At 43.3% G+C, this 254,763-nt stretch overlaps 1 protein-coding gene and 1 pseudogene across 1 annotated transcript; both read right to left on the bottom strand.

Moving 5' to 3' along the window:
- Positions 1-15,091: 15,091 nt before the first annotated feature.
- On the bottom strand, positions 15,092-193,950 carry SASH1 (SAM and SH3 domain containing 1). Its single transcript, XM_058534247.1, has 20 exons — positions 193,736-193,950; positions 153,604-153,732; positions 112,851-112,901; positions 112,680-112,729; positions 88,257-88,297; positions 84,761-84,847; positions 82,301-82,413; positions 74,614-74,715; positions 51,475-51,607; positions 47,287-47,633; positions 41,857-41,931; positions 40,068-40,211; positions 36,918-37,053; positions 35,923-36,092; positions 34,970-35,179; positions 34,038-34,188; positions 28,763-28,876; positions 21,480-22,600; positions 19,663-19,794; positions 15,092-18,526 (listed from the first exon to the last, which is right to left on the bottom strand). The coding sequence occupies exons 1-20, from the start codon at positions 193,874-193,876 to the stop codon at positions 18,263-18,265; spliced, it is 3,711 nt and encodes a 1,236-aa protein (XP_058390230.1). The 5' UTR covers positions 193,877-193,950; the 3' UTR covers positions 15,092-18,262.
- Positions 79,310-81,031, bottom strand: LOC131399741 (lanosterol 14-alpha demethylase-like; annotated as a pseudogene).
- Positions 193,951-254,763: the final 60,813 nt, after the last annotated feature.

Genomic DNA, 254,763 nt, shown 5'->3' with positions numbered 1-254,763 from the left:
AGTGATATGAAAGTCCCTGTAGTCTATGTCAGTGACAAAGACACAGATGCTGCCATTACTGGCGGTGTTGCTGGCCTTCATAGTTGAAGAAAACGCTCAATTTCAGTTAGCGGTTATTGGGGGGCAAAAGGATGTAGTTCTTCTCTCTGAGCTCGTGGACTCTCTGAGCTCAGAACCGCTGGCAAGAGGTAATTCCGGCATAGCACTGAGGTTGACCTACACGTCTCTACACACCAGGCGGTGTTTTTTGAGGCTCGCACCAGGGAGACCAGTCACCTCAGCACAAGTGTCAGCCACTCCGATGCACATGCAACAGTGCTGTGGAGGCTGCAGGTGCCTCTGCACGAGGCCTAACGGCCTCTGTGTCCTTGCTTTGCCTCCAGCACAGCTGCTGCCTCCTGAACAGGGCAGCACGCAGAACACAAAGGCACGTGGCGTATAAGTGAGGGAAAGGGAAATTCCTGCTGCACAATGCTCGCTCACATGAGAACACAATGACACACTTCAGAGCTTTGGGTGGAGGGCTCACATGGTTCTGCCCACGCCTTGACCAAGTGAGTCAGCCAAAGAAAAGCTCATGAACTTGCATGGGTGGTGCTGGATGGGACGGCTGACCCACTGACCACTTGGCTGGCGAGGATCAAGACAAGGCTGACTTCCTTCATTGCAGTAACGGGCTTATAAACCAGTGTCCTGAAAACCAGGACCAGAAGATAGGGCAAGGCGGCCCGCAGGGGCCAGCACAGGCTGGAACACAGACCTCGAGTCCAGAGGCTGCACGTTTGTGTTGTGCCCAATTCCACTCTCCCTTGGGGTAGCCCCCTGAAAAAGAAAAAAAAAAAATGTTCTGGCATAATTTACTGGAATGTTCTGTTCATCCAAGAAATATGTATTGAGCCCTGGCGTGTGCCAGGCACTGTGCTGGATGCTGGGGAAATAATGATGAGTATTCCCAGCCTCCGCTCTCCGTGAGTTCAGTTTAGTGAGAGAAACAGACAAGAAGGCAAGTAATGACAGTGTCATGTGATAACTGGACAGGATCAGAAGTCTACCCCGGTGCTGTGGGAGCAGGGAGGCAGGAGGGCTGGTTCACTCCGGTAAAAAGGAACTCCACCAAAAAAAAAAAAAAAAAATGACAGGATTTGAAAGTTGCTAAGAGAGTAGATGGTAAAAACTGGTAAAAAAAAAAAAAAAAAAGGAATTCATGTAAGGCACATATATTCAAAGTAAATGTTTTCACCTACACAAAAAGAAAAAAATAACATGCAAAATGCTTTACTTGAAACTATTAAAATGAAACTCTCTAAACTCTAGGTCACTTTCCTTTTCTGGAGTTTTACCCTTTACAGAAATATAAGCAACAAATATCAAGTCGGGAGGAGAGAATGGGGACCAAATTTCTTGTCATCTCCTCTTGAGAAAGTACACGATTTCCCCCACCTCCCACTTCCCACACCCCTTTCCCCAGCCCCGCTCCCTGCCAAAGTCAACAAAAATGCCAAGAAGTACCACACGAAAACAAAACCGTTTATAAAATTCCATAAAGCAACTAAATTTAAAAATTAATTCTGGTTGCCTTGCCTCGGAGAGAAGTGGGCAAATTACTACCCGGAGATGAAGGAGGGAAATTGTGACAGCAACTCAGACCCCTGTGATACCATCCACCCCAGCCGCAGCTCGAGTGGTCTAGGAAATGCCGAGACGCATCACCAGCTCTAGTGTGGCTTAGCTTCTGCTCCCTGGGGACATCTGGCAGGACGAGAGGCAGGAATGAGGCCACGAGTGAAATGTGGGGTGTTTCCATGAATATTGATGGAGGGAGAGCCTTTGAGATCTCTCCTTAATGATGACCCACTGTTTTCCTGGGTGGAAAATGGGAGCGAGCAACTCAAGCTGATAACCTGGGTGGTAAGACAATGGGTCGCCTGCATGGCACTCAAGTCTTTAACACATTTCTGGAAGTAATGGGTACTGGCAAGTCCTTCTCTCCTTCCCCTGCCAAAAATAAGAGAGTAGATTCATTATGCCATTTGTACGTTTTGAGAGAGCTGTGAGCAACACCAGCGTTCCTGCATTAAGCACCTCCTTAGCCTCACCAGGCTGTGTCAACCACGAACTTGAGGAAGAAATTTGCTTTCTTGATTTGTGAAAATCACCCTTCCATGCACCTTTTGAATGGATTCCCCAAAATGAACGCTATACATTGTCTCTAATTTTGGAAGGGAAAAAATATGTGCAAGGAAAATTTGAGTATTTGAAACATCTTCCATGATCCAACCAGCACGAACCCCTCATCAAACAGTCTTTTGTGGGCAACTCTCTTCAACCTCAAAGCCAGTGGGGGAGGATTTCTGGGTGAGCAAGAATGGGAGGTTCCCGATAGCTTGGGTAGCCACAGTCTCCATCTGTCTTGACAGCACGGAGAATTACTATGGTGTGCCTCCCAGCAAAATCCTATTCCATACATTCGGAGCCTGGGATGAAATAGGAAGTTCTCAGGTGCCAAAGTAAATGGGGCTCCTCCCTGGAGGGGCGCCAAGGCCGGGAATTTAGACCAAAGCTGAAAGGGCCCTTGGAAAACTTTTGGAAGTCTCTCCTACGAAGATGGAAGAAATTCACGCGCTGTCCCTGTGTCCAGTGAGACGGCACCAAACCTGCTCTCCAGGCAACTGTGAGGCTGTGCAGGGAGCTGCAGCTCTGGGACGTGGGGTCTTAATCCATCCTGAGGAGGCCCCTGACAGACGTGCGGGCTGCTTTGGAAGCAGTGAGCAATTCTGAGGCAATGAGCCCAAACTAGAGAAAGGATGACTCCCTTGTCAAAGGCTCAGCTCCCAGGCATAGGGCAGCTTCCAATCTCTCCCCCTTTATCCTCCTTCCCTCCAGCCCTACCATCACCCGCTGCTCCAGGAACACCCCTTTGAGAGAGACTTTCAACTTGGCACCTGCGATGGAAGCCAAGAGGAAGGTCCTTGGAGCTGAGGATTGGTGTTGGCCAACGCAGAAAGGATTGAAGTTAACCTCAGAAGAGCTATGCAAGAGGACAAGTGGGTGGTGTGGTCCCATCTTCTGAGGTGCTATCATGGCCCAGGTGTGGCATCCCCAGGCATGATCCCACCACCCACTGATGTGACAGAGAAGTGAGCATGGGTGGGCTGCTCTCTGCTGCTTTCCTGGGTCCCACTCCATCCGCCTATGGCCTTCTGAGGGAGGGCCCACGTCCTCACAAGTGGAGGCTTTCCCGGGTCTACCCTCCCAGACCAGCTGCAACCAGACCATGTCGTCCGACGGGAGGGACTCCAGGAGAGGCCAGTGTCTGTTAACAATCCCTGACTCCTGCCTTCTGACTCCATTCACACCAGACCAGAACTCCCACCCCAGGGGAAGCCTGAGTCCCTTCAGAGTTTAGACTCTGAGCTCTTACAAGCCTGACGAAGCAGGACTTCAAGAAACTACAGAAAAAAAAAGAATCAACTAGATCTCTGTCTAGGTGGATACACCAGTCACCCCCGTGACGTCACCTGAGTGGCAATGATTCCATGTTAAGGCGAGTAGTCATTAATCATCCTGGGACATTTGTGACCTGAACGACTCAGTCTCCCTACATCTCCTGTTATTCAAAGCAGTCATTGGAGGAATGTGGGTAAATTTGAATAGGGACCGAGTTGCCACCTGGAGAAGAAAGGGGTGTAGTCCCCCAGTCTCTTCCCTTTTGAGAATGGAATGGGATAGAACTTCTCAGACGGACTGAGATGGGTCAGACGGGAAAAGACATCAAGAACCGCCAACAAGGAGCCCAGCTCCAGGGACATATGAGCCTGGATGATAACCTGGGCCCAGTTTCCCCACCAGAAGGTCCAGGTGGGGGCTGGTTTTGGCCCATTGTTTGACTAAGACTCAAAATGCCCCCAATAAAACCACCCAGGCACAGAGAGCATCCTGTGGGTCTGAGTGTGAACCCCCTTTGGGGGCTTGAAGCCTCAGACAGACATACTCTGGAGACAGTGAGGTTGTCCTTTGTCCTCCTTCAAAATAAAATGTCACTACGGCTTTTGAGCTCATTTGGAGTGGTGAGAGCAGGGACGAATTGAACCGTGGGGACACAGGTTTCAACAGTGACCCTGTAGCAAAAGAAATCGTGATGGCAGGAAGTTAGATCCTGTCCATAGCTGACTGGCTTCTCTGGCTCTAATCTTAGCCCACCATTTGGAAGCAAGACAGGCCTCTGAGTTGAGTGAGTCCTGGGATTCTTGGGCAGTTTTTCAGGCATGTCTCAGGGAGAGATACAGGATGCCTTGTAATTTGGGTGAGTGGGGACTGAAGCAATTAAATTTAGTAGAGAAAGACTATCCCATATTGGTAAAGGAGATCAGATTGGTTAGTTATTTTCAATGGAACAAGCTCGAAGCTGTTAGCAGTGTTCTCTTAACTTCTATTACTGGCCCTTCAGATGAATGACGTATTTAAGGAAACTGAGGAGCGTGTATGAGAAATAGCAAAATGTCCTTGAACAGAATTTCAGCCAATTTGTGGCACTTTCAAATGTGGTTTTGAATTGATTTATTAGGAAGAAATAAAGGAAGAAATAACTGCCATATGATTCAGCAATTCCACAGGTGGGTGTATATTGAAGGAAACAAAGTCACTATCTTGAAGAGATATCTGTACTCCCATGTTTGTTGCAGCTTTATTCACAACAGCCAAGTCATGGAAGCAGCCTATGCGTCCACCAACCAATTAATGGATAAAGAAAATGTGAGATATATACATCCATATACGATGGAATACTACTCAGCCATAAAAAGAAGAAAATCCTGCCATTTGTGACAACATGGATGGACCTTGAGGGCATTATGCTAAGTGAAATACGCCAGACAGAGAAAGACAAATACGGTATGATCTCACTGATATATGGAATCTAAAAAAGCCAAACTCAGAAATAGAGATCAGATTGGAGATTGGTGATTGCCAGAGGTGGGGGGTGGGTGGTCAAATTGGATGAAGGCGGTCGAAATGTACAAACTTCCAATTATAGGATAAATAAGTCCTGGGGATGTAATGTACAACATGATGACTATAGCAAACAATAGTGTTTTGTATATTTGAAAGTTGCTAAGACAGTAGATCTTAAAAGCTCTCATCACAAGGAAAAAAAATTTGTAACTATGTAAAGTGATGGATGTTAACTAGACTTATTGTGATCGCTTCACAATATATACAAATATCAAATCATTATGTTGTACACCTTAAATTAATACAATGTTATATGTCAATTACATATCAATAAAACCGGAAAAAAAGAAATGAGATGCTTTGCAGGTTTGAGTTGGCATCTGGAGCCCTCCCTAAGGGCTCTTCTGGGATTCTGAGCTCACTTGCTTTAGCGAAGGCCACCATGAGAAGGGCCCTGGGTGGTCAGGATGGGGGTGGTGTAGACCAGTTACTCACTTCTTGCTGGAGGAGGTTGGACTTCAGATGGTGGGATTCAGACAGACAGACAAAGAAGGGTGAGGAGAGGATTCTAGACTGGGAAAGAAATTCAAGCCAAAATGAACATGGGAATCACCATGGAATATTCCAGAGATGTCGAAGAGACACCACATGTCTGATGGGGTAGGGAATGGCCGTATTGTGGAAGACCTTGAATGCTGCTCTCAGTGGTTGATGGTTAGTCCCTGAAAGAGCCTGTGGTAAATAAAAGGTTTTCTATACGCAGAGGCACTAGAATCAGGTGGAGAACATGCTCAGCTGGACCACCAAGTTGAGAATCTTCCATCTCCAAAATCCCATCCTCAGCCCCACAAAGAGCAAATCTCTGGAATGAGACGGCTGCAGAACCATTCTCTCCTTCTCTCCCTTCACCACTGCCAATCAGGGCAAGTGTTCTCAGCAAAGATTTTATAATCACAGGTATAAAATTATGCCCTGGCTCCACAGTAGCATTGAGGACCCGAGCTGTGTCTATCCTTCTATTTTCCTCCTCTGCGTGTGGGCTTTTGTCCCTCTTCTCGTGTCACATGGGGCTGCCATCACGCCAGGGCTCTCATCCTCGCACCACTGCATGTGGAGCTGAAGGAGGGGCTTTCTCTCAATTTGTGAGGGAAATATCACCTCAAAGACTGCTATTGACTTCAGCTGTGTCTCATTGACCAGACGTGGGTCCTGTGCCCACTGCCGGCTGCAAGGTAGGCTGTTAAAGGGGGTAGCCAAGGAAGGGGGCCGGCACTGGCAGGACTGGTTTGGGCCAATCATGATTCATCCCCCGGGACTGGGAATTGTGAGGTTCTGTAATCAGAAGGAAGGAGAATGGCTGTTGGGTAACAGTCGATGGGTCAGCTGGCCTTTGCCCCCAAATCTCCTGCTTTCACAGATGATGAGCAGGAGGCTGAGCGGAGCTGGGACCTGCCCAGGGTCACGGAGCAAGCACAGAGCCAGAGCAGAGCACGCTCTCTCCCGGGTGGGCACTGTCTTCTCTACGGTGATCCTAACGCAGTAAACCAAGTACTGGTGGCTCAATTCAAATTCTAAAGGCCCCTTGCTCACTGACAATACTCATAGTTCCTAACCCTCACTATGCATCAGAATATCCTGGAAACCTGTACGAAAATAGAAAGAAAATGAACGTCCAGGTTCCATCCTATGAGATTCTGATTCAATTTGTCTGGGGTGGACCCGAGAAGCCTACTTTTCAAAAGTAGGTATAATGGCGGTTTTAACGTGTCAACTGGGGGAGGCTACTGTTACAGACTGAATGCTTGGGTCCCCCGAGAATTCATGTGTTGAAGCCCTACCCCCCAATGTGACAGCATTAGGAGGGGGGGCCTTTGGGAGGTGATTAGGATTAGGTGAGTCATGAGGGTGGAGCCCCCATGAATTCTATGAGTGCCCTTGTAAGACACAAGAGAGCTTGCTTCCTCTTTTCCCTTCTCTCTTTCCACCACGGGAGGATACAATGAGAAGTCAGTGGTCTTCAGTCCGGAAGAGGACCCTCACCAGAACCTGACTGTGCTGGCACTCTGATCTCCACAACCGCGAGAAATACATTTCTGATGTTGATAAGCCACACAGTGTATTGTATTCTGTCATAGCAGCCTGAACTAAGACAGCTACAGTCCCCAGTTATTCAGTCAAACCCCAACTTAGGTGTTGCTGTGAAGGTATCTTGTAGACGTGATTAAAGTCCGTAATCAGTTGACTCTAAGTAAGGGAGATTAAATCTGGATGGGCCTGATTCAACTGGTTGAAAGAGCAGAGCAGAGGTTTCCCTGATGGAGAAGAAATCCCGCCAGTGGGCAGTGGTCTCAGCCCATGCCCAGGGGTTCCAGCCTACCATTCCTGACAACATGCCCTACAGATTTCAGACTTGTCTTGTTGGCCACCGGGATCGCAAAAGCCGATCTGTGCAATAATCCTCTTAACGTCTATCTCCTATCGGTTCTGCTTCTCTGGTTGAACCCAGATGGACACACCACGTGATTTTAACATGATGCTCAGGCAGAGAACCAGGGAGTTACTCAGTAGAGGATGAGTCAAAGGGCATCAGAATAAAATCACCCAAGGTCAGAGCTCATCTCTTCTACCTACATCTCTGTGACTGTGGGTCCCTCGGCTGTAAAGTGGGGATCACAGCGTCTACAGGTACAGTGTGAAGGCCAAATGCTCTCACGTATGTAAAAGCTCCGTGAGCATCTGGACCCAATGGGGGCCACTGCTCTCCTAATGTCGGGCTGTTCTGAGCCATGAGCAATGACACACCATTCAGACAAAAACGAGCCTGGTTTCCCATCTCATTGCTTGACATCTAAAGTTTAGGACTTTCTTTTAGGGTCGCCTAACTCTTCCTTCCCCCAACTCTCCTGTGGCAGGCGGGAGGGCACCTGTGCAGACACAGACACCCAACCCCACCAGGGGCAGCACACAGAGGCGGGTCACCCCGCTCTGGCTTGGCTCCACGTTTATGAAAGCGGATTGCAGGTTTTCACAGCAACCATCACCCCTTTCCAATGTCGTTTTAAAAGGTTTGGGTACAGGGGCTGATAACTTGGAGAGTCCTGGAGGTCCTGTCCTCCCTCCCGCCGCCGCATTTCATTTGGGGGCTGCTGGCACCCTCCGGCTGTGCTGGGTGGTCGCTTCCTCCTCCTCTCACCTCCCACCCTCCGCACGGTCAGGGTTGGCCTCCACCGTGACACATCACTGCCCTCTGGTGGCCGCAGCTGCCGCAATGACTCCCTCCAGCTAGGGCTCGCTGGCTGGAAGCAGCCCTGGTATCTTCTGGTTTGCTGTCGTTTCCTTTTAAGCCACGATGCTCACACGCTCCAGTGAGGCCTTTGATAGGTGGAGAGGATCTGCCTCTTCATCGACTTACTCTGTCACTGGCCTTCTGTGTGTGACCTCAGCCGCTCCTGTCACCTCTCAGGGTCTCTGTTTCCTCATCTATAAATTGAGATTAAAATAGATCCTCTCCAGCTTTAACATTTAGGATCCAAGGGCTTATGAACTAGGGAGAGTCATTCATTCATCAAATACCGTGTCAAGGGTGGAGGTTCAGGCTTCTCAGAGAGCAAACCTGTGTCTTGGTGGACTTTACTTGGTCACAGGAGGAGACGTTAATAAGCAATAAACATAACAAGGAAATAAAGTACAAAGTGTGTTAGATGCTACAGGGAAAAATAGAGCAGGTGCGGGATCAGGAGTAGAGGTGAAGGTGAAAGCTGAGGGAGGGTGCGATTTTAGGTGACCGAGTCGGGATGGGGCTCAGAGAGGTCACCTTCTGAGCAGAGACCTGTGGGAGGAGAGCGGGAGAGAGACAGTCACCCAGATTTTCTGGGGAAGAGCATTTCAGATTGAGGAAAACCCTGTCCAGAGGCCTGAAGTGAGAGCCTGCTTTGAGGACCAGTGAGACAGCCTGTATGGCTGAATTAGAGAGGGATGGGGGAGACCACACAGGACACAGGAGACGATTACATAGAACCTGGTAGGTTCCACTGCAAAAGAATTTATCTTTGACTCTGAAAGAAATGGGAAGCCCCTGAGGGCTTGGCGCAGAGGAGTGGCGTGATCTGCCTTATGTTTTTACAGGGTCTGCTCAGGCTGCCATAATAAAATACAGTAGACTGAGTGACTTAAATGACAGACATTTATTTCTCACAGTTCTGGAGACCGGAGATTCCTCTATCAAGGTCTGGCAGGGTTCAGGTCCTGGTGAGGACCCTCCTCCCGGCTTGTAGAGGACAGCCTTCCCACTGTGTCCTCTCGTGGTGGAAACAGAGGAAGCCTGGAGTCACTTCTCTTCTTATAAGGGCACTAATCCCATCGTGGGGCTCCACCCTCATGACCTCAGCTAATCCTAACCACCTCCCAAAGGCCCCGCCTCCTAATATCATCACATGGGTGTTACGGCCTCCACATATGAATTTGGGGGGGACACAAACCTTCAGTCCAGAGCAGCGTCACTCAGGCTGCTGGGTGAGCTGGATGGCAAGGGGAGGCAAGGATGGGACCAAGGAAAAGCCTCCTGCTCTGGAACAATCCAGGCGAGAGGTGAGGGTGGCTGTGGCTTGGACCAGTGCAGTAGCTGTGGAGGTGGTGAGAAGGTGTTAGCTTCTGGAGAGGTGTTGAAAGTAAAGACAACAGGTTTCCCGACAGAAGGTCGAGCGTGAGAGAAAAAAGAAGTCAAGGATGACTGAGGGTTTTGAACCGAATGACTGGAAGGTGCCATTAATTGAGATGGGAAACTGAGTGGAGATAGAGGTGAGGTTTGAGAGGAAGAGCAGACATTCCGTTTGTGACGTGTTAAGTACAAGATCTCTATTTGTGAAGAGAATTGAAAGTGCAAAGTTCAGGGACTCAGGGGAGAGTCGTAGCTGACGAAAATTTTCATACCATAAAGAGCGTGGGTTTTAGAGTCAGACAGACTTGTGTTCAAATCTCAGACCTGTTACCTCCTGGCTGTGTCAGCCTGGAAAAGTGTCTTAACTTCTCTGAACCTCGTTATTCAGGACATATTTATTCAGCACCCCCACGTGTCAGACACTGTTCTGGGAGCTGGAAACACACAAATAACCAAAACCAAGTCCCTGCTCTCCTGGAGTTTACGTTCTGGTAAAACAGGGATAATAATAAATGATCACTTGGAGCAGATTGAATGAATACAGGATGGAAATTGCCTCCAGCACTCAGTATAATGCTTTGTCCAGTAAATGGCTGATTCCACTGCCCTCTCCTTGCTTTCCACCCATGGGAAGACAAATAGTGTCACGTCTTTGGATGGACCAATGAGGAACCAGGGGACATTCTGAGTGACAGCCTTCCAGCTCTGCAGAAACTATGGAGCTGACTCCCTGAGAATAGAATGTAGAATATTCTTACAGAAATTATGGAAGGATATGTCGCCTCCACTGCAAAATACTGCCTCTGATTTTTATTCTTTGGCTCTATTCTGGAGCCCAGACTCTGAAGGCAGCACAGTGAGGCAGCATGTGTTAGTCCAACAAGCAAATAGTTGGGGCGGTATCTGAACGTGTCATTTGTTCTTGTAACAAGCATCCTCTTTGTTAAAAGCATTACATTTCTTCTGAAGTGAGAGATGTTTGGGATTGCTTCTTCACTCTAAGTGGGCTCTTTGAGGTGAGAAGTAAATCACCATGGGAGAGGAGAGGCTCTGGGATGGAAGTCTGAGGTTCCTGGACCTTCAGAGGGTGAGGAGAGGGACGCTGAGAGGCAGCAACTGTAGGGACGGGGAGGGCAAGATGGGGTGAGGTAGGGATCGGGGGAAGGTGAGAGGCTGGGACGTGGGCGCTGGAGTCGGCAATCAGGACGTTTCTCCCACCAATGCCTTGGGTGCATCCAGGGGGCATGTAGAGGATAAGGGCAAAGAGACAAGGAGAGCGGGGAAAATGCTCAAGATATTCGTCTGTGAAAAGCAAGAGGGGGAGAGATGATCTAGACGAGGGGAATGTGGAGCTGAGAGAGAACAGTTAACACTGTTCTGGTTGACGGATCTTTCTTCACAGGCAAAACCAACCAACAGCTCTGGCTCATGAGCAAGAAAGGGAATTTTTTAGAAGAACTGCCACAAAGGTCTTCAATCTTGGATTCTTTCCAAAAGATGCGCTGCCTTGGACAGCTTTCATAAAGGAATCTGTTTCCAGCTCAATATAGTCCTAAAACTGATCTGCCTGAGAATGCATCCTGTCCTGTTCCTTCCCCCCCTCTTCTTTCCTAAGCGCCCTTCTCTCACTTCACACACAGAAAAAATACAAATCTTAACAGGTTGTAAAAATATCTGGGGCTCCAAACAATTACGCAAACTTGAAATAACTGGTGTTGCAACATTTTCTGTAATCAAGGCACCCCACCCCCGCCATCCATCTAATGAGAGACATTTCCAATAACACTTTAATTTTTATCCTTTATCATTTTTTATCAAAAATTGTGATGGGGCCAGCCCGGTTGCCTAGTGGTTAAGTTCAGCCAACTCCACTTCGGCGGCCCGGGTTCTGTTCCTGGGCGCAGACGTACACTGCTCATCAGCCATGCTGTGGCAGCGACCCACATACAAAATAGAGGAAGATTGGCACAGATGTTAGCTCAGGGTGAATCTTTCTCAGCAAAAAAAAAAAAAAAAAAAAATTGTGATATATCTATATATTGATAAATTGGTTAATAATAGTCATGGTAAGGATAACTAAACCCAGAAGATTTCTATTTTTTTCCCCAAATAGAGCCTAATGATCAAAAGAAATGAAACGAAACTTCAATTCACAAACATTTTTATTACAGGAAGTGTGGTAGGAGCATCAAAAAGATGCTCTTGCACATAAAAATATGTTGCATTAGGATAAAAATGTGTGGAGGAAGTAGAATGGCTGTCTGATTTCAAGGAGAAAAGGAGAGTAAAATCTTTAAATTGTTCTTGTGTGCTTTCAACGGACCATGGGAAGTATCAAACCGCCGTGGTATTTATTTTCCACTGGAAGTATTTTTAAAGTAGTATCACAGTTTTATTTTAAAATGCAAATAGTTACAGTAAGTTGGAAATGTACGGTCTCATAACTATTTAAACCTATGAATCAGAAACTTTGGAGGACAACTTTGAAATGTGCCAGGGAGTCCTTAGTTTTTGAATATTATTTTGGGGGTACATGAGCAAAGATGTTAGATGGCCTTCGGCATAAGGAATCAAAGGAGAGGTTGATCAGTGTTGGAAAAGAGAGGAAGGTGTGGCCGCCTCAGTTGCCGGCTTCGTGGGCTCTGTCGGCACCGCCAACCCCTACATGCCTGCCTTTCAGCACCAGAGTGAGTTCCGGGGAAAGGCAGACAAAATGGCCTGGAATGGTCTGACATGGGCTGTGGTCGCTGCCTGGAGGGGGCTGGGGGACACCCCGACTAAAGGTTGCACCAGGATCCCTTGAAATGTGGGGGGTGCAGTTCTCCCAAAGGAAATGCAGTGTGATTCTCCACTAAAGGGGAATTGGGGCTAGCCTGGGAAGCATAGCACCTGCTTACTGCAAACATGTTCCAGGGGAAGCTACAGAGAAGTGAGGGAATAAATGATGGCTGGGATTAGACAGATGGAAGGACACTTCTTTTGTCCTGGGAGGAGCGAGGAGGAAAGACGGGGTGAGGACGATGGGGAGTTTGCAAGTGGACTGAAAGAAGGGCCAGGGAGGAGGTCCCATGGATGGTTTCCAGATTTTCTACTAAGTGGAGAGAGAGACAGTCCCCTCAGAGTGAGAGCCGGGGGGGTCAGGAGTTTGGGGACACAGGAGATGATGTTTTCTCAGTTGTCTTCTTGTGATTTCAAGACTTTGTGTTTTTAACAGAGTCTCATGCTCTCAGCACACGGGCACATGGTTATAATCCACATAAATATTGGCCTCTGCCTTTTTTCCCCCTGGACTGAGTCAGTCTTTGCCTGGCGCCCACAGCCCTTTGTACACGTCTCTCTTATGGCTCCAACCATACTCGTTACCCAAGTGTTAGGATAAATGGGGATGGGGGTCAATTCCAGTCAGACCAGTCTTCACTACCATCTTAACTATGGTGGCTCCCACACACGTATCCTGGGGTCCTTCCATGTTGGACTCAAACCTGGTGGGATTAGGACCTTCAGGTGTTTTTGTTAAAGTCTCTGAGAGGTGACATCGAAATTCTCTTTTCGGAGGGTTCTTCTCTGAGAAAGCGTGGTTAGGGCGCTGCATGGGGAATTGGAATGATGATGTCCCCGGTCCCCTGATGAACAGTCTAGTCTCACGTCTGAGGGAGCATCCATGCTCTCCACGCCTTCTCCCTGTCTGTCTGTCTCTCACTCTCTCAGACACTCACACACTCTCCAAGGAAGGACTGTGCACATTGTTTGCTCTGAGTGGGTCCTCATAGCTGAGTAAAGCAAGTCATCCTTCTAAGGACTCCAGAATGAGCTGTGTGGTTAAGAATGACTACCACCCTTCTCTTTTCTCCTTTCCCTTGTCAAATTCATGTTCTTTATAACTTCTAAGTGAATGCAACATAAGTATCCATATAGGAAGTGAGGTTACAAAAAATACCAAGAATCCAGTCAAGGTTTCTTAGGGATCACAAGAAAAAATTATCTTTTCACTGACACATGATACAACGTGGATGAACCTCAAAAACATTATGCTGAGTGAAAGAAGCCAGACACAAAAGACCACAGATTGTCTGGTTCCGTTTATGTGAAATGCACAAAACAGGCAAATCCATAGAGACAGAAAGTAGATTAAGGGTTGCTAGGGACCGGGGGAAGGGATATGGGAAGTGATTGCTAATGGGGACAGGGTCTCCTTTTGGGGTGATGGGAATGTTCTGGAACTAGATAGAGGTGATGGTTTAACAATATCGTGTACATACTAAATACCACTGAATCATTCGCTTGAAAATGGTTAATTTTGTCATGTAAATTTCACTTCAACTTTTAAAACAAAAATAAATAATAACAACAAACAAAAAAAGTATCTTCTTTGAACTATCAAATATTAGGAGTCAGCTCTAGATAAATGAGGTTTGAGGTTTATGGTTAGTTCTTTAAAATAATGCAGCATTTCAGATGAACCCCCGCTCTAAGAATACAAAATATCCCCATTTACAAAATGGATTGGGGAAGTGGGGAGTAAGACAATGATTTAAAAATAAAATCTATCATGATTAAGTTCCCTTTAATGAAATCCACCAGCGGATTTAAAATATTCTATCATCAAAATTTAAAATGCACATAACTTTAACACAGCACCTGCTAAGTGACAGGTATAAGGATATTCATAACAGCTTTTTTATAACAACAAAAGAATGTCCTTTTACAGAGTACTGGTTAGATAAATTATCTGCATAATAGAATACTATGCAGCCTTTAAGAGAATGGAAGGGTATTGACATGGGAATATCTCCAAGATATACTGAATTCAAAAGCAGGAGGAAGAAGTATAGAGAAAATTCTATCACTCCTGTATGGAAAAATACACGCAGTTATATTTGTAAATACAAAGAGCATTTCTGAAAAGATACGCAAACACTGGTTATAATCCTTACCTGTAGTGAGAGAAATTGGTGGCTGGGAGGCTATTTTGGCTTGTCTCAAGTGCATATATTACCTACTCAAAATTCTTGTATTACATACACACTCTCTTCTAACAAAAAAATGTTTTTATTTCAATTGTGGTACACCAATGTTGAAAAAGGATTTTTGTCAAGTTGATTAATTTCTAGAATATCCCAACTTAGATTTTTTTTTTCTCCCTCAGTGGAAGACTTGGGTTCTGTTACCACTTTCCTGCATAATGTTGGGCAAGTCAACCACCTCTGTGGACTCGGACTCTTCATTTGAAAATGATGGGCTTAGACTAGAGGGGACCTCCAAAAATCTCTTTCTGGTCTAAGATGCTATGGTTATATGATTTGATTATGCAATAAATTGGCAAAGAGAAATCTGAGCGCGTGTCAGATATTGAGTCTTGGTGATGTGGCAGAAGTAATTGCATGCAACTACTATTTTTACCATATATTTCATTCTTAAAGCACACTTTATAAATTCCCTTTCATTTCTACTCCATCTTTGAAATACCAAGTAACAACAAAAGAGGCATTTTCAACTGAAGAAATTTATTTACTTTTTTTTTCTAGGTACATAGATGACATAATTATAGACAAGTTTTGATACACAGGAAAACCCTTCTGTCTACCTTTTTGCTAAATGAATCATCACAATAATTTTTACAATTTTTAAAACAATACACAGCTTTCTTGGGCTGAAGCAATCGCAAGAACATATTGGTACTGGTATATTACAGATACTTACAATGTTTAAGAACAGCAATGGAGAAAAATAAGTTATTTAAATACTGATTTCATATACAGAAAGTGCAATGTTGTTAGTTGTTATATAACTTGCTTGACAGTTTCTTGTTTTCTCTATCAATTTAAAATCAAGATAACTTGGACTCAGGCTACTATATATTTTATTTTTTTCTGAAAATAATACAGTACACACAGGCAGCATTGACTTGGTGAATTGACTTCTTTTGCTGTAATTCTGAAAGCAAACTTTGCTATGTCAGAAACTGATTTCCAACAGACTAGTAATTTCCAATTTCACCTATACCCGGGTTCAGGACAGAGAAAAGGAAAGGCCTCTGACTAAGGAAAGGTCGTGAAATATCTACCTACTTCTTGGTTATCTGGGAATGTCAATAGTGGTTGGGGCTGGCTGCATTGCCTTGTAGACAGCTTCAAAGTAAAAATTACACACAACAGGTGTGCAGATACCTGAGCCAAACTGCCTTGCAGGTTTCTTTTGTGCTTTCCAAAGACAACAATTTTCACCATTCCTCGACATTCTGTGCCAAGTGCAACTGATTCAAACTGGTTGTTGCCGAAGCCTCCCACGTGTCTGACTTCCAGCATCCCGAGACAGCCCCGAACCATCTCAGTCAAATGTCACACAAACATTCAGGTTTTTCTAGGATCAACTAAAAGTTTAAAGCAAAAGAAGACCAAACAAATACTAAAAATAAAAACAAAAAAAAGATTAAAGAAAAGCACGATAAAGCAAAAACAACCCCAGACCCCTCGGATGAGGGAGACCTTCCCACGGAAAACTACTCATGGTCCCTGAATTTGCTTTTTCTACGAGAAGGCAACGATTCCCAAAGAAGACTGACAAAAATACGGTTTGGCATTCTCAAAACACTCAAACTCAGAAAATCCCCTTTTCTAAAGGTGCCACTGTTACCGAAATGAAAATCTTATAGTGAAAATGAACTAACGCTTGGAAATTCACAGAAGATTCCTCTTCTCCTCTGTTTCCTATTACACGACTCTGGGGTGGTCTTTCTGCTCAGCTTAAACCGTGGGCAGGGGCTCTCAGGATGTGATGCTGAGGGACCACAGAGGAGGACGAGCAGCCCAATTTACCGTACCCACCTTACCACAGCCCTCGAAACACGCGTCAGCGATGCAGTTATAGGAGAACCCTGCAGCCTCGTTACAGTCCAAAGGGGCTGCTATGCTCATAGGAATGTCAGAAGCTGAGATAACAAAAACGGGCTGTTTTTAAGAGTTCAATAGAAATTTGGCGGCTTCAGTTTTTTATTCTACATTGCCACAGCTTCTTCACATGGCATCTTGTAGAAGGTGAATATTATTGAAGAAACATATATTATCTTAAAAAATGCCTACCAACGCATGAAAAGATATATCACCTGAGAATATCCTTGTCCTCAGAAACGTGGATCCAGGTATATAAAGCAAACGCTAAAATGGCTTTGTAACTAATGAGATCTTTTTTTTTTTTTTCCTGAGGGAAATTATTTGTTTTAGTGAGTAGATGAAATAGTACAGAACTTTTAATCAAGGCTTTGTGTTCAAAGCATTTCTATTGTAAATGATCGTATCCAATGCTTAAAATAGTGCTCATGATAAGAATGAAAAGGAAAATCATTTTGTAAGCAATGGAATTCTTAATTGTTTAGTTATCTAAATTTCTGTTTGCTAGAAAATCACACACTAAAAGAGGAGAAAACATGCTGAAATCAGTTGGAAAACAATGGAAAATATACAACTCGTTAATGCATGGCTAATGTGGTTTGGCTCCAAATGAACCTTTATTTGAATTAAAAGGGTTATCTAAACAAGAAAAGAAGGAAAACAATATCTTAATTATAAAATTGGAAAAAAAAAACCTTTAAAACATTTTATAAACGACTTCCCTTTTTAAAAACGTCTTTCTGCAATATTCAACCTTACAATGACTTTTTGCAAAGGGGATCTGTTAGCCGACGACTGAATTTTTGGAATGGACACGGTCAAGATTCCCAGTCAATACCGCAGCACAGTGACCACCATGGAACTAATACTAAACTGATTAAAATGAAAGAAAGTGACTGTAAACACACACACACACACACACACACACACACACACACACGATATCTTTGTGAATTTCAGATAGCTTTTTACTGGATTTGTGGTTAGTTTAAAAACTGAAAGCCAACATGAAATTTGCCTGATAAACACCCCTACAAAATAAGCCATGTTAGAACGAGACAACTAGAAAAGCCCATTTTTGCTGAAAACATCCCAGATATGTTAGGTGGCAGTCTAAGCTAAAGATTTGGAATGATGGTTACAGGGCAGTGAACACTAGTTAGATAACTGCTTAAAAGCTTATATTAAGGCAAATAAAAGCTGATTGCTAGGAAGCAATTATTAAAATGTCTCTCATTTATCTAAAGGAGAATAGGACTTCTGTTTTCTCGTGCAGCCAGGGTTTCTTACTGTTGAACAAATGAGCATGGTCAATAGGGTACAAGAACTCCCTAGTCTGTTACTTTGGCCCAGCTAAAGCCCGTCTGGCCCCCAGGGATCCTGCAGGGTGACAGAAGGGTAAGGACATCGTGAGAAATGGGTCAGGCTGCCCCTCCCTCTGCTCCCAGCCCTCTCCCAGCGCATCACGACAGACTGGAGCCACAGCACTTGTGACAGGTTCGCTTCTTGGTTCTTTCATGTTCTGGAAATAAAAATAAGTGCTTGTCTTTTCTTTGGGGGTCAGAGAGAACCACACCAATTTCCTCGAGGGGGCTTTTCTGGAGAAGCGAGGGTCACTGGTCCCGTGCCAAGGTTTCACGCCGTTTGGCCACACACTGGGCCTTTCTCCTGGATCTGGTCTGCCTGTCCAGAGGAGGAGGAATTGCATCCGCATCGCAAGCACAGTGAAAGGGTGGCCCTTGTCCAGGCAGGTCCACTGTGGGTCTGGCTACATGGCCTCGGGGCCTGGTGGCAGTTTGAAGAGTCTGGCCGCGGACACAAGCTTGCTTATGTGTCTCTCCTCTGTGATGCCGGCCTCCTGAAGGCACGTGTGGGACAGAGAAGGCACTTGGCCCAGTGTGCTGAACCCCGCCTCAGTGAGGGTGCTGGTGTACATGGGCAGCCCGATGGAAACCAGCCAATCCGACATGGACGAGACGCACCCGGGAGAGAGGGGCTTCCTACAGATTTCCGTGAGTCCACCACTTGGGATCTGCACAAACAAAGACAGCAATTTTATAAAGACTCAATCTGTGCCATCAAGGGGTTCCTTCTTAGATGCCTATAAGGAACAGTACTTAAACATTACACTCCTAGACCATCAGAAAGCAATAATGCCACGAAATGTTAAAGACCACGCTTAGCATCAAGAATTCTCGCTCGGCTTCTCAAACGGGAGACAAATCCTCAAGGAAGTGTTTGAGGTTCTAGTAGGTACCTGGAATTAGATCTAACCCCAATTATGTGTCCAAGTCTCCAAACTCTAACCATTTACATGTCTAGCTATTTTGTCATGGTGATATGCTCTTCAATGAGTAAAGAGACAAACCTGTGAAGCAGTGTGAAAGTACGATATTCAACGGGTAGGGTTTTTATAAAGTAGATTTTCCACTGTATCTTCAGTGTACATTAACAACCATAAAATTAAACATTTAATCAATAGAGTTATAAAGAATTTAAAATACAATACTACCAAGTGTTGGCTAAGGCAGGAAAATGGACACATATACTTGACTTCTGGGCAGGTCAAGTGCTACACCTTTCAGAAAAGTAATTTACCAAAAATTTGCAAATCCTTCAGATTTTGTGCAGTCTTGATGAAGCAAATCCTCTTGAAGGAATATATCCTCCAAAATTACCCTTAGAAGTCTACAAATATTTATTGACAAGGATGCTCTTCACTAAATTATTTAACATGAAAAGTTGGACAAAATCTAAATGTTTCGACAACAGGGATTGGCTAAATGAGGCCACACTGACCCACTAGGACACTTTGAAATTTGATAATACAAAAGAATTTTTAGTAACAGAGAAATAGATTCATGATCTGAGAACTGAAAACAATTAGCTTTCAACACTATACATTTACTATTGTATATGTGCAGAGAAATGACGAGATGGATTTTTAAAAATTTTTCATAGTGCTGGGATTATGGATAATTTTCTTTCCAACACTGCATTTTTAAAACTTTGTAGACTACGTGTTCCTGATCCCCCAGGCGTCTGCTTGCTGTAGCTATAATGAAGCCTGGGCTACTTAGTGGCTGCCAGCACGCTCTTAATTAAGCTCTAGGCCTAAACAGACTTCAAAAAGCTAAGTGAGGGGGCCCCAAAGCGCTGACTACTCACCGCCATGCGGTGCTGCTTCCGAAGCAGCTTCACGCGGATCTGGTCCATGTGGGCGGCCACGTCCCTCTCGGGCTGGTCTAAGTCTTCTGCGTATCTCTGCACCAGGGCCTCAGGGATCCCACAGCGGCCATGCTGCGAGGAAGGATAGAAATGTGTCATCAAGCTTGCAAAGATCTTGCTCCTTCTCCAAAACAGCAAATATAAGGCAGGAGAAGACGTTTAGCTACTGGAAAATAACACCAAGTCTTCATTTGAAGTGAGTATTTTCTTTATCAACAGGATGGATGATTTAGAGGGAATCCTTTTACATCTTGATCTTTCAGGCGGTAATGAGCTCTAGGAAGATGTTTTGAAACATAATTAAAGCAGGACACAATCATCTTATATTTTTGGGGCCAATTCCCTCATCTCACTGTACGTTATCATTTTGCAAAATGTTACTGAAGACAGTCTCCTAAACTGCAGAGAAGGGTGGACTTCTGCTCTACAGACGGCCCACTGTTTGTGCCTCGTCTGTTAAGAGCTGTGCCACCATCCACCACAGAGTGCTCGCTAGCCAGCCCTGGTGGTCTGTGGTTAAGATTCAGCACTCTTTACTGCCGGGGCCTGGGGTTCGTTTCCTAGTCAGGGACCCACACCACCCATCTGTCGGTTGTCATACTGTGGTGGCTGCATGTTGCTGTGACGCTGAAAGATCTGCCACCAGTATTTCAGATACCAGCAGGGTCACCCATGGTGGACAGGTTTCAGCAGAGCTTCTAGACTAAGACAGACTAGGAGGAAGGACCTGGCCACTCACTTCTGAAAAAACTGGCCATGAAAACCCTATGAATAGCAGTGGAGGATTGTCTGGTACAGCACTGGAAGGTGAGAGGATGGCGCAAAAAGACCGGGCAGGGTTCTGCTCTGCTGTCCACAAGGTCGCCAGGAGTTGGAATCCATTCAAAGGCCCTAACTAACAACAAAAAGAGTCCTCACTACTTTCCATTCAAAGGGGTTTATTCACTAAATATCGAGGAGGAGGAGGATCGTATTGTAAGGCAATTGTAAGGCATTCATGGTCATAAGAATTTTATAACAAGGCCTCCCAGGAATGCACTATAACAAAGCACGTATTTCCATGAGTGGCGTACGGCTTCATCTACTACCATTTATTTGTCTTCAGTCCTTTTGGTATTGGTAGATCTACTCCTTTTTTCAAATGAGAAATGAGTTTCCATTATAGATCTCAATGTTTTTGGTACAATGGGATTTTTATACCATCTTCCCCCCATTACCTATACAGATAATTGTACAATACAATTATTACGTCTGAATAGGGTCCTACCATTTTCAAAGTATGTTCGCATTTATTTTATTTGCTCCTAATAATACCTCTAAGAGGTAGTTACGGAGGATATTATTAATTCTATTTTACATATTAGACAATGAAATGGGGATCTGTTAATATCTAAAAACATCCAGGCAGAGTTAAGACATGGAAACTGGAACTCAGGCCTGTCCTGTCTACTCAACCATCCTTTCAGGACCCAGTTCTAGCACTGATCGTTCTCCCTGCAAAGTACAGCCGCAAAAATTAAAAGCAAACAAAGAAAAGAAAAGAAAACTCTGAGGCTGTATTTGCATTCAACGTGCACACGTGTTCCCCATGGTCCCAGTGCCCGCAGCAGAGGCCCCGCCGCGGGTCACCTGCAACCTCACTGTCAGAACGGCCTCCGCCACCGGGCTGGCCTCCCGGGGCAGCTGCGGTCTTCCTCTCCCCTGGCTGCCTGGTTTACACAGCAGGGGCCTGGGAAGCGGGCCAGGGCCTTCGGTACCTTATCAGAATACGGCTCCTCGGTGAGATCGATGCCTTCGTTTCGCAGCTTGTCTTCGGTGAGCATTTCCAGATCGACTCCCCGAGAACAGGAGATCTTCCTGGACAGAGCCGGGCCCAGCTTCACGCCGTGCTCCTGGAGGCTCGTGCTCTCCGGGAGCTCTGAGAGCCAGGGCGGCGGCCTCGCACTCGGGGGGCTGCCAGGCTCCTGCCCTGGGGCAGGCCTAGAAGCCCGAGGGGAGTGACAGTCGCTGGGGCCGCTGGGGCCGCCCTTTTTCAGCGGCAGGCATGGAGCCTCGGGGCCAGGAGGGACAGGGTGGGGGCCGTTGGCGAGGCGCTCTCTGCTCTTCTTGGCAGGAACAGGTGGAGGCTGTGCGGGATTTCTCACCTGTGTCCTTGTCTCAGGGCCCCTCTGCTCAGCACCTGCGCCCTCCTTGGTGCCCGGGGTGTGACAGCTCCCTTCAAACTCCAGTCCCTTTCTGTGACCCTCAAGAAGCGTCCTTGATAAACTGTTTTTAACCCCGGGAGGGTGAGCATCACAGCTTTTGGGCAAGCACGGAGGAGGCGATGTGGCACGTGAAGAGGCTGCTACGGAGCCCTCTAGTTTCTTAGTAGTCACTTTCTGAGGTTCAGAAAATCTCTTGCTTTGGGTCAGCAGCAATGCATTGTCCACAGCAGAGTCTCGTTCAGGGCTGGGAACCTTTGTGATGGAGGAGGTTGTCTTTTGTGGCACTTCCGGTGCAATCTGAGGGCAGGGTTCTGTCACCTCGCCAGGCACGTCTCTGTCAGCATCAGGCTCTCCCTGCAGGTCATCCAGTGAATGGGATCGGGGCCAGGTCTCCACGGTCTGGGGGCCCTCCAGGGTCTCAAAGCTCCGACAGATGGAAACAGGGAGGCTTCTCCGGTTTTTATTCAAAGCCGTCACACAAGGCTGGTCACAGCGCTTGGAAGGGTGGGGGGTGAGACCACTGCCCAGCCTGCCGTCCTCTCGCTGCTTCAGGGCGTCCACTGACTTCACTAGAGGCAAGGTTGGGTAGTTGCCCAGCTGATTCCTGCTGAAAGACTTCAAGCTGGACTCGGTTGATGACTTGGCAGAGAGAAGGCCGGTTTTCCGAGTCTTGCCTGTGAGACAAGGAACTATTTTACAATCACATCTTAAAAAGCAAATCAATCAAATTGACGTATAAAGGTGTGCTGACATAATTGAAACCTCCAACTCCTATATCCCATTGTTGACTTATACTAAGGACATAAAATTGCCACTTATGACCATGAGTGATAGAGGGTTATTACGGTCCATTTTTAGTTTTAGAAAGAATTCTTAGTCTTATTAAAGGACTCGTGGACACCGAAATTAATTGAGTTATGTGGAAAAGAAATATGCTGTGTTAGGTAGTAAAATAAATCTAGGCCTAATGTCTGTTCCTAGATGCAGTAAGTGTGGAATAAGGTTGATCATCCATACCCCATTTAGAAACCACACTGATTTCTGTTTCGTGAGCACAATTTCCTAATGTCATGGTTGAACAGGGGAGGGGGACTGAATTTCGGGACAGGTTCTAGAAATGGTGCCCCCTAAGGTTCACTGGTGACCAGGGAATTCTCCAATTACACCTTCCTCCAAGCCCCTCCTCCTCTTCGTGGTTTGTCCATGTGTGAAATAAATCCATCCTAGAAACAGTCCACCAACCTTGGTATAAATAAGTAAACAAGCTTAAGTGAGCATTTTGCCTGAGACAATCTACAAAATACTGATATGGTTCTAATTCCCAGTAAGCAAAAGCCCTGATTAAAATAAACCACCTGTCAGACTGATGATTGAACCATCAATCAGACATAATCCACTTATTTGAAAACTGTTGATTGGTCTTAATTGGTTGACAACCTTTACTGAGCATTTACTATCTATGGGGTCACGCACTGTGCTAAATGCTCAGCTTTCACCAACACTTTCAACACACATACACACTGTGATCAACTGTCCTTCGTCACATTTCTGGTAAATACCACGTTTGCTGTGTGCTGTGACGCTGGGCTCGGGGGACTACTCCAGATGATGAAGCATAGGAGCCAAATGATCCTTGCCCTCAAGGCTTATGGAAAAAGATAAAAATCTTAAACCCACATTAGGTTTGGAAGGTGCAAAGAGATGGCTGGCTCTAATCTCTGGAAAGCCACCATCCTGTAACTGAAGGTTTTCTTTCTAGTCTACTGTTTCAGTAAACATTTCTAATAAATACTTTAATGTAGAATTTTGACATCTCCCTGTTAAGCGAGCTCACCCTGCAATATATGAGCAGCAAGGAGAAATCAGGTGGTGGATGATTTGGTTGGTAGGGAGAGAAGGGGTGTGGATGGTGCCCACTCTAAGAAGAAAATGGAGACTTTTGGGTAAATGAAAGACATTCTCTGATAAAATCTCTACGTGTATGCTGTATAAATGGAGGGAAAGGAACAAAAAGGTAAAGCACGAGGCACTGTGACATCATCACAGGTGGTTTGGCCATTACTAGCAGAGAGAAAGCCAGATTCCTTCCATGATTTCACAGCTTTCTCTACCCTCGCTCTAATTTCAAACTGATAATATTAAATGTATCATGTCGAGAATAATTCCAGACACGAAGACTGATGGATAAGAACAGTAGCTTCCTCAAATCAGACTTTTTGTTAATGATCCCATCTTTTTCGATAAGACACAAACCAACACGTGAAGTATTTTGCAACTAGCAAAGCAGAGTCATGGTCAAATAATGACGTCTTCCCGTGTGAATAACGTGAGGCCTCAGACCCCAGCCACTCGTACGTTAGCAACAAGCCAGGCTGACATTATGAGGCCTGGGCCTATTATTTCATTGTTACGAGGAGATCATTAGCCCAGTGTTACTACTGAATATACTGACAATGGTCCCACTTTTCAGTAATAGAAAAATCATCACAGATAAAATGGGATATATCCAGATAAAAGGGAAATACTACCTAAGAAAGTATATCACCTTAAACTTAAAGTTTAAAAATCAGTTAAAATGGAAAATTCTTAAAACCTCTTTGGTATCAACTTCAGAAATATTGCTTTCCTTCTTTTTAACTCTTAATATAAACTACACATATAAATTCCGTGTTCACATCCTGCTTATGTTGGAAAGATGCCCGAATTCACCTTGAGGCGAAAGGATGGGGTTCTTTAGCTTCTTTAATCTAGTCCTGAGCAGGCACCCCTGAATTCTCTTGAGCATTAAAAAGTCTGCCAGTGATATCCACAAAATCCTTACCAATCCAGAGCAGTCTGGAGGAGAATTAATTTACTGAAAATGTCTGGATATGGAAAGGTTATTAGCAGAAAGGAAAAACCTCCAGGACCTACACGAGGATTCTGATGCTCACTGGAACCGAGGAGTCCTGTGCTGCCGGTGGGTTTTGTGTCCCATCTTGACCGAGGCTCTGCTAACACTGGGATCTGGGGAGAACCGTGAGCTTCCCAAACTGATACAATACTTTAAGTGGCAGGGCTCATGGGTCAAATTTTGAGGTCCCCAAAATGCTCATCAGAATCAGAGTTCGAGTGAGCAGAGCAAGGTGCCCACGGGCACAGGTGGAGGAGGCGGTGGCTCTCAGAGACACGCATGCTCAGCTGGTACCCGAGATTGGGCACTGCCTTCCGTCTGCACCCTCCTCGCTCGCCTGCGTCCCTCCAGGCCCGGTTTTGGGGCCCACGACGGCTCTCAAGCTATTTTTCAATCACGATCTACAGTAAGAAAGACATTGACCTTCACATCCACGACACACGTGCACACAGAGACACACAGACACGACTGAAACAAAGGTCACAAGTCACAACATCAATCTTACCTTTGGAATGCACCCTGATTTTTCCTACTCTATGTTAGAAAACTGCTGTTCAGGACCCTGTAAACTGATTTCACAACCCACTCAAGAATTGCAACCTAGAGCTTACAAAGCTTGGCTTTAACAGGCGCTCAACACCTATTTCAACACGTGGGCTCCTCGACGGGGTTCCAATGGCAGCTAAAAACTCAACGCTGGCGTTTTTCATGACGGTCTTCAAGTGAATGACAGATTTAGGGGAACCTTTTACTACGGTTTCCAATCTTGCTATAATGAGAGTTTGGGGTCACAACAGGAAACCACAGAGCCCCCTGTGGTAGCACTGAGTGCACTTCACCCTTCCACTTAAGACTCATCTTCTGTTTGAGACCGGAAGCTTCTGGAAATTTCCTAGTGACGGCTTCCAGACTGCCAGGACAGGGAGGCCGCAAGACGTGTGGCCCTCAAATCGCCTCTCCCTCAGCAACTGCTTTCTACTCAGGCCGCATGGCTGAGGCGGTTAAGACACCACTGCTTTGTGACCCTGATGGATGCTCCACCTGGTAAACTGTTTTCCCAGTGGACCTAACAGTTCCCAGCACTCAAATGCTGGTTTTCACTGCATAAAGAAAAGGACATAGGAGACACACAATTTAGGTTTTACAGCTGCAGGTATTTCAGAGGGAATTTATTCCCCTCACATAGCAGTCAGAAGAAGAGATAGTGAGGCTAACTATATAGACTGGAAGGGTGAAGAGGTCAGAAAGGAAAAGATTATCACTGAGTTCATACGGTAATAGAATTGTTGTTTTTCAGAAAATTGTATTTTGAAATCAGAAATTTTCAAAGCAGGAGTGTCCTTTTTTTTTTTTTTTTTTTTTTGGTGAGGAAGATTAGCCCCGAGCTAACATCTGTTGCCAACCCTCCTCTTTTTGCTGAGGAAGACTGGCCCTGGGCTAACATCTGTGCCCATCTTCCTCCACTTTATACGGGACGCCACCACAGCATGGCTTGACAAGCGGTGCATGGGTCCGCGCCCAGGATCCGAACCTGCAAACCCCGGGCCACCAAAGCGGAGCACACGCACTTAACCGCTATGCCACCAGGTTGGCCCCAGGGGTGTCCTTCTTAATGAAGCTTCATTTATAAAACAGATCAAAGATGAAGTGTGGGGGTGCCTCAAGGTCAAGCCCAGGCAGGGCCCCACCCCCTCCGTGGCCACCATCCCTCACACCACCCAGGCCCCCCACGACCCCTAGGACACGCAGGGCTCCCCAGATCGAAGTTAAAACCCAGGGCTCTAGGCAGCATGATCTCCTGAGGCAGAAGCTATGAAGTGCGTAAGAAGCACTGGCTCCTTTAAACACATCTTGCATTTATTTCTCCATTAAATGAAAATACTTTCCTAGTGAGAACTAGGACAGAATCACGCAGCTTGAATTAATATTTGAATAGACAAAAGTGGGGAGGTACTATGTTCTTAACTGTCAAGTGGACAAAGCAGAAAAGATGCAAAAAAAAAAAAAGAGCCAAATCTATTTTCAAAACATCTTGCTTTTAAAGGGCTTTTAGTTGGTTTGAAATCCGGACTTCCCGCAATTTCATGGCTTTGTTGTATACTTTTACGCTGCTTTTCAGAGTGAAATTTATGGTTGATCCTGTTGTTCCAAAATCTGCTTATGGAATGTCTTCTCTGTGCATGTAACTACGGAGGATATATTTTAAGTAAACCACTGATTCAAACTGAGTTCATCATCTGCAGTGGATATGGGACTCAACACTCCAACTAAGGGCAAAAACACATATTCTCCAATAACTTCCAGTAACTAGACCATGGGAAGGGCTGGCCAATGATGTGAAGTTTGGGGACCATAACTCTGAGCCCCAGTCATGCCCTTTGAGGGAGAAGGAAGGAAATACCATATTATATGCGGGTAGTTATGTTCTGTCTAGCTGTTCTGAAGTTCTGAGATTTTTTTAAAACAAAAATGTAATATTTTAAGATTTAATCATATACCCTTTATTTATTCAGAGATCTAGCTCCCACAAAAATGAGGCGATGGCTATTTGGATAAAGTCAGTCTTTTCACTTTCTTTTAATAGGAATTTAGATATTTTCATACTGTCATTTTTGATGATAGACCACGGCCCGAATCTATCTTCTCAACGAAGGAGTCATTCTGCAACTATGACGCCCAAGCTTACAAGCATGCTGCCTCTCTGGGCAGTGTCCGGACACTGAGGACTGCCCCTGCTCAGGCCTACTGTCTACAAAAAAAAAAAAACTGAGCTGAGGGATGATGATGATACCAAAGGAACTGAACCTTCCTGCCCTGGCTGTGCATCATATTCTCAGAGGGGCTCCTCAAAATCCTCCTCACATGGAAATGAGAGACGCATGAATGACAGTCCCAAACACTGGGATAGTCTTGCTCCTCAGAATAAACAAACAAATCAATGGGCAACGAGGTCTTCGATGGTAGGTGTTGCCTTTTCCCTTGTTTAAAAGTAAGTCCATTTATTTTAATCTAATCCACGGCTTCTGAAGGTACTTATAACAAATAGAAACTAAGTCCTTCCTCAAAGTTCAGCTAAGCCCAGATGGCCCTGGCTGATGCATGACGACATTAAGTAGTTAGAGCACGGACTTGAAAACGCTTATGGTATTGAAAAATACGATCTGAAATACTGTCGACCATTGACCGGGAGCCTGTTAGGAGTCAGAGCGGTGCCCGGGAGAAACACCATCTAAAGGAAAAGAACGAGGGCTTCAGTTACTATCTCATCTCTCTGAGCCCGAGTGGCCTCATCCATCAAATATGCATGACAGTGTTTGCAGGATAATTAGTAATTGCATACACAGGCACCTAGCCCACCGCCCAGTTCATAGTCAGCTAGGTATTAATAATATATTACTTTGTTTAATCCTTAGAATAATCTATAAAAGAGAAACTCCCATAGTACTATTTCAGAGGTAAGGGGGCTCAGAGACATGAAGTAATTTGACCCAAGTCTTCAGGTATGCCCTATTCAGATTCAAACCCAGGTGTCCTCACTTTGTCCACATTGTCCACAGCTCTTGCCATGATCCACCCGGGGGGCTAAGACTCTTAGAGCTTCAGGACCACAGAAGGTTTAGAGTCCCCTGCTCCAACAGACAAGTTTGGTCTTAACGCTCCATTTACGTGCTAAGTGGGATGGAGAACAACTGATGAGAAGACCACTGCGCACTCATTTCTCAAAAACACCAGTTGCCTAGGTTCTTGAGAGATGGTCATCATTCCTAACGATCTTAATTAAGCACCAATACTCCTGGAAAAATTCCTCTCCCTAGTGCTAGTATTCCCCAAAGCAATGGCTCAGGGGGAGGAAACATGGTCATTAGCCAAAGCACAGGTGTCCAGAAACGGCCCAGTGACTCGCATATTAAGATGCTTTCATGGTGGTCTACGCCTACATTACCATTTTCCAGGTTCTCACTGCTCTCGTAGCACCCTGAGTCCCGCGGAGAGCATCCGCTCAGGCCCTGGCTGTCAACCAGCAGCTTCTCCTGGGATCCGGACTGGTCGCTGTTACCTGAAGAAGGTGGACACACAGCACGGAACCATCAGGGAAATGAAGAGCAGAGGTTTCCAAGTCAACCAAATCCTGATTTCATCCTCGTTTATCACCATACATTTCTAAGCCTTGGACTTTTGGAAGACAACGAATTATTTTCAAGTAAATGAGATAAAAATGAATGCATGAGATCATAAAACATTTTTCTCTTCAAATTAAGCACCACATAAAGATAAATTTGGAAAAAGAACACATAGTTGGAATATGTCAATGCCTTTTAAGTTACCAAGAGGATGACTCTGGCCGCAGGCCAACCAGGGACAGGGGAAATTCAGAGCATTGTGTCAATGGGGGAGAAGAGCAGTCATAGTCCTCTCTGAGGGATGGTGCCATGGAAGGGAAGCAAAGAGTGAATCAATGCCCTTTTCACAAGGAGATATTAGGTCGTACTCTTCTTAGAAAGCTATAAGACTTGTGTTTCAAGTTACTTGCTAAAAGCTTTCCAAATTTGGGAGCTAATAGAGAAGCGTCAAATGAAATATCAAATTTTATTAGCATTTAGAAGCATTCTTAGCCCTTGGTGACACACGCTGCCTCTTGTATTATTTCATCGGGAGGAAGGCTGGCACAAGGGGACACAGACTCGTAAACCCACGAGGGGCCAGGGCAAATCCTTTTGTTTTTGTTGTTTGGAATGTGTTAGCAGGTTTTCTTCCCTTTTTGCCTCCTCCCTTTGTCTTGGGTCAGCATTTCTAGTCCCTGCACACAGAGGGAACACATGGAAAGCTCAGGAAGCCCTAACTTGGACACTAAATAATGAATACTCTTGGGGCTGGCCCAGTGGCGCAGCAGTTAAGTGCGTGCGCTCTGCTTGGGTGGCCCAGGGCTCATGGGTTCAGATCCCAGGCATTGACATAGGCACCGCTTATCAAGCCATGCTTGATGGTCACTTTATATGGGCGGTGTCCCATATAAAGTAGAGGAAGATGGGCATGGATGTTAGCCCAGGGCCAATCTTCCTCAGCAAAAAAAGAGGAGGATTGGCAACAGGTGTTGGCTCAGGGCTAATCTTCCTGAATACTCTTAAGTTGATGACTAAAAGTGAAAGATCCTCATTCTAAGGAAACCTTTTGAAGAGAACATCAATGTTAAACCAAAGTCTGCCTGGAGTAAGCCACGTAGAAAAAACCACACGGGCCTTCACCACCCAGCAGTGTCACTCTGCATGTCCCGCAGAGGGCACGTGTGGTCCTACATGGGATCGTGTTGACATGAAGAACATCTTTGTGTTATTATGCAGAGTAAGTGCCTGGTCACATGAAATGGAAACCAAGAAAACATTTTCTCCATAAAATAACTAGATGCATGATGAATGGCTTTAATTTCTTTTCCTTTCTCTTCACTTCCCCTCCCTCCACCATATACACACACACACAAAAAAAATCAATAAACTAGAAATCTGATGCCTCTTCTCAGGTCATTAAAAAAAAAACTGCAGGAAGGCACAGGGCTGCCATTCCACATACGCCCCAGGTGTTCCTACTGTCACTCGCCACGTCCTGTTTGCATTTCTCACGTGGAAAGCATTTCATAACAGAAATCGTGGCAGAGTAAGTTCTTAAATTAGAACCCCAAATTAACCAGTGCTATTTTTAAGATGATTAATGAAAAAACTAACTAGTTACAAACACAAGAGCAAATCCTTCCCCCTCCCCCGCACAAACAGTGGAACATTCTAGAATGATGTCCTCATTGTGTGGAAGAGTTTGCGGATTTGGAGTGGCCTTTGTTCTAGCCTAGCATGTTATTTAGGAAAATGATACTTATAAAATGAGGGCTTTGAGCTATCAATTACAACCCAGGAGGAGGAATCAGTGTGGCTTGTCCTTGGCGAGACGGTTCAGCGTACCACTGCGTACCACTGCGGCCAAAACAGCCTCCAAAGTGCTGACCAACGAGAATGAAAGAGAAAACCTGTCCCCTGCCCCTGCATGAAAATGCAGACCATGTCTGCATCTTTGGGGATGCTACTCTCATCAGACACAGCAGGGTACCTGAAGTTGTCACAGGGAGAGAAGGGGTCTCTCGAGTTGCATGAAAACCGCAGTTCAATTTACAAAATCATTAGCCATGTGTCGAGAGGCTAGAGTCACTTTCTTCCCAGAAAATCCTATCAGCAGCTACTAAGCAAGAACCCAACTATCAAGTTTAGCAAGATTCCCTAAAACAAAAGCCAGTGTTTCCTAAGTTGTTCTCCCTCATTAGGGGGGATGAAGAGGTGGGATACCCTTAGATGGGCTGCAGCTTCAAGGCCATAGCCCTTCCCTGCACTTATTAGCATGAATGCCAAGGTACAAACGACAAGAAGGAAGGCAAGCTAGAACCATGAAAATCCTCACAGTCAAATAAGAGTGGAGGACTGCGTTGCGGGGCTGAAACCCCATTTGGGCATGACCTGAACTTGGGCCTGAAGGGACTTTGCTTGGGATAAAGCTCTCCCCTACCCCCATGTCCATACACACACACACACACACACACACACAAACGGAGGAAGAACATGCTAAGACATTGATGAGATATCCAAACACCAAAAGGTGCTTGTGTGTGAGGACAGACACCACCTTCTGGAGAGCAGTTACTTCAGGAAGGAAGAAGGGAAAGGAACACGAGTTTTGGAGAGCAGGTCTTTCAATGGGCTTCTAACATTTATTTCTTCAAAAAATAGAGATTGAAGCAAATATGGCAAAATATTAACTTTAGTTATATGGAAGTATCTTGCCCAGCCAAGGGTTAATTACTTCTCAGAGCTCACGAGGAGCGTTTTCTTATTGAATAGGTTGGTTAATGAATAGGTGAAATTCATCAGCTCCTGTTAAAGAAGAACGAAACATCTGAAGTGAATGGGTAGAGCAGAGAATTCTGTATTGTGAATTCCCAGCCTAAAAGATAGCTCCTCTTTACAGCCCATGAACAGAGTTCAGTGAGTTCACAGCTTTTATGTAGTCTATTTGAATACACTGTATCCTTTGCTCCATTAACCCAGTCTTATCAGAAGTGGACATGTGGATTTGTTTTATTTTTCTCTGTACTTCTCTGCGTATTTGAAATGACTGCTGATTAAAATTCTTATAAAAATTATTTTCTGAAAAGAGAGCTTTCATTTGGCAGCCCTGGGACAGTGGGTTTGGGATCAGCATAATTAACTGCTCTCAGACAATTAGAGTCTTTCCCAAATGGAACCCTGTGTGCAGGCTGGCATTGCCCGTGCACGCATGCAGTGAGAGGCTGCCGAGGTCTGACCGCCAAGCCGTGCTGCAGATGTGCCTCTCGCTCTCGTGGGAGGCTGAGCTACAAAGTTTACAAGATCTCCAAGATCTCAATAGATCTCTGGATCTGTCTAGTGTACAGAAATTGAGTTTGACAGAAATCTGTTGTATTCCCGTGTTACCAGTTACTTAGAGAGAGTACTTTTCAAACCCAATGAATTTAACTGCCCTTAATGTGAAATTTTATAATCCTAGAATAAGTCTGGACCCAGGCTCTCGGCACTAATTGGCACCCCTGAGCCCTCGAAGCGCTTGTTTTAGAACCAATGAAAGGAAGCACTGCTTCATGTATTAGGGATGTTCTAAACAGTGGCACAGCATAGGTTCGAAATGGGATTTATGAAGAAGCCAAGAGCTCTCCTTAGACTTCTGAGTGAGCATCACGATGGGCAAAGATTCCCTCCGACAAAATATCTCTGGTGCAAATTGCAGGACGTGGTCCCAGGGGGACAGAGGTGACCCAGTGTGCACGGCAGAGACTCAGCACAGATCCGGCCTCAGACCCACTAGTAAGCTTTGCTCCTCCTATGTTCTGAATGCAGAAGGAAACGTAATGGAGAGGGTGTATAAACCAGCTGTTCTCAGTGGCTGAGTAAGAGCGAATGAGCTCTTTCATAGAGCAGATGTGGTCCGGGAGACTAGATGATTTAACACTAATTGATATTAATATAGCTGGGTGGCCACACCAGGCACTGGGCCAGGCTCTTTACACATAACCTGGCCATAGATCCCCAAGGTGTCTTTGTGGGGACTCCAATACTAAAGAGACCTGGTATTAAAGTGATATTAACTACGAAACACAACTCCTCTGAATCTATCCCTGAAGGCAGTGTGTTTACCTAGGGCTCATCTATTTGATGGCATGTGGTGTTCTATGTTATCAGTTAATTTAGAGGGAGTATCTGTTAAGCAGAAGTGAATTTCACTGTACTGAGACACTTGCTTCCATGTCTCTTGGGCCTGATACACTCAATAATGTACAATTTTTTTTCCACCATTAACCATGGTTTTGGTGTGTCTTTTAGCAATAGAAATGCTATTAGCTACTGATATCCTTGAAGCAGAGCCCTTGAAAGAAAATGCATTTGAATTCAATAACTGGAAAGGATAGTCTCGTCATGATGAATAATTTCAGGAATATTTTCCATGTCAGACTGAAGAATAAAGGGCAAGATAAGACTGGGTTAATGGAGCAAAGGATACAGTGTATTCAAACAGACTACATAAAAGCTGTGAGCTCACTGAATTCTGTTCATGGGCTGTAAAGAGGAGCTATCTTTTCGGCTGGGAATTCGCAATACAGAATTCTCTGCTCTAGCTATTCACTTCAGATGTTTCCTTCTTCTTTACCAGAAGCTGATGAATTTCACCTGTTCATTAACCAACCTATTCAATAAGAAAACAGGCCTCCTGTGCTCTGAGAAGGAATGAACTCTTGGCTGGGCAAGATACTCCCAGTTTGTCGGTTACTTTTGTGCCCAGGTGTCCTAATGACCTGCTGCAGGCTGCACATCCCAACAAGACCGAAGGTGGGACTGTGTGTCTTAAGAAAACTGCAATTCAAACTCTGGTGCAGCACTATCCTCAGCTATTACCCAGAAACACAGCAGCAAAGGGATCGGCAGGCAGTAAGGTTTTCTTTTGCTCCCATGTTAACAGGAAGGTCTGCACTGGGAGTTTATATGACTTTGTGCTCTTTGACGTAATACAAAATCGACCCTGGCTTTGGAAAGAGTAGGACCAACGAGTGACTGCAGGGACCTAAGCAGATGCTGGCAGCTTCGCGGAGGCACTGGTGACCTAAGAACGTGGCTGATCTAACAATGAACACTCATGGGCTGGGAGAGACTTACTGTCATATTCCTGAAGCAGCTCCACCGCTGTCAAGAGAACAGCTCTGTGTTCCGGGTCCCTGATGTTTAACTCATCCAAGTCCTCTTCCTCCAGGAGCTTAAAGGTGTCCAAATCTTCATAGCCATTGAACAGGAAAGTGGGCATGTGCTCCTGGGAGGGAGAGAAGCTTGTCAGCAGGGCCAGCCATGTGATACATGATGGACAACCAGCCTCCAACCTCTAAAAAGTCATTTTCCACAGTCATTTTTATGCTATTGAAAGATCAGTATCACTTGTAACCTACTCTGTACCCTCCAGTCCTACAACTTAGCAGGCAGGCAGGGCGTTCCATTAATCATGGGTTAAGAAGATGGACACTGCAGGCTGGGACAGACTCCACTGGCTTGCATGTTAATTGTGCCCTTGCTTGGAGCTGATGCCTTTAATGCCACAGGGCGTACAGTGGAGGAGATTGTTCTTTCATTTACAGAGCTCTTGAAATCCAACTCAGAAAGGCCCGTGACTTCTCAGGAGTAAGAAGGTTTTTGCAAGGAGGAAACAGACCTACGTCTGCAACCCCACTCCACTAGATGCTGGGAATAACGGTGGAGAGAGACAGGAGGGCAGAGCCTCATGGCCTCCATGGAGCCGAGTGAGCATGGCGCCCTTCCTGGTAGTACCTCGAAGCTCACAGCTCTTTGAAAGCTGCTCTTGGGGTGAGAAGCCAATTTTGACCAGGGACTTTTGCTATTATCCACAGCAGAGGTAAACAGGAGCCTTAGAACATGGGGAACTACTTTGGTAGAATGATGGATACTCGTTACAGTAATGGGCCGCCTTGTTGGACCACATAAACCAACCCCTACCCTTTCCTGAAAGTGCCCTCGCTTGCTTAGTTTAGAAGGAGCAGGCAACGTGGAGTAACGTGTGACCAGAACAGGACGGAACTGACTTTCAGGTTAATCCGATCAAGGAGGTCCTCCACGGACTTGGGCTGGGGTGGTCTTCCCTTTCTCCTCCTCCTGGTGGGGCGCTTTGGCTTCTCCTCCTCCTCGTTTAGCACATCCACGTAGATGAACTTGAATGTGCCCACCTTGTTGTTCAAGAGGCCCATCCAGGTGCCCATGGGCGGTTTGCTGATGATATCGATGATGTCTCCTTTCTGTGGCCCAGGAAACAAAAGTCTTTCCATTAGGCACATTTCTACGCATGAAGCATGAATCAATCAGATGTGTTAATCACGCAGACATGAAAACACTAATAAGGCCAGAATCAGGGTCACACAAGTCACCTTATACGATTGGGAGTTTGGCAGAGGGCCAGACAGAGCGCTTCTAACTACGCTGGAGTCCACACAGGCCCAAGGTGGTACCCCCCGCCTCCTGCACCACAGGATGAAGTGCGCTTATAATGTCTCCCAGTGCTCAGGGCGAGGTGGGCACTGGCTCTCTGAATGCCTTGCCATCATCCAGTTGATGACGATGCTCCTACTTCTTAGAGAAAGAATTTCCCACCAATCAAATGCCAGCGGCAATCCCTGTCCTCTAACTGCTTCATACATCTTGTGGAACTCCATCTGTCCCATATAAATATCACTGATCACACAGAGAAGGCAGTAAGGTTTCTTCAGCTGGAGAAAGCACAGAAACTGGAGGGTAGAGGGCAACAGGAATTCTAGAGGGAAGCTGAGGTCAGAGGTCAGGGCCAGGGGGATGAGGTGGTGACCAAAGAGGATTAACACAAGACCCGCCTCTGTCCCAAATGCTGGCTGGTTCTCTGTTACCAAGACTCTGTAACCAAGACACTGGGCAGTAGGCACCATAAATAGCCCAGCATTCAACGGCAAGGACAAGATCACCTCTTAAAGAAACAAAGAGCCCAGGTGTGGGCCAGGCAGAGACACACCTTGAGTTTGAGCGAGTCTGTGTCATAGGGACTGGGCGTGAAGTCAGTGTGCACCCTGGCACGCCCGCAGAAGGGGCCCCGGTAGGGGGGCTCCTCGTCATCACCGTCTTCTGACTTGACACTCTCCCGGTTGCTGGTCGAGGAGTCGGTGGTGCTTACAGTTTGACCACCTGTAGAGGAAAAACAGAACAAGGGTAAATACACATTTTCCGCACAGCAAAGCTCAAAGGCATTGAAGGTATCAAAGATTAGGAACCCAAGGGCAGAGACGGGGAGTCTTGAGCCACAACCACGTCAGGACCAGAGCAAGGCCCAGTTACGAGCCCAAGGAGGATCTGAGTTTTCTGATTGTTATCCCTCATTAGGCCCCTAACTGGACAGGGGACTCCAGCAAGTATCTTTAGGACCCAGGAATCCAGGTGACACAGAGACTCCCTAACAGAGGACACCGCCAGCTTTAATACTCATGACCTCAGGCACATCATTTTTACTCCATCTTACAGAGGAGGAAACAAACTCAGAGAGGTCAGGCAACTTTCTCAAGGCTAAATGCTTTTAAAGTGGTGGATTTACACCTGGTCTCTTGCCCCAGACCATTCGGTCGTCACCACCATTGGTCCAGGAGTGGTTGAACAGCATTTGTCATCAGTGACATTTATAATTCTCCTCTCTCCCCTCATCTCTTATTTTGTTGGTCATCTTCACGGCCTTGAAGACGTGACTTATTCCCCTCCATCCTCCAGATCCTTCCTCTGAGATGCTTTCTCTATCTTCTCTGATCAAAATCCATCACGCCCTCTTTTGTGCCACTGCTGTACATCTACTGCTGAACAAATGCGACTCTAAGTCCAGTTAGTTTGCAGGTCTGTCTCTCCAACAGCAGCCTAAGGGTAGGAACTTGTCTTATTTATCTTTAAATGGCCTGAACCTGACGCTCAGTGCAAGTCTGATATTGACTCCAAAGGAAATCATCCACTATGATAAACTGGACGCACTCATTGAGCTCTGCCCGCTCAGGGAACTCCGAAGACTCTCCACAGACCCTCCGGCTTTGAGCTTAGGCTTGTCCACATGTTCACTGTCAGGCTGTGAAGACGGAGGGGAGCCAGGCATCCCGTCGAGGGCCGAGTCCTGAAATGGGTTTCCACAAGGTTAGCTTTCATCAGAGTGGACAGGTGTCACTGTGTAATTCACAGCCATTTAGCTTCAACTAAATCAATCGGATCCATCTTTACGCCCATATTTCATGCTGTACCCAACATTCTCCTCCTTTTTAATCTAGACCCTTGCTTCATTTTAAAGTCGTGGCTCGTGTAATTATTAATTAAGCACTCAAAAATTATTTTTCACGCTCATATAGATGTTCTTGAAATCTCCGAGAAAAATCTATCTACCTCTTTGACAAAACATTTCACTAAAGGCTTAGAGACTCTTAGCATCCTCCCCAGTCCAGGAATAGAGCTGGACTTCAAATGCAGATCAGGTATAATCCTCTAGTAATGCAGTATCTGGAAGTACTACTATCAGAGAATATTTAATCTATTTGAAGGGAAATATTTACACTCAAAAAAGTGTATTCCTCGTTAAAAAAGAAATGGCCCGATTCTTAGGTTTCTATTACACAAATTATTGAAACTGGCTAATGAAATACCAACTTAGGACCCAGACATACAGCAAATATACTATTTTTCTGTCTACGGTAAAATTTCCATATGCCACCCTTCGGTTTTAGCTTCTTTTACATGTTGTTAGTAAAAACCTGTGAAGTCTCCTTCAGCTCAGAATGCTCACGTTAGTGACTCAGCAGTGACTTTCCACTTTTCAGGTGCCTATTTCCCATTAGTTTGGTTGCCCTTCATTTGCACGTACAAGTATAGCAGGCTATTGGACTAGTGGTGTTATACAGACAGACAGAATGGTTTATTTGCCAAAATAGAACACTCTCTGGCATATTACACCGCCTCGTGAGCACAAAACCATCCCTTCGAAACCTGTTATGTGCACAGCGCTGAATCATCAGAAGAGTGTTGACAGGCCTCTGCAAACATTTAAGGATAATAGCAATGGCAGCTTCTGATCCAGAACACATTTGTGCTTTACACGTGAGGAAAGTAAGCAAACAACCTCAACAACAACTACACACACAGGTGCCATGACTGGAAAGTTACTGAAGCTGCAAAGTATGAATTCCTGAATACATTTTCATTCCTCCTTTCTGCATCATGAAACAAGTCATCTTTCCAAATAAAATCTTTTTTTTAATGCTTCTGAAAAAAATTTATATATTTTGAAAGATAACAATATGAAATATACATCTCTGATACTGGATGTTCTCAAATGCTTTTAAAAATTATTTATTCATCACGTATTTGTTGATTATCTACAAGAACAGGTATTATCCCAGATGCTGGGCATATAGCAGAACAGAGCAGACAAAAAATCCTTACCATAATGGTTGGTATACTGCCTAAAAAGTTAAGGGGAAAAAAAACCTTGCAACATTAATTTTCTCTCTCCATAAAGCATTATAATGATCACTTATTCCTCCCTTTATTTTTTTTACTTATGTGAAATGATTGCTTTAAAAAAACGGAGAACTAAGAATACAAGATAGTAGTAAAATTATAGAAAAATGCTTAAAATGACATTAAAGTTCTATGCTCATGATCCATAAAGCAGAAAACTCCTGGGAATGTGAAGTTTACAGAAGCTTTTAGTGGATGTTTCAATTTGGGGGGAAAGCCAACTAAATAAAGTGCTTTAAATCCGTGGTGCTGCTTTCATTGGTGTGAAGTCCACTTCAGAGGAGGGTGCACAGTTTGCTTCACTGCTGGGCAGAAATACAGACCTGCCATCACTCCACACCCATATGGACAAGAAATGAAAAGAATAAGGAAAACAACCATGGGGAAGACACACTGGAGGCAGCCTAGACTTCCACTCCCTCTAGAGGTCTAATAAGCCAGAGTTTCTCAACCTGAGCGCTCTCAGCATGTCGGATGGATAATGCTTTGTTGTGGGGGCTGTTATAAAATGTTTAGCGGCATCCCCATCCTCTACCCACTAGAAACCAGTAGCACCCACCCAACCCCACCCCACCCCACCCCACCCCAGCTGCGACTATCAAACATGTCCCCAGTTATTGCTCTGGGGTTGGTGGAGGAGAAAAATCACCACCCCCAACCCCTCGAGAACCACTGTAATAAACTGAAAATGTTGTGCGGGCTTCGTTTGAATCACACTGCGGGCGGCTGCCCAGCCAGCGTTCAGTGATTCAGACCGAGGATGCTTGGCTTTTAGCTCACTATGTCCACCAGAGGGCAGCAGCTGAGCAAAAATGTCTCTTTCCCTGCTCTTTTTATTTGGTAGATAAAGCGGCATTGCTTACATGTTTCAGGCAGACAACCAGCTCAGACACAGGCACTTCAACAGACTACAAAATGAACGCTATGGAGGGGAGAGTGTTTTCAAAATTGAATGGAGAGGCCCAGCTCTCCAAGGCTCTTTATACCCTCCACTCATATAATTAAGATGGAAGCTCGCCATGTTTCTAACGATGAAATTATAGAGCTGGGGGGAGATCAATTCTGTGATATCTTAATGGCTGCGGACAGGGCCAGTTAGTAAAACACCCCCAGGAAACATGGTTACTATCGGTGCCCTGTATCCAGGAAGCGCTTTCTGAGTTGACTTCTCAGACTTGCTATGTGCTTCTAGAACAACCTACGCTATCTTTGAAGAGTCTCCTAAGAAAACTTGAGCGTCTTTTTCTGGTTTGATTCTGGTGACATCCATTTTGTGGCAAGGGCTATTTTAGAAAATAACATCCTTCCTTTGTGTTCTAAGTTTTAGTGCGTATTGCACTCAAGAATCATTTCTTTGCATGTCTGCCTTTCCTCTCGTCTGTACGTAGAAGGCAGGGCCTGCATAGTGTCTTCCCAGCATCCAGAACAGTGCTAGGACACCCTAAGTGCTTAATAAATGTTGGCTGAATTGAATGTTTGTCTACACGAACTAAGCATGGTCGTGAAGCCTGGTTAATGCCAATGAGTGTATTCGCGCCATTTAAATTCCAGACTGACCATCCTTGGCTTCCTTTATCGTCAGAAAGAACTAAGGGGGCTTTCTGCTCGGCCATCACATACCTGTTCAGAGACAGAGCTGCTGTATTTTTTAGACATTCTCCTCTTCATTGTCTCTTTAACCGATTTCACCTTTTTTCCAAGAGAGATGCGGGAGGCAGTGGGTGATTTGATTACTTCTTTGTACACAAAATCTCCTTCTTTACCCTGCAAGACAAAATGTTGTAAGTTCCTTTAATCACAGAAAATGAAGCCCCCAGACAGGTTTTATTATTATTCAAACCATTAATGTTCTACCTCTCAGAAAACATTGGCACCCCCCAGGATCTTGAAACTGTTCCTATGTTAACTCAGTGCCGGACTATTTTTCTTTTCAATTAAAAATTAAAATCTGACTACAGGGCTTTTATTTGTTTGTTTAAAGTGGGACGTGAGTCACTTTTTATTTTATTTAATCTTAGTACATTCTTCTCCTATTATACTTATTTCTACCATTTTAAATACCCAAGGGGATTGCATTTCATCATTAAAGAGTGATTTAGATGAACCAACGTTCACATAATGCCAGCAGTCAGGAGGAAGAGAAGGATGATACTACCGAATTTTTCTAGGAAGGTGGTTAAGAATGAAATGGAAAAGACTCAGTCATTGGAAATCCAACATCGGATCGGATTTATACTACCATAGAGCTTAGTGTGGTCAACTGCTTAGAGTGTGTAAACTTCCTTTTCAGAATCAGGTAGACTGTGGTCACCTCCCATTCTATTCTGCATTGGAAAAAAACAACTTTGCCGAGAGAAAGAAAAAAAAAAATCATACTTTCTCTCTCTTTTTTTTTTTTGCTGAATAAGATTGGCCCTGGGCTAACATCCGTGCCCATCTTCCTCTACTTTATAGGGGATGCTGCCACAGCATGGCCTGATGAGCGGTGCATCGGTCCGCACCCAGGATCCAAACCTGCGAACCCCGGTCCCCGGGCCGCCGAAGCGGAGTGCAGGAACTTAACCACTACACCACTGGGTCGGCCCCAATATTTTCATTTTTAAAAGACTGACTACATAAAATAATTGGTTTATGAATCAATAAAATTTGATATCCAAATAAAACAGTTTTATTCTTCCAGGATATTTTCAAACACTTCAAAAATCACAGATGGGTGGGTTAGCTGACACAGGATCATAACAAACAGAATGCATGGAATCTTAGTTTCACAGTTTTATGACAAAATGCATAAGGGGAAAACAAAACTGTATGTAAAAACCAACCTACACCCCTGGGGCCTGAAAAAGCAAACCTTAGGGAGAAGAAGTTGTACACCACAGAGTGGCCTGTCCCCAGACTGTGATCCAGAAGCAAGAATCTTGGCCCCAAGGAGACTGGGTTCATTCTAAGACCTAGGCTTAGTATAAAGCTATGTACTTGGCCTGTGATGAGACGGTTTTTAGAAATGCTGGCACGTATTCTCGGTACCCAAATCACAGGGCTCCATCCTGTCACACGACCTGTGTGGAGTGGTCATATGCGCTGGAAACCAGCGTGAACAAAAAGCACATGTGCAGAAATGACTGGGACCATACAAGCCACACTCATCTGGATTTGTGACTTGAAGAAAACTGGAAACAAAAGCATTAAAGAAACAGGGGTACTATGAGGAAGCGATGGAGGCCAGAGGTGATCGTCGTCCATTCCACGTGGAACAGTGACGAGTCTTTAAGATGGGTGTGATAGGGCTTCTTTCCCATATGACTGGAAAAGTTACCCAGTATCAATGCCCAAAGACAGTAAATGTGAAGCTACATCAACCACGTCACTTGAATCCAAACCTTTAGCTTTTCCTCTGACGTATACTCACCACTGGGTCAGAATTATTGCTGCCAATGTGCAGAGAACGATTTGTCAAGTCAAACCCTCCAAAACTGCAGGTTCTCTGTGGAGAGGAGAGGGGAGGGCGGGAATAACCCAGTTATGCTTATGTCAGCCAGCAGTGCACCAACCCAACACACTTCCTGTTCACAGGACACCACCGAATCACACATGTGTTACAGGATGAACGGAGGAAACAAGAAATGATGAGGAAAAAAGTTCATGATTCATGTTATAAGGAAACTTGACTCATTCTGCCCTTACACAGGCCACTGGAACTGTGCCTACACCAGAGGTCCAGCATCCCCTTAACGTGCAAAATCCAACCCGTCAAAAAAAAAATACAACACTACAATAAGTCCACGTGTTAAGTGTTGTAAATCTCCCTGTCTCTTAGTAACAGAACTTCCCCCTCCAGGCCCCTAACATCAGCTGCATAGAGTAGTGATAATGAGGGAATATGTATTAGGGGATCCGTGTGCTCCCAGGGGTCTTGGGAACCAGGATCTGCAGTTCTATGCAGAGCTCGCCACTGACAGCAGTCTTCTCTACCAGACTCTTGTTTTGTTTAGTTTTAAATCTCTGAGAAGGAGGAAAGGTTATGTTTACAGTAGTCCAATCAGGCCAAGAGGATTACTCACTCATTGCTTCCCTGACCTGGCCAAAAATGCTGATAACTTTCCCATCTAACTGCCCAACTTAATTAATTAGGACCTTTTTCTCAGTGTATAAAGTGAAGATATCACATTTGACCAGAGAGAAAAAGGCTGATTCAGTGACTGTCTTTGACCGTACTGCTGAATTTCAGTAGGAAAACACCCATGTTACAAAGAATGAAAACTTAACAGTTGGTCTCAAACTTTATGGAATTGCTTATATTTCAGTGATTTTACATTTCAGAACTTTGTTTGAATTCTCTGTTGTTTTTCTAGCCAAAGGTACTCAACGACCACTACCACCCTCCCCCTGCAAAAAAATTCCATAAGAAAAAAGAGAAACTCAAAGCATACTAATTTTTGTTACCACTGATTATCTTTTTAAGCAATTGGTAATAAAAGTTGAATAGCAGAATTGGGTTCCAATATTTTATACTACCTGTTTCTCAGAGAACTCTAGTTAACAGCTATTAAATGGGAGAAATGAACAGAAAAGAATAATGTATACTCTAAACATTACTTATTCAAAATAAATATACTTCAGATACATAATAATTAACTAAATTCAGAAGGTAGAAACATCCAGGAAGGAAAATGCCCAGGATTCTGGAATCTCACAGATCGTCCTGGTTCTGCCACGTCCTTGCTGTGTGACCACAGGTAAAGTACTTAAACTCTCTTGAATTTTGATTTATCTGGTAAAATACTGTCTATAGTATATATTTGAAGACTTCTAATTTACTGCCTGGCACCAAGCAGACACTTGATGAATGCTGGTTTTTTCCATTACCTTTCTTTCCGGCTACACTGGGAATTTGGCAGCTCGTGCTGACGACTGTCATACTGAAGTTTAGGCTTAGTCAACACTCTAAATTTGCAAATGAAGGGCTGGAGCTCAGTTCTGGGCCTTACATTCCAGGAGCTTCCATTGTAATACCAGAGCATCCCAAGAATGGGCCAAAAAGTGAGCAATGGCAGGCTTGGCAGAAGGGAGATAGATACAGAAGTGTCACAGGAGGCACTTCGGGATAACTAGCATTCAGGCTGTCACACAACTGTTTCTCTCCTTCACCAAAGCCGCTGTTGCTGTTTTAAATAATCTACCATGGACGTGATTTCCAGTGCACGCTATTCTAATTTTATGTTAAATATCAGATATGATTTCCCTTATAGCCAGCTTAACTGGACCTGTATCTTTTCTATAAAAACAGAAAGACTCATTTCTGTAAAAACGCCCACCAAATCTCTGAACCTAGAGGCAGTGTTATGACCACCTCTCAAGGCTAATTTTTAACATTAACTTTTCCTTTCCAGCTCACGATGCCCAATGATTTTCTCATTTTTGCAAAGGCAGAGATTTCATCCTAGTTCCTTTCCTGTGACTCAGGGCTTCACAGACACAGTATGGTGCCCAGATGCCTCATCATTTTATGGCTTTCTCATTTCCCTGCTTTAAATTCCAGCAACAACTACAACACTAGAGCCCAGCATGCTATTTCTGATGCATATGAAATAACTGACAAAGAATTTATGTGGAAACTATAACTGCAATAAATTTGAAGCTCATTTATGTCTCCAGATGCCTGCTGTATTCATTTATTCCTAAAATAAAAAGCTTCAAGAGTGAACTGGTTTTCTTAACTACCAACTAAAACCTCTCCCACTGATATGCTAAGATATCTGGAACTGGTCCTTCCTTATCAATGGAGGACGGACAAAGACTAGAACAATAAACACTGCTTGAACTCATCTCCAATTTTTTCTGTATTACAAGTACTTCTCAAAGCAGGGCACTTTCAAGAGAAAATAGATTGCAGAGAGAATAGTAAAAGAAAGTAAACCCATCTTTGACTTTGGTGGTCTACATAAATGAAGCCTAAATGAGGTTTTTCTAGGTTCATACATCTCCTGTATAGATAATTACAAGAACATGTTAGATAGATGTTTGTGGGTGAGGAGAGCCAGTCAACGGAATGGTCATGCAGTTGAAAACATGTTTTGGGGGGAGTTGAATTTTAAAAATGGACAAAATTCCAAAATGTCATGCATGTCTGCTCGCCCGAACAAAAATTGAATGACCAAATGAAAAGCAAAACAAATGACCATTTCCAGTGAGTACAAAGCATTATCATTTCCCTGAGGTTTCATCAAGCAAATATGGCATTTTTTAAAAGACAAAAAGATCAAGATTGAAGATTAAAGGAAACTGTGTGCTTTTGGATAAAATGAAGGAGATACATGACAAGAAGAATGGAAGAAACTTTTTAAGTAAACCAAGCAAAGAAATAAACTCTTTCTGTTGTTAGAACATGTGTTCCCTTATGTTCTTTGAATAATTAGAAAATTAAATTTTGTTCTGCCGATTGTACAATTATACTTACAATAAAAAGTCTGTGAAAAGTTCTAATTTAGCATTGAACACATATCTCAGCAAGTATTAAAACTGTTCAAACTGTCTTAAACTCAGAGCACCTTAAAAATATCCAGCCTCAGGCTGAGACTTGGAATAGAGATTACACAGCGCTACCTTTTCAGGGGAAAAACAAATTGGTACATCAACACAAGCTTGTTCAGATGTCCATACTCAAGGTCAATGAAGAATTCACCAATGGCCCAGACTGTTAAAAATTAGCACAGATCTTAGAAATATAACTTCTAGACAGAAAGTCCTGATGAAGTTATATTATTAATCCAGCAATAAACAATACGAGGGGCACACAAGCAATTCAAGGAGCTCAATTTGGAAAAAGTCTCAGTATTACATGATTTAAACTCAAGGGAGTGAGTCATCAATTAACAGAGAAGAGGCAGATCTGCTCTATCAAGGTCATGTCAAAAGGTACGGAGGCAGATGAACTGGGCAGAACACTTCTGAAGGTAAAAAATAAATTATACCAAGACTGCTTAGCCACAGATAATTTACAAAAGATCCAGGAGTCAGAACCGAATGAGTGAGAAAATTTGTTATTTTATAACAAAAACATAATCAACCCAGAACTGTTGCCATGGTGTAGAAAGAAACAGAAGGAAAGTTGTTACTAAGAGTATTAAAAGTGTTGCAAGATTTATATGAATGTGAAAAGATGGAAAATAAGATCTAGCGAGAAAGTCAATACATGTGGGAATATCTGGAAAACCTCAGGGCTAAGACGGCCCTAATGATCTTTTCAGAGCAGAGAAGGTCATTTTAAGGATGATATTGACCAACTAGTCTCCATTTCCACAAAAGCAGAACTTGACTGAACGAATTCAAATTATGGTAATCATCTAGGGAAGAACATCTTACTCGTGAATGTGAAGGACCCTGGGAAAAGCCCCCACGGGAGGCTGCAGTATAGTCTCTTCCTTCAAATCCCTAAAAGGGGACACAGCCAGCAGTCCAGAGTGGATTAAGCAGGGCACCAGGGCACAGCAGCGCCAGCAAGCCCACAGTCCCTCCCTGCTCTGCGAGATTTTATATGGGCTATTGTGCAAGCTAAAAGTTGGGTGAGAATTTCAGGGGGAAAATATCTATATCCTTAAGTTCGACATAAATCATGGCCTAAAAATAAATTTTACGAGGTCTCTAATAATTCAGGAATAAAACTGAACAACATCTTATTATTCGAAAGTAAGTACTTTATTCCTTTCTATGTATAGAAGAATCTACGGGGCAGTGGAGAACATTTCTAAATATTGACCCCCTTGTTTAAAAAGATAAGAACATCAAATATATTTAAGCAAAACAGGAGATTTTTTTCCTCTGGTCTTTTTTTCCTTTTAGATTTAAGAACTTTCCATTTACCCCTACTAATAAAAGCAATATACTTGACAATGTTTACAAATCACCAAATTGGTGATTATGATGAAGACAATCTTTCCGTGAGTTATTGTTTTATATTTAACTGAAAGACTAAGCATCTGTTTTAGGGGCAAAATGTCCTTCTGTTTTGCATCAGTTTCTCTGAGGTCAAGTGACATGATAGCCAAGGATCAAGCAGCCACTCCCAGAGGGAGGCCAAACCCCAACCCTGAACAGCCCTTCTCTGGATCAGCTTCAATGTCTAGTTTTAATTAAAAATCAAACAGCTTCAACTGGCAAGAGGACAAAGGGAAAAGAAGAAGAGGCCGTTACTAAGTGAAAGGAGGGTTAGAAATTGGAGGTGATGGAATGGACCCTGAAGGGATGAGTAGAGGAGGAGGAGGATGCCAGGCTCCATGAAGAAAGGCCATAATGCTTGACTGCACATCACAGAAATGACAAGGCCGTCCTGGTGACCCTCTCTGGGACTCACAGACTTCTGGTGGATTCTCAAGAGAACCCTTTTAGTACAGCGGTCCACCGTGGCGGCCCACTTCCTCTTTGCCTCCTCGTCCTCCTCCAGCAAGCACCGCCTTAGGTCCTGCTTCTCAGCCTTGCTCAGGCTCCTGTCTGAGGCAGGACGCACTAGCTGGGTCAGGTTCAGGTGGCTGTACAGGCTGCGCTCCACCACGTAGGTGATGTTGAACTCGCTGACGGAGGGGCGCCCGCGCCCCCTCCTGCCGGGGACGCTGCAGCCCCCGCCCCCTCTGGGTTTCTGCCGGAGGAGCTGCAGGTCACAGGTCGCGCTGTTAATTCCTTTTCTGGAGGGTCGCTGGCAGAGGAAAGCTCTGGAACACGAATAATTAGTATCCGTTTTCTTCCATCGGATCTGCTTCCGGACACTCTGAACCTCCTCCAGGGACACTAGGAGGTGGTGCCTGCGACGGTGGTTGTCATAGAAGCAAACACTGTCGGTACTTACCCCGTGGCTCAGAGACCCCAGACTCTTCTTCATCTCCCCCTCAGTGAGCGAGCGGGAAACCTTCTGGGTCTTTTCTTCTTCTGGATAAGAGAAGAATGTCCCCATCTTCTTGGGGGGCTTGATCAGGCCCCGACTTTCTCCTTTGCTGAAGGTTTTGACCAACTTCCTGCCAGCTCCCCAGGTATCCAGGCTGGTAGATGATGGAGACGTGGTGAGAGAGTCTGAATCATCTTCTGGAGGTTTCTCAGGCGAGCCATCAAAGAAAAATGGCTTCTTGTGCACTCCAGAGTAAAGGGCGGACCGCTCATCCAGGACTGGGGCATTCTCAAACACAGGTTCCTCCCCGCCTGGAGGGGAATCAACACAGACAGGGTCATGATCTCCTGTAGACACAACCTTCTCGTTCTCCCACAGATCTGTCTCTACACCCGCCCCCTGCCAAAAATCAGCCAGTCCATGCAGAAACCAGTGATCTCCCCTATATCACTTACTCTCTTCATACACTCAGCTCCCACTTAAATAAATGCATATCAAAAAGAAAATAATTGAACTCTGCAAACATGGTTTCACACAAGCTTAATGTTAAAAGGTTTCAGATGTGTTTTCTTCTCCTTCTTTAAATATTTTTGCAGACCAAACACCTTAACAGGCTTATTAAAAATGCCATTTGGGAAATCTAAGCCAGTCATTATTACCATATTCCTTAGCATCGAATGATAACAATCCTGCCCAGTTTGTCGGTGCAATCCTCAGGTGCCAGGAAGCAGAATCTTTTCCCTTTCTGAAGGGCCTTCCTGTTGAGTCTGGAGGGCTTTTTATAGTCAGAGTGTGACGAATGTTGTGTGGCGGACACTGATTTTGTTTATTGGTACATGTGACATTTAAGTTATTAAATCACCAAGGGAGTCTGGTACAGAAACACCATAAAGGGTTGTAGCTTGCAAATGAGGCTGACAAATGGTCCCCGGTTGACAGGCCAAACACAAAAAGCTAGGGAACTGGGTGATCCCAGCCAGACATTCCCATCAAGTCAGGCCCTGCTAAGAAGCAGCAAGGGCATTTAAGGGCCTGAACACGTAAGCAGCCCCATTGAGTGTTCCACTTCATCTCAAGGATTCCAGCTCTTGAAGCCTTTGCTGGAGCCAGGTGTCGAGCCAAGCCCTCCAGAGCCCAGTGGAAAGGTCTGGACTCGCTGGCAGGAAACCTGAGTTCTTTTCTGAGTGTTATGTGAATAGATGCGAGGAAAGAAGTAGGTCAAACTGTGGGTGTAGTGGTCCTAACTGGCTGTGTCCCTTTAATTATAAGGAAACTTTTGAACACTGCAGCTTTCCACCAGCTGAACTGTAAAGGGGAAAAAATACAGAGTTCCTTGGCACAGAAGGATGGCACTAAATATGCTAGCTGGGACGAGGGCACCAGTGCGTGGCTGAACGTCAGAGACAAAGGGAGAGCACTGCGCGTTCAGAGGGAGAAAGGTGAGCAGATGGGTAGGAGTCCTTTAAAATTCCAGAAGTTTCTTATTTTTCCAACTGATGGGAATTATAGTTACAAATATAAAGAAAAAAAGAACCACTGCTATTAAATACAACCCAAGATTGACTTGGATGTCAAGGAGATGGCGGTGGGAGGGAGATTCAAAACTAGGTCCAGTCCAAAGTTCTCCATAATCTACAGCACAAATATAGTCACTTAAGACATATTCCTGGATTTTTCAGGAGAGTTTCAAAGCAGGGTCTAGGGCTCTGAGAAGAATTCGCCAGACCAGAGGCAGTGTGCGATTATTGTGAAACTTTCTTGCTCCTTCCTCAGGACATCTGATGAGTAAGGTAGAGAGACCAAGAGTCCTTATACTGTTGCAAGTAAAGATGGCAACCTCTTCTGGATACAGTGTACCTCCACTTCCAGGAAGAAGTGAGGGGGCCAAGACGAGAGGCACAGCCTGGTGGCAGAGGCAGCCCGACAGTGGACTTCTCTATAAAGGTTGTCCAATCACAGGTCATGGCTCGACATTTAGCCCAAGTATTCACAGAGCTGTGCAAAGGCCCTTATCTACCCACAGTCCTAAGGGGCTTTGGGGAAGTCAAATGGGTTGACTGGCTATTTTAAGGACTGGGCACTCAGCCGTGGTCTCTAAATTTTCTGGACTTTTAGGGTTGTCATCAGAGGCTCCAACACTTCCGTGTCACATTTGAGTCTGGAAACAGCTGGTGCACACATGTCCATGACATTATGTAGCTCCACTTCCTGGTTCCAGAAAGTCGGCATCTGGTAAGGAGTTTGCAGGAGATGTGGCGAATGCTTCTAAAGTGGCCGCATCAGCTTGTGCTGGGCGCCAGCCTCTCGGGGTCTGGGCTCTTCTGCCTGTGCCTGACCCAAGGCCTGACTCCTCGGGTTTTGAGCATCATTTCTCCCATTCTCCTTGGACTTGAAAGGACAACTATCCTATCGGGAGAAGGACAAGCAAGATGGGCTTGCTCCATGCTCCATCATCATTTGGAGTGATTTGCTTCACCCAGTGACCTCTATCGATCTCATTCAGCTGAGATCAGAATACGAAAGGAAAGGGATTTTGATGGGAGGCGGGAGGTAGGATATGGGAAGACTCAGCGCCAAGAGCACAGATTTACGCTCTAGATCCCAGCCCTGGCTCTGCCACTCACCATCTCCACAACCTTAACTCCTTCATCTCTCTGAGTCTGTTTCCTCACCTGCAACATGCCTACCCATCTTACTAATATCTACTACAGGGCTATTGAGAGAATAAAACTAAATGAAGAGAGGTATGCGAAGGTACTTTACGAGCTGAAAAGCACTGTACAAAAGTTGACGATTCATTATCGGGTTACAGATGTGCCGGAGCAACGGCACACTGATAGGAAACCAGACTACATTCTATGCTGGGAAGACCATGACTGACACGCAGGTATTAAAACACCCAAATGTAAAATCAGCGTTGCACCCAAATGGAAACAGGGTTACCACGCAAAAAGACACCCAAATGGAACCCTGGAATTAAACACATTGTAAGTTTATGAAATTGGCCATAAAGCAGATCTCTCTCTCTCTCTCTCTCCCCTCTTATCTTTTCTCTTTTAATCTCTTCTCTCCCACAATAACTCCCCCACTTTCAATATTCCCCTAGGGGATTTAAACTGATACATAATTATAACAAAAAAAAATTATAAAACAGCAATAATAACAACAGGAAACCCTATCTATGTAAACAAGGGGAAATTCAGTTCTCTCCAGGGCTTGATTTATGTACAACAAAAAAGCCTCCACAATGATAATTTTTTAATCTACACATTAAAATCTTGAAATTCCTCACAATGTAGATGTGGCATTTTAACAAGTAGTATGCTTTTTTTTAAAAAAAGACTTATTCTTTCCAGGATTTTTTCCAATTCACTTATCCATTGCCAAATAGGAAATCTTATTCTTTTATTTTCTCTTTTTGGGAGAATTTTACAAGATGCTGCAAATGCACGTTACAAACAATAAGAAAGATGAACGGGGTGGAGATTTAAACTGTCATGATCACACTTCAAAGGTTAACTACTCATTACAAGAAATCTAAGTTTATGCCCCTTTTGACATGATTGCTTCATCTGACAAGTGGCTTAGCCAGCAATATGGCCCTGAAAGATCACTTAGAATGGAAGGTCCTTAAAGTCCCATTTGAATTGAGACTTGAGACTGTTTACAGAAAGAATAAATCATCCAAAAGGATATTAGAGATCCAAAAGGATATTAAGCGCCTCCATTGTTAGATGTTTGCCTGAGCTGGATGTATATCAAATTTGGACTAAATTCACTAGGCAAAAACTATTGTCCTTTTGGGGACAGAGGCTTATGCTAAGAGGAAGTTATAATAAGAGTTTATATAAAATGGTATAAGCTCAAAATTAAAGCTGTACCACACCTTGAGAAGATTTCATTGTCATAAACAGGTCATTTCCCACCTTTGTAATATTTAAATTACTAAGCCCCACAATGCTGGACACTGGGATCCCTCATTCTGTCACATGCTGAGTATTACCCTGCTGGCATGCAGACCCAATTCTCTCTCTGCCAGCCTCAGCCAGTACTCAGTCTATTTCTCATTTGAAATCATAATCTTTTTCTGCTGAAAAACGGACCCCCCAGTGCTTTATTTGGGAACAACCAGAGAGGAGTTTGCTTCTTTACCTTCAGTGCTGGGTTTTTTCATTTCTTCCACCCTGATGAGTTTCTTTCTCACTCTGCGAGTGGAGTTTACCAGCTTGTGTAACCTCTTAAACTTCACTGACTCCTCGGTTTCATCATCCGATTGTTCTCTTGACTGGCAAAGAAACAAAGGACACGTTAATCAGATAATTGCGCTAGAGCTTTGCTCTTGCAGCCGGGTGCAGCCCAGCCTCTCTGCCAGCCGAACGTGGGGCACCCACAAATCTGCCAACAGGTTCACGAAGCTCCACCTACCATCTTCAGGTCTAACTCAGTGAAGAATTAGGTCCTGGGCTCCACAACACACACCCTTGCCCTTGCCGGGCACGTGGTGCATTTGTCTCAACTACTTCCCGCTCCTCTATAGGGAGAACTCCGGCAGGACTCTGTCCAAGGCTGGCCCTGTTATTCCAGTTACACTGCTGCGGTCTGAGCCAGGCTCTCATCTGTCGGGCCCATCAGGACTTGCAGTTACGTGGTCATCAACTCCTTCTCCAAACCAAAACTCTGTTGACTTGTTCCAGTCCTCCCCGAAAATCAAAAACAGCAGGGCAGGAAAAGGAAAGAGATGCAGAAAGCCGCCTCCTACCCCATTTGTTAGAACCGTCTGCCACATCTCAGCCACCCCTTGCTCCTCTCCCAGCTCCTTCCGAGAGCTCACAGGCGCGCATGAGGACAGACCCTGCATTCCTCCAAGAGGGACGAGGGAAAAAGCTGACCTTTTCAGCCATACAGTGCAGTCCATATTCCCTAGCATCTCGTTGCGTTTTGCAACGATTCAAGTATGCTCAGCCCAGCTGTTTCCCCTCAAGTATCCAACATTACAGAGAGCGGAAAAAAAAATTTCTCTCTGCAGCAGTGACCCAAGCGAAAAACAATCCTTTCCTTGTGAACAAAATGAGGGTTTCTTTTCCAAGTCGGCTCCAACATTCAACACGCAGCTTCCTCTGTTTTATCTGTTCAAAACGTGAAAAAGCAAAAGAAATCTCCAGCTACGTGGGCGTGCTGCACGGGCCGGGTGCTCAGGCATCCCCAGGAGTGCAGAGCCCGGCGGAAGTGTGCAGCCTCGGCACAGCCCAGGCAGCTGTGAGCCACTCAGGCTCATCCTGCGCATCCTGGCAACAAACTTCCCTCCATTTCCTCAAACCTGGTTCACTGAAAGAAAAGGGAGAGAAGTGCTTCAAACGGAAACACAAAATAGAATCCGCATCTCTGAGTCTAATACGGCGATTTTCCCCGCAAGAAATGCTCTCATTAATCCCAACTTTATAGACAATCAAATAGGCAAGCAAGAGTTAGCAGAAAACAGTTCAAGAGGAAATGAGGTAGAGATTATATTAATTATTTGGCATAAAAATGGTGCACGTTGCAAGTCCACAAATATTTCCGTGGCACCCCGCACTATGTGAGGGATAAATACAACCCACTTCCTGGCCTCTGTCCTCACCCTGGAGCTCCCAGCATGGAGCCATTGCACTTTCCACATGACCATAAGCAAACCATTCACCAGCTCAGGAATAACTATTATAACCCATAAATGGCAAGTCATCAGGACACGGGTACTTCTCAGCCTTCCCTTCTGAGAAGTATATCAATATATATATTGATATATATATCAACTCTGTCCAATTTCTCTAAAATTCCTAGATGAACTGTTGCATACACATTTAAGAATTAAAGTTAACTCCTGGTAATGAAGAATAGAAATCAGACCCCCAGGAAAAGGGGGAAGGAGGATACATTGTACGATGATGGGCAGGCTTAATGTGTTTGGTCTAAAAAATTACAATGAAATAATAACTATAGCTCCTACTACATAATGGTACTGCCTGGTTTGAATTTTATTTTTACTTGGTTGAATTGTTGATGTGTGCTGAGATGGTCAGAGTGGTAAACCAGAGGAATGAGAAGAACTTGATTAACCCTCATTCTGGGTAATCGGCACCTGAACAAAACCACAGTGCATGGAATCACACATGAACACTTTAAAACATCCTGCCTTCTTGATGCACCTCAAAAGCCAAGCAATTCTCTAATAGAAGAAGAATCAACATTAGATTACAGAAAGTCTCTGTACATACCGGTGAGACACCCTAAAATATGTCTGGAACACTCACATTAGAAAATTCTAAAGTCAAGTGAAAAAGAAATAAGCACAGGTTGTTTATAATCAAGATACAGGAAGCTACTTACAGGATGAAAACCACTGATGCATATAAACATCATATCCAGCTTGGGGGCTGCTGGTGGAGGGGGGTAGTAGGTGGGTGTGTGTGTGTATGGAACGGGGGGAATAAAAAGAGAAATGGGCTATACAAACAAATTATATAAAAATCTCGAGTTCACCAAGACACAAATCATTTGTAGGAAAGGCGCCAACAGAAGGAACTTTTCAGGGAGAAATCACAATTAAACCTGGACGACAGATTTAAAGGCAATGACGCCTCCTCCCACCCCCTCAAGTCCTACTTTCCTCTACCCAGATTCACTGTGGTGAGAAATAACATATTCCAGGTACTTATTTAATTGCTTTCACACATTCCATCTATTTTTGGGAAACAGGAGCTCTTTAGAACTTTGAACTAATGTTATTTTTATTTTTCTAAAACAAAACTCGAAGCTTTCAGAGGTGTTTGCCACTGACAAATCAAAAAGCAAGGTAACCTAGAACTTTCTTTGCATCATCATGTTTTGGACACTAGACAAGACAGAGGCAGCACAATTTATATGAAGAAAAAGGTAAAATAAAACCAGTCATTCAAGAAATACGTATATTTAATAGAAGATTTCCTCTTAAGTCAGCCCAGAAGCCACTGGAGTTGAACAATGAATCCCAAGGATGCTTTTTATTGATGGAGAGGTGTTGACTTCTCACTTCCTCCTGAGTCCAGAGGAAAAAGAGTTGTGAAATATTTGCCTTCAAAAAATGTTCTCCAGCTGTTTTAACATAAAGACTCTGTAAAAGTCATGCATTTCTTTTAAACTGGAGAGTAAAGCTTAAATTTTTCATTTCAGGTTTCGCCTTCTAAACAATCATGTGCTACTTCCCAGATGCTGAAAATAACATATTCTGTCTTTTTATTCAGAAAACACACTCCCAGAAATGGAGGTTTGAGAATTTAAAAAAAAAATGTAAATAAAAATATATACTTTTTTAATTGTTAAAATGTTATACATATTTAAAAGAAATCTCCCACCTGGAGGAACTTTGTTGAAGATGAAGGAAATCTGCATTGTATATAAAATGAATGACTGATTCATTTAGATGATTAAATAGGCTTAGAACTATTATACAACAGGTTTTAAATACACTACTGTGAAAAAAAACAACAGTAAATGTTTATACACATTCAAACACGAGACGGTATCACCTCCCCTCCGGTCCTGCCTCAGGTCAGAGCAGTAAAATAAACTTTGATTGTCTTCTAAAGGAGAAGGGTAAAAAATCATCTGTATAAAACCTCCCACCCCTAAACCTTTAATAGAAAAGGGCAATTAATTCATCCCACCAAAGGAAGTGGAAAAGTGGATTTACACTATAGTAAATAGAAACATTTGATTTCCAGCCTCTCTATTGCAAATTTTTCCACCAGAAAGCCCATATGGCTCAACTTTTAATTACTTTGGCTAATGCTATATGTAGTAATTCTGCGGTGAATGCTTAAGTGTTTCATTTCTGGTTTCCATGGCAACATTACATCAGATTGCAGACAGCTGGCTCCACAGTTTTAAACCATAACAAATTGACCAAGCCAAGGCACAAAACTATAGCTGCTTTAAAGAGAGAGTACACCATTCGCCTGCCAGGGTTGCTGAATGAGGAACCTATGGGGCCCGCTTGGCATGCAAGAGGAGGGTGGAGCCTCCTTCCTCCTCAGCTTCTTTTGGAACATGTGCGTCCTTGACACATCTGCAATGTTCTAATAGGAAAGACATGGAGCCAACGTGGAGAAGTTTTTATAACACAGCTATATGAACAATAATCAGAAAAAAAGGAACGCAATTAACAGCATCTGTAGATACAAAAGTTTGTGTGCTGGGGGGAACTAAAAGTATCCCCTCGCTGTTCAACTTAAGCCTGTCACCACAGGTCGGTAACAGATACTTCATGCTGTAACAAACAGTTCTTGCAACAAATGTTTCCAAAAGCTGCACAGCACACAGTTGTGCAGACACAGGAGTCACGGCTGTAATCAAGCTTAAACCAGACTTGCAAGGAGCAACTGGAACCCTTTTGGGGACCACTTGAGACCACGCTGAGCACAGGATTACAACTGTGCCCACTGCAGAAATACACTCAGCTTACACGCTCAGCTCCAAAACCCCAGCACACTGTCCCAGTTAACAGCCAGACCAAGTCCACTTCTCTCCTCCAGAGCCACGAATGTAACACTGTACGATACTTAGGCATTTCTGAAAAGTATCCTGAAATCGGAAATGTATTCGCTGGTGAAATTCACACAACCGTTTCTGGTTAACCCACCGCGTAATCAGACATAGACATGTCTACTCCCTAGGTCAGCTTTGTCAATGGCGTTAACCTTACAGTTAAGAGAAGGAAGCCAATCGGCTGCAGGTTTATGAAAAGCGATGTGCCCGTGCCGTCTGAGGTAAAGCCCTCCACACTAGAAGCTTCCACCATGGACAACGGAGCTCCAAGCCACGGACACTCAATCACTCACATGTTCATCGTATTATCAAAATAATACTCACTCTTCTCCTCCAAAAGCTCTGCCTTATTACTGAGTGAGCGTGCTAGGAAAGAATGCTGAGTTATAAGGTGGAGAAGTAAACAAGAGAAGGACAGATCGAGAGGAATTTGACTAGAAAAGAGAGAAGCATCGCAGCCAGGAGCAATCAAAAAGCTTCTCCTCCAAGTGCCAGAAAGCGCATTTTTTCACGTGAACCAGATCCAGCGAACTGAACTTACCGGCTTCGGCATTTAGCAGGCCTAAGGGGCAACTCGGAGCACGGCCGGTACCCCCGCCCCCTCCCCACTTTGCGAGCGTCTTCACTCCTGTTCCGTCAACTCTGCAATCTCAAAGTGAGGATTAGACACTCCTCGAACATGTTCCTTTCGAGTTACATGATCAGACAGGCTCCACCGGCACGGCTTCGGATCCAAAGTAGAAAAAAAAAGTGAAGACACTGGATTCAATTAGCTGCTTTCTGCTGGCTGACTGATTCCCCCGCTCCTTGCTAACTGCATAACTTGTAAGAAAGGCATAAGTCATCAGCTCTAAGCAAATCTCCTATTCACCACAAGGAAAAAAGGGAGTGTTGTACGTGGCAAACAATCCCTGTTTTCACTGACGAAGGCTCTCTGACCTCCCGCTGGCCTCCAGTTCCTTAATTACTGTCTATGGAATTCCAGAGAAAGGAAAAAAGAACGCGAGAATCTGAGCAAATCCGAGATGAGGACGAACGCTCACAAGTGACCGGACTTAAAAAAGATCTCTTTTGCAGATATTCTTCTCAACACCCCCCGAAGGGAGTAGTCTCGATTGAAAATAGACACCTTCCCATGGCTATTTTTGAAATTACTGAATTAAAACTTATGATTTTGGTTTTCTCCAAGAATCGTCACTTTCTGCTCTCTGTCTCCCCGCTCCTTTTTCTATTTTTGCCGCTAGACTCAATGTAGGATGTTTCCCTTTCACTGACACTTCTAAAACCGTCTTACCCAATTGTTTCAATGATCATTTCAGAGCAGCTGAGTTCTCTTGCATTCTAGAACCGTGAGCTCGAGGACTGTGTCGCAAGATGATCATTTAATTTTCTTAGGGGTGTCTGGGGAGCCACAGGCACATGCTGTTACTTAAACAGAACATTCTCGGAACGAGACAGGACTGAAAACCCATGTGAAGCTTCCATGTCACGGGTGGCACAGCATATCTATTTTCAGGGCTAAACCCATTCAGTTGGGTGAGCCATGTACAGCCCCTGTGCAGTGCAAGCTGCCCATTCCTGGGTGCCTCTCTCGTGAGACCACTCATGGGTCTTACTTATGTATTAGCAAGGGCTTCTCCCTTGGGAGGACAGCACACACATGAAGACACATGTTTGTCCCACGCAGAGATCCCAGGCTGTGCCATAGACCGCCAGAGCTCATCCCCTGTGCCTGCACTCCCGTCCTGCTCTGCGCCCCTGGGCCCCTTTGGCATCTCTCCCTCCTCAGTAAGAACTGCATCAGTTTCCTTTTACCTCCGATTTTCTGCCCCAGGAATGTCTCCTCCCACTCCTGATGGAATTCCCTATTACTTCTCCCCACAAGGGCTCGCCACGCCTTCCCTGCCTATACGGTCTAGCTCCCCATTCCACAAATCCGTTCACCGACACCCTCTCTGGTTTCACACACGCTCCATCCCCCACTGCTGCCTAAGGGCCCACATGTGCCGCAAGTCATGGCAGGTGCTTTCCCGACGTTGTACTTCCAATACCCATACTCATTAAACGCTCACAATTCCCAGGCACCGTGCTAAGTACTCACGGTATGATCTCATTTCACACACAGTACATGGCAGAGGCAGGACTGGAGACTTCACGGTTCTGCTCCTGCACCCCCCCACCTCTACGTGGGCTTTCCTCACCCCAGACTGACAGCCACACTGCATGCAACGTTATGCTTAGAATTCCTCAAAACTCTCAGCAGAAGTCCCCGTTGAATCTGTTACTTGATGAAAACTAGGAAAACGCGTACGCACCCATGAGAGTGGAGCGAAGGGGGAGGAAAGCCCAAACTCATCAGAATTCAAACAAGACCCATTTTAATTCCTACAAACTGCTGTTTCAGGCAAAGAAAACATGTGAAAGCTGGTGATACGGCCAACACTGGAGGCTGGGTCTGAGCAGGCTGTTTAGATGCAGAGAAGATTCTGAGCAGAATCGGGAGCCAGGACTCCGGAGTCGGGCAGATGCAAACTCAAGTCCCCTCGATGCCACCTGCTAGCAGTGTGTGGCCCTGGGCATGTTTCTAACTCCTCTCACTTATCAAACAGGCAGTGATAAGCCTCCTAGGGTTCTTGAGAGGATGAAAGGAGAACATGGGGCCTAGAGCCTGGGGGTGGCAAAGCCTCTATCAACGTGAGATGGCGGGGAGCTGAGCATCGACAGGGCCAGCAGGTTCTGTGAGGACAGTGGAGAGAAGGACGCTTCTCTTACTCATTCCCCTAGTGACCCACTCCTCCTGTATACCCCTTTTTAACTGTCACTGCCACCACTCTCAGAAGATGGTTCAGGTACTTGGAGAGATACTCAATGTTGGGCATTACATGGGCGCCCAACATGGGCTCGCCTTTCAGAAGATAGGCAGCTCCACAGAGACAGGGACCATGTCTGTTCCCCTCCTTGTGTTCTTGGTGCCCGGCCCGCCCACAGGGGACCCTCACTACATGTGTGTCATCAACGTGGAACGAAGGAGTTTAGACTCTCCAGCCCCGTAGCTCCCAGCCCTCGCTGTGTATCAGAGTAAACTGCAGAACATCTGAAAGACCAGGCTGGGCCAGGCCACTCTGGGAAGCTTCTTGGTGGAGGGAAGGTGGAAACAGAGGGGACAAACGTCACGAGGGAAGGGCATCGCCGGTCTTGTTCACTGGGGAGTGGACCTGAACTCACCCTGCACACAGTAGGCGTGTCCTCTTGCTGAGGACAGATTCGAGCATTTGACTCCCATTCCAAGGCCTTATCGTGGAATAGGTGACTGCATGGTCAGAGCCCCACCTGTATTTCCAGCCTCTGTGTCTGTTCTGCTCCACTAGGCAGGTACGATGAGGAAGGGCCTCTCAGAGCACCTGCTTCTCATCTTCTGAGTTCCTCTGAGCATCTCAAACGCCCCATCTCTCATCTGCCTGAACCCGATTCCTGTTTCGGAAATATCTCTGCCCACTCCATCCACTTCCCTAGCTCCTCCTCATCCTTCGAGATTCAGTCCATGTGTCACCTCCTCTGGAAAGCCTTCCTGGCCTTCCCCCTCCTCTTCCTTAGGCTGTGTGGTAGCACAGCAACCTAAACAGACTGTATCCCAGGACTTAGCCCAATATATTGTAACCACCGTATTACTTAGCACCTCACTAAACTTCATGAGGACAATGGGCACTGTCATACTCATTTCTGTATCTGTATTTTAGTAACATTTACTGTTTATGTCTGATTACACATGACATATATTTAATTATAGACAATTTGGGAAATGCAGAAATACAAAATGGAGACAGAGAAATCACCTGTATCCTCCCACTGGAATAGAAAAATTGGTAATATTTTGGTTTACGTCCACCCACTTTTTACACTCACACACTATACACTCTTATGTTTCTATGTTTTGTTTTGCGTTTTTACGCAAAAAAGAGGACGACCTCATGCTCTTAGCTGCTCCCCCCCCAGTCACTATCAGGGTCCCCATAGCCTCCCTCACATGAACACACAGTGTAAATGGTAACAACGTGCTCGCTGACAATTGTGACCTTCTTTGAGACACACTGCTGCCTCTAAAGGTTTTCTGTAGAGAAACTCTGGAGCCCTCAATGTATACTGTTCAAACTGTTTTGTAACCTGCATTTTAAAATTAATATGGTTTGAACATTTTCCCATATCAACAAATGAAATACAACAATATATTAAGATTCAACAGTCTTCAGTCCTAGAAGTACACCATAATTTACTTAAATAATACCCCCATCACTGGACATTTGCATGTTTCCAATTTTTCAATATTATAAACAATACTCTGAGGAACGCTTTATCGTAAAATTTCTAACATGTCTAACATTCTGTTTTTTAGAGTAGATGATTAGATTGTAGAATTGATGGGCAAAAGAATGGGCATATTTTAAGTCTTTTGATACATTTTAACAATTTGCTCAGAAAAACATTGTATTATCTTTAAATCTCACAGGTAGCATAAATGGTGCCTATTTTGCCACACGATTGCCAACATTGAACATTACAATATTCTTTTCCACTTAGATAAGTAAAAATAGTATCTATGTCTGTGCTAAGTAGCTATCTCCTGATTGAATAAATGAATGAATGAATGCACCGATTCGAGGCATTAGGAAGAGTAAGGAATAGAAATACTAGTAAGCTGGCTTTACCTGGACTTACAAAGGCTAAACTCGGGAGGTCTGAGGGTAGAGAGAGCCCCAAGAGAAGTTGAGAAATATGATTAATGAAAGTCAACTGTGATAAATGCTAAGAGGAACAAAGCCATACAGGGATTTGGAAACGGGAGAACTCACTTTTGGCTGAGAAAATTGAGACATGCCTCAGTGAGGAAGGGCACTTGCTATGGGTTTTGGGGAATTTCCGTGTTCTTATATAAGCTAAAAGTCCAGTGTTTAGATGGCCCTGAGGCCCCACTTCTTTCTCCCCTCTGACCTTAGATGCCTATCTGGACAGTCAAAGAGTTGGGCTGATGTTGTTGCCTTTATAAACAGCATGTGACACCAATCAACAACAGCTCTGGGCCCTCCTCTTCTCCAAGCTTGATTTCATAATCTCCCCAACATGCCTGTCCTCCTTCCCTTGGTCCAAGAAGTGATGCATTCACGGTCACTCCCTACCTTAGGGGCTGTGTATTGGCTCCACTGGGTATGTTCAAAATCAGCCCTGATGACGACCAGTGTGTTGTTCTTTGTGTTTATAAAAAAATTAGTCTCCCTCCTTGAAGAAGTCGGAATTACTTTCCAAAGTGTTTGAGAAGTCAGAGTATTTATATAAAATATGAAACACATTGTGGGGTTTCTTTTCTTTATTTCACAAAGGCGTCAGGGAAGAACTCATCTGTTTAGTAAGAAATATTTTGCTCATTAGCTGGTGACATCATTGCCCTCTGAAATGAGGAGATTTTTGTCAGCATATGGAAAAAAAGATGAGATTCCATTCTTTTCCCAGAGGTGCAGTGTAACACTGAAATAATCTCTCTGGCAGTTTCAAAATTAACTAGTTGTCGCCAGATTTGAAGGAAGAGGAGGAGGAGGTGGAAGAGGGTAAGATGATTACAAGACTCTTTTATTTGTAAAAATTATGTGAGAATTTGAGGCAATATTACCAACTTCTAGGGGCAAAGGCTTGTCGGCACTTAATTCACTTAAGAAACTGTTTAAAAAACTAACTATGAAATCAAAGGAGCAGCAAATGGATGCTACATTCCCTAATAAACTATTCTTTTTCTTTAAACTCATAAACTTTGAATTGCTTTTAGTCACCCCCAAATAATGTTGCTACTATTCCCATGAGAAGGAGGGAGAAAATATAAGACCAGAGGAGTCCTATGACCAGGTCTAAGGAGACTTGGATCCTGGGTAAGCCCACTCCTCTCAATTCTCCAAATTGCCATGGAGTAGAGAAAATGCCTTTCCTTCTCCTGAAAGCTGTGGGAGGAGGAGAGAGGCAAGTAGAGGAAAGAGAACTGACTTCCCCTTCCCTCTGTAAATCTTGGAAAGCTTTCTCTGCTTGAGATACATCACCCTGCCCACAGGTCAGAGAACCCTGCTGTTCATGTTCATATAAAATTGGTGAGTTAAGGTGATAAGTTATGGAAAGGTAGTCAACAACTCTACCAGTCTCTCCGTTAAGAGAGGGGTAGCATTACCCACAGCAAATCCATGGTGTCGGGCACACTGAAAACTAAAGCAAAACACCAAACCCACTCGTTCCCAAGTGCCTTCGACTCTCACATAGCCTGTGCCATGGAAAAAGGATGACTCAGAACAGGACTGCCAAGTAGGGCAATTACAAATGCGTTTGAGGCTCTAGTTTTTGGAGTTGATGGAAGTTTTCATCCCAGAAGCGGTAAGTCTCCTAAGGGATTGGGTGGTGTTTGCGAAATCACATTACTTTTATGGCATCTAAGACTGACTGATTCATGAACCAGGCATGACGATTTCTTGGACAGGGCTACTGAACAACCTTGTCTAGGCGAATGACGATGGAGAGATAGAGAGAACTGATGGAGCCTACATGACAACAGAGGAAAGGTGTGGACACCAAGTTCTTTCCTCCAACCAAAACTTAGGCTGCCATGTCAACACAGCCATCTGCTGAAGCTGGAGGCAGGTGGACCAACGTCACCTCCTAGAGTTGCAATCGATAACCTTAACACAATTCTCCTTATGTTTGGACAATAAATAACAAGCAAATTTATTTCAATCAAATTGCTTCAATAAGCAAACTTACTTCCAAATAGAAGAAATCTAGTCTGAATCCTTAGAAAAGGAATCCTTTAGAGCTAGAAAGGTTGTCTGTGGTCATCTAATTGGCAAAACTATCAGGTCATGACTGCTGAAGCTTAACCACAGAATATCCTTCCCACAACAACACACAAAATGAGCAACAGCCTCCCCAAAACAAAATTATTGAAAACTAGCAAAAATATTCCACCAAGAGAAGCCAAACAATTATTATTAGTTTAATACACTAATATATTAAACTTTACAACTCCATCATCAAGGTAATTAACACGTTTCTGAAGACCCATGGAAAAAGCCCTCAATTCTCTAAAAGGTACACAGATGGGAATTTTGAGAATTATTTCACATAACTTCAAATCTGGAAGGAAGCAAACTGTGTGGCCATCTTTATCTTTTTCTGATCTAGGAGCAGTAGAAATTGCTTCAGGAGAGTAATGAATGAAATGATGGAAGGTCAATAGTAAGGCTGATCCTGATTGAAATAAAGCCTCTACAGATTCACCAGGAATTGAAGAGATGAATTAAAGGCAGACTGGCTATGCCCCACTCATTGCCCCACCCATTCTCCCACCAGTAACCAAGCTGCATGAACCGTGACGCAGCATATTTAACAAAATCTTAGGAAAGAAGGCAGAGCACAGGTACCCCAACGAAGATCACATTCCACTTCAGTCAGGTTTCCCCCTTCCCTGGCCATTACATCAGGCCATAGCAACAATAAACATGAATGGACCACAAAATAAAGCCCTCAACTCTAGCTTGGAAGAAAGGAAAACAACCTATTGTTGGCATGGCAAACTGGTCAAAAAGTAATCCTCATAGTATAAACACAAATAGAAAATCTGATCTGAGCTACCCAAGCATGATCAAGATGAAAAGAAATGCAAGACAACTATTCAAACAAACCACAGCAAGGGAAAAAAAGAGAGAGAAAGAAAACATGGAAAAACACGAAGATCCTATCTTTTGATCCCATCTCTCTATCAGAAGAAAATAGAACTCAAGGAGCAGGAAGAGATTCTTAAGAATTGTTTCACTCTATAAAATAATTTAATAAGAACACGAATTTAATTAAATGAGACCTCAAGGACAAGATGAAAAAAATGAATGATACGAATTTAAAAACTGCAGTCATTGGGAAATAGATGACCAAAACAACCTAGTACAGAACCGATTTGTAAATAAGAATGAGCAAAGAATAGAATCTACACCTTAGAAGTCAAAATATTGACACAGAGAAAAGCTGTATTATTTAAATCCATTTTCTCATATGACCCAAGTTTTAAGATTCACCCAGCTCTTCACCTATGCCTTTGACCTGGCTGGCCCCTCTACCTGAAAGACATTTCTCTTCCTTCTCCTGGTGAACTCCTACTTGGTTTCAGCCACCTTCTCTGGGAAGGCTTGCCACACTCTCCTCAATAGGGCTTAATGGACTTTCTGTGTGTACTTAACACACTAGGTAGAAATATTCCAATTAAGTCCCCAACCATGCTATCCACTTGTTTGTCTCTTCTTCTCAAATATAAACCTGTGTTTAGGGACTGGCCTGTAGAGGGTACTCAATAAGGTTCCACAATGAATGAGTAAAAGAATTTTCAAAATGGCATTCTTGCACCTACACTCTGGGTCAAAAGTGCAGGGCAAGAAGTGTCCTTTTAGGAACTAGTTATGCAGTGCTATTAGCAATATTGCTTTCCAAATGAGTGTCATTGCCTGATGACTGACTATAGTTCTAAGAGTTTTAGTATAGTGGGTAACTGTGGTGACTTAAAACCAAATGGACTCTAAACAAGTGATGGGCAGCCTATGACTTCAATAAGTTGGCTTAGGCTGGAGGTGGCCCTTAGTCAGATCCTACTCATCAACCATGATAGGGCCTGGGTATCTCTCCAACCCATCCATTACATAAGATTTGGCATAGGGCAAATGATTTAAGGAGGAATTAACAGGTGACAAATGAATATCATTAAAGAAGGGACAGAAATTCTCTCTTACCTCAACCTCGCTGAGGTTGCTCCCAAAAGCAAAATAAGAAGTTGGTATTGCAAATCTAAATGCCAATCCTTAACCCAGAATATAGTACTTAGATATAATCAGCCAGCAGGGGAAATGTGGTATATATCCTGTCTGGTATTCATCTATTAGCTTGGAGGAATGAAATTGCCTTTTTTAAGTCAAAAGCTAATACCTCCAGTTTCACATGGTTCAACCTACTAAAAGAAACAACAAACTGGAAGGCATCCAATAGCTATCTTAAATTTTAAAATGTTACAAATAGGGAGCCTCAGATTATGTAGTACCTGGATAGTCTGTCATTATTTATTTGTGTTCCTGTGGCCCTACATGTTGAGGAGGGTCTGCAGGCAGCACCCTCAACTCCCTGTAACTTTACAAACCAGTGAAGACAGAGATGTACCTGGTTAGTCTGCCAGGTGCAAGGAGCTGAACTTCCAGTTATATCTGGGCCTGCTACGAGAGTGCCCCCCAGCACAACAGGTATGGAAGCCCACACCACACACTCAAAGCAACCACCTCATCAGCACTACATGGCCCTACAACATTTCAGTACAATTAACTGCTTATTCTTCCCAACAGTAATCCTGAGGCCAAACACGATTACTGAACTCCTACCAACTGACCCTTAAACCTACTACACAAAAATACCTTCTGAAACAGAAAATAAACTGAGTATGTGTTAGGCAAAAGCATAATCAAGTAAACATGCACTATTTACATTAAGCTTGTTCAGACAATTCTAGCTATCTGCTGTCACACGTAAGCACGGCTACCGTGTTAATGGCATGGACAGATAGCACTTTTACAGGAACTCAAGTATTTTAAGGACACCAGTTAACGGAAAGGTGGAAGATCTTCCCATAAAGGAAGAGAAGCTGGTGTTCACTGGGTGTTTACTCAGTGCCATTTAATCCTTGCAACACCCGTTATGCTTGTCTCCACTTTCCAGATGAGGAAACCGAGGCACAAAGAGATGAAACAACTTGCCCACAGATGCAGAGCTAACAGGAGGCAGAGCTGGGACCTGAAGCCAACGTCTGACTCAAGTCTGTGAGATTAACCAGCCCCCTGCCTGCCCACGCTGGGCAAATGCCTGGCTCTCCCGAGGCCAGAGCCCTCTTCTTATCCACCTTTGTTTAAAGATGATGATCTTAAGGGACTCACAGCAAACACACACCTCAGACTTTGGCCCTTGTCCCGGGGAGAAGGCTGGGGATAGGAGGGTGGTGCAGAGTAAATGACAAGAAGTCATCAAAGCAATGGTTCTCACTCAGCTTATATCCAGTGAGAACAAAATTCATCTTTCTGGAAAGACTTCGCTGTGTTGTTCCAATGGACTGATTTTGTCTCTTAGTCTCACCATCAGCTGCAAGTCTAAAGAATCATTCCTTTTAGTCTTCTAAAGAGGATTTTAATATGTCCCTATTTTATTATCACCTTAGTTTCAAAATAACTTTTATTAAAATTAAGAGTAATATTTCTTCCTGTATAGCCCTACTTGGCCAAATAAAAAAGAAATTTATAGAAAGTATCCATAAAAGGCTGAACAATCATCTGAAGATTTCAAGTATGCATTAAAAGACCTGAACCAATAAAAGTTATTTTTAACAGTTACATTTAGAAAGATTTAGAACAGTGTTAATTATTCCGGCATAATGTAACACAGGATGGTAAAAAGAATTGCTGGTATCTGTCCCAAGGATACAGGGTAAAAATGTCTGCTGGCAAATTACTGCTAGGCCATATTTCTTCTCATTTCTCCTGGTCATATTACAAGTCCAATGAGTAAAGCTCTTCTTCTGCTCAAGAAATAAAGAGCCGAAGCACACATTCAACCATCCTTTGTTTAAGCCTAGCTAATAATATAACCATTAAATGTTCAACAAGCAGAACGTTTTTCTAGCCACAAATCAAAACTTACCTTGCCAATGAGAATCTTAAGCTGAAACCCACATATTAAAAGTTATGAAAAAAAATTCTATAGGACAAGAGATACAAAAGAAAAAATATAAACACCATTAAAAGCAAACAGTTTATTCAGAAATCTAAGGTATTTTTATGCTTGGAATCTACCTTCCTTAAATTTCCTTATAAGCACAATAATATAGAGTGGAAAGACAGAAGAAAGGTCAACCATTTTCCTGAAGATACCTTTACTGTACCTATAACGCCAAGTCTAATACTATGGTATATGTGAATCTTCATATAATTTATGCATCCAATAAATATTCACCCAAAGTCAGCAAAAATATGAAAATCAAATTTTCTAATGGCTGGGAATATCTACAGGTGGGAGAAAATTTTGTAAATTACTCATGCTTTATCATAAAAGAAAAAAGTCTTCTTTTGGGGTCTGATTTCCCCAAACGAGGAAGCCAATGATAGTGATTAATATTTTCTTTTAACGCTTTTGAAATATAAAAATAAAACATCTGATAAATTTTAACTTACAGACATTGTCTAGAAGTTCACCCTCATAAAAGAAACATATTCAAAATAAACACATTAAGAGTAGCGAACTTTTTAAAAATCTGGCTCAACTCATAATACCAGACTCTAAAAAGAGCAGCGTGGATATACAGACAGCCCTCGGACCAGCAGAAGGACACACCACCCTGTTCCCAAAGGGGCACCCCGTGGGCGCAAACTCTGTTCTCCCACCACACTCTGTATTAAGTGATTAAATCATTAGTTGGCCTTTTCTTTGCCCATAAGAGAAATTAGGCCACTCACCATAAGAACCACTTAAGAGGCAACTTTGTGGAATACTCTCCTGGCTTTTGGCACATTAGCTTTTAGAAAGTTCTAGTTTACACTACGACTGTTGCAACAACTTCTTCCAAAACATCAGAACTGAATCCTCTCGCTTGAAGACAATGGCTGTAATTTAGGCAGGTGAAATGAGTCTGAAAAGCCTCAGTAAAACCCGTCTGCTGGCGAGGGACAAGTTTATGGTTTATAATTTTAGAAAGCTCCAAAAAGATTTGAGTCTTGCATTATGCCACCCAAAACATCTCATAATATGTGGATATTTTAGTTGAGACCTTGAAAGTCCTCAATCAAGGAAACACTTAGAATAGTATTTTGTAGAAAGTGGAAGCAGTGACCACCTGGCGCTGTGTCCCTGTTACCCAAAATTTCGGACACGGTTCAACCACATGGCTCCCCGGTACCTCAAACCAGGCTAGTGGCAAAGATATACTTAGAGCTGGAATGAACAGCTGGGAAGAGATGCACAGATGGCTGTCCCAGGTATTACTGTAACACTGCAGTGATAACATTATAGCATTTTGGGTACAAATATTTCTCAACTCTAAATAAATTTCCCCCAGTGTAAAAGTGATCCATTATGAAATGATGACTTGCTTTACAAAGTAACTCAATCATTAAACATTTCAACATAGTTGCTTCAGCCTACTAAAGAACTCCAGATACAGAAACACAATTCCAACTTTTTCTGGAACACATTTCGGACAAAGTGAAACAACAGAATGGGACCAAAATAGAAGTTTGCAATGGACTCGGAGCTTCCAGTGCTTTATTGCCTTTGCTGTTGCTTTAATTTTTCTTGATACATTATGTACTTTTTAAAATAATTTAAATAGCATCATAATCAAATAATTTACAATTTGACATTTTTTGGAAAGATGTTTCACTGCAAGCATTTTCACGAATACTTAAGCACCAAGTAACAGATCATCAACTCTTACCTACCAATTTTGCAAAAAACATAAAAGCTATGATTTACTAAAAGTTATGCCATGAGCAAAAAACTATAAACCCCAGTAAGATGGAGAGCATCATTTCTTTAAACATTTTCTTAACCAGAAGGTAAAGTGACCCTCAAGGCACAAAGTCGAAAGCTTAAAATGAGAACTCTTAGCACCTTCCCGCCGCAGGAGGCAAATGAAAACAAAATTTACCAAAATAAAATAAAAAATACTTGAATCAAGGTTCAGATATTTAACAAGGAATCCAGTTAAGTACTCAACCAGAAATTCTTTTTGAAAACCCTAACACTCACAACAGAAGTTTGTTATTAATGAAAAACAGCAGAGGAACAGATGCCCCTCTGGCAAAGAGAAAGCCATTTTTCACTTCTCCTAGTAACCATCTTTAGTACTTTACACTCTTGGAAACCAGGAATGCGAATATGGATTTATTGTGGAGCAACACGCAATTATCTAATGCCAGTTATGGGGGTGGGGATGCCTATGAAATCAATGTAAATGAAATCCTAACGCACCACGGGCATCAATATAGGCATTGAGGTCTAGTGACAAAGGCCTTATGATCCCTGAAACTTTCACGGCCTGGGCATTCCTGACGACGGCCAGTGGGCTATTTACATCTCAGTATAGAAAAGAATCAATGGAAAATTGAAAAGCCCTGGCCCTTGCACAAAAGATAATCAAAGCGCCTAATCCATGGCGGCTGCAGTAGGACACAGAGGGAACGATCTGAAATTAACTACTCTGCTATCAGGCAAACGCAGCATAATTGAGAAGGAATATTCTGGATGGAGTTTCTTGCTGAATCTCCATAAAAACCCAGGATTGACTAAAGTCAGGGTAAGAGGAGCGAGTATCACGTACATTAGGATTACAATCAAGGTCAAGCAAACTTCAGTGCCAACGGTGGTCAGCTCTAATGAGCAGCATGACTGGAAGTGGGCGTGGGTTGCTTGCACCAAGTCAGTTAGCAAAAAACACAGCGTGAATAATCCTGCTTCAGAAATTCTCTCCATTGCTGAATAGCCTGTCTTCACTCACATCTCTCAGCAAAAAGAGAAGTCACTTTAGAGCTTCTGGAAGATTGCACTGGAAGTGGAGGGAGCATATGGTATTCTTGGCCCTTCATCCAAATTGTACAGGCTGAATTTATTTTTGAGCCATCCATGAAGAAACAGTTTGCTAAGACGCTAATACCCTAAGTCTGTACATGACATCTCAAGGCTGTGTTAGCAAGAGTGGGGGAGATTCTAAGCTCTGCACTGCAGGGTAAACCATCACGACAGAGGCTCTCTCTTTCTCCTTCACCTTTGTAACTCGAACATCTAGCGCTATGCCTGGTCCGTACCAAGTGCCCTGTAGATGTCTCCTAAACGAACAAAGACGCTCGAGAGAATGAATGTCCAACTTTTAAGAAGTACCAATTTCATTCTGACAATTTATATCAAGGTGATGGTTCTGATTTACCCTCTGAGAGGGTTGAACAAACCAATACTTACTAATGCTTTCTTAGCACTCGTTCAAAATGCCTATAGTCCTCAATTTATATTAACTTTTTCCTGTATGAGACAAGTACCTTCCCTTGCCACCTAAGTGTGTGAGGTTTTACTACCGTCCTGTTTCTCTGAATGGACAAACTCATAACCTTTCCCGTGACTCAGATGCTATTAATCAGGACAGGATACAGTGAGCCTGATAGGAACGGACCCTCTGTGGACAACTAGGTCTTTGTATTCTCCCTCGAGCTGCGTCTGAATCACATCAGTCCTGAGTTACTGTATTTATTCTCCATGATTTACATTTATATTATGTTAGTCTTTAGGGCTTGGAGATAAGAGACCCAAAAGACACACTGAAAACCAGGGACATGGTTCTTTTGATTACCTCATCCTCCCAGGACACACTGCTGGCTAGTGTACGACATGTTTATTATTATAAATGGTAGCGACTCAGTCTCTTTCAGACAAAAGCAAACCAGGCAGGGCTTTCAAATTAATAATCTTTCGGGGTTTTTTTAGGTGCAGTGGAAATCTGGTGCTTGACTCAGGAAATTAGGGAAAAGAAGGATGTGGGAGGGTTATATTAACTTCCAATAAACCATCACTTGTTGCTTAGAGGCAAAGAAAGGGTAAAGATTGAGTCTGTGGTTGCAAGACATAAAACATGCTCTTAAAGCAGCCAGAAAGGATGAAGACTCACATACAACTTTGTTTATTAAATATTTCTCAAACACACTATATGAGCTGGACCCTGAGTTAGGTACTCAGTGGAGACACAAAGATAACACAACACGCTTTTGTTGTTCAAGGAGCTCACAATTTCCAAGGAGGCTGAAATATATACAATTAATTCTGATACTCTAGGATAACTGTTAGGTTTGATGGATAAAGCCAGTTTAATAAAAGCACAGAATAGGAATCAATAAACCATACTTGAGGAGGTTAAAGAAAGTTTCACAGATCAGATGGTAGCTGGGCTTCACCTGGAAGGATGCATAGGCTTCCCACCTAGAAAAACTTGGAGGAAGACATTTTAGGTAGAGGAAATCACATGAGTTAAAGCAGAGAGTGTGAAAACACAAAGTTGGTTCAGTAAAGCACGCAGAGTCCAGTGCGGCTGGAGTAGATGGAGGCTACTGGGGGAGGAGGGTGGAAGACGAGAGGGGAGAGATTGATTGAAGCCAGATCACATCGGGTGTAGAGTCTGCCAAAAAATTTGGAATTCATCTTATAGAACTGGAAAACCCTCAAGTCTTTTGGAAACATGTTGATTGCAAGAAAAGGAGAGTGTTTTAGAAAGATCACTGGTTGCATGGAGCACGGAGAGGAGGAGATAAGAGGCTGAAGACACGGAGGTAGAGCTGCTCCCAGATTTTAAGGAAGAGATGACCAAACAAAACAACTACAGAATAGATGAAAAAGGATAACTCCCAGGGCCAGCCCAGTGGCGTAGCGGTTAAGTTCTCACTCTCCACTTCAGTGGCCCGGTGTTCACAGGTTTGGACCCCGGGCGTGGACCTGTACACCACTTATCAAGCCATGCTGTGGCAGTGTTCCATATAAAGTGGAGGAAGATGGGCACGGATGTGAGCCCAGGGCCAATCTTCCTCAGCAAAAAGAGGAGGGTTGGCAACAGGCGTTAGCTCAGGGCTAATCTTCCTCACAAAAAAAGAAAAAGGATAACTCCCTCCATTCTCGCTCCATGCAGTTTCATGACAGCATCATAAAATGACTGTTGCAAACTCTGGAATTTTAATTCCTACAATCCCCGTGGAACTCCTACTTTAATAAGCACATTTTGGTCACATTAAAATAGCATGAATAATAAAAGGCATCCAAATTGGAAAAGAAGAAGTAAAATTATCTCTGTTCACAGATGACACAGATGACAGATATGTAGAAAACCCTAAATATTCCACACAGACACAAAAAAAAAACTGTTAGAGATAATCAACAAACTTAGCCAAGCTGCAGGATACAAAATCCACACATAAAACTCAGTGCCATTTTTATATGGTAGCAATGAACAACTTTGAAAAGAAAATTAAGAAAACAATTTTATTTACAATAGCATCAAAAAGAATAAAATATTTAGGAATAAACTTAACCAAAGAGGCAAGGCTTGCACACTGAAAACTACAAAACATTGCTGAAAGAAATTAAAGACATAAGTAAAAGGAAAGATACCCTGTGTTCATGGATTGGAAGACTTCATATTAATAAGATGACAATACGACCCAAATTGATCTACAGATCCAATGCAATCCCTATCAAGATCCCATGGCATTTTTTGCAGAAATAGAAAAACCCATCCTAAAATTCATATGAAATCTCAAATATGAAATAGCCAAAACGATCTGAAAAAGAATCAAGTTGCAAGGCTCCACTTTCTAATTTCAAAACTTACTACAAACCTATGTTACTCAAAACAGTAAGACACTAGCAAAAGGACAGACATATATAAACCAACGAAATAAAAGAGAGCCCAGAAATAAACCCTCACATATATGGTCAATTAGTTTTCAAAAAGGTTGCCAAATAGATGTTAGCTCAGAGCCGGTCTTCCTCAGCAAAAAGAGGAGGATTAGCATGGATGTTAGCTCAGGGCTGATCTTCCTCACAAAAATAAATAAATAAATAAATAAAAATAAAAAATAAATAAAATAAAATAAAAAGGTTGCCAAGACCATTCAATAAAGAAAGGACAGTCTTTTCAACAAACAGTTCTGGGAAAACTGAATATCTACCTGCAAAAGAATGAAACTGGACCCTTACATCATATCACATGCAAACATTAACTTAAAATGGGTCAAAGACTTAAATTTAAGAGCAAAAACTATAAAACTCTTGAAAACATAGGAGAAAATCTTCATGACATTGGATTTGGCAATGACTTCGTGGATATGATATCAAAAACATAGGCAACAAAAGAAAATATAAATTGGACTCAAAAATTAAAAATTTTTGTGCACCAAAAGGACACCATCAAGAGAATGAAAAGGCAACCCATAGAATGGGGGAAAACACTTACAAATCATATATCTGATAAGTGATTAATATCCAGAATATATAAAGACGTCCTACAACTCAACAACCAAACATAAAACAACCCAATTCAAGAATGGGCAAAGAACTTGAGAAGACATTTCTCCAAAGAAATACAAATGGTCAATAAGCACATGAAAAGCTGCTCACCATCTTAGTCATTAGGGAAATGCAAACCAAAACCACATTGAGATACCATTTGACACTCATTAGGATGACTGTTATCAAAAGAAGGAAAAATAGTGGGGCTGGCCCGGTGGCACAAGCAGTTAAGTGTGCACGCTCCACTTTGGCAGCCCGGGAGTCTCAGGTTCGGATCCTGGGCGTGCACCAACGCGCTGCTTGTCACACCATGCTGTGACGGTGTCCCATATAAAGTAGAGGAAGATGGGCACAGAAGTTAGCTCAGGACCAATCTTCCTTGGCAAAAAAGAGGAGGACCTGCATAGGATGTTAGCTTGGGGCTGATCTCCCTCACACACACACACACACAAAAAAAGGAAAAATAGGGGCTGGTGGCATAGTGGTTAAGTTTGCATACATCGCTTCGATGGCCCGGGGTTTGCGGGTTTGGATCCTGGGCGCGGACCTATACACCACTTATCAAGCCATACTGTGGCAGGCGTCCCACACATAAAGTAGAGGAAGGCGGGCATGGATGTTAGCCCAAGGTCAATCTTTCTCAGCACAAAGAGGAGGACTGGTAAGAGATGTTAGCTCAGGGCTAATCTTCCTCACCAAAAAAAGAAAAAAAAGAAGGAAAAATAACAAGTGTTGGTGAAGAAGTAGAGAAATTGGAACCTTCATACATTGCTGTCAGAATGTAAAATTGTGCAGCCACTGGGGAAAACAGTATGGTGGCTCCTCAAAAAGTTAAAAATAGAATTACTATATGATCTAAAGTTTCCACCCATAGGTATATACCCAAAAGCAATGACATCAGGGACTCAAACAGATATTTGTATACCAAAGTTCATAGCAGCATTGTTCACAATAGCCAAAAGGTAGAAACACCCAAGTGTCTATCAACCAACAAATGGATAAACAAAATGTGGTATATACATATAGTGGAATATTATTCAGCCATAAAAAGGAAGGATGTTCTAGTGTATAGTGCAACATGGATGAAGCTTGGCAACATTGTGCTAAGTGAGATAAACCAGATACAGACAGACAAATATTATATGATTCCACTTATGTGAGGTACCTAGACCAGGCAAATTCAGAGACAGAAAGTAGAATGATGGTTGCCAGGGGCTGACGGAAGTTATATCTCCTTCGAGAATGAGGAGTTATTATTTAATGGTTATGAAATTTATTTTGGATGATGAAAAAGTTCTGAAAGTGGGTTGTAGTGATAGTTGCACAGCAACGGGAATGTACTTCTAATGTGAATGCTTATAACGGTAAATTTTAAGTTAACTTTACCAGATTAAAAAAAAACAATCAGCATGAATAGCACTATTCTGGCTGTAAATGAGTCTACGAGGTAAAGAAAACTGAGTAACATGTAAGAAAACACTTCTTTTCGGATCCACATGGGAGCTGGGAGTTTCGAAAAGAAATCACAAGGCTGAATTGCATAGGGTCTCCCTTTTTGGTAGAGGCAGTGAAGATGCTCAGAGAGGGCAAACTTACGTTGCAGTTTGATGAGGCATCGAATGCGGGGTAAGAGCCATCTGGCCAGTCCGCAGGGTCCAGGGCGGCTGACTGCCGGTGCTGGGCCTCATACTCCTTGAGCTGCAACAATTAGAAAAGGAAGGCTGAAATGGAGATAATGGCCACTGCTGTCTACCGAGCAGCGGAAGAGAACGCTTTGGGCACCTCCTCATGCTGGTGTTGGTGACTAAGTGCCAGCCAAAGACGAGGTTGCCAAAACCGAAAGGAAGACACACACCTTGCCCTATGGGTTTTCATCTAAATCAAACCGACAGACGCAATGGACTCTGTATTCTGTGTTCCAAAAGGAAACTTGATTTTCTCACTTTGACATCCTCCAACATCAAAACTCATCTTGCTCCGTTCAATTATTACTTTGAAAACAGAAATTGTTTGTAGTTTGGCCTCTGAATTCCCTCTCCGTACATTCCCTTTGTAGAAGACACCATGTGGTAGACCACAGACATTTTAGTAAAACAGGCAGAAGCCTGAAACTGATTTTTAAAAATCACTTGCTTTTCTTGCTCTGCACTGCTTCAAGTTACCAGTTCAACGTTATCACCTAACAAACGTTATGGGATTTATTGGGGTTGCTTGTGGATCAGAGGAAAATAACAAAGTATCTAGAATATGTTCAGAGACATTTAAAGGAGGAGTTTAGAAACCAGGTTTCTACTTTTTGAAAAATGCAGAAAGATAAGTGAAATATTTCAGAACATTAGCAAATTTAACCTAGCAGAATTAGATGAAGGATCTTTCCAAATGGGAAACGTGAGAAGTTCCAGGTGTGTTTTCATAAAACACAGAAACTTAACTCTGCTACATAATCAATTAGATTGCATTAAAATTCTATCATAAAGCAGTTTTTAGATGTGAATTTAAGACGTTCATCAAATCCTCTTCCATGAACCAAGCCACTAAAAAACAAATGATCTGACCTGACAGCCCAGGGCATAGTGTCAGGTCTGCCCTCAACCACCAGAGCTATGTGGATGTGGCAAAGACACCAGGCTGACAACATCCCTCTAGGAAAAAGCAACTTCCCTAAGCATTATTTCTACTATGAAATTCTTTTCTGTGCATAAATGTGATGGGAGATGGACTGGGGGGAGGCAAATGATGATTAACGGGTAAGAACTTGGCTGCAGAACCTAAGACCAGCTAGGATCCCCTGGGCAAATTGCATAACCCCCCGGGGCTTCTGTTTCTCCACCTGGAAAATGGGAGTCACAATAAATCCACCTCACAAGACTGTTACCAGAATTAAGTACGATAACGCAGCAAAGTTCTAAACACACTGTACCTATGCAATAGAATTTTGATGATAGTATTATTACCGTCACCCTTGTGATTTCAGATAAAGGAGAGCTCAAAGTTCACATCACCTCCAGGTACTGGAACTTTTGCTATTAGGGGCACTAATACCATTTTGGTCATTCTAGTACATTACGGACATGAGTATTGTTCTAATCTTTACAGTACTTTTAAGTTACGTATTAGAATGTTTTTTCCTTCCAGATATACTGGTTTCTGAAATGCTACACTCTCTCTGCATGATCAGGAGAGCTGCCAGCTGAAAAATGGGGTTCTCATTTGTTTTCTTAGGTCTACGCTCTACTTTTATGCCCAACCTTGGCTGCAACTCCTAGGAGCCACTAAATAAGGTTCATCTTTAATGAAAACAAAACAAAACAAGACAAATTCCTCACTGATCAATCATAAACAGAATTAATATATTTTTTTCTGCTACCTGTCCATTTCAATCATTTATTTTAGGGCCCAAGAGTACATGTGCTGCTTCTGATATAGATTCAAATCTGTGCCCTATCCAAATTTACCCCTTACTTTTTTAATTATCCTAATTCCTATGTGTTTTAGAGATCCTATTACAAAACAGGATCTCTAAATTTTTTTTTTTTTTTTTTTTTTTTTGGTGAGGAAGATCAGCCCTGAGCTAACATCCATGCTAATCCTCCTCTTTTTGTTGAGGAAGACCGGCTCTGAGCTAACATCTATTGCCAATCCTTCTCCTTTTTCTTTTTTCCCCAAAGCCCCAGTAGATAGTTGTATGTCATAGTTGCACATCCTTCTAGTTGCTGTATGTGGGACGCGGCCTCAGCATGGCCGGAGAAGCAGTGCGTCAGTGCGCGCCCAGATCCGAGCCCGGGCCACCAGCAGTGGAGCACGCACACTTAACCGCTAAGCCACGGGGCCGGCCCTAAAATTTTTTAAAGTGCATTTTACAAGGAAAAAAACAACCTGGTTACTATTTACATAATTATGTCTCTACTCTGCTCCTGAAGAGGCTTTGACAAATATAATTTCATGAAGGAAAGACAATTGATTTCATTTGAGAATTTACATATTTTAAAGTAAATTTATAGTTTTAGTTTAATTCCAGAAGTTTTAAAATAATGACATTTTAAAGTGTGTGTGTGTGTGTGTGTCTGTCTGTCTGTCTGTCTCAGGAGGAAACACTCTCTTACATCTTATTTTCCCTAGTCTCATACTTGAAGTCTATGACATGATTCTTAGAAGGATGGCCATCTTTAGTAGATTCATGCTTATTCTCTCTTAAAGACTTTTAGGGAAAGAGATCTAAAATGTTCCCATTTCTACGAGAGCTTATTGTAAAGAACATTTATATTGCATCTAATCTAAATCCTCTCCAGCTGCAATTTCAATTCATTTCCTTTTATTCTGTCCTCAGTAGAGATTAAAACAAAATAAAACAAAACACTCTTCAGTACGTCCTGAAGATGTACTGTTTAATGATCCTTCATATACTTGAGGACAGTGATTAAGTTCTTTTCTGCCTCTTCTCTGAGACAAATCTTTTCTAATTTCACCCCATGGGACCCATTAAAAAAACCCTGAATCACTTTGCTGCTCTCCTATGGACTCTCTCCATCAGCCCCCTCTCGTTGTCCAAATCTCTGTGATTGATACACAATAGCTGATATAAGAAAATAATTCAATAATATCTATAGGTTCCCAGTTCACAAGCGTGTACTCTGGTAGACCAGATGTCCAGACTCCCTCTACACAACTGCTCACCTATTCCCCAGTTACTGTAGATATGGGCTCACACTCACACCCTGCTCTGGAGAACTATCCATGTTGACAGGAGCTGTCTCCCCAGAGATGCCTACAAGGCTGCTCCCTCCTCTCCAACCAGTTTTCAGCCTCTTTTTCTCTGGCAGGACCAACTCTACAGTGGAATTCACCTTCTAGAGATCCCCCTCCCTAAGGAATCAGGCTGAGGCCAGCCTTCTCCTGAAGTCAGGTCTCTGTCCAGCTCCTTCCTCTGCCTCTCCTGCTTGCCTCCCTCACTTCAGGTTTCTCCTGAAAGCTATCCTCAACAAATTACGTGCTCAAGAACGCCTGTCTCAGGCTCTGCTTCTAGGGAAACTGATGTTAAGACAGCTGGCGTTAAGAAAGCTCACAATGCCAAAACATCAGTCAAGTCAGTGACAAACATCAAGTACTTTTTTTAATCTCTTAAGAACTTTATTTTGGATTTTCACATGGATATGACCTTGTGGAACCAGACACATATTTATCAGATGGATAAATATGTAATATTTAGTAATTAGATCAAGTTACACGAGCAGTCTTTAGTTATAATAATGATGTTACTTTTTAGGAAATTATGGTCACAGATCTCTCTCCATTTCCTACAGTGTTTCCAGTTAAAATGGCAAAGGACATAGCTTCTATAACATAGCTCCATTATTGCTGAGTACCGTCATACCAAAACAATACTGTTCTCTTTTATCCAAAAGCTTTAAAAGTGAGTTTATTCCCTACCTTCCCATTCTCACTCACTCACCACAAAAATTACCCAGATAAATGAACAACCTGTGGTTGCCAAGTGTCTCAAGGGCTTTCTATACCTTGCAGAACTAGTCCAAGGATTGAACCTCCTTGCCAAGAGCTATGTATGCTCTTAAAATTAGCACCTGGAAGTTGTATTGTGTAGAATATGCCAATTACCTAGACCCCCTTAAACAATTTTTTTGCTCATGAGCTTGACTTCCTTAAAGCATACGTAGTAAGTATCCATCACAAAACTATTAGAAAATGTTGGAAACGTCATTAGATTTGATAAGCTGTTCTGTTAATAAAAGATAAAAATCAGGGGCCGGCCCGGTGGCGCAAGCGGTTAAGTGCGCGCGCTCCGCTGCGGCGGCCCGGGGTTCGCTGGTTCGGATCCCGGGCGCGCACCGACGCACTGCTTGGCAAGCCATGCTGTGGCCGTGTCCCATATAAAGTGGAGGAGGATGGGCACAGATGTTAGCCCAGGGCCAGTCTTCCTCAGCAAAAAAAGAGGAGGATTGGCGGATGTTAGCACAGGGCTGATCTCCTCACAAAAAAAAAAAAAAAAAGATAAAAATCATAAGTTGAGGGACCGGCCCAGTGGCGTAGCGGTTAAGTTCACGCTCTCCACTCTGGCGGCCCCGGGGTTCGCAGGTTCGGATCCTGGGCACGGAGCTATGCACTGCTCATCAAGCCATGCTGTGGTGGCATCTCATATAAAGTAGAGGATGATGGGCATGGATGTTAGCCCAGGGCCAATCTTCCTCAGCAAAAAGAGGAGGACTGGCAACAGATGTTAGCTCAGGGCTAATCTTTCTCACCAAAAAAAAAAAAAAAAAATCATAAGTTGAGCTGCTGTCTTTTTAAATTACACACTCAAAAAAAAATTAGAGAGCTGTAAACTCCATTCTCTTCAAACGCTTTTGCCACTGCCAGTGGTGTTCCACATATAGTTCCTTGCAGCCTTTTTCATTTTGACCTTTGTATCAATAACTGGGTTTCCAAGGATGTGAATCATGGCTGTATCCTTCACAGAGGGAAAATATCCATCAGTGAGATCAAATTCATCCACACAAAGTAGAGTAGACCAACTTTTCTTCATCTGAACATAGGCAAAATTCTTCCCAATACAAGGATGCAGTGGAGGATGCAACCAGCTCCAAATGGCACATAGGCAAACTTCTCTCCTAGTGCTGGCTTGTCCTGTCAAGACTAAAGCCTAGACATTCTACTCAGGGGTCTTGAAGTCTCTGACTGATAGTGGGAGAAACACACACCTGATGTCCCGGAGGAAAGAGCATCTATCACAGTCTGCAGAGCTGAGGCCATTCCCATCACAGCCATTATAGGAAGTCAAGGTCTCACGGTCTCCTTTATACAGTGATCAAGTAACTTCAGATCTTTGATCTGGTCATGAGTTCAAGGAGACAGATTCCTTTCCACAGACTGTTTTCTGCTCTAAATAACATATTCCTTGAAGTGTTTTATCTCTGGCCAAAAAGCAGCCCATCAACACACTAGCAGTTGAGGACGTTTGCTGCCCTGCCAAGAATAGACCAACAAGCTTCCCCGCTCCTTCATCATCCGTCAAAGGACGCCCATCCTTGTGTGCAGAATCTAGTAAACTTTGGAGAAGGTCACCATTTTTTTTCTTCTATCTGTTTCCAGATTGCCTTATAGAATATATTCTTGATCTCTTGATGAGCTCTGTCCTTGCGTCTGAAGCTAGGCAAAAAAAGGCAACCAACCTGGCATCAGACAGGGTGGATGGCTAAAACCTCCAATCAAATCTGCCTAAAGCTGTGCCACCTTCTCGTGGAGACGACTTCTGATCTCCTGTCCACCTCAACAATGGCCAGCTGTTAAACTGATGGGCTCAGAAAGAGCTTCACACAAATGTTTCTCTCCCCAACTTTGAAAGTATTCTTTTGCTTCTTTTTCAGTTACAGCAACGTGCTACCTAACAGGGCCTATGTGAAGGCCACTTTTTAATGTTTCCTTCTGCTCCAAGAAAACCGGATTAGGCACATCATACACAACCCTCTTCCCAAACACAGGTGTCAGAAGACTATAGACATTTGCAATTGGATCTTCATTTTTACAAAATGCAGTGCAGCAGCATCGCTCCCCGGAAGGCAAGTCAATGTCTCGCCCCCCTCTGGTGAAACTAAATACAGGCCCATATTTCTCACACGCATTTTTCTAGGAACTCAATCGGATGTTTCCCGAATGCTATGGTATGTTCGAGGAATGGAACCGGAGAGAAAATGTATTTTCTCAGCTGGTAGCCAGGAGGGGTGGCTGAAGGCACAGTGGAGCAGTTAGATCAGGCTGAGGGTGAAGGTGCAAGCTAGGTGATCAGCAGCACAGACAGGAGAATGCCACTTGTCACCTGCTCCACCACTGCCCCAGTACCCCCGTGGTCCACCAGAGATGCTGGAGGCCAAGACCACTTCCACTTCTCCAAATCGGCAGAGCAACAGAAGTTGGCAGATGCACATCTGGAGGTGGCCCCTGACCCTAAGATCTCCTACTAAACCCAGTCCCACCTCCCTCCCCTCAAGACCTTTTTTTTTTTTTTTTTGCAACATTGTCTCGGCAACAAATTAAACTTTTAGAGTCAGGTATATACTAAATTAAGTTCAGTATGCTTGTCAACCTTTCAAGGTTTCAGATCTTCAAGATTCTACTTGATGCTCAAGTCATAACTAATGCAATGGTTCCTTAGCGACTTGAAAGTTTTCATTAGTTTCTAAACCTGCCTAATTTATAACTTGTCTACACAGTGCTGAACCAACGGTTCAAAGTGAAAATCCAAAATCAATCAGTCAGTTTGTTAGGTGACAACGAAGCAGGAAATCTCTGAATAATCGCTATTTCACGATCATAAATGCTACTTCAGTGTCCTAAAGATTTATTAGGCTTCTTTTAATGCCTAATTAAACTTAAAGCAAAAAGTATGATATAATAAACTGTAATTAATATCTACTTAGAAGTGAAAGTAAGCAAAATTTTACAGTACATCTAAAGCTTAACCTTTAGATTATTCAAAGTTTAGTTTGTGAAGACATTTATAGAACTGATGTTTATAATGTTTGTTAAGATATTTAATTTTTCTTTGGTTTTTCTTTAATAATTCTTTATCATTGATTACATTCTTCTCAATCTTTGTACAAGGCTTGTAAATTCTGCAATGGCATCCAGAGCATCCTTTTCCTTATTGAAGTGGTCCACAGCTCAAAAATATTTGCCCTGCATTCACCCACGTATCCACTGAATATGGAAATTTTACCTCACAGTGTGGAATGCTTGTATCAAGTAAATAGAATGGAATAAATATTTTATGTGACAACAAGGGTATCTGATGATGACCGAAATATCACCCAAATACTATTTTAAATAATATATTCCTATACCCCTTGATGCCCCCATCTTAGTCTGCTGGAGCTGCTGTAACAGGATACCAGAGACTGGGAAATTCCTCATAGTTCTGGAGGCTTGGAAATCTGAGATCAATGGTTCTGGCAGAGTTAGTGCCTGGCGAGGGCCACTTCCCAGTTCACAGATGGCCATCTTCTCACTGTGTCCTCACATGGCAGAAGGGGCAAGGGAGCTCTCTGGGGTCTCTTTTAAAAGGTCACTCATCCTATTCATCAGGGTTCTGCCCTCATGACCTAATCACCTCTCAAAGCCCCACATCCAAATAACATCATATTGGGCACTAGGATTTAACATATGAATCTGGGCGGGGGTGACACTAACATCCAGTCTATAACAGCCCCCAACCATTTTTAAACATAAGGAGGTCAAGTCCTTACAAATGTAAACCAAGCATCTGCACTCTTACCCTAGCGAGAGCTTCTTCAATGGTGATCATCTTCTCCTTGACCATCATCATCAGCTGAATCCGTTCCTCATCACTCATGGTTATCTCGCTTGCAACATAACCCACATCTTCTCCTAGAGATTGAAGACGAAGAACATCAGGAGGGAAAACAAGAAAGATAAAACAGAATGCCAATCTTGAAATTGTCATCTAGGGCTAGAGAAAGATGCTACTCAGGGGCACTGTCTGGCGTCGTGCATTACTGATGGGGTAAGAGGAGCAGTAATGGGATGCTTTTTAGGAAGCCAATGGACCCGTCTTATTGAGAAACAGGCTCCAGGAACATATGGATGTTACCAAAGAAACAAATCCTTCCAAATGATCCAAGCTTTTGTGCTGGAGGGTCTAAGAGGAGTTTTGGAAGAAAGTTGATGGGGAGTTTGGAGTTAGAGGTCAGGCAGAGACCTAATGTAAAGACCCAGCTTGAGCAGACAAGCATAACAAGGCTCCTCTGGCTGAGGGTTCTCTGTGTCCTTCCACTTGAAATATGAACGAGAAGAAAATATTTCTGCAGAGGAGTGGGAGGGAACCGTCTGCCGTGACAGAGAAAGGCAACATTACGGAGTCAGCTGCGGAACAAACCTACAGCCTGGTGCAACCTAGATTCCTACTATGCTATTCGACTGTTGTGCCTCAGAGGATGAGCACAAGTAAATAAAATCACAGGTGTGAAGCCTTTAGAGCTCACTGGAAGGAAGGTAGTATATATGTACATATCTGAAAGTACCATTGTCATAAATGTTTCCAAACTGTGAGTGGACCTCAACTTCCAACTTAGAATAGCAGAGGAAAAGAGAATTCCGCTATTAGGATCCTTTGAAAGTGTTTTCCTACCAACCAAACAGATCGCTGTCGCCTCTAATCTATATGAGCCCCGTTAGGTTGCGTGTCTGTGGGCAGCCTGTGGGCTGTGAAGGCCTTTGGTCAGCGAAAGTGGGCTGTGATTCGCATACTGGGAATAAGCCCTCATTCCAGCCCCTCCTCTTTCTCCTTCTGCCCTGTCTTCCCCACACATGCCCTACTAGCTTCAGTGTCATTAGGATGCTCAGCTGTGGCTTCATCGGCCCTTGGCGTGAGAGGGCAAGAGTCTGGTTGCAGACTTGCAGGAACACATTTCAGTCAGGACCTACCTTAGGATTCATGTTCCCCTGTGTTTCCCTACCTCATTTCCATTTTGTAATCCATCAGTCCAGAAATACCACTCAAGTTCCTTGGCCACACATCTCCTTGTAGGGGAAGAATAATAGTGTGTGCTGGGTGAGGGAGAAGCCTGCAGCTTCGATTCATTGTACCATCTGTGTCACCTCCAGTGGTGCAGAGGGTGATGGGGGGGTGGGGGGACGGTGGTTGGGTTTTTTTAAAAAAATCCACGTGATCTGGTCACCTGTTGGCTTCCTCCCTCTATCCCTCCATTCCTTTCTCTCTCTCTCTTTCTCCTTTTCTCTCCCTCCACGTAAGCCTTTCTTAGAAGGTTTGTTTTGAATCACAAGTGATCCTGGGTGTGTACCAAGAGGAAAAACTGGGAATGTTTACAAATAACTCCTTCAAAGCAGGACAACGTAACAACATTACCCCACTGAGCGTTGCTGAGGAACCCAGGCGTGCTCCTGGTGTATCTATTGCCGCGTCCACTTTTCTCATTTCCGTGTGTATGAGTAGCTGGAGAAGCATTTTGAACAGGGCAGGACACTCAGATTTCGTGAAAGAAATCCAGTAGTGTCACTGACGAGCGACAAAAAACTTTCCTCTAATGATAACCTGATTCAGCCCGACTGGAATCTGGAAGCAGCGTTGTTTCCATTCCTTCTCTGAATGCCGAGGAAGCATAAATTGTATAACTGAGCCTCAAAGGGCTGACATATTTACTTACTATATAAACAACAACAAAAGACAGGGCCAAGGGTAGGGCGAGACTCCCTCCACAAAGCAGCCGGGCAGATTCCCATGATGTCAGACCGTTAGACAGAGTTTCCAAGGCCGACAACCCCATCACCGCCCCTGCCACAGAGAAGCATCAGAAGTTCCGAAGATCGCAAAGGCCCCGAGTGGCAGTGTAGCAGGGAGGGTCCAAAACGAACAAACACCAAAACTTCCCAGACCCTTTTAGGTTAGATCTTGTTGAGTAAAGATCTTCCTGAGGTTGGGGTGACTGAGAAACCTAAAGGTTCGGTCTTTGCTGTCGCATCTAGGAAATGAAAGGCCTGCCAACTTTTCCCAGTTTGTTTTATTTGACTTAAAAAAAAAAACACCCCACTGGGACAAAGTCTTAAAGGAGCGCTAGGAACGTCAGAAAAGTTGAGCACTTTATGGGCACGTGCAATGAGTTATTCTAACTTGCAGCACCCACTTAAGTGAGCAGCACAGGCTTCTTCGTATTTTTGAGCCAAAAGGACCTACGGTCTGCCAGTCGTGTGACAGTACCTTTTGAAGTCTGTCTCATTATTCCTTTCTGGTTCTTTCGGAAGTTCTGCCAGAAGTACTTATTTTTCTTCTTCCAATCTCCTTTTCCTTTAAAAAAGAAAAAAAAAGGCACAAGCCATAAATTCATTAATAACAAAAGTAGCCTCTTCCTTATAATTCAAAGCTTGTAAAAATACTTTGATTTCACAGGAAGACAGTTTCTCTCTTTCAGTTTGTGAAAGACTTGGAGATGCCTATAGAGTTGTTTAAAAGAAATGCAAATTTCCTAGTAGCAAGAAATGGTGCAGGAGGGGTAAGATGAGAAATAAAGAAACATCAAAAAGGCAGACAAAACATGTATTCTTATATTCACTTTGATGTTTGTTTAACTAGTATTTCTAATTCTGCCTTGTCTTGTGGGATATTTTCTCCCCTTTGGTCTCAGCCACAATTATTTCAACTAAGCCACAAATAGGATACTTTGAAAAGTTCACTTTGTTTTGTTGTTCTTCCTGTTGTTGGTCTACCCTCGATTTATTTCTGTTATCCCAGATTTATGAAGAGCACAGGATGGTTGGCATGTCCTGTGCACAGCGGTCACAGAGCTGGTTCCACGTGTCTGTGGGGTTGACCCACCCTGTTTCTCGCAGGTGTGGAGTTTGCATGGGCCTAGCTATAGCACCATCTCCACCTCTCTGGCATTCAGGCACCTGGTGACCTGCCTATCGCTCACTCAGGGCACAACGACAAGAAAAGCAGCCTGCTATCTTGCTGTGACATCTCCCAACTGGGTCCCCCTCCTGCCTCCCATCCTCCCCAGACTGTTCTGGGTGACTTTCAAGTGGAAACAAACTCCCTGCCATAGCTAGACATTTTTAATGTCTGGCAGGGTTCTGATCATCAATAACATGTAATACCTTTTAAAAAGCAAAGGGAAAGGAAGAGAGCACATAACGTGAAAGGATAGCGTAGTCCTTTATTCCTGAAAAATAAAATGAGGGAGCGGCAGCGATATCTGCGCTCACGCAGATGTGGCACACCCACAGCCGTGGCGTCTGGTTGCTGCACAGCCACTGCAAACAGGTCCCAGCAGAGAGATGCACTCTTGGTTTCCACAGTCTAGACGGGTGGTGCCAGGCGATGGTGCATGAAGCAGGCATGTGGGAACCCGTCCACAGTGCCCCCAGGCTAGAGAGGGCACATTTGTCAAAACAGGATGCCCTCATTTAAGTTCTGACAACCCCCAGAGCTATGGGAATGAAACCAGAGCCGGCCAGCCTGAGACTGCCCATATACTCAGAATCTCGAAGGCGCCTGCTGCCTTTGGGCTAAACTGCAGCGAATATCAGCCAGGAAAGGTTAAAGCAGAAGCAGGATTATGACTAACTCAACTCTTCTCTCGGGCAATCAGGGAACAGAATGTATTCTTTGACTGTAAGCTGTACTCACTCCTCCCACGTTAATGTTTCTGAAATGGAGGTGCAGCTTAGAAAACAAATAGTAACATTTATTCAGCACTTGCTATATCCAGACACTTTGCTCTCTAACGTTATATCTCATTTAATACTCATAATGAACATATGATGTATTCTTTTTATTGTAGTAATATTGGTTTATAACATATAAATTTCAAGTGTACATCATTATATTTTGACTTCTGTGTAGACTACATCATGCTCACCACCCAAAGACTAATTACAATCCATCACCACACACGTGCCTAATCATCCCTTTCGCCTTCTTCGCTCTCCCTTTCCCCTCCAGTAACCACCAATCCAATCTCTGTCTCTATGTGTTTGTTTGTTGTTGTTTTTATCTTCTATTTATGAGTGAGATCATACAGTATTGACTTTCTCCCTCAGACTTATTTTGCTTAGCATAATACTCTCAAGGTCCATCCATGTTGTCACAAATGGCCAGATTCATCATTTCTTATGGCTGAGTAGTATTCCATTGTGTATAGAGACCACATCTTCTTTATCCATTCGTCCCTTAATAGCCAACTAGGTTGCTTCCAAGTCTTGGCTATTGTGAATAATGCTGCAGTGAACATAGGGGTGCATGTATCTTTACGCATTCATATGTTTATGTTCTTTGGATAAATACTCAGCAGTGATACATATGATGTATTCTCATTCCCATTTAGTGGATGAGAAAATCGAGGCTTAGAAAGGCAAGTGACTTGCTCAAGGTCGTAACTACTAAGTTAGTAGATTCAAATCCAAATCCAAATGCCTGATTTGAGCTCTTATGCTCCTAATCACGATTACTTTGTCAGGCTCCCCTGACCCAAACAGAGAAGATGTTGCTCAATCAAGAGTGGATTTTATAATCAAGGAAATATAAAATATATAACACCTTAATGGCGAGGATGTGGAGAAAAGGGAACCCTCATTCACTGCTGGTGGGAAGGCAAACAAACTTGTACAGCCACTATGGAAAACAGTATGGAGATTCCTCAAAAAATTAAAAATAGAAATACCTTATGATCCAGCTATTCCACCATTGGGTATTTATCCAAAGAACATGAAACAGTAATTCAAAAAGATACATGCACCCCTAGGTTCATGGCTGCATTATTCACAATAGCCAAGATGTGGAAGCAACCCAAGTGTCCATCAACAGATGAACGAATAAAGAAGATGTGGTATATACATATATATATATATATATATATATATATATACACACAAGGGAACACTACTCAGCCATTAAAAAACAAAAAAATTGTGCCATTTCTGACAAAATAGATGGACCTTGAGGGTATTATGCTAAGCAAAATAAGTCAGACAGAGAAAGACAAACATTGTATGATTTCGCTTATATGTGGAAGATAAACAAATACATAGATAAGGAGAACAGATTACTCATTACTAGAGGAGGAGGGCATGGGGGAGGGAGAAAGGGGTAAAGGGGCACATATGTATGATGATGGATAAAAACTGGACTATTGGTGGTGAACGTGATACAGTCTATACAGAAACTGATCTATAGTGATGTACACCTGAAATTTACAGAATGTTGTAAGCCAATATGACCTCAATAATTTAATATATATGAATTTTATATTTAAATTACATTATATATATAAGGGACGTGACCAGGGATAGGCTCAGGATTTTTACGGTAGCATCATTTCTCTGTGATAGAGAGAAAACTGAAAACACTTAAACGTCCAGCAAAGAAGAGACTGGTTGATTAAATTATGGTACATCCAATATAGTGGGATAATATGCAGGCTTAAGAATTTTACTGTAAAGAATACTCAGTCATAGGGGAAAATGCTCAGGACATATTCAACTGAAAAAAATTATAATATGTAGAATATGATCCAAATTATGTTTTCACACAAATACAGAAAAAAAAGAGAGGAAAGTTGTACATCAAACTCTTAACAGTGTTTATTGCTGGGTGGAAGGATTCTTGGTGGTTCTTGTATTTTTACACATTTATGGGTTCTATAAAGTAGTAAAAGAAAATAATTTTAAATAGTTAAAATAAGAGGAGTGGTACTAACCTACAGAGCCGTCTTCCGAGTTTGACTTATGAAGAGGGTTCCTAGAAAAGAAAAACAAGTCTGATTACCAGGGGGGCCTTGCCTTCACTTGAGAACTGAAACTAGTCTGACCCCTAACTAGTCTGACCCAGCATGAATACTACTTGGCAGAGCCAATATTTAGAGGATATTTACCAATGGCCTTCTCTTGCCATCTGCCGCCTTTCTAGAAACACACTGGTGTGCCGTTTGTCAACATTTATTAAAGACTCACTCCGGGGTAAGATCTGTATTAAACGGAGGGAACGGACTTCACTGGGTGATCGATGAAGGACCTTCCATTTCTGTGAACGATTAACTACACGTTATGTGACTGCCATTGAGAAGTCTCTTGGGTAAGTGGGAAAGAGAAGGCAAATAATATTGAAAATACAGACCCAGCACCACAAATGCCACTCGGGCCAGCAGACTGAGTTATCGGTCAGCTCTAGGAAAAATAAGAGGGACCTCCAAGCAACACAAGGTTCCCCCCAAACAGAGGGACAGCCAGGATGTAGCTCCTCCAGTCGGTGGCTGACAGTTGGCAAGTGCACTGCCCACTTTGCTAGATCTTCCAATGTTCAAAGAGAAGCCAGAAACCTGCCTTTTTTTATGAGAGTGCCACATTTTTAAGTGATGGCAAATAATTCAATGTTTTTAAAAATGTATCCAAGTCAATCAATACATGTCTAGGCACCAGATTCAGCCCACACCCAACCCTACTCTGGCTGCCAGTTTGTGACTGCCGATACAGATGAACCCGAATAACCTGAAATGTGAACACAGCCCCAAACCAGTTCAGTAAGCATTTCTCCAGAAAATACATAGACAGACACCAACTCAAGTCACAAGGCAAGGAAACCAAAGAAAGTTAAAATTGGTTTTCTTAAGGAGGGAAGGGTAGAGCATGGAGCATAATCATTCATTAGGTGGGTCCAGAGCCTAGAGCGCAAGTTCAGTGTCCTTGAGATGCTGACAAGGAAAAGCAGGAAGAAGAGACCGCAGCAGAAGAGAAGCACGGACACTCGGGGGTTACACCTGAATCTTCACTACAAGGTCCTCTGCCAAGGAGGATGCAGGCACCTGGCAGAACCCTCTTTAGTGTGAGAACGCATGGGAAGACAGAGGTCGGAGGCCAGAACTGAATTACACTGAAAACATCAGAGGAAGAGAAACAGAACACCCGAGCCACTGAACAGTGATGTTCTGCCTACCTCGCAGGGAAAAAGGACCTCTAGAACTTAAGGTGACCAGAGAGAAGGGGAAGGGGCTTTCCCTCACGCAGAGCCCCCTCTGACAAGCCACCTCTCTCCATGACGGTTGCACTGATGTTAGCTGACCCCTGGCTGCCATTTGAGACTAGAAGGCCCACCTCGTACGCAGCGTCACACCCCAAGTCCAAGAGAAGTGTTTTTGACCAGTACGACAATCTGACAGACCACTAGTGTCATGAGGGGACAGAGGAGGAGCTAAGAACAGGACACAGGGGAGATGTCTCAGTTGCTGAGGACAAGAGGTAGGTCTTCAGTCTGGTTATTTCCCCTTCCCACGATGCTGTGAACACAGAAAATGGAAGGAAAGCCACCTCATCGTCAAATCTAGCCAAGGTGTAGCTTCTAGGATCAGTTCTCCTCCCGGGAAAGGATGAGGATGAGGACGGAGAGGATGAGCAGGAGCAGCCGCAGCACACGCAAGGTGCTCGGGGCCACGGAAGTACGGGCAAAGCAAAATGGCAGCAGACAGCAGCCCGGAGAGTGGGCTAGTTGGCTGGGGATCAAGGTAGAAAATCTTTCAACAATAATATTTCAGGTAAGGTTTGGATTCTTAAATTTTGTTTTTTAAATTGTACTCTGCTGCATTTTCAGCTCACAGCCATGGTAGTAAGCATCAGTCTACGATACTTCTACTGGCCATGATCTACGAGCCCAGTCACCAGGCTCTCTGCAGATGATCCACTCACAGCAAAGGAAGCGCCACGTTTATTTTTAAACTCGCTCTAAAGACTGGGAAAGTCTTGACCTAATTGCTAAGGACCAAATATCCCAAATATTACTAACTCTTGATAAATTACTTAACTATGGAAGAAACTAAAAAGATGTATGTGAACTTTTACTCTTTCTAAAAGAAATATTTTCATGGGAAAACAGTCTAAAGAAACATGACTTTTTCTTTAGTCCTCTGCTGATTTAGAATAATACACCTTATCAAGTTGTAAGGGGTTTTACCGACCATTTAATCCAATCCCAGTTTTACAGGAAACTACGGTGTCCAGAAGTTACAGAAGGGGCCCAAGGTTCCACAGCTGGTTAGAGATCAACCAAGAGCTAGACCAGGCACCCCGGACCACTGGCCCCGCTGTCTTTTCAATATATGTCTGCCTCTCGCTATCTGGGTAAAACTGTGTCAATCCTATTCTTGAAAAATTCGAAGCCTCATTTCAATTTTTCCAACCCATTTTTCATTCATTCTGCCAAATGGGAATGTCTAATACCATAAAAATACTCTAGAACCCACACTGCAGAAAAAGGTAAATTCTCGCGATTACACGGTTATCACAGAATACAATTGTATTTTCCTCTATAAGATGCTGGCTTACAACCTTTTCATTATTTCTTTTCTACTCTCTTCATATGATCACACATTTGGAATAATTAAGCCTCAGATCTGCACTGTCGAGCTTTTGATCACATAAGAGGTGCACGTCCTCGCCATCGCCTGCACTTCCCGAGGTCGTCGGCAGATGGCACTGTAGCTTCTTTATTCACCTTGCTGTGGCCAGTGGGGATTTTCGCTTTAAAATTTCACCAGTTCACAATCTAGACACTGGGCCAAAAACAGCAAGCCAGTGTTTCATAGGCAGGAGGCTCCCCAACTCATCAACGTACAAAGGGGGAAAATGACACCGCACGAAGTTTAATTTGGAGGCAGGGAACTGTCTCTGCCAACAGAAGCCGGCAGGACAGCGATGCGAAATGCCGTCTCCCTTCTCCTGGAGATTGATTATAAAACTCATCCAGCAGGAGCAAAAATCAATGATGGAACCAAATTCCAAATGTGGACGGCAGCAGGTGGAAGGAGTCATTTTTACTGATCTCCTCGTGAAGGAAATTAATGCTCAGAAGTCAAGTCCAAAGAGGCCTCCCGGTGACACGGCCAGACGCCGCGGGCCTGAAGTCAGCAGAGCTGGAAGGAGGTCTGTCAGCCCTTTTCCATCCACCACTTTTGTTGTCAACAGGGTAAAGAGGACGGGAACTTCCGCACGGATTTCGATGACTAGGAAGCAATAATTAACATTCTGCTGCACTTTGAAAATCTAAGCATTTGATAATCATCAAGCTTCACATTTAAAGTCTCTGAACTCAATCTTACTAAGTACCTTTTCATCAAGCACCACTACTATTAGACCCCAAAACTGCTTAAGTGTCAATATTTTTCTTCAAGATCCCTAAACAACTTTAGCCCTCCCTGAAGGCCAAATGCACTTATGAAAATTCATAAGGAATTTGTAAATTAGATCAAAACACCAGTTGAAGGGACAACATCCCCAGGACTTAACTAACTCCTTCCACCCCTCCTCAGTCTTTAGCAAATTCTTTGTTAAATTGCTTCGTTCTTTCATTTTTACCCATTCGTTCATTCATTCTTTCTTCCATTCAGTAAATATTTCTTCAGCCCCCATTCTGAGTCCGGCACCCTCCGGGGCGCTCAGAAGACAGTGGTGAACACGACGGGTAAGATCCCTCTCTTGGAGCTGGGAGGCGGGAGGAGAGAAGCTTGGCGGGGAGCAGATCCAGAACTGGGGAGAATTTCAGATGACACGGACAGAGAAGGCCTCTCTGAAGAGGTGACAGTTGAGCAGAGACGTCAACGATGAGCTGGCATGACATGCACTCCCCCCAACGAGGAATTCTGGGTGGGGAAAGGACAGAGGAGGGAAGTAGGAGGTCTGAGCTGGTCACGTCAGGTTTGACGTGCTTACTGAACATCCCTGTGGAGATGCGAAGGAGAGAGCTGGACGAGTGCGAGTCCAGGGGAGTCGGGGAGGCCCCGAGATAAGACCCTGGAAGTCACTCGCATATTTAAAGCTAGGAGACCAACTGAAGGCAATCAAGAGGAGCTGGATGAAGGCTGAGCTCAGGGACAATCCAATTTGTGGATTGAAGATGAAGATGAAGCAGGCAATGGACTTAGGAGCAGTGGTCAGCAGGAGAAGGAAAACCAGGAGAGTATGCTTTTACCTTTTGGGCTAGAATAATATGAAAATCGATTTTACACAAATTACACTGCTGCCTCAAACACCATACAGGGTAAATTCTCAGTTGCTCTATTTTCTTTTCTACTGAGTTTACTGCGTCACAGCTGAGATGCTCATAAGACCACAGGGAAAGAGAAACTAACAGGTCCAAATGAAATCCTTTACATTCGTATGGAACTCCACCTTGCCCAAGGACACAGAGCTAGGCAGGGACATCACAGAGTTTAGAAGGCACATCTCGGACTCTGAGTCCAATGCCTCGTCCACTTCACCACACTGTTTCTCATTTACCTAAGAGAAATTCATATGACGTTACACACTGGCCTCGTTCTTGAGTAAGTTACTGGAGTGATACTCAGAAGAGCTTGTGAAGATGGGGCATTGTTTTCAACACCAAATCTGAACATGGTCTCTGGGTTTATCAGAACTAAGTATTTCAGAAACATTTCTCAGGATTTGGTTGTGTTGCTGCTGCATGATCCTCTTGTCTGCTTGTCAAAGGAAAGGGGGCCTCATAATTTGGCTGAAACTCATTTTTCTTCTTATGTCTATTTATAAACGAATAGTCCAAGGTACCACCAGGCAAAGACAACTCTATCTCGTCGTTACACACTTCGTCTGGCAACGGGAAAAGCAGAAGGAATGCCCAAGCATAAAGGACTTCCTAAAACAGACTTCGTGTCTTTGTTTTGGTGGACGGTCTAGAAACTTCATTACAACCAAACAAAACAATAAGAAAATATAAAACCTGACTTCTAAGAAAGGAACATGTGTTATATGTTACTGGAAAACCTATACTTAAGAGATTTTTAAGCTTCCTTTATCTTGAGTCTCCGGAAATACACTTCTCCGTGAGTTTCTTTCCTGCTAAATTTTGAGTCAGGGCCTTTGCTGTGTCTGGGTCTTTTCCTGCATCATCCCAGGCCCGCCAAGGCAGTCCCCTAAGCTCCAGCGTTTTCTTCAAGATGCAGAAAACGGACCGAGACATCTGGGCTACTGAATTGTACGTGCACAGGGGAAAGAAGACAGTAAAGGGTTGGGGGCTTTTCAGTTGTTACATTTTCTTTTTCTTGACGCCTTTCTAAATATAACTACTGATATTCACGCTTTGCATATCTAGTGACAAATTATGTTGTGTAAAATAGGTAATTCTTTAATTTGATATTTCTTAATATCCTTTGGGTATGAAAGGTATTTTTCATCACAGGAGCTTATGTCCTCTATTTAATAGAAATTAATATGAAACAAAATTCTGTTCCCACTATGTACAGTCTGCCGTAAAAATTCCAGGGTCACCCCTGCCCCAGCCACAGGGCCAGGACGAGGAGGAGGCACCAGAGACACAGCAGGTCCACAGAGGGGGAGATGCTCACTCTCACAGCATAGGGCAGGTGCAGGGAGCGAGCACCACCTTCAATTCTGCGCCCTCCGCGCCTCTCTGGCTTTACCTTAGATGGTCCCCTCCCAGCCAAGAGCTGCTGGATTTCACACCCAAGAGAGAATTTAGCTTGCAAACTCACTGGCCGGTATTGAAAGCAATTCTACTGCCAAAAATCTGGCGTATTGTTCGAATTCCCTGAATATTCAGTATCAATGACAACGTTGGTGACATTTTGTCACTCTGGTCAAAACACTCCCCATACGGGCTTTTTCTTTCATTTCACAGTCTATTCCCAGCTGGTACTTTCTGGCTTTTTGTTACAAGGTCACCTTCATAAATGATCAAGGCGGGTGTCTGACGCACTGAATCCGAGGCCAGGGCTTGTGACAGCACAGCCACCAATCTAAGCCGTGCTTTCTTTTCTATGTGAAGTGGTGACGATAAGAACCGTGCCTTCCTTGATGGGTTGTTAGGAGAATTACATGAGACCATGAATGCACAGCTTAGCACACTGCCTGGCACTCCAGTTCCCAATAGATGTGACCTCTGGAACTATCTCTCAGCGCAGCCCCAAAAAGATGCATGTTCTTGGTCTCTGCACTGGACTCCATCATCCTCATTCCACCAAGCATTGCCCCACTGCGCACCCCTACTCCAGACTCCAGCAGTTTCTAAATCTCCAAGGTTTCTCCGTTTCATTTTTTTAGCATTAACATCCCTCAGATAATTTGGATGGACATAATAATTCCTCTTCTTCTTCTCAATCACACTTTGTACAAGCAATTCATGTTTTTCTCAGAGTTTTAAAAAAACCCACAATGATTGAACATGATGTCAACAGCTCTTTATCCATTTTTTTCAGCATAATGTTATTCCCATTGGCTTAGATCCTATTGTCTTCCTTAAGGAGTAAGAACGACACCAATTTAGCTTATTGCATATAACAGCGTATACTAAGTAATTTTTTGTTGACGTTGAGTAGCTTTTCAATACAGACGCTTATCATGGGCAAGGGTTTGGGTCCACCAATCGTGTAATATTAGCTCTCCAAAAGAAATGGCAATTAAGTGTGGATGGTGTCTCAAAAGAAGATTACCATCCAATCTTTAATTCCGATTTGAAGAGGAACTCCTGCCACACAAATCAAATTCTCACACTTGAAAAACGCTGAAAAGACATTTAAAAAGTTAGAAATTTCCAGACATGAAAATTTTTTTGGCCCACCCCTCTTTTATATTATCTTTGGTTTAAAACAGCCATCAGAATCACTGTACGTGAGTCTATTCCTTCCACGCAAGATGTCTCAAAAGGAGTCTCGTATTCAGAAAAATACAGAGAGAAAGATACAGCCAATCTAAGTATGCAGCTTTACTTCTAATGACAACCATTTTTGTCATCCTTCAATCCCTGCTAATTATACTAGGTACATGGAAGACCCAGGTACTGAAACGTGATCTTCTCTGCGCCAATCAAGCCTATCTCCTTTTTTTTTTTTTTTTACATTAACTTCCCTCAAATAGTTAGGATTGACACAGTGATTCCTCTTTCACTTTCTCAATTACACTTTACAAAAGCAATCCATGTTTTTCTTAGAATTAAAAAAACACACACCAATCACTGATCATGACGTCAACGCAGAGACGGACGGGCAGACGCACGTGAACGACATTATCTCAAGTGTCTCCTAAGGCCCGCTCCCCGGGAAGCCGCCAAGCACAATGGCTCACAATGCGGGTTCTGGACTCCGTCCACCAGTGCTCAAAGCCCAGCTCCACCACTTACTAACTCGTGACTCTGTACAAGTCACTTAGTCCCGCCGAATCCCAGTTTCCGGCTATGCAAAATGGAGACGACAATATTACGATCACGTAGGTTTTCTATAGGTTTCAGTGAATTATGACTTATCGGGTATTTATAACATGCATGCACACGCTAAGCTACAACAAGAAGCTAGCAGTTATGATTGCTGCCTTTTCTTTCAACCAGCTCCTATGGAGTCAAGCCTCTCTTAGTCCTTCTCAAAACGCACTTCAGTTTCCCAACGTGGAAGGGGTTGGTCCTCTGGCACCTCGGGGGTGGCCAACAAGCTCGCCAGGCCAAGAACAGGCTCCACCTCTGTTGAATCTGAAAATCTTCACAAAGGTGCATTGAAAGACATTTGTGTCCTTTTATTCACCAACTGGTCACTTGTACCGAAAGTTGACGAGGCAGAAGTAGAAGAGTTTCATGCCTGAAAAGGCAGCCAAAAGCCATCTCTCCACAGCAGAGGCCCCTGGCCTGGTCGTGTCGGGGCCACAGTTCACTCAGGCCAGGACTACAAAGTGCGGAAGTGCAGAGCCGAACGTGCCCGGACTCAGCGAGAATCAAATCTGGGGTGGCGGACAACCATCCTCCGACGTTTCCAAAAGCCTCTCAGTGTTCTTCTCTCTTCCATTTGGGCCGTATTATTCTCATTTGCGGCCTCTGTGAGTCTGAACTAAGTTGTTAAAACTTGCTGCGTGGATGCCAGCTTTGATGCTCATACATCACCCGAAAGCAACGGCACACATCTCAGCTCTGAGAAGTGATAAACGCCTTCCCAATTCCTTCAGATTTGGTAACTAATCTTCAGAACATTCCCATAACATACTAGAGAGTAGATAACATTATTTTGTATGTAGGTCCATAGAAAAAGGCATCAGTAACTGATCAGTCTCAAATAAAAACAACCAACGATGGTCTTGTTTGGTAGACATAAGGAAGCCCCATACAGCTTGATGAGGAACATGCACACGTGGTTTACAATAACTGCGCAGATTATATTGACACGCTGCAAGACGAATGGCTGAGTGAGTAGTTACAGCAGGCAAGGCCAGTCGACTCCCACTTCAACACCCAGGCTCATCTTCTTTCCTACTAAAAGCACCCTGATTTTGTTTGGGTGGCAGTGTACCCCATTAAAACACTCCCCTCCCCATGTACCCTTACAGCACGCAGAGGCCAGGTGTCAGCCTCTGCCCAAGAAGATACAACTGGAATTGACAGCAGGGTGTTTCTGGGAAAGCTGCTACTTTCAAAATGAAAAGGACTGACTCAATTTCATGTGTTTTTCGCCCTTTGCCCTTCCCCTTGGATCCTGCCTGAAACATGGACACAATGCCCCAACATTTGTCACTTTATCAGAAGGAGGAAAGTCACATACCGAGAATGGTGTGGAGAGGAAATAATTCCTCGGGCAGCTGTGCCAGCCTGGGAATATCTACCTCCAGACTCCTTGCTACATGAAAAAAAAATGCCCCCATTTGCCTCAACACTGCAGCAGTCAGGTTTCAGTTACATGAGACTAAATATAATCCTAACAGATTCAGTGGTTAAGAAGTAAAAAGGACCAACTTCTATAAAGCTTTGGTCTGGGTTTACCAAGTACTTTCATATATATCTCATCGTATTTCAGGCTTACAGGGCCCCTGAAAAGAAATAGCCCCATTATACAGATGAAGAGACTGGGGCCTAGAGTGTTCATGGAAGTGACCTGTCCAATTCTAAGTCACAGAGCTGGGGCTTAAACTCATCTCTTCTGACACCCAGACTAATGTTCTTCCCACTAAACCACCAGACTCATGAAGGCAAGAGCCTTACTGAAGTCACAGGGCCAGCACAATCCTGTGAGACCAAAACCAACACGGTGTGCATTTTCTCTGATTATTGGCACTGAAAATGTAATTAAAGTTTGTGACTTGGCCACTGGAGTCCACAGCCCCAGGTCAAGCTCTTCAGATGTTTACTCAACAGGCATACAAATTAGGGTGTTAAAAAAGGAAAAGTCTTGGGCCAGCCCGGCAGCATAGTGGTTAGGTTCTCGCACTCCACTTCAGCGGCCCAGGGTTCACGGGTTCAGGTCCCCGGTGCAGACCCATGCACTGCTTATCAAGCCACGCTGTGGCAGGTGTCCCACATATAAAGTAGAGGAAGATGGGCACGGATGTTAGCCCAGGGCCAATCTTCCTCAGCAAAAAGAGGAGGATTGGCAACAGATGTTAGCTCAGGGCTGATCTTCCTCACAAAAATAATAATAATAATTTATTGCATCTGTGTAATACAGACGTGGTCCAAGAAAGGCTTTTCCGTAAGGAAGTGTGGCTGAGATTTGAGACCAGCTGGATCAACAGGGAAGCACCTGTGTGCCTCTGGAAGGCCTCTTGGTTATCAGTATGCACAACACCGGCCCCAGCTCGAGAACGGCTGTGAAGATGGACTGCCACTCCGACCGGTACGGGATGCGTACGGGGTAACTTATCCCAGCAGAGGCTGGCACAGTACGGAAAACTGGCCTCTGATACTCTTATCAGATTTGCATGGACCTGCGGAGAAAGCCAGGCTGCAAAGAGCAGGCCCCTCCCAGCCTGAGTCTCGGGGTCGGGAAAGGGGAAGAGAGGGGAGAGGAGAGAAAAAGAGGCTCCATTCAATTATCTCCTCGTCTGTTTCCACGGCGACGGCTCCGGAAGCGGGTCAGAACTTTCTCAGTGGAAGCAAACAGCGGCTCCCATTCACCGTCGCCCAAGCCACACTGGCCACGCCGGGGAGGGACGTGGGGCCGGGACTGCCAGCCCTTCTTGTCAGCTGCTCTCAGGGGAGCAGGCGAGTTGGCGAAGCCGCCTCTGGAAGCCAAAGTGGAGGAGCTGTGGGCGTGGAGGGCCCTTCCTCGCCTCACTGGTCACAGGCTGGAGGCACGGTGACCAGCCACCCGCCTGGACAGGGCTGCGGGTGCCCCTAGCCTGCCCTACTTCTCCTGGCGGGTGGCACGAAGGACTGGGTCCTTTCCATGGCGAGTCCTGCCGTAGCCACTTCAGCCTTTTGTTTATTTCACTTTTAATTCCTTCAGACACCGCCGGCGGAAATTTTTTAGATGTTACAAATACTAAGAAAACGGGAGCTTGAGTTTTCCTGTCTTCTCATATCTCATTTTTTTTTTTTACCGAGGTATAACTGACATACAACATTATGTTAGTTTCTGGGATACAAGACAGTGATTCGATATTTGTATATATTGCGAAATCATCAGCACAACAAGTCTGGATGGCATCCGTCACCATTCAGGTCTCATTTTTAAATTCCCACACATCTCCTTTGTCACATCCATGTGCCCTCCACATGCGCACCGCTAAGCGGCTCCCTGGGCTCTGTAATCCCGCTGGCCAGACTCACTTTGCTCTGGGATTGCTTCACATCCTCCCCCTTCTGATTCTGCGGCTTTATCTCAAGTGACACACCAGCACCTTCTAGAGATGACTCGGACACCAGGCAGCACTGCCGGGGTCACCAGGACGAGACATGACCTCCACCAGCATCAGCTGAGTGGTCTCCAGTTCCAACAGTGGTTGAGACGTAGAGCAGAAGCAGAGAGCTTCTATCTGACTGACAAGAACGGGTTAGGGCAGGATTCATGAAACCAAGCCGCCTGCCTGAGGGCCTCTTGGGAAACTGAGGAAGCCAATTCACTGGGCCTGGGCGGGGCTGAGGGTCTGTCTTTTCAATGAGCTCTCCAGCTAACTGATGTATGGACATGCTCGGAACCACTGGTTTAACTCAGCAGAGACCAGGAACACATTCCCCCTCCTTCCTTCTGCAGTCCCGCCTTGTATCTTCTACTCCAACACCTCGAAACCTCGTAAGCAGGATGACTACAAGATTTTCAGGAAAGAATACGGATTACAGGAAGATAAAACAAGCAGCCAATATTCTGCAAGCGTCATCCTGAGTGTCACGTTTAACTGAGACAAAGCTTTTAGACAAGAGGTTGGGGGCCGGTTTCAGTCTTGACTGCCACGTATCCAGCCCCCGAGCCTGGCACGCAGGAGACACTGCTTAAGGACCGGATGAGGGAAGTGGCCAGGGGATGAACGAATTTCAAAAGTGGAAGCACAATAAAGACAGGCTCTGACAAGGTGCAGACCTGCAGGACCTCTCCCCTCTGTCACTGGCCTCCTGCCCTGCCTCCTGGGGCACCAGTCCCACCTCCTCACACTGACAGTCGTCCTTCTAACACACGAACCCACCAGCAGGCGACTCCTGAACTGCTCCCACCAGCTGGCCTCTGGGCTCCGCTCCCGAAGGTCTGGGCTCGCACACCTTTGCACATCCTTGCTTCTGCCTGGAATTCCTTTCCCCTCTGTTTTTGCCTAGAAAGTCATCCCTCTGGTGCTCACTCCTTTGGGAACCCATAGTGGATCTGCAGTGTCAGCCGAGCTTGGCTGGATTACGTGTCCCAGAATTCCCTTCCCCGCACAGTCCTGGGGCAGCGTGAGCTGCAGGAGACATTTCCCCTGCGATGCGGAAAGCAGGAGAGAGGAGCCCTTTTCTTTCTATGTCTCAAGGTCAACGCAGGGCACGAGGCCCTGTCGTGGCTGACACGTCATCATGTCCCCTGGGTCTCTACGTGGCATGGGCAGCAGCTGGGCTCGCAGCATCGCATTCCTGCTGGCCTCCCCCTCAGGGTCTCCGAGTCCTGGGCCTGTGGCTGCTTTAGCTCTCGAGGAAGGACGCCAGCGCCCCTGCAGGCTCCCTGCGCTGTCAAAGCTGGAGGCCTGCTCGGAGGTGGTGAGAGACGCGGGCTTCAGCCCATCCTCGGAGGTGGCAGTTCATCCTTCTTGCCCCACTTTCCTGCATCCTTTGTTCCCCAAATGCAAGTCCCACCGACTTCAGGCTGCGTCCTCGGCCACAGAGGGGGACAGCCTCACCTGGGCTGTGCAACCAGCCCCACAAACCCATGAGGTCAAAACCTACGATAATGTTATCCTAACATCTGTGCCTCCAACAGAACCCTTACTGATAACCCCATGTACGTGGTCCACGGCCCTGCGTCTGTCCTCCAGGGGGTACCCTGCCCCTCCGCCTGCCTTGTACTCACACAGTATTACATCATTTTGTCACGTCCTCTTCCGGTTGTAAGAGACAGCTACCTTCCCAACCTCTTCCAGGGCCCAGCCTATTCATCCACACAGCAGAAATGTGAAAAACACTTATTCAATTAAACTGCATTAGCCGCCCAGCCCATCACTGGTCTTTCCTAAGTGCGTCGGTCCTCGTATGGTCCTCGTGGTGGCGTCTGGCCTGGCTGTGGTCAGATAAACAGATCTAGACTGGAATTCCACCTCCGCCTCGCCCGAGGTTTGTGATCTTGATCTCGTACGTCGTTGACTCTTTCTAACCCTCAGTTTCCTTAACTGCAAACTACCACTTATATTATAGTTTTTGTTTGTTTGGTTGTTTTTGAGGAAGATGCACCCTGAGCTAACATCTGTGCCAATCCTCCTCTATTTTGTGTGAGGGTCGCCACCACAGCACGGCTGACGAGTGGTGTAGGTCTGCACCCGGGAACCGAACCTGGGCCGCCACAGCGGAGTGCACAGGACTTAACCACTAGGCCACGGGCTGCCCCTAGATTACAGTGTCGTTGGAAGGATTTATACACAGAAGTGGTAGGTGTGGGTCTTCCCTTTTTCCTGCCAGGATGGGGATGCTCTTTATTCACGGATTGCCTCCCTCCCACGCCCGCCCTCCTCCCTGGCGCAGCGTTCTGTTCACCTCTCCTGCAGGGGAGAGAATAAACAGCAGCCACTTTCGCACACTAACTCCTCCCTGGCAGCGTCACCCATCCCCAGCAGTCACACACGGCCTGTCACCAAGAAGGATGCAGCCCAGGCGCACGGACTCAGGCTGGGGCTGGGTCAGCTGGGGCTCCCTCACCAGACAGAGTTCAGGGCAACAGCGTTTTCAGAGGGCAACAGCTGAGATGGAGAATCCTGGCACAGCTGCTCCCACCCAAGCCCCTGCATTCTGGAATGCCGAGCCCCTCAGCCACGCTGTGCGATGGAACACACACGTGTGTGACACAGATCCGCCCACACAAACGCAGACTTCAGCACGTGGCGACCACGGGGGCTCTGTGACAATGGTGGCTGTGTCCTAGCCTCCCCTCTTTGGGGCACTGAAGGGAAAGGAAAGCTCCTGTGGGAGTGGCATATTAAGTGGCCATGGCCACTGACGAGCTCTGTGTCTGGACCATCTAATGAGATGGAGGATGAAAACCACAGACACCCCGCCATTGCCACGGGCAGCGCCCTACATTACAGAGGGCACAGCGGGGAGAGAACCAGAGAAGTCTGAGCCCCCCTCATACACCAGGCTCCGTGCTGGGCATTTCACACCACCACCCCCAGAAAGCGCTTTTATTGTGCGTCTTTTATCCATTAGAAACCTGAGGCTTAGAGAACTTAAATCCCACTGCAAGCAGAGCTGAAATTCAGGCTCAGGCTCTGTCCAACACCAAAGCCGACGCCGGCGACAGCACAGCAGCATATGCGGACAGGCCACACAAAATTGGTGGGCGCGGGGCATGCTTTGGACTGGGTTGGAAAAGCAAAGTGGGCCCAGGTGAGAAGGACCCTTGGAGAGCACGTGGCTCAAACTCATCACCGTGTGACAGAGCTGAGCCCAGAGGGGTGACGAGACACACAGGACCAACCACAGAGGGGAGCACACTGACAGCTCCAGCCACCCCCCACCCAGAGAGTGACCTCGCCCTCGTGCCCATGGCCTTGGCAGGTGGCTATCAGTAAATTGATTAAAGCAGAGGAATACATAATATATACACTAACACCTAGCTCTTGGTACAGCCCATTGATTTTCTGAAACCTAAGCTGGTTCTTCTGTCCCTGGCAGCTGGAAGGACCACACAGCAGCAGCCCGAGTCACCTCTGGCTCTCTCGGTGGTGCTGCTCCAGCAGGCCACGGGCGCCCACCTCCCTCTCCTGGGAGGGCAGTGGGCAGACAGCAGGACACATCCTCCTGAACCGGGCAGAACCGACTTGGGGGCTATTCTGAAGGACACGCCTCCGCACTGCTCCCTGGCTCCGGGGAACACATGCGCGTTCCCCACGGGAAAGAAGAGGTATTCCCCTCCCCAGCCCACAGCCCTGCCACAAACAGGACGTGGAAACAGGATGCGCTGGTCTCAGCTCCAGGGAACGTGCCTTGAACTGGATTTCCCAGGAAACTTGCAAGACCTCATCAGGAACCCTCACTGGATCTGGTCTGTTCTGAAGGAGGATTAATGATCGCACTGCATGCTCACTCCTACGAATGAGAATGAGCGCAGAGAGCCCCAGCTTGTCACACAGAAGTCCACGTGACCACAGACGGCAGACCCTGTCCTCAGAGCCCTTCCTGAGGGACGCCTCAAAGCGGGGGAGCCAAGCCCGTCTCCTCAAGCCTGTCCCCAGGAACGAGCTTGCTGAGGAAGAGGGACGAGATCCCACTTGGGAAAAAATTTACTGAAAAGAGAATTTCTTAGACATTTCAAGGAGGCTGAATACAAAGTTATCAAGAATTGGATTCAAAGTTCTATTCTTAATAAAGCTCTAACAAGTTTTCTTTCAAAAATGTACTTCCCCTCTATTTATATGAAATGTCCATAATAGGCCAATCTACACAGACAGAGAGTAGATCAGTGGCTGCTTAGGGCTGAGGGTCATCAGGAAATAGAAGAGTGAGTGCTAGAGGGCACAGCGTGTCTGTTTGAGGCGATGAAAATGTTCTAAATTGACTGTGGTGATGGCGACACGTCTGTGAAGACACTAAACACCTTTGGGGTGTACACTTTTAATGGGTGACTTGTATGGTATGTGCACTATATCTCAATGAAGCTGATTTTAACAAACAAGAAAATAGATGACCATACAAGAACTTGCTTACAAATGTTCACAGCAGCATTATTCATAAGAGTGGAAAAGTCAACACAACCCTAAATGTCCATCAGTTGACAAATGGATAAACAAAATGTGGTATGTACATACAGCGGAAAGGAGGGAACATGGATGAACCTGGAGAACATCACGCTAAGTGAAAGAAGCTAGTCACTTAAAGCACGCATGAGTCCATTTCCACGAAACGTCCAGAATAGGCAAATCTACAGAGACAAAGCTGATGAGTGGTTGCTCAGGGGTGAGGGATATGGGGGAATTTGGAGGTGACAGCTAAGCGGTACACGGTTTCTTTTTGAATTCACAAAAATACTCTAAAATTGATTGTGGTGATAGTCACAAAACTCTGTGAATATACTAAAAATCATTGATTTGTATACTTTTAATAGGTGAGTTGTACGGTATGTGAATTGTATCTCAGTAAAGCTGTTACCAAAAACAAAATGAATTAAATTAAATGCACTTTCCCAACAAAACTGAAGGCTGAAAAAGTTTTAAGGACTTTTAAAATAATTATATTTTGTGTGTATTTCTCGATATTATATCTTTATCTGGAGGTATTATGTGGTCTTTTATTTGTATTTAACACAGGAGGAAAAACCTAAGGAGACTGAAGAAGACTGCAGAATGGAACTGGGTGGGCAGAGAGGGGCAGCCTTTAGAAATAGATTTGGGGATTTGTGGAAGTTACTGTTCTCTCAACTATATGTTTTTTAAAATGTTTTTAACAAGTGTCCTTTTCATGTGAATATTCACAAGCAGAAAATACTTGCCCTTATTACACTGCTATCAGTTTAGGGGGACACCGGTAACATGTGGGTAACAGGTGAGACAAAGTAGGTCTCCCCTAATTCCAGGCCTGGAGACAATCCAGTTTTAGCCTTATTTCAAAGAACTGAGGGCATTCAACGAATCCAACGCAAGTCCTTAATGAGCACTTGTTCTGGCCACTGAAGAAAACCCAAAGAGAGGAAGAGGGCGAGCTCTTAGCCTCAAGGAGCTCACGATCGTGCTGGGCCGAGTGGGGTTAGAAAAGCATGCAAGTGTCTAGAGCCACGGGCAAGGGCATGAACTTGGGCCAGAGAGGAGAGGCGATGAGGATAACAGACAGGATTACTGAAACTTCTTAGGTGCTAGATAGCTTACGGAGTGAGGGAAGTACTGTAACGATCATCCTCGTTCTACAGTTGTGGAAACGGTAGACACGAAGGTTAAGTAACTTGCCAAGAGCTGCAGAGTAAGAACAAACTTGGATTTGAACCCAGAGAGTCTGGTCTCAGGGGGGCATCTCAACCCCAAGGCTATAATGGCACTCAGACTGGATTAGGATTTTTGTCTCTAGCTCTGGGAATTTAGGAAGGAATTTAGGAAGCTATTACTCTCAAAAACAGTACACACCTAAATGAGTTCACGACAAATTAAATGATAAAACACAGTGAAAGTGATTAGCACTGTCTTCGACACCCAGAAAGAACCCAAGAAGTGACGTTATGATGATACTGACGATGGTGATGATGGTATGGGTTCTAGCACAGGAAGAAACTGAGACCCATGCAAAATGCTGCTGGGTTCCAAAAGGGGGCAAGAATACAGCCAGTGAAGGGACTGAGAAAGCCTTCAAGGAGAAGCAGTCCCTAAAATAGCACTTAAAGGAGGGAAATGCTTTCAAGGCATGAACTCCAGACGCCCAGGAGGCATCTGGGAAATACACAGCACCCAGTGGAGCTGGAGCTGGTCATGTGACGGGGACACTGGGAGGTGCAGCGACCAAGATGGGTGGGGGCTCTATGGCGGATTTTGACTACCAAGGTGAAAACCTGCAGAGGCGGGAATTTATAGGATCTCAGCATCCCCTCCACGTGGTGTGGCCTCACTGTACTTTAGGGAGGCAAATCTGGGAGGAATTTCCTGAACACTCTTCCATAAAAAGAGCATTAAGGGTCTCCCTTGGAGCAGTGAAGACGAAAAAGAGGGAAACAAGGGAAAAGATATAGAAGTAGAAGCAACAGGATTATGCAACTGAGGTTTTGGAACCACGGCAGAAAGCTGGAGATGACGATGGAAGGCCAGGGCAAAGCTCCGAAAAGTGGTCCCTAGGAGACAAAGGGGCACGGATGCAAAAACAGCTGGTGGTCAGAGAGAGAAGGAAGAAGGATACAGAGCGGGTGGTGAGTTCCGCTATAAGAACGTGCAGCTGGGGTGACTGGAATAGCAATGAGCAGGCACCTGGCAAGAGGCTGCAACAGGCAGGTCGGCAGCCTGGGGATGGGGCGGAGGGAGAGACGTAGATTGGAGGTGGGAGCCTAGAGACAACAGTTCAAAGCCCTGGGCGTGGGCACCTGGGGAGAGCTTGCAGGCTGGATACAAAGCCCCAGGGGAACACCCACAGTAAGGGGTGGGCAGAAAAAAGGGAGCTGCAAAGAGTGGGCACACAGGGAGGAGGAGAAACTGGAAGCCGGAAGCCGCAAAGTCACAGATGCCAAGGGGGGAGACAGACACGTGACGGAGAGGAAAGTCAGCAGGCCAAAGGCAACAAGGAGCGCACGTGGGGAGAGGCCTCTGGGATGGGCACTGTTGCGTCACTGGCCTCAGAAAGAGCTTTTCAGCAGGGAAGTAAGAGAGGATCCGGGCTTCAGGGGGAAAGTTCAGCAACTAGAGGAGGAGAGAGAGAATTTTGGTTTGGGAGAGGGGCAAGAAGATTTTTACGGAGTGTGGAAGAACTAAGTGTGTTTGTACATAGCCACCCACTCACTCATCATTATTTTCAACATTATTGAAAATCTTTTATGTAAAAGATCCAGGGTTCAGAGTGGAGATGACTACACACACACACACACACACACACACACACACACACACTGCAGCAGTGTCAGGAGAACCAGGGGTTACAGAGCCCAGCAACAGGACACTTCATCTCAACTCTGCGGATAGGGAAGACTTCTGGCGGGGCCAAGACCAGAGCTGAGTTTTTAAGATCAAAAAGAGGGGTGGGGACGACAGTGAGATAGTGGGGGACAGGGCACCCCAGCGGAAGGAACAGCAATTTCAGATCCTCAGCATGCCTTGGAGAACATGACTTGTCTGAGCAAGTGCAGGAGCTTCATCCTGCCTGGAGAGCAGATTAAAGGATGCAGCGGCCAGGCACGCAGAGGGAGGGTCATGGGGGAGAGGAGGAGTAGGAAGGCAAGATCAGATATGCAAGCAGTCCAGAGAGTAGCTGATGAGAGAGAGGGCTGAACACGTGAACACAAGCAAGGGCTTCTTCCCTGAAGTCCAAGAGGAAAGAAGAGGTGAAGAGAGAGGTTTTGAGGGGTAGTAAAGGAAAGTTGACACCATCAAAAAAGGAATCAGGGGCCGGCCTGGTGGCGCAAGCAGTTAAGTGCGCGCGCTCCGCTGCGATGGCCCCGGGGTTCGCGGGTTGGGAACCCTGGGCACACACCAACGCACCGCTTGTCAGGCCATGCTGTGGCGGCGTCCCATATAAAGTAGAGGAAGATGGGCACGGATGTTAGCCCAGGGCCAGTCTTCCTCAGCAAAAAGAGGAGGATTAGCATGGATGTTAGCTCAGGGCCGATCTTCCTCACACACACACACAAAAAAGTAATCAGCTTGCCAGATGAAACAAATCAATGTCCAAACGGAGTAATACATGCTCACACAGAACATTTACAAACCAGATTCTACCCATTTTATTCGACCACAGAACACTGCTATATTGGCTTTCCCTCCTTTTATTTACCTTCCTTTTCCATCACCCGACTATATATTCTTGGACTTTTTCACCATAGAATAGTTCAAGGGTAGTCATAGGTAACGAAAGAAGGTAAAACTCCATCAGTGAATTTTCAACTCTGCTGAAAGACTCAGAAGAAAAGTGCTTATAAATATTGGCTAAGGTGACGTTTTGAGATTTATTTTGGACCTTCCTGCCTCTATAGATAAATAACGGAGACCCAGCATATATCTGAATGAGAGTAAAAATTGCTCCTTCTTCCAAGGGGACCACCGGAGTGTAGGTTTTAACTGCTGCTATTTCTGTAATGCCAATAAACTCAATTTGCCTCTAACCTCTCTATTTGCATAATACAATTATAAGTACTTTGGAATTATACTTGAGTGGTTACGAGCATGGTTCTCAACTGGGATCAAATCTGGGCTCTGCCACTTATTAGCTGTGTAGCCTTGGGCAACTTATTAACCTCTCTGTGCCTCAGTTTCTACATTTGTAAATGGGAATAATATACCGAACCTCATAGGGTGGCTGTATTAAATGAATCAATGTTAAGTACTTAGATCAATTCCTGGACCGTAATGAGCACTCAGTAAACATTCCCTACTATTTCCTGATTTTTCTTTTCCAATTTTCATTCCATATGAACCAACCCCACAAAGATTACTTCCATCTAGACACACACCTAGAAATAAACAATGGGCTCCCCTACAGTTGGCTTCCTCAAAAGTAACAAATCTAAATAATCCCGACACAGAGTTTATTTGCTAGACATCCAGCTAATTTTCAGATTACTCTGTTTTATACATATACACATACATATAGAAGATTAAATAATTGTGGAAAATGCTGCTAGTTTCCTACTCAATGTCTATCTTCCCCCTTCCTTAAGAAGCCCATTTTGCTCAGGGCAGCAGGATGCTCACCTCTCCAAACTCCCCTATGGCTATGATGGCCAAGTGCTCCAATCCTGGGTCTCCTTTCTTTGCTTTCTTTTTCTCCACAGCACCATTTAAAATATATCAGTTTTTTCTATTACATCTCCCTGCATGCATCTCACATCAGCTCTTCATCACTATACCCTAGCACCCAGAACGGTACCCTGCCCACAAAGCCCACGTTCAGCGAGCAGGCAATGCATGAAGAAATGAGTGGGATAAAGTGGGATGTGTTGGACAGGGCTTCTAGGAAAGCTTCCTAAAGGATGTGCCTGAGGCCTTTTGCCCTTTACCTTCTTCCCTTCACCCTGTTTCTCCTTCCCATCTGGAAGATGGCACAGCCACTTTAAAACCAGGAGGCACAGTCTGGGTTCCTGAAGGCTTACTTGAGCCAGATGCCAGCCCTGGAACAAGGATGTATCTAATGAACCTTGTATTTGCTTACGCCACTATTTGTCACATCTTCTGTAATTCATTGCTAAACTCATTCCTAATAGACACAGTTATAAAGATATTTCCCAGCAAAAGAGCCTTGCTCTCTAGAAATTCATGAGACTAACTGGTGAGTGGCAAGAAATTTAACTAACGTTCGCCTTTTCAGCCAGTCGACACAAATCCAAGATTGGTGTAACAAAGCAGCGACTCTCAACAAAAGGCAATGTAAATAGATACAAATAGAAGAGGTTCAAATGAAAGCTCTTTGGCCGTCTTTATTATATTTTCAGCGAAAGCACAGAGAGGGACCAGACAGACTGCAGGAAAATAAGGATGAAAGGGGCCTTTGTCAAACCGGCGGGGGTGGGTCCGTTCTATCTCTATCTCTCCATCTATCCTGCAGGTCGCACACATCTACAGGTCAAATAGAGCCCCGGCAGCCCCACCTGGCAGGGTACCCAGGTGCAGCGAAGTCAGGTATATCAGACTTTTCTTACTGCTTGTCTCCTGCACAAAAGACCCACCTCCTGGGTCTCTGCTGGTCAAAGCTATATTCCTGTAACTTAAGACTTTAAACCCTGTGAAATGCTAAATACCGCTGGGAGAGGGGATGTGTTTTTTAGAAATCAGACATTTGCATCATAATTCCTGCCTGATACCTTCCTCAGATCAGGTTTTAACTGGGGGAGAAGGGAGGGAGGAAGATGTGCAGAGGTCCCTGAGACAGCTGGGGGGGCTGGGGGACTGTGGATCTGGAAGGCAGGAGCCCCAGGGGCCGACGGCTCCACTCGGTATTGCCTTTTGCCATCCACGCCTCTGCTTCGGAGGCCGGGCTGCCGTAGGATTCGTCCACCTTCGTTTAGTACTGAGTTCTCTTGCCTTCTGAATAAAAAAACGAAGAAAACTTCTGCCTATAAAGCAACACTGCTGACTCAGAAGGATATTTTGGTTGGCAGACGCTTTACAGACACTAACCACTGCCTCGCCAGGTCATCCTCCAGGCCTTGCAATGCCACCAGCAAGCATATGGATTTGAAGAACAGCAGGATGTTGCATTTTATAGTATTTGTATTTTCAAGTACAAAAATACAAATAATTCAATATAAATACTGCATCGAACCTACTCAGATTATAACCTGACCTAGAATGTCCAGAGTGATACCTCATCTTTTTAAAAAAACCTTTTTGGAAGATTTAGTTGAAAGTAATTATCAATCTAAGAAACAGTATTACCATTTTGCAAGTCACAGTAAAAACTGATTCAGGCAAGAACCATTTAAGGAATCTAAAAAACCATTAGGTACAAGTTTGAAGAGGATCAAGATATAGACGTGGTCTCAGATGATCTCCTCATACAATACTCATTAGTTGTAAAGGGAAAATTGTAACTTCTCAGAAGAAACCTGACAGTCATCACCTTAATCAAATGATCAAAATTAATATCACCAATAATAGGACCAACTAACATTATGATGCAATCAATGCACTGAGTGGAACACAATATCAAAAAATGCATTATCTGGGGGCCAGCCCTGGGGGCATAGTGGTTAAGTTCGCAGGCTCGGCTTTATCGGCCTGGAGTTCACGGGTTCGGATCCTGGATGTGGACCTACGCCACTTGTCAGCCATGCTGTGGCAGCACCCCACATACAAAATAGAGGAGGATGGGCACAGATGTTAGCTCAGGGCCAATCTTCCTCAGCAAAAAAAAAAAAAAAAAATCATCACTTGAATCTTAAAAAGAAACCCAGATTGAGGAATATTTCACAAAACAACTAGCTACATTCTTAAAAAATATCAATATCATAAAAGACAAAGAAAGGCCAAGAAATCCTTTCAGATTAAATGTGACAAGAGATGTGACATGTGAATACGTTGAGTGATTTTTTTAAAAAGTGTTGGATTGAAAAAAAACATGCTATAAGAGGGGCCGGCCCAGTGGCATAGTGGTTAAGTTTGCACACTCCCCTTCGGCGGCCCAGAGTTCACAGGTTCGGATCCCAGGCCTGGGCCTATGCACCACGTGTCAAGCCATGCTGTGGCAGCATCCCATATAAAGTAGAGGAAGACGGCCATGGATGTTAGCCCAGGGCCAATCTTCCTCAGCAAAAAAAAAAAAAAAAAAAGTGCTATAAGAAATATTATTGGGACAATCAGAGAAACTTGAATATGAAGCACATGTTAGGAAAAGCACTATTAAAATTCCTTTATTTAGTAATTATACTGTGATTCTGTAAGAGAATGTCCTTGCCCTTAGGAGACACGTGGTGGGATATTTAGAAGTGAGCGTCGTGGTGTCTGCAACTGACTCCCAAATAGTTCAGCAATAATAACAATAATTAGTGAGGTTACATAAGAGAGAGTGTGTGTATGAGTGTGTGTGTGTGTGTGTGTGTGTGTGTGTTCAAATTTTTTTGTTAACCTCAGAGGAGGCTGTCAGTCTGTCTCTTGGCCACAAGAGTCATGCCACATTTTACTAAGTGAAGGATATAAACACAGAAAGAATGACTACCCACAATTAAGGGGAACAAGAAATACCCAGCCTAACGAAGATTAGTACAAATTTGGTGAGTCACTTCCTCTTAGGAGGAAAGGCAAACATTTCTTGTTTCCTGAAGGATTCAGAGATTCTGAGAGAACATCTCAGTTCTCGGACGGAATCACGCCACATGGGTAGCAAACTACGTCAGGAGAACCTATGGCCCGTTCACTCCATGCTCTGCCCACACTCGGGTCAACATCACCAGAGTACTTCCAATTTCTAAATCAATCTCAACTCAAATCTCCAGGCTGTTTCAGCCTCCACACGACGAAGCTGCTGGCAGGACATACGCCACTAAAACAAAGGAAGTTCGTGTTAAGTGCACCTTTATCCTCTAACCCTGAGTGGGCAACGGCCTTGGTTTCTTTTGCTCATCACCCTCAATGTTCCTCAGTCCTGAACCGGATCTGCTGAGCCTCTGAAATTGAGACCTGAAGTTTGGGCAAAGCAGCCTTCCCTCCTTGAAGCTGCCTCCGTGCCAGCGGCACACACACGTGGACGGATTAGGCAGGGCTGTGCTGCAAAGCGCACACACGCTCTCCCAACATGTGCTTTTCATTCCAGAAATACTTTCTTTCCAAACCACTTCTATGCCTCTCTTGGCATGAAAACAGTCCAAGCGGCTCTGTGCCAAAGGAAGTATCTGTTTAACGAGGTGGACTTTCTTAAAATGCCTCTACCTCAGAAGAGGTAAACAGAACATTCTAGCATAATTATGATGGAATGAAGCAGAAAAGGGAAAGGTTAGAGGAAAAAAAATTGTTTTGCTTTTACTTTGCTTTTTAAAGTAATACTGGAAACACAAGATGTAACATAGAATTATCTTCCACGAGAGTCAAAATTACAGGGTCCAAGTTAGGACAAGGAAGCAAAAACATCACCTTTCACAGGAAAGGTTAGTGAGCATTTGCCATCTTCTGTCACAAGCTTTTATTCTTGTTTTAAGGTCACTCACCAAAGCAAGGTGCAGTGGAGGGATTTTTACTCATTGTTTTATTCCAGAATGTATTTTATTTTTGTACCTTACTTCTTTAAGACTTGCATCCTATATCAAAAACTAATGTAAAAGAAGAAAACCCATTTTGGTTGACTTAACTGTCCTCCCCCTTTCTCCAAGCTCACTTCCACATATTTATTTAGGGTTCACTCAAAATAAGCAGTGTGAAGTCAACAACTCGTCACAGAATCTAGGCGATGCCGACGGAATTACAAAACACACTCTTAACCACCTATCTGTGTGCAAACACACACACGACACGTAAGGAAAATGACATCAAGCTTCACAGCCATACACAGCACGATCACGCATCTGACTCTCATCACGATGTACCTAAAAGACACCTTCTTAGAGATTCTGATCCCGGGCAGAGGGAGGGAAACTTACTTTCTTTCCACTTCTGGTGTTGACACGGCGCTGGAGAAGCCAAGTGACTCCTAGGAGAGAAGATTCACAGGGTCAGTGCAGGCAGAGCAGCAGGCTTCCTCTGATTTTACAGAACATCACTTAACAAAAAGGGCAGAAGCAAAAATAGACGATTAAAGTCACTGTGCTTACTTCGATCTGAGACCGCAGCTGAAGTGACGCGGGGCTGGCATCAGGTTTCTCCTAAAACAGAACAGATGCTGGTTTAATGAGACTTCCAAACGTGGCACAGACCAGAAAGACAGACAGACATGTAAGAAGAGATGAGGGGTTTGGGGAACTCTAGGGCAGTGGGAGGAGATGGCAGAGATAAACACACTTTCTGGAAAAGCTAAAGTATTTTTAAAATGAGAGCTCTAGCCTCCTAAAAGTGAACTGTTTTCCAAACTTCACCACTTGACACTGCTGACGATTTTATTGCAGAAGAAAAAAAGCACAGTGTAACTGAAGGGACTGACGGATAACGGTGAAATAATTCTCTGGATGGGAGTAGACCACCACTAGGACACAGAATTCACTGTGACCCGCTGTGTTCAGTTTCTTCTTCAATAACAATGGAGCTCCAATCTGATCTTAAAGTTCTAAATGTAACCAGAGTATTTAGTAATGTAGAGCTAGTTGTAAGTGTCTTTAGGAAGGTGGAAAGCTAACTTGATGTCTTGGCCCTAAAAGCATCCAGTTAATAGATGAAACAAATGTATGACATTATGAGTACACTACAAAAAAATCAACCACTGGGCCAACCCCGGTGGTCTAGTGGTAAAGTTTGGCACACTCCACTTTGGCAGCCTGGGTTTGGTTCCTGGGCACAGAGCTACACCACTCCTCAGCGGCCATGCTGTGGTGGCGGCTCGTACACAAAATAGAGGAAGATTGGCCACAGATGTTAGCCCAGGGCGAATCTTCCTCACCAGAAAAAAAATCACCAAATCATAAAAGCAGAGGCAAAAGAATCAAATAATTTTAGAGTTAAAACCATGTTGTCTAACACTCTTGTTTTAAAGTTACAAAAATGGTATCCTCTTTGAAAGAAAAAAAGGAGATAAACCTGTGATGAAAATAATATATTGAAATAAGCTTTGCCAGCAAAATAGGAAAATTACACTATTAGAAGTGTTAGAATATACTATGGGAAAACAAGGGTTACGCTACTCAAAAGAGCACGAGCACCACATTGATATGTTTCATAAGTAGAAAATAAATCTATATCTAAATAGGAACTTAAGTGGAGGTCCTCATCAGAGTGTGACCCACAGTCCAGGGTGGACCCCAGCTGACCATCAAGTCATAAGCAGGACGATGGGCAGGTTCAGAGGAAGGAGTGATATCACTAACATTATACAAGTTTGAAATGTCAGGTTAATTATGAGTTTTCCAATAATCTTATTGTGTTCTTAATAATGGTTATATTCTTCAGGACTACACACGCACTACAGGAAGACTATCTTGTTAGTCTCAGCTAATACTCAGGACACGGGAGCAGATCATCTCAAATTACGAATCTCTCTTGCATCTAATTGTTCAGTTTATTGAAGTTGCTCATCATTAGCACAATTACAAAACTAGACCAATATTTTTAAAAGTCAGCAGTGAAATATTAAAACAAGTTTAACTCAGAGTAAATTTATAAATGTGAATAGGTAACAGGAATCCAGTACAAATATAGAACACAAAATGAATGTGCTGGGGTGAGTTAATCTGAGAACGGGATGATTTGGGACAAGCAGACCAAAAGAGAAAAGTGTTTTAATTGACTGCCAACCCACTCTTTCCTAGTCCCAGGGCCTTATTTGTTATGAAAAAATATCAAGAGTGGTGTGAAGCTCCACAGAACTTCTCTCCAGTTGACATCCTCCTGGTTTTTGTTGCCACCTTTGTTCATAACAAAAAATTTATATTTCTGTCCCAAACACGACACGCCATTTTTACAAAACAATGTATGGAAACGTTTGAGTCCCATTCCAAGTCCAGTTGGTATGAGGTCAGACTCAGGTGTAATCAACAAACGGGTATGTATTTTGGAGGTTCCTGGTCCCAAGAGACCAATCACGATACCTAACCTCTTAGCACCGCGTCAGAAATTTACAAGCATAAACAGCAGGAGGTAAGCAAAGGTGTAGTTTCCAATTTTTTCCTCCTAAGTCTTCTTGTTCAGGAGTTAGAATGGAAGCCTCTGAATGATGACAGAATTCTACTACTTTCTCTGAAATTTTTTCTGAAGTTGCCCCTTTCACACCCAACTCCAGCCCACGTCCTTCTTTAACCATCAACAAAAAATGACCGACACCGCTCTCTTTTCCTCCTCCATTGTCACCTTTTCTTCAAGCTTTAAGTCTCTACTTCACTAGGTTATAGTCCATGATAGGAAATCACCTGCTTTTATTGGATATTTTTATCTGCGTTTTTCTAATAAATTTTATTTATTGAGTGCATCACTTGTCACTCCATATCATAAATGTAACATTTATGATATTATGCAAAATGTACCTGTTCCCGCATACAAAACAAGTGCTTGTTAACATACATATTCAATGTTTGATGATCAGGAAGTAACATTTGAAACAATTCATCTTCAGGCGTTAGTTTGTTACTTACACACTTAACTGTGTTTTAGCTACATTTTAGAAAATGTTGGGGGTGTAGTTTGATGTATAATGTATCAAAATTCATCCCTCTAAAATAATGGACCCAGTTAATGTTTCCATGCAGAACATCTGTTTTATCAGGAACAGGGGATGATAACAGGAGATCTTGTACAGTGATGTTTCCAGTGATTTTTCCAGAACATGCCACAAAATAATGTTTTTCAGAGCAAATATTAATAATTTCATCTTTCAAGGAGAGACCACCATCATCGTTACGAGGCATTTCTTAGAGCAGACACACCCTAAAGGGAAAATATTACACAACTGAAGAGAAGCTTGTAAAATTATCTGTTACCAATTTTGCATCCCTCCAGTGGGACATGAACCCACAATCAGAAGGGATCCGAGGAAGACTCCAGGGCCGGTGGGCCTTGAACCCACAATTGGCCCTGTCCTCCTTAGAAGGTTCTTTTCTGTTCAGTGTTCCAGATTTGAAATGAAACCAAAGCTGAGCATTCAACAGCACAATTTTTATTCAATGGCCAAAGAATGGAGAAAGGGGAACTATGTTCACAAATCAACTTCTCAGCTCCTGGGGTGATAAAGCAGCTGTTATAAGGGGTCTAAGGTAAGGAAGGGGAGGAATATTCACAGTTATTCGAGGAAACCGGTGGCTTTTCTGGGGAGCAAGGGTGCCACCTCTTTTCTTTCCTTATTTGCTTATATCCTGCCATTGCCATGGCAACTGTAAACTGTCATGGCGAAGGTGGGTGTGTTCCATAATATGGTGATGTATTACAATGAGTGTATAATGAGCTTTGGGGTCTGTGTCAGGCCAAGTAAGACTGCCCTGTTGCCCTGTTGCCCTGTTGCCTTCAACCGCTTTTAAGTGGTTTCGACTGTATGTCTCAGCCGTCTCCTCCTTCCTCTCTTTGCGGTTTCCTGTCAGCTAAAGCGAACATGTGAGGCTTGTTCTGAGCAGGGTTGTGGTTAATGTCCTATGGGGCCAGGGGCCGGGGTAACATAGCCACCAAGTTAGGGATCTATATGATCCTTGGAGAGAAACCAGAATGGACTATTGGCAAAATTCCATTTTTATGACACTGATGGATATCACATGTATCAATGATAAAACATGCAGGAAGGTAATTATTAACTACTGTCACGTAGATGTGAATATTATGAAATATTTAAGACATACAAAAATAGGTAACACAAAATACAGCAAACCCTTGTGGACCCTCCATTGAGCCTGAGAAACGGAAAATTACAAATAGAGGTGCTCTGATACACACTTGGAGAAAACACCTCACGTGCAGAGTATGAACCAAGTCTTGACAGATGTGTCCTACGCATATAAGGAAGAAGTGCTGGACAATTTTTTTACTGTCTATCACTAAGAAAAATTAGATTTTTTTTTCATGGCACAATGTAGAGTGAAAAAGTGGGATGGAGTCAGATAGAAGGAGCACCAGCTAAGTATACCACAATAAAGGGGTTCAGGTCAGAATGGACTGAGAAAGGGTCCTTGACATTCCCCCTTGTGTGTCCAGTCTCCAGATGAGGCCGCCTCCTTCTCTCTTCCCAATTCAAGCACATAATGGGCGGAAGGGGCAGGAAGCCTGGTTCTGGAGTTGCTGCAGGAGAAGGAAGTCCTGATGAAGGGGGGTTGGAGTAAGAAGAAGTAAAGAGATTCACCCAATTGCTCAGCCGCAAACTTCTTCATCTGGGGAACAACTGATGGTCCACAATATAACTCCTGATCTGGATGTTGATGGAAATAGTAAAAATTGTGAATACCATCAAATCACAGTCACTGAGTATATATGTATCTTTTGGGCATGTTATGGAAAGAGACGATCACTGAGAAATAAGATTCTTCTCTCCCTTATTAACACACGCTGACTGTTCCAGTTACTACTGCCCTGTAACAAATCATCCCCAACTGAGTTACATAAACCAACAAGCATTTTACCACACTCACAGATTCTGTGGGTAAGAATTCAGAGAGGGGACAGCAGAAAAGGCTTGTCTCTATTCCATGGTGTCTGGGGCCTCCGTTGGGAAGATTTGAAGGCTGGGAGTGACTTGATGGTTGGAGCTGTAATCATAGGAAAGCTGGCACATTCACATGTCTGGAGGCTGAACCTGGCTAAGGGCCAAGACCTAGGCAGGGGCTAGCAGCTGGAACACCTGTGCTCCATGCAGCTGCTGGTCCTCCTCACAGCAGGATGCTGGGTTTCAAGAGTGAGCATACCAAAAGCACCAGGCAAAAGCTGTATTACCTTATAGCCTCATATGGTGCCACTTCTGCTGGAGTCACAAGCCCTCCAGGATGCAAGAGGGTACAGAGCTCCCGTCTCTCAATGGGAGGAGTGTCAAAGTCACAGGTAAGAAGAGCATCGGGATGGGAGGTACCATTCTGACCCGCTTTGGAAATTACAGTCTGTCATACTGACCCCAAGAAGATGGGAGCTCACATAAGTTTTCGAAACGAGGAATGAGATAAGACTCTTTATTCATGACAATGTCCATAAGGATTCTTTTGTGATTTTTATAGAGTTTATTCAAGTAGCATATCTTGGCAATATATTTCAGCCCGAACCTATCACTCAGAGGCTGAAATATCACAACATTTTAGGCTACAATTATCATCTCTCTCTTGATTCAAACTTATTATTATAGAAAGTCTCAAATACACCAGAGTAAAGAGAACAGTATCATGAACTCTCAAATGCCTATTATCTTGCTTCAACAATTATCCACTCACGGTCAATTCTGTCTATACCTTCATCCATGGTTCAACTCCACCCCATTTTACTTTGAGGAAAATCCCAGACACCATATCACGAAATATTACAATGTTTAATGTGAAGCTTTAGCTATTAAGGTTTCTTAAGTCCTAACTGTGGCTCAATCTTGAGCAAATGGCTCAATAACCATGAGTTTGACTCTTTCTTAGCATTGGAGGACTTTCTTTGGTCATTGCAGAAAAAAACCATATTCGACAAATTTAGATATTCCATCTAAATGTTGCAAAAGAACATGAAGAAATCCATTCAAAATTGAACACAACCCAAGAGTTCATTAGAAAAGTACTCATTACTGTCTCCCAGGTATTCATCTATCATCCTAATACTTTTTGAGTACAATGTGCTCATTCACTTTGCACTTGACAGAGTATTCTAAGCTGTATCCAATGACAAATAACTCCATAATTTGGCCCATGTATGATATGAACATCCAGAGAGCCATACAACACTGGTGGCTGAACCTGAACCTATAATTATAAGTTATGACTTCGTTGAAATTTTAAAAATAAATTTAAAAAGAAAGTGGATGCATAGAATTTTATCTATGGATTAAACTAATCATCATTAAGCCACATACGGATGCTTTAGTTAAGAATGACAAAATATCACTAACATTACAAACTCTTTTTTTAAGGCTAATTTTTCTTTTCTTTTTTTTTTTTTCTGAGGAAGATTGGCCCTGAGCTAACATCTGTTGCCAATCTTCCTCCATTTTTCTCCCCAAAGCCCCAGTACATAGTTGTATGTCCTAGTTGTGGGTCTTTCTAGTTCTTCTATGTGGGACATCTCCTCAGCATGGCTTGACGAGCGGTGACTAGGTCCGCGTCCAGGATCTGAACCAGTGAACCCGGGGCCGCAGAAGCGGAGCGTGGGAACTTAACCACTACGCCACTGGGCCGGCCCCAACATTACAAACTCTTAGTAAGTTTGTAAATTACAAATGCTTAAGGAAACTTCCCCAACTTGGTGGGTATAACAGTGAAAAACAAGCCAAAATAAATATAGCCCAACATGTGTATGTGTATGTGAGTGTGCATGCAGAGGAAAAGGTCCAGGAGGGTATACTGTGCTTCTATTCTGTTCACACTTTGTAACAAGCATGTAATCTTGCATTATTTTCATTATTTTTTTCTAACAACGAAAGATCAACTTAAAAATACAAACTCCAAACCAGACTTACTGTCGTGATCACTTCGCAATATACACAAATATCGAATCATTATGTTGTGCCCCTGAAACTAATAATATTGTATGTCAATTATTCGTCAATTTTTTAAAAAAAGGTTGAAATAATAGTATTTTAAATAGTAAGAATTAAAGTAAAAAGTTTTTAAAATTAAAAAATAATTTTGTGTGTGTGTGTGAGGAAGATCAGCCCTGAGCTAACATCCATGCCAATCCTCCTCTTTTTGCTGAGGAAGACTGGCCCTGGGCTAACATCTGTACCTATCTTCCTCCACTTTATATGGGACACCGCCACAGCATGGGGTGACAAGCAGTGCCTCAGTGCGCGCCCGGGATCCGAACCAGCACCGCCAGCAGCGGAGCGTGCGAGCTTAACCTCTACGCCACGGGCCGGCCCCCTAAAAAAATAAATTTTTATAAAATTAGTTATAAAAATTTTAAAAATACAATCTCTAGATCCTATAATATATGTTTTTAAATTTATAAATTTATGAGAAAATATCTGAAAGGGTTCTTACACACCAATGATTACTTCTGCAAAGGCCACTATATTTCTGAATTTTTGAAATATTTTTCAAGCATATACAACTTTTATATATTTTTTAAAAATATAAGAAAAGTCCTCAAAACTTAAATTTGATGATAATTTTAAATGTATCCTAACAGTTAAACTAAAAAACTTCTTGAGAAATAGTAAAGCTTAATTTCTCAAATTAGGTCATGCCTTGAATTAAAATACTTTCTTGAAGTATTAAAATTTTTAATAACTAGTGTCATAGAAAATTATGCATGCATTTTATAATTAATAATGAAGGTCCATGATGATTTTAGAAATCACCTCATATTTATATTTTGACTGAAAGAGAATAAACTATAGTACTGTATAGTTTTTTAAAAAAGGAATCAGATGACAAAAAAAATTACGGAGGGTGATGCACCTCAAATCCATTTCTTGTTAACTCGGACAATTTTCGGAAACAGTAATTCCCTAAATGTTTACTATGCCTATCTCAGAGGCAAAAAAAGAACAAACATTTCAAGATGAAATCAGTGGTTTACCAAAACCAAAACACGTGAGCACGTGTGTGCTTCCAGCTGCCTGTGCCACGTGTGCGTACACACATGCACGACCTCAGCCCCACTTAACAGGACATGGGTCAAGCATAAAACTAAGGCTCTGACTCTAAATGACTACATTTATGCTCCAAAGTGCCACAGCCCATTGTGCAATACACCAGGTCAAAAACCCACTTGGGGCAGAATAAGGTCCTGGAAAACAAAGACCACGCCCTCACCCCACTCCAGCTGTGTTTCCACCTTCTCGTGGAAATCCACATCTCCCTCCCTCCATGCTGCCAGTGCTCAGAGCCAAATGAACTTCACAGCTGGAAAAGCAGGAGGATAACCCCTTCTCCTGCCCCAAAAGCAGAGAGGAAGAACAGCAGGCGCCCACCGGCTCAGCCTAGCGCCAAGTTCTCCTCCACTCCGGGTACCGGAAGGAGGAGGTGGAAAAGGTAAGAGGACCGGCAACATTCAGCCTGCAAGCGAAATGCCACAGGCTTGCTGATGCGTCCACTCACGGAGGCGACCAAGCTCCAAATGGCTGGGGAAAGCTGCTGCCGGTGGTCGACCTAAAACTCACGTGGCATCTATCACTTTACAAGAAGACCGTAAAGTTGCGGCAGCTCCCAGTTGACAAGGTACACTCCCCTCTTGTCTGACTTCTCCATTTCGCCCAATCAATGGAGCATGTGTTCATCTCACCAGGATTTAAATCTCAACCTTTTTTGGGGAGTTTTCTCACCCCCTGTCAATCAGCTCCTAGGAGCTATTGCTTTTCCCTTCACAAGGTTTCTTGCGTCCAGCCAACCCATTCCATCCCCACAGACATCAGCTTCTTTGCGGTCCCTCATTGCCCAGGTGCCTCACAGGACCACCACTGCAGAGTGGAGTGGGAGGTACTGACTGCGAGCTAGAGAACTGCGTTCCAGTCCTGGTTCCGAGATAGTGAGCCCCGTAGACCTCAGTTTTATTTTGTTTGGTTTTTCCAATGGCAACAAAAGAGCAATGGACCATTTGAAGTTCCTTTTTGATTCTACATCCCTAGGATGAAGCAGCGTCAACCCAACCCATCCAACCACTATTGTCAAATCAATCTTCTTGAAATAGTAATGCTACGTCCTTGCTATTTAAAGTGTGCTTCATGCACCATGAACTGTGGCATCACCTGGAAGCTTGTTATATAGGCGGTCTTCGGCCCCACCCCAGCCCTCCTGAATCAAAATCTGTATGTTCATTTCACTTTGAGAAGCACACTGCTTTGTACTCTGTATCATCTCAGTCCCAAAATCTCTCCCAAATTGTGGAAACACAAGACTGACAAGATAAGGTCCACATTTCCAAAGGTGAGGCCCTTCCACCAACTGGCCCCATCAGAAACCCTCTTCTGAGAGAATGGGCGCCGAGTCCACTGTCCCGGGTGCGTGCTGTCCCGGTATTTAACTTTTGCTCCCATTCCTGGGATGTCTTTCTTCTTCCTGTTCACCCAAACCTTAGTTGTCCTTTAGATCCAACTCCAAACCCACCTCCTGATAGACCTTCCCTGCCCAACTGTGCCTTAAAGGACATGCCCGAATTCACAACAATCACTAGCCACATCACTTATGTGTTGTGTCCCTGTGTGCAGCAACTCCTCTACTCACTTATTTGTATCTTATTCCCTCAACTAGGCTGTAAACACCCTCTTAACGGGGATTCATTGTATACACACACACACACACACACACACACACACTCCCTCTCTCTCTCTAACAAAAACTATTTAGCACTTATGGACCAGGACGCATTTGAAGAGATAAGAGGCAGCAGTGAAGAAGACATGGGCCCCTCCCCTCAAGGATGCTCCTTTCTAAAGCCTTGTCAGAGCTTTCTGCACGAGCGAAGTGCTTGACGAGCATCTATTGGTTTGATTTGTTTAAATTGCATCACTTTGCCAGTAATTCTGACTCTTTCTTCTATTAATTTTTGTTTGCAAATTCACTGATTGGGACATGTATTTTCATGTTTTGATTTAAGGTTTACTTTTGGGTTACAGAGTTACACTGGTCAGTAAAAGTAATTCAGCAGATACTGTCAGAAAGATCTACAGCTTAGATCTATCAGAACTTATGAAAATGGGGTGTTTAATCACATTTAGGGTAAAATCTGCAGTAGCCTGTGTGTTCTAACTCCAACCTACACCTTTTCATGTCTCATTTCACAAAAATCGTTCACAGGTGAAACAGGAAATGTGAGTCATTTTTCAGGCTCCTAGAAGCACATGGCCGGCATACGAAACTTTTTTTCTAATGAGTGAAAGTAAATGGAAAAGTACTTTTATCCATCACACCAAAGAAGAAAGGTCCCAAGGAAAAAAATTTTCTTCACAGTTGAATGCTATTCCAGAAACTGCAACCTTAAAACCTATCCATAACTAACAGATGAGTGAATTTCCAGAAGCCTTGATAAGAAAGAAACTGTAAGTGGCAACTTCCACCTGGTCATTAATGCTCTGTGGGAAAAACGAGTGGCTCTTCTTGCTTCGTTAATCTATGTTCTGCAACTATTCGCTACATATTTATTTAGACCTCACCACGTTCCAAAAAATGATTTAAGACAGCTGATAAAACTTAAATTCAACATTAAAAGATAAAGTTAAAAAACTAGGGTAAATGATACAAAGGAGGAGAAAAAAAAAATCAAGATTGTATAGTACAATTGTTCCAGGAATTAGGTTCGTTCACAAAATGCGGGGCCATGAGATCCTACGCTAGAGACGGACCACACATTTGGGGCTAAGCTTTCCAATGTTTAAAGCAAAGAAGGAAACTCGATCAGTTACAAGATTGATGTGATCCATACTTCTATGTTTTAAGGTATTCGTAAGATACAGGACTATTCCTGTGAGTGAGAGTTTCTCCACGTAATCAAGCAGCTTGCATAGAGATGGGAATAAGACCAGGATGTGACAATAGATCATTTCAGTAAGATGAGTCATATAATAATGTACCTTTTACCATGAACAAAACTAACACAAGAGGACCACGCCATACAAATGTGAATATTAAAAAGCACAATGTCAGTGAAGACATTTTAATTATCCAACAAAAAAAAAAGGAACGTTAACACTTTGTCTAATTCAACTTTTCCTAGCAGGACTTGGCTCACTGAGGTGAACATACAAATGGCCCCTGCATTTCCCAGTGGTGGACACCGTGATAGCTGGCCACTCGAGACGGTGTCACCATCCAGCAAGTCCATCCAACCTCACTGTCATGACAACAGTGGGGAGTGATCCACTCACCAAGTGATCTAAGTACATCTGGCTGCTGAATGGGATTGATTAACACAAGACAAAAGTCGGAGGAAGCAACTAAATGGGCCCATTTTCCCTTTCTCTCTGTTTCTCCCCATTTCCTCTTTCAGGTAATCATTCCTTAATTTTGAAAATGTTTATTGAGCACATACCGTATACTAAGCACTGTTCTAGTCAAGAAGGATAAAACTCTGAAAAGACGGTCACTGCCTTCATGGAGCTCACATTCTAGTGATTTCTAAAGTCCCTCATGGGAATCATTGGCACTTACTGTCTAAAGCACAGGTCCACCAGGCAGATGCCATCTGGATAGTGGTGATCAGCTATGGATGCCACATTTTCTGGAGGATAATGAAAACCAGGATAACCTTCACTTCTGAATGGTGTCTGGAAAGAGGATCCTATAAACAGGATCAATGCGAGGACCTGGGGCTGTTTACTCAGAGAAGGGAAGGAGAACACCAACATGTGAAGGGCTTTCAGGGAGCAGGGGGCAGACAGCTCCCTGGTGCAGTTTTCCATGGTGGCACATGGGCAATGGAAGAACCCTGCACACTGGGGGACACTGGGGCAGCTTTGAGGTGGAAAGCATTTATTACATTTTTAAATAATATATAAGAATTATAAAGAAAATTAAATCAGAGTATGAGTGAAAATAGTAAATACTGAATTGGTATAAAACTTTCAAATAAAATCTTATTAATTTTTAAATAGAGAACCTGGAGCTTACTTACTTGAAAATAACTTTTTAAAAAAATTAGGTTGTGGGGCTGGGCTGGTGGCATAGTGGTTAAGTTCACACGCACTGCTTCGGTGGCCCGGGGTCCATGGGTTTGGATCCTGAGCGTGGACCTACGCACCTCTTGTCAGCCATGCTGTGGCGGCAACCCACATACAAAATAGAGGAAGACTGGCACCAGATGTCAGCTCAGGGCCAATCTTCCTCACCAAAAAAAAAAAAAAAAAATTAGGTTATATGCTTGAAATGACTGTAAGTTATACTAGATCAAAACTTTTAATAATGAGCTCTTCACACTCTCGTTGGTCATTACAACAAGGAATTTTACTCACACAGCTAAGTGCTAAAAATTGTTTTAGCCATTTTAACAATCACTGAACTATTCATGGAAATTTATATTTCAAGGATCTAACAGCACTTTACTTGATTAACGTCATAGTGAAATTTCTTATGAAAACGTAACAGATTTCAAATCCAGTTGAAATTTTTCATATTAGATATTACAAAATACTGACAAAGTTCTCATGGGTAGCCTTGTGCATCCAATGTCCATCCTGACGCTCGCCTGGCCACGCTGGACCCACGGGAGGGTCCCTGTGCTCTACCACCACCACGTCTGACCACTGCAGCTTGGACTATATGCTTGAACCTTGAGTCAAACTCTACCAACAGCTCTCGGCCCCCTGACCGTGATGTACAGCAGCGGTGTGCTGGGCAGCTGGCTGCTGAAGTGCGTGCCATCGCTGTTCCCACCGCCCGAAGGAATCACATAGTAAGATCCCACCCTGGGACTGCACTGCCACAGCCCTAGAACAGTGCTTCCAAATTTAGTATTTTGCCATCGCTCGGAGGGCTTGTTCAACAGAGTGCTGGGCCCTCCCCAGAGTTTCAGATTCAGTCCGTCTGGGGTAAGCCCTGCTAATTTGCATTTCTACCAAGCTCCCAGGTGATGCAGATGCTGCTGGCTGGGGACCCACACTTTGAGAACTGCTGCCCCAGACAAGGCCGCTCAGAGCTGCCTCCAGTCTGGGATTCAGCGGTCTGGAGGTTGAGGGGATTAATACATCCTGAGCCACCCTGAACTCTGGCCTAGTCCTTCAGTGCTCTAGAAGGGGATGATCAAGACTAATGATTTTACAGTAAAGAGACAGGCTCAATATCATTTTTTAAAAAAAAGCAAGTAAAGCCAGGTGTCCAAAATAGAAAAAATTATTTACAACATGTAAAATCCATATCACTGGAGGATTCGAGCACAACCACAGGACTGTCTGTTGCCTGGGATGCGGGTTCTTCCAGGAACTGGTTCGGACCTCCGTCTGACTACTGTGATTCTATTACTGGAAATCAAACAAGCTTCTGTGGGATAATTTACCTTTTACAATATATTTTTACGGGAAAATGAACTACAAATCCTAACCCAATGACTCAAACGTTTTAGAACAGATAACCTTCAGAAGTTGGTGACAGCCTGGAACTGAGCAAACATTCATGTATTCATTTGTTCAACCAATATTTTAAGTGCCAACTCTATACTTAAGTGACATGCTGGGTACCGGGAACATAAAAAAGAGTCACAGACCTTCAGGAGCCCATGGCCAAGTAAGAGAAACAGATAACTAAGAATAAAAAAAATCAAAAGCTTCCATGTTATCATATAAATAACATCTGAACTGATTAGTAAGCAGACTGGGTATCTGAATACGGGTTTTACAAAATTATGTAGCCTGGCCAAACTGGAGATGCCAAATTTTAATGAAACCTCTAACAGACTGACTCACATTTCGTCATGATTTAGTGCAATATTATTGTTGTCTTTGTGGCTGTAAAATCAAACGGTGCCAGAATGACATTTAATCATCCTTCTTTCCCAGTCTTTGAATGGTATTTTCAAACCATCTTTAAAACTTTTGTAACTTCAGAATCAACAATAATCCAGTGCAAACTGAAATCATCAGCCACAAACATTACTTCTAAAATAAATGAACTTTCGAATTAATAGTGTTACTTGATGAGGTAAAACATTCAAAAACACATGGATAGATGTCACAGTATTTGAGAAAGAAAAGTAAAACCAAAATAAAAATGGCGGGGCTGGCCTGTGGCATAGTGGTTAAGTTTGTGCACTCTGCTTTGGTGCCTCGGGTTCACAGTTTTGGATCCCAGGTGCGGACCTACACACCACTCCTCAAGCCACGCTGTGGCGGTGTCCCATATACAAAATGGAGGAAGATTGGCACAGGTATTAGCTCAGGGCCAATCTTCCTCACTAACAACAACAACAACAAAAAACTGGAATCTCAGAAGTTGCAACAAATGCCAAATTTTAGCACAGAGCAAACTTTTCACTACTGTATCGTAAATGCTGGAAAAATCAGATTTATAATGGAAACACAGGCAGACCAAGCCACAATGTAACATACATAAGTGATATGTTTCTGTTCTTGCATAGTGATTTTCCTCCCCTCTGAGCATTAATCTTTGAAAGACTTACTCTATAAATTATTGAACTTAGTTCAAAAGCAAATGAAATTTAAAATACCCGTTTACTGAATGGCTAAAGTGCCATATTGAAATTATCGTGATTTATCTGTTTCTTTAACAGTTAACTGTAGCAAACGTACTTCATTGCTCAAAATTATTACCTGGTTGCATAGTTGACTCTGGTTTAAACATAAATCCATCCCCTTGTTCAGGACGGCAGCTGTCTGCCAGGATCTCATTCATTGTTCATCCATCCACAACCATGAAGCCCAACTTGTTCTTTCTACAACCTGAAAGTGTATCTACATGTACACTGAGGTGCATATAGACGCCACTCATTTTTTGGAAACCAATGAAATTCACTTGCACCATGATTACTACCGTGGGGAAGGGGACAAGGTGGCGTACCATGTAACCAGTACTGAGTTCACTCCCAGTGTTCACATGCCCCCTTGGATCCTGCGTGGCTCTGGCAGCTCAGGCATTAAAGGCACTAAAGGCAGCCCTGTCTGTAAAACTAATGTATGTCTTAGACACTAGTGGCTTGCAGGTAGGGCTATGACAGAGACTGAGCCGTTGCTGCTGTGGCTAGGGAGAGAGATTCTGGTTTAAAATCCAACTTCTCATCTACAACAAAATGAGGACCTCCTCTTCATTTCCCTTCTCATGATTTGGTTGGTGGAGAAGTTGGGGGACAATGCATATTCTCCACCTCAGGAAAGATTTGCCACATACACGATCACAGACCAAATGGCTCAATATATAAAGAACGCTGGTAAATAAATAAGAAAAACACTACTGTAGATAGAAAAATGGGCAGAGGACTTTAAGAGATGAGTCACAGACACAAAGATATAAAAATGTGTGAGAAATAATCAAAGAAATGCAATTTAAAACACTATGAGACCACTTTTCACTAATCAAACTGGTCAAGTTTTCTTTCTCCTGATAACATTAAATACTGGGAAGTATGAAATAAAAAAAGGGGCACAGATATGCTGCTAGTAGCAGTGCAAATTATACAATATTTTCAGATGGTAATTTAACAGTGCTTCCAGAATCTTTAAAATGTTCCTCCTTTTTAACCTGCTAAGCTTTTATCTAATAATCTACCCTAAGGAAATAATAAGTTATGAAAGTGAAGAGGTACATTTAAAGATGTTCATGGTCACTTATTTTTATAATAGCAAAAAAATTGAAAAATTCCTAAATAGCTTGAATTGGGAGATACATAAATAAATTATGGTATATTCACAAGATAAAAGGGTATGGCCCCCTTAAAAATCACAATATTGAAGAATATTTACTAAGGGAAAAGTGTTCCTTATAGAAAGTTTAGGAATACAAGTAAGCACACTGTATACACAGCTTGGTCCCAAGGTGTATTTGGATATATAGGTGTACATATATACATTACATGTCCCAGTGTAAATTCCACTGGGGCAAGAAATTTTGCATGTTTTGTTCACTGGCGTATCCCCAGAACCCAGCAGAGTGTCAGGCACTTAATAGGTACTCAGCATCTGTTGAACAAATATATATGTACAGATAAAAGTCTGGGAGGAAATAAGCCAACAAGTGATTATATGTGGGGGGGGAAGGGGGACTTAAGCATAATCTTTATTTTCTTTTTTAGGATTTTCTGTATTTCTTTATTTTTCTACAATGTGTACGTACTACTTTTACAATCAGAAAGCAAAACGAAAAGGCTTCTATTCAAAATACATGTTTCCTAATGTTATTCCTTCCATAGACCCATAGTCAGACTTGGTTCAAAATCTACACATATACATTGCACACTATCAAGATTCCATATAATATACATAATATTAACAAGGATACATAATAGTAACAAGGATGTAGAAAACCCAAGGCATAGAAGATCTATGTTAATTTTTTAAAGTCTCACATGATGATAAATTTCTTTTCTACAAATAGATCTTTGTGGAACATTTGTCATTTAAAGATACACTATTCAACACACACGTCGTCGTACCTTTTTTTTTAATTGCATTATATTATTAAAGATTCTGAAACATCAATTATTTAGAACTTTCCTCCAGGAAATTTTGCTTTACTTTCCCTTTTTCTTCAACTGCCCTGTGAAATTCTCCTTTCCTGCAGCACAGAAAGAAAGAATTGGAAGTCTTTTCTTGTCATCTCTTAACGAGCCTCAATCATGTAAATATCACCAGAGTGTTAATTAGAAAATGGTTATTTCATATAAAATTATGCATATTATATGCATAGAAAATGTGCGTGTACACAAAAAGTAAGCCAATGTCCCCCGAGCAGATAGTACTTTTTTCTCAGGAAAAGCAAACAAACAAAAACCTCAGAGGAGTACAAACAGGAAACATAATAGGATCTGGTCTCCAAGGGCAGAAAACAGATGGACGGCCCTTTCCTAGCATCTGTAGCAGGAGAGATAAAAGCAGTGAGCCCAAATATGATGAGCAACGTGCCTGTGAAATTGGATAAGAAGGCTGACTGTGCCCTGAATACTACCTGTCCCCCTAAAAAGGCTGAAATGAACCTACAGGATGATTGCTCCTTAGAGACTCAATAGACTAGAGAGTCTTGCATGGTACAATCAGATCTGTTGAAAAATGATGTAATCCCTTTGGTGACATGGTATCACTTCTAAGTCACCTACATTTTCTCTATCAATCCCTTAAACAATGTATGCAAATTCAAAGCACTAACATTTGAATTCTTCATTCATTCCATAAAACTTAACATAAAGAGAACCCAAGAATCAGAGTGCTCACCTCTGCCAATGAAACCCCAAGCTAGAACAAGACACCATCTTAGTATAAATTTTAAATGTTATGCATATATACCTTTTGAAGGTTACTATGAAGTGTCTCTTTGAATATTCCAAATTTTAATCACCAGATACGTAACCTTAACAGCTCATGAAAATGCTAATTATACTAAACGGAAAATGATCTTTGGAAATGCAGAGGATTCTTCAGTTCGTTGCCATAAAGTACTCACAGAGCGATAAGTAAATTCCCCCAAATTTCACCAAAAATGTTATAATGCTAGGATGAGCAATGCCGCACATGAGTATGACTGAGTAGGCAAGAAACAGGAAGGGGATGATTACCAGGCAAGATTCAACGTTGGGGAAAAGACTGGTTGCAGTGAAATTGTACAGGGCTTTAAAAGCCATGATTTGGAGTCTGGAAGTTAATGAATATTTTTGACAGAATTTAGGAAAATTAAAGATGTCACCTTCTCCACGGGCCTTCCCTGATCCACTAAGACTGTCAAGTGCTCCCATTGAGGCAATTAACCCCACCACGCTGTAATTGTCTATATTCACCCACAGGGACTTCACTGTCAGTTTAACCATCAACATCTCAAGACCTGGCAAAGGGCCTGGTAGAGATTAACCATCTAAATAATAAATATGTGTGGGATGAATAAATGAACGAAAGGCAGCAGAGTAGACGAGACTGGAGGTGGACAGACCAGGGCATGCCTGGCACATAGCAGGAAATCAATAGGCATCTATCAATCGGATGAAAATTTCTGTTTTTAAAGAAAATTTCTATTGCATTTTTAATCCCTGGGTATTGACATTGTATCTTTTGATCCACAAAGCATGAGAAAGACAGTATTGCACAGTAAAGCAAACAATGACAGAAACATGTTCAAGGAAGGACAGAAACCATGTGAAGGCCTTTATATATTTTCTACCACATGTGTTGAGGGTTTTGTTAAGGATCACATCGACTGCCATTTATCCTTGTTTATTCTGAGTAGGCAGCCAGGGGAAAAACTGAACCAAGTGGTTTGGAAATACATAAAAGCAAATAATTATCTTCTTAAAAATCCTCTCTTAAATAATATATTCAAAAGATACGCATTTTATTTTATTTTTATTTTGGTGAGGAAGATTGTCCCTGAGCTAACATCTGTGCTAATCTTCCTCTATTTTTGTATATGGGATGCCGCCACAGCATGGCTTGATGAGTGGTGTGTAGGTCCGTGCCCGGGATCTGAACCCATGAACCCTGGGCTGCTGAAGTGGAGCTTGCGAACTTAACCACTACACCACCAGGCCAGCCCCGGTACAAATTTTGAAAATTGAACTGATGGACTGATTCAGTTATCCACACCAAGGTGTTACCAAATAACTATAGAAACAGCAGCATCAAACTCCTTGGGGTTACCTGGTCAATATACCCCATAAACACCAAGTATTTACCAAGTGCTCACCAAGACCACCAGGCTAGTTCTCACCCTGCATCTCACTTCCCTACCTGCTGCCAATCATGGATCTCCACCTAGAAACTGAGTACAAGTCCCAGGGCCAAGTCTGTCTTGAGGAGCAGGCCCTTCCACAGTACTTTCTGATTCATCAGTAGCATCAACATCATCATCATCAACGTGATTATCATCATCACCATCATCATCTTCATCATCATCATCACCATCACCATCATCATCATCATCTTCACCACCAGCACTGCCAACGTTTATCAAGTGCTACTTGGTGCTACATACCATTCCAGGCACTTTACATATATTATTTCATTTAATCGTCTCAAAAACCTTATGAGGTAGGAAATGTTACTATTTCCATGTTATCAATGAGAAGACTGAGGCACAGAGATTAAGTATAGGACCCAAGACCACATGCTAGAAGGCAGAGTCTATTTGGTTCCAGCATACTCTTGACTGCTATGCTAACACCTATTGCCCCTTCTGGTCAGTGCCGCTGTGCTGCCGCCCAGGCTACCTTTAGCTTCCTGAGTCCCTGTCCTCCTTCCCTACTTCCTTGCCTGTATCCAAGTGTTTTGTGATTTTCCTCCTTCTAAGGCTTTGTTCTGACAACTGCACAATAACCCTGGTCTTCTCCCAGGACAAGGGTTCTGCTCGATCCATGGGCAGCCTGGTGACTGAGTACCTTCCACCTGCTCACAGACCTAAGAATGGACAGACCTCCAAATAGGCTGCTCTCATTTTCTTAGTGCTGCCTTCTACCCCACTACTCTGCCTGGAGGCCCCCATCACCTGCTGCTTGCCCAGACTTGAACTCCCTACTGAAAACCTGAGCCTCTCCAGTCAATCTCTGCCATGAGGCCTCCCCCAGTGGGTAGGTCTATATCCAAGTACTGGTTCCTCCTGCATGTTTCTGATCCCGCTATCAATCACTGGCCTTGTCAGGCAACAATCTGAAGTTGCTAAGGGTGCTAACGAATCTCGCTTAATAACTGCCCACGTCCCAGGGAAGACCTTGGGTTATCTAACCGTTTCAACGGCAATCCAATGAAGACTTATTCTCTCTTGAGGCAGCGCGACTCCAAGACACAAAGACCTTTTTCTGAGCTGTGCTGTGTGTGCAGTAGCTCCCTTTTCCTGCAAGCCACCAAGGAGCCTGCCACCTGTCAGACATTGTGCGGTTTAATTAGGTAACACTTGTGAAGGGTTTTGCGATACAGAGCACACATGTTGTCCCCGGAGCTCACACATGGCATTCCACATCACAAAATTCAAGAGCTATTTTTAAAATCTATCCACCAGTTGACCAAAACCTCGAGCATCTCCTTTTGCGGACTGTTGTAAACCCATTCCTCTTTCATTGAGGATACCTCCAAAAAAGCATACAACTGTTGGGGATTATTTAATAGGATCCAAAGGACACTTAAAAAAAACACTAGTTGCAATCAAAGCCAAGTTTTCAGGGAAACCTCCAAGAGCTTGCTTTGTTTCATCTGTTCTTTTGAAAACAACAAGCAATTCAAGGGGAAAAGGAGGGAACATAGTGCATCTTGTGTGTCCAGAAGTCATTTCCAGGTATAAGAGTGAGTCATGGCGCCAGTGGGCCAGCGGAGGGCACACTGCGGGGGCTTCTGGAATGCTCTGGAACCTGTAAACACCAAGGCCAGTGTCTCTGAAGCCCTGGCTAGACTTGCTGGGTCAGTTAAACTAAGTGCCTTGAGGGGTGTACTTTAAGTGTGGGATCACTTTTACCTCTCCAAACTATAATTTCACAAAGCTTTTTCTGGCTTCAGGAAAAATAAAAGGTTTATTTTTAATGGATGAGGGCAGGTCCCTCATTCCCTCTTTAGGAATGCCTCTTTTTGCCAAAGGGAATCCTATGACTGGGTGGGTAGGTTTAAAGGATTGCTTCTGGCTAGGAGGTGTGCAGACAGTTCCCCACAATAGCTGTATTCCTCCAATGACAGAGCCACTGAGTTTTGCCTCCTTCCGCCTGGGCATCCCCCTCTAAAGTTAACACACCCTCGTGAGGGCTCTGTGGCGCCCTGTGTCCTGCTGGCTCTCGGGCGATTGCCATCAATTTTTAAGTTCTTGAAGTTCGCAGGGGCAGGCGCTGGCGTGTTCTCAAACCGGTTCACATTTATCTTTCTAGTATCTATGCTCTGCAACAATGCCGATCATACCAAATGACTTAGTCAAACCACAACAGTGATTCTCCTTTGATTTAAATCATTCTCATTTTTCTAAGAAAACTACCCTGTAGTCTATTGCCTACAAAATTAATACTTTTCTTCAAGTATTGCTTTATCAATGTTGACTTCTCCCCCAGATGTGTGACATCACAAGGGGGCCCTTTAGATAAAAGCCTGGGTCAAAGCTATCAAAGGCCAGAAAAGTGATATTCTTCCCTCATGCTTACTGTTTAACAGGGGGAAGAAGCATAATATACGAAAATCAGAACCCAGGGCGCTTTATAGTAATCAGAGTTTCCCAGGCATGCAAAGGACCATCATGGACTAATATCAACATGTAAACTGTTCAGCTGACACACACACACCAATAGCACTAAGTGGTTTCTTCTCCCAAATTAAAAATACTCAACACCAACTTCTTAATCCATTTGTCAATGGAAGCCCTACCCATTTGTCCTCATAGAAATAAGAAACGTTCTGTTCTTTGTGAAGCCAATGACGTCAGCTCACGTTAAGCACAGCCAGGTATTATGTTTGGTGCTTTACAAAGATCACCTCTTGAGAAATGTATTAATTCTTCCTGGACCCTGCAGAATGTAGGCTCCATGAGGACTGACACTTCGCCCGTCTTCTTCACTGCTGCAGCCCCAGTGCCTGGCACACAGTAGGTCTCAACAAATATTTGTGGAAAAAATTTTTAAAAATTATTTCCCAGAGTTCTCACTGTGGTCTTCAAAGGTAGAGATTATGTTTATCTCCTTTTTGCAGAAGGAGAAACTGAGGCTCAAAGAGATTATGTAACTAGCTCCCAGTCACAGAGCCAGCAAGTGGTGAAGCCGCGATTTTTACTCCCGTCTGCCTGCCTCCTACACCCACCCTGACCCACTCTGCTCTGTGGCCTAAGAGTCTACTACATTTAATTACCTACTAATACCGTTTGCATCCAACAAATGCCCACATGAATATACATGCAGGAACACCAGAAATTCTTCCCATTATATGCTCTCTGACTGTGCCTTATGGCCTAACATTTAGCATGTCTGGGGTCTCAAACATAATTATTTGTGTGCTTCTATCTCCTTACATAATTACCTTTTTTTTTAGCAAATATTATACTGACGAAAGTAGACAAATCTTGTCGGACGACTTTCGCCTGCTGTAAATATTAATGATGTGCCTCTGGTAAGAGGAGGATCAGAAAGGCTACCCAGGCTTTAAGTACTTTTCATTCTCCAAAGAGGGAAGGTCACACTTCTTCAACTGTTTTTACACAGGTTTCATAAAAAAGAGAAGCAATCTGCCATATATTCATTCTTCCTTCTTATTTTTTATTCATCATCATCATTCTTTGGCATACAGACGTGTTCAACTCTCCTCATAGAAAGAAAAAAGGAGAGGGGAGGGGAGGGAAGGAGACAGAAGGAGGAAGGAAGAAACAAAGGAAGGGAGGGAGACAAGGAGAGAAGGAGGCAGAGAGGGAAGTAGGAAGGTAGTAGTTTAACTAATTCTCTACTCATTCATTGCATCCATTCCTTCAGAGCCAAAGATCAAAATTCTTGAATGAATTTTCTATACCCACTGCCTCCATTCACCTCCCAGTCATCCATTCCTTTAAGGCCACACATCAAGCTAGGTGCTGAGAAGACAATGATGAATAAGTCTCAGAATGTATCTCTCTCATTCCAGCTGCTTCTCTCAGTCGGAGGCCACCATTCTCAAGTCCCTGGCTGTATAGCTCCACAAGAATGTCCAGACAGGACCTCAGTCTCTACAGATCGTAAAGTGGGCTCCTGAGATTCCGCACACCCAGCGTCCTTCACTCTCTCACCTGTTAATAGCCACACCAACCTCCCGGCATCTTCCCTTATCCCTATCCCTTCCATAGATTCAGTCAAGTTTTAAATTCCTCCAGCAAAATGTTTCTTACATCCATTTCCTCATTTCCGTTTCTACACCTTGTGTCTTTGCTCAGGCCTTTGTTACCTATCGTCTAGACTGCAGCAATAGCCTCTGAACTGCCCTTCCTCCTCCCAAATTACCGAATGCACCATCGATAAATCAAACTTCCCAAGCACGTAATTCTCCCGTCATTCTTCTAATCAAAAATTTTCACATGTTCCCTCTTAACAACTGAACAATGTCAAACTCTTCAACTGGCATTCAAGTCTTCCACAATATGGGTGCAACCTACTCTGCAAGTTACAATGTCACTAATTGAAACTGAACTTCAGGAAGCTCCCTTGAACATCCAAACACGATTCAAACTAACTAAACACTAAAGTAGCTCAAACTGCCACAATTAAGGTTAAGTTTTGTGCATTTGGTAAGAAACCAATACACACACCAGGTTCACAGTTTCCAAAATGGTAAATATTTGCCTGTAGAGTCTCATCCTTAAAACGCTAGTATTATTCAGAATCACTGAGTCGTTTTCTTTAAGAAATGCCTTTCTTTTTTTCAATGGTAATGATTTTCCTGTGATTCTTTCCCCATATACATCATGATACAGTATTCTAGCTTTTGGAGACTCATTGCAAACTGAGGTAGCTATGGTCCAAACTATAAGTTTAAAAACCAAACAGTAATTACTTCATTGTATCATTTTACATCTTTTTTTTTTTTTTTTTTGTGAGAAAGATCAGCCCTGAGCTAACATCTAAGCCAATCCTCCTCTTTTTGCTGAGGAAGACTGGCCCTGAGCTAACATTCATGCCCATCTTCCTCCACTTTATGTGGGACGCCGCCACAGCATGGCCTGACAAGCGGTGCATCAGTGTGCACCCGGGATCCAAACCCGGGCTGCCAGCAGGAGCGCGAGCACTTAACCGCTATGCCACCAGGCCAGCCCCATTTTACATCATTTTTAAGCAACTTTTTTTTTCCTTTCATTCATGGATGCTTTTGGTGTAACTGTAACATATTACAGAATCCTTATCTGGAAGTGCCAGCACCTAAAATAGAACCTGCTCCTACTGCCAGGAGAGAGTGAGGGACAAATTGAAATTTATGTGAAAAACAAACACTGGAAGCTGTTAATCATTTCCTAAGTGAACTGTGATTTTCTCAATCCTTAAATCAAAATCTAGCCAAAATGATCCCTCTTACTTGCAAAAATATAATCCTCTTAGACATCTTGAAATATGGTAAATCAGACATATATATGCTTCTTTAACACCTCAGCTACAAGTCATAACAAGTCATAAGTATCAACGTTCAGTCTCGCTTCAGGCCATGAAGAGGTTATGTAATATCAACTATACCAAAATGGAGATTAAGAATTTGAAAAACTAGTGAAAAATCCATCAACAGTGTACCCCGCATAAAAGCTTCAGCAAATATTCCCATTATTGTCTTTGGGAATAAATTTTCAAACAACTGGAAATTTTAAGGGGATTTCATGCTTCGTATTAATGTCATCAAATTTTACACAGAAAATTACTAAAAACTCAAATGACATTTTTTTTATTCCATACAGTTTTAGCTACAGTCTTGCACATGGTGAGGATCTAATAAATGTTGAGTGAATGTAATTGCGTAATGCTGAATTACATCAACTCTTGTCCTCTACTATTTCATGTGTGTTTGTTTAGTGAAAAAGAAATTTATATTGCATTTCTCTTGGACCCCAGGACATTCAGTAAAGTGCTAAATCAATACTTGGTGACTGACTGAATCACAGGATTATATATTTAACTTAAATTCATGAAATTGCTTAAATAAAAACACAGACCTGGGAGGTAATTTTGATGTCTGTGTCACAGGAGTGTGAGCAAAGCTTTATATTACACCACTGGGTAGCTTGTGACAATGCAATTACATTAGTTTATAATGAGGTCCTCCTTAGAGCAGCCCATCTTAGACAGAACGCTTATTACCTCTAACGCAGCGTGGTTGTTTATTACCTTATGAGGTTTCCATTTCCTAAGGAATGTGACTTTATGTGCAACTTAAAATTAGGACTGTCCTAGAGAGAAAATGTAATGCTGGTAATATGGTTCCCCTGTTTATAGGAAGGTATGGCTCTTGTCTCAAAAGAACCGATTGAGAACTTTAAGAACTTTCCGAGGTTGAAAAACGACACATCTATTCTAGATTATACGTAATCTTTTTCGTGATTTGGATATGCAACCATTAGAAATGTAACTATGAGCACTGCCTTCCACAACATTACCTTTTTCTTATAGCAATTTCTTGACGGGAGAAGCATGAGTATTCGTGTCAAGCTAAGAGCGTGTTCCATTATGGTCTGTTGTAGATGTGACTCTCCAGGTGACCAGCCTTGGTCATCTGATACGTGCTTCATGACTGCCTCCAGCAGTCCAGCTTTATCAAAAGCACAAAGAATCTCCTTCTTCTGTAGTCTGGCTTTAAATACAGAGTACAGTTTTCAAAGACAACCTTGAAGTCACTTAGGTATGAAATTTCTTAAACATACCCCCAAAGTGATACTGGAATAAAATGCCTCCTTTCTCTGACACTCCTATTCTTCTCTCATTCTCTTAATCATGTTGATGGCAGTTTTCACAGCATTTTGGATACTTTAAAGAAAAGAAAACTGAACTTGAGAATTTGTTTAAGCAAAAACTGAAACATGAGAACCTTTCAATTGAATATTGCTATTCACATAAAACTATCTACTTACAGCTTTCTATATTGGATAGTCAGTTAATAGTCATTGGCCTCTACATGGTACAAGTCACCGCGAGGCAGCAGGTATCTGTTCTGTGACAAACGCTCTGAAGCAATTAACGCCAGCCATCCTGGCGCATGGAAAAGAACAGAAACCATATGAGAAGTATGATAGAAATGCAATGGGGATTCAGAAGGACGAGTGTCACTTCCCTCAGGGAACCAAGGAAAAGACCGCAGAGGAGGCGGCATTAGAGCAGGACGCAGTGACAAGTGTAGTAGGAGAATGATGGTCTAGAGGCAAGAAACGGGGTGGAAGGGAGGCAGGGACTGTTTTTCTTCACAATAAATCTCTTGAAATTATGCAACAAGGCATAAACTGCATGATAATAAAAGCGAAGGGGGTACCTTACACCACATACAAAAATTAACTCAAAATCGATCAAAGACCTAAACGTAAGACCTAAAACTACAAAAACCTTAGAAGAAAACACACGAGGAAAGCCTCATGACATCGTCTTTGGCAATGATTTCTTGAATATGACACCAAGAGCACGGGCAACAAAAGAAAAATTAGATAAATTGAACTTCATCAAAATCATAAAACTTTTAAAGGACACTATTAACAGAGGGAAAAGGCAACCCAGGGAATGGGAGAAAATATTTGCAAATCATATATTTGATAAAGGATTAATATCCAGAATATATATATATAAAGAACTCCTACAAATCAACAACAAAAAACAACCCAATTCAGTAACAGGAAAAGGACTTGAAAAGACATTTCTCCAAGGAAGATACACAGACGGCCAACAAGCATGGGAAGATGCTCAACATCATTAATCAAGAGGGAGATGCAAATCAGAACCACACTAAGATAGCACTTCACATCCATTAGGGTGGCTCTTATTAAAAGAAAATAACAAGTGTTGGCAAGGTTGTGGAGAAATTGGAACCTTTGTGGACTGTTGGAGGAAATGTAAAATAATGCAACTGCTATGGAAAACAGTATGGAGGTTCCTCAAAAAATTAAAAATAGAATTGCCATATGTTTCAGGAATTCCACTGCTTAGTATATACCCCCAAAGAACTGAAAACAGTGACTTAAAGAGCTATTTGTACACCCATGTTCAGAGCAGCATTATTCTCAATAGCCAAATGGTGGAAGCAACCCAACTGTCCATCAATGGATGAATGGATAAACAAAATGTTATAGATACATACAATGAAATACTATTCAGCCTTAAAAAAGGAAATTCTGACACGTTACAACATGGATGAATCTTGAGGACATTATACTAAGTGAAATAAGCCAGGCACAAAAGAACAAATACTGTATAATTCCACTTATATGAGGCACTTAGAGTAGTCAAATCCAAAAAGACAAAGAATGGTGGTTGCCAGGGGCTGGGGGAGAGGGGAATGGGGAGTTATTGTTTAATAGGCACAGGGTTCCAGTTTTGTACAATGAAAAGAGTTCCGTGGTTGGATGGTGGTGATAATGGCACAACAATGAGAATATTTTACCACCACTGAACTGTACACTTAAAAATGGTAAAGATAATAAATTCTATGTTGTTCTGTGTATTTTACTACAATCTTTTAAAAATATTTTAACTAAAAAAAATAAAAGCTAAACTACACTAATAAAGTTTAACCCTCCCCACTACTACCTCTGTTATGAACAATGGCCCTCTAGATGCGAGAAGGGCCTGTCCTCCTGCCCTCTCCTTCTCCCTGCTCCTCTCTGCTTTCATTGACATTCCTCTTCACGGACATTCCCACATCCTCTCTGGCCAATGCCCTAGGGCCAGATCCTTCCTTGACAACCTGGAATCCTCAGCCCAACCTCTTCGCACTGGTGCTCCTCCATCATTGTATGAGGAGGTGATATACATATGTTGGCTGCCTCTCTGCTGGATGCTGATGGATAGGACTCTGTTCTCTCTAAGCTTGAGCACTGAATTTAGGAACCTGTGTACAAACAGTAACATGATTTAACGTAACACAACAAATTAAAACAACATATGCCAACTGCATTTATTTGAAACTTCTTTTTTATCTCTTGCAGTTCAGAAATACATTTTACTCATAACAGTAATGTCCACACTGAGCCTCCTAATCAAGTCCTTCAGAGGTATTCTTTGAGGTCATACGGTGAGAATTCCAGTCAAAAGAAACAAGCAAACAAACAGAAGGCTTGCTGAATAAATTATCTGACTAAAATGCTGGCTTGTGTTCAAAATACATATCTCCTCAGATCAGGCCAGGTGACCGACGCCTAGCAATGAGAAGCATGCCCATCTGGCCTGTCCCACAGCCCTGCCCTATCCTCTGTCCCATCCTCACGTGAGTGTGACATGGGCGCAAACACATCTCCACCTGGAGCAAAGGTCTCCAAGTTCTCCATGACCATGGAGGCCACTGCCTAGCACAAGATGAGTTGGGTTCCCAAGATCACCTTGTCAATTTCTGATTTTTTTTTTTTAAGGGAACAAATTGAGCTTTAATGTTAGCATTAAAGTAGGTCAATCTCCACAGTCCAGTTTTTCTCATGTGCTGGGATGCAAAATGCAGAGCCCACCTGCCACGCATAACACGTTTCTGTGGGAACATGGAGTCGGAGGGCCAAGTTGAGATTCCAAGATGATTTTGCCCCCCAGGGGAGTGAGTGAGGGTGCACAGCCTCAAGTTGTTACTGGTGGCCATGTTCACCTGGACAGCGGAGGATGGGCTCCAGGTAGACGGAGGATGGTGGTGAATGGAGGGAATGAAGGCAAAAGGAGGTGAGGAAGAAGGGGTGGGAATGCAGAGGAACAGATGGGGAGGGAAAAGGTAGCAGGTGGGCAGGATGGTTCCTTGGCATCTGCATTGTCAGCCCTGGAGTGGAACACAGAGGGAATGGGGGCAGAATCTCCTGTCCTTCTCTCTGCCTCTGAACCAAATCCCACAGGCAGAAGGTGAGAACTAGGCCAGGGCTGGAGGGCCAGGCAGGCTGATGAGAGGGGCATGGAACTGCCCCATGTCCAGGGTGTGCAGCACACAGAGGAAAAGGGATTGAGGGGCAGAGGCAAGAGGCAAGAAGAATGCCCCTCATTAGAGCGCCTGCTCATGGGCAGGAAGGTCTGTAAACTAGGGACTGTTAGTCCAGCTGCCCTCTGAGCAGAATCAATCATCTCTTCCCAGCCTAGGAACAGCTAGCGTCGGTTCTTTCATGGGTCACACTCAGCTTCCAACACTTGCATTATTTCTTTTTCCCTCTCTGCTACTCGGCAGTTCCCTGTGACTGTACCATAGGCTCAGCTGTGTTAAACAAAGAAAGAAACAAGGTTGCTGCCTTGGAGAGTTCACTGTCAGATGGAACAGAAAAGCCACCAGGGGAGAGGGCTCAAGCAACCACAATGGGGGTGATATGTCAGTTTGGAAAGGACTGGACTACCGAACGCATTTTTTCTACTGTACGCCAGTTTTTATGAAGATTATCCCCATTGGACCCTGGATTTTTACATTTGGATACCGTTCTTGAGACAGTAGCCTATCCCTTAGACCATATTAAAAAATAGGTTTATATAAGCAAATTTTAAAGTTTGCTTTTTTTTTGAGATTTTTTTATTACCAAATATACTTTAATTGGGGGCTTTTACTCCTCTAATTACAAGTTTGAACCTCTTAACATATTTTACATTTTTATTAGTCAGTGGATTCATTCTGTATAAAGGCACTTTTTTCCAGAATTATACTTTCCAAAACTTTCTTGCTTAAAAGAGTTTCTTATTCATGTTTATTTTTAAAACTAAGAGGGTAATAAAAAAGCCTCACTTTTTGAGGATGGGAATCCAAAGGCCCCCAAAATGCCCCATTGTCATTCATTTGTGAAAATTAATAAACAGAAACCTCATTTAAAATGGAGTCAGGAGGCCAGAAGAGAGAACTCTTATGCACCTGCCACTCAATGCACACTACAGACCCCCACAGAAAGAGACGGACCTTACCTCTCCGACCCTAAGTGATACTACTTACTACCCCAGCAGAAAGATGGAAGAAACTCCTCCTTGCCCAGCAACAGCTCAGCCAATGAGCGACTGCCATAACTCGGCCAATGAGAGACTGCCATAACTCATCCAATGAGACACTGCCAAAACTCAGCCAATGAGAGACTGCCATAACTCGGCCAATGAGAGACTGCCATAACTCGGCCAATGAGAGACTGCCATAACTCAGCCAATGAGAGACTGCCATAACTCAGCCAATGAGAAGCCACTACAATTCAAACTCCCAGTCTCCTCCAATGGACTCTTCCTCTACAACAGCCCCTCCCAGCTTCATAAAAGAAGGTTTCTCTCCTTTCTTTCTCCAGACTTGCGCGTGGTTCCCCATAGACTCTACGTCCCGTATTGCTTCTTTGCCATTCCCGGATAAACCCATTCTGCTGGTAAAATAACTGGCTGTTTATTTGCTTTAGGTCAACACATTCATTCCACAAATATTTATTGATCACCTACTACACGTGGGAAACTTCCAGCCACAGAGATACAGTAGCGAACAACGCATTTATTATACACTCACTATAGACAGGTGAAAACCAGAATACTGGGTACTACGGGATTCTGGAATTAGATTGTGGTAAAGATCACACAACCTTGTGCATATACTAAAACCAGTGAATCGTACACTTAAAAACGTGAATTTTATGGTATGTGAATTATATCTCAATTAAAAAACTCATTTTAAAAAGCCCTGTAGGAGTGCTCTGTAGGGAGACAATATGTACTACATGCTTTCACACAGTAAGTATTCAATAAATGTTCTTTAAACAACACAGTCAGCTGTGGTGTTTAATTAAAAGAAGCCATCTCCTTGGAAAAAATACATACATATATAAAATCTTGGTTATTACTATAGTTGGCATTATCGTAATAACTCTAAGTGCTCTTATAAGTCCAGCCCTGTTAAATTCATCTGAACTTTGGCTTCTGTTGGTCCAGTTTATGGCACAGGACAAGCTGAGCAATTGTCCAAGTTCTTGTCCCAATTACTCAGAAACCAGCGCTGCCCCTGATTTTATGTTGTGGGGTCCTTACCCTAGCCCAAGGGACCTGCTCTTCCAGACCAGTTCAGCTAAGCTTTTCAACCAACAAGTACCACCAGCCCTTGACCTTTTCTGTTGTCCTCATGCTTAATGTATGTCCACGTGAACCAATGGAGAGCCAGAACTTGTTGCAAGCAAATCTGCATCACCCACTTATGAATATGACTAATTTATCTTATTCTTGGCTGTCTTGTCCTATTGCGACATGAGCTTCCTGAAGTGAGGCTTATATTTTCTACGTTACTAATAACTTTTCCATGACACCAACTAAGTTACTGAAACACACCAGAAAACCAGGAAATGTTGTGTTCACCAGTTCCCTGCATTCAATTTCAGGAAGAATACTATACGTCATCATTTAGCCATCTCTAAAATAATTACTACGTAAGACACTAAAATTACAATACTATAGAACCCTTTCACATGGGTTATTCTGTTAAATAAAATGAGCTTTCAAGAAAAAGCCACAGGTAAAACAGTAAAATGTTTTATTTCACTTACTTATTTCATTATTTTACTTTACTATATTTACGTTTCATTCTATCTTACCCTCTTGAATAGAATTCTTTTAAAGTCTATTATCCCGTGTTCTATAACACGGAATGTAAGGAATGTAGGGAGTCGATGTAGGGAATATAATTTAACAGATTCTTTTTAATTCAGGATTGCCCACAGAAGCTACACAGTTGTTTGCCCCTATTCTAAAGAGTCCGGTCTGCTGAGCTTTTCGAGATCTTCTATTTCCTTTTTACATTTTCTGTCTCTTCATTTGTTAACATTCCTTACCACTATCAGACAACCACCTCCAGCAACCAGTCAAACCCCCTTTTAATTTACTGCTTCTAACCTGCGACAGGTAAAACATCATGTGCGTTGGTATATGAGTGTCCATTTGTGTGTTTGCAAAGAGAGAAAGAAGAAGCCATGAGGAAGTAAAGGGAGAGTAGAAAATGTGGAATTCCAGAAAGCCACTTAAAACCCAACTGTTTAGAATTCTTATTCTTGGTAAGCGGCTGTTAGGAGACTTGGAACTTCTACTTTAAGGAATTTTCTGGGGTTTGTTGTTTGTTTTTTTTTTTTCAAATTTTTTTAATAATGATTGTATCATTGTAACTTGTATAATAAAAATTATTTTATATTATGCTTCATAATATTACACTTTAATATTACCCCAATACATAAACTAATGTGTAAATCGAGACTTACTAGGGGTCGGGGGTGGTGGGAGTCGGGAGGTGGCGCTGGGCCTCTGAGGAATCTCCGGAGAGAAAAATGCAAGGGCGGTGGGTGGCCTGGGGGGATTCAGAGACCTCCTTGTTTCAAATTCCATCTCATACTCACTAGTTATTTGAATTTTAACAAGCCCTATTTTTATGATTATTACCCTTATCAACATTTAGTATTTCTATTATAAATAATAATAACATTTATGATAAATATCCATTGAGCTCTAGCTTGTACCCAGGAACTGCGGTGACTGCTCTGCAAACACTACCTTATTTAACCTTTACAACAGCCCAGTGAAGAAGCCACTGTCATCCCCACCCGGCAATGCCCCAACGGAGGCTTCAGGCAGTGGTCCAGGCAGGTGGACGACGCAGCCTGGTCTTCCCCATCAGGTTATACGGCCTCCCTTTGCGAGCAACTGAAATCATAAGGTTACTAATACTCATCTCACAGGGTTATTAAAGGAACTAAATAAGGTAGATGTAGATGCCTCATAAACTCCAATGTACTTCATCAGCATAATTATTATTATGGCCTCCTCATACTTTATTTACTCTTCCTTTCTCGTGATTGGTAGTACTTTAGGCAATGAGGCAGATAAAGTACCGAGTTTTACACATCTTAAATTGATAAATGATCAATGATGCAGCATAGCTTAATTGATAATTAACTTATCTAATATGCTGGTATTTAAAAGATTCCCCAAAAATATTAAATAGTAAATTTTTCCTTAAGTTAAAATTCTCCTTTGGAAAGAAAGGTTTAATCTTCAAGAGGCAAGTGACTGACTTCAACGAAGAATTCAGATAAAATACCAAAACAGATTCCCAAAGATGAAAGAGATCAAAGGACTATCTCAGAGAAGCAAAACCCACACCCCAAGGAGAAAGGACATTCACACACAAATAAAAATACCCTTTGACATCACAGCTGGACATCTGCCTTCCTCTGTTAAGAAGCCATGTCTCTGCTGTCGCACACATTAAAAAAATAACAAACGCTCCCACAAACACATCCAGATGTTCACGAATATTCATGATGTGCTCCCCATCTGGCTTGGTCTTGTCCTTGATTTATTTTTGATTAAGTTCCATCAGCTTCCGCTGGGGTCCACGAGATGGACGGCATTGCTGTAGCACAAATTTAGAACATCTTCATACTCTAAATAACTGCAGAAAGACTCTCAAGCTAGCCCTTATAAACAAATGATATAGGCACGAGCCTCAGACTATCCAGAGAGAGAGAAACTGCCTTACTTCTGAACCTCACCTCTAACACCATTGCTACAGTTGATAAATTAAGCCTCTATTTCTAATACACATGGTGACATGTCGGGGGGAAAAATAAAAGCTAGAGCCTGATGTTCTTTTTTGAGTGAGACAGTGAGACATGAAAGGAAGGCATGGCTGTGCTCTGGGGGTGCTGAGGTCCATATTCCACAGTCACCAAGTTCGTTTGTGTCCCTCCAGATTCCAAATGGTGAAAAGCCAGAGTAAGATTAACTGAACCAATGGCACTGAACAAATTAGCTACGCATTTTACCATCTTGTTTTCTTCTATTTAAAATAAAATTCTCAAAACTTCCAAACTGAAAGAACAGGCAGCTCCAAATCAAAAACTACTGCTGAAATGGGTGTGATGATCTTCTAAGGAGAGGTGGGCAGAGAAAGCTCCACTTAACATACTCGGTGTTCCGGGGCCCAATTCCTTCCGTGCTTAGTCACTTCGGTGCACAGGCGCTGTGGTGAGAGATCCGTCTAAGCCACGGACCTACAGGTCCAGAGGCCAACATCAGGTGTGTGTGGCAGCACCAGCAAAGGCTCACAGCCCTGCCCCAGGGGACCTCCCATCTGAGCCCCGCAGGAATCTGCCTAATCCCATTCCAGACACCCAACCCGGGCCTTGAAGGACAGGTAGGCCTGAGCCACACAGTCTTCACGACAGGCCTCAAATTTAGACCTTCGATATTATCATCAAATGACATGATCGATACGGGCACAGAAACGCACTCGTAGGGCCTGAAAATAAGCAAATAGTCATCTCACTCCTTTAAGTTGTCTTCAGCCAAGACCCTTCTGCCTCCAGGGTGCTACCAATGAACATGTTTAAATAGCCTATAATTAGCACAAATAAATTACACTGTCATCTTCCATGTCAAAAGTGTTTAATTGTTCAATGTACACATTCAGATCACACTACAGTTTGGGGAACCTGGTTTTAATATTCTGGGGCTTCAAGAAGGCACCTGGCCTGGGACGCACTCAACTCTGAAAGGTCCTGATCCCAAAACAGAGCCGCTTTCCCCCTCAGCCCTGGCTAAGCCCTGGACTCTGCCGTCAAAGTGGCCCCTTTTCCTTTAATGTCTTGGCCTTTCTCCTCAGTCACTGTCAATATCATTAACATTTCAGAATTCTCTGTCGTATGGAAATGAAAACAACTACAAAGTTCAGACCTGTTTACCTCTTTGGAAAGCATCTGTGTTTTAAGGAGGATGCTATTTGGGTTTTTAATCCCCCAGGCATGTCGTTTTTTAGAAACGCAAACAAGCAAAAATCAGTCATTTCTAAATGCCCAGGAGCAAAAACAGAAGAAGAAGCCGATATTGTTGATCCATATATGAAGAATCTAAGCCAGACCTCTCAATTCATAGACTCTAATGTCAGATTAATACACCCACTCTGTCTGTTTCCATAATTGGACACGCAGTCTACAAGGGTCTCTGAGTTTAGGCGGATGGAAGCACACCTAAATTGACTGGAAATACAACAAAAACTTGCTTAATTACAAGAGGTGCGGGATGCCCAGATCGAATCTGGCAGCCAAGAGTTCTGTTTGCGTCCACGTAACCGTGGTGCAACGGACAAGAAATGCTTAGTAAATGGGGACTGGGCCTTTGACTACAAGCGGGACTTTGTCCGAGGGGAGCCAGAGCAGAGGACTGCATTACCAGCTGGCTGAGACGGAATGCCTCAGTGTATGCTGACATCAAGTGTGTGAATCCCACAGCAGAACGAGGTTCAGACTCACTCGCTAACGCCCACTCTTTCTGACTGCCATCTGCAAAGCAGCATCATGTCCGTTAACACGAAATGAAACGAAACAAAAACAACTGGGGTTTAGCAGTCGAATATTTCAACTCAGGGCGATTTGCAACACAGATCACATTCTGATCCTGTGGATAATGAGAATGAGAATTCAGGGAGGACGTTTGCCTCCCGAGCGGCTGTGCTCCCGGGGCTGCCAGCCTTCCCTCAGGACACCTGCGACCTATGCGCTGAGGCGGGGGTCACCTCGCCTTCTTCATCATTTCCTTGAATACTCAGGGAGCTCCAAAGTATAGGAAACCTGTTTTCCACATGCTTGGCTGTCTCTAGTAAATAACAAAGGAAGAACAGTCAATAAAACAAAACAAAAAACCCCACAGAGACTGGACCATGTCTGCATATCTGAGTGAAGCCACGAGTTCACCTTGGCCCCGGCCAGTCCACTATTGCGAAATGGCCATTATTTTTGTTTTGTCTTGTGAATGGTGATGAATCGAAACAACATCCTAACTTTTTACATCATTAATAATCCCAAGACCTCTGAAAGAACACCAAGTATGTTTTTCTGCACATTGTTTATATCTCAGGTTCCAGCCACAGTAAACTTCTCCCAACGGCCCATAAAAGCCACATTTTCTCTCATGGTCTTTGACCTTTTTGCAAACTGCGACCTCTGCCTTAACTTATTCTGCACTGCCGACGCCCACTCCCCCACCAGGTTAATCTTCCATGTTCTTTATGATTGGGCTTGGGTATTACCTCCTCCAGGAAGCCTTCTATGATTTTCCTCCTCTGAGTTAGGGGCTCTCTTCTGTATTCCTGCCCAGCATTTTAATAGTCTGTTTACTTGTCTAATACCTCCACTAGATTGTGACCTCTTTGTGGATGGGGAATACCTCTTCATCTGTGTGTCTGGAAGGGCAAAGTAGCCGATACAAGCTCAGTGCTCATTAAATATTTTTAAATAATTACAAACATAAGTGAATTCAATAGATACTTACTGAGCACCTATTACGTGCCATGCACTGTTCTCTATGCTGGAATTACAGAAGTGACCAAAACAGACCAACAGAAATCCCTGCCCTCAAACCAGGAGTTACTGGGAAACGTCCCCTGAGGGAACTTTTCGGGGCGATGACTACGTTCTATATCCTGCCGGGGCATGGATGACACGGATATATCCACTTGACAAAACTGTGTGGCGAAGATTTGTACGTCTCAATACGTAAATTTCACCTCACAAACGAGGAACTCTTAAAAAATAACAATAATCCAGCCGGCACAAGGAGGAGAGATGAAATGAGAACGGCAGAATGCTGATACCTGCTGCAGCTGGGTAAGAGGCACAGGAAGTTCATTATATTACGCTGTTTACGCATGTTTGAAATTTCCCAAAAGAAAAGCTAAAAAAAAAAATCTCTGCACTCATGTGAATAAATAGTAATGAAGTGCAAATAACAGATACTCTTACCAGCGTTGCTACAGGAGTTTCTGAACTAGGAATAGAAGGGAAGGAAAAGAAATGAACAGGAATAGCTCACTCACAATGACGGACCAGGCACTTTACAGCAGTTCTCTCATTTACTCCTCATAATAACTTTATGAGAGATTTTCACTCCCATTTTGTAGATGGGGAAACTGAGGCTTGGGGCGGTCACCTAACTTGCCAGCTAAGTACAACAGCCAGAGTTGGAACCCAAGTCTGTCCACCTCCCCCAGGCTCTTTCCACTAATTTCTACCCCCTCTGCCACGGCACCAGGCCCAGAGGCAGGACTTCAGTGGGCTTGGGGTGGGAGTGGTACAGTCTGAAGAAGCCCCAAGAATCACCACTAGTTACAAAAGACACCACTCTTACCACTGTCTTAGTCCAGAATTATATCTAGAAAGATTAAATTATAAAAGTTGCAAGGAACAATTATACCCCAGAATCGTTCTGACACCATCGGCAACGGTTCTGATGTCACACTTCTCTGTGATAATCTGCGATATTTTTATTTACATTTCCGGTCCTTAAAGACCTGGGTAAACGGTCTCCACCTGGGCTCCCATTTCCTGGTGCCCACACAGGTGTGATAACGATTTGGCACAGAGTCCCAGCCGGGCTGTGGCCGATGTCCTCATCAGGGTCCCGCTGCAGATGGGGACTCCCAGTCAGGGCTGTGCCACACCAACAACCACACAAACTTGTTTTCTGCCAACAGCCAAGCCTACTCAACCTGAAGGATGCCGAGGAGGCCTATACAGCCAGTAATAAGAGGCTACCTTGCGCGTATCCCTTTCCTGGCCGTGGTGTCACTGACAGATGTCAGACTCAGCATCACTAGAGATGGGCCCATTATGGACTTGGAAAGCAGCTGTCGTTTCCAAATGCATCTTCTCTCAACCAAAGAACACACGGTGCTCAGAGCTGTGCCAAATGTGTGGAAATACAGGCAACTTCCCTGCTGTTCACAAGTACTAATGTCCCAATGCCCAGCAGAGGCGAAACTTGTGGTCCAAACGCACGGTTCCTCTAGGGCCCATTTGGTGCTAAATAAAAACTCGCACCATGGTTATAAATTTGAATCATAATGCCTGTTTATACTGTTGAATTTTCACCCATCTGTACTCTCTGTTGCCTTCATCTCAACTAACTGGCCCCAAAAACACTTTAGCAAATCCTTTATTCCAGCCAGGAGCCGGGTGATTCGTTCTGGAGAGGCAGCTGGATATCCAGTCCAGAAAGTTAATTGCTAACATAATTATCAAAACCTTTTATTTTTCAGGGTTAAGTCAAGCATCTGTGGGCAGAGTCTCTTTTTGGTTTGTTTGTTCTCCAATTGACACGTAATTAGCTCTTAAGGGCGAAGTGGGTTTTTTGGACTTTTTAAAGCCAACACAAATATCTAAATGTCTATTAGCTCTGCAAAATATTCCCTCAAACCCAAAATTCACCCAGAGGATTTCAAACGAAATGAAGTCATAAACCGATTCAACCCATCACCCAAAATTCTTTGTACTCTAGGCTGTGTTCTAAATGACTTTTTCTATAGCAGACACAACAAACTTAACGCTACTTTTTTCCCTATAAAACGTTTTAGGCTCCTAATATGTTACTATGTCCTCTTACTGCTTCAAGTGCATTATTTTTTCTCCAAGCCAGCTTACAGTCAGCTTTCATGGGGCTGCCTATTGGCACAGAAAGAAAGTATTAAGCGACAGCTCCTCAGACCCGAAGCTGCTGCAACAGCCGAGCAGGGAAGAAATCTGCCTACTTGTCCGAAGGCAGAATCGAAAGTCTAGAAATACGAGTCAAATCTGATGCAATAAAAGGAAGCATTACGGACTGAAAGTTATAGCTTTTCAAGAAAATGAGTTCCCATCAGGACTCACCCTGTGAAGAGCTAACCCCCAGAGAAGCAACCTTCTAAGTCGTTAGTGTTGTATGCATGGCCTGAATGATGGATAACCTTAAAACATGTCTAACACAGACATCTGGACTCCTGAGCCACGAGAATGACAGGTGAACATGACATCTAGCCTGGTCTTCAGTAGTTTGAGAGCTCCCATTGACCGCTGCAAGTTGCCCTGAATTTCCTAGAAAGAGAACCTGACTGTGCCGATTTGGGATCTTCCTTTCCTCACTAACTACAGTTTAAAGGATGAACAGAGTTTCCAGCCGGGCTCGAGTTCGTTCCCACCAATTTTACCCACCACCACATTCTCGCACCTTTGATCAGAACTAATTAAGTTCATGTGGTGTTTTTTTTTCCCCAGACTGTCTTCTGCAGCTCTGGAACACAGCACACCAATTAGGCCCATCTGTCTAAGTGGGAGGGAGTTATTTCTCCCACAGCCAGGCAGCTTCCTTTCCAACCTAGAAGCTGCCTTCCAAGGTCCCCAAACTCCGTGGGATGATTCTGGTAACCCAACTCCCAACTGGCTAGAATTCTGAGAAGAGCAGTTGTGTGTCGCATCGAGGATCATCTACCAATTCACAGCATCCTTTCCTTGCTCGGTGAAATGTCCAAGGAGGCCACAAAGTATGCTACCAGACGATCATTCCAGGTCAAAATTGCAACATTCAAGAATTCAGCACAGTATTTAAGTTGCTGTTCTGCCGCAATCTTGCCAAGATGAAAGTCTTTTCTCATGAACTACGCCCCAACAGGAGAGCCTAATTAATGTTAATGGGGGGGGGTCTTTTGCTACATGAGGTTACTTTCTTTTTTTTTTTTGTGAGGAAGATCGGCCCTGAGCTAACATCTGCCAATCCTCCTCTTTTTTTTGCTGAGGAAGACTGGCCCTGGGCTAACATCCGTGCCCATCTCCCTCCACTTTATATGGGACGCTGCCACAGCATGGCTTGACAAGCGGTGCGTCAGTGCGCGCCCAGGATCTGAACCGGTGAACCCCAGGCCGCCACAGCAGAGCGCGCACACTTAACTGCTTGCGCCACCGGGCCGGCCCCAGGTTACTTTCTTAAGAGGAAGGAAATAACCCTGCCATTCATACATGCCAGGGGACAAAGTTATGGGAAAGAAGCCCTTGGCAGCAATGACAACCACATGCCCCCCTGGGCCATGATGTCAGGCTCCCTGGACAACGGCTTTTGCCCCCAGTAGATGCCCATCAGTGACTCTACTATACCCCCACCCCTGCCGCCTGCTACATCAGTGGAGAAAAAGGAAAGAGAATCAATATTTGACACTCATGACACAACGTTACTCGTGACCTGAGGAATCTTTGCTTAGGTTGGGTTATGGAAAGAAATTGAAGTCCATCCTACCTACGGGGGAAGTGGGTCCTGTCCACTTATAGAATATACAACAGTGGTGCCTAAACTACTTGTTGGGTCCCTTATATCACAGGTCCTTTATAACATAAAAGGAATTATTAATAAAAGAATTATTTATTCCTAGTTTCTTAACTATTATATTTTTTTCATTCCTACCCTAACTAGATTTATGGAAAATAAAAAAAAAAAGAATTCAATGGAATCAGCAGTTTACAAACTTTTTGTAAAGGCAGAGGGACTCAGTTATTCAAAAGAGATCCACGTAGCCCCCCAATATATCAAAGATGGTCAAAAAGGAGCTGGTCCGGAAGGGGGGACATGGAGAGTTGAGTCTTTTCTTCGACCTCCCATTCTTCAAGTGGTCTTGGGTCACCACAGTGAAACAAAGCAATGTGAAAAGCACTGAACCAAAAGGAAATCAACTATAATATATGCAGCAAATTTAAATTAATAAATGCAGAAGTTTCAGTAAGATATTTTGTAGCATATGTACAACATAGAAATACTAGCACACATATACGTTATATAGAGAGAACACCTAAGCTATTTATTTACTATTTATCACATGCCAGTTCAAATGCTCCACTAAACACACACAGAAAGGCCTTTACAAAACAGCGAAATGAATTTCAATACACCTCAGCGAGAGAAGAGACTATAGCCATGAAAAATGGGGATTATAAAAAGGTCTTACTGACATGGAACCATAATAAAATGTTAAGTAAAAAGAGCAAGAACTATATCGCTGATGTAAAAACGCCCAGAAAAACACTGAACGGAAATCTGCTGAAACACCAACGTGGTTATTGCCAGGGGAGAGATTAGAATGGTTTTTTGCTTCTTGAAATTTTATTTTGTTTTTCAAAAAAAAGAAGAAGAAAACAAAGAAGGAAAGAAGGAACTAGCCTAGACATCCTTTGAGTTTAGAGTCAATAAAACTGTAGTATACACTGGCCAAGAGTAAAAATATGCTTTTCCCGGCCCCGTGGCATAGCGGTTAAACTTCGGCATGCTTTGCTTTGGCGGCCCAAATCCCGGGCATGGACCTACACCACTCCTTGGCTATGCTGTGGTGGCAACTCAGATACAAAAAAAAAAAAAAAAAAAAAAAAAAAATGGGGGAAGATTGGCACAGGTGTTAGCTCAGGGCTAATCTTCCTCAAGGAAAAAAAAAGAGGAAGATTGGCAACAGATGTTAGCTCAGGGCCTGTCTTCCTCAGCAAAAAAAAAAAAAAAAAAGATTATTTTCCCTTAAGTTAAAAAAAAATAAAAATAAAAATCCAGTCTTTTAACGGACACAAAGATTTGATCATATGTCCCAGCCAGTACTCATTCGATTTGATATCCACAGAAGAACTGAGCTGATCCTTTAGGGATCTGAGTTTTTCACCCCAAACCAATGCAGCAGCCTGCAGACGGATGCTCCACGCACGACTAGGACCGTTCGAAGGCCCAAGGAGGGGGTGCTGGACCAGGGGCACAAACGGGAGCAGCCCGGCTGGGCTGAGCGTATGCCCAGTGCCGCCCACTCACCACATCCAGGTCCTGGGACACCCGCCGTTTCCGCAGCTCCTCCATCCTCTCGCACACGTCGGAGAAGCAGGTGTTGTAATAATCTGCGTACTGCTGCGCCAGGTCGTCGATGTTCCCCAGGGAGCCGTCCTGAGGTGAGGGGGGCAGGAGGAAGGAACGGGGAAAGAACAGAGACGGTTAGTCCACTTGCAAAGCCCCACGTCCGCTGGTCTTCCTCTACGCAGGGTTTATAGGAATAATCGCTGGTATGTATTAAGCGGTGAGCATGTGCCAGGCTAAGCTTGACTCTCAGGACAGCCCTCGGAGTCAGGACCTATTCTCCTCACTGTACAGATGGACAAACGGTAGCTCAAAGAAGATGAATGACAACCCAAGCATCGCAGGGCTAGCAAGCAAAAAGCCAGGCTCCAAACTGGGACTGTCCAGTGAGTGCCAAAGCCACGGTCTTAACCTCACACCTGTGCCTCCCTCGCAGGGCTAAGAAACCCCCAGGGAAGCGCCTTTAGCAAGGGCACTGTGTCAGTAAGAGGTTCCTACAGCCCAACGGGGGTCTGCGGCTGCATCAGAATCTCCTGGGCAGCTTCTGAGAAATCCAGACACCAGGACCCGACTCCCAAACATTTTGGTTGGAACCCGAGAATTCAGGAACCAACGGGGAATGCTGTATCTGGGACATACCTGAACATACCCTCCCGTGAGACCCTCAGAAAAGTGCAAAATCTTATTCCGAGTCATTCTAAGTACAGGTGCAAGTGTACATATCACAAATTCACCTAAATTAATGAGGAAACACGTCTGTCTCTTCACTAAGGGAAGGGCCCGGGAGCTGCTCTGGAGCCCACACTCCTGAGTGAGTCCGTGCCCAGGGGGGCTGGCCCGACAGTGTAGTGGTTAAGTTTGGGCGCTCTGCTTCAGCTGCCTGGGGTTCCCGGGTTCAGATCCCAGGCGCAGACCTACACTGCTCATCAAGCCGTGCTGTGGCGGCATCCCACATACAAAATAGAGGAAGACTGGCACAGATGTTAGCTCGGGGCCAATCTTCCTCACCAAAAGAAAAAAAAATGTATACCTGAGTCCATGCCCAGCTCACTGCCATTTAGGGGTCAGCAGCCACAGACACGATTCCTAATCTCTGGGGACACTCGAATAATAATAGTACCTCTGTCATGGTGAGGAGTAATGAAGTAACATGAAACACTTATAACTCAGCCCCTCATATCCACCTGGCATATACTAAGTGCTCAAAACTCATTTAACTACTAACATTCACTGCAAGATAATGTTTCAGACTATAGTCTTCCTTTAGGCCAGTGGATTGCTAAATATGTGTCTGAATACATACATATAGAAGGACAGAAATGCTGCACACATTTGTTACTTATGCTATTTCTTCTATCAATTCATTCGTTCATTCAGAAAAACATCTCCCCTGTTCCTTTTCACCTCCCAACGTGTTCTTTCTCTGGTCTGAGTAAATGACCTTACCAAGACAGCCATGGAAAATGATTTTACCTGACAACCAAGGAAAATACAACCATTAGATAACCTAAAAGGTGCAAAGACACCTTCCATTTTACAGACCCTTTCCCAGCCCCGTTGCATAATTAATGTTAGCCATCACCCACAGCAGTACATGGCAAATACTGCAAAGCAGCCTTAGATGCAAAAAAGTTTTGGGAATTAAGAGTTTTCTCACAGGGCCGGCCCGGTGGCGTAGCGGTTAGGTTCAAGCGTTCTGCTTCGGCGGCCCAGGGTTCACGGGTTCGGATCCTAGGCACGGACCTACTGACTGCTCAACAAGCCATGCTGGGGCAGTGTCCCACGTAGAAGAGCAACAACCCTACAGCTATGATACACAACTATATACTGGGGCTTTGGGGAGGGGAAAAAAAAGAGGAAGATTGGCAACAGATGTTAGGACAGAGCCGATCTTTCTCAAAAAAAAAAAAAAAAAAGAGTTCTCCCACAGCCTTTCTGCTCAAAACCTCAAAGAGGCCTGGGTCAGAGCATGCCATCATCTCTATCCCACTTCTGCATTCACTGATTTTACAGAACTAAGGGAGAGAGAAACAGAAATTGAAAGAAATTATTTTTTAAAAAAAGGTTCTCCCTTTCCCACCAGTAAAATACCCTACATTTCAGGTCATTGTCTCGAAGTCCCCAGTATAGAGCTAGGGACGAGAAAGACTCTTACAAGGTCAGGGCGATCTTTGAACATTTGACACGTCGACAAAAGTGGTTCCCTGACTACAGCCTGTCTGTCTGAGGCAACGGGCTGGACAGACACGGGAGAGGAGATGGGAGCCTACCCCGCTCTTCACAATGTTTATTGTCCCATTTCCAGCAGGGAAATAACATCGGTCAGGATGGAAATCTGGGGCTGGGCCTCTGAGGAAGCTCACAGAGGCAGGCAGCCTACTAGTTTTGGCTTTACTGCCTTCGGTAAAGGAAGCTGCCTGAAAACAGAATCACTCTCGGGAGGAAGGGAGCCAGGCCAGGGCATCTTAAGGTGAGGTTCCTGAAATATAGCGAGATAAATCAAATTACGATCCTAAGGTTTGCCCTGTCTCGTCTCAACTCAACACCACCTGCCCCATGGCCCACGACTGGATGATCGACACCTCCCAACTGGTTTTCCCATCTCCTTCTCCACTTTACCAACTCTGCCTTTGACCCAGCCACCAAAGTGACCTCGCTAAAGAAACAGAGATCTGACCGGCTCTCCTCGCCCTGAGAATCATCCATGCCACCTCCATCACTCATCCTACAAAATAAACCCCAAGCTTACCAGCCCTGCTTTCGGAGCCCTTCACTTCCACTCCCCAATCCCAGCTGGTGGAGAACGGACCTGAGCCTGCAGACTGGGGGGCCCAGAGGAGCCAGAGAGCAACGAGCAGCCCCTACAGTGGCGGCTTTCCCCTCAGAGCAGGCCCTTGCCCACTCCACCCACGCCACCCCAACACCAGAAGAAAGGACTGGAGGAAACTTCAGGACAGATCAAGGGCAGAAGAGCTTCTCCCATGGGAGCTACTGACAACCAGGACGGGGAGAGCAACGTGTCCACTGAGGCAGGGGCTCAGTTCACAGCTGCCTCGGCCAGTGGGGAGGTACCTGGGCAGTTCCTAGGACTAAGGGAACGACCGACCCTTCACATCAGGGCACCTGCCTGCTATTAACCCAGGATGTGTGCTTACACTTCAAAGAAACAAAGCCTCACCATCCCTGTTCTCTTCAAGAGCCTCACGTTTTCTTAGCTCCCTCCTCTAGCATATACTGGGAGAGACCAAGGCGCTCCCATCGGGGGGTGTGGTGGAAGGTGGGGAGACAGGACTTGTAACAACCCTGCCGGAGAACCCACATTTATGAGCTAACACCCTGATCCTGCCATTCCGCACAACAGCTGGGGCCCACGGAAGATCCTGGGCTCTCTGCAGTTGTCTTATTCTCTCGAGAATATGATGCTCTTCTCCTGTCCTCATCCAGACCCTTCTGCCTTCATCCACCCAGGAAATGAAACATACTTGCCCCTTTTGACCAAATACTAAAACCACATCTTAGAATACCTGAGTGAACTTGTTGGAGGCGTTACAGTTACTTTCCTATGGCTTGCTGTTCTTAATGGAAATTAACCTCTCTCTCTTATTCAGAGAGGCACTAAGAGTTGTACTCTCCAAGCAAAGGCACTCTAATCTCGAATTCTGGCTTCTCAAAAATAACCAGCTATCACGTTTATAAACTGTATGACCACACAATCAACTATTGTCTTGGACAATTCAAGGCCACCCAAAAACATTGTAAAAACAATTATTTTTATAGCTTTGTTCAAATTACTTTTTTCCCCTTTTTCTCTCCTCTCTCATATATCCTAGCAACACCTTCCAAGCCAACCGTTCACTTCAGTTCTAAAGTTTCCAAGCTGCAGATCAAACTTTTTTTTCCCACTAGTGAAAAAGTTTAATTTTCTATCCCTTACTCCCAATCATTCAAAACTCCCCAATAATTTGGGGGACTGGAAAATCTATCTGTTGTTCGTGGAGAAGAAAGCAGTTGTTCAACTCAACTCAGGCCAACAGCAAACATTTCACACCCCGCAATATGCTGCCACAACCAGTCCTCACTTGGTGCTCAGCAGATGATAATTTAGAACAGGGAGGCATAGCTGCCTCTGTTTTCCCAAATCGCTTTCCAGATGTGCAGTAAGTCCCCATAATTACCACTTTCATCAGTCTTGATGATTTCAATCCAAGCAAGGCAAAGAATAAAAGAATGTGTGTGTTTTCAAAAAGTGGGTCTTATCTGCCATCCCTGGAAAGGAATTTTTTTGCGTCCTCATCAAATGGAACCAAGGAACCACATCACGATTTTCTCTTTATCCACGCAAAATCCACTCTCTTTCTGAACTATCTGGAAACTTCTGCATCATTTCTACCCAACTTGTTCTTACTTGAGATAGTACAGAGCCACTCAGTAAAAATATTTACTTCTACTAAAAATATTTGCAACATTAGTCTCTGGGGAATTTAAATAATGCAGCTGAGGTTTCCATAGCACCACACCTACTGCATCTTTCTTTTGGGGATGTGAAGGTCATGTCTGACTCAACACCCCACAGTGCTAACGCCAAGAGACACTGATGTTACAAAATAAACTTCTACATATAGTACAACTTTAAGCCATCTCTACATTTATTATAATAAATACAATTATGAAAATACTGAAACAGATTCCTTTTTAAATTTTCTTTTTCTTTTAAAGATTAAAAGTTCCTGCTCTAGGGACCGGCCTGGTGGCATAGCTGTTAATTTCGAACGCTCCACTTCCTCGACCCAGGGTTTGCAGGTTCAGATCCCGGCACGGACCTACACACTGCTTGTCAAGCCATGCTGTGGCGGCGTCCCATATAAAGTAGAGGAAGATGGGCACGGATGTTGGCCCAGGGCCAGTCTTCCTCAGCAAAAAGAGGATTGGCAACAGATGCTAGCTCAGGGCTAATCTTCCTCACACACACACAAAAAAAGATCCTGCTCTAGAGTTTATTACTGTCTAATATGTTTCACTTCTTATTTTTCCCCTTTGGTTCTCATGCATTAGGCTGAAGCAATATTAATTCAAGTTTAGAAAGAGAGGAAAATCTTATTTCCTTAAAAGAGCTTTTTTTAAGTAAATTGTGAAATTTTGTGTCACGTTATCTTTTTACAAGAATTTTTCCCATCCCTGTCTTTCAAAAAAAAAATAGAATGATACACGCAGATTCAAGTTCTCTTTCTTTTTCTTACTACAAAAGCAAGTCACAGCATCTTTCCATATGACTATCCATTTGACTTGGTATGGACTTAAATCTGTGGTCCCACTACTGGTGTCAGCTCAGTGGAAGACAGCCTTGTGTAATCTTCCCATGGAGCCATAGCATAGATTTATCCCAAACACCCATCTTTTATACAACCAACATAAAAATACAGAGATAAGAGGCGCTGTACCAAACAATTCAGGTTGGATGGACTGTTGCTGCAATTAAGGAGAGAAGAAACAGAGCACTGTTCTCTCAACAACTGATTTAACAGTATTTCTGATATTTATCCCAACGTACTTCTGTCTCTGGAAAATGTGAAAACTGAGAGTACCATGAAAACAGAGACATTTGTATCATGACTTGCGTTATTTTGCTCTCTTCTCTCTCCAGATGTCATTTATGGTTTAGCATATCTTGACAGGCTTAAGGGGAAAAAAAGAAACTTCTCTGAAAACACCAGGAGACACAATGTATCTGTACTGCTGGCTGTATGCAGATTGTATGCAAATGAATGCAAATGAACTTGTGGTCCTGCGATTTTATGTATCTATAAAGACAGCGCCCGGAGGGAAACTCAGTGTGTTGCTCTGAATTTCCAAAGTTGAGGGGAAGAAAGAGAAGAGACTCCTGGCTCATTTATTTAGTGTCTCTCTCTACCTTTTCTGTCCATAAGAAGAAGTACATACATGATATATTTCATATAATACAAATTATGTTATATTTATATTGCTCACTGTTGTTTTGGAGAGAGATGGAGATAAATAGATGGATGGATGGATGGATGGATGGATGGATGAATGGATGGATAGATAGATAGATAGATAGATAGATAGATAGATAGATAGATAGATAGATAGATACTCAGTTCCCTACAAGCTAAATGCACTAAAAGACATCATTACAATCAAGGAATTACTGATTCCTTGAATGACTTCACAGTATGTGTTCACTCTTAATTCTCTTGTTAAAGATTTTGAGGAGGTAAACACTTTCAGCAACCTTTCAGGTGAAACTACTGCTACCATAAAAAAGATGTTAATTCCGGTTTCCTTGTTCGGCCTCACTGAATCCATGAGATGCCCCTCTTTGCACCAGCTCTATCATCCCATCCTGCAGCATCAGTCTGGAGAAATTCACTAAATATATAATAAGTGATCTCAAATATTTTTCTCTGAGGATCACACCCAGCATTTCTGCAGCTGGTTTGGGCTGGAATAAAGTTTGTCTCAGGAAAAAGTTTTTTACACATAACAACCAAAAACATAGACTAAAGGGACATATTAGGTCATGCTGGTACTGAGAGAAAGCCCTGGGGGCACACCCACATGGCAGGTGGCTGGAGGAGGGCTGATTTCACAGCTTCTACTCCCTTCTCTCCAGAAACACCCAGAACCTGCCAGAGCCTATGTCTAATTCTTGCTTTGGCAAATATGATCTTGGTGCCCATGGCCCCCACTATAGGCAAATGGTCTCCAGTTAACAGAAATCCCTTCTGGCAGAATGAATGGCCTCGCAGCAAGCACTACTGACCATTCACTCCTCCCTTCCCAGCACTCTCTGAGCAACCGCTTCTAAGGCAGTGGTCTTCAAAGGTCTGGGAAACAAATACCAGACAAAAAATTGGGAGATGGAACCTCCTTGATATAATGTAATTATTTATGAACATATATCATATCTACCTACAACTATAAGCACTTGTTAACATAAATTATATCTATTTACAGCTACAACTATTTATATTAAAAATACACACAGAAATAGGCGTTTTAAGTAAGATACAAACAAGTGGAAATAGAAAGTTCTAAGTTCTTTCCCATTCCCAAATGCATGAGCAACTGCAGTGGTATTCCTCCTGCAGATGACGACCATTAGAGCTGCACGGGTCAAGGCTGGATCACAGAAGCAACTGCTATGGGTGACCAGGAGCTGGTGAAAGAGTCTGCACAGGCTGCAGCCCTGCGTCTAGCATTAAGCCTAAAGTCACTCTAGGTCGGCCAGGCTGGCAGTTATGAAGGAGGCTGGATGTGAAATGGCAAGGGCAAATCAGAGCCCAAGAGAACACTGGAACCATGAAGACCATTGGAATCCACATCTGTTTCTCATCAACTCCAACCATGATGCCATGGGTGACCTACAAGAGAAGCTGGAGCTCTTCAGGATGGACCTGCTCACACGCATGACTCAGGACTCCCAGAAGATGAAGGAGATCTGGTAGGCCCTGGACTTGCTGTGGGTCTGGGCGCCGCCTCATGCCAACAAGGTTAGCTAGCAGATCAGGGCCACCACGTGGGAGCCGCCACAATGCCTATTACCCTCCGCCAACCTTCAGAGTCTAGAAAACACGGCTGCTGGTGATTCATTTACAGCTACGGGTTGACACAGGACTAAGCCACCACAGAGTCATAAAGTAAATTTAGACCTTTGAGACTAGCATTTGTTTAAATGACATTGCATCACATAGCACAGCACAGAACACAATAGAAAATGTTGGCGTACATCTCACGGAGAAAGGGTCCTGTTTCCTGCAACATTAGTTTCGGTTATGTAAGTGTATCACTGCACTTGAGCACAATGTAAAATGCATCTCCCAGCGACCCTGTGACAAGTTTGAACGTCACTGACGGAGTTGAGTTTACCCCCCAGGCTGCTCCCTGGGGGTCCTCCCACTTCGGGGTCTCTTGTGGAGCCCTCTGCCCGTGGGTCTGCTCAGGACCTTCCCTCCTCCTCCTCTGCTCCCCACTAAACACCAACACCCCCCAAGGCTCTCCCTGCATTTTTCTCTTCTTGCGCTCCCTGCTCTCTTGGGAGAAATGTCATCAGTGGTCAGATGGATCTAAAGCCACAGCCTAAGTTTCTTTTCCTTCTCAACTTCCTCCCTCAGACCCAATGCAGCCTGTTTGACCCGAGGATACGAAAGCCTTGAGATTTTTAGCAAAAATGTTATTACCAAAACCTTATGCATAAACTAGTAATCCCTCATTACCTGCTGGGAAGGACTTTGAAAAGCTTGGTCTAAATATGAATAAACTCAGTTTACTGGCCATGGAGAGGAGTAGCTCTAATAAAACAGGATGAAAAAGGCCTCCTCCTGGGGAAAGTGTGTACTGGTACCTCTGACACCACATTGATTGTCAGGTCTGATGAAGAAAGTGATCAAGGCTCTTCAATGATGCTCTTCAATTATCAACCCATAATGGGGTATTTCAATAATATTTATTGACCACCTATGACATTCTAGGTCTGCGTTGGGTGCCAAGTATATAATATAAAATCAAGAAATGTGAATGCTTATTATTACTGGAAAGAAAAGCAAAGTATGGTCTTTATTTTAAGGCAGTCATATGGTTAACTCATGGAACCCTGTTAAAGGGATTTACTAAAATGTGTGCTTAGCGTAAGGTCTTCTCGGAATTAAAGGCTCTGAAAGGTCCAATTTGCTGGGCTATCGATGGCTCAAACAAACATTTCACAGGACCCCTCAGAACTTGAAAATGCATGGAAAAGACTGGAACGCTGACAGTTTTTCTAAAACGTTCAAGTACAGATGCACGCTTAAAATGGACACGTACATTCAGCAGATGGCAGTTTTAGAATGCACTCATTTCTCATTTCTAAACTGCCCTGAGCTTAACAGAATCACAGATTTGGAAAGAACAGCAGAATAAGCTTGCGGGGTGGGAACCACGTCACAATTTCAGACCAGATTCGTAGGTTTTGAGGAGTACAAATCACACCTTGCAGTTTCTCTTGCTGCCTTGGGCACATCTTCATGAGGATATGGGCATTCTCAAGCATTTGGCCAATCAAGATCTGATTGCGAGAAAAAGTATCTATGATAGTCTTAGAAATTTGGAAGTGAATATACTAATCCCAGAACAATCCTGAAATTTCTGATTACGTTGTTAAACTTTGTACAATATTTGAGTTTGCCGTGTTTTATGAAAATTATATTCTGCCATGGCTTGAGCAGGGAGTCAGGTGATAATACGTGGACTTGATTCCACGTATTATCCAAATTTGATAGATATTTCTAGGTAATTGTAGTCCAATTTGATAAGAACTGGACTTGATTCCACCTGATTTCCTCAGACTGCTCCTGAGGGCAGCGCGACTGTTATGCGAGATTTGGAAGTCCTGGTGACCCAAGCAAAACCGACAACAGGCATCATGCTTATAGCCATTCACTGTTACAGAACCGGTGTTGATTAAACTCTTTCTTGGTGATGTTGCCAAAATCCCACATTTTTAAGAATGGGCAGGTAATATCTAAATTAGTGTTATCAATAAAACTTCACATGGCTTACCAACCTGAGGATTCTGAGCATAAGGCCCAGTACTGAAAAAGTAGATGCCCTTATTCTTTGATAACTCTCAAATCACCTTCTCCACCTCCTTAGCTGCAGACAAATGCCCATGCCTACTCTTCCTAGATATTCAGTCTGAACTCTCCATCTCCATCAAACTTTCTTTCCGGATTCCAGTGTTCCAGAGATTAGCATCAACCAATTCCATCCACACCAGCCTCTCAGGAGCCATTCATTTATCCCCAAAGTCAGAGTTCACTAAGTCTCGTATGACTTATAATGTGTCATAAATACGTCAATGTTGCAAATTTCCTCTCCAATATCTCTCAACGGCTCAGATGTCTCAAAACGTCTCTCCATCCTAATCCTAACACTATTTCAAGCCATTGACAAAGCTTGCCAGCTCTTCACCCTCTCCAATCTCATCTCATTTACAATCCGCTCCATACCCCATGCCCACTGTAACTTTCAAAACATAAATCTTGAAAACTGCAAATGTCTCCCAGTGCAGATTTAACAAAGTCGGTCTGTTGCCTACAATACAAGAGTCTTTTTATCTGGACTCTGCCTTTCTAGACTCGCTCCTGCGGCTCCTACTCCCCATCCATGCGCTGGTTGTGGCCAGATCAAGCTACATGCAGCACTGTATCACCCCCACGTCCCCCCTGCTAATTCTTCTGCCTGGAACACCCTTCTTTCATCCTCCTGGCCCTGCAGACAGCAGCCCTTCCTTCACCATGAGCTTAACATGGAATCTGACCTTCCCACTGCCTCAGTGTAAACTGTACGTTCCCCACACAAACAAGGATCTGATGTCTGCGATTTGCTTCACAGTCATAGGGGAGGGCAGAGGAAACAAGATTGGCCATGATTGGTAATCGTAGTGCTGGAATATGAGGGTTTTTTTAGGCACTCTCTCTACTTTTGTATGTATTTGAAATTTTCTATTTTAAGACCTTTTTGAAAAGTGACTTTTACTTATTTACACGGTGGATGTCCTCAGGAGACTTTAAAGTCCTTGAAAGTTGGAACTGGGTCTTCCCCATTTTTGCAACCTCAGCACCCAATCCCATCACAATGCCTGACACTTACAATTACCTAAGAAATATCTCTCAAAGGCACAAATGAAGTGATGAAGAATGAATGGAAGTCAGCAGAGCCGATCTCTCCCCTTCCTGAGGGTGCCATAACATTCACTCGGTGACTATGCGATCACATACTGTCCACTAAGACAGCATTTTCATACATAATGGTGAGCTGTTACAGTCTCGGTGCCTGTCCCCACCAACCTCACAACAGTAATTCAGTCTAGGCAGTGAAACATTCAAACACAAAATGTATTATTAGAAACAATGACAAACGAAGAACTAGCACAGGGGGTGGGGACTATGTTTCCAGGCACAAGGGACAACAAATGTATTTCCTCTGAGTCAGGAGACAGCCCAACCTGTCTCAAGAGGAGAAGCTACCCGGATGGCTACTGGGTCAGTGCAGAGGTGTGGCAGGACAGGGGGCAGGAGGGACAGAACGGAGCCCAGGCTGGAGGAGTCTTCATGTACAGAAATGATTGATTTCTAATTATTTCCACTTATTGCTGATAATTCTTCTCATGTTCAGGGCATGGATCTTCTTGGAATCCCATGGAAGTTTCTTACACCGAAAAGATGAAAGGGAAAAATTCCTTGGCACAATGAGCTTAAGGTCACTCAAGTCTCATATTCTTCTCACATCCTGATGGGAAAAGCAATTAAGTGTTTTGAAACAAAGAGAGACATATTAAAAGGCACCTGTCTGGTTGAATCCTCCACATTCAACCCCATCAGGGAGACCAGTAAAAACAGAGAGCTGGAATGTAACTGGTCAGGTGTTGTAAGAAAGCAAATAATAGAACAATGCTGTGGCCACAGAAGCAGGCACATTTCCTTTATGAGAATGAGCTGGAGGGAAACCTGTTTGTTCCTATTTACTGGGGACTATTTTAGGGCCTGCATTCACGTGACACCAGTTAGGTGGTTTCTTTCCAAAGTTAAAGAGAAACCAGATCACCCCCTGCCCTGGAAAAACACCAAGTGATGCAAAACAACTCTTCATTCCACACCTAACGCTTCTCCAGCACATTTCATGACTTAGCTTCTGACATTTGCTCTTCTGACCAAATCCTTGACGTCTAGGAAACTCACACGATAGCTATCAGTGCAGTAAGGACTCCATTTAGGGACTCAAAAGCCCGCTTGTGAATATGGGGTGAATATAGAAAATCTGGTGGCTTCATCCTGTACCAGTTTCTGAGCTGTAACATACAGGAAAAAATCAGATTTAGAGCATGTCAGCCCCACAACATTACTCTTCTTGTTCCAGGCACATACGTGAGTGTTATCTGTGTCCATATCCATGTATGTGTCCATCTACAGATGTAACCATAAAACATATTACCTATGACATGATGGCCGTACTTTTATTTCAATTTCTTTGGCAAGAAAAGTTCTTTCCTCACTACATCATTTTCCCTCAAGATGATCTCAATTTTCATTATAAAGGACTTTCCCATTTGCCAAGAATATAATGTGAAAGAGCTCTGAGAAAGCATCCTGAGCATGTGGATCTCTTCGTACTCGTAGATGAATAAAGAACATTCTGGGGCCGGCCCCCGTGGCTTAGCGGTTAAGTGCGCGCGCTCCGCTACTGGCGGCCCGGGTTCAGATCCCGGGCGCGCACCGATGCACCGCTTCTCTGGCCATGCTGGGGCCGGGTCCCACATGCAACAACTAGAAGGACGTGCAACTATGACGTATAACTATCTACCAGGGCTTTGGGGAGAAAAGGGAGGAGGATTGGCAATAGATGTTAGCTCAGAGCCGGTCTTCCTCAGCAAAAAGAGGAGGATTAGCACGGATGTTACCTCAGGGGCTGGTCTTCCTCACAAAAAAAAAAAAAAAAAGAACATTCTGGAAGTCGAGAGTGAAGATCTGCTTACACCATTTTCAATACAGGGTTATAATGTAAACTTGACCAGCAACTTATGCTTGACTACAACAATAAAAAGAATCTAAGATGAATCCACATCATTCTACGAAGCCATTATCACAAGAATGAAAATATTCATTGTTCCAATTGGTTCAGGAGCTGAGAATTTACTAACATCATCACTGGCTTTTTCATGACACCTAATGTTTAAATATCTAACGTCCACTTTTTTGAAAGAGCAATTCAAGAATTTACATTTTTATCTACTCATCAACCAAATCTTCTTTCTTCTAACAGTGTTACAAGTCAATGTTTGCTCAGATATGGTCCCCTCCTTCCTATCCATGCTCTTGGATTTACAATGAAACATTCTCACTAAAAGAAATGAACTAGTTAAAACATGTCTACCACCTACCCAAACTTTTTTATACTTCTCAATTGCTCTATAAAAATGGGCAATTTCACTTTTTTCTCTGTGATGTGAGTAGGACAAATTTTCATCTTAATTGTTTGCCTCACTGTGGGAGAAAAGCTTACAAAGAAAATTAAAACCAAGCCACTTAAAGAGTCATCTAGTTTTTTTAAAAAAGGCTGATTCTGTCAGGATGGGCTGTGTTTTTCCATTCAGAAGGCACGAGAATTCAACGGGGAAATCGAATACTAGGCAGCCTCCTCTTACCCCTGTGCACTCTCTAAACACAGCAGTTGGAGGGATCCTGCTAGAAACGAAGTCAGATTCTGTCCCTCTGCTTAAAGACCTACTCAGAGTAGAGGCTACAGGCCCCCCATGAACTGAAAGGCCCATCACATCTTCACCCCCCACACCACCTCTCCTGCCCTGCCCCGGGGCCACACTCCTCCCACACTCCAAACCCACTAGACCAGGCCTTTGAAGTTGCTTCTCTTTCTGTTCTGCTTTTCCCACAGCTACCAACCAGCCCTCCTGTGGGGGTTACTCAAGTACCCTCTTAGCAAGAGACCTACCTAAATTTGCAACACATCTATCTAAACTTATCTAAAATTGCAACCTCTGGGGCCAGCCTGGTGGTGTAGTGGTTACGTCTGTGCGCTCTGCTTTGGTGGCCTGGGGTTCACAGGTTCGGATCCCGGGCACAGACCTACGCACAGCTTGTCAAGCCATGCTGTGGCCACGTCCCACATATAAAGTGGAGGAAGATGGGCACAGATGTTAGCCCGGGACCAATCTTCCTCAGCAAAAAGAGGAGGATTGGCAGTGGATGTTAGCTCAGGGCTTATCTTCCTCACCTGGCCCCCCCCCCAAAAAAAGCAACCTCTCTCTCCTGCACACTATCTCTAACTCCCTCCTCTGCCTTATCTTTCTCCTTACTTTTCATCATCTAAACAGGTTTGCGTATTACTTTTTTAGTCTTCCTCCCCCAACTGGAGTGTAAGGTCGATAAGAAGAGAGATTTTTCTAAGTTTCATCGATGACACTGTTCAGTGGCTAGAAGACTCCCACTATAATTTACTGAATGAATGAATGGAATAAATAAAATTATCAGGGGCCAGCCCTGTGGCCTAGTGGTTAAGTTCATCGTGCTCCACTTTGGCAGCCCAGGTTCAGATCTCGGGTGTGGACCTACACAACTTTTCGGTGGCCATGCTGCGGTGGCATCCCACATCCAAAACAGAGGAAGATTAGCACAGATGTTAGCTCAGGGCCAATCTTCCTCAGCGAAAAATATAAATAAATAAAATAAAATTATCAATCCATAATCTCTATGCCACGCACTATGGTCAGGCCTTTGGGGAGATGAATATAAACAATTTATTTTTTTCTAAGTAGTAGATCTATTCTTCAGTCCTCAGACTTAAAAGTAACTGGCAAGGTTTAACTTCTAAGACTTCCATGACTTTATTGTCATTTAAAAAGCCAATATTAACTACGCTGGTGCCTTTTGTATGTGTATCATCTTGTCCTCTCTGTATGTTCAAAAGCAACAAATGGAATATATGGTTCAAGGTGTTAATTACATAAGCTTGTTAAAAACAAACTCCTAAGCGGGGTTGGTTCTAACACTTAACACTTTTATGTTTCTGTAGTTTATTAGCTTTATAAATGTGAGAAAGGCAAATGCGGTAAGCATAATATTGCGAAACAGCCACCACCGAAGGGAAATTATTTCACTGACATAGACAAGCCTTTTAAAGAAATGGTTCTAGTCTGCAAAGTTTGAAAGTGAAAGAATATGGCATCAGGAAACAGGTTTTTACACGATAGTGTTTCTGCATTCACGGAGGGTGATGTGTTTCCTTATGTAATTTGCCGTTATGTAATTTGCAATTGAAGCATTTTCACATAATCAGAAAAGAAGTATTTGCAGTATTCCATTCTGTAAAAATGAGTGAGGACTATTTCAAGACATTCTGTATCTCCAGATCATAAATGATCTAGTTTGATAACTCCAAATAACTTTTTGTATTATATTTAGGGGAAAAAATTCTGTGAACAACTACTAGTAGGGAAAATTGGTTGTTAATGAATATCCCAGAGTAAGACCTTTTGACTTCCAATGGCAAACCAGGCCATAAACGCAGGAAGAAAAAGATTCTCAAAAGGCCATTAGAAATAACTGTTCCCTGACTGCAGGTACAGGAGGCCCTCAGTATCCGCGGGTGCCGCATCCGCCGACTCAACCAACCACTGACCGAAAATACCTGTGGACTGCATTTTCTATCCTCGGTTGGTTGAATCCGCAGATGCAGAACCCGTGGATACGGAGAGCGGACTGTAGAGACTTGAGTAGATGTTGGTATTTGCAGGGACTCTTGGAACCAATATCCCGTGAATACCAAGGGACCATTGAACTTCACCACCCTCCCGGCTCACAGACGGCAGGTGTGCTAGGAAGCCTGGTAAGTGGAAGGCTCCATGCCCCCATTCCTGCCTCTCTCTACTCTGCCAGCACCATGGACCGGGGTGGGGCATCCTGGCCTTGTGCCCACCCCCCTACGGACAAGCCTGGCTGCGGAACCTTGACACCACTACCACGCGAAAATGCAGAAACGCCAATCTGATTTTCCGTAGAAATAATTCAGAAAATGTCTAAAAAGATATTAGTCAATTAATTTCAACCTCACTCCATTTTTTCCTAAACATTAGCCCGGGGACATGAAGCTCGTCTCTCCCATCGCCCTCTGTGGCAACAAAACCACTAAAAGGTATAAAACGTGGAGGAAGGAGGTGAACTAGCTATTCCTGAAAAATACAGTTCCACGAGGCTGGTATTCTGACAGCAACGTCCAAGGAAACAACCAAGGGAAAGACTAAGCATGAGGCCCCTGGCAATGTACTTCGCCAGTTGTTTTTTCATCATAAAATTTCATTTATTATCTAAAAACAAGTTTCAGTCCTCATTTGACAATACCTACCTTCTAACGGGAGTCTCCCCTTATGCGAGCTTTTGCTTTCTGCGGTTTGTCACCCACGGTCAACCAGAGTACAAAAACATTAAATGGAAAATTCCACAAATAAACAATTCATAAGTTTTGAGTTGTGCGCCATTCTGAGCAGCGTGATGAAATCTCGCACGGTCCCACCCGGGACATAAATCACCCCTTTGTCCAGCTATCCACCCTCTATAGGCTACCCACCCCCTTAGTCACTTAGTCGCCGTCCCGGTTATCAGATCATCTGTCACGGTATCGCAGTGCTTGTGTTCAAGTAACCTTTATTTTACTTAATAACAGCCCAAAGTGCAGGATTAGTGATGCTGGCAATTCGGATATGCCGAAGAGAAGCCGTAAAGGGCTTCCTTTAAGTGAAAAGGTGACAGCTCTCGACTTAACAAGGAAAGAAAAAAAATCGTATGCTGAGGTTGCTAAGATCTACGGTAACTTTTATAACAGTATATTGTTAGAATTGTTCTATTTTATTATTAGTTATTGTTGTTAATCTCTTACCGTGCCTAATTCATAAATTAATCTTTATCACAGGTATTTATGCATAGGAAAAAACATGGTATATATAGAGTTAGGTACTATCCACAGGTTCAGGTGTCCACTGGGGGTCTTGGAACGTATCCCCGCTGGGTAACGAGGGGACTACTGTAGCTTGGCACATATTTTTGAAAAGGCAAGAAACCCTAAATAACTCCAAAGCAAAGAGAGAATTTAATAGGACAAAACCAAGATGGCACTATTGAAAGAAAAGGAAAGGAAAAGACTGAGATAGAAACATTTCAACCCATTACGTTCAAACACAGATAACTCAGGGACTAGAATGCTGGGTCTATTTCAAAACTTTCGACAGAGGACTTCTGCGCGAATTTCCTCCCGATTCCAAATCTTGCCAATTACCTTTAAATTTCCAAAGATAGTTACTCACCTATTTGTTCTTTAGAATTGCATTGGATTTTGTCCATATTCCACAATTTGTTTTTTAATAGAAGACATCCACATAACTCAAAAGACCACAGAATACCTTGTCTAGAAGGAGACTTTTGAACCATCGCTTGCTCTATCCTTACATCCTTCCTCACCTCCACCTCCCATTTACAAAAGAGAAAAATGCTATTTGTTATTTACAGGTCACTTTATTTATTTTTGTGGAGGTTTTTCTTGTTTTGTTTTGGGTTTCTTTCCTTTTTTTGTCAAGGAAAATAAAGAAGTGGTATGGAGCAATGGTTAAGATCTCAGGCTCTGACCTCAAAAAAGCCAATTATTCAATTTCTTTGTGCCTCGGAGAGAGATGCCTGCCCACAGGACAGTGCTGCCGAACAAACGAGATAATCCATGCAGAGCACTCAGAACTCAACAGATGCTTGCTCTTATCATTAACAATCGCCATTGTTGCTTACGATGCTGTGGAATCGCGTGCCCAACGCGAGATTACCTAGCTTCAAAAATTTTACTCCATCATGATGAAATCACTCTTGCCCAGGCAGAAACAGTTTCAATGACTACAGACAAAAAACAATATGTAGGGGCCGGCCAGGTGGCGTAGTGGTTAAGTTCCTGCGCTCCGCTCTGGCAGCCTGGGGTTCATAGGTTGGGATCCTGGGCAAGGACACACGCACCGCTTATCAAGCCATGCTGTGGCGGTGTCCCATATAAAGTGGAGGAAGATGGGCACGGACGTTGGCCCAGGGCCAGTCTTCCTCAGCAAAAAGAGGAGGATTGGCAATAGATGTTAGCTCAGGGCTGATCTTCCTACCAAAAAAAAAAAAAAAAAAAAAACAATATGTAGAAGCCAAGAGACCCATAATAAACCCAGCTTCCAAAATGGCCTTTTCCTCCTTCCTAGCAAGGGGGATTATCTAAGGCAGGTCCCTCCTGTGCTCTGAATCTCCTGAACATTTGTGCAGTCACTCTACCTCGAGTGTTTATTCCTGGTTGTCTCACATACTCAATTCAGGTATTCTCCCCAAAACGTATCAGCTCCGCCAGGCCAACGCATGCATCTTCTTACAGCGCCGTGCATCGGTGACTCTGCAGTGCCTACCGTGAGGCAGCACAGGGCGGCATTTCGTAAAAGCTCAACAATTGAATGAATCTTTTTCTTCCGGACTAAGAGACAGCACGCAGCTTCACACATCACATGGATGCCTTTAAAATGACTTGCTTTTGTCCTGTTTGATGGAGTTTGTAGAATAAGCTGAAAGTAGAATCTGGCATGTGTGTGTGCGTGCACGCTTGGGGGAGGTTGGAAGATGAGAGTTAACATTCATTGAGCATCTATATACCTATATTATATGTCAGGTATTCTTGCATATTATTTCACTTAAAACATACAAGATTCCGCAGGGCTGGCCTGGTGGTGTAGTGGTTACGTTCACACGCTCTGCTTGGGCAGCCTGGGGGTTGTGGGTTCAGATCCCAGGCGCGGACCTACACACCGCATGTCAAGCCATGCTATGGCAGCGTCCCATATACAAAATAGAGGAAGATAGGCACCGATATTAGCCCAGGGCTAATCTTCCTCAGCAAAAAAAAAAAAGAAAAATACAGGATTCCATGTGGCTTTACTAACTGTACAATACCAGTGAGGGCATAGACACTCAGGGAGGTGACAGACATATCCACTGTCACATGGCTAAAAAGAGCAGCCCCAGGCTTCAAATCCATGCCTGTCCCCTCCAAGACCTGACTTCACCATCCCAGAAGTACGGACTTACCTCAGTTGGGTACATAACAAACCTCAGCTAACCTTACTGCTTACTTCCATCGACGGAGGCCTTCCACAGAAGGCACCACCCCCACCAGTATATTTTTAGATAAAAGTGTGTTAGTTCACAGTACTCCTGAGCTGCAGAGGCGTCCAGTTCACTCAGCCACATATGAGAAAACACACGCCTGGGTGCTTGGCCAGACCAAACACATTGACACATCACCAGATCTATCACTTCTTCCCGAGGCCGGGGTCACGGCTGACCCAGCAGCCCTGGAGTGACCGGCCCGTGGCCCTGTGGGAAAAGCAGAGGCTCAGAACGGCTGACACAGCTGCTCTGGGGGCCTCCAACGGGTTCCCCCCTTCCGAGCCCTATACCCCAGTACCGTGTGCGAGAGCGTGAAATGGGAAAAAGGAGCCGGCTGCAACCGGTCCATCCTCACCACCTCCCCCACCCCACTCTGGGGCAGGAGAACTGGCCTGGAAATTCACAGACTGGAAAGGGTGGGCCCAGATACGGATCTAGGCCTGACCTCAGCGCAGCTCCCGGAGGGCAGAGGGGGCTGTGTGTCATCACATCCTGATTAACCCTGGCCCACCCTCCACCAGGACAGCTTCCTGAGGAAATCCTGAGGGCTGCAGAGGAACGGCTGGCTCGGCCCGAGGATGTAAACAGGAGCAGCGTGTTTTGTTCTGCGTCCCTGCACACGACCGAGAGCCAGGCCTCTGCTGAGCAGTTTGTGGCGGCAGCACAACTAACAAGCCAGGCTGAGCAATGGCTCTGACAACCAGGATTTACGAGTCAAGAATGTGCACGGCTTGACTCAGCTGGGGATTGCTGTAAGGACGGAGGTGTTCTCTCCTAAGCCTTTAGCTTGAGAAAGAATAATTACAATAAATAACAAAAAGACACACAGTACTCTTTTTTTTAAATTATTTTATTGAGGTCACACTGGTGTACAACATTGTGTAACTTCTAGTGTACATCACTATATTTCAGCTTCTGTGTAGACTGCATGGTGCTCACCACCAGTAGTCCAGTTTTTATCCACACATATGTGCCCCTTTACCCCTTTCACCCTCCTCCCACCCCCTTCCCCTCTGGTAACCACTAATCTGTTCTCTTTATCCATGTGTTTGTTTATCTTCCACATAGGAGTGAAATACTGTATTTGTCCTTCTCGGCCTGCCTTATTTCTCTTAGCTAAGGCGTGTTCCTTGGCCAAAGGTCAAGATGCTTTGCAGCCCAGAGCTCGTCTACTCAGGTGCGTGCCCACCTGGGAAGAGATTCAGTTCCAGTCGGGACCAGGTTCCCCGAGGTCTCCTCTGGATTACCAGGGTGCCCGGCACGTGGAGACACTCAGTAGATGCTTACTGAATGAAGAGTTTTTCTCTCTGAAGTGAGAGAATCCCTCCCAGTTGGCTACATCAGAGTATACACGCATAGGAAGAACTGCACTAAAAATTGGAAAAGGAAAACAGAGAGAATGAGTGGAAAGGCTGCTGTCCTTCCCCACCCCCGCCCCTGTGCTCACATCAACCCCACGTTTGCTCACACAGCTTGTCCTTAGAAATTCTCCTTAGGGCCAGGGGAGTCCCACGGCCACCGGAGGCCCAGCCCCTTCTCAAAATGAAATGGTACCTGCCTCCCTTGTCACTCAAAGTGTCAAGCACAGGACTTTGATACACATTTTCTTCTAGAGTGTCTTAATACGTTCAGGCTCCAGGGAGCCCGATGGAGTTTTTGTTCATTATACTCGTGTGGACACTGTCTGCTCTCTCGCCACCCAGCCCCTCTTCCTGTCTGCCCGTCTCATCAGGCACAGCCACACAGAAGGATGTCGCCACATCCTGATACTGCCCGACTGGACCAGCAGCCAGCACCCGGCGGTCACAGACACTGCCACATCACCAGGATACCAACGGCTCAATGCTCTTCTTAGGAAGGGGGAATATTAATAACGTCATCAAGATTCATGCACACACTGGAACGTAGTGGAAATCATATGGGCTGTGAAGGCAGAATTCCGGGCTTACGTCCCAGTGTCAGCACGGTGTGACCTGGCACACATACTTACCCTCACTCAGCCTGATCTGTACAATGGGCTGATAACGACAGGACCTACATCTCATCTCATCGGACTGTGTGAAGACTAAAAGAAATAACGCACGGGGGCCGGCCCGGTGGCATGGTGGTTAAGTTCGTGTGCTCCACTTCGGTGGCCGGAGGTTCGCAGGTTCAGATCCCAGGCATGGACATACACAGGACTTATCAGGCCATGCTGTGGCAGCGTCCCATATAAAGCAGAGGAACATGGGCACGGATGTTAGCCCAGGGCCAATCTTCCTCAGCAAAAAGAGGAGGATTGGCATCAGATGTTAGCTCAGGGCTAATCTTCCTCAAAAAAAAAAAAAGAAAGAAAAAAAGAAAGAAAGAACTCACGGAGACCATTTAGCACAGAGCCTGTCACACAGTAAGCACTCAATAAATCTTAGCTAGTATTACTAAGTATCAAAATTCAGGACTTAACTGTCTAAACGAAGCCCTAGGATGCCTCTCTCTGTAAAGTATTTTATTTTCAGGAACAGTAACAGAGGTATTTGAGATTTTTTGAGGGATTTAATTAAGTCTGACACAATTATCCCTTCAGTGAGCTTTTTAAGCACAAAGCTTCATTTAAATATTATTTGGAATCACACTTCCAAGTACCAGAAATTGCGTGTGTGTTCTTAGAGAGATCGGGACAGGAAAAAAGCACTTCCCTTTGTCATCAACCCTCCTTTGGACTGTGGGATGTACTGCCCTCATCCACGCGGTGGATGGTAGATTCTACCATCAGCAGGGGGTCTGAGGTTCGGGCCTGGTTTCCCAAACAGCTGAGAACAGTCCTGTCTGCCCACGGGGTCCGTGAGCAACGGGGACTCCAGCCGAACGCCTGCGTCTTACGACGGTGACTGTACAGCCTTTAGTCACTGTGCTTCCTGAGAGCACCAATGAGGTCAACGTGAAAATATACCTTATTGCAGAAGATAACAGGTGGGTCATGCAACACGGAAAGGGGTAGAGGGAACACAAAGTCTTTTCTAATTGTTCGGATGCCCTCGGAAATTTCAAGAGAACTGAGCAGACGGATTTGGGCTGTACATTAAAAAAGTCAGCGGAAGAGTGTACCCACACGGAGGCCACTCATCTTTTTCACTTCCCCTACCACAGGCCCATCAGCCCTTTACGCCGGCGAGCCGCAGGCTTACCGAGATGCACGCACGACGCCATTCATCCTCTTCCCTCTCTCCCCTCCCAGCCCACGGTGAGTCAGCTGCCAAGTCCCGCTGTTTCTCACGTACACATCTCTCGAATCCATTCCCTCCCTCTTAGCCCCCTTCCTGTCATCCTAGCACGGAAACCGGATCACTGTACCTGAGATGGCTCTGAGCCCGGCACCTCTGCTCTGCAGGACAGGCCACACGGCCTCCTGCTACAGAGCTGACAACGAGTGAACGTGCCTCTAGTGCCTTCCAGGAGAGGCGAGGATTCTGGTCCACTCAAGGAGCCTCCATGTGGGGAGGTGGGGAGATGGTGGAGATGGGCACCATGATCAAGACCGCCCAGCTCCGCCCTTCTGGTCCTAATTAAATGGACCTTCTTACAGGACCGAGAATGCCATGGTAGTCCAGTCTGCTGGGCAGTGTTCAGTTCTCACTGTGAATTAGTTTAATGGCACTGGCTTTGTCTTGATTCCCCACCCCCACCCTCACAACCCGAAACAGTCTACTTAGGCAAAACATCTAAGGGTCACCCTCAATTCTTCTCTGCCCTGCTAACGACCAGCCCAAACTCAGAGACCACCTCCAAACCCTGTGCCACGTCTGTCTGCTTCTCTCCAACCCCAGGACTACAGGTCCGGGCCACCACCAGCTCATTACAACCCATTTCCCTAACACTGTCAGTGACTTTTTAAAAACATAAGTTAATTTAAATGCTCCAGTGGCTTCCAATCACGCCTAGAACAGAACCCTGACTATGGCCGATGTCATTTGGCTCGATTGTTTTCTTGACCCACTCTCCAGTCTCTCACTCTCACTCACAATAACGCTTTTGGCCTTGTTTCTGTTCCTGGAATTCACCAAGTTCACTCCCGTCCTGGGGCCTTTAAGGCTGATGTTCTCTCTGCTTCAGAAAGTGCCCTCCCCCACGACATTCATGTGTCTGCCTCACTTTCAGCTCCTTCCTTGAACCCCCTATTTAAACCTAGCCCCTCAGGAAACTGGACAACTTATTCAATTTTTGAGGAGTTGATAGTTTTGTACAGAAGAGACTGCAGAATTATAAATTATATAACATGTATTTATATCCTGCCTTGATTCACAACGAATTTGAGGTAGCAATTCAAAGTCATAAGTGATGAATACTTTTTGAAGTAACAAGTAAAGAAAGGGCCATCCTTGATCCATCTTCCACGATCTAGTTCAAAAGAACTCAGTTCCCACATGGTCACCTCCCCAAACGACACAGAGTTCTGTATGCGGCAGGATAGATCCTCCCTCAGAGAATTCACAGTCAAGAAGGGGAGGATTGGGCCAGCCCCGTGGCATAGCGGTTAAGTGCGCGCGCTCCGCTGCTGGCTGCCCGGGTTCGGATCCCGGGCGCACACCGATGCACCGCTTGTCAGGCCATGCTGTGGCAGCATCCCATATAAAGTGGAGGAAGATGGGCACGGATGTTAGTCCAGGGCCAGTCTTCCTCAGCAAAAAAAAAAAAAAAAAAAAGAGGAGGACTGGCGTGGATGTTAGCTCAGGGCTGATCTTCCTCACAAAAAAGGAAAAAAAGATGGGGAGCCACAGACAATGGTAAGGCAGTATAAGAAATCCCAGGGCCAGCCCTGGTGGCCTAATGGTTAAGTTTGGCACGCTCCTCTTCAGCAGCCCAGGTTCAGTTCCCGGGCACAGACCTACACCACTCATCTGTCAGCGGCCATGCTGTGGCAGCTCACATACAAAATTGAGGAAGATTGGCAACAGATGTTAGCTCAGGGCAAGTCTCCCTCATCAAAAAAAAAAAAATCTTAACACCCAGAATTAGGATTAAGAGCTGCCCACTAATTCCAAAATCCATCCAAACCCATCATAAAGATGATGAGAAGGGAGGACGAGAACTTACTTGGAGAAGAGCATCCAGAGTGGAGGCCCTGTTTTCTTTCATTGTGAGAAATGACAACGTTCAGGCCCAAACCTAAATACTAGTCAAGCTTATACACAGGGTCCAGACATTTTTGAGTCAGACACTTAGAAACCTGCCATCACCTCACGAGGTCCAGACACAACCTCCAAGTAAATGAAGTCCTTGTTCCATCTGAAGCTTCATTCCTTCCATGTAGCCAACGCTTTCTGTGCTGACGCCTTACAATTAACTTCCTGGGCACAGCCTCTTCCTTTCCCAAAGGTCCCCTCCTCAAAAATGGTCGCTATCTTCCCAGCTCCACCTCTCCTTCCGTCGAAGCTCCCTTTTACTGAGTCGCATCAGTAAGGGACAGCAAGAATAAAAGCTGCTTAAGCAACGTGAAGATACAGCTTTTGAATTCCTAAGGAGAAACGCAGTCACGGGGTGGAAGGTGGGGGCGAGAAGAACTCCAGTGTTATCTCCCTCCTCTTACCCTAGAGCAGGAGAACCAACAGCATCTTGTAGGGAGCACTGTGCCCCCCACAGGTCTCAGTAAAAAATAAAGATAGTAAGAGTTCCATCCAACGAAGAATAAAATGGTGGACAGCCCTCCTAAAGACGGTAAATGTCACATGAATGACACAACCAGTGGGTGCTGAAAAATACGCAGAGAAGAAAAATACTGATTTTGCAATGTCAAGAGACCTACTATAAAGAACAGCCTAGAATTGTTAACTCATAGGCCAGGGAGCCAGGAACTTGCCTGGTCAAGATGGACCATAGTAAAGACCTGGGGAAAAGGATTTTTCTAATCGTGGAATGTTCTTTACTTTGTAATATTGATAACCTTGACTTCGTGTTTCGTTTCTACTATTTTGCAATGGTTCCTGCTGTTCAGAACTCAAGAGTGGTGCTCACTCTATCCTTGTGTTCCCCAGCTCCCGTGTCAGCAAGCCTGTCGACCTTAGTTAGACAGAGCCACCAGCCAGCATTCACTCTCACCTTGACCTTGCGTCTATGGAATTCCTCCTTTTGGTCTTGAGTCATTTCCTGCCTCAACTATAGCAATTTCTGGTTTTATATTCTTCTTGAACATTGAATCATAAACTCTAGATGTGCTCAGGACAGTCAACCTCTGCATTTTTAACTCCCACACTACACTAATGAGGTATCTACACGTTTTTTTTTACCCATTGCTGAGCTTGAACCAAATTACTGATTCCTCTGTCATTCTTTTAAGGGACTGCACTCTGGTGCACGCACTGGCTCCATTAACTTTCCGCAGCCACTTGGTGAGTATGTCTCCAAGGGAAGGAGTGGCAGCTGGGGGCCATCTCTGGAAACTGGGGCCCTCTTCCCTTGGGACTGTGAATCATCTTCCTTCTCAATCTCAACTTTAAAACTTTCCTTTTCCTCTGCACATCAGAAATTTCTTAATAGAATGCCTGCCGGGCTGTGTAATAGTCTCCAAAGGGAAGTGATGAAGGTTTTGGCTTGAATCATTGAACTAGAGTTGGAAAAGTAATCTACAGTAATGTACCACAGGGAGAAGTCTTTTACTAACATGGGCTACAGATGATCTAGGAAGTTCTATTTTTCTAACTACCCATTTTTATTTTATTTTACAAAGACATTTCTCTGAAAGCATTTATTCTGAACACATGGTGGGGATTAAAACTAATTTATTCAGGGGTCTGACCCTTTTAGAATGAATGCTCTATAAGATTTTAATTAAAATGTCCAGTAAAGAATCCACAGAGAATAAAATAGAAGATGTTATAAATTATTCCCATTTTCTCCATACCCTCTTTTACTTTCATTCCTAACCCTCAGCAATCCAGTACGGAGTGATTTCTGACTCCCCAAATCTTGCATCATAGCTAAGACGCCTCCAAGACCAAGGGAGTAAAGTGGTACCAGGAGGCGTCTCAAGCAGAGGCTAATATTTTTATCCAGAAATCTCTATCACCTTCCTTCCCTAACATAGTCCTTATGGAATACCATGATTTATCTCCCTCTTACGGGATTTGAAGGATTGAGGGCAGAGAATTCAAAGGCTGACCCCAAGGCTTACGGATATCACCACCAACATTCCTTTGGGCCCATGTGGCCCCATCCCCCCAAAACCCTTTGCCAGAGCCCCTGAACGCCAACCCCCCAGCTTATCGGACCCACCCTAGAAGTCAGTTCAAGAAATCTAGCACCAAAGGGACTTTGATCTGTGTTGAGCTAAGGCTTTTTTCTCTACTCCCTCTGCCAACTCTGTCTTGGGTAGTGGCTGAGAATGGGGATGGGGAAGGCAAAGACGTGTTGTCCTCCTTGGAAGACTAATTCAATTCCAGCACTTGAGAACAAAGATGTGAAGCATCCTTAGGTCTCCATTTCCTCACAGCTCACCTCCACCCTCTCCTCACCTTCCTCAAAACAATATATAACGGTAATAAGGGTGAGCAGAAGAAGAGAGAAAAGCCATACGCACTGGGCTGAGGCCTTATTTGGGTGGGAAGATGGGACCCAATGCAATTTTTTCCCTTTCCCAAGTCCACGTCATTCTTCATCTCGTATGACCTAACAAGAAATGCTGGACTTTCACCCAGGAAACTGACTGCACTTCCCTCTATCTTGGTCTCTCCAGTGACTCCGTAAGCAGTTGGGAGAGGAATGAGGAATGCCTTCCTCATCCCTAGCGGAACCCACCCACACCCAATAAACACAGGTATCCGTGCTGCAATGATCAGGTCCTTACTGAGGCTCACTGCTTATCTATCTTCTCAATTTTCCCTTTCCCGCTGCTCAAGGTGTTGGCCGTGCAAAGTGCTACAACTGGAGAAAGTTCTGATCTCTATACTTTCCTCCTTTTCCCAACAGCTGCTCCCCTGTAGAGAGCAGGTAAAGCACTCACTGTATCTGTTTCCCAGGGCTGCTGTATCAAAGCACCAAAAACTGCGTGGCTCAAAACAGAAATTTATTGTCTCACAGTGCTAGAGGCCAGAAGTCCATAACCAAGGTTTCAGCAGGGCCATGATCCCTCTGAAACCTGCAGGGGACTCCTTCCTTGCCTCTTGCTAGCTCGTGATGGTTTGCCAGCAATCTTTGGCATTCCTTGGCTTGTGGATGCATTCCTCCAACCCTCCGTCTTCATACAGTTCTCCCTGTGTGTCTTCACACTGTCTCCCCTCTGTGTGTGTGTGTGTGTCTGTGTCCCAATGTCCCCACAATGGATTAGGGCCCACTCTAACAACCTCATCTTAACTTGATTAAACCTACAGAGATCCTATGTCCAAATAATGTCGCATTCTGAGATACCGGAGGTTAAGACTTGAATATATCTTCTTTTGGAGGACACAATTCAACCCATAACACCACCTCACAGGGTTATTAGCACAATGTTTGGCACACAGGACATGACGAATAACTTATCAGCTGCTAACATTCATATTATTCTTACTATCACTGGGTCATCCAGTCTTTCTGCCCCATAGCATCTTTGCTAAAAAGACTTTATAAACAAGTCTTTATGGTACTCAAGTTTCAAAGAAGAATATTCCAACTATCACACAAAAATATAACCCCCAAACTCCTTAGGAAAAGAAATAATTCCAATGGTTGCCTGGGTAGTAAATTGTAGAACAGTGTTTGTTCTCTCCGCTGAGCTCTGAAGCGTCAAGAAAGCATGGAATGCAGAGCTGTAGGAATCAGTAAAGGAAGTCCCCCAAAGAATCTGCTGACAACTGAATTTCTCAGTTCCTTTGGTTTGCAGAAAAAAAAAAATTGATTCTACCCTACACACTCTCCCTACATTGTCAAAGAATATATGCTTATATTTTTCAAAATAAAAGTCCATAAAGGCCAATAGATACACATGGCATTAGAAAACCAGAAGCCCAAGAACGAATTAATTGACTGCTAATGGTTTGAAGAGTAGTGACTTAAATTTAAAGGAAAAAAGTGATCACTCTTAGTTTTAAAAGATATTTCAGTCTGGCTGTACCCCTACTTGTGCACAGTGACTATCTGTCACAACATCTTCTGTGCTTTTCTCTGCATAAATAAAGCTTGTTTTGATTTGGACCTTCATGGGACAACAGAAGGTAGTGTCACCATCCCCACCCCCTAATCATTTTGCAAAGTTATTTTTCTAACAAAACAACGTCAACCTCATCAATCCTCACTGCCAACTTCATTGCATAATCCAGTACTTACTTATCTTGACCTAACTAGCAAATTCAAGACCCAAACCAAGCTTGCTTTGGCTTGTTCGCTTGGTTTTTGGCTGATCTTCTGGCACCGTCTGTTAACCTAGTGCCTGTGAGCAACTCTTGCCCTGAATTTTCTTCCATATGTAAGAACTTGAAGCAGAACACCCTCAAACTTGTCTGCAAATAAGTCCACAGGTATATTAACAATAGGTTATGAAAAAATCTTGATTTTTTAAAAAAAAAGTTGAACCTAATATTATAAAACCAAACTGTTTACAGCTTGAAAAACTTTTGGGCTGACAACAGAAGAGTTTGCCTTTCCCAGTGTTGTAGAAGTAGGCCTTCCTGTTTCCCACAACAGAAGAACAAACTAGAAGTCAAGAGAACTAAAGTCGTGCTGTTCTAGAATTTGTGGCAAGCTGGTGGCAACAAGACACCAGACATTTGTGCTTCTCTCTGCCTCTTTGGAAGAGGTGAGCCTGCAAAGTCTTGAGTGTATCCCACACTGACCCAGACATGACATCCAAGATCCCAGAGAGCAGGCATCCTGGGTGGAAAATGGGAAACCCCAGATTACAGGTCACTTTCTGGCTTTGCCCCCAAACTCTGCTCAAAGAATAGCAGAGTCCACATCCATCTGGGTCTGGTCTACTTCAGACCAAACATTTGCAAAGATACAACCTCAGTGTTTCACCGGTAACACAGATGAACTTGGAAGCCTAAAATTTGCAGAAGCCAAAACCAACCAGCAGTTGTTGAATTATGAGTATTAAAATGCGGGTAATGAAGCGTCAGTGTGTTTGAAATGGAAACCAGGAACCATAGATTACTCATCTGGCAAAAGAACGGTGGCTGCCAACAAGACGGGTTCCTGGTAGCTACAAGAGCATTAAACCAGTCAATGTATGTAAAGACATGCCATGAAGTGCAAGGGATTATACCAATGTAAATATTATCATCTAATCTCTAGGGCAGAGCTTCATAAGAGTACGGGATGTGACATGCTAAAAATCTCTTGATGTTTAAGGAGTGTATCAGTTCTGTTTGTCTCCCCTCCCAGTTTCTATGGAAGTTCTTCCATCATGGAAGGCATCCTGCCTGCTAAAGACACAGGCTCTGGAATGCGCAGCCCTTCAGCGACGTGTCGGGCTGAAGAGTTCTTTGATACAGAATGTGGGGGTTACCATCTGACATTCTGTTCTGTTGAAACAGCACAGAGTTCTTTGCTAATGCTAAGGTTACATCACATAGATTTTACTGTATCTTTCATGTATCATTTATGAATCATTTGGCACCTATTTACTTTAATGCTCATCATATAGCCTCAATTTCGTAATATCCTAATCAAGGCAAATCACTACCATGCACCAGTGTTATGAGAGGCTTTCATTCAGTTGCCACCTGGACGCCACATGTTACGTAGTAGGAGCAACATGCTGCAGAAAGCAGTAATGACCTTGCCCCAGTAGACTGTGTGATAATGCTACCCTCTTCCGGAAAGTTTTCAATAAAACTGTAATTCACGGTAAAATGCTTTAAAAATGAGATGTTTTATCTTTCCAGCATAAAACGTTCATGGTCTTTACAGACTGTCCCAAAGATTTCAAATTCCTTCAGGTTTTCTTTAGATGCATAATAAAGTTACCCAAAAATAAAAATGTATGTAAGTGGCAAATCTATTCATTACAAGCCTACTATTAATTCTTCCTCAAACCACAATGGATCCCGTTTTCTACCATACTCACATTGAAATGTGTTTGCAGGCTGCTTTGGGCTTTGTGGACACTAACATGTGATACTCTATTTATAAATTCTTGATTGGAGACTGAAGACTCCTAATTAAGATGCAAAGATCCAAAATGAATGATTGATGACCCTGACAGAAACAGCAGTTAATTCAATAAAATCCTGGGAAAATATTTTATAAAAAAGTTTAAGATAATGAAAATAGATTTAGTACATTCACATGAGTCCAACACTCAAAAAATAAAATCATTAGTTAAGTGGATGCTTTCAATATTTTACATGTTCCTAATAAGTCAGCTATTAAAAAGATCTCATTATTGTGCTCCTTAGCCAAAGACAACTCAAAAACAGCAATCATCTGGACACCATTTAAACAGAAAGTATGTTTTCATTACAAACATCTCCTTGCCTCCAGAAAACCCTGCCTGTTCACAAGTTTTATACACTCTTTCTTGAGTACAGAGAATATTTTACTTTGAAGCAATTTATGCATTTATTTTTAAATTGTGTATTTTAAAAAGGATATTTGACATAAATTAAATCAACAGTTAATGTTAATCCTAAATTGAACATGTGGAAATCAGATCACTCCTCCATTTAAAGGTGAAAGTGAAGGGAAATTAGTTCACATTCTAACTAAAGGAGACTCGACTATTAATAGTTAACAATAACAAACATTTATGATCTGCTGACCATATGCCATTCAATTAATCTCACCAGACCCAATGATTCAGGTGGCTATCATCCTCATTTTACAGATGAGGAAACTGAGGCACAGATGGCTAAGGAACTGGCCCAGGTCATATGTCCACCAAATGACGAAGCCCAGACTTGAGCCAGAACAGTCTAAGCTACTTCCGTTGCTACCTACTCGACAAAACGACCTTTCACTTTTCTAAGAGATGTTTAATTAGTTTTTTTTGTTTCTAAATGTTCTAATTCTGTCACTCTTCTCTTGTTTAAAACTTGAAAAAAAATTGATATTACTTTTTTATTACAACTTCATTTTTTTAGAGTAGTTTAAGATTTACAGCAAAATTGAGAGGCAAGTACAGAGGTTTCCCATATATCCCCACCCCTACACCTGCATAGTCTCCTCCATTATCATATCCCCCACTGTGATATTGTAATTTATAAGAAGAAATATACACTTGGTCTTCCTCTCAGTCCTGACACTGGGCTCCTAAAACTCTTGGAGTGATAGGAATGTCTTTTGTCATTCATTAGACACCTGAGTTTATGCTAATGAGTGACTTGGGCGGTGGGAACCCTTGATAGCCTCGGGATGGGGCTGGTCACCAGAAAGACCAATGGTTAGAGGGTAGGATCTTTCAGTCTCAATTCTTCCCCCCACCTCTGGAGATTGAGTTCAATCACCAGTGGCCAATGATTTAATCGATCATGCCTATGTAATGAAGACACCATAAAAACCCAAAAGGACGGAGTTCAAGAGTTCCTGGGTTGGTGAACACGTGGAGATTTGGGGAGAGTGGCACCCCAGAGGGCATGGAAACTCCTTGCCCCTTCCCACATATCTTGCTCTCTGCATCTCTTCTATCTAGCTGTTCCTGAGTTACATCTCTTCATAATAAACAGGTAATCTAGTAAGTAAACTGGTTAATCTAGTAAATAAATTGGTTCTTTGAGTTCTGTGAGCCCCTCTAGCAAATTAATTTGAACCAAAGGAGTGGGTCATGGGAAATGTCTGATTTATAGCCAGTTGGTCAGAAGCACAGGTGACAACCTGGACTTGCGATTGGCATTTGAGCAGGGGCAGTCTTTTGGGACTAAGCCCTTAACCTGTGGGATCTGAACTATCTCCAGGTGAACAGTGTCAGAAGTGAGTTAAATTTGTAGGACACTGGGTCAGTGTCCGCTGAGAATTGGAGGATTGCTCGGTGGTGTTGAAAAAAACACATCATGTCCACCTGAGTGGTACATTTGTTGCAAATGATGAACCTACATTGACACATCCTAATCACTCAAAGTTCAAAGTTTGTATTACACTTCACTCTTGGTGTTGTACATTCTATGGACTTGGGCAAATTTATAATGACATGTATCCACCATTATAAAAATCCTCCATGTTCCACCTATTCATCCCCTCAACCCCTAGTAACCACTGATCTTTTCACTGTGTCTCCGTAGTTTTGCCTTTTTCAGAACATCACATAGACAGCATCAGAAACCTTTTCAGATTGGCTTCTTTCACTTAGTCATATGCATTTAAGGTTCCTCCATCAAGCCTTTTGATGGCTTGATAGCTCATTTCTTGTTAGCGCTGAATAATACTCCATTGTCTGGATGTACCACAGTTTATCTATTCACCTACTGAAGGACATCTTGTGGCTTCCAAGTTTTGGCAATCATGAATAAAGCTGCTATAAACATCTGTGTGCAGGTTTTTGTGCGGACGTAAATTTTCAACTCCCTTGGGTAAATACCAAAGAGCATGATTGCTGAGAGTACAGTAAGAGGATGTTTAGTTTTGTAAGAAATAGCCAAACTGTCTTCCAAAGTGGCTGTGCCATTTTGCATTCCCACCAGCAATAAAAGAGTTCCTGTTGCTCCACATCCTCACCAGCATTTGGTGTTATCAGTGTTCCAGATTTTGAATATTGTTATAGGTGTGTAGGGGTATCTTACTGTTGTTTTCATTTAAAAAGAATTTTTAACCCTGGGCATTTCCAAATAAGGACATTCGCAAAATAGTTAATGGTTGATTTTATAAGTAAGGTCTTTAAAATCCTCTGAAAATGGCTGTAAGCCTATAGTAAAGATACCTGTTCTTAAACTAGGATAGTCCTTTCTTCTACAAATAACTTAATATTGAAATACTCTTTTCTTTTGAGGAAGATTAGCCCTGAGCTAATGTCCGTTGCCAATCCTCCTCTTTTTGCTGAGGAAGATTGGCCCTGAGCTAATTTCCACGCCCATCTTCGTCTATTTTACACATGCGACGCAGCCTCAGCAGTGCTTGACAAGCGGGTGTGTAGGTCAGCACCCACAATCCCAACCGGCGAACCCCGGGCTGCTGAAGTGGAGCAGGCAAACGTAACCGCTAGGCCACTGGGCCGGCCCCCTGCTCAACGGCATTTTTAGTTAAAATTATAATTATATGCATTTATTTTTCCTTCACTTTTAATTCCACTATTATCTGCACGCCGGGAAAGAGAATGAAGCCACCACCAGGTACAGAGTCATGGGGAGACACACTGGACCTTCCTCACTCACTACCGGCTATAAAACCAAACCATCAACGGATGAAGCACCAAAACCAGCCATGAATCGACGCTGCATCACAGACCCCAAGGGGAGCTGTAATGGATCTCCATGGACACAGGGAACAATGGTCTAAAGAGCACCCATTATAAACACAGACGTAGTCACGTTTCCACCAATCTTCTTAAAAAGGTAAAAGACAATAGGAGATCCCTTCAGAAAGGAAAGAAGGCCGATTACAGAGAGGAAAAACCATCTCATTATCAAGCTTTTGTCTTCTGAGTCTCAGAGATACCACACTGCCTGGGTGCCCAGTCCCCGTGCTGGAGTCGTCTCTGTTAACATGGCTTGAAGTACAAGAAAAAATACAAAACAGGTTATCGCTGTGAAGGTCTGCTCTCATAAAGAATTAATGCTACCCAGTGAAACATATTATGGAACAAAAGAGGAACACTAGACAGCTGGCTAGGAACAAAGCTCATGAGAAACAGACCCAGCATTTTCAGGTCTCATCACCAAAAGTAAATTAATAAATAAATGAGCCTACCACGGAAAAATGACAAATCCAAGTGGTCACAAAAATACATTTTTCCTCAAAATTAGTCTGAAGGTTTGGTTAATTCTTATAGTCTTAGTGTTAGGCTACACTCACTGGTATTAAATGGTATAGTTAATTCTTAGAGCCTTAGCCTCATCCATTTAAATTCACTATTTTGAGAACAATTTTATTTCTACTGTATGCTAAGAATGTGTGTAAACCATAGGTAAACACATTATATATCACAGTGGGATTATGATGGCTAAGGCTGAAGCAGAGAACACTCTTAAAAAGAACACATTAGATAAACTACTAGTGACAGGTTTTCCTCTTACGTTCTTTGTAAATTTGAGCTACAAGTTTGCTTGTTAATCCATCTACAGGTCTGAATATTTCCCTCTACTTCACTGTCCTCCGTCCTTTAGCTTTTAAAAGATGGAATTAAAGATCATTTAGCTATAGCACTATATGCATATTATTATAAATAATAATTCCCCTCTTTAAGGAACCACATCATTCACTGCAGTATAGACAGATAGGTAAACAGATCTGTGTACATATATATGGTCTAGATAGATATTTTTTCTTTAGAATGAAAAAAATCACAAAGACTACAACATTTCTAAAAATCTCTTGCATTAACCCAGTCTGCCCATAAGCTTAAAGGAATTACCAAAAAAAGCAGCATAGAGCAATCCTTCATTACTTATAGATACTCTGTAAAATATTGGGACTAATGGAAGCCAGATGACAGATAACCGATGTTTCACAAACTTATAGTCCAGGCTCTCATCTTCTCTTGCCTGGATCACTAAAGAAATCTTCTTCCAAATTTATCGCCAGCTCATCACCTACAAAAGTTATTTTTCTTTCTTTTTTTTTTTGATGAGAAAGATTCGCTCTGAGCTAACATCTGTTGCCAATGGTCCTCTTTTTTTTTTTTTCCTTGAGGAAGATTAGCCCTGAGCTAACATCTGTGCCAATCTTCCTCTATTTTGTATGTGGGACTCCTCCACAGCATGACGGGTGGTGTAGGTCCGTGCCCAGGATCCGATCCTACGAACTCGGGCCACTGAAGCAGAGTGCACTGGACTTAACCACTGCGCCACAGGGCCGGCCCCAAAAGTTACTTTCCTAAAACACAGAAGTGATCATGTCACATAGCAGTTTAAAATTCTTCAACGGTTTCTCATTGGAGCCTACAGAATGATTCCAGCTACCTCAGCCCTCATGACCTGGTGCCCGCCTCAGTGCTCTGTGCTCTCCCATCTTTGTTCCGCTTGGCTCTGCCCAGAAGGCCCTTCCTCCATCTTTCTCCTTAACCCTCACTGACGAATGCCTCTCTGGGAAGACCTACTTACTGGCAGCGCCCTACAACAGTGGCATTTCTGGGAACTGGCCTCCCTTGCTCCCTGTGCGCACTGCTCTGCCACCTTGGGGTACTCTGCCCACCGCACTGTGGGACGGGGCATTTCTGAGAGGGATGGTGGGGCTACTGCTGTAAAACTACCCCTTTCTGGAAGCCAGGGGCATGTGTCACTAATACGTAGGCTCAACAGCTTAAACAAAAAGATTCACAACCAATAAATGGCTCAAGAAATATACGAAAGAATGAACTATAAAACTGCAACTAGGAGCTGATTTCAGGGAAATAACATGATCCAGATCCCAGCTCCTCCATTTATTGATTCAGAACACGCTTGTACACCTCTCCACTGGAAAAGGGTGACAAACATTCTCAATGGTCACAACAAGAGGACCAAGAAAGGTAAGTAAGTATGGGAAGTGCCCAGCACAGCACGGGAACTCAGCCCTTGTGAGCACGGCCTCCTTCCCCTCCCCAGGTAGCTGCTCTGTCATCAGAAGTTGGAGTAAACGATGAAAAACAAGGATGCCAGTAATAAGCCAGGTGGAAGAGGGAGGCTTACAGGTAGAGAATGGCAAATGAAGGCAGACCGGAGGACGACGAGGAGCAACAAGTCCACCACTTTAGTACAGGGGTCTCTTCTGACGGCAAAAGAGTTAGCGACCCCAGCCAGAATTACCAGAGACTTAACTTTGTCTCTGGCAAAGAATTAAAACTCAGGAGGCCCGAGTGCTGGTCCCAACTCTGCTTCCTTGAGCCCTTCCCTTCCTCCTCTCTAAAGAGGGAATGGAGGGCTGATTTCCACCATCTCTTCAGTCCCTCCCACTACATCATCCAGCAGCCTCTCCACGTATAAAGCCATAAGGCTCTCGGTTGGCCAACTGGAACTTGAAAATTAAGATGAAGTCAGAATATCTGCAACTGGGGCTGACTCAAATTCCAAGACCTAAAATTAATTCAGTCATTAGCTGATGGGAAAACGTTAAGTCCCCACCCAAGGAATATGGAAATTCTCGCTTTCAAAGGAGTTTGCATTTTAAAAGCCCCCTAGAGATCAAGCTGGCATTTCCCCTCCCCCATACTTTGCCTAAAACTACAAAGCCAAGGAGGATCTTTTTCTTTTTTTTAAAAAAGGACTTCAGTAAACAGCAAGACAATATGAACAACAGTTTTGTGGACTAAAACCTACCACAAACTTTTCTGTAGCTTGCAAAGGAATCAGAATAGAGGAAAGTCCAGAGTATCTCTATACAATGCATATTTTCTAAGCTTTGCTAGGAAATGGGTGTAAATTGTAGGAACAGAGGAAATTTAAGGTTTGGGGGAGGTGCGTCTTGCAGGATCCTGCAAACAATAGGCACTTACTCCCTCTCCCTCCCTTGCCGGTGAACAAATAGCTTTAAAAGTCTGGCTGTGCTTTAAGATGCCCTCAAATCCTAGAGGAAAAATTAAGAACCATCACAATTTACCAAATGGATAATTAGTGCTGAAAAAATGATCTCCCACATCTAACTATATCTAACAACATTAGCAATTCCTACTCTTAAAAACAACTACCCTCCACCACCAAAAAAAAAAAGAACTGTTTTGTCTGTAGCCGAGAAGTAAAGATAAGAGTCAAATTCACAGGACTCTTAACTCGTTTTTCACTTCTCAGCAGAAGTCGAAGCATGTCATCATGAACGGTGACATGCTTTGAAACCCCAGGCAGACCACATGCTGCAGAGTCAGAGAACAGAACAGCACTTTTCACAAGAAGGCCGAGGTTTAATTGGTCAGGGTTTACAAACATTTCGCAATTTGCCATCGCCGCTTCCAGTGGAAGTGCCAGGATTTTTGTTTGCATGAGCAGAATTTATGAATGTCTTCATAAATGCACCCCATTATAGCCAGTACATGAGTCTTTACAGAACTGTATTTTGATGTGGCTCCTACGTTTAAGAAGTACATGCTCTTTTCCTTTTCCATTCAGTAAAACCATGTTCTCAGCACCCAAGTCCCAGGCACTGGAGATAAAAAAATGAGTAAAACACAGACCCTTTCCCTCCAGGTGATCACAATTGATAGTGTTTTTATAAGCTCATTTTCTCTTCATTCTCTATCTATTTACATACACCCTTATTAGTATTTATTCATTCTAGCATGGCTCAAATTCTAGCATGCATTTTCATGCATAAATACTATTATTTCTTTTCCAAATAAGCACTTTGTTAACAATTACCTAAAAGCAACTAGTTGGTGCTGAACCGTACAGGGCTGAATTAATTTAAATACAAAATATGTCCTAACGAACTCAAATAATCGTCCAGTATTTACTGAGGTCTGTGTCTCCGAGGCAACGCCCTTCCCTGGCTTAGAACCAACAAAATCCCAAGGGCCGATGCCCAGTGCCACTCACTGTTCTGCAGTTTTTTCAATCACTTAAAACAGCTTGACCCTGATAGGCTTTGAGGTTTAATTTTTACACTTAGAAGAATCTAAAACATCAAGTAGCCACTGTACCTGAAATCCGTTCAATGTGATTTTTAGACGGATAATTCCCACTTCCTCTAATCTCTTCCTCAAGTTCAGTATTGAAAAATAATCTTCCAAATTGCATTTTCCTAAAACACCGAATGTAATTACCTATCTACTAAGTTGATCTGGGACAGGGAACTATGCAGTATCCTGGCCTCAGGCTACTGACTGGTGGGGGTCAGAGAACTGGAGTGCGGTCCGACCTTGTCACTAGCAACGTATAGGTGCCATTGGTAAGTCACTTCACCTGTCTAGGCTGATAGATGATGGTTAAATCCCCTATTTTAAATACAACACGAAGGAAAGGGTGTCTTTTATCTCAGTAAGAACAAAGTCAACTGTCAGTTTGGTGTCTTGATGTATTCCCCCAAAGATATAGTTTCTTATAAACACTTGGAAGACAGCTTTCTAAACACAGAATGAAGATCCTTCGTTTTAACCTGGTGACTTCCTACAGGCATGTACAAAGGAGAGGTAACCAATGTCGTCTTCATCTGAATTCTACTAAGGAGCAATCCTGATGCACACATTTACCCCAAAGGACAATAAGACTGTATAAAAGATGGGACAACATGAGTGAACCTAACCTGTTGGGGACAATCTTTATGTTCTTTCCAGCCTCACGCTGAACTATTAGCTCTGTAAGAAGGACATATTTTCTTTTCTCCTGCATCTGCCCTTTGAATAACAGCTTTGAGCTTCTCAAGCCCCACTCTATCTTTTAACTCAGCCAAAGAACCCTCTGCTCTGCTACAACTGACCCAGCAGTGCTGGAATCTGCCAGGGAAGGGAAGCAAATCTTCAGAAAGGGCCACCTGCCAACCGCCCCCCCACAAAAAAACCACCCTGAGCCCACACTTCCATTTAAGTGAGTCCCTCCAACTCTCCCTTCCCCAGCCCACGCCCTAGTAAGGGATGCAGTGTGATGTTATCCAACCAATTTTTTTAGTGGCTGAAAATTTACAGAGGGATTTAGCAAGAATTAACAAGATAAGCATCCTGCAGGACAAACTTAGAAAACAATCTATAAGAACAACTTTAAGATGTTCATTGGGTTTTCTGGAATTTCACTAAAGGCCCATATTCATAAGCAATGTTCAGAAAATGGAAAAACTGAAGGTTTTAAATTTTTTTAAAATACGCATTTTTAAAATATCAAAGAGTGAGAAAAGCAGATAGAAATCTTTGACCCACTTTCCCTGGTTCTCTGTTCAGGAATAATCATAAATACCAATGGACACCTGAAAATGGAATAACTGAGACTTGAGGATGCCTGCAAAGATGAGGCACAAAACTATTTTCAGGGAAAAAAAAAGAAAAGCTATCATTTATTGAGCACCTACTATATGTCAGAATGCTGAGCACATCATATCCATCAACTTAGCTAAATCTCAGAAAACCTAAGCAAGTCTTCTTGCCTCGCCTTTCAGGTGATGAAATTGAAGATTACTGGGGTTGAATACCTCGGCCAAGGTCACATAGTCAGTCAATGGGAGAGCTGGGTTTTGACCCAGGCTAACTCACTCCCAAGTCCAAGAGTTAATTACTGTGTTAAAAATGATACACTGGGTGCGGCCCCATGGCGGAGTGGTTAGGATTCTGCGACTTCGGATCCCAGGGCAGACATACTCCACTCATCAGCCATGCTGTGGAGGCATCCCACATAAAAAGTAGAGGAAGATGGGCACAGATGTTGGCTCAGGGCTAATCTTCCTCAAGCAAAAAAAAAAAGGAGTAGGATTGGAAACAGATGATAGCTCAGGGCAAATCTTCCTCACCAAAAAAAAAAAAAAATGTACACTGTTCCTCACTCCTAAAGAGTTTCTTTCTAAAAATGACACTTCTTTCCATTAGAAAACTAAAAGATGTCAAAGTAAACCTAGAACCTTTTCCGATGACCTACACAACTGCCAATTCCAAATCTTTAAACTAAAATTGACTTTTTAGGTGTGGATTAAGATGTCTGACTATAATAACCCCCACCCACCTGATTCCAGTCTACCTGCCTACCTACAGCTCCACCAAAGCAAATCTACTAATTCCCCAAGGCACTGAGTCCTGAGCGAGTTAAAGTTTTATCCTCCATCCATAAGAACTGTTTTTCAGAAATTATGCCAAACCCATGGGCGGTTTCAGCTACTGGACATTTCAAAATACATGACAATACAGATTTAGCAAAATAACTCCTATTGTTTTTAGTCCCAAACAGATGACAACAAATATCTTGTAATTCTACAAGCTGAAAAACTGCAAACAAACAGTAACTAATCTTTTTGGTGGTTCTGAGTAAGGAGATGGTCGCCTTCCTCTCCTGGTCAGACGACAAACGCTGAAGAGATCAACACCAGTAACATCAGCCTCATCCCAAATCCAACTGCGAAAGCACACCAGCCAAACACTGTTTATTTACATCTCCTCTCCGAAGGACTCTTTCCAGCCTTTTCCACACCAACTTCTCAGCAGGTGTCCCAGATCAGACTGTTGAATGTCACACCCGATCGTTGAAGAATATCTGTCATGGGATCTGTGGTTGGTTATTTTTTAATTAGGGTGTGAAATCCTATACCATGCGTATTTAACCCCCTAAGAGATGGACGACTCCGAGGGGGGGTGGGCTGGCCAAAGCGGGCGAGCGCAAAGGGAGCCCCGGGGGTCCGCGACCCGCCCTCCCGCGCCTCCCCTGCCCCAGGTAACTCACCAGGATGCCCATCACGTCGGCCCAGAGCCGGGAGAAGGCCTCGGGCTCCCCGGGCTCCCCGGGCTCCTCGGGCTCCTCGGGCTCCTCAGGCTCCTCGCGCGCGCGCTCGGGCCCCGGGCCGGCTGCTCCCGCGCCCTCCATGGCCGCGTCCCCGGGGCGCCCTGGCCCGCACCAGCGCGCGCGGGGTCCCCGCCGCCGCGTCACCGCGCCGCGCCCCGGCGCCGCATCCCCGGTGGCTCCGGTGACCCCTCGCGGCCGCCCGCTCTCGGTGGCGGCCGGCTGCGCCGCTGACAACTCCGGAAACTTTCCCACCGGCTCCGGGAGCAGAAGGCGGAGTCCGCACCACCGAGTTCTCCGGCGGGGAGTTCGCGCAGCCCGGGAGCAAGGCCAGCGGCTGCGGGCGCGCGTCCTCCGGGGACCGGGGCCCGCGGACTACGGCACGCGACTCCCTGCTGCCAGCGCGTCCGGGCAGGGCCCCGCCGGGGCGAGCGCGGTGCTCCGGCGCTCGCAGGGGAGGCCCGGGGCCCCCTCTCTTCAGAATGAGCCCTTCCAGCTCCACATGACTCTCTCCCCTCGATGCTCGAGAAAGCGTTCAGCAACAAAAGGTGCTCTGATGTCGGGCTCTTTGCATGGAAATGAGCCCCAGACAGGAGAACAAATCGCCTGTTGAAAGAGCCGCCGCGCCGCCGTCTCCCGCCTGCACGAGTTTCCAGTCGCGCCCTTCGCGCAAACGGTTTTGGGCACAGAAACGCGAGCAAGTTAATCTTTAAGCTACTCTGGCCGAAAGAGTTCACAAGTGGTGTCGTTACCATCCCCACCTCCCCCGGTGAAGTCGAGAGATCTGAGGAATTACAGCTCCGCCTCTGTCAGCCAAGACTTGGAAAAACAAGTGTGAAAGCTTGGGCACGAGCCATTGTTTGTCTCGTTTGTATTATGAGTGGGGACATTTTGGTTCCTGGGTGCCCACAATGCCATGCATCGCTTAAGGGTTTCGGCTAATTAGGGGAAACGCGCTTTGGGTTTTAATGGCTCCTTTACAGTAAGGACAGAGGGAAAGACCGTTTGCAAAACGCAATGTTATGGTCGTAGCCGTTTAGCTAATGCACACTGGGGGCCCTGTGTGTTTTTCCAAGGACGAGATCCATGACGGATTTATTTTAGGAGGGAAATAGCCCTGTCGAGGTATTTCTCCTTTTGTGATTCTTTCTTTAAAAACCACTTAGGGAATTTCCCCTGGGAGATGACAATACATGTCACATTTGATTTGGTGATCCATCACTTTGTGAAACAGTTCGGAAACCACAACCGGTCCTTATGTTCAAGGGCTGAGCAGTACAAAAAAGCAGGTGAGGTGCTCCAGGGAGAGAGCCCTTGCTGGTTTTAGAGGCTTCTCCTGTTGTTGCTTTTTTCTTCTGAGCCCACATAAAAGGAGGGGACAGAAGCGTGTCCTTGAAATCCACTTACTAAAGCATTAATTACTGGGAGCACCATTCAGTGCCAGCAGATGAATAGCAGTTACAGAAAAGTTCAAACTGTAAAAACTTTTGCAAAAGTAGTTAAATTTGTAAGCGTAATCCTCAATGACAATATTTTTGAAAGGAAGGAAAAAGAATGAGAAAGTTTTCCCTTGGTAGGAAGGAGGCACGGTGAAATGGATAGAGTGCTGGATGCTGAGTCAAGACGTCCAGGCCTGGTGCTTTCCTGGGCCAGATACGTGCTCTAAGATGCTGGGAATCCAAATACATTCAGCTAAAGCTATGGTGGGCTTTTAAAAAATTATTATTATTATTATTATTACATCTATAAAGATATGAATATAAGTAAATGATGGGAAAAGGTAAAGTAACCTTTTAGAGTTCATTTTACTGGTATGTTTAAGAATTTCGACTTGTTAGCCATGTGGTACTTTATTAAATTCAAGAAGACGAAAAGAACCGAGCAGCTTCTACCAGGAGGCAGCTCGTTCTCCACATAAATACTTTCTGGCCAGTGATGGAGCACCGAGTCAGGGAAACAGGGGGGCGGGGGTGGGTGAGCCGGATGACCAACTCTCCAGCACCTATCATGAGACTGTCTTCTTGCCACATCAGATGACCTGGAGCGAAGCTTTTAGCCTTTCCGTGCTGCAATTTCCCGATCCTAGATGAGGCAAGGCCACGCTAATTGCCACCTGCCTCCTCAGAGGTAATCTTATATTTCAGGGTCGTGTAAAGATAGGTATGTTTTAGCAACAACATGTACACACATATCAATATAATTAAACCTGAGCCAGCATTTGGCACTTAAACATCCATCTATTCTAGACATTTAAGCTCCTTCTCCTGGTGCTCCCTAATAAATGGATAGGGAAATGACTAAGTAATATTTGGGGGGAATGTTGATACCTATAAATTTGCTGTCTATACATAAATATAAAATTTTGAGTAGTCACTTTTCTACTTCTAGAACATGAATAATTTTCTTCACCAGTTAAAAAATGCAGTTGAACCTCTTTACTCATCAATTTCATGATGCGTCTGCTCAAAAGGAGTCTGATTACTTCTCCCACATTTGAGTCTGTTCTCCTTGAGTTCATGTCAATCTTTACGTCCAAAAATTCCTTCAGGGGCTTTTTAATGCAGTATAGAAGAATAATCATCAACATCATGATCACCATCATACTATTTCAGAGGCCCATAGGGTACTGGTTACTAAGAGCTTTTTATAATAGAATTATATCCCATGAGGATGAGGAAGGGCCTCAGAACTGGTCTGGGTCAAGTCTCTCATTTTACAGAAGAAGAAATGGGCTCCAGAGAACTTCAATGATCAGTCCAAGTGAACACAACTACGTGGAGCAGAATCAAGGTCAGACAACTTGATTACTTTTAAAAGTCCTTCCATCTATACTGTAATTGATTTGATTCTCACAGGACTCTGCAAGGTAGGCAAGTGTAGATGGCCATTAAAGATGTGTATCCAGAAAGTAGACAGGAATCCTCTCTCCCCTTCTCCCTTTCCATCAAGGGCTCTCTCGTCCAGCTCATTGGAATTGCTATGATGGTGAATGAATCCAAAGCAAAGTAAGGGATCTAGAAGAGGAGATTCCAGACGTCTAGTGGACACCCAAAAGTTGATTGTGCAATCAATTCTGTGGGTCCTGATAAACATTCCTTGCAATGAATGAAAAGAAAACTATCACAATGCATTCACTGAGAGTAAATATTGATAGTGTGCCTATCTCAATAAGTGTTATTTCTTGAAAATTAGTCTTAGTCATATTGTTGCATATATATGTGCAACACATATGTACATATATACACACATAAATGTATAAATGTAACTACTGGCTTGCTTTGTAAAAAAATGGTTCTCACTGTGAGTCAGGATTACAAAAGTTTAAAAGCCACTAGGCTAGAAGTTGCAGGGTGTTGCCTGCAGCCTATTTAGGTCTTAAAAAAGGCAACCAGTCTATTGCTTGGCAGTAAAGGTAGAGTTTGGTAGTGGAAAGTACAAATATAAGGAGGTCAGGGCAGAGCTGGGTTTGAGTTTTCACTCAAGCTTCTGTAAGGCGTTGGCCAAGTTATTTATCTCATCTGTGAAGTGGGATAATTCCACCTATTTAACGTGGTTGTTGCCTAGTGGCCTAGTGCTTAAGTTCAGCATGCTCCGCTTCAGTGGCCCAGGTTTGGTTCCTGGGCGTGGACCTATACCACTCATCGGCATCCGTGCTGTGGTGGCGCACATGCAAAATAGAGGAAGATGGGCACAGGTGTTAGCTCAGTGCGGATCTTCCTCAGCAAAAAGAAAATAGATAAATAAAAATAACATGGTTGTTGTGAGGTTGTCTGAGAAGATGTGCGATAACTCTCTATGAATTAGGACCTTTTCCTCCCTCTCCTCTTCCTTCCTATACCTACTTATACCTTGAGGTGACAGCCACAGGCAGGAAATTTCCTTGTTCATACCTAAATCTCTTGGATTACACAGAGGAGTAATTCCTTGGAATGTGGCTCCTGAGTAATGAACTTGGGAGGTTACCTGTGGCAGGTGAGGTGATTGGGACTATTCAGGGTTGTTTGTTTTTTTTCTTTTCCAATTATTTTATTGAGGTCATGTTGGTTTATAACATTGTATAATTTCAGATGTACATTATTATGTATCAGTTTCTGTACAGACTGCATCGTGCTCACCACCAATAGTCTAATTTTTATCCATCACCATATATATGTGCCCCTTTGCCCCTTTTGCCCACCCCCCACCCCCTGCCCCTCCGGTAACCACTAATCTGTTCTCTTTGTCTTAGTGTTTGTTTATCTTCCACATATGAGTGAAATCATAGGGTGTTTGTCTTTCTCTGTCTAGCTTATTTCACTTAACATAATACCCTCAAGGTCCATCCATGTTGTTGTAAATAGGACAATTTTGACTTTTTTTATAGCTGTATAGTATTCCATTGTATATATATACCACATGGGATTACTCAGTTTTGATAGTAAAGGTAGTAATAACAGAAATAACAATATCATTTACTAAAAATCTACTCTATGTCAGGCTTTGCGCTTAACACTTAAAAAATATTTTATTTAAACTTTAACTGGCATTTGTGGCTTCTTACCATGATCCAGTCCTCCCACCCTGCTCATTTCCCATTTCAGTACTCTGTTACATCCATTCATTTGTTCAACTACCAACCTCGAGGACATGCTTGATTCCTTCCTATCCCTTCCCATCACTCCCATCTAAACCATGCATAAACTCTGTTGATTCTGCTTCCTAAATATATGTCAAATTCACCCACTTCTCTCCATCTCCACTCCCACTGCCTTCATCCATGCTACCGCCATCGCTCACAATATTTTATCTAGATCAGTGCTTCTTAAAGTGTGGACCTAAAAACAGAAGCTTTGGCGTCACCTAGGAAGTTGTTAGAAATGCAAATTTCTGACCCCACCCCAAGCCTGTGGAGTCAGATACTCTACTGCTGGGGCCAACAATCTGTATTTTTAACAAGCCCCACCCCGCCAGGCAATTGTGGTATCTGCTCAAATCTGAGCCACTTGGAACTATGGGCATGACCGAATAAGGAAAAGGAACACATTGCTGAGGAGAGGTGAAGTTTGAAAATAGAATACATTGAAAAACTATACCAGTAGATTGTTTTAAAAAATTAATTGGTGGGGCTGGCCCCGGGGCTTAGTGGTTAAGTGCGCTCACTCCGCTACTGGCAGCCCGGGTTTGGATCCCTGGTGCGCACCGATGCACCGCTTGTCCGGCCATGCTGAGGCCGCGTCCCACATACAGCAGCTAGCAGGATGTGCAACTACGACACACAACTATCTACTGGGGCTTTGGGGAGAAAAAGGGGAAAAAAAAGGAGGAGGATTGGCAATAGATGTTAGCTTAGGGCCGATCTTCCTCAGCAAAAAGAGGAGGATTGGCATGGATGTTAGCTCAGGGCTGATCTTCCTCAAAAAAAAAAAAAAATTAATTGAAATTAATTGGTGAAAGAAACTGGCATGAGATAAGTGAATGGAGATCCCCAAATCAGATATTTGGTTTTAAAGGGTAGACAATTAAATAGTGGAACTAAAATTTATTATCCATAGGAATAATACATGTTTTCGGAACTCAGCTTCATTTAAATTCTTGTTGTTTTTAAAAGACAACACATCTTCTGCAGAGAACATGAGATTAAGCAGAGATTAAATCTGAAAGATTATCAAGAGTCCCATTTATCTCTTGCCATACTGCCTTCTGAAATTGAGCAATGAAAACAGATAAACTCCTTTAATTTTTGCCTTCAGTCAGCAACCTCTCTGGCACTCCAACTCGGGGCATTCCACAATGCCTCAGGGAGCTAACTTCAAGGAAAGGCTGAAATGCTAAAATGTTTTTCCCCTTGACAATCCCAAACAACTTTTTTTCATAAATGCCTTAAAGGTGAGCCAAGCCGTGCTAAAGCATTACTTCTTTAAAAGCCCCTTCATCACGGAGTATTGAGTAAGAGAGATGAGAGAAGATCTAAGAGCAAACTAAGGAGAAATTAAAACAAAGTGAAGACAGGCTGGGGAGAAAAGGTAAATAAGCGAGGAGAGGATGCAGGGCTATAAATACTTTTCTCTGAAATCTCTTCTTCCACTCTGATAAGCCAAGCTCCCAGCCTAGCCAGTTAGGTTTCCCTCTGTGTTGAGACTATGTAAAGACCAGCGTCCTGCATGGGAATTATTCTGTCAGGCATAACAGCACCGTGACGAAGATTTCATTTTACATAGCAGGGTCAGACTAGATAATTTCTAAAGCCATTTGTAATTCTGAAATAGGAGGATTCTGAACTATTTGGTAATACACCTTATAGACAAGAAGCCAAAAATTCTGTGTGGGCTGCCAACACTGAATTCACAGTGCTTAAGGCGAAGAACCAAAAGACTTCAACTCACCATAAGATTACTTCTGAATTAAGAAGAGAACAGTGTCTCCTGTGGAGAGCTGTGAGGTTATGTGAGGGCAACCTGACACTTTAGAGGAGAAAAAAGGAAGCATGGGGAGGGAACGAGCTATTTATCTTTTTAGCTTAGGAGGGTGTCAGAAAACAAAAAGAAATGTGTTAATAAGAGATCAGAGATTATGTTAAATATTTCCCAGTTGTGCAAGAAAAGGCTTTAAAAGCACAGCTGAGAAGTATCACCCACCAACCAAATTGTCTCATCAATCTTGTCTATTTTATAAACGTTACCCCACGAGAATGCCTACTTGGCTGTCTCTATTTCTTAAACATACTTGTGAAAAATAATTTAAAAGCTCCAGTTAAAACTGTTGTTTGGTTCTTTGAGGTGCCATAATATTATGTACATAGGACAAAAGATTGTCGCCTACATAATTAATCCTAACCAGGGAAGATTGTTACAATCTTATCCAGAGTCGAAGTATTATCCAGAATGCTTTGGTTGAACAACGACAAAAAACAATTTATTGTTAATGACATTTGCATATAACTAAAAAAGGGGCAATGAGTAAGTAAAACATTCTGGGAAAAATATGTTGATTCATTAAAACAAAGAAAAGTGTGATATCCTTTTTACTACTCATTTTTTTAATGAGTCACGTATTTGCTATATAAATTACTTGAGGAAGAACCATGAGTCTTCTATGCACTGGCCAGCCTGGTGTTAACTCTCTATATGGCTCTGCTTTATTCTATTCTATTCATGAAGGAGCCAAAATTTTAGATCACAAGGAACAAGATTTTTATACTAGTAAAATTTGCCTGCTGGCTATCAAAAAGAGATGGTCCCATTCCCGTTCCTGAAAAAGAAAGAAGGAAGGAAGGAAAGAAGAAAGAAAGAAGAGAGAGAGAGAGATATGAAAGAAAGAAAGAGAGAGAGAAGGAAGGAAGGAAGGAAGGAAAGACAAAAAAAGAAAAAGAGAGAAAGAAAGAAAAAGAGAGAAAGAAAATTTAAAAGTCTCTCAACCTTCCCTTCAGCTATAAAATTCCATCATTTTGGAATCTCAGAAACATACCTTCCTTCGCACGCAATCTGACTCCCCTCCCTTCCATGTATAGTAAGTCTTTCGGTGGCCCCCCAAGTCATTAAAAGCCATTTTCCTCTTCTGGGTACTTTCTTTGAAATTGAATTTCCTGTGACACACACAGAGGCATGGGTGTGCACACGCGCACACACACACACACACAAAGGCTCAGTTATCTCAGTTTTTCTGAGCCATTCTCTACAATTGAAGATATAAATAAATGAACTTGGTGAAGAACTCATCAAAAGAGGTGGCGCCATGAGAATGTCTCAATGAGCTTCTTACATATGGAGAGAGCCATTGGAGTGACAGGACATTGGGGTCACGGCTATTTCTTTAAATAGTGCCTGGGTCCAGCTTAGTGAAAAAATTGCCTGTTTAGGGAAGCACATAGTGTGCTCTATTCCTATGGTTGGTGCTGAAGGAGTCTTGAAATCTAAAAGAAATATTAATACGGATAAGCAGGCACCAGATTTTCTGCACTATTTCCCTCTAGATGAACACAAATATTTTTAAAGGAACAAAAGATGGATTGTCTAGGCATAATTTTTTCCTATGCCTTATAAATGAAACAACAAGGTGCTGGCTACTCTTTATCTAATGAATGTTCTCAAAAATCAGATGATGTTGATTCCAATAGCAAAGAGACACTTAACAAAGGACCCTTGTTCTAGAAATGAGGTCATTCGGACAGTCTATCCATTAAGAAAAAGCCTTTTTTGCTTTCAGAGGTCACCTATTGGGGCAGGAAATCCATCTTCCAGCCAGTGGACTAACATCTGGCCTAAGTCTTCTGGGCTGAAATGTCAATTTCCTGGTCTAAATAGAACACACATGAAAGAGAAAAAGATGAAAAATACAAATCTTCATTTGCTTCAACGGTAGCACAGATGATCAGAATTCTCCAAAAAAGAGCTACTCTTTAGTGATCAAGCAAATAAAAACAGTAAAATACCTGTATGAAAACTTTATTTCTTTCTGTAATAACTACTGAAAGGCAAAATTAAGAGCCTATAGGTAAACGATAGCAAAGAGACAAATCAGTCATTCACTGGGAAATCCATAAATAAATTGACTTTAATCTAGACCAGCTAATCATAATTCATGATGATTCATCCCAGGCTGGGCACATTTGCTTTTATACTATGAGTGAAAGAAGTTTACTAACTAAATTAACCTGATAAAACTTAAAGAAGACAGATGGGAGGATGTTTAACTAACATAAGAAAATAATCTTCTTTTTTTGCTGAGGAAGATTTGCCTTGAGCTAACATCTGTGCCAATCTTCCTCTATTTTGTATGTGAGCTGCTGTCACAGCATGGCTGCCAACGAGTGGTGTAGGTCCATGCCCAGGATCCGAACCCAGGCCACCAAAGTGGAATGTGTGGAACTTAACCACTAGGCCATTGGGCCAGCTCCAGAAAATAATCTTTTTGTTCGGTGAGGAAGATTAGCCCTGAGCTAACATCTGTTGCCAATTCTCCTCTTTTTGCTGAGGAAGATTGGCCCTGGGCTAACATCTGTGCCTATCCTCCTCTACTTTATATGTGCGTCACTGCCACAGCATGGCTTGATGAGCGGTACATAAGTCTGTGCCTGTGATCCAAACCTGCCAACCCTGGGCTGCCGAAGTGGAGCGCACGCATTTAACCATTACACCACCGGGCCGGCCCTGGAAAATAATCTTTTAAAGCTGGTTAAAAGTGCCATAAAATGTTTTGTGTATAATTCTTCTGAATAAGCCACTCAATTTATAATTTTTGTACTCTTTGAGAATATTCTATAATTTTGACTAGTCTTTCTTCTACTGGTTCAAATTAGAGAGATTTTGTTGTGTCCATCATTGATTCATTCATTCATCATGCAATAAATATTGAGTGCCAATTACGTCTGTATCGTGTTAGGTATCGACAAAAGACAGCCCTGGTTTTCAGGAGCATCTAATCTAGTCAGAGAGATAGAAAAGTAATTAGCAGTCATACATACAGAACAAAGAGGTGCTCAGAAGAGAGAATGGTCATCATCCTGGTGGAGAATGAGAAGAGTTCGCAAAGGAGGGGATTCCTATTCATGGTTTGAAGACCACATAGCCAGTCAAGGAAGTAAAGGGAAAAGCATTCAAGTCAGAAGGAAAAGCTTGGAGGATATAAACAAGTGTTAAGTCCTCATGTGGAGAGTGGGACAGGATGTTAGAGATAGGACGTAGTAACATGGATGGATGGCCCTGTATGCCAAGCTAAGAGCGGGGATTTTATTACGTATACCCCTTCCAGTGTCATGCTTTGCTGTAACTGCACCCGCTTCTCTTCCAATCAAGGAAGTGGAGTAGAAATGCAGGTGTGTGATAAATTTTGTTTTCGTCTTACCAGTTACGTGTGTGATATAAGCAATATGGAGGCACTGAAGGTTTTAAGCAGGGAAGTGTTAAAATGCCCACATTAGGTACATTTTATAATTAGTGGTGGCAATTCAGATCCTAGAAGAAGGTGAAATTCAAGGCAAGGCAACTTTTATGAGTCATGCTACTAATCCAGGCAAGAGATTAATAATGGGGGCCCTTCAGCACATGTGTTTGGGCTTCTGTATGATCCCACCCTGCTTTTCCACCTTGATTTTCTGTTATGATCTAACATAGAGTTACTCTGGGAGGTTCTTATCTGCTTTCCCCCACATTCCTACACTTCCTATGTTCTACTTCTCTGCTGTGTTCAGTCTATTCCCCCCTCAGCTTTATTGAGATATAACTGACATATAACATTGTATATGCTTAAGGTATACAACATGTGAACTTGATACATTGCAAAATGACTCCCACCATAGCAGTGGCTAACACTTCCATCACGTCAAATAATTACTTTTTTGTGGTGAGAACATTTAGGATCTATTCTCTTAGCAACTTTCAAGTATATAATATTGTTTCTAATTATAGTCACCATGCTGTACATTAGATCCCCAGAACTTATTCATCTTATAACTGGAAGTTTGTACCCTTTGACCAGCATCTCCTCATTTCCCCACCCCCAGCCCTTGATGACCACCATTCTTCTCTCTGTTTCTATGAGTTTGGCTTTCTGAGATTCCACATATAAGTGATATCATATAGTATTTGTCTGCCTCTGTCTGACTTATCTCACTTAGCATAGTGCCCTCAAGGTCCATACATGTTGTCTCAAATGACAGGATTTCCTTCTTTCTCATGACTGAATAATATTCCTTCATATGTATATATGTCACATCTTCTTTATCCATTCATCTGTTGATAGACACTTAGATTGGTCCCATGTCTTGGTTATTGTGAACAATGCTGCAATGAACATGGGAGTGCAGATATCTCTTTGAGATCCTGTTTTCATTTCCTTTGAATATATACTCAGAAGTGGGATTGCTGGATCATATGGTAGTTCTATTTTTAAGTTTATAATTCTTAAATTATAGAAACTTCCATACTGTTTTCCATAGTTCCCACCAACATAGTTTCCATACATTCTCACCAACAGTGTACAAGGTTTCCCTTTTCTCAAGTTTCTTTATGTTTTGAAAGAGCCACAGGTGATTATGGTGGCTAACAAGGAATGGAATCCATTGGTGTAAGTGAGAGTGGAAAACCAGGGAATACAGGACTTGGGGAACACCAGCACTTCCTAAACTAACATAAGGAAATGACACAATGTCTGAGGGAGAGTGGTCCCAGAGGCAGGAGGAGAATCATGAGGGCCTGATGGCGAGGAAGGTGAGAATCACAGGAAGGAAGGGATGACCAGCAGGGTCCAACATTATGGAGAAGTCAATAGGAGAAGTATCAACTATATACTCATTCTGGGGGTCACCAGTAATCTTACTTAGCTGGTGAAATTTCAGTGTCAGGGGAAGGAGTAGAAGTTAGATTGCGGGAGATTGAAGATTGATGGGAGAAAAAGGGATGAAGAAAGCTGATAATCAGAGGAGATCACAAGGTTTGAAGAAGTGTTTTTAAGGATGTGAAAGATTTGAGCAAATTTATAAGCTAAGCAGAAAAGAACTAGTAGAGAAGGAAAGATTGAAAATTTAAGAGAAGGTACTACTAGAACAAGATCCCAGAGAAGGTGATGGTGATGATAATAATAATTTAGATTTTTGAGAAGTTATTGTCATGGGGCTTCTCTTGTATAGAGGCCAAACAGATTATCTCTTTCCTGTTACATTTTTCCTACCCAATAATACAACAAAGTTGATCAGATTTAAGCATTCTAAGAATTGCATTCTAGTCATATTTCCCTGGAGCTATACCGAGACAATTTTCAATGGATTTTAGAGTTTTCATAAAATCCTTACTCATACATTTCAGATATTTCAGTTCAATAAATATTTGCTGAATGTCTATTCTGCACAAAGCATTGGGAATATGAAAATAAGCCACAGATGCTGATCTTGATAAGCTTGGTCTAGTGAGGGAGACAGACATAAACAAATAATCTTAACCCAGTGTGACAAAAGCATGCACAGGTCCTTTACAAACAGAGACACTGGACGGTCATTGCAGTCTAGGGTCATCATGGAAGACTTCCTGCAAGAGGCTTCATCTGAGTTAATAAGTCTTGGAGGAAGAGTCAAAATTAGCCAGCCACATGGGTGCTAAGCTGGTTGCAGGCTATGAGAATGATAAGTAAATGACAAGCAATAGGATATATTGGAGCATACGAGGAAGCCATTTGGTGTAAAACTAATTTGGCCTGAACTTGTTTTTCCAAAAAACGCCTGACGTGGCTGTTGAGCAAGCATTGTATATCTGCTTTAAGTATTTACCATGTCCCAAAGACAAGAACAATAAGATAAAGATGTAACGTCCCCCTCATTGGCATTTCCTTAAGGATAAGCATCTCTCCCCAGGCTAGGAATTGATTGCTGGCCTGCTGTGTTCACCTTGTGACGCCTGCTGGAGACCACAGACCTGCTGCCTGCTGTGTCCATCAATTTCTGTGTGAAATACTATGCCAGCAAAGCAATCTCATAACTATTGTAGAAGGGACATTGCAGTCATACGTGGTGCCTGCTCTTTGACGGTATATAACCACTCTGTACACCCCACTTCTTTGGAGTGCTCCATTCCTTTGTGGAAGGACTCCCCCAGACTATATGATCCTCAGATCTGGCTCATAATAAACTCACTCCAATTTTGACTGATAGATTGGTTATGGATTATTTGCGTCGACAAGAACAGCAGGAGCAAATGCATGAAGACATAAAACAACATGTGTTGGAGGAGCTTGAAGCTCCCTGTTTTGAGAAATACTGATGAAGAAAGGGCTGGATGCAAAGCTCAAGGTACATGAGTGGTCAGTCATCCAGCACCCTGTGTGCTGTAAGCTAAGGAGGTTAGTCTTAATGCTCTGAGGAGCTCATTCTTTGTATTTTGAGGCTTCCTAATTTCCTTTCTGAGATGGTAACCTTCATTTTACTTTCAAAGTGCTCCATGGACCGCTGCCAGTCCCTGGGCTGAGTAGGTGATTCTGCAACTTGCAATAACAGAGTGCCCACGAAAAGCCATGTGTGCATTAGGGAGAGAGTAAAATTTGGAACACTTCACTAATGTGCAGGTCATACCTGCCCAAAGGCCATGCTGACTTTTTCTTTCTCTTTCTAATATTAGTATATGGGCCACTCCTCTTGACATATTCTGGCAGTACCAATCAGCTTTACGCAGAGGACCTCATCACAGATCTGCCCATCAACTCTGAGATCTGAAGTAATTCACCATTTCCCTGGCTCTCAGTGTCCTTAACTCTAAAATGAAGGGGGTGAAAAGAGATATTTGAGGTCTCTTCCATTTGTAACAATCTGTAATGTGAAAAGTGGGTGTTTAGGTATAGGGATTGGCTTAGGGAATAAGGAATAAGGAAGTAAGAAGGCGCTAAAAGTCTGGGGAACAGGAAAATGCCTTTCCCACTTAGTGAAAGTTATTTACATAATGGATGGGTTAAGCCATCTGGAAGATAACCCATATAAGAAATGGCTTATGCAAGCATTCTTGATGAGACTAGAGTGTTCCTCAATTCTCCAACTAGAAATCAAGCATTATCTTCATGAAGGTGGCAATGGATTGTGACTGATGTAAAGGAAATTATAATTACAAATTGGTACAAGATTCAGAAATTTGGCAGGATGCTTCAAAATCCATAACAATGTACTATCCTCTGACCCAGTATTTACATTCCTGGGAATTTATCCTAGTAAATTATTGCAAAGAAATAAGAAGCTCTGTGCTCAGAGGCTTTTTATTGCATTTTTAATAATATTGAAAATTTGGAAAGAAGCTTCATCTTCCACAAGAGAAGAATGGTCAAATAAATGATGGTGCTGAAAGAATAATGTCTACTGATTAAAATATTAACAGAAAGAACATGGAACAGCCTGGGAAAATATCCTCTGTATGAAAAACTTAACTCTAAGAAATTAGAAGTACGTATGCACAGAGGCGAGACGAGAACCTGCAAATAGTCTGTGCCAGTGTTTGCAAAGTAATGGGAGCTCAATAAATACTTTTTGAACAAATGAATAAGTGAATGTAAAATGAAAACTGGTGATGCATTAGGATGGTGAGATTTTGAATTAAATTATCATTGAAAAATTTTCTATGCTGTTACTATAAACACTGTTAAAGCTAATGTTAATAGCTAACATTTATTAAGTGTTTGCTGCGTACAGACACTATCCTATATAGTATGCATTTTGTAAGCTACCTATTCATCACCTTCCAAAACATGGCTATTACTTTTCCACCTCCAGATTCAAGTCTTCCTGGGGACAAATTCAATGCCAGCAAGACACAGAAGTGCTCTAACAGTTAGTCTGATGAATGAGTGAATGAATGAATGAATGAATACCTCAATGAAGGAGAGTGGCAGAGACTGAAACCCATGTTACTAGTGCCTTAGACCACAAGGTCCCTGGTGTGATGTATGAGGCAGAATTCTCAGTACTCACTCAAAAGTCCTAGACTTCTAGATTCTCTATGTAAATAATTGCAAGAATTGGAAGGATTGAGTTCCCGAAGCTGAAAGACAAAGAACGAGTTCTTCTCAAAACCCAGTCTCAGAAAGCATAACCCTTTACCTTCCTTAAGATCCTTCTTGAATGCCTCACTGTTAAATGATGGAATGTGTGCAAAAGTTTACATATGTTCGCATTTCCAAAAAGGAACAGGAATGCACTGTGGCCAACTTTTAAGCAATGGAACCAGCATGGATCCAGCATCCAATGAAAGCAAGCAGGAGCTGATGGGAGTCACATTTTAAAAAGGTTTTCTCAATATTTCCTCAAACTTCCCTAATAATAACAAATATTCGGGAGCCACCTCTTTTGATCTACCCACCGTGTTTCACTTTCCTGGTTTTGCAGGTTTGATGATAAACAAGATGTCCCACGTTAACAAGAGTTCTTTATTGGGCTGAATTTTATCCTTGGCTCATGCACACCCAGGTTTTGTGGCAGCCACTGGAATTGCTCGTCTGCATCCAAGAGAAGCATTTAGCCTTTAGTAGGCAACACAAGCAATTTCACCCTGGATTTTTCTTGGATAGGGTCTACCTTCTTTACTATTCATCTCAAACTTTTCCATGGAGAGACATTATTTTTGAAGTTGCTCTGTGCCTTTGGCTATTTCTCCTGAGTCTTCCCCTTTCCAGGTGACTCGGAATGGAGTTCAGTCAGCCAGGTGCCATGTCTGATAACTATTCTGCTCCTCGAGGCACACATGGCAGTATTTTTAAGCACAGCAATCTTGGGGGCTCGATTTCAGTAGCTCATGTGACATACAGAGCGCCATTTTGATCTTTCTCACATACAGATACTCAAGATACACACGTCTTCCCATAATGCTGTAATCTCTGACCGGGTCAGAGCTTGGCCACCTCGGCAAAGCTATAATAAATACTATCTGAATCACTTCAGCATAAGGTGGCTGGCTTCTCCCGGAAATATTTATAACCTATGAAGGAAAACCAGCAAAACATTTCATAAACTAATGGTGTCAAATGCCGCTTACTCTCTTGGTCTATAAAATAAAATGTCTAGCTTTTGGTGCCTATGAGCAGAAAAATTGAGAGCCCAAACACACACTGCCCAGTATTTCCTGAAAGCCTTCTTCTAATCTTAGATGCGTTCTGGGCAAGCAAATTCATCTGGGCACCATGCCCTGAAGTGGGCCATGTGCTGCTTGATGTTAATAACAGCATGACATATATCTATGCCTTGTACCCACTTAATTTGTCCCTGGCTGGAATACATGAGCTTTTGTTTGTGCTATTATCATCATATCCTGTCTAGACTGAAAACAGCCTCAGAGCTGCTCCCTTCATAGTGAATTCAAAATAAAGAGGCCGGTCTGGCCCACTCTGGCTCTGCCGGGAACTCTGGTGGATCTCCACGCAGCCTCTCCCATCTCAAATGGGCTCCACGCAGCCTCTCCCATCTAAATCTAAAGAGGGAAGACCATGGAAGCTGCTTCCAACTGGAAAAACCTAGATAAGAATAAACAACATTAAATAGTAAACACGGTGATCTGACTTCAGTACTATTAAGTTTTAAGTAAATCACTTGGAAAAATAACGCAAGTTTTAAATCAAGCTAGTAGATGTAACGTTCGGACTCTGTTTTGATTCTAGTTTGAAAACACTGGTGTGCCAGGAAATCTGTGAACAAAAGGATTACTATGTCCTCAGAGCCATGAGGGGGAAGAATCCACTGGTCCACGGCACAAGGGTTCAGGAGGGCAGAAACGTTCAGGGGTGTGGCAGGCTATTCTTAGTTCTGAGATTCTGACAGGCCAAGAAAGCTCCTACAGCCAAGGTGAGAAAATCCTTATGTTTAAAATAATTTGAATTTATATAAAACTGATCAGTCATAATGGAGTTACCTGCATCAGAAAAAAAACAACTATCCATTTAAAGATTCGTCGAAGGATCTAAGGTAGAGGTTGAACTCATACACTCTGGCTTCAGACATACCAAGTTCAAATTTTAGCCAGAATTCTTGAAGCTTCACTTTCTTCAATTATAAAATGGGGTTAATGATAGTGTCTCTGACATAGTGTTGATGAGAGAAATACATGAGATAGTCTGCAAAGAACTTGACACTATGAGTGGCACATAGTAAACGATCAATAAAAATATATTAGCTACTTTTATTATTATTATGTGGAAAAGCACTTAATACAGTATCTACCTGGCATAAATGGATCAATGAACAAAAGATAATAGTGGTTAGTAAAGTTTTCATTTCAATTTTGTTTAATACTAATGATAAATAGTAGCCCATTTAATCCCTTGAAAGTTTGCAGATCATTAACTGCTTTTTAAAAATATTATTTATATTATTCCTCATTAATAGACTTGGGGCTTAGGAGAGAATGAGGTATTCTCAATCCATCCACTCTTTCTTGTCTCCTCTTCTTGAGCTAAGGACACAGTAATGATGCTGGGCAGAGAAGAGAGAAGGAAAACAGAAAGATATCTATTTCCAAAATTTGTTTGAGGGTCTAAAATGAAAACATATGCCATTGATTAGCAGGAAATGACCATGAATGTCTTAGAAATAACCCCTAGACTCAGGCACAAAATAATACACTCAGCGGGCTCAGTAGAGTCCTCATTACCATATAAATTGTTTTCAGGTCTGCTCTAATAGGATATGATTAATAATTGGGATTTGTTTTCCTCCAAGAGGATGAATGATTGAAGGGAACCCAATACACGTTAAAAGACCATTCCTAAATTGAACACGTTAAGTGTTTTCTTTTGTATAAACAAAAGCATTCTAATTAGCGTGCAGGGTCCTCACGGATGTTGAGTGAGGAAGTGTGTGGCTGGAGTCTTGGCAATGCGTGTGTTCACTCCAGGAAGTGGGGCTGCATCTACGCACCATATGGCTTATAAAATGAGAATTGCAAAAATTGTGGCTGCTCGGGGATAGGGCTTCCAGCTCCGTGTTGTTTATGCTCTGATTAGAATACCTGGTAGGCTCCAAGGACTGTTTGAGCTACTTCCCATCCCTTCTCACTTCCTCTTTGGACCATTTCTGAGAAGCACAAGCTCATTTCTGGTGTAAATTTAACGCAACCTGAACTGCTTACGAAAATCTGGACAGGAAAACACTGAGCTTGGGCTGAAGGTAATTTTCAGAGGAACCAGATTTCTTTGTTCAATTTGTCCCAAATCCAGAGCCATGCAAAAGGAGGGAAGAATTGGCAAGTTAAGGGAAATAAAACCAGCAAGCTAAGGCCTTTGATTAGAAGTTAACACAATGTGCGCTAGCCCGTTGACACAGTTACAGCTCTCACTTCTCTGCCAGAAGGAGCAGGTGGCCGTTTCTACTTCCATTGCCCACCCTACGCCAGGCATGCCGCCGCGCGGGCACAGCCACCAAAGCCCTTGTCAATTAGAAACGACATTAAAATGACGTCCCATCTGCTCTACAATTGTCAATGGGCTTGTGCCACCTGTTGAGGGGTGGCGGGGACAGCAGACGGGTGAAGGACCCCGACACAGGTTTGTATATTTATACAAAGAGCCACTTCATTCAGCGTTCTTCCTCCATTTCCGCCCTCTACTGCCCTTCTTTGCCAGAAATCTTTCGAATAGTTTTGCAGTGGTATTTTGCACCCAGAAGAGTGTTAGTTGTATTTAAATATCATGCCCCAAGAAGCACAGAGTGTTGAAAAACATGCATTATGCCTTAAATAGTGGAAAAAGGAACAGCTTAAGTTATCTTGAACCATCCTCCATGTGCATGCACAGATAAGCATGAAGAAAAACTACAGCCAAGAGGTTTTAAATTTGACCTAAAGATGAATTTTCTCAGGATGAATACCAAGACACTGCAATGGGTATAGAGAAGAGGATGAAGCTCTTTCCCAAAGATCTGGATGTAAGGAGAGTAAGCCAGGATCGGGATGTCACGCCAGCTTACGTGACCTCCCATCCACCTTCCCAGCCTCTGCTAATGTAGGTCCCCTTCCACAGTATCCAAGCCCAGCTTTGCGGTTGGGCTCAAATGCTGTCTCCTTCCTCAGCCACGAATTCCCATGACCTGTTTTTTTGGGGGACGGGGATTTTGTTTCTGGTTATCATTTGGAGTGTCCCTCTCATCAACCACTCCACACTTCACTGGAACTCTGTCTGCTGACACTTAATCTGTCCTTCATGACATAATCAGATGCCACCTCCCCTGGGGAGGTTTTTCACAGTACCACTCTCTCCCCCAGTAAGAGTCTCCTCGTCCTCTTCCATGATCCCAGAGAAGCACGCTGCAGACCCCGCTCTCACGCACTTGTCACAGCGCATTTTAATTGCTAGTTTCCTTCACGGTCTCGTCTATTAGACCGTGAGCTGCCTAGGGCAGGAACTCCATGGTTTTTCCCCTTGTTAGTCTTAGTGCTTAGCGCAGAGCCTGGACATAAAAACTTCTCAATAAAGAGTAATAATAACAGTCAAATCTTATGGAGTACTTCCTATGTGCCAGGCACTGTTCTCAGCATGTTAATAATAGGACCTATCTCCTAAGGTTTCTAGAATTGACTTAGAATGAATATAAAGGCACATCCAAAGCCTAGTACAGAGGAAGCGGTCAATAAACTACTTTTATTTAATGCATTATGTCATTTAATTCTCAGAACTTATTTATTTATTTATTTATTTATTTGGAGACGAGGATTGGCATCCTGAGCTAACATCTGTGCCAATCTTTCCTCTATTTTGCACGTGGGTTGCTGCCACAGCATGGCTTGATGAGTGGTGTAGGTCGGTGCCTGGGATCTGAACCATGAACCTAGGTCACAGAAGCAGAGTGCACTGAACTCAACCACTGCGCCACCGGGCTGGCCCAGAACTTATTTTTCATTCAGTGCTACTACTCATTTTTCTCATTTTAAATGAGGAAATGGATATTTATAAAACTTAAGAAACTTCCCTAAGGTCATTCCCTCAGCTTTAAGCGCCAGAAAGAGTTTTGTTTTGTTTTAATATCACTTTCATAGTTTTCAACAACTAAGTAGTATTTATTATATGACTTCTTTTTCTTTCAAGTGGCATTTATGGAGGTATAATTTACACACAGTAAATTTCATGCTCTTTACTGTACAGTGCTGTGAGTTTCACAATCATGTAACCCCCACCACAATCAAGATATAGAATAGTTCCATCTCCTCCAAAGATTTCCCTTATACCCTGAAGCAGTCAACTTCTTCCCCCTTTCTCAGGCTCTGGAAAACGTCGATCTGATCTCTATCCTTACAGTTTGGCTTTTGCCAAAATGTCGTATAAATGGAATCATACAGCATGTAGACTTTTGAGTCTGCGTTCACTTAGCATTTGAAGTTTGTGAAGCTTTTGCAATTCATCCACACTCTTGCGTAGAGCAATAGTTTGTTCCTTTTTATGGCTTAGTGGTATTCCATTGTCTGGACATAACCCAGTTCACTCGTTAACCAGTTGGAGTATGCTTGGGTATTTCCCAGTTTCTGCTGATCATGAACAAACCACTTATGATCATTCACGAACAGGTGTTGTGTGAACATATGTTTTTATTTCACTTGGGTGAATACCTAGGAGTGAGATTGCTCTGTCATAGGGTACGTGTGCATTTAATTTTATAAGAAATTGCCAAATTTTTTTTTCTGAAGTGGCTGTACCATTTTGCATTCTGATAAGCAATGTATGAGAATTCCCTTTGCTTCACAGCCTTGTCAGCACTTGGTATTACCAGTTTCTGTTTTATTTTTTTAAGCTTGGTTTATTTTTTTTTTGTTTATTTATTTTTTTGGTTTATTGTTTTAAGGTTTTTATATTTTTTGGTTTATTTTAAAAATTTTTTTCTAATAGGTATTGCATTGTGGTTTTCATTTGTGTTTCTCTAATGACTAATGATGCTGAGTATCTTTTCATGTGCTCTGTTCAATGTGTGCTTTGCAAATATCTTCTCAGTCTGTGGTTGTCTTCATATTCTAGTGTCTTTCAAGTAAAATTTCTACTTTTGATTAAGTCCAACTCACTCATTTTTACTTTTATGGATCTTATTTCATTGTTTATCTAAGGAATCTTTGTCTAGCAAAGTCACAAAATTTTTTCTGTTTTTCTCTAGAAATTTTTCTAGTTTTAGATTTTACTTTCCGGTCTATGATCTACTTTGAGTCAACTTTTGTGTAAGATATGATGTATGGCTTGGAGTTCATTTTTTTCCCACGGATTTCCAATTGTTACAATGTCATTTATCAAAAAGAGCAGAAATTTGAACTCAGGTTTCTCTGACTCTGGAGGTCAAGTTCTTACCATGGACTTCCTAGTACTGTGTTTACCTACATTTTTAATCCTCTGCTGGATTCCTAAACTCTTTGACAGTCTTCTCTACATTCCCCATAGTGCAGTGCCTTGAACATAGTATGTCCTAACTAAATACCCCTGGACCGACTGTTTAACAGAGGATGGAATAACAATCACTGAAAACTGGCCAATCCTTGTTTTTCCTTGCCCAAGAAAGAAACAGTTTCCTCATACATGGTGCCTGTGTGTTTAGAGTTCTGAGCCACCCAGCAGGCAGGCAAAGGTCACCTGTCCAATATTTATAATTGACCTCCATACCCTAAGCCTTTTAATACAAGAACTAGATTTTCCTTGTAGTCTAACAATGGCATGAGGATCATTGCATTTCTTCTGACACCATTACAGCCTGATATACAAGCTCTGGCTGTCCTGAGGAATGATCATTTGTCAGTGGGCAGGGTCAGCTCAGAAGCAATTTGGGGCCAGAACTAGTGGGTGGATGTGGGCGGAGGCGGGAAATGTGCAAGACTAGTATGACAGAAATTAGCTGAGGTCTTGTTTCTGATTCTAGGGTAAAGAAGCTAGTGTGGGCAAGCCCTCTGCATGAACTTCAGCTCCGTGGATTTATAAGCAAAAGCATTTTTGTAACCTACAGAGGGCAAGGCCAATAGACCACTGCTTGGCCTTTGCCACTGAAAAGGCAAGAAGGCTTGCAAAGTCCACCTTAGAGGATGTTGCGTTTTTTACCTCATCACTTGTTTTTGATTTTAATAACCTTCAGTTCTCATCCAATACTCCACATTCTCTCTTTTCCAAGTTCGCATAACTACAAGCACCAAATCATTTCTGATGGGGCCACTTAGAGGAAGAGAATCTCACAGACTGAAAAGGACAAATTCTATTTTCTAGATGTGAGAAACTGGATAGCAAGAAAGAAAAGCAGAAAATACTTTAAAAAGCTACCAAGTTTTTGGTGAACAACTGATATAACACAATAAAAGTTTTTTTGCTCAGGGCTGATTATAGAGTAAGTTCTCAGAAATGCCATATTGTTAGTGATTATTATATATTTTTTCTTTTTTACAATTTTTTTATTGTGACAAAATGCCATTATTATATTTTTTTACTAGGTGAAATACACACAAACATGTATGCATGCACACAGAAGTGCACACACCCAAACACATGAGACACCAGAGAGAGACAGAAATACAGAGGGGCAGAGATTAGGAACCCAGAGAAAAAAATAGATTCAGATACATATAGCAAAGAAAGAGATAAAAACGAGAACGCTGTGGTTTGTTGCATATCTTGCTTATCCCTATGCTAAATCTCTGAGCCTGCGGGCTGTGTCCCTTCCGTGTTTTCTAACCTCATGTTGCTACAGAAATTCTGGGATCATGGCTCCTCTGCAGTGCTCTGCACATCTTCAACATTCAGGGTCAGCTGGTTTATTTCAGGGAAAATTAAATAAAATCTATTTGTTGAATAAACATTAATGGAAAAGTCATCAAACCCTGAGCCAAGTGACCAATTAAACAAAATTCTACTAGCCAAGTGATTTGCTTCCCACCCAAAATAAAATAAGCCAAGTTAAGCTGAGCAAGAGGATGAACAAAAATGTTAACAACCTAATTTGGAAAGCAGCTGCCCACTAGCGGCATGTGGGGGATGACAGGTCAGTCTGGTAGGGCTGGATTCTCAGGACCTACTGGACACCATCCTTTGAAGCTCAACATCAGCAGGGGGTAGAAGTGCCTTAAATACAACAGGATACATGAAGCATCGGGGCCGCCATGGAAACTGGATCACACACATCCTCTTTCAGGAGGCTGCCATTGTTTAATGGGTTTTGCAGCTCATTATACCATAAGCTCTTTTAGGGCTGGGCTCCCAGCGTCCTCTCCAGTTGCCTATGAGGATGTGGCAAGTGGCCAGTTCTCTGGGGCACTCGGTGATGACTAAGAGGCACTGTCAACACATATGTTTAAAAATACCAAGTTCCAGTCATCTGAGCCACGTCTACTTGAGCACATGGTACAAAGTGAGTCCCTAGAGGTACTGACCAAGCCCTGTGGCCAGGATGAAGTTCTCCCGATCCTTGCGTGCAGCTGGTATCCGAGACTCAGTGGGCGGGCTGCTTGTGACACCAGTGAATGAACTCAGACCGGCTCCACATAGCCTTTCTTTGGACACTGAAACTAACTCAGCCAGGCGGGAGTATGGTTATCATCACTCAAAGGCTCCTTTCAATGGTGATGTCCATTATTCAGGCACTGTGGAGAACCCAGACTAGAACACACTCCTTGTCCTACCTTTAAGAACCACCAGACCAGTGGTTCTTAAACTTTAACCTGCATCCAAATCTCCTGGAGGGCTCCTAGAGTGATTCAGTAGGTCTGGGCTGGGCCTGAGAATCTGCATTTCTAACAAGTTCAGGAACCACAATTTGAGAACCACTGCACCAACATTTGCTGGGATAATGTTTCCTACTTCGGTGCCTTTAAACCTGACACCTGATGGAAACTTCAGAATTCAGTAACTACTGGATGATTTTGTAGTATGAGAAAACAGTGACAAGAAAACCAGTAACATTTCACCTTTATAGAGGTCAGACTTTTGGCAACCTCGACCATTTGGAACACAGTTGCAAACTCGGAAGTAAGAGAAATAGGTCTTTAAGTTGTTAAAATAGGGCTATGAAAAAGTTATGAGACTCTGCAGGGGACAACACTCTGGAGACCCCTTTAGGTCTGAGTGTAAAATAAGCCAATACACAAGGAACAGCCAAGATGCATCAACTGCAAGATAATGACAAAAGAAAAGTGAAGGCACAGGATTCAGACTATATTATCTGTAGGGGCAAACTGTCCTATTCGACCTAGTAGTAACCCTGTGGTCATCACTACGTTACAAGCAAAACACAATAATTGATTTTCAAAATATCAAGGCTCCTCTTACAGCAACCCCCTCTCACTACTGCCCCAGTGTCAAATAAAGAGAATATAAAATGGTCCATAAGGAATTTTGGATGTGGGAGTGTAAAAAGACTTATGGCTCAGCTTGGGACACACGCTAACGGTCAGCTGGAAAAAGTGGTTCTGAGGGGGCTGCTGGGTGATGTGTTCCACAGCCTTGCTCTCAGCGGGGATAGGGGGATGGAGAAGAAACTCTGCCCCTGACTCAGCCCTGGGGGAACCTGTCTGTGTTCCTAGGGAGAGGAGGCTGTGAAAATGGAAGAAGAAGACTACTTCTGTAAACTTAAGGAAGGGCTGTAAATATTAGTGAGAAGGGACACCTCTCCTATGTCAACAAGATCAAAGACTCCCTGGAGAATCCTATTAGGGGCTGAAATAACAGCTGCTTTTGAAAGGGCCACAAAGTATTGGAGGCAGAGAGCAACACAAGCAACTGAGGGGTGGCAGTGGTGATGTACAATCAAGAAGAGGCTTCCTGGGAAGAGCCGGAGCCTTGGGGCTTGGAGACCAGTGACCCTGGTGGGTCAAGGCTTGTGCTGGTTTTTCTCCATTGGCCCCTCTAGATCCACCTCCGCCATCTGTCCCCTCCCTAGTAGGCTGACGGCTATAGACAGTGGCCTGACTCCTTCGTTCTCTGGCTTCCTTTGGGTTGGCTCAATGGTGGATGATAAGAGAGTGGAAGAGAGAGAGGTAGGGTTGGGTATTCGTGCCTGTCAGTGACTACCAGCCTTACTCCTGCCAGGGTTTTAGCAGTTGCTGTGTTCTTCTAAGCCTGGGGCTCGGTAGAGGTGAGCCCATTTCCAAGATTACAGTTCCTGACTTAACAACTGTTTTCTCCAATGTTCCCTCTAGGCTTAGACGTGGCAAAGGCTTCCTGCTGTTGCTAGTGTCTGGGGCTTCACCATTCCTAGTGTGTTCTTTAATCCTGCCCGTACCTCTGTGAAAAGTACCCTTAACTCAACTCTTAAACCCTGGACCCTGACCAAAAAGAGACCAAGGTCAAAGCTTCCACCAGTTGAGCACGAGCTTTGGTGAGCTCCAGGTGATAAACCTGGGAACAAATGGAATCATCAACTTTCCTCGGGAACCACGCAGTAGTAGATAATGAAGGTAAAGGACTTAAGGAAATAAGTCTCAGCTCAGGAATGTCAATGAGAAAATGGCTCTAGAACAATTACCAAGAGGATGTAAGCAGGGGTTGAATGTCTGACTACATTCTGAAGACAGAAACTGATTAGTATAGAACATAGGAGTTATGTTAAGAAAGTGTTCTAGACGTTGTGAATTTTTTAAGCTTGGTCTTGAAAGAGTGATCATAAAATTATTGACAAGATTTGATGGATAGTATGAGGGCTGGTAGATGTAGGAAGGAATAGAATAGGATGCCATGTCCTTTATTTAAAAACAGCTCTTTTGAGATATAATTCTCATAAAATACAACTCACCCACTTGAAGTGTACAATTTAATGTATTTGAGCACATTCACAGGGTTGTAAAACCATCACTGCAGCCGAATTTTAGAACATTTTCATGCCCCTGAGACGAAGCCTCGTACCCATCATGGGTCAATCCCCATTCCCTCCACCCGGGCCTCACCTCAAGCTCTAACACCACTAATGTCTCCATAACTATGCCTATTGAGGCTATTTCATATTAAAGGAATCATATAATATGTGATGTTTTGTGACTGACTTCTTTTACTTAGCAAAGTGTTTTCAAGGGTCATTCCTTGATACAAGCTGTAGCGTGTATCAGTACATTATTTCTTTTTATTGCTAAATAACATTTTGTTGTATGGATATATACATATTATTTATCCATTCATCAGTTGATAGACATTTAAGTTGTTTCTACTTTTTGGCTATTATGAACAATGCTGCTGTGGACATTGATGTAAGTTTTTATGTGGGCATATGTTTTCATTTCTCTTGGGCATATATCTAAGAGTGGAATTGCTGGGTCATATGGTAATTCTGCTCAACTTTGAGTTACTGCCACACTATTTTTCTAAAGCAGCTGCACCGTCTTAAGTTCTCACCAGCAATAAATGAGGGTTCCAATTTTTCCATGTCCTCATCAACACTTGTTATTGTCTCTCTTTTTGATTAGAGCCATCCTAGTGGGTGTGAAGTGGTATCTCATTGTGGTTTTAATTTGTACTTCCTTAATGACAAATGATGTTGAGCATCTTTTCATGTGTTTATTAGCCATTTAGATATCTTGTTTGGAGAATTATTTATTCAAATTTTTGTCTATTTTTTTAATTGTGTTGTTTTCTTATTATTGAATTGCAATAGTTCTTTATATATTCTGGATATGTCTCTTAGATTTATGGTTTGCAAACGCTCCCATTCTGTGGGTTTTCTTTTCACTTTCCTGATGGTATTGCTTGCACTACAAAAGTTTTTAGTTTTGATGTAGTCCAATTTATCTATATTTTCTTTCGTCACTTGTACTTTTAGTGTCATATCTAAGAAGCTATTACCTAACCCAAGGTCACAAAGATTTATACCTATGTTTTCTTCTAAGAGTTTTATAGTTAGCTCTTACATTTAGGACTATGATCCACTTTGAGTTAATTTTTTTGTATGGTGTGAGGAAGAAGACCAACTTTACTCTTTTGCATGTGGATATGAAGTTGTCCCAGCACCATTTATTGAAACGACTATTCTATCTCCCATTGAATTGTGTTGGCTTCCTCGTTGAAAACCAATTGACCATACATGTTAGGGTTAATTTCTGGACTCTTAATTCTATTCCATGAACTTATATGTCTATCGTTATACCAGTAACACACCATCTTGGTTACTGTATCTTTGTAGTAAGTTCTGAAATCAGGCGTTGTCAGTCTTTCAACTTTGTTCTTTTTCCAAGATTGTTTTGGCTTTTCTGGGTCGCTTGATAGGGGTTGTGTTGAATCTGTGATCAATTTGGGGAGTGATGCCATCTTATAAGTATTAAGTCTTCTGATCCATGAACATGGGCTGTTTCTCCATTTGATTAGATCTTGAATTTCTTTCAACAATGTTTTATAGTGTTCAGTGTATAAATCTTTCACTCCTTTTTTGTTAAATTTATACCAAAGTATTTTGCTTTTTGAATGCTATTGTAAATGAAATTTTCTTAGTTTAATTTTCAGAATGTTTATTGTTATTGTATAGAAATGTATTGATCTTATTTCCTGCAACCTTGCTGAACTCATTTATTACTTAATAGTTTTTTAGTGTATTTCTTAAGTTTTTCTATGTACAAAATCATGTTATCTGCAAATAGAGGTAGTTTTACTTTTTCATTTTCAATGTGGATGGCTTTTATTTTATTTTCTTGCATAATTACCCTGGTTTGACCCTTCAGTAAAATGTTAAATAGAAGCAGTAAGAGTGGACATCCTTAGCTTGTTCCTGATCTATGGGGGAAAGCATTCAGTCTTTCACCACTAAATATGATGAGTTTTTTGTAGATGCCTTTTCTCAGGTTGAGGAAGTTTTCTTCTATTCCTAGAATGTTGAGCATTTTTTTTCTTTTATCATGAAAGGGTGTTGAATTTTATCAAATACATTTTCTGTGTCTATTGAGATGATTGTATGGTTTTTGTCTTTTATACTATTAATGTGATATGTTACATTACAGTTTTGTGTTGCTTAACAATGGGGATATATTCTGATAAATGCATCATTAGATGATTTTGTCATTGTGCAAACATCACAGAATGTACTTGCACAAACCTGGATGGTATGGCCTACTACATACCTAGGCTATGTGGTACTAATCTTATGGGACTACCATTGTATATGTGGTCCGTCTGACCAAAATGTCATTATGTGGCTCATGACTGTAATTGATTATGGATGGTAAACCAACCTTGCATTCCTGAGATAAATCCCATTTGATCATGGCATAGAAACCTTTTTATATGTTGCAGGATTCAGTTTGCTGGAGTTTTGTTGAGAATTTTTGTGTCTATATAAGATATGAATATAAGGTTTTTTGTCTATATTTATATGATATGAATGTCAGGGATATTGGTCTATAGGTTTCTCCTCTTGCAATGTCTTTGTCTGGTTTTGATATCAGGGTGCTACTGGTCTTATTGAATGAGTTTAGAATGAGTTGGGAAGTATTTTTCCTCTTCTATTTTTTGAAAGAGCTTGTGAAGGATAGGTATTAATTCTTCTTTGAATGTTTTGTAAAATTCACCATTGAAGCCATCTGGCCTTGGGCTTTTCTTTGTGCAAAATTTAAAAATTACTATTTTAATATCTTTACTTGTTATAGGCCTATCAGGTTTTCTATTTCTTCTTGAGTCCTTTTTAGTAATCTGTACCTTTCTAGGAATTTTTCATTTCATTTAGGTTTTCTAATTTTTGGTGTACAGTTGTTCATAGTACTCCTTTATAATACTTTTTATTTCTGTAAGGTCATTAGCAATGTTCTTTCTTTCATTCCTAATTTTAATTATTTGAGTCTTCTCTCTCTCTCTTTTTTTTCTTAGTCAGGTTAGCTAAAAGTTTATCAATTTTGTTGATTTTATCAAGGAACCAACTTTTAGTGTCATTGATTTTCTTTTTTGTTTTTCTATTCTGTTCCATTTATTTCTGCTCTAGTCTTTAAATTTCATCCCTTCTGATTGCTTTCGTTTTATTTTGGTCTTCTTTTTCTTGCTTCATAAGGTGGAAGATTTGGTTACTGATTTGAGGCCTTCCTTATTTTTTTTTAATGTAGGCATTTACAGCTATAAATTGCCCTCTCAGCACTGCTTTACCTGCATGCTATAAATTTTGGTATGTTGTATTCTTGTTTTATTTCACCTCAAAACATTTTCTAATCTTCCCTGTGATTTCTTCTTTGATCCACTAGTTATTAAGAAGTGTACTGTTTAATTCTCCCATATTTGTGAATTTACCAAATTTCCTTTGGTTATTGATTTCTTTTTTTCTTTTCTTTTCTTTTTTTTTTTTTTGTGAGGCAGATCAACCCTGAGCTAACATCCATGCCAATCCTCCTCTTTTTGGCTGAGGAAGTCTGGCTCTGAGCTAACATCTATTGCCAATCCTCCTCCTTTTTGTTCCCCCAAAGCCCCAGTAGATAGTTGTATGTCATAGTTGCACATCCCTCTAGTTGCTGTATGTGGGATGGGGCCTCAGCATGGCTGGAGAAGTGGTGCGTCGGTGGGCGCCCGGGATCCAAACCTGGGCCGCCAGTAGCGGAGCACGCGCACTTAACCACTAAGCCGCGGGGCCGGCCCTGTTATTGATTTCTAATTTACTTCCATCATGGTCAGAAAACATACTTTGTATGACTTCAATTCTTTTATACTGAGTCTTGTTTTACAGCTTAGCTTGCGGTCCATCCTAGAGAACATTCCATTTGTGCTTGAGATGAATACGTATTCTGCTGCTGTTGGATGGACCCATGTTTTTAGTTTTTAATCAAGTTTAAAGTACAAAGCTGCCTGGAATCAGACACATTTCATCTCCTGCACCTTATCCACGGTCAAACAGGGAGAAGAAGGATAGTTATAATCATTTGTCACTAGATTGATAGGTAGACAGTTAGATGGAACATGGAGACATATGAGTTGGAGAATAAGGCAGCATGAAGTAATAGAAACACCATGGATCTAAGATTTCCAACTCTAACTTTCTGACACAAGTATCTAGGCAAATCCTAGAAAATTCTAAGAGTGGATTCTCTGATTCCAAATGTCCCCTCTAATGTTAAAATGGTAGGTAAATCACTTAACTTCTCTACCTCTCACTCTGATCATCTCCATTAACCGAGAGCGTAATAGTACTACCTTGTTAAAGGTCTTGTGAAAATTAAATGACAGATTTTTGAATTAAATGAGAAATGACATGAAAATAACTTAGCACGGTGTTTGGTACATAATAATTAATTATCATGTTAGTTGATTTTAGATAGTTGTTTTTTAGATATAGAATGTTAGTTTTAGATATAGAATTGCTATCACTTCTAATAAACAAGGATTTTCCTTTTCTTTTCTTAAGTAAAAGACACAGGGAATCCTTATTTGTAGTGCTTTAGGGTTTTTGAAACTCTGGTCTGATCTTGTTGCCTTGTTCTAAACGAAAGGAACAGAATATCTTATTTCTGGGAGGCAAAGAGGTTTTTGTTTTTGCTTTTTTTCACCAGACCCCTGAAACATATTCTAGGGCACCTAAAAATGCTGGACCACTTGGGGAGGATGTTATAGAGGGGAATAAGCCTCTGATGGGCGCAGGAAGGTCAGACTAGATAACCTTTAACGTCCTTCCAACCTTGAGTTTGCTGAGATAGACAATAGACGTTATGAAAATGAATATCAGCATAAAATCATCTTGTGAATCTGATCATACTAATGAAAAATGGACACATTAATCAATTTATTTCTTGGAACTATATTAAGGTTCTTAGGCTTCCATATTAGGTTTACTAAATCACTTCTGACAGCATGTGATGGTAATGTGGTCATAGCAAAGAGTTAATTCATTTTGACCCAAAAGCAATTTACTACCTCTCAAGTATAGAATAAGAACTACAATGTGTTGCTAAACTGATATCCACGCATCAGTGGAAACAGGCCCCAAGAACTTAGAGTTTCATTTCCTCCCCAACATCTTGACAATATTCTCTGTGCCTAGAAACTTCCATCCAAAGCGGGGAGAGGAAGGGACAGGCATCCTGTAGATTTATTCTGATTTAAGAGTTGAGACTTTGTAACTAGAGATAACATCCTGAATTAATGTTTTGCTTCTTGTGCCCTCCCAACTCAGCTTGACCTTTCACCACAAAGGCTTCTTAAGTTTATATAATTTGCAGGCATAAAATCCCACAGAATTTATTAAAGGACTTCAGTGATATCAGGATGTATAATTCTTGCAGCACCAATAAATGCTGAAAAATAAATATCCATCTCTGAAATCTAAATTATGAAACAGAAATCTTTATGACATCAGATTGCCCCACAAAATATTACTAAGCGTCCTGGAATTGGCTATAGTTTAAAATTCACACATCTTCATAAAACCAATCTCTAGAATGTAAGGTCCAAGAAGACAGAGAAGTTCATTATCTTCCTTGAGGTATCCCAAACATCTTCAACAGTGTCTAGCATAAAGTGGGTGTCCAATGGGTGTTTGTTGAATGAATTTCCTCCTTTAATATGCAAATATTTACATATAGTTACAAAGTGTTTTAAATGCTTGCAAAATTCTCAGTATGCTTTATTTATGAATTATTTAATGATATTTCAACTCAAGAGAAAATACGATTATCTATTGGTTCTCTGATAGCAAATTTATAGACATATTTAAAGTGGTAAATTGCCAAATAAGAAATCATGGTGATATTTGTTTCTGGTCAACAATTTATTGTATTTTCTTTTAATGAATGCTATTTCTCTTAAAACTTGTAAATTATAACCATGTACTAATTTTTACCAAAGGTAGTGGTGCTGTATTACACCGATGCATCCATAGGGTTACTAGATAAAATGCAAATAATTTTTTAGTATATATGTTCCAAGTATTGCATGAGACATAAGTCTACTAAAAAATTATTCATTGTCTATCTGAAATTCAAATTTAACTGGACATCTTGTATTTTTTTCTCCTAAATTTGACAACTGTATCTTCAAGGTAAGTATCTTTGCTCTCATTGCAAAGTGTTGTCGCAATCAAATAAAAGATGTTTAATGCATAAACCCATAACTGGCTGTCTTCAAACACAATATCTTCAGTCTAAGCTATTTTACCACCGTCTTTCCTCAGAAAAAAAAAAAACAAACTAAGGAAGAAAATGGCTTCCCGAGTGACGGCAATTGTGTGACTCTCCACGGGGCCTCTCCTCTGTGGCCCCCTGAGCTCACTGGCTCCCTGGACAGTGCCACAGCAGGGCCCAGAGTCCTCCTCTCTGTGCTGGATGAACCCTGTTTCACCTTACAGACCTTTATCAGTGTACTCTTCCAGAAGTTTCTTCCCACTTCTGGAGGAGCTGGCCATGTGGAAATGCTAGAAATTTTAAGATGCAGCAACAAGGAAATTCTCTTCCCCACGACCTTTCCTGCCTCGGGTTAACTCCACACAGAGGTAACACCTCCACAGCTGCAGACCTCTGGCTCTTGACCTGCGCCCTCATGAATGTGGTGGAGTGGGTCCTCAATATTTTGCTAACTTCCCCAAATCCTTTAAGCAAGAGCCAGAGCCAGAGCCTCCATGCGATGGCTCCTGGTCTCAGCGAGCTTCTTTCCTCTTCCCTTGTCCCCTTTCTCTAGAGTGCCACGCAAAGGACACTGAACACTGAGTGTGTGACACTGTGGATGAACCGGCTCAGGGAGGCTGACGACCCAGGATGTGACCTTCAGAACCTGACAGAGCAGCCTTCAAAGCCAATTGTCCTCGGGTCAATCACTCCAGCCCACTGAACCTGTTTTCTCATCTATAAAACGGGGCTACGAATACGATGCAGCCCATAGGGTCACATGAGCATTGGTGTCATCGCCCAGGGACATTGTAAGTGCTAAGTAAATGTTACTATTATTAATTAAAAAAATACAATATGTCTTTAAGAATATGCAAATATTGGTAGAAATTTTGCTGCTTTTTTTTTTTTATTGATGTTTTAATGGTTTCTAACATTGTGAAATTTTGGGTTGTACATTTTTGTTTGTCCATCACCCCATATATGACTCCCTTCACCCCTTGTGCCCACCCCCCACCCCCACTTCCCGGGTAACCACAGTCCAGTTTTCTCTGTCCATGTGTTGGTTTATATTCCACATATGAGTGAGATCATACAGTGTTTGTCTTTCTCTTTCTGGCTTATTTCACTTAACATAATACGCTCCAGGCCCATCCATGCTGTTGCAAATGGGACGATTTTGTCTTTTTTTATGGCTGAGTAGTATTCCATTGTATATATATACCACATTTTCTTAATCCAGTCGTCAGTCGAGGGACACTTAGGTTGCTTCCACTTCTTGGCTATGGTGAATAATGCTGCAATGAACATAGGGGTGCATAAGCCTCTTTGGATTGTTGATTTCAGGTGCGTTGGATATATTCCCAGTAGCGGGATGGCTGGATCATAGGGCATCTCTATTTTTAATTCTTTGAGGAATCTCCATACCGTTTTCCATAGAGGCTGCACCAATTTGCATTCCCACCAGCTGTGTATGAGGGTTCCTGTTTCTCCACATCCTCTCCAACATTTGTTGTTTTTTGTCTTGGTGATTATAGCCATTCTAACGGGCGTGAGGTGGTATCTTAGTGTTGTTTTGATTTGCATTTCCCTGATGATTAGTGATGTTGAGCATCTTTTCATGTGCCTATTGGCCATCTGTATATCTTCCTTGGAGAAGTGTCTGTTCATTTCCTCTGCCCATTTTTTGATCGGGTTGTTTGTTTTTTTGTTGTTCAATTGTGTGAGTTCTTTATATATTATGGAGATCAACCCCTTGTCAGATGTATGTTTTGCAAATATTCTCTCCCAGCTGGTTGGTTGTTTGTTCATCTTGATTCTGGTTTCATTTGTCTTATAAAAGCTCTTTAGTCTGATAAAGTCCCACTTGTTTATTTTTTCTTTAGTTTCCCTAGTCTGGGTAGGCATGTCATCCGAAAAGATTCCTTTAAAACCAATGTCAAATAGTGTGTTGCCTATATTTTCTTCTATGAGTTTTATAGTTTCAGGTCTCACCTTCAGGTCTTTGATCCATTTTGAGTTAATTTTTGTGAATGGCGATAGCACATGGTCCACTTTCATTCTTTTGCATGTGGCTGTCCAGTTTTCCCAACACCATTTATTGAAGAGACTTTCCTTTCTCCATTGCATGTTCTTAGCACCTTTGTCGAAAATTAGCTGTCCGTATATGTGTGGTTTTATTTCTGGGCTTTCAATTCTGTTCCATTGATCTGTGTGTCTGTTTTTGTACCAGTACCATGCTGTTTTGATTACTATTGCTTTGTAGTATGTTTTGAAGTCAGGAATTGTGATGCCTCCTGCTTTGTTCTTTTTCTTTAGGATTTCTTTAGCTATTCGGGGTCTTTTGTTGCCCCATATAAATTTTAGTATTCTTTTTTCTATTTCTGTGAAGAATGTCATTGGGATTCTGATTGGGATTGCATTGAATCTGTAGATTGCTTTAGGTAATATAGACATTTTAACTATGTTTATTCTTCCAATCCACGTGCATGGGATATCTTTCCATTTCTTTATGTCATCGTGGATTTCCCTCAATAATGTCTTGTAGTTCTCATTGTATAGGTCCTTCACCTCCTTGGTAAGATTTATTCCTAGGTATTTTATTCTTTTTGATGCAATTGTAAATGGTATTATCTTTTTGAGCTCTCTTTCTGAGCTCTCTTTCTGTTAGTTCATTATTAGCATATAGAAATGCAACTGATTTTTGTAGATTGATTTTGTACCCTGCAACTTTGCTGTAGTTGTTGATTGTTTCTAACAGTTTTCCAACAGATTCTTTAGGGTTTTCTATATATACAATCATGTCATCTGCAAATAGTGAGAGTTTCACTTCTTCGTTACCTATTTGGATTCCTTTTATTCCTTTTTCTTGCCTAATTGCTCTGGTCAAAACCTCCAGTACTATGTTGAACAGGAGTGGTGAGAGTGGGCAGCCCTGCCTCGTTCCTGTTCTCAGAGGAATGGCTTTCAGTCTTTCCCCGTTGAGTATTAACAAGTATTCCTTTAAAGTTACAAAGATTTCCAACAGGCTTTAATGGTAACTAAGAAAACGCTTAATAAAGTCAATACACATAATAAGAGATATTAGAATAGTAATATGGAACTTTGAACTTCACTTTTTGGAAGAACTCTAAGCAGTCGACTTCCCCACACTTACGAGGAGTTATGAGAACCGCACAGGGTTCCTGTCTCCGTTGCAGAGGATGGAACACAGACTGTCAGAATGTCAGAAATGAGTATTTCTCTAGGGGGCAGGATGTGGGCCACACAGCAGTTGCTCCCCGCCCCCACCAGGTGCAGCATGCTGTCCTCATGCAGTCCTCACCTGTGCTGGGGCCTGAGGGAGAAAGGCATGCTGGGAACAATTTTGTACCTTTCTTCAGGCAAGGGCTACACTACTTCACATGGGGGGAGGTCACTTCCGCCCGTCTCCACCGCTGTGCTGACCCTCAGCTTAATCTGAACACATCACGGGCCACCGAGAAAACACCTCTCTGCCCTGTGGGATTGCTACCCAGTCAATCAGCACTCCAAAAGAAGTCAAAAGTAGTCTTGTTAGGAATACTGTTTGTTTCAGTTTTTCTCCATTTCTCCCTCCCTCTGAGGGAGAAGAAGCTGAGTTAAGAAGAAAAATCGGAATCTGGAATCCGCTCACCCGAGAATAATGGATCTATTCTGTTCAAAAAATGCCTTGATTGTTGATTTGTTTTCTTGAGCTCCTTCTCTGAAGGAGAGTATCAGAATTTTGGGGACAAAGCAAAATTGGGAGCAAGCACAGTGTGTGTGTGTGTGTGTGTGTGTAAGTGTGCACGTGTGTGTGCAGACACAGAGCTCCTTTCTCTAAGGGTAGAAAATGCCTCTGTAATGAGCCTGCCCACCCGACTGAGGCGTCAAAACTGGATGACTTTCCCCCCGAAGCTACATTTAAGCCCCCTTTAAAGTGGGTAGCCGACTGCCGAGACTCGTTTACTTCACTATCCTGGGCCTCTGTTTGCTCATCTGCAAAATGAAGACACTGGATTAAACCCAATCTCAGACCTCTCCAGATCTAAAATGCTTCTTCTTTCTTTCTTCCTTTTTTTTTTTTTTTTGCTGAGGAAGATTAGCCCTGAGCTAACATCTGTTGCCAATCCTCCTCTTTTTGCTGAGGAAGAGTGGCCCTGAGCTAACATCCGTGCCCATCTTCCTCTACTCTATATGGGATGCCGTCACAGCATGGCTGCTGTTGAGTGGTGTAGGTCTGTGCCCAGGAACAAGCCTGGGCCACCGAAGCAGAGTGTGCAAACTTAACTGCTAGGCCATGAGGCCTGCCCCTCTAGGTGTTTGTTTCCACCCAATAAGATTTAAGGGCAGTTGAAATTTTCAAGCCAGTGTTTTTGCTTCACCCTCTTTCCCCATTACAAGTAAGGGCCTGGGATTTGATCAGACAAGCTGAGGTTCACAGCTCAGCACTGCCATTTGTCAGGTGTTATTTATAACACGGGGCAATAGCAATTCCATGCTTCATGCAGTCCTTTCTGTGGAAGCATAATAACAAAAATAACAGCAGCAACCATGCACCAAATACTTACATTCTAGGCAGGGTTCTAAGTAAATGTTTTACAAATTGTTACTTAATCTCCCTACATCCTGGTGAGAAAGGACCTATTACTGTCATCCCTATTTGGACCTCACTCCCATGAGAAAGGACTTATCACCCATCCCTACTGAGGGGTTTGATAATTTGTCCAGGGTCTCAGAACTAGTGAGGGTAGGATCCAGGATTTGGACAATTCTGACCTTGGTCTGTGCTCCCAACCATTCCTGGATTCTGCCACTGGTCTTCATTTGATTGCCAACCCTGTGACAGTTTCCTGGCTGTGGCCTCATTCGTATTCTTGTCTGACTTCTCGTGTGGCGAACAACACATCTGCAAAGGAATTCGTGGCCATGGAACTGAATTTCTCTGTGCAGAATCTAAGCCCACGTTCCAGAAACGAGGGAGTGCCCGGTGCCCTGTGAGCACCTTTGTCTGACGGAGCCAGCTCAGGTGGGGCAGACATAGACACATCGTCCTTTTCAGAGAATACATTCCCCTTCGCCTCCCCGGAACCATGCCAAAGGCCCAATTGCAATTCACAGGATTGTCCGTGAAACATTCAGCCATGCAAATTAGGCCAATGACTATTTCTCAGGTTTCTCTTTCTCCGTGATGAATCTCAATACTCGCCGAGTGTATACAATTAGCAAATATTTCCTAAATTCCAACAAAGGCATAGCAGCTTCCCTTTTCCTCCTCCTGGGATAACTGGCATGGTTGTACTAAGGTAAGGACTGTGTGACAGCACAGCTGGCAGAGAATGTGGAACGCAGTGTTTTGATGGCTTCCCCCAGGATTCTTCTCTCTGCCTCTTAGGGAGGCAGCAGGGCGCTGGCATGCAGATTTTAGAAAATTTGGAGCCTAGCGTCAGTGGCATGAACAAGATTTCTCAAGTTCCCTTCCCCCTCCAGGAGAGCTGGCCCTCGGGCTCTGGTGTCCGCCCATGCCGCCTGGGAGAGAGCAGCTGTGGAGAAGTGCAGGGGGGCCATGCCGCCTGGGAGAGAGCAGCGGTGGAGAAGTGCAGGGGGGCCAGGCGCGGCAGAAAACGCCCGCTCACAGGCTGCCCAGTGTCCCGGCCAAGCAAGTGGAACACTAAGACTTCTCTGAAACCCTTGCAAGACAGTCACTGCGCTTCCAATCTGGAGGGAAGAAAAGCAAACAGTTCAAGGACATTTCCTCAAACCAGGCATTTATCTGGCAGATTTGGAAACCAATCCGGGGTATTTCATTGGCTGCTGATTTCTTGCTGCACACAAGGAGCCATGTCGTGCCTGAGGAGACAAAGGGCAACTTCTTTGCTCACCGCTAGTCCAGGGGTGATTTGGTTCCGAGCACATCGAAGGCTCATTGCCAGCCCCGCTGACCATCTCTAGGGTTTGGATCATCTCATCTAGGGTTAGCAAGGTGCCCTGTGGCCACTCTGTGGGGATTTATATCCAGGTTCAGCGAGCCCTGCCAGGTTATTATAGATCATGGTATTGCAGATCATGGTATAGATATGATCTACCTCTCTGGGCTGCTGCTGATTTAAGTAGACCTTTTACAGCCTGGCATGGAGCCTCCGATTGATGGAATGCACATATCATTTGCCTTTGTTGCTCTGCCCTGATGCTAATTTGCTGGAGAGAGGAGCCAGCGGCCAAAACTCAGCTCTGGCTCTAGCCACATGCGGAGTGACCGAGTTCCCTCGAGTCTCAATGTTTGAGCAGAATGTCCTTCACAGCTCTTTTCCAGGGGCAGAGCCTTCTAGAGGCTATGCTGGAGTTGTCGAGCCCCTAGGCCAATGCACTCAGAAGTGACGGAAGCCCGAGTGTTGCTAATATCTGTAATAATATCCATATACCAAAGAAAATCCCGTTTCTGTGGAAGGCTCTGGTACTCCTATCTCAGGATGAACCCAAGTGAGGGCCTGGGGTAGACGGGTGTCACCCTCTGCCCGTGGTGGAGGACGGGCAGGCTCAGAGCTCAAAGCAGAGTGTGGTTTAAAACCTTAAAAAAAAAAAAATGAATTGGCTAACCATTCAAATTGAGTGCTTAGTTATATAGCTCCCTGAGGCAGGAAGTAGGATTAAACCATCTCTTCCAGCTGCATGACTCTGGGAAAAGATCGTCACCGAAGGCACTTCTGTCTACCTTCTAATCTCCAGGAACACTTAAAAACACTTCATTAAGTACATTTTACAAAAGTAATTCCTTCCAATTCCATATTCAGTGTTTTTTTCCCTTTGCCTGATTTTGTTACCAGTGTTAAAGATGCTAGATGCTCTTTTTCAAGAACTTAATAACCAGTTTTTTAAAAATACTAATATCTGTTTTTCTTGGTTCTAAACTTTTCTTCTTCTCCACGTCTGGATTGTTCACTTCTTTTCCTTTTACTGTATCTCAACAGCCCCCTGGGAAACCCACACCAACAAGAATAACGATTACAATACACATTTTATGCCCCAAGCTGTGGCATTCTTCTTCTTAGCCCTTATTTTTGGCCTTCCTTTCATTTTAAAGAGCATTTCAATCAGTCACATATTGCCTCTGCCTACATCTCTCTTGCTTTTTCTCAAGAGCCTGCTTTGTTCAGCATTCTTAAAGAAAGCTTAGCCAAGCTCATCAGAGGGGGTGAATGGCTCTCACCATTTAGAGGCACTGGAGATGGACAGATGCGAGGCATTAACGTGCATTACTCATATTAGGTTGAACCACATGGAATTGCCAGCATGGGGCCATGTTTGACCTATAAAAATAACTTCATACGGTTTAAACTAATATGTAGGTGTTTGAGGCTCATAATCATACAGTGAACCACAATTCTCCTGCAAACTCCATTCAGGCAGAGAGAATAAGGTTGTCTTCCACTCTTCATAGACTACCTTCAGGCTGAATTCCACAGTTTCTAAAGATGGTAATAGCAGCGTTTATTGGACAATCCTGCATCTTCACATGTAATTCTCACATTAACTCCTCAAGGTGGGAAATATGACTCCCACCTTATCCTGAGGCTCAGAGATGCTGAGGGAAGGCAGGTCTGCAGCATTCCTGTCCCTTCCACCTTCCCCTCGACCATAGAGCCTCCTCTTCGCGTTAATTTCTTGCCCTTTTTTAAAGTTCTTCCTAATATTCCTTTTCAACTGATTTTACCTAAAACAGTATAGGCAAATTATCCACCCCCTGATTTTCACTGGGCCCTAACTGCCCAAAATATGATGGTGACACCTCCCTGTTGATAAGAAAACTGTAGGAACAGTGCCATTTGTTTGTCAGTCAGTGGTCCCCCATTTCCTTCAGTACAAATGCTTCGACATTATGAAAATTTTTTTAAGTTGTAGGCAGATGGCCAATTTGTATGTGTTACGAACAAACTGGGAAGCCAGAGCACAAATGTGTCATGTTTACAGATGCCATCCAATAAAATCTAGGAAATTAAATTAATCTGACACATCCTTAATGAAGTACACAATCATTATTACGTCTCATGGTAATTAGGCACGAATGGGCTGCATTCCACCTAAATGACTGTAATTGCTTTGACTGTACACAGTGAAGCCAACTTTTAGGTTTTCTCTGATCACATTTAGTGTTGCAAGCCCTATAAAGAGTATCAGTGTGGACGGTGTCCTCTGATTTCACGTGTCCTGGCCATCATCATCATCATCATCTTCAGCATCATCATCACACGAACTGACCAGCACAGGTGTGGGTCTTGAACTTCTTCCCTTGACAGTTAGGGTTCCTTGTCCCTTCCTTCTCCCCACGCCAGCCTGGGATAGCTGCTTCTCGGCTGGTGTGTGTGCCCCTTGCACCTTCCAGCCTGCTGTTCTTCTCCCAGACTCACGCTCTGAAGGCTCCTTCGGCAGCTGCTCAAGCCGTGCTTTTCTTTCTCCTTGGACGTCCTGGATGACGAAGGCTTGAAGTGACTCATCCCTGGGCTCTGATGTTGTGGCCGAGAGCAGTGCTGGGGGTAATGTGAAAGAGGATGAAACACAGCTGCAGGAAAGAGGAGGCAAGGCTCAGGCCAGGGCTGCTGCCTGAGCGTGAGATTTCCGTGTTGCAAGTGACCCTATTCACATGGATTGAAACCAAGGGAATTTATCAGATTCCATAACTGAAATATCAGAGGTGAATCCAGGCACTTGGGGATGTCTTCGGGAATCTGTGTCTCTCTTTACCGAAGCTCTGCTTTTCTCTGTGCTGATTTAATTTTAGGCAGGCATTTCTGCACGGTGGGAAGATGGCTGTCAGCAGCACCAGGCTTAAATTGACCATCTCAGAAACTGTAGAAGAAAACACCTCTTGTTCAATTGTTCCAGCAAAATTCCTGAGATCAAGTCTGATTTGCCCGGCCCTTCACTGAACTAAGCACAGAGGCCGGGGGAATGGGATGCTCTCATGAATGGCCAGGCCTCCATCACAGGGCAACCTTGACAGCTGGAGGTGGATTCAGTCCCACTGGACCACATAGACTGATAGTGGGCAAGAGCGGGCTGCAAAGGAAAAGTGGATGCTGTTACCAGAAAAGGGAGGATAGAGCTGGGCAGTGGAAATTACAGATGTCCACTCTAGTTGATGAAACAGAGCAGAGAGAGCATAGGTAAAACGATGTCTGAGCCCCTGTATCTCAGAGAGTGAGCTCAGAGAAGGCGAAGTATTAGGATTAAGGTAAATAGAAGAAACACGAGTAGCTATGGTCCAAGTGATCCATTCTACCTACTGAGTCTTTCAAGACCTTAAACTGAGCATTAGTTTTAAGATTCAGCGCTCTCACCACCAAGGCCTGGACTTGTTTCCCGGTCAGGGAACCATACCACCTGCCTGTTGGTTGTCATACTGTAGCAGCTGTGTGTGGCTGTGATGCTGAAAGCTATGCCACCGGTATTTCAAATATGAGCAGGGTCACCCACTGTGAACAGGTTTCAGCAGAGCTTCCAGACAGAAAGACTAGGAAGAAGGACCTGGCCAACCACTTCCCAAGAAATTGGCCATGAAAACCCTGTGAGGAGCAGTGGAGCGTTGTCTGCTAGAGCACCAGAAGCTGAGAGGATGATGCAAAAAGACCAGGCAGAACACAGCTCTGCTGGACACAAGGTCGCTGGGAGTCAGAATGGACCCGACAGCACTAACAACAACAATCCCTTAAGACATCTCCCTCAACTGTATGCTGTTATTTGAAATCTTTAACCACAGACAACTGTTTATTCTAGAAATGGAGAAAATGGATCTAACTGCAAATGCCCTGGGAAAGGCAATACAGAGGTATGAATGAGTTGCAGCCAAAGTAGAAATTAAAATATCACATCATTTTTTATTTTGATATGGCAAGAGAATTAAAAAGAAGCAGGGAAAGTGGATGCCATTCAAAGAGGAAAGAAAGAAGAAATGTAGGTCATTAAAGACAGAGACAGAGTCAAAACTGACTTCCCAAATTTGTCAATGTCAACCTAGTTGATTGAATACAAATTGTGGCCACAAGACTCATCTTAGTGGAAATTCTATTACATAGCATGTTTACTATTGATCTCTTTCCTTTTAAAGCTTCTTAGTTTATTGAATGAGCACAGAACTTTCCATACTTAGTATTTGCTCTTGGTTGAGAAGTCTCAGTAGCCTGGACGATCTTGGCCCAGTGAGGTCATAACTCAAGCTAGAGAAAAGAATGCAAGATAAAACATGCCACAGGAGAAATTCTCTGGCTCTCAGCCATATCAAGAGCCTTGACATTTCTTAATAAAGTTCAACATTTTTCTTTTGCTTTTCTGATGTAATCCATGTTTTGTTAAACAGGACTTAAACTATCTTGAACTCTATTCCAGAAAAATAAAGAAGATAGTCCAAGCTTTGATATCCTTTGAAGGCTCCTCAACTGCAAAAATTCAGGTTTATGCAATACTTAAAAGACACCGAAAAATGGCACATTGTATTTTCCTCAGTGTGACACCGTCTTAATTGTATTTTCAGTGACGGAAAGAGTGTTTAGGTGGCTGATCCTCCTGGTGACTTGGCTCCACATCTGACCACACGGGGGAGACTGTTACTGCCCAAAGAGGGGTGGGGGTCGTCTGCTGACCGCAAGACATGCCAATGGTCAAGAGGCAAGGAGGTGGGAGAGAAAGGACTATTTATTACACCTTGCTAGCAAGAGGGAAGATGGCTGACTCATGTCTGAAAGAAGCATCTTATAGAAAAAAGACTACAGGCTAGTTATATAGGGTGCTGGTCTCCTGGGGGGGGAGGCATCTACTCTCAGGGTGGGAGGCATCCATCTGATCTTCAGGTGGGGGCTGACATCTAGTCTTAGTTCCCGATCGTCTTTGGTCTTACTGGCTATGCACCAGAGACCGGAGCAAGGCCCTATACCCTGATCTTTCAGTTGTCATTGATGATGCCTATCAGCATAGACTCTCTGCCTGGGAGTCATCACATTCCTAAGGAAGAACAAAGTTATCAACTTATAGCAGTTGGGAGGGGCCATAAAATCTACATAGCATGTCTGAGTTAGTTAATCAGAGGTCTTTCAAAATTACAATAGGGTTTCTTTTCTACAATATGGCTTCCCTCATGTCAACCTTGTGTTGAGCTGGTATCAAGACCACTTAGTTTAAGATATTCTGGAGCCAGCCTGGTGGTGTAGTGGTTAAGATTCAGTGCTCTCACTGCCATGGCCCAGGTTCATTTCCTGGTCTTGGAAACACACCACTCATCTGTCAGTTGTCATACTGTGGTGGCAGCTCACATAGAAAACCAAAAACTAACAAGTGGGATACACAACCATATACTGAAGCTTAAAAAAAAAAAGATATTCTGAAGATTTCCCAATGGGGGACAGTAATGTGAGGACCAAAAAAGCAACATCACCGTCACAAGTGTTTTTATGATATTCACTCTTCGACTTGAGAAATATTTGAAAGAATGTGGGCATGGATCAAACAACATTCTAAAAACACCCACAAAGACAATCAACACCACAAAAAAGTCCTAATTACTCTGTATTTCATCAAAAAATAGTGATATTATGGTCATTTTTGGACCATTTGACTCTGACATCACAAGTAGAATGACAGGAAAATGTCAGACATGGTGAGGAGAGGGTAACGTAAAGAAGAAGACAGTCTGAAAGGCAAGACGCCGTTTCACTCTATCATAAAACATATTGAAATCTATCATAACAACTTTTAAATTAATTCCTGGTTCTTAGCTGGGAGAGAGAGGGGGAATTCTTAGCATATATCTGGGAGTCAGAGACTAAAAGCTAAGGGTGTTTATTGTAATCACAGATAAAAACTGAACATCGCATTCAAACAGCCTTTCCTCACAGAATTCATGACTTTTATTTTCATTCACAGTTGCTATATAACAAGCGTAAGCAGGCAGGATAGAAATCAATCACTCTTTGGTTGTATGTTAAAGGAAGCATCATCTCCAGCCCCCGTTCCCCAACATGCAATACTCATTATGCTTGGTTTTAGGTTCCTACTCTTCAGATGTTTTCCAGTCAATAGCCTTATCAGGAACAATTATCTACATCCCTGTGTCTAACCAGTTTAAAAGGAAACCTTAGCCTAAAAGCTTCTCTTGAAGCTTATCCTGGACAACGGCAAAGGCTACACTGGCTTCTGTGAAGACCTCCATGGTGCCCCCCTCAGACGAGTCCACCAGACAGGCCTGGAGACTCTTGGGGGGCAGGCTCCCTCCTCTGAGCACCTCACTGCCTTTTGCCCCAAAGTCAACAGGAAAGGAAAACGGCGACAAAAATGAGGTTAGAGGCTCCATGCCTGAGACTGTGGGGCATTTGACATCTCGTAGGATTGGGTAGGATCCTGCCTTTCCACATGAATGGACCAACGGCTGTGTTTGCACAAGGTTAGCCATCCTTCCCCTCCCTCCTCTTTTCTTGTTAACTCAAAGTACAAAATGCTTTTCAAATTATGGATTATGTCAGGTGACCTGGCTTGGGAATTAACCCAAACAATCCCTTGAAACTGACGTATTCTGGATTTTTTCCAGGGTAAAATAGAAAAATTGCACACCATGTAAGAGTCAGCGTCTCCAGTTAACTGTCTCTCTAGTACCAGAAAAGCTGGAAGGTGGCACCTCTGGTCTTGTTTGGTAGCCGGGCGTTGATGTAAATGATTTGGGCAACACGCTGTGGTCCCATTTAGAAGCACAGACTCTGGGGCCAGCTGCTGAGAACCAGGTTAGAAATCTTACTCTGATTGCTATCAAGACCTTTTTCTGATGGCCCCACACTGGTGTGTGTGTGTGTGTGTGTGTGTGTGCGCGGGCGTGTGTATTCTGTGTATGTCTGTGTTGGCTCTAGAGTTGGCATAGGATTTGCGGAGAGGTAGGAAATTGCAGAACTAAAATACCATTCTTGAAATCAGGGAAAGTTGAGCGAGGAGCGCACATGTTGTAGATAAGATATAAAGCACAGGGAGGATTTTTCTAAGCTGGGAGGTCACTTCCTGTTTCATGCAAGGATGAACATATAGTTCAATCTCTTCCCTCAGTTTATTTTTGTATTTTTAATTATATTGAGTTTTTTTTTATTTTTTTTATTTCTTTTGTGAGGAAGATCAGCCCTGAGCTAACATCTATGCTAATTCTCCTCTTTTTGCTGAGAAAGACCGGCTCTGAGCTAACATCTATTGCCAATCCTCCTCCTTTTTTTCCCCCAAAGCCCCAGTAGATAGTTGTATGTCATAGTTGCACATCCTTCTAGTTGCTGTATGTGGGACGTGGCCTCAGCGTGGCTGGAGAAGCGGTGTGTCAGTGCGCGCCCGGGATCCGAACCCCGGGCTGCCAGTAGCAGAGTGCGCGCACTTAACCGCTAAGCCACAGGGCCGGCTCGTATATTGAGTTTTAAATAACCGATTTTAGAGTCATCTGGGTGCTGTTTCTTTTTAAATCTATAACTTAGGAGACGGACTGTGTTTCTGCAACTGTGACAGAGGTGAGCATGACCCCCATGATCCTCTACTGTTGGGACGGTAGTGAGGCCTCATCTCATTGGAGATTCCCAGGGCTGCCCTGCCACTTCCTCCGCTCTTTCCAAGTGATTGAAAAGCGCTCTTGACACACATGCCTTCTTTTGAGATCAAGTTATAATTAAACCCAGGAAAACTGTCTGACAGCTGGAGCCCACAGGTTTGGAGTTTGGTATTTGTTCTTGCAAAAGCCCACGGCTATAGCTTCTGTGTCACTGCCACATGCATGACGGGTTAGGGTGATTATGAAATATTTGTTCTGTCTACAGAATATTTAGTTCCAGGAAAATGAAAGCCCACTAGTAAAAAGGACTTGCTTTGAATACAGATTTAAGCATTTTCTTACACAACTGAAGCCCTACTTTTTTTCACACAAGACTAAAGGTTAGTTAGATATTGTGCCAACAGACAAGAGACCATAACTAAGTGGTTAAGAAGAGGTAAACAGAAACGGCTTGGGGGAGGGGGAGATGTCTGGTGGGATGCCAGTGTGGAGCCCAGATTTAACAGATTCATCAAAGAGAATGTGTTAAATGCTCGTTAACTAAATTTACAAATGATCCCCAACTGGGAGGTGTTGCCAACAACAGAGGAATCAACACACACACACACACACACACACACTAATTACATGCACACGTGCACACAAAGCAGGAAATGAAGAACGTTCTGCTTGGAAAACAGACCCAAGATAAAATAATTTTAAATACAGACATTCAATGAAAGTATTAACATAGATTTAATACAGAATTAAGGCAACGAGTCAAGACTAATGAGTCACCGTCTCTGATGAATGTAGTTGCGGCATTGCAGGGGGTCGGGGGTGGGGAGACTGTGCCCCTGGTCCAGGGAGTGTGCACGTCTACAAAGGATCCTGGAAAAGATCTGAAACACACCCAGGAGGAAAGAGAGCAGGGGCTTCTGGACACCAGCACAGGTAGAGTAGTGACTGATGGTAATGTGTGATCAGATTCTAAATACTTGTTCCTAAAACCCCTAATTTTCCAGAGCTTCAGGAGCCATTGACCCAGATCACACTGTGGATCTTGGTAGTGGAGGAAGGCCCACACTGGCCTCCCCCAGTCACCCCACTGATCCTTAAGAAGCCATTAGGGGTGCCGGCCACATGGCCTAGTGGTTAAGTTCAGCATGCTCTGCTTTGGTGGCTTGGGTTCACGGGTTCGGATCCCAGGCGCGGACCTATACCACTCATCAGTCATGTTGTGGCACCGACCTACATACAAAATAGAGGAATATTGGCACAGATGTTAGCTCAGGGCTAATCTTCCTCAGCAAAAAATAAATAAAAAAAAAAGAAGAAGCCATTGGGAACAGACATCTTAAGGTATTCTTTTGGGTGTTGCACGGGCATCTTGAGGAAACAAGAGTGAATCCCAGATCTTCAGCCCCTTCAAGATAGCATCTGAGACACCTGCACTCATGTCCATCCCTGGAGTCTGACCTTTTGAACCTCCCCTGTGAGCTCTTGGGACAGCATGCTGCCATCTAAGAGCGCACATGGAGAGAAGGCAGAGGGGTTTAGCACAGTGGGTGATGGGACACCTAGGTTGTAGTTCTGCCTCTGCTGCTAAACAGCTGTGTGACCGTGGGGAGTCCTGGGACCTCTCTGGGTCTCCCTAGTTCCCTAATGAGATCAGAATTTCTTACTGGAGAATCCACGAATTGGCTTCAGGGAGGTCTCAAATCCCTTGATGCTTGTAAACATTTTATGTGAGTGTGCATATGTGCACTTTTGAGAGAAAGGATGTATTCTTTAGGAAAGAATCATATGTTTAAAGATACTCCTGATACAAGTTAACAACCACTGACTATCACTAGATTGTTGCTGTGGTTACTTTTAGAGCTAAACTTTAATCTCTAACCCATATAATCCCTTCAATCTCTAACCCATACCAGCAACCAGAGGTTCTGATAATAGAGAAAAAATCTGAGGTACCTGCTCATTAGAGGTCACCAAACCTGTAATCAGACATCTGACCATCTTGATTAGACGTATTTGGACTGAAGTGTTGGAGTATCTTTGCTTACTCGGTTAGAACTTAGGAAAAGCAAGTTCAGGGGTGCTAGTTTGATACATGCTTAGGCCATTTAACTTTTCCTTTAAATGGCCTTTCTTACTCTTAAGAGTAAAGAAAGAGGAAGAAAGCTTCTACTGGAATTACCTGTATGGAACCCTACTCAGACATCTTGGAACGCAAGGAAAATTGCGGAGAAGAGAAAAATACATAGCCTCTCACTGCTTTGTGAAAAGCAACAAGTGTAATGTCAATACCACACCCTCAGCAAAGCCTTGTAAGGGGTCCTCTGGCTACCACTCAGGGAAATGGCTTTCCTCTGGCCCCCAAACACCCAGAGGCAACACTATAAGGTAATATTATATGCCCAGTAGGGTGCTAGGTGCTCATCTTGTTTAGCCCATGTCACAACTGTAGCAGGTGGATAGCATCAGTTTCATCCTCATTTTCCAGGTGAAGAAATGGGACTTTAGAAATGGTTGGGCAACTTTTCTAAGGCCACAGATGGCAATATTGGAGGTTAGAGTCAAGTGCACAAAGCCCTACTTAAGGCTCAAGAATTGTGTTTGATTCTGTGATGGGGGACGAGAGCGGAAAAGGCTAGAGATGAGGAGAACATAGGTGTCACTTATGTTCAGTGTGAGTGAATGTCCTTTTTCCCATGGGCAGCCCGTAAATACCATATGGACTGGATACAAAGTTACTTGAATTTTCCCTCCTATTTCCTCAGAAAATTACTCCAAGGTAATACGGTTCAAGGTCAAACAAGTCAATCTCTCTCCCTCCCTCTCTCCCTCTCTCTCTCTTTCTCACTCATCTCTCAATCTCCCTCTCCCTCCATTTCCTTCTTCTCTCTTGTTCCCTCTTATTCTCTAATAGAAAGATCGTATATCCCTGAAGTTCTGCTCCTTAAAAAATCTGTGAGTAGAGACAGCCATGATGGCCTAGTGGTTAAAGTTTGGTGGTCTTACCGCTGTGGTGGCCCGGGTTCGTTTCCCAGTTGTGGAACCACACCACCAGTCTGTCCGTTGCCATGCTGGGGTGGTGGCTCACATAGAAGAGCTAGAAGGACTTACAACTAGGACATACAACCATGCACTGGAGCTTTGGGGAGAAAAAAAAAAAAGAGGAAGATTGGCTACAGATGTTAGCTCAGGGTGAAACTTTCCCTGCCAAAAAAAAAAAAACCCCAAAAAACACATGTCTAAAAAAAAATCTGCGAGTATACAAATTCAGAATAATGGCTACCTTTGGAGGTCAGGGAGGGGATGTGACGGGGGAGTGGTACCGAATGGCTCTAGCTGTGTAAGTAATATGCTTTCTTAAGCTGGACCTTGGGCAAGCACTTGCTAGTTTACACACTTTTCTCTGAAAAATCTGAATATTATTAAATATTAAACAAACTTTTTCACAAGCTGTCTAAAAAAAGATTTACTTAGCCTTAAAAATGTTCATACCACTTGACTGAGCAGCCCCACTTCTGGGAATCTATTCTGAGGAAATAATCTGAAGCAAGGACAAAGACTTATATGCCAAAAGTTTATCACAACACTATTTCTAATTCAAAAATCTTGAAATAATTTAAAAAGCCTCATAAAGAAGAAGGATTAGGCAAATTATGCCACATTTGTGAGCTGGAATATTACACAGACTTCAAGAAAAGATGTTTACAAAGATTCTTAATGGTATGAGGAAACGCACTTGATGAAATTTTAAGTGGAAAAGCAAGTTATGAAATTATTCATAAAATAAGATTTCAAAGCTCTGGAAAAGACTTTGAAAAAAGACCAAAAGAAAACAAGGCAAGTAGTGGGTGCCTCTGGGTGGTGCAATTACGGCCCTTTTTGTACATGTTTCTAAGTTTTAGTTTTATATAATTGAGCATGTATTACTTTTATGTAATAAAAAGTAGTCTGCCTATTGGGTCTTGTCATCACAAATCTTCTGGTAGGTTCCTGTGTTGGCAATTGGGGTGACTTCTGTCCCTTGGCCTGAAGTGGATGATGTGCTGTTGCAGCTGGACTCTGTAGCTAATTCACAGGATTATGGGGGGGCATTCTGGAGTTCTGGCCCCTCCTGGTACCCACTGTTTCCTGCACTTAAAAAGATAGATAGATAGATAACAATTCCCCCTGCCCCCACACCGCACAACTCAGTGTCTCCTGAATTGCCTCAGCTGTTCCAAGACTAGATAAGAGGAGGAAAGTCCAACATGAGACCCAGGTAGACACACGTGCTCCTGACCAAGGAGGGAAGAACTACGATCGTGTGAGGTGAGGATATGAGGTTTCTGTGCTGTGTACACACACACTCACACATGCACACACACCCACACACACACACACACACGCCTCGCCACAGTGTCCCTGCCCCTACATTCCACGCGGCCTGAGCTCCATGGGAGGAAGGTATGTGGCAGGAGTCCAGGGGGCCTCTGTGGCAGCTGTTCTCTGGCCCAGGTGGCCGCAGGGCAGCAGTCACAGCTGCTGGGGGAGCCCGGGACAGGGAGGGGGAGGAGGAGGAAGGAACTGCCTTGTAATCATCTCTTTCTTCTTCGTGTCCTCCTCCTCTCTATTCAGCCCAGCGAGTCATCCAGGAGGAAAGTGTTTGACTAGTTTAACCAGCTGCTGATGTCAGAATAAAGAAGCAGTAAATCTGGGCTTAGCTGCGAGCACATAATAAGCCTCCTGGAGCAGGGTCCCTAGATAAGGCTGGGGAGCAGTGGTTTGGATCTCTTCAGGTATCCTTGGGATACATAGGTGTTTTCCTTGCCTCCTGCTGCTCACTGCAGGCACCTCTGTGTCCTCTCTGCAGAGAGATGAGCTGGACTTAGAAGCGGAGGCTGCAGCCAGCTTCTAACACAGGAAGAAGTGAGCTGGGGAGGGGGTGGGCTCAGGGTGCTGACTGGGGAGAGGGCAAGCAAGAGAAAGGCACGGTGTCTGACTCCTCACCACGATCTCGATCAAGCATCTTTAAATATCTATATTATATACATAATATATATTTATATATTTTAAAAAATGTGTATTTACATATATATTAAACTACGTATATTTAGAGATGTTTTAGTTTATATACTTGATATATATATTTTAAGTATATATATTTAAAGATGTTTGATATATATGTATATAAGTATGTGCTTTTTATCTTCCTAATATTAGGCAGAGCTTAATAAGCAAAATTTATTGAGTCAAATAGTACCCAAGGCACTACTCCCCTCCCCTCTCCCCCCACACAGTTCCCCACTTCATCCCTCCTTCCCTGACACAACCACTCTTAGCTCTTTTAGTATTTTGTTTGTTTGTTTCTGGCATTGTCTTCCTCATTTCTAAATCATGTGCTCATTCTGCTATTTCTTGTTGTTGCTTTTTTTTTTCCCCATTATAGACATATAGACATTCTCTACTGACTTCCTAAAATGAAAGATGATGATTTAAAATTCCATCCTGCCTCCTTCCCCCCATCTTTCCATCTCTCCTTCTTCTGTCCTCCCAATATGGTTATTGTGTTATTTCGAGTCCTCTGAGAAGCAGAAACCAAGGCAGAATTAGAAATGCACAAGATCTTCTAGGGCAGATGCTCGTGAAGGATTAAGGGGCCGCTCTAGGGCTGATCTGAGACTGTGAAGGAGATGGGCAAGGAAGGCAGGCTGGGTAGGAAGAGTCTTTGACTGCAGGGTAGTTCTGAGAAGTTCAAGGCCAGGCTGATGAAGAGACCCAGAGTAAAGACTGCCCATTGGCGAAGTCCTGCCCTGGGCAGCAATGGCCGGCTCTAGTCCCCTTCCCTGATCAGTCATTGGCTGGGAGCCCAGGCAAGCGAGCCTTCCCCGTGAAGACAACAGTGGGCCCCCAGGGGGGCACACACTCCCCACAGCCGGTCACCCTTTGAAGGCAGGTCTGAGCGGTGCACCTCCACGGCCACCACATTTATATTCTAAATCATGGTTCTAGTAACGTTCAGTAGTGCTCTCATTATTGAGTCATATTCTGTCCTATAATCATATTTCTTTTTCATTAATTATTTTCCTTCCATGGAGTTCTCTTTTTTAATTTGCTTGCTTTTCTATGTACCTGTCGATTATTCTGCACAAAACTTTCTGACAGAATATAAACCACCCTGCAGTATGGTAGAACCCATCCGTGCATCACTCAGTTCCATTTCTTTCTTTTTTGGAGATGTTCCGTCTGGATTGGATCCCCACTCGAGATTGATTGAGCCTCACTTTTTCCCTCCTTTTGGTGGAGCACATCTTCCAGGAGCTTGCTGAGAAGGGGTGGGAGTGATGTAAATGTTTTCATCCCTTATACAGTTCTAGTCCACTCCCAGACTTGACAGTATCTAGGTCAGAAATCACTTGCATCTCAGAATTTGGAAGTGACTGTTTTCTGGCTTCTAGCTGAGAAGTCAATGCCTTTCAGATTCCTGATGCTTTATGAGAACTTTTTTTTTCTTGCTGGCAGCTTTTAGGATCTTCTCTTTATTCCTAGTGTTCTGAAATTTCACAATGATGTGCCTTATTCTCTACGCTGGGTGCTTGGTGGGTCTTTCTAATCAAGAAACTCATGTCTTCTCTTCTGGGACATTTTTGTATTATTTCATTGGTTTCTTCCATTTTCTTTTTTCGGCTCTTTCTTTCTAGAACTTTCATTATTGGGATATTTGACCTATTGGACTGATCATCTAATTTCCTTAGACTCTCTGTCCTGTTTCCTATCTGGTTCTGACAGATTTCCTAAACTTTATCTTCTCAGCCTTCTATAGACTTTTTGTCATCAGAATGTTCCTTTTTATTGCATCTGTTTTTGTTTCCCTTGATACGCTGAGGATACTCCTTGTATATTTTGGACGCAATTCTGTTCCCCACATTGCCTCTGCTACTACCCTGAGTTCATTTTCGCCGCTCATCTGTTTAGGTATCTGCCTTTTACATCCACAGCTTCTCTGATTGTCTGATGAGCCTTTGTTCTCATTTAACATCGAGGCACCAGAAATCAGATGGTAAGCTTGCGTTGTGGGGGGTTTTTGTGGTAGGCCTCATGTGACTGATCTGGTAGAGGGCTCAGACTCTTGTAAGGAGTGCCCAAATGCCATTGTCTGTAGATCTTCACCTTTGGGCAGGTCCTTTTCAACACAGAGGAATCCTCCCGTCTCTTCTCTCGGTAGAGGAGGTTACAGCGAGGAGAGGCTCTGTGAAACCCTCGCTGCCAGCGTTTTGGGAGCTGCGTTTGGGAAGGTAACTGGGAAGTCTAGCCTTTCAGCATGTAGATTTTTACTTCCCTTGTTTTTAGGGTAGTGCCTGAGCCCCTTTGTCAGCTGTTTCTGAGACCACGGCAATTCTGGTCAGCTTCTCCAGCTTTCTGCCTGATGGGGAAGGAACTGGCTCAGCTTCTCGGCTCCCCAGACAGGTTTGGGGCGGTGAGGGTGAGTGGGAACCTGAAGTTCTGGCTACTCCCTATACAGACTTTCAAACATCCTCCTATGTTCAGCCCTTCCCTGCCCCCTGGCCTGTGGGGGTTGGGGTACCCCCTGCCTCCTTTCCCAGAATCTTCCTAGGGTGTGTGACTCCGATGAGATTGTTCTTAGGGGTGTTCTCCAGACCCCACACCTTGTGTAATTAATTTTCAGTTTTCTCCATTGTGTACTACATCACTTGCTACTGTTTCCCTCAGTTTACGTTCAATCTTCCCACCTTTGTTGGCATTTCTCATTTCTGTTATCTGCCTCCCCCCCGACAATTGTTCCCGTGGTTTTATTTTATTTTTTCCCTTATTTCCATTTTATTGCGGTTTGAGGAGGGAGTGGGGAAAAAGAGCATATGTTCAATCTGCTCTGTATAACGAGATATCATGCTTCGCCTGTGTCTTTTTTTTTTTTTCCTGTGTCTTATTATTACACTTTCAACATCCTCCGGGTCGACACTCTACCTTAAAAATGGTTGAAAAGGTACCTCTTTGTAGAATGTGCTCAGAGGAAGCAACTGCTTCTTATCAACTCGTCTTATCCCAAGATATCTTTCTTCTTTGACACTCTTTTTTTTTTTTTTTTTTTGGTGTGGAAGATTGTCCCTGAGCTAAAATCTGTGCTAAGCTTCCTCTATTTTGTATGTGGGATGCCGCCGCAGCATGGCTTGATGAGCAGTGTGTAGGTCCGTGCGCAGCATGTGAACCTTCGAACCCTGGGCCGGTGAAGCGGAACATGAGAACTTAACCACCATGCCACCAGGCTGGCCCCTGACACTCTTTTGATCTCTCTATTCTCGATTAAGGTAACACTGAGGACCTACAATGTGTCAGATACTCTGTCAATATGTCTCATTTCATCTTCACAGACTCCCTCCAAGATGGGTCTTATTATACCCATTTTGCAGACAAGAACTGTGACTCAGAAAATTTTCCAAAGAAATTCAGCTGTCAAGATGTGGAGCCTGAACTCGAGTAGGCATGGGTCTGATTTCCAAGCTGACTGCTCTTCCCAGGGCACTTGGCTGCCCACCCTGAGGGAGTGTCCAGTGCTAGGTGACAGCAGCTCTTGCACACCAAGTGCTTTGTGGGAAAATATAAGTTCCATGGAGGCAGAGCCCTCATCTGCCTGTTCATCTCCATCTCCCAAGCACAAGAACAATACTCGCTGCATTGAAAATACACAATGTTTTTTTTTTTAAAGAATGAATGAATGGACGTATGGACACGATCTCATTTAACTCTCAGAGCAACCCCGTCATAACTCTAATATTCGCCTGTTGCAAAATGTTAGGAAACAAGTCCCGACATTTTGGGACTTTTGTTTTTTCAGAAGATCGCTCTTTCCGGAAGAGTTGTTTTCATGCAATCTGTGAAATAACCCATGCTAAGGGGTCAACTAGGCCTGAAGGAGATAGCTGAGTTGGCTTGGCTACATTAGTCCAAAATTATTCAGCATTCATTCAACAAAGCATTAGTGAGTGTTCGCTCTGTGCTACTGGACTGGGAGATTTAGAGTCATTAAATCTCATCCTATCTTCACAATAGACCTGCCGGGGAGCTGGTTGGCCTAAAACCAGTTTCCTAAACATCCATTTGCCCAAGGAAGAGTTTGCTTAAAATTCAACCTCTGTTTGAGAATCTGGACTTCATTTTAGTGTCCTATATTTTCTTGGCTTTTTGAAACAGTCTAATAATTAAAAAAAAATCAGTTCCTTGAAGGGCATATCTACCTTAATTTCGTATTTCTTTTAGGTATTTATTGAACTGGCAGGGTTTTTTTTTTAAATGATGGGATTGTTTTGGACACTTGAAAGTGCCTTTTTCTATTTGACCTACTTTTTGGATAATTAAGCTCTTTTTAGCCAGTTTATGTGAAGACCTTTATTCAGAATTTAAATTAAATTAAAGCTTAATTTAATTTAGTATTTTCTTCCAGGACACCTGAACAGATGCAAAAATGCTCCAAAGGGGATTGGATTTTACATCAATGGGTTTTGGGTAAGACGTTCTCCAGCCAGGCTGTAATGAGAAAAAAATGGAGACAGAGACCTGGGCGATCCACTTCCATCCCTACCCTCCCTCGTTTCCTTTCTCTCCCCCACTGCCCTCCAGGGATGAGGAGACTGGGGCTCCTCCTGGTTCCTGATTTTTATGATTCTGGATGTAAAGTGCTGTTTTTCCTGTTCTCCTGAGTCAAAGGTATGGACTCAGGCGGGTCGTTGAGCGGATGCATTGGAGGCAGGAAAAACTTCTGGTATCTTCTCGAACAAGCTTACCTACCTATTCATTCAAGAACCACGCCCTAAAACATCAGTGGGGCACGTGAATGGCTTAAAATAGCAATGACTAGAAAAGCCAGAGAATTAGATGACTTTGTAGCACTTGCATAGTGATTATATTAATTACAGAAATGCTTATAATAGTTCAAACAGGTAGAAAAGGGGAAAACTTACATTCCTTCTGCCTGCCTAACACATCCTTGGATCAGAATTTGTAAAATTTGTTAAATGTGTTAACTACTCAAAATCTCTATTTTTGATAGGAGAAAATGGAATCAAATTGCTTGGAGGAATTTGAGGGAGAGGTAGGGCTCAGGGTCAGGCGTAAGAGTAATGGAATTATTTCAGAACATGGCCCTGTCAAACCTGATCTGAGAAATAAGCAGAGACTGTATATTTTGCTGCTTTCTTTCTTTCTTTTTTTTTTTTAAAGATTTTATTTATTCATTTTTTCCCCCCAAAGCCCCAGTAGATAGTTGTATGTCATAGGTTCACATCCTTCTAGTTGCTGTACGTGGGATTCGGCCTCGGGTTGGACGGAGAAGTGGTGCCTTGGGGCGCGCCCGGGAACCGAACCCGGGCCACCAGCATCAGAGTGCGTGCACTTAACCGCTAAGCCGCGGAGCCGGCCCGCTGCTTTCTTTCTTTCTTTCTTTTTTTTTTGTTAGGAAGATCAGCCCTGAGCTAACATCCATGCCAATCCTCCTCTTTTTGCTGAGGAAGGCTGGCCCTGGGCTAACATCTGTGCCCATCTTCCTCCACTTTATATGGGACGCCGCCACAGCATGGCTTGACAAGCGGTGTATCAGTGCGCACCCGGGATCCGAACCCGGGCCACCAGCAGTGGAGCCCGTGCACTTAACTGCTATGCCACAGGGCTGGCCCCCTGTTGCTTTCTTAAAAAGATAAAAAATAGATGATTCTTTAAAAGAAGAAAGTATGATTATCTTTATTTTCATATTTGGAAAACTCTTGGAGTGTCAACATAATGATGTCTACAACTTTCAGAAAGAATTTTTTTTGAATTCCTTGGACATTATCTGGGATAAATATGATGTCCTTCTGTCGCCGCAGTGCTATGTGGGCGGTTATGACCATCTGACCCCTGCCCCTCGTCTGTCCCCAGAGACTCTGACCCGTGACCCTGAAGCTGACTTTCCCTGAAAACGCTCAGCATGACCATTTGGCTGGTCTGGGCATAACAAACTAAATGTCCCTTCACGCTACGAAATTCTACCATTCTCGCTTTTTAAGTGTTAAAATTGTATTTTGAAAAGTATATCCAGAGGGACTCCCACTGAAGTGGACTTTACAGTGCTGTTGACCGTAGTGGCTGCATCGGCCATCTGATCTATGCAGGAGCCGTATCAGCTGTGGGTACAATCCTCTGTGAAGTGTGTATACTCTGGGACCCACTGCTTGGGTTCAAACACTGGCTCCTACGCATCCCAGTTATGTGACTCCTGAGGGCCCTCTTATAAGTAAAATAAGGATTTTATGTACCTACTTTACAGGGTTGTTGTGAGGATAAAATGAATTATTGTGTCTAAAGGGCTTAGACCAGTGCCTGGTACCTGGTAAGTGGTATATGTAGTGTTAGTTAGAAATGTATTACTATCATTATTATTATTTGAAGTATATGAAATTATACAAGGCACTTTTTCAGGTTACATATGCACAGGAGAGCACTTGCAGGTATATAGAAAAAAATATATATGTATTTAAATTAACAATTGCTCCTTTTGTAATCCCGGAAGTGCAATTTCTCAACAGTGCATGGTCTCTTCTCTTCCTTTCCTTTTGCAACTACCTGCCACCAAACAGCTTTATCATCATCCCCTCCCTTTTTTCTTTGCATGTACAATATTCCCTCTTCCTCCGTCACAGCTTACTTCCTTCTACTTTGGGAAGTTCCTTTCTTACTCAGGAATCCCCTGAACCCTCTTCTTCTTTTGTCTCACACTTCCAAGTTTATTTTATTTTATTTTAATCACCCAAGTGATATGGGAAGTGGCTGATAAAAGGTAGAACCATGCTGTTAACATTCTGCATCAAAATGAAGGGGGCGAGATTCAAAAGGAGGCTGTCTGAGGCTGGACAGAGAGGCCCAGGTTCCTTCTGGTTTCAAAGTTCTCTGTCAGCCATTTCAGATTTAGATTCACATTTTACTACCACTTATCTTCAACCTTATATGGGTTAAGCACTAGACTAGAGCTTTTAGATGGGTTATCATTTAGTCCTTACAGTAACTCAATGAAGGTAGGTATTACTCCCCTCTTATAGATGAATAAAAGCAAAAATAGACAGGTAGATAACTTACCTGAGGCCACATAACTAGAAAGTAGAGAGCTAGAGTTAGAACTTGTATATTCTTGCTCCAAGTTCCATTCTCTTCCCACTATTCATAATCCCTCCCTCAGAAAACAGTAGAAGTAAAATAATAATACCCAAATTCCATCAATATGATTCCCTTGAAACTGGCTAAAATTCTCACTCAGAGTTCCATTGAAATTTCTATATAGCTTTTCATCCTTCTGTAAATAAAACAACTTTTTCTCCAGCACTAACTCACTCTATCCATCCATCCACCCACCCATCCATCCATCCATCCAATCAGTCATCTCTCCATCAGTACATCTATCCAACCAAGCATCCCTCTGTTCGTCCATCTATCTATCCAATCACATATTCATCTATCCATCCATCCATCCATCCATCCATCCATCCATCCATCCATCCATCTATCCATCCTTTTAGTAATTATTTACTATGTTCCAGGCATTGTAATAAGTTCAGAGGAAATCCCTTTCTTTAAGGAGTTCTCAGTGTAGGGAAGGGGACAACATGTAAATAAAAAATCGTAATATAATGTGATGAATGTTAATACATAGTGGTGCTAATAAGGTGTTACAGAAATACAGGAGAGGTTGGGAGGGGAATTTCTAACTTTTCCTAGAGGAAAGTTTTTTAACTAGGCTCCTTGGCACTTTAGAAGGTCGGTGGAGGACCCAACTAAAGTTGCATGCAAAATTTTCCCAGAGGGATTTTTGGCCCGGGGAGCAGAGAGGTGGAAGTTTGACTGGGCCTCACAGAGGAGTTTTAACTGTGTTAATGTTTACACTGATCAAGAGTTTGCCAGGAACCAGAAGCGGAGGAAGACATTCCAGGCAAAACAAACTACAAGTGGAGAAGTGCATGCAAATAATTTACTGGGACTCTAACCTAGAGTACCCTTCGAGGAAGTAGCTGGAGACAAGGCGCCTCAGATGGGTGGTTAGGGGTCAGATCCAGAAAGGAATGGTGCGCGAGCCCAAGAATTAATTCTCAAGGATATTGAAAATGCTCTCAAAAGCAGTACTACAGTTCACTGTAAAATTTATTCCCCAGTGCCGTTAAAATGATAGAGGTTCTTTCTGTCCATTTCCAGAAACTTGTAACAAATTCTCTGTATTTGGGGGTAAATTTGCATTCAGGAGTTCAGCTGGGAATCTAACCTTGTTTCTGGGGGATAATGTGTTCTGAATTCTAAACAATGGCTTACAAAACTTCTGGAGACCAAGGAGGCTGTGAATTGGCATGGTGGCATAGCCCCTTAATGACACGCCTCAAATATGGGTCAGGAAAGGGGATATGGCCCCAAATGAAGACTTGCTTATTTTGTTATTCTAAAAGTGGTAGAGAAATATTTGGAGTTGGGTTTTACTTGAGGTAATAGTAATTAAATTTATGATAGAAGTGTCACCCTGGAAGTCTCTGCAACACTGTTTTTATTTTCTTCCCAAACCTCTGAGGTTGAGATTAGGTAGTTTAGTTAAATTAAGATATATATACAACCATCTCCAAAGAGGAGGCTGGTGTGATCTGGATTCGTTTCTATAGATTTCAAGGCTCATTCGCCTGTCTCCTTAGATAGGACAGAAGCGATGTCTCTAAGCCTGATAATTCTCCTTTCTGTCTGAGCTGATCAATACATCTTTTTGCCTCCTCCAGCACAAAAACCCAAATGTGCTTCCTTTTCTAAAAGGAAGGCTCTGTCTTGCTGGGATTCAGAGGGCATAGTCCCATGGCACAGTTTCCAGTCGATTTTTGGCGTCTGAAAAACCTTCCCTCTTTCAAGAACTGTGGGCATCCAGTCAAAAGAGAACAGTATTTTGGCATTTGGACTGAAAATCTTACCTGCCAACTGGGCTGCTCTTAACGTATTGTTTCTGCAACCAGGGGAAGCACGTGTAACAAGAACAGGCTTTGTGCTGCTGGAACATTTTTGGTGAGCACGTCGGCACCGAGTTGCAGCGAAAGCCAGCCAGCTGTGCTCAGTCCCCTTCTCCCACACCAGCTTTCCTCGGACTCCCGAACACTCTCGTGGGGCACGGCCGTTACCTCTCAAGACTCGCGTTTCATATTTCTTTATTAATACCATAACCACGGAATCATACGTTTTATCCACAGTTGCTCTGATTGACATTAAAGCACTTTCCTCTCAATGACCCATCACCCTCCATTCTCTAGTTTTGGTGCCAACCTTGCCAAGATGAATAGAAATTTACCCACTTGCTCAATATGTTCAAACTGATGTTTCTTCTAAGATTCCCTCTTGTAATTCTATTTTCATTCAACAAGTATTTATTGGGTATCAACTGTGCCAGGCACTGTCCTCGGCTTCTCAGAGGAGATGGTGAGCAGAATAGACGTCTGGAAGTAACCCAAGATGCCTCCACTCACCAAAGCCCAGGCCAGAACCACAGAAGGAGCCAGAAGAGCCTCAGGAGCCGGGCTTGGGGGCTTAGCATCCATGCCTTAAGCGCTGGGCCCACAGACCCCTGTTCATAACCGCTGTACTCTGCGCTTTCCTTTAATCATTTTTAATGAACAAATCTAACCTCCTTTTTAATGAAAAAGGAAAAGAACCCCAAATTCTATACAATACACTGCTTCAACAGAGAAGACGATAGCAGAGTTGTTTAGCAAACTGCGAAGAAGACTTTAGTGGGACATGAAATGCTAAATAGTTAATCAGACAGTCCTGGTCTCCTGAGGCTTGCAATATGAAGTACATAGTTACATCCTTCATTCTAGGCATGTGTGCAAATATTTTAAAATAATTTCATAGATAAGCAGAGAATGGAAAAGCTCTGGCTTTTCAGCAGTAAAAATCTTTTCTTAGCTTACAAAATCGTTTTAGAGTCTTGGAGGGGAAACATTGATATAACTATCTACATGATTATATGAATATATCTTATATCAATGATAAGTCACAAAAATGGCGAAACCTGGCAGAGGAATTTCAAAGCAGCGGAGGCTTCCTAGCCTCTCAGAATTCTGATTAATTCATTGGCAGCACAGAAAATCCCAGAGACCGACAGTTCCTTTAGACCCATTAGCTATAATAGTCCCCTCCAGAATATTCCTGCCTAAATGTCAGAAGGACATTTCCTTGCAGAAAAACAGTCTTAAAATTCGAAAACGGCAGCCTACATACCCTGCAGCCTTGATCCTCCATGAAGGGAGCTGGTGGGTTGCTATCGGGCCATACGTTCGAATGTTCTCCGACTTCCTTTCTGACTCAGATCGAATGAATCCACAGCACTGATGTAAGGCTCTTAATAGGAATCTGTTTTCAATTCAGGGCAGATGTGGGACACCCTTGTAGCCCTAGGGATTATCAACTTTAAAACAAATCGCCTTCAGGATGATAAGTTGAGAGGCAGTAACTGCTTCCTGGGGTCTCCTTGGGGTCCTTCCAAATGCTTAACATATAACACAATAACTATGGCACAAAAGCAGGTTTTGCTCTTGAGGTTCTCAGACGCTAAAACGAAGCTTGCAAATACTTCTCAGATACAAAGCTTGTAAATATGTCTCAAGAGTGTTTACATAGAAATTCAGATAGTTCAGCAACATCCAAAAGGGATCAAAATGTCCCTCCCCTCCACCCCCCAAAAAACTCTCTTAGCACTGTGTTTCGTTCATTGAGCACAGTTTTTCTGCAAATTGAAATTGAATTGTTCTGGTTCAGAGTTTTCTTGGCTCAAGGAAAGGAAGGAGAGGGCTGTTCCAAGACTTCCACGGAGAAACATCGAGAAATCAATTTAACACGATAAGTTTAATGTTCTAGAAGTAGCGTTCACTCGGCACGAACTGCCTACATCTCGGAGCACCCTCTGTTCTGAGACCACTCTGTAGGGCTGGCTCATCTGCCAGGATTTTAGACTCAAAAAAAAC

This window comes from Diceros bicornis, chromosome 39, assembly GCF_020826845.1.
Source record: "Diceros bicornis minor isolate mBicDic1 chromosome 39, mDicBic1.mat.cur, whole genome shotgun sequence".
Classification (NCBI taxonomy): domain Eukaryota; kingdom Metazoa; phylum Chordata; class Mammalia; order Perissodactyla; family Rhinocerotidae; genus Diceros; species Diceros bicornis.
The sequence above is the reverse complement of the archived record's forward strand: the minus strand, read 5'-3'. Positions and strand labels throughout refer to the sequence as shown.

Coding starts and splice junctions, on each gene's coding strand:
- SASH1 (XM_058534247.1), bottom strand. CDS start 193,876: ATGGAGGGCGCGGGAGCAGCCGGCCCGGGGCCCGAGCGCGCGCGCGAG. Junction 84,848..88,256: donor CTCGGAAGACGGCTCTGTAG/GTTAGTACCACT, acceptor TCTTTTTTAAAG/GAAAAGGAGATTGGAAGAAG. Junction 28,877..34,037: donor GCTGCTTCAGGAATATGACA/GTAAGTCTCTCC, acceptor CACCTTCTTCAG/GTAACAGCGACCAGTCCGGA.